This window comes from Salmo salar, chromosome ssa21 (assembly GCF_905237065.1).
Source record: "Salmo salar chromosome ssa21, Ssal_v3.1, whole genome shotgun sequence".
In the NCBI taxonomy this organism is placed as follows: domain Eukaryota; kingdom Metazoa; phylum Chordata; class Actinopteri; order Salmoniformes; family Salmonidae; genus Salmo; species Salmo salar.
The window spans coordinates 33687771-33945000 of NC_059462.1; the positions used below are offsets into that span (position 1 = coordinate 33687771).

General features: G+C 42.8%; 6 protein-coding genes, 3 long non-coding RNA genes, 2 other non-coding genes and 2 pseudogenes across 21 annotated transcripts in view; 7 read left to right on the forward strand and 6 right to left on the reverse strand.

Annotated features, from left to right (window-relative positions):
- Positions 1 to 46030: 46030 nt before the first annotated feature.
- On the reverse strand, positions 46031 to 52178 carry LOC106594729 (guanylate-binding protein 1-like; annotated as a pseudogene).
- On the forward strand, positions 52004 to 63034 carry LOC106582240 (guanylate-binding protein 1). Its single transcript, XM_045704693.1, has 11 exons — positions 52004 to 52302; positions 54823 to 55022; positions 58279 to 58406; positions 58983 to 59092; positions 59256 to 59446; positions 59651 to 59893; positions 60182 to 60462; positions 60761 to 60973; positions 61101 to 61203; positions 61352 to 61545; positions 61684 to 63034. The coding sequence occupies exons 2-11, from the start codon at positions 54827 to 54829 to the stop codon at positions 61903 to 61905; spliced, it is 1881 nt and encodes a 626-aa protein (XP_045560649.1). The 5' UTR covers positions 52004 to 52302; positions 54823 to 54826; the 3' UTR covers positions 61906 to 63034.
- A 19861-nt stretch (positions 63035 to 82895) lies between these two features.
- Positions 82896 to 93449, reverse strand: LOC106582242 (guanylate-binding protein 1). 4 transcript variants are annotated; one of them, XM_045704696.1, is made up of 11 exons: positions 93159 to 93449; positions 92639 to 92862; positions 92340 to 92467; positions 92083 to 92192; positions 91396 to 91607; positions 90649 to 90891; positions 88224 to 88504; positions 87899 to 88111; positions 87564 to 87666; positions 84550 to 84674; positions 82896 to 84396 (listed from the first exon to the last, which is right to left on the reverse strand). In XM_045704696.1, the coding sequence occupies exons 2-11, from the start codon at positions 92808 to 92810 to the stop codon at positions 83911 to 83913; spliced, it is 2073 nt and encodes a 690-aa protein (XP_045560652.1). In that variant the 5' UTR covers positions 92811 to 92862; positions 93159 to 93449; the 3' UTR covers positions 82896 to 83910. The 4 variants fall into 4 exon arrangements, with proteins under 4 accessions (XP_045560652.1, XP_045560654.1, XP_045560653.1 ...); XM_045704698.1 differs by having other exon boundaries at positions 92639 to 92838; positions 93159 to 93436; XM_045704697.1 differs by having other exon boundaries at positions 92639 to 92863; positions 93028 to 93329.
- A 325-nt stretch (positions 93450 to 93774) lies between these two features.
- On the forward strand, positions 93775 to 170491 carry LOC106597522 (guanylate-binding protein 1). Of its 3 annotated transcripts, none has more exons than XM_045704703.1 (11): positions 93775 to 93882; positions 96354 to 96558; positions 97147 to 97274; positions 97868 to 97977; positions 98141 to 98331; positions 98466 to 98708; positions 105712 to 105992; positions 106173 to 106385; positions 106513 to 106615; positions 106777 to 106970; positions 107107 to 107787. In XM_045704703.1, exons 2-11 carry the CDS (start codon positions 96363 to 96365, stop codon positions 107326 to 107328), a joined length of 1881 nt encoding a protein of 626 aa, XP_045560659.1. In that variant the 5' UTR covers positions 93775 to 93882; positions 96354 to 96362; the 3' UTR covers positions 107329 to 107787. The 3 variants fall into 3 exon arrangements, with proteins under 3 accessions (XP_045560659.1, XP_045560658.1, XP_045560657.1); XM_045704701.1 differs by lacking the exons at positions 93775 to 93882; positions 96354 to 96558; positions 97147 to 97274; ... (6 more) ...; positions 106777 to 106970; positions 107107 to 107787 and adding exons at positions 160098 to 160383; positions 162932 to 163131; positions 166357 to 166484; ... (6 more) ...; positions 169430 to 169623; positions 169760 to 170491; XM_045704702.1 differs by lacking the exons at positions 93775 to 93882; positions 106173 to 106385; positions 106513 to 106615; positions 106777 to 106970; positions 107107 to 107787 and adding exons at positions 168839 to 169051; positions 169179 to 169281; positions 169430 to 169623; positions 169760 to 170491.
- On the reverse strand, positions 154128 to 159771 carry LOC106594809 (guanylate-binding protein 1-like; annotated as a pseudogene).
- A 7496-nt stretch (positions 170492 to 177987) lies between the features above and the next one.
- On the reverse strand, positions 177988 to 179459 carry LOC123729564 (uncharacterized). The gene is made up of 2 exons (XR_006761209.1): positions 179411 to 179459; positions 177988 to 178287 (listed from the first exon to the last, which is right to left on the reverse strand). It is a non-coding gene; the product is annotated as an uncharacterized lncRNA (long non-coding RNA).
- Positions 179421 to 180040, forward strand: LOC123729563 (uncharacterized). Its single transcript, XR_006761208.1, has 2 exons — positions 179421 to 179567; positions 179957 to 180040. It is a non-coding gene; the product is annotated as an uncharacterized lncRNA (long non-coding RNA).
- A 9564-nt stretch (positions 180041 to 189604) lies between these two features.
- Positions 189605 to 199510, reverse strand: LOC106579758 (guanylate-binding protein 1). The gene is given in 13 exon segments (XM_045704700.1): positions 189605 to 190376; positions 190378 to 190539; positions 190693 to 190817; positions 193637 to 193739; positions 193972 to 194184; positions 194297 to 194577; positions 196715 to 196957; positions 197468 to 197679; positions 198143 to 198252; positions 198400 to 198467; positions 198470 to 198523; positions 198694 to 198917; positions 199209 to 199510. Coding segments are annotated over 12 exon segments (2067 nt in total). The 5' UTR covers positions 198866 to 198917; positions 199209 to 199510; the 3' UTR covers positions 189605 to 190052.
- A 168-nt stretch (positions 199511 to 199678) lies between these two features.
- Positions 199679 to 213512, forward strand: LOC106598149 (guanylate-binding protein 1). Its single transcript, XM_045704704.1, has 11 exons — positions 199679 to 199946; positions 202409 to 202613; positions 203201 to 203328; positions 203921 to 204030; positions 204194 to 204384; positions 204519 to 204761; positions 211597 to 211877; positions 212063 to 212275; positions 212403 to 212505; positions 212667 to 212860; positions 213012 to 213512. Exons 2-11 carry the CDS (start codon positions 202418 to 202420, stop codon positions 213231 to 213233), a joined length of 1881 nt encoding a protein of 626 aa, XP_045560660.1. The 5' UTR covers positions 199679 to 199946; positions 202409 to 202417; the 3' UTR covers positions 213234 to 213512.
- An 8750-nt stretch (positions 213513 to 222262) lies between these two features.
- Positions 222263 to 226743, reverse strand: LOC106582205 (uncharacterized). Its single transcript, XR_001323264.2, has 3 exons — positions 226530 to 226743; positions 223510 to 223668; positions 222263 to 223284 (listed from the first exon to the last, which is right to left on the reverse strand). It is a non-coding gene; the product is annotated as an uncharacterized lncRNA (long non-coding RNA).
- A 165-nt stretch (positions 226744 to 226908) lies between these two features.
- Positions 226909 to 227017, forward strand: trnal-caa (transfer RNA leucine (anticodon CAA)). Its single transcript has 2 exons — positions 226909 to 226946; positions 226972 to 227017. It is a non-coding gene; the product is annotated as a tRNA-Leu (tRNA).
- Positions 227018 to 227443: 426 nt separating this feature from the next.
- trnal-caa (transfer RNA leucine (anticodon CAA)) lies at positions 227444 to 227552 on the forward strand. The gene is made up of 2 exons: positions 227444 to 227481; positions 227507 to 227552. It is a non-coding gene; the product is annotated as a tRNA-Leu (tRNA).
- A 12980-nt stretch (positions 227553 to 240532) lies between these two features.
- LOC106582244 (leucine-rich repeat and calponin homology domain-containing protein 1) overlaps positions 240533 to 257230 on the forward strand; it is a 102422-nt gene continuing 85724 nt past the window's right edge. For 2 of the 6 annotated variants that reach the window (XM_014165114.2, XM_014165116.2), the window contains exon 1: positions 240533 to 240890. In XM_014165114.2, the coding sequence (XP_014020589.1) occupies positions 240674 to 240890 (217 nt within the window). In that variant the 5' untranslated portion in view covers positions 240533 to 240673. The remainder of the gene's footprint in view (positions 240891 to 257230) is intronic. The other 4 variants (XM_014165117.2, XM_014165119.2, XM_014165118.2 and 1 more) reach the window with 3 other exon arrangements.

Here is a 257230-nt window from a genome sequence, read left to right on the forward strand (position 1 = left end):
CCAGCGGGAAGTGACGACAATGCTAGAGATGGGGGTACTGGAGGAGTCTTACAGTGAGTGGTCTAGACTATTGTGCTGGTACTGAAACCGGAAGGAACCGTCCGCTTCTGCAACGATTTCTGGTGCCTGAACGAGGCTCAGAAAATTTCGACGCCTACCCCATGCCCCGTGTGGACGAACTGATTGACCGCTTGGGGAAGGCAAGATATGTCAGCACCCTGGACCTGACGAAGGGGTACTGGCAGGTGCCGCTGGCAGCGGCCTCCTGGGAGAAGTCATTCCTGGGGTTAGCAAGCTACTACCATCGATTTGTACCTAACTTTGCTGCAATAGCTTCTCCCCTCACAGACATAAAGAAGGCACACCTACCCCAGACAGTGCGATAGACGGAGGACACAGAGGCGGTGTTACAGGTCCTGAATGACGCTCTATGTTGGTAAAACCAGGAGGTTGGTGATAGAGGGGAGGTATGTGCCGCAATGTTGGCTCCCTCTGATGGGGGTACACTGGCTGGGAACCCCGACGCTGATGGCCCAAGTTGAGGTAATTAGGGGAGAGTGCCAACCAGTCGTGCAGGCCACATAAAGGGAGCCTGCATGGCTGAGAGACAGACACAGAGCAGAATCTGAGAAGGACTAAGCCAAACCTAAGTTACTTTGTGTTATGTTTATTTTGCTGCCTAGTAAAGTCCTGTTTTCTGACTAGAACCTCCCTGTCTGTGTTAATCTGTACACGCTCAACCCAACACCCCACAGTTTACCACAGTATTTACAGATCATAAGGCTTAAATAAACATTTATTTTTAAAATACTAATGCTATGTCCGCTTTATACAGTGCATGTCCTTAATGAGGTGTATTTGTCAACGGACACATTGGCTGGATGTTCTGTCTGTGCTTAACCTTTTGACCCCTGTAGGAAAGGTCAAGCTGTGCCAGCTGCTCCAGTGTCGTCTGCAACTTCTCATCGGCCGGAGAAGACCTGGATGAAGCCAGGGGCAGGTGTGTGGGCACCGCCTTCTGGTCTGGGGCATTATGGGAAAGAAAAAAGGGGATCAGATGTAAGAGATGTCAGGAAGGTATTTGAATATAGTCAGGATGTGTCTATCGAGGCAATTCCAAGAAGAAGAAAAACCCCTCCCCTACCTGTTCCAACCCCTACCCTCTCCATCCTGGAGTTTTCTTGTTTGTTCAAAAGTCTGTCCTCAGTCCCGGAAACCGATAAGTGGTCGAGGAGTATGTCAATTCTTTAGTAGGCAAATTGAAGGTGGTCCTCCCCTCCTCGATAGCCTACTTTTGGCGAGGAAGCACAAGTGTATTCTACCCAAGTCCCTTCGCGGAAGAGTTTTGAAATCTGCCACACCCCTTTGAATCAGCTATTGTTTTCTCAAAGGAGAAAAGCATGCCAACATTTAAAAACAATATGTTATTTATCCTTTTGTCTATAAGATGTCTTGCACAACTAACAAAATGTGTTTTTGTCACTTTATACATTTATTTTGATATTCCACCCTGTAAACGTAATTTGCCTGATGACTTGCAATTGGAGAAGGATATTCTCATTTCATACAAGCGCATTTTCATCCACTTTCCCTCTCCTCGATTACCTTTGACCTTTTTCAAAAGGAGGCCAGAGAGGATGGAGGAGAGAGGACTTAGGAGCAAATCTAATTAAGAAAAGGCCCCTGTGTCTCACCCTGGAAGAAGAGTCCCTTGGGCTGCTTGAAGCTCACAGCTGAGACAGACAGACAGCCACACCCCCATGTCAGCCCTGATGGCCTTGGTACGCAGCTTGTTCTTCATCTTAGCATGGAAGTCAGGCATGGACAACTGCACGGCTACATGGAACACACAAACACACACACTGTCAATAAAGATGTAGGGCAGCGGTGTCAAACTCATTTAGCCCGGCGACCGTAATTGGTCTTCAACGAGGTCCCGAGAGCCACACTGAAAATTGGTTATATTTCCTTGCTGTGAAAATTTGCAACAAAAAATTGTCCTCTATCCATCAGTTTTTGAATATTGATGCTCCCTGACTGTGTAGTGATTTATTAACTATTTATTACTGTATGAATATAGGTCCATTATCATTTCTACACTGTTCCGATTTGGTTTTAGTCATTTTAAAGTATATTGAGTTTGATATATATATTTTTTAAACAAACCACCCATGGGCTGTATTTTCAACACCCCTGATGTAAGGTGTTTTCCTTAACAGAATCGTTCAAGAAATGCATGAACGATTATAATTGTCACGACTCCCGCCGAAGTCGGCCGCTCTCCTTGTTCGGGCGGCGTTCGGCGGTCGACGTCACCGGCTTTCTAGTTACCACCGATCGATGTTTCACTGTTCGTTTGGTTTTGTCTTTATTGTGTACACCTGTTTTTGATTTCCCTAATTATGTTCATTATTTAACCCTCTGCCTTTCCTGTTTGTCTTGTCCGTGATTGTTTCCTGTTTTGTGGTTGTTAGTGTTTTTTTTTAAACCATGTTATTTTCTGTGAGAAGTTTATTGATAAATTTGAGTAAACACGTTTTGGTTTACACTTATTCCTGTGTCCTGCGCCTGACTCCTCTACTTCTCAATAGAAACCATTACAGAATCACGGACCACGACTATGGAGTCAGCAGGAGCAGACAGCTTTCCTATTACTGTAGAGGAGTGCGTCCAGCAGCAAGCAAGTAATATACAGAGTCTCATGACAGCTATGGATTGTGTGCTGCAGACCATGGAGAGAGTGGAGAGATCAAGATTTCCCTTCAACCCAGCCACACCACCGCCAGTCGCACCTCCCGATACACCCATTTCTACCCATCCGTCGTCAGTATCCGGTGGGATTCGGGCTCTCGCTACCAGGAGCGTATGACGGAACAGCTGCCGGGTGCCAGGGGTTCCTACTCCAGCTGGAGCTCTACCTGGCGGCTGTCCAGCCGGCACCCTCGGGACGCGAGAGAGTGAGCGCCCTCATCTCCTGTCTGACTGGTAAAGCCCTGGAGTGGGCCAATGCCATCTGGGAAGAGGAAGGCCCGACTCTGGAAGACTACGAGGACTTCTCCTGCCGCTTTCGTGCAGTTTTTGATCATCCACCAGAAGGGAGAGCAGCGGGAGATTTGGCAATTGTTACATTTAAGACAGGAGATGAGGAGCGCTCAGGAGTTTGCACTGGACTTTAGAACTCTGGCTGCTGGTGCAGGATGGAATGAGTGGGCCCTGATCGATCACTACAGGTGTGGTTTGCGAGAGGACGTTCGTAGGGAGCTAGCCTGCAGGGACACCACCATCCACCTGGACCAGCTGGTGGACTTATCGATCCAGCTGGATAACCTGCTGGCCTCCCGCGGACATCCGGATCGGGGTCCGTTGGTTCCATCCCCCAGTCCCTTAGATCCAACTCCTATGGAGTTGGGAGGGGCTGGTACTAGGGAGACCGGAGGAGAGACCATTCCAGGCACTAGAGGTGTTTCCTTAGGTGCCACTACGGTGGAAAGTCCAAACCAGGTTTCCACCATGCACATTCCTCCCGAATATGCCGATTTGGCAATCGCCTTCTGTAAAAGGAAGGCGACTCAATTACCACCCCATCGACCAGGGGATTGTGCGATAAATCTCCTGGAGGGCGCTGCACTTCCCAGGAGTCACGTGTATCCTCTGTCACAGGAGGAGACGGCGGCTATGGAAACATATGTCGCTGAATCTCTGGGACAGGGATACATTCGGCCCTCCATTTCACCTGTCTCCTCGAGTTTCTTTTTTGTGAAGAAGAAGGATGGAGGTTTACGCCCGTGCATTGACTATCGAGGTTTGAACCAGATTACTGTTAAATACAGTTACCCGCTGCCTCTGATCGCCAGTATGACAGAGTCATTGCTCGGGGCGCGCTTCTTCACAAAATTGGACCTCAGGAGCGCGTACAACCTGGTGCGTATCAAGGGAGGGGATGAGTGGAAGACGGCATTTAGCACTACTTCTGGGCACTATGAGTACCTCGTCATGCCGTATGGGTTAATGAATGCTCCATCCGTCTTCCAATCATTTGTGGATGAGATCTTCAGGGACCTGCACGGGCGGGGTGTAGTGGTGTATATAGATGATATTCTAGTATACTCCACTACCCGTGCTGAGCATGTGTCCCTTGTACGAATGGTGCTTGGTCGACTGTTGGAGCATGACCTTTACATCAAGGCGGAGAAATGTCTGCTCTTTCAACAGTCCGTCTCCTTCCTTGGGTACCGTTTGTCCGCGTCAGGGGTGGAGATGGAGACTGACCGCAATTCAGCCGTGCATAATTGGCCTACTCCAACCACGGTAAAGGAGGTGCAGCGGTTTTTAGGGTTTGCCAACGACTACCGGAGGTTTATCCGGGGATTTGGCCAGGTGGCGGCTCCCATTACCTCCTTACTGAAGGGGGGACCAGTGCGATTGCGTTGGTCGGCTGAGGCGGACAGAGCTTTTGGTAACCTGAAGGCTCTGTTTACCACGGCTCCAGTGCTGGCGCATCCTGATCCCTCCTTAGCGTTCATAGTTGAGGTGGACACATCCGAGGCTGGAATAGGGGCTGTGCTATCTCAGCGCTCGGGTAAGCCACCAAAACTCCGCCCCTGTGCTTTCTTTTCGAAGAAGCTTATTCCGGCGGAGCGAAACTATGATGTGGGGGATAGGGAGTTGTTAGCTGTTGTCGGGGCTCTGAAAGCGTGGAGACATTGGCTTGAGGGGGCTAGACACCCTTTCCTCATTTGGACTGACCACTGAAATCTGGAGTATATTCGGGCAGCGAGGAGACAACCCTCGCCAGGCTAGGTGGGCTATGTTTTTCACACGCTTTTCTTTCACTCTTTCCTACAAACCAGGTTCCCAGAACGTCAAGGCAGACGCACTGTCCCGGCTGTATGATACAGAGGAGCGGTCCACAGAGCCCACTCCCATAATTCCAGCCTCATGCCTGGTGGCACCGGTGGTATGGGAGGTGGACGCGGACATCGAACGGGCGTCACGTGCAGAACCCACTCCCTCCCAGTGTCCCGTTGGGCGCGTAATGCGTGCCGTTTGATGTTCGCGATCGTTTGATCTGTTGGGTGCACACATCACCCTCCTCTGGTCATCCTGGTATCGGTCGGATGGTGCGCTGCCTTACGGGGAAGTACTGGTGGCCCACGTTAGCCAAGGACGTGAGGGTTTATGTCTCCTCCTGTTCGGTATGCGCACAGTGCAAGGCACCTAGACATCTGCCCAGAGGGAAATTATAACCCCTTCCCGTTCCGCAACGACCGTGGTCACACCTATCGGTGGATTTCGTGACGGATCTTCCCCCGTCACGGGGTAACACTACGATCCTGGTCGTTGTGGACCGGTTTTCTAAGTCCTGCCATCTCCTTCCTTTGCCCGGTCTCCCTACGGCTCTACAGACTGTGGAGGCCCTGTTCACCGATGAATTCCGGCACTACGGGGTGCCTGAGGATATAGTGTCTGATCGGGGTCCCCAATTTACGTCGAGAGTCTGGAGGGCGTTTATGGAACGCCTGGGGGTCTCGGTCAGCCTTACCTCAGGGTTCCACCCCGAAAGTAACGGGCAGGTGGAAAGAGTCAACCAAGAGGTGGGTAGGTTTCTGCGGTCCTATTGCCAGGACCGGCCGGGAGAGTGGGCATAGTTTATCCCCTGGGCAGAGATGGCCCAAATTTCCCTACGCCACTCTTCTACTAACCTGACCCCTTTTCAGTGTGTGCTAGGGTATCAGCCGGTCCTGGCACCATGGCATCAGAGCCAGATCGAGGCTCCTGCGGTGGATGAATGGTTTCGGCACTCAGAGTAGACATGGAACGCTGCCCATGTACGTCTTCAACGAGCCATCAGGCGGCAAAAGGCGAGTGCCGACAGCCACCGCAGTGAGGCACCGGTTTATGCACCGGGGATCGGGTCTGGCCCTCGACCCGAAACCTGCCCCTTCACCTGCCCTGCCGGAAGCTGGGTCCGCGGTTTGTGGGGCCATTTAACGTCCTGAGGAGATTGAACGAGGTTTGTTATAGGTTACAACTTCCCCCTGATTATCATATTAACCCCTCGTTCCATGTGTCTCACCTCAGGCCGGTGGTGGCTGGTCCCCTCCAGCAGTCTGAGGTACGGGAGGTTCCTCCGCCCCCTCTGGACATCGAGGGGGCCCTGGCGTATACAGTACGAGCCATTATGGACTCCAGACGTCGGGCGAGGGGCCTTCAGTACCTCGTGGAGTGGGAGGGGTACGGCCCGGAGGAGCGAAGCTGGGTACCGGCGGAGGACATCCTGGACCCATCATTAATCCAGGATTTTCACCGCTCCGGTCTGGATCGCCCTGCTCCCCGTCCTCCGGGTCGTCCCCGAGGCCGGTGTTGGCGCGCTGCTGGAGCCGCGCGTCAGGAGGGGGGGGTACTGTCACGACTCCCGCCGAAGTCGGCCCCTCCTTGTTCTTGCGGCGTTCGGCGGTCGACGGCACCGGCTTACTAGTTACCACCGATCGATGTTTCACTGTTCGTTTGGTTTTGTCTTTATTGTGTACACCTGTTTTTGATTTCCCTAATTATGTTCATTATTTAACCCTCTGCCTTTCCTGTTTGTCTTGTCTGTGATTGTTTCCTGTTTTGTGGTTGTTGGTGTTTTTTTTTAAACCATGTTATTTTCTGTGAGAAGTTTATTGATAAATTTGAGTAAACACGTTTTGGTTTATACTTATTCCTGTGTCCTGCGCCTGACTCCTACTTCTCAATAGAAACCATTACAATAATGATCATACTCGTGGATTTCTGTCTACACACTGTAAAAAATGGCCTGTAATTTTTACAGTAAATTACTGGCAGTAAAGTAGTCAGTAGGTTACTGTAAATGTACAGTAAATTACTGGCAGCACAGAAGCAGGTAAATTACTGTAGATTTACAGGATCTTTACTGTAACAGAAATGTACAGCATATTACTGGAACACCTGACTCTACAGTAACATGCTAGAATGTACTGTGCATTACTGGAAGCACAGTGGTTAGTAAACTGTTGCAGATTTACAGTGCATGTAGCTAGTGCCAATGACGGGCAGTATTTCTTATTCAATTTCTTATTTTCTTTTTTACCTATTTTGTAACAGTTTAATTCAACTACATGTATTTTGTATTTTCTGATACAATTATATACTTGCAAATAGCCCACTTAACTATAACATTCTCTGTAACGCTAACATAATCTCTTTACTTGCTATGACTGTGGTATATTTAAGCAACAAGGCATGAGGAGGTGTGGTATATGCAAAATATACCACAGCTAAGGGCTGTTCTTACGTACGACGCAACGGGGAGGTGCCTTAATGCTATTATAAACTGGTTACCAATGTAACTAGAGCAGTAAAGATAAATGTTTTGTCATACCTGTTGTATATGGTCTGATATACCACGGCTGTCCGCCAATCAGCATTCAGGGCTCGAACCACCCAGTTTATAATCTTGTTTACCTTTGTTTTAATACATTGTATTACGTTTCAGGTAAGACCCAGATGCAGACAGCATCGAAGCAACAACAGTTTATTAATCGGACAGGGGGAGGCAGAGGTCAGTAATCCAGATAGGTGGGGCAAAGGTACAGGATGGCAGACAGGGTCAGGGCAGGCAAATGTCAGTAATCCAGAAAGGTGGGACAGGACGGCAAGCAGGCACAGGGTCAGGGCAGACAGAATGGTCAACACCGGGAAAACTAGGAAACAGGAACAATCGAGAGACAGAAGCAGAGGGAAAAACGCTGGTATGCATGACGAAACAAAACAAACTGGCAACAGACAAACAGAAAACACAGGTATAAATACACAGGGGATAATGGAAAAGATGGGCGACACCTGGAGGGTGGTGGAGACAATCGCAAAGACAGGTAAAACAGATCAGGGTGTGACACACTGACTAAGTTGTTCTGGATAAGAGCATCTGCTAAATGACAAATGTAAATGTAAAAATGAACACTTGCAAAGCACATTGCTTGGTGTTATTTTAATCAACTCCGAGTATTACTATAATAACGAGCAGTGTGCTTTGCAAATGTTCATTTTTAACATTTACATTTTGGTCATTTAGCAGATGCTCTTGTCCAGAGTGACTTAAAGTCAGTGCCTTTGTCGTGGAAAATAGTCTTCAAATATAACACTTTCACAAGAACTTGTAAATTCAATGTAGACTTTAATACAAAGTAGTTGGTCCGCGGAAAACAACTCACTTCCCCAAGCCCGGCTCTGCTTTTTATACATACATTTCATATGGTACATTCTTTATGTAAATGAAGTCATTTGTCTTAGGTTTTCTGCCACCATCATCTTTCAACCCCATGCATAATGCCCAATTTTTAGGATAACGCCCACATCTGCTTTCGATTTATATTATAATGGTGGCTGAAACCTCCTTATGTTGATACAAAAATAATGCATGCCTTGTATGCTCATCCTTTTCTCTGTGTCACTTTGTCTGGCTATCTTGAGTATTTGGGGCCCTTCCTGCATAACTCAAGTACAGTTGTCAGGTCGCTATGCCTCCCACCGTGGCCTGTTGCTCTTATCAGAACCAGATGTCTTCTTCTCCTCCTATAGCCAAAATATTTATGTTCTTTCCCCTTCCACACACCTGCTTATCTCCCACACATTCCTCTAAAGTTGATAAAATATCACAATCAATATTAATCAATCAGAATCATATACGATCATAGCAAGTCATATCACATTCATAGCAAGTAAAATGTTTCTGTAACCATTACTGGGAATGTTGTTGTAGTTAAGGAAACATTGGTCTTCAAAATATCCTCTATTTGAACCACATAACTTTTGGATGTATCTTTGCTCATCTCTGTCTAGTGCAAAGTGTGTTACTGTAATTTTCACAGTAACTTGCCACTACCTTCCTGTAATTTAAAGGAAAGTCCAGAGCAATGACACAGTACAATACTGTACAATTAGCATACTATACTGTAACAAAGGAAATGCTACTGTAATCTTGTTGGTATTTTACATGGGATTAGTGCAAGCATGTTGGCTGCTAGGTATTTGTATATTACAGAATATTACAGAATATTACAGATTGTTTTATATCACTGCACTTCTGGAGGCCTAAACAAAGGCTTCCAAACTGGCTGTGATTACAGGATGCTGCAATAAATATACAGCAAAACAATACTTTATTGTTAGATTGTATGGTAGTAATAATACAGCAATTGCTAACAGTGAATATATAATTTTATATTACAGCATACCAATTAATATTTGGTATTTTATGTCACGTGCGTTTGTAGAGGCCTTAACAAAGGCCTCTAAACTGGCAGTGACTACAGGGTGAAACAGATCAAAAGGACATGGCTAAACACTCAACCATTAAAGGTTTGAGATTGCTGCCACTCTGATCTGTCCTCTATATACACTGAACAAAAATAAAAGCAACATAAAACAATTGCAAAGATTTTACTGAATTACAGTTCATATAAGGAAATCAGTCAATTGTAATAAATTCATTAGGCCCTAGTGTCACGACCTGACCAGTAAAAGAGGTTATTTGTTATTGTAGTTTGGTCAGGACGTGGAAGGGGTGTGTTTGTTTTGTCGGGGTTTTTGTGTTGTGTTCTATGTGTTGTATTTCTATGTTCTATTTTCTATTTTTTCTATTCTATGTCTAGTTTATTGTTTTGACCTTCAATTGGAGGCAGCTGTTCCTCGTTGCCTCTAATTGAAGGTCCTATTTAGTAGGGGGGGGGGTTCTATGGGATTTGTGGGTAGTTGTTTCCTGTTTAGTGTTTGTTGCACCTGACAAGACTATTTTCGTTGTTCTTTGTGTTAATTTTTGTTTAATAAAGAAGATAATGAGCATTCACGTACCTGCTGTATTTGGTCCAATTCATACGACGCCTGTGACACCTAGTCTATGGATTTCACAGGACTGGGAACACAGATATGCATCTGTTGGTCACAGATACCTTAAAAAAAAGGTAGGGGGCGTGGATCAGAAAACCAGTCAGTCTCTGGTGTGACCACAATTTGCCTCATGCAGCACGACATATCGCCTTTGCATAGCGTTGATCCTGCTGTTGATTGTGGCCTGTGGAATGCTTTCCCACTACTCTTCAATGGCTGTGTTAAGTTGCTGGATATTGGCGGGAACTGGAACACGCTGTCATACACATCAATCCAGAGCATCCCAAACATGCTCAATGGGTGACATGTCTGGAAAGTATGCAAGCCATGGAGGAACTGGGACATTTTCAGCTTACAGGAATTGTGTACAGATCCTTGCAACATGGGGTTGTGCATTATTATGCTGAACATGACGTGATGGAGGTGAATGAATGGCACGACAATGGACCTCAGGATCTTGTCACGGTATCTCTGTGCATTGAAATTGTCATCGATAAAATGAAATTGTGTTCATTGTCCATAGTTTGTCAGCCCATACCATAACCCCACCATGTGGCACTCTGTTCACAATGTTGGCTTTGACAAACTGTTTGCCCACACAACTACATACACACTGTCTGCCATCTGCCCGGTACAGTTGTAACCAGGATTAATCCGTGAAAAGTGCACGTCTCCAGCATACAAGTGGCCATCAAAGGTTAGCATTTGCACACTGAAGTCGGTTACAACACCGAACTGCAGTCAGGTCAAGACCCTGGTGAGGATGACAAGCACGCAGATTAGCTTCCCTGAGACGATTTCTGACAGTATGTGCAGAAATTCTTTGGTTGTGCAAACCCACCACAGTTTCATCAGCTATCCGGTTGGCTGGTCTCATAAAATCCTGCAGGTGAAGAAGCTGGACGTGGAGGTCCTGGGCTGGCATGGTTGTACGTTGTCTGCGGTTGTGAGGCCGGTTGGACCTACTGCCAAATTCTCAAAAATGACGTTGGAGGCAGCTTATGGTAGAGAAATGAACAGTAAATTATCTGAACATTCATGCAGTCAGCAAACAAATTGCACACTCCCTCAAAACGTGAGACTTCTGTGGCATTGTGTTGTGTGACAAAACTACACATTTTAGAGTGGCCTTTTATTGTCCCCAGCACAAGGTGCATGCGGTTTAATCAGTTTATTGATATGCCACACCTGTCAGGTGGAGGGATTATCTTGGCAAAGGAGAAATTCTCACTAACAGGATGTAAACAAATTTGTGCACAAAATTTGAGAATTTGAAAGAAATAAGCTTTTTTGCATATGAAACATTTCCGGGATCTTTTATTTCAGGTCATGAATTTACATGTTCTGTTCATGTTTTTGTTCAGTTTACATTTAATTGTTAGGGTACGTCTTCTTTGGTATTATAATGCCAGTTGCAAACAAAGGTTATAGGTGCATGCCGCCACCTACTGTATTGGTTGTGCAAATCAAATCAAATTGTATTGGTCACATACACATGGTTAGCAGATGTTAATGTGAGTGTAGCAAAATGCTTGTGCTTCTAGTTCTGACAGTGCAGTAATACCTAGCAAGTAATCCATCAATTCCCCAACAACTACCTTATTAATACACACAAATCTAAAGGGATGGAATAAGAATATGTACATATAAATATATAGATGAGCGATGGCCGAGCGACATAGGCAAGATGCAATAGATGGTATAAGATACAGTATATACATATGAGATGAGTAATGTAAGATATGTAAACATTAAAGAGGCATTGTTTAAAGTGACTAGTGAGTCTGTAGGCAGCAGCCTCTCTGAGTTAGTGACTGCTGTTTAGCAGTCTGATGGCCTTGAGATAGAAGCTGTTTTTCAGTCTCTCGGTCCCAGCTTGGATGCACCTGTACTGACCTCGCCTTCTGGATGGTAACGGGGTGAACAGGCAGTGGCTCGGGTGGTTGTTGTCCTTGATGATCTTTTTGGCCTTCCTGTGACATCGAGCGCTGTAGGTGTCCTGGAGGGCAGGTCGTTTGCCCCCGGTGATGCGTTGTGCAGATCGAACCACCATCTAGAGAGCCTTGCGGTTGAGGGCTGTGCAGTTGCCGTACCAGGCGGTGATACAGCCCGACAGGATGCTCTCAATTGTGCATCTGTAAAAGTTTGTGTTTTCGGTGACAAGCCAAATTTCTTCTTGCTGTTGCGCCTTCTTCACTACACTGTCTGTGTCGGTGTACCATTTCAGTTTGTCTGTGATGTGTACGCTGAGGAACTTAAACTTTCCACCTTCTCCACTACTGTCCCTTCGATGTGGTTAGTGCTCCCTCTGCTGTTTCCTGAAGTCCACGATCATCTCTTTTGTTTTGTTGACATTGAGTGAGAGGTTGTTTTCCTAACACCACACTCCGAGTGCCCTCACCTCCTCCCTGTGGGCTGTCTCGTCGTTGTTGGTAATCAAGCCCACTGCTGTTGTGTCATCTGAAAACTTGATGACTGAGTTGGAGGCATGCATGACCACGCAGTCATCAGTGAACAGGGAGTACAGCAGGAGACTGAGCACACACCCTTGTGGGGCCCCAGTGTTGAGGGTCAGCGAAGTGTAGATGTTGTTTCCTACCTTCACCATATGGGGGCGGGCCGCCAGAAAGTCCAGGACCCAATTGCACAGGGCGGGGTTGAGACCCAGGGCCTCCAGCTTAATGATGAGCTTGGAGGGTACTATGGTGTTGAAGGCTAAGCTGTAGTCAAGGAACAGCATTCTTACATGCATATTCATCTTGTCCAGATGGGATAGGGCAGTGTACAGTGTGATGGCGATTGCATCGTCTGTGGATCTATTGGGACGTTAACTTCTATGGGCATATGACTATTTTACACCATTTTAAAGACAAGGCTCTCGTTAATCTAACCACACTGTCCGATTTCAAAAAGGCTTTACAACGAAAGCAAAACATTAGATTATGTCAGCAGAGTACCCAGCCAGAAATAATCAGACACCCATTTTTCAAGCTAGCATATAATGTCACATAAACCCAAACCACAGCTAAATGCAGCACTAACCTTTGATGATCTTCATCAGATGACAATCCTAGGACATTATGTTATTGTAACCAAGGCACAGCAGGTATGTGAATACTCCTATTTAATTTAAAAAAAGGAGTAAAGCATCCACTTGACAAAACAATAAAGGTGACAACAGCAACAGTTCTGCAGGCTATTAAACGCAGTGCAAAAATCGGGCCACTCGGGCTGGGCCGGAGGGCAGGAGGGCCACTCGGGCTGGGCCGGAGGGCAGGAGGGGAAGTCTGGCGGCTCCGGGCAGTCTGGCCGCTCTGGCGGCTCCGGGCAGTCGGGCGGCGCTGGCGGCGACTTACGACTGGCGGGCGGCGACTTACGACTGGCAGGCGGCTCTGGCGGCGACTTACGACTGGCGGGCGGCTCTGGCGGCGACTTACGACTGGCGGGCGGCTCTGGCGGCGACTTACGACTGGCGGGCGGCTCTGGCGGCGACTTACGACTGGCGGGCGGCTCTGGTGACTCTTGACTGGCGAGGCTGGGCTGACGCACTAGACTCCTGATGCGTGGGGCTGGTACTGGACATGCCAGCCTGGGGACACGCACCTCCATGCTAGTGAGTCTAGCGGGAAACACCGGACCGAAAGGGGGCACTGGCGGTCTTGAGTGCAGGGTTGGCATCACCCCTTCCGGCTCGATGCTCACCTTGCCCTGGCACCTGCGGGGCGCTGGTACTGGGCAGACTGGGCTGTGCGTCCGTATAGGCGAGATGGTGCGTACCTCAGCGTAACATGGCGCCCTCCACCTCATACGCACCTCCCTGTAGTCACGGGAAGCTGGCTTACGGCTCTTCCCTGTGATGGCCAAGCTATCCGTGTGCCCCCCCCAAAAAAATTATTGGGGGTGCCTCTCGGGTTTCCTACCCAACCGTGTTCCAGCATAACGTTCCCGTTGGTTCCTCTGTCCAGCTGCCTCCACTCTCCTGAGTGCCTCCACCTGTTCCCATGGGAGGCGATCCCTTCCGGCCAGGATCTCTTCCCAGGTGTAGGCTCCCTTGCCATCCAGGACGTCCTCCCATGTCCATTCCTCCCTTTTTTTCTCCTGTGGCTTCCTCCTCTTCTGCTGCTTGGTCCTTTGGTGGTGGGTGGTTCTGTAACAGAAGTTGTCATGGAGAGAAGACCAAGGCGCAGCAGGTATGTGAATACTCATATTTAATTAAAAAAAAAGGAGTAAAGCATCCACTTGACAAAACAATAAAGGTGACAACAGCAACAGTTCTGCAGGCTCTTAAACGCAGTGCAAAAACAACCACCCACAACCCCAAAGAAAAACACACACACCTATATAGGACTTCCAAACAAAGGCAACTCAACACACCTGCCTTCAATTGGAAGTCCCAATCAACAACACAATCATTCACATACACAAAAACTGCCACGTCCTGACCCCAAAACGAATACAATAGCTCCATCTGCTGGTCAGGACGTGACAGTTATACAATACATGCATGTTTTGTTCAATCAAGTTCATATTTATATCAAAAAACTGCTTTTTACATTAGCATGTGACTAGCATGTGAGTAGCATTCCCACCAAACACTTCCGGTGAATTTACTAAATTACTCACGATAAACGTTCACAAAAAACATAATTATTTTATGAATTATAGATACAGAACTCCTTTATGCACTCGCTATGTCCGATTTTAAAATAGCTTTTCGGTGAAAGCACATTTTGCAATATTCTGAGTAGATAGCCCGGCCATCACAGGCTAGCTATTTTGACACCCTCCAAGTGTGGTACTCACCAAACTCCGATTTACTATTAGAAAAGTTTGATTACCTTTGCTGTTCTTCATCAGAATGCACTCCCAGGACTTCTACTTCAATAACAAATGTTGGTTTGGTTCCAAATAATCCATAGTTCTATCCAAATAGCGGCGTTTTGTTCGTGCATTCAAGACACTATCCGAAGGGTAAAGAAGGGTGATGCGCCCGACGCGTTTCGTGACAAAAAAATTCTAAATATTCCATTACCGCACTTCGAAGCATGTCAACCGCTGTTTAAAATCAATTTTTATGCTATTTTTCTTGTAAAAAAGCGATAATATTCTGACCGGGAGTTGTTGTTTTCGTTCAAAGAGAGAGAAAGTAAACATGGTGTCGGATCGTGCACGCGCCTCCAGACTCATTGTCCTCAGATCGACCATTATCCAAATGCGCTAATGTTTTTCAGCCATGGCCTGCAAAGCCACCATTCATCGTTCTGGCGCCTTCTGAGAGCCTATGGGAGCGTTAGAAAATGTCACGTTATGCCAGAGATCCCCTGTTTTGGTTAGAGATGATCAAGAAGGCCAAGAAGTAGTCAGAGAGAGCGCTTCCTGTTTGGAATCTTCTCAGGTTTTGGCCTGCCAAATGAGTTCTGTTATACTCACAGACACCATTCAAACAGTTTTAGAAACTTTAGGGTGTTTTCTATCCAAAGCAAACAATTATATGCATATTCTAGTTACTGGGCAGGAGTAGTAACCAGATTAAATCGGGTACGTTTTTATCCGGCCGTGCAAATACTGCCCCCTATCCCCAACAGGTTAAGAAAATTTAAGTGGGTCTAGGGTGGCAGGTAAGGTGGTGGTGATATGATCATTGACTAGTCTCTCAAAGCACTTCATGATGTCAGAGGTGAGTGCTAAGGGACGATCGTCATTAAGTTCAATTACCTTTGCCTTCTAGGGTACAGGAACAATTGAGGCCATCTTGAAGCATGTGGGGCCACAGACTGGGATAGGGAGCGATTGAATATGTCCGTATGCTCTGAGGACGTGGCTAGGGATACCGTCTGGGCTAGCAGCCTTGCGAGGGTTAACACTTTTAAATGTCTTACTCACGTCAGCCACGGAGAAGGAAAGGGGGGCCCGCAGTCCTTGTTAGCGGGCCACGTCGGTGGCACTGTATTATCCTCAAAGCAGGCAAAGAAGGTGTTTAGTTTGTCTGGAAGCAGAACGTTGGTGTCCGTGACGTGGCTGGTTTTCTTTTTGCAGTCCGTAATTGCCTGTAGACCCTGCCACATATGTCTCGTGTCTGAGCCATTGAATTGCGACTCCACTTTGTACCTATACACATTTCCCAGTCCGCGTGAACAAAACAAACTTGAAGCATGGATTCCGATTGGTCAGACCAGCATTGAATGGTTCGAGTCACGGGTACATCCTGTTTGAGTTTCTGCCTATAGGACGGTAGAAGCAAGATGGAGTCGTGGTCGGATTTGCCTAAGGGAGGGCGAGGGAGGGCCTTGTATGCGTCGCGGAAGCTAGAGTAGCAGTGGTCCAGTGTATTGCCCGCGTGAGGGCTGCAATCAATATGCTGATAGAATTTAGGTAGCCTTGTTCTCAAATTTCTCTTGTTAAAATCCCCAGCTACAACAAATGCAGCCTCATATATATGGTTTCCAGTTTACGTAGAGTCCAGTGAAGTTCCTTGAGGGCTGTCGTAGTATCTTCTTGAGGGGGTATATACACAGCTGTGACGATAACTGACAAGAATTCTCTTGGGAGATAATATGGTCAGCATTTGATTGTAAGGAATTCTAGGTCAGGTGAACAGAAGGATTTGAGTTCCTGTATGTTGTTATGATTACACCATGAGTCGTTAATCATGAAGCATACACCCCGCCCTTCTTCTTCCCAGAGAGATGTAATCATGACGCATGAAGAAACCCGGTGGCTGTACCGACTCCGACAACATATCCCGAGAGAGCCATGTTTCCGTGAAACAGAGAATGTTACAATCTCTGATGTCTCTCTGGAAGGCAACCCTTGCCCTAATTGTATTAGCCTTCTATCCTCTGTGATTTATGTTCCTGTGGTACAACTGACAACCATGGCCATGAACGCCCAAAAAAACTATCACTCTCTATTGACCTCGGCCTACTCTTAGGATCCCTCACCCTGGACCCATCTTCCTCTACTACTTTCTTCACTGCCTCAGCAAACAACATCTTCTGCACTACTCTGATCCTGACGACCTCAACCTGCCTTTCTCTCACCCCTACAGTTAATACACACAACTTTTTCCACCGATACTACACGTTCCTTTCTCTCGTGTCCACCTGCACATTTCTCACATCTAGGAATCTCTATCCACACTGCTGCCACATGACCATACACCGGAATGGGTTCGGGACAAAATCTCTCACGTGATATCTGCCACATCCTAACTTGACTTTATCTGGTTAAGACTCTGCATCAAAACTCAGTAGTACAGACAGTGTCTTCTCTATTTCACCACTCTCTCCACCAGGTCTGCATCTTACCAAACGGTGGGCGTTACAGACACCGGCAACCTTCAACTTCAGTTGATTCTCCTTAACCCCACTCCAGTTATCACTCATTTCTTGTTAGGGACCTACTACCACATATCATTTAAATTGGTAGAGCAACAAGTATAGGCTCTTACAAGTCATGTCTCAAAATGTGTTAATGAGCCACAACAATACCATGCACCCACAAAGAATATTTTTGGCACTCCAAAATTACGGTATGGTACTGTTTTATGTTGGGTTGGTACTGAATTACAGTAAATTACAGACAGCACAGTAGCCAGTAAATGACTGTCAACTTACAGGAAAACGTTTTTAGATGCCATAAATACTGTATGGTACTGAATTATAGCAAATTACTTGTGTTAGTAGTTGATGTTATTCTTTAATAACACAGACCCCAAAGCAAATCAGGGTGAGGAAAATAGGTTTATTCGAAAGGACAAATCATACAGGGAGGTAAATGGTCATTCTCCCCTGTCCTCAGAGATTCTCTCTCAGTTCTCTTCTGTGGTTCTCTCCTTAGAACAAAGGGACAGCATGTAGTTTTATAACCCAGCCTTAGCCTGTGGTTGACCAATTAGAATTCCTTATAATAAAACTGGGCCAATGGCCAACTAACAAGTATCCTATTTCAGACTCGATGCCTAGACAAATTCCTCCCATGTCTCTAACCCATTGTTCAATAATTCCCTATTACAGAAAAAAACACTATTTCCATTGATCGTTAGTACTCTATTGACTTTCGTCCTCTGTGTTGTGTACTTATCTTCAAAATATTCTTACACCTGCAGCACAGTTGCCAGTAAGCTATTATAGATTTACAGGACAAATATAAAAAATATACAGTATGGTACTGTATTCTGTGGGGTACAGCATTCTCACTAATGGGTGCAACAAATAGAGACTCTTAAAAGGCACGCCTCAAAATATGTTAATGAGCAAGAGGTTACTTCTCCACCTGCAACATTTCCCCACAATGCACCATAATGCACCATAAATATAGAATAAAATAAATAAAGTACTCTACTGTAAACTTTTATTGTAAAATGACAGCAATTGCTGTCATTTTACAGCAGTGTAGCAGCATGCCATTGAGCGCCCCTAATGCATTGCTCTTTACAGTACTGTACTGTAACATAGAAACAAAGTAGCTAACTGTAACAGTTTTGCTGTAAATGTACAGTCGTGGCCAAAAGTTTTGAGAATGACACAAATATAAATTTCCACAAAGTTTGCTTCTTCAGTGTCTTTAGATATCTTTTGTCAGATGTTACTTTGGAATACTGAAGTATAATTACAACCATTTCATAAGTGTCAAAGGCTTGTATTGACAATTACATGAAGTTGATGCAAAGAGTCAATATATTCACAGAGAATATAATTTTTTTTTACAGAATTATTTTGTGGTCCAAAGGGTTAACTGAGACAAAATGTTGTATCCTACAGTATGTCAGCACAGTCATGGGCTAGGTAATGCATTCACTCAGGGGTGATGAGTGGGTAGTATAAATTTGCCATATCCTTATATTGTTCTGCAAGTAGGCCATATTGCCGTCGAACGTCCGCTTTGCTTAATCTGTGGCTGAGAAACTGGCCCATAAGGTTCAACTTCATTCATGAAAGTGTGAATAAAAGCCAGCAAACATAATCTGTTTTTTTTTTGTAGAAGTAAAGATACCTGAATAGAAAATGACTCAAGTAAAAGTCATCCAGTAAAATCCTACTTGAGTAAAAGTATAAAAGTATTTGGTTTTAAATATACTTAAGTATTAAAAGTAAAGGTATAAATCATTTCAAATTCCTTATATTTAGCAAACCAGATGGCAGCGTTTTATTTTTAATTTTTTTTATTTACGGACAGCCAGGGGCACTCTCCAACCCACAGACATAATTTACAAACGAAGCATGTGTTTCGTGAGTCTGCCAGATCAGAGGCAGTAGGGATGACCGGACGGCAGTTCCTGTTTTAAGAGGCACTAGCTCCTCTGAACATACACATTTGTGGGCTATTTCCCTCTTTGTGTCAATAACTAGAGCCAGTCAAACAGAATAATAAATGAAATCCAAAATGTAGATGTGAGATGAACCTGTAAAGACTGAGTCAACCATTTACACTAAACTATTACAGAGGGCTATGCGTTGGCCATGTGTGCCTCTAAAATAAGGTGAGGATGTAGTGTTCAGCTCGTTAAAAACCTATAAGAGTATTGGGTCATCTGGGTGTGTTGCCAGAGAGATTCGATCTAGGGCTCCAATGATAAAGCAGAATGAGTGCTGTCATGACAATGGTACAGCATCATAGGAGACTTAATCCAGAGAAATAAGACAATATGTCACCCTTCACAACACAATATGTCTCAAAGGCAGGGTTCACCTGGGGGGGAATTCCGACCCGAGTTAAGCGCATGAATGGAACGTAATTCCCTTTTCATGCACGTCTCTCTATGCATATTCTGACCTTGAACTTAAAGTGATTCTTCAGGATTTTGAGAATGAAACATTTTATCTACTTCCCCAGAGTCAGATGAACTATGACAATCTGTGCTGTTAGACTTATATACAGATGGGACATGTTCTTATCTTGTTTTTTTGTAATATCTAATAGATTCCTTCGATGCAGTTGTTCAGACACTAGTTCCTCTGCTGGTGAATTAGGTGTTAATACAAACACAATAACACAGAACTAATGGGGGAAAGGCCAAACAATAACTTTTAACTTTAATTTCCAAGGCTTTTCATTGATGTGACGATGTTCAGTATTTGGCCAATGTAATTTGTATTAGGCATGACATCACTTGTGGGTCTTGTGCCTGTTTCAGGGTTGGTATCACTGGTAAGGATAAGAATATTTGAAGATAAATACAGAATGCAGAGGACTTAAGGTCAAGAGGGAATTAACTATCAATGGAGGTAGTTGTTTTTCCTGTTATTGGGAACTAATGATTAACCTGTTAGGGCTAGGGGGCAGTATTGACACGGCTGGATAAAAAACATACCCGATTTAATCTGGTTACCACTCCTACCCAGTAACTAGAATATGCATATACTTATTACATATGGATAGAAAACACCCTAAATTTTCTAAAACTGTTTGAATGGTGTCTGTGAGTATAACAGAACTCAAATGGCAGGTCAAAACCTGAGAGATTCCTTTACAGGAAGTGGCCTGTCTGACCATTTCTTGAACTTCTTTTCCATCTCTATCATTTACTAAGGATCTCTGCTCTAACGTGACACTTCCCACGTCTTCCATAGGCTCTTAGAGCCCGGGAAAAAACAGAATGTCGTCATTCCAGCCCCAGGCTGAAACACATTATCGCCTTTCTCAAGTGGCCGATCAAGGGACACTGGGCTTATGCGCGTGACCCCGACCGCCCCCGCCTTTGGGATTTTTTCCTCTGTTTGCCGAAAAGGAGATTCCCTGTCGGAATATTATCGCTTTTCTACGAGAAAAATGTCGTAAAAATTGATTTTAAACAGCGGTTGACATGCTTCGAAGTACGGTAATGGAATATTTAGAATTTTATTGTCACGAATTGCGCCATGCGCGCGACACTTCTTTACTATTTCGGATAGTGTCTGGAACGCACGAACAAAACGCCGCTATTCGGATATAACGATGGATTATTTTGGACCAAACCAACATTTGTTATTGAAGTAGCAGTCCTGGGTGTGCATTCTGACGAAGACAACAAAAGGTAATCAAACTTTTATAATAGTAAATATGATTATGGTGAGTGCTAAACTTGCCGGGTGTCTAAATAGCGAGCCCGTGATGCCTGGGCTATGTACTTAGAATATTGCAAAATGTGCTTTCACCAAAAAGCTATTTTAAAATCGGACATATCGAGTGCATAGAGGAGGTCTGTATCTATAATTCTTAAAATAATTGTTATGCTTTTTGTGAACGTTTATCGTGAGTAATTTAGTAAAATGTTAGCGAATTCCCCGGAAGTTTGCGGGGGGTATGCTAGTTCTGAACGTCACATGCTAATGTAAAAAGCTGGTTTTTGATATAAATATGAACTTGATTGAACAAAACATGCATGTATTGTATAACATAATGTCCTAGGGTTGTCATCTGATGAAGATCATCAAAGGTGAGTGCTGCATTTAGCTGTCTTCTGGGTTTTGGTGACATTATATGCTGGCTTGAAAAATGGGTGTCTGATTATTTCTGGCTTGGTACTCTGCTGACATAATCTAATGTTTTGCTTTCGTTGTAAAGCCTTTTTGAAATCGGACAGTGTGGTTAGATTAACGAGAGTCTTGTCTTTAAATGGCTGTAAAATAGTCATATGTTTGAGAAATTGAAGTAATAGGATTTTTAAGGTTTTGAAAATCGCGCCACAGGCTGGCAGTGGCTGTTACGTAGGTGGGACGCGAGCGTCCCACCTAGCCCATAGAGGTTAATGGGTCAGAGACACGAGAGGAATTTCAGTCCGGGACTGATAGCTACATGTGGCAAGTTCTCATTGGTCCAAGTTGTCTATACATTGAGCTTGAAATGGGATACTTGTTATTTGGCCATTGTCCCAGTTTTATTGCAAGGAATTCTAACTGGTCAACTACAGGCTAAGGTTGGGTTATAAATTACATCCTGTCGCTTTGTTCTGTGGGGAGAATCACTGAGAATAGCGAAGAATGACCATCTACATCCCAGCATAACAACTATGACTTGTTCTCTTTGAATAAACCTATTTTTCTCCCCCTGATTTTCTGTGGGGTCTGTGTTGTTGAAGAATAACATCAACTGCTAACAGGATGAATGTACCTAACCAAGTGAAGACTAATGATGAGGAAGAACATTGTGAGTAAACAACCTATGCAAGGAAGCGTTGTGCTATCAGGATAAGGTAAGACCCAGACCATGTCGAAGTAACAATGTTTATTGTTAAATCAGGGAAAGGCAAACGACAAGTCAAGGCAGGCAGGTCAAGGCAGGCAGGGATCGAAAATCCAGAGTAGGAGCAAAGTTGCAGGACGGCAGGCAGGCTGTGTCAGAGACAGGCAGAGTGCAGTAATCCAGTGGTGGAGCAAAGGTACAAGACGGCAGGCAGGCTCAGGCATGGGCAGAGTGGTCAGGCGGGCGGGTCAGGACAGGTAAGGGTCAAAAACCAGGAGAGAGAAAGAGAGGCAGGGATAAGAGCTGGCAGGACGAATGCTGATAAGCTTCACAAACAAGATGAACTGGCAACAGACAAACAGCAAACACAGGCATAAGTACACAGGGGATAATGGGTGACACCTGGGGGGGAGGAAAACACAGACAGGTGAAACAGATCTGGGCGTGACATTTGGGTGGGTTTGGAAACAGGAGACAAGGGGCAGTCAAACATAGTTTTGACTCTAGACACAGAAAAGGTAGGAAAAATAAGGAGGGTACGGGGCAACAGAGGATGAACAGCAGAGGGGCTAATGATCTTGGAGCGGGGGGGGGGTCTCGGCTTCCAGGGGTGTGGCTGCGGCACAATAGCGGTGTGCCAGCGCCTCAGGCTTGACCTTTTTGGACACCGGTCGGTGCTGCGGAAGCGAAGTGGCTCGGACCTTACTGTACCCCTCCCGGAGACCTGGTACTCTGCGGGGCTGGCGGAGAGGTCCGGGGCAATTTCCCTAAGCCCCTAAGAAGACGTCCCAGGGCAGGCAGAGCTGCCTTCAGGCAATGAGTGTGGCAGAATGGGCTCCAGCCCAAAATGGCACCAGTAGACCAGTTGATGAGGGGATTGTGTCGCTGGAGCCAGGAGAATCCCAATACCACGGGAATCTGAGGAGACTTGATGAGCAGGAATTGAATACTCTCACTGCGATTCCACGACACCCGTAGGTTGATGGGAGTGGTAAGATGAGTGACCCGGCCCATAGGGCGCCCGTCCAGCGCTCTAACCTCCATGGGAGTGGAGAGGGGATGTGCAAATCGGATGCCAGGGTAATGTCCAAAAAAAAAACTCTTGTTGGCCCCAGAGAGATTTAGACTGGCTACCCTACAGCAGAATGGCAGGAACAGGGGTGCGAACAAGGGAAGCAGGAAAGTTCTCCATATGGCCCACCAGAGTACTCGTTCCTACCAGTGAGCCTCTTTAAAAGGACACAAAACGACCAAGAGTCCCGCAATACAGACAAACTTCGTGTTGATCCTGTATTGCTGTTCCGCTGGCGATAGCCCAGCTCTACCTAGTTGCATAGGCTCGGGAAGAGGCGACTCCGCCGACTCTCGGGGCCGGTCGGGAGGCCTCTGGTTCTCTCGGCAACGGGATCATTGGGGACCTCCAGAATGACTTGTAGGCAAGGTGGAATCCCTGGACGTGTGAGCGAAGTTGAATTTCCTCTCCCTCCGTAGTTCCCGTAGTCGCCCATCAATACAGATGGTCAAAGTTATGAGGGAAACCGAGATCCGTAGGTAACTCCTGAGCAGCAAGCTCATCCTTGACCTCCTCCGAGACGACGTGCAGGAACATATCGAACAGTGCTCCCTGGTTCCAAGCACTCTCCGCTGCCAACGTGTGGAAATCCATCGCATAGTCTGCCACACTGCAGGAGTCCTGCCGAAGCTGGATTAGCTCCCGGGCAGCTTCTCTCCCGGGGAAGGGGGCACCTCTTCCACGAACCCCTCCAGACTAATGCATATGGCTGGCTGCTGTTCCCATACAGCAGTAGCCCAGGTGAGAGCCCTCCCAGACATCAGCGTGATGAGATAAGCTACCTTGGAGCGATCCAAGGGGAAGGAGGGCTGAAGTTCGAAAATGAGGACACACAGCTAGAAACGCCCGACAGGTAAAACGGGGCTCCTGAAAAGGTAGAGCGGCTGATGAGACGGCACTGCTAGCAGCTGAGGAGCTGTAGGGTTACCACCATGGTGGGCTGCCTCCCAGACAACCCACAGAATTACTCCAGCAAACTGTTCAATGCCCAGTCATGACATTCAGCCAACATTTGGACCCCCGCCATAAGGCCACGAAGCAGTTCCTCGTGCCTCCCAATGGCGGCTCCTTGGAAGGAGATGGCGTTGCATAGCTGGCCTGGGTCTGCTGGGTCAGTCAGGGCCAGTTCGTACTATCAGGATAAGGTAAGGCCCAGATGCAGACCGTGTTAAAGTAATAATGTTTATCGTAAAACCAGGGGCAGGCAAACGACAGGTCAAGGAAGGCAGGGGTCGAAAAATCCAGAGTAGGAGCAAAGGGGCAGGACGGCAGGCAGGCTCAGGGACAGGTAGAGTTCAGTAATCCAGAGGTGGAGCAAAGGTACAGGACGACAGGCAGAGTGGTCCAGCGGGCGGGTACAGGACAGGCAAGGGTCAAAAAGCAGGAGGACTAGAAACCGCGAGGCAGGGAAAGACAAGCGCTGACAGGATGAACGCTGGTAAGCTTGACAAACAAGATGAACTAGCAACAGACAAACAGAAAACATAGGTTTATGTACACAGGGGATAATGGGGAAGACGGGCAACACCTGGAGAGGGGTGGGGACAAGCACAAAGACAGGTGAAACAGATCAGGGCATGACATGTGCATTGTTTCCAATGAGATGTGACTACTGCCCTTGGGTTCTTCTCATCGGTTTCTGTCAGCTCACTCTGGTTTACCATAGACCCTGCATTGTTGATCTGGGGGAGTAAGAACCCAAATGAATAAACTTGTATTCAATTAACTCAAATCGAATCCAATCACTTATGTTGACTCATACAATCACGCATATTGAATTGACTTATGTTGAATCAAATTGAATAATTCCTATAGCATCATATTCTAAGTCTATTCAAACTACCAGGGGTAGTAAAACAATGATGTTTTTGTGTGGTACAGTATGATTTGCATAGGTTGATACTGGATACTTTGTGTGCTTGGGTGTGTGTTACCCAGGGGGTGTATCACGAAAGCAGGATCTGAAGCTACCCTGCTGAAAAAACAGCATAGACCAGCATACAATTTAATCTTGTCCATGCTGGTTTATGCTGGTCAGTGCTGGTCGGATGCTGGTCAAGATGGTCTGACCAGCATGGTGTCATGACTTAGGCCTGTTGGTGAGGTTTATGACCCCCATAAATACCTTTCCCTCTTTCCTCTCTCTCTACTCTACAGAGTGACTATTGGAAAGCCCTTTGTTAACATAGAGAGAGAGAGTCTGGTAACATCAAAAGGTGGGGAACGGAATCATATTTTGGTAATCCAACCAGTTGAAAATATCCATTGGTACTTAAAGAATATGATTGTCAGATCAGTTGTCGTCTGAGACATTATTACTGATGATAGGATGACAAACTGTATCTTGGAAATTCTACACATTCTAGTTATCAGATTCACATGGAATTGTTGTGCAATTTAAATGTTTAAATATGAAACTATTTGTGAAAAGATGAAACGTAATTTTAGCTTCTAAATGAGAGAATTGTTTTCATAGAGTAAAAACACTGTCAACACAGTGGCCCCGCCCATGTGAACAGACATTGGTTGTAAACTATGAAACACGCCCTTCTCTCCACCACTATATAAGCCCTTTATGAAAATGTAACATTTGTGTTCCCAAGGACGACAGTCCATACGTTAAAAGGGCTAATATCAAACTACTGAACTAAGCCAACTTCAGCGTGAGCTCAAAGTATGGCAACTTGGTATGATCTTTGAACTCTTATTCACTAAATAAGTGATACCTCCTAGCCGTTGAGTTAGCAGCAGAAGCTGTGAACGTGGGCTAGGAAAGGACGGACAAAGTATCAGTTTTACCACACGATGACGGTACTACGACGTATCCGTTCTACCACAAGACAAATTCCTCAAAGGACAAGGGAGATCTCTGTTGGGCAACACGGCCTTCCATCTACGACCAACCTATTGAAGCACAGCTCAGAGTAAATATTTCTTGCATTTTCCTTTTCCAAATGGGCGGTTATTTAGAATGCATACGATTCTGTATTTACGCTAGCATAGCTTTACAAGGTCCGATCAGAGACTGTCGTGGACGAATCAGAATTAGTTGGGTAACATAGATAATTAAGATGTTTTATTAGTATAATATGCTTATTTGAGGTACTTGTCATTAGAAAGTGTCCATTGGACTCTGGTGTCTTTTCAGTTGCACGTCTACCTTAGCTTGGGCTCAGACACTTGGGGCCCAGAGAGGGGAGATGTCAGACTTGACGTCATGGGAATGTGTCTTTACCTATTTCTTAAACCATGTGAAGGGATGGCATGATGAATGGGGAACCAATGACTTGTCTCCACAATGTCTGTGAGCAAGTCACTCCCTCCTTTTCTTTATTGTGGGGAGGATTATGGCAGTAAATGGACCCTTGTATGTCCTCTCTTAGATCTCGCACTTATCCTGTGATAATATATGGCCTAGAGGCTCACTCTTCCCAGTGAGCCTGTCCAGGAGTGGGGTCAAGAGGGGGTTTGCTTGAGATGGGAGTATCTAGAGTTGACAATTGATATATGCCATTGGATGAAATAGTTCTGTTCAATACCGTACCAGGGAGGGACGGTTCTAAGGAGACCAGATACTGGGCTGTACCATTAATCCTGTTGACATAGCAGCTACTGTCTGATGTGTTTTATTGATATCTGTCATACAAAACCTAACCTTTATGAACTGTTACTAAGTATCTGTGGTTTGTCAATGTACGTTGAAGTGGGTGTATCGTTGCTGTAAAAGATCCCTGTAGCCATTGGGTAATCACCTTGTTCAATAGTTCATTCGTGAGAGTGCATTATTGAAGGTCAAGAACTTTTGCATAAGTATCTTAAGTATTAAAGATGTAGTTTAACTCGGACTGGTGTGTTTGTAACTCCTCATTTGGTAATGCGGAAATTAGCTACCACAAGACCAAATCCTTTGTTCCTCAGTCTTCCCGCGCTTTCATTCAAACCCCAACCCCTTTCTTTGTGTAACCAGCCGTCATATCTGTTCCGTCCGCTAGGGACGTTTTCTTTTATGACATAACTAGCAATCAATATATGACCCATCCTGTGTATATGTAATTCGGTATGATTGTTTAGGTATTAGTAAATAAATAATTAAAACAAATGTTGTATTGCTGATTCAACTTGTTAGCCAGGGTTCGTGAAGATAACCAAGAGTTTATGATGTTCAGATGAGACTAAGGTGACGATTAATAATTGACTGCTGTTGATGTAAAAGATTACCAGGTCTTTAAGAGTTTATTCGGAAGATAACAGCTCTATAAACATTCTTGGTGCCCCGACTTTCTAGTTAATTACATTTACATGATTATTTTAATCAGGTAATATTAATTACAGAGAAAGGATTTTATAGAATAGCATGTCATATCACTGAATCCGTCCATCCTTCACTGTGTTTTTGCTGAAAAAAAATGTAAATGTATAGCTGACAGACCAGCCTCCTGACAGTCCAACATTCATTGTATTTTTGCTAGTGACCAGCCTTTGCTGTGTTTTGGACACTGGTGACCAGCATAAGCTAAAAAAAAACAGCCTCAAGATACATATTGCCGGCTTGCAAGGTGATGTTTAATTATGCTGGTAGACCAGCCTTTGTTGTGTTTTTGCTGGTGACCAACCTTTGTTGTGTTTTCGCTGACACACCAGCCATCATTGTGTTTTTGCTAACAGACCAGCCTTCATTGTGTTTGCGCTGACAGATCAACATTAATTGGGTTTGCGCTGAGAGTTGCCAGCAACCTGAATTTCCTGCTACAGCACTGGATCTGGAGGTGTGATAAAGATTGTTAAAATATTAGAACCAATAGACATTATGTAATTTATCCCTATGGGGGAACCCTTTTGGGTACCATGTAAAACCCTTGATTTGTCATTGTAGGTAATGGAACACTTTTGAGTTCCAATTAGAACCCTATCATGAAGAACCCTCTGGTTCCAGGCAGAACCAATGACAGGTTCTACAGTTATACTTATCGGATACTTCAGATGTGCTTATGGCACACACTGTTAAAAATTACCAGTAATTTCACATTAAGTTATCGGCTACTGAGTTACAGTACAATTAAGGTGTTATTGTTGTAAAATGACTTGTTGCCGTTTACCTTACTTTCACTGCGCTTTGAAATGTAGGTGAAGGCAATGTGCTCGCCGGGGCTTATTCGCATATTTGGAGACATGGTTTAATGCTTTAGACCATCTGTGGAAGCGTTAGTGCACGTGCTGTACCAGTTGAAGTGGTTGATCATTATGCTGACTTTGGTCGCCAGCTGTACGGCATTTCCTCCGACACATTGGTGTAGCTGGCTTCCGGGTTAAGCAAGCAGTGCGGCTTGGCGGGGTTTTGTTTCAGAGGATGTTGCAGTGGCGGGACAAGACTGTAACTACCAATTAGATATCATGAAAAGGGGTAAAAAGAACTATAAAAAATGTTGTGTATATATATATGGAGAAGGCTGATGTACAGCTGTATGTGGCGCCGAACATGGTCAGGATGTGTAGTGCCAGTTTCTTGAGAACAGGGACATCAGCTGCAAGCACCATCTTTCCCCAGAAAGGGGCAGGGTCACAATCAGCCTGCTCCTTCAAGGCCACATTTTTTTGTAGCTCAATCAACTCCATTTGCAGTGACGTGACATCTACCCATCTGAAAATCTGTTTTTCCTTCCTCTGACAACTTTGTCACATTTATGACCAAGAACGTTCTGGATTAGCAGCAGCAGTTCTCTTCCAACAGTGAAGTCATCAAGCTGGGCATTGAATCATCCACATCTAATGAAGTGCATGGTGCATTTTGAGTGGCCTCAACAATTTGTTAAGTCAAAACTTCAGCAAATATTTCAGTTCTCATTGCTGTGGAATCTGACAGTGGGATCAGTTTTATATTTTCCATTCAAGCAAGGTGTCAGTAACTCCACACAAGCATTCTTTTACCATCTCAGCGTCAGAAACACTTTTGTATTTTCCCAAAACTCAAGCTATCCGCAGTGAACACTCCCTTACACGTTGTTTGGCTGTCAGGGAATTGACAAGGACTTTGGTGGATCTGGGATTTGATTGGTGTCATAATAGAGCTTAATTTTGCCACTTTTCACGAGGACGACGGACTTGCTGCATGTCAGGCACGTTGGTTTTGTATGCATACTTTTCTGTCCACTCGTCTTCGAATATTTTTTTTAACAAGTCATAAACAAAGATACTGCTAACTAAGCTCTTTCTTCTATCTGTGATATTAACACTTGAACCATGGTCAAATCTTTGTTTCTTTCTGCCTGCTTGTCACGAGGTTCCACGGAGTATATTTGCATTTATGTGATTGGGTAAAATGAGGAGTTGGATTAGACGGGGAACTAGTAGAGGTGAGGGTTGCACCAACCCTGACAGGAAGATCACGTCAGTGACTCAACCCACTCAAGTGGCGCACCCCTCCTAGGGACGGCATGGAAGAGCACCAGTGAGCCAGTGACTCAGCCCCCGTAATCGGGTTTGAGGCAGAGAATCCCAGTGGAGAGAGTTGAACCGGTCCTGCTTGTATTTATGAATCCCTTTTTACATCAGCCGATGTCACAAGATGCTACACAGAAACCGAGCCTAAAACCCCAAACAGCATGCAATGCAGATGTAGCAGCACGATGGCTAGGAAAAACTCCCTAGAAGAGATTATAACAGTAAGAGAGAATACAGTAAGCGGCACACGTCAAACGTTTGATTCATGACCCTGTGTCATGGGTCACGTGTGTATGGCCATATATGGGCATCCTGTCAGGACATCCTGGCGGGAAGTTATCACGTGCTCTAGGGAGTGCCCATATATGGGAATCCTGTTGTTTCTGTTCTCACGCTTTAGAGTGAGTGTTAACCTCTATGGGCTAGGTGGGACGCTTGCGTCCCACCTACGTAACAGCCACTGCCAGCCTGTGGCGCGATTTTCAAAACCTTAAAAATCCTATTACTTCAATTTCTCAAACATATGACTATTTTACAGCCATTTAAAGACAAGACTCTCGTTAATCTAACCACACTGTCCGATTTCAAAAAGGCTTTACAACGAAAGCAAAACATTAGATTATGTCAGCAGAGTACCAAGCCAGAAATAATCAGACACCCATTTTTCAAGCCAGCATATAATGTCACCAAAACCCAGAAGACAGCTAAATGCAGCACTCACCTTTGATGATCTTCATCAGATGACAACCCTAGGACATTATGTTATACAATACATGCATGTTTTGTTCAATCAAGTTCATATTTATATCAAAAACCAGCTTTTTACATTAGCATGTGACGTTCAGAACTAGCATACCCCCGCAAACTTCCGGGGAATTCGCTAACATTTTACTAAATTACTCACGATAAACGTTCACAAAAAGCATAACAATTATTTTAAGAATTATAGATACAGACCTCCTCTATGCACTCGATATGTCCGATTTTAAAATAGCTTTTGGTGAAAGCACATTTTGCAATATTCTAAGTACATAGCCCAGGCATCACGGGCTCGCTATTTAGACACCCGGCAAGTTTAGCACTCACCATAATCATATTTACTATTATAAAAGTTTGATTACCTTTTGTTGTCTTCGTCAGAATGCACACCCAGGACTGCTACTTCAATAACAAATGTTGGTTTGGTCCAAAATAATCCATCGTTATATCCGAATAGCGGCGTTTTGTTCGTATGCGTTCCAGACACTATCCGAAATAGTAAAGAAGTGTCGCGCGCATGGCGCAATTCGTGACAATAAAATTCTAAATATTCCATTACCGTACTTCGAAGCATGTCAACCGCTGTTTAAAATCAATTTTTACGACATTTTTCTCGTAGAAAAGCGATAATATTCCGACAGGGAATCTCCTTTTCGGCAAACAGAGGAAAAAATCCCAAAGGCGGGGCGGTCGGGGTCACGCGCATAAGCCCAGTGTCCCTTGATCGGCCACTTGAGAAAGGCGATAATGTGTTTCAGCCTGGGGCTGGAATGACGACATTCTGTTTTTTCCCGGGCTCTAAGAGCCTATGGAAGACGTGGGAAGTGTCACGTTAGAGCAGAGATCCTTAGTAAATGATAGAGATGGAAAAGAAGTTCAAGAAATGGTCAGACAGGCCACTTCCTGTAAAGGAATCTCTCAGGTTTTGACCTGCCATTTGAGTTCTGTTATACTCACAGACACCATTCAAACAGTTTTAGAAAATTTAGGGTGTTTTCTATCCATATGTAATAAGTATATGCATATTCTAGTTACTGGGTAGGAGTGGTAACCAGATTAAATCGGGTATTTTTTTTATCCAGCCGTGTCAATACTGCCCCCTAGCCCTAGCAGGTTAATGTATGCATATAGTGCATCTGTTCCTTTGAAGCTGTCATGATGATTGATGTGTAGGGACCTCGTTGAACCGGGGGATGTGTTTGAACATTTCAAAGAGTATGGCCCCCACCCTGTTTTAGTGATCTTAGGGCTGTTGTCTATGAAACAGGAATGTCCGGGGGTATTGGGGGGCAGACGCATTATAAATAAGCCCCAGAACACCACAAGCGCCCACGATAAACCACTAAAGAAATTAAACATGGATTTTGTGATCAGTGACACACACGTGATGACCGTAACAATGGAGCAGGACCTCGGTTGAAACAGAGAAAGGTCCGAGTATAAAGCATCAATATACGATGCGCCAAAAAAGTGGTTTCTAAATATGTATAGAACCCAAATACCGCCCGCAACTGCGCTGAAAGATCAAGTGATGATGTCTAATGGACAGCAATGGGGTTATCTGTTTGATTACTCAGCCTGTAGAGTGAAACTCTATACCGAAGGAGAAGAATATACAGACCAGACTTTAGGAGTGGACTACAGGCTTGAAGACTGGCAGGTTTTTCGCAAGGTGGTGTGTCCCGAACTGAGAGTTATCACAAAGGGTTATAGCTTGTTCACGGGCTACGAGACCCATTGGGAAGGTGCCCCTGACTCCTCAGGAAGAATATTTCATAGGGTGAAAATACAAAGAAAGAATGGACTTTCATGTGGGTGCGTGGAGTTGTATATCAGCAACAAGGAAATCCGCAACGGCAACAACAGGGATGGTGGCCTGACGGGATTTTAGGTTGCGTATGCTTATTCCTTTTAAAAGTTGGGACCTAATGGAATTGAAAATATTAGAGTTTGTGGATGCTCTTTTTGTACAGAGCCAACAATGGCAGAGCATTGTTCGGCTAAGGAAGTGCATAATATATACGAATCCTGAGGATTATGATTAAAAGGAACCCCAAGAAGGGTCCTCCTCAGAAGGGTCAGCCCCCAAAGAAAATTAAGTACGCGGCTGCTACGTTAACCACGCCCCGATACAAAAGGACTGGTTCAACAATAAAAGGAGTGCCCATAAAGCCTCCGGTTCTTCATTTCAGCATATACCATGGATATTCATATACCACACCAGGACTCCGATACGTCATGGGTAACCAACCCTAAATACTCTATGCCTCACAGCCCTCCATTCTACTCCCCCAGGCAAGACCCCCAACATCCCCTACATGTACACCGCCTGAGGATGTGTTTGATGGGGTGGTCAGTACTATTTTTGTGGACACCATCAAGGCCTCTGTAGCCGCACTTTTAGACGTTCTGATTGGAGAGTATAAGACAAAAATGCATCGGCTGTGAGATCAATCACCCCAGCCAACGACGACAACTGTGTTTATACGACCCCACCACGGTACTACTTCTTCAACCATTTTGAGGAGCTGGTGAAAAGACTGTGGTCCAGCCGGTTTATACCTTCGATGGTCAGAGCCCTGGAGTCTGTGGGTCTTGTGCCATCTATTCCCAGAGTTTACAGGGTAACCGAGGCTTTCCTACATGAACTGAAGGAGGCGAGCTACATCCACGAGAAACTCAAAGAAATCCGGCACACACTGGTGGACGACAACAAATACAAGGAAGCTTTGGTGGCGGATGTGGTGACTTTCTGGCTCAATAAACCCCAAGAGAGCGAGACAAAATACATATTTTTTATTTAGATGTAAAGCAATGGCTAACTATATGCATATGATGTTAGAGAGAATAAATACATGTTTTCTTTTGAGAGAACTTGCAAATGTTATGCAGCAAATTATTGAAAATGAAGTGAACAATGTATCGTTCTACACAACCCACAATACATGGGCTAATGCAGAGTGTGTGCTAAAAATGGAGCAAATCATGAATCATGTACGACATACGGGCGAGAGTCTACAATGGACACAACTGATATCCCGTCTTGTGGATGATTCTGAAGAACTAGAAACAACCTTGTCTAAGATTTTACTTTATTTGTTTGAAACACTGTTTAATTGTAACATGTATCATATTTGTTGTTTGTATACATATATAACGGATGTGTGTGTTTTAAAAATTCAGCGACACAAGCCTGTAAATGTAAACCAAATATACAAGGTACCCGACAGATGTGGGTCATGAGAAAACGGGGACTAGCATCCTGCTACGTATCCTGAATTGTCTGTGTACGTAATACTTAATGTTTGCAAAACTAAAAATTCAAAATGAAAATGAAATGTTGTCGTTATTTGAAAGGGGCTCATTAACGTTATTGTACATCAGAGAGGCAAGAAGGATGGCAGAGCAGATGTTGAAAAACATTTGTTATACCCCCTCTAAACCAGGGTCTTATGGGGGTAAGGAGTGGTTACAGAGAGCTATAGCCGAAGAAACAGGTAGCAGGTTAGGCGCTGCTCAAGTGAATGAATGGCTAGCAGAGCAGGGTAATTACACTCTGCATAAACCTGTGTGAAAACATGAAATAGAGTTTTTTCTACTCATCCCTTGTCCCAGTTTCAGGCGGCTCTATGTGACATGCAGGCCCTTGCAGATAAATATGATGGAAATCGCTACATGCTAACGGTTATAGATATTTTCTCTAAAATAGCATTTTGTAAGGGTCTTAAAAAAAATAAGAGCGGGGCAGAGTTGACCCGGGCCTTTGACTCTATCTTGAAGCAAGGAGGAGCCCCCAAGAATGTGCAGACTGACGGCGGATTTTTAATTTTTAATAATACTTTCAGAAACTCATGAAGAAGCACAATATCGTACATTTTGCTACAGGTTCGGATTTGAAAGCTTCAGTTGTTGAATGCTTTAACAGAACTTTGAAGGAGAGGATGTGGAAATACTTTACAGCTCACAACACATATAGATATGTTGATATAGTTCAAGATTTAGTAAAGGGTTACAACTACAACTACCATAAGAGTATACGGATGAAGTCCTCCGAGGTCTCTTCTGAAAACTCTTTTCATGTCTTTAAAAATCTGTATGGTTTGTTCCCCCTTCGTCGTAAGAAAATAATTGATTTCAAATCAAATGTAATTTATTTGTCACATACACATGGTTAGCAGGTGTTAATGCAAGTGTAGCGAAATGCTTGTGCTTCTAGTTCCGACCATGCAGTAATATCTAACAAGTAATCTACCAATTCCACAACAACTACCTTGTACACACAAGTGTATAGGAATGAATACGAATATGTACATAAAAATATATAAATGAGTGATGGCTGAACGACATAGGCAAGATGTAGTAGATGGTATGGAGTACAGTATATACATATGAGATGAGTATTGTAGGGTATGAAAACATATAAAGCAGCATTGTTTAAGGTGGCTAGTGATACATTACATCAAGATGGCAAGATGCAGCAGATGGTATAGAGTACAGTATATACATATGAGATGAATAATGTAGGTTATGTAAACATCATCTAATATAAATCATATAAAGTGGCCAGTGATAAATTGATTACATCAATTTTCACATTTTTAAAGTGGCTTGAGTTGAGTCAGTATGTTGGCAGCAGCCACTCAATGTTAGTGATGGCTGTTTAACAGTCTGATGGCCTTGAGATAGAAGCTGTTGTTCAGTCTCTCAGTTCCAGCTTTGAAGCACCTGTACTGACCTCGCCTTCTGGATGTTAGCGGGGTGAACAGGCAGTGGCTCGGGTGGTTGCTGTCCTTGATGATCTTTTTGGCCTTCCTTCTCACATCGGGTGGTGTAGGTGTCCTGGAGGGCAGGTAGTTTGCACCCGGTGATGCGTTGTGCAGACCTCACTACCCTCTGGAGAGCCTTCCGGTTATGGGCGGAGCAGCTGCCGTACCAGGCGGTGATACAGCCCGACAGGATGCTCTCGATTGTGCATCTGTAAAAGTTTGTGTTTTTGGTGAAAAATTCATAGTGGGGGACTTGGTACGTATATCCAAGTTGAGGGGTGTTTGACAAAAAATATGAGCAAGGTTACAGCGATGAGTTGTTCATAGTTACCGAATGTCTACCACGTATACCCCCTGTCTACAAGTTAAAAGATTATGACGGGGAGCTTATTGTGGGTTCCTTTTATGAGAAGGAACTACAGAAGGTACAGCTGGGTAAAGACAAAGTCTTTACCCACGTGGAGGAGATTCTGGATCAAAGGGTAAAAAATGGGTGTTGGTCTTTTGGAATAACTGGCCCCAAAAGTTCAACAGTTGGGTATTAGAGCACGATGTGATGGAGGCAGCGGGGGTTAACTTAAACCCTCATGCATGATAAAAACAACATAATTCGAGTGTACACAGGAGTGCATCATGGAACACAACGGATTCTACCTGACTCTCCCCAGTAATGCGTCTGCACATATATATATATATATATGAATAACCAAAGTTTGAATTATACAACCAATTTTCCAAAGCCTATAGAGTTATCAGAGGCCTGGGAAGTAGGTCTCAGCGAGATTACATACCCCCATAGTTGGAATAATATTAAGGATAAGGGCCGTGATTTTTATTACAAAAGGATATCGGAACCCCCAAAACTTATAAAGATTAAAAAAGGGTTCTATAGAACTGTCGACAGGATCATCTCAGAGTTGAACGAACTCCTAACCCTGAACAATATGGAAATGCTCTTGAACTACAACCCTATTCATAAACGTGTACAAATCTCAGGGGCTGCTGATGGGGGTATAAAGACCAGAAGTAATTTAGCCTACATGTTGGGGATGAGTTCCAATAAATGGACTTATGTGAGAGAGAAATTATTTCCATTCCCTGCGGATATACATGCAGGGTTTTACAACATATTTGTGTATACCGACATCATATCCTATCAAAGGGTAGGAGACAGTTATGTGCCCCTCCTGAGAACAGTTCATATAGAGGGAAAGGATGGTGATGTAGTCACTGTTAACTATGACAAGCCACACTATGTACCTGTAAGCAAGAAATATATTGAAAACATTCTGATTGAGCTTAAAACGGATCAGAACGAAAATATTGAATTTACTTATGGTAAAACGATTGTAAAACTCCACTTTAGACCCACCAAAACCTCTCTAGATATTTAATATATTATTGGTATTATATAAACATTTTATAAACATAATACAAATAAATTAAAATGGTTATGGAACACAACCACCATCTCGACCCTAACCGCTATGTCTCATACTATGTTGATCAAGTGGGTAATGGATTACCCGGCTATCACGGCTCCCCAACCATGTACGGTTTCTGGGATAGGAGGCGTACTTCGTAACCTCTTTAGGATGGTTTTACCGTTTATGAAGAGAGGCCTCAGCATAGCCAAACCACATTTAAAATCAGCGGCTAAAAATGTTGTAAGTGAGGTTGTAGCCAATGCTATGACCAGAAGGGCGTCATGAGATGCCGAGCATCAAGAAGGCTCGGGGCTTATGCTGTTGTCTCGAAGACCAAAAAGAGACCTCCGGGTATAAGGCGCAGGCCAGCCCCTAAAAAGTAGAGGTTAACCGTTAAAAGAAACTCAGTAAGTCAAAGATGAGGTGAAATGAGGAGGTCTGGACCAAAAACGGCAAAAAGAATACTCGGAAGTATTTTCTGAAAGAACAAGCAACATGGCTCTTTTACATCGCATGTCCTCTGAAGCTATAAAGACAGAGCTCGATCTTTTCACAGCCCCCTTAACCCACTTTTCAATAGATAGGTCCTGTTGTGAGGAGATAGCCCCACTCTCTGACATTACAGACAACGGTCCGATATAATTTTTCATACCAGGCCACGGTGACAACTACCTGGACCTCAACAACACCTTATTGCATTTACGTCTCAAAGTGACCAAAAGAGATGGTACTAATATTGCAGACGATGCCGAAGTGAGTCTCATTAATTACCCCTTGGCGACCATCTTCTCCCAAGTGGATGTGAGTTTGGGTGAATGCCTAGTCAGTCAAAGCAGTGCCACCTACCCTTATAGGGCCATCTTGGAATGTTTACTAAACTACTCCGAAGACACAATTCAGTTCCGGGCTGTTTAGCAAGGATACTGCAGGATGGAATCGATAGACCCTTCCACCGGTGCAAACAAAGGACTGGAAGCACGTGCTCGCTACTGTGCCGAATCTCGAGAGTTTCATCTGCTAGGGCTTATACACTCTGACATTTTCTTTCAAGAACCGTTACTCTTAAATTCAGTTGATTTAAGGCTAAACTTAACCAGGGCCAAGGATGAGTTTTGTCTGATGTCTGCCCAAGACGGTGACTTTAGTTTAAAAGTGTTAGGGGCAACAATTTTTATTTAAAAAGTGTCTGTATCTCCGGCCGTTCGTCTGGGTCATTCACTGGCGTTGATGAAAGGAAATGCCCTTTAACCTCTCCAAAGAATTACCATGAAAACCTTTAGCATACCGGTGGGCAGTAGAATCTGTAGTCAAGAAAACCTTTTTCTAGTCAAGAAAACCTTTACCCCGCTACATGGTTATAGGTCTGGTTGATCACGCCTCTAATACGGGCAGCTTACATAAAAAAAAAAACTTTAATTTTCAACACTTCAATGCAGAGTATGTAGCTCTCTGTCAGAACGGACGTCAGGTCCCTGCTAAGGCTTTCCAACCACAATTTAATAACAACATATCTGTGCGAGAATTTTACAATCTATTCCTGGCTACCGGGAGGCATCTAAAAGAGCTCTCTTTACCTATTGACAGAAATGATTATGCAGAGGGTTACACATTGTATGCTTTAAATTTATCACCTGATGATGATACCTCAGGAAATCTGTCTATGGTGTCCCAAGGTAACCTCAGGCTGGAAATGCGTTTCCGTACACCTTTAGCCTGTACAGTTAGCATGATTGTTTATGCATGCTCTTATTCAATCTTGGAAGTGAATGCCTGAAGACAAGTCTTAGTGGATTATTATTAATAAAGGATCGTTGAGCAAAGACATGAATACCCAAGAGCTTGAAGGTCTCATGAGCCGCTTGATTGGAAAACAATTTTGTGGAGTGTGGGCTTGTGATGAATTACCTATTGAGAAATGGCCAGAGCGACCAGCCATGTTTATTGTCAATACCCATCCTAAACATATGCCGGGTGAACATTGGCTAGCTGTGACATTAGAAGACGAAGGACGAAGAAAAATCTCAACTCTTTATGATTCCTACGGCTTTCCCAACGGATTTTCACATTTCCCCAAATCTATTAAACAGTTTTTGACCAAAAATGGATCAAAGATCTACTACAGCATCAAACAAGTACAAGGTAACCTTTCCACTACATGTGGTCAACACGGCGTATTCTACCTATGCCAAAGAGCCCGTGGAGTTTCTTTTCAAGATGTTATGTCTCTTTATAATGATGATTTAAGAAGTAATGATAGGGTTGTAGATTGTTTTGTTAGAAAATATCAAAAGTGTTCAAGTATGTGTCCTTTAAGACCCTGTAATCAAGGCTTATGCTCACGTCAAATGTTTCAAGAATGTCACAAATGTTAAATTGTATCATTTTTCAAATAAAATGTGTTGAATTTAATCATAGTCATTCAAAAGTCTAACCACCCTGAGAGATCAGGATTAGGAAAAGGTCCGGAGACGTTCAGGGGTGTAAATGAGTTATCGTCATCCCTTTCAAAGGGGGAGGGGTTGTTAGAACATCTTTAGGGGTGCTGTAGCTCGTTGAAGGTTTTTGTTTTCAAGTTTGAATCTGTTGACAAAGCTTATAGTTGGGTACACCCGAGAGGGGAATGTTGAGGATTGGCAGGGCCTTAAGAAACTGACGCCACCCAGGAGGTCTTCTGTCATCAGCAACCTTGTGGGCTGCTGTGGTACCTTTAAGCAAGTCCATCATATGTGACCCCTTGACAACAGCGCTCTGAAAGATAAATTCTCCTTTGTCATTCTAAGTAGCGGCCCCCTTTGAGTCTTTTATCTTGTTCATAATGCATCTAACATTTTTCCTGTTACGTGCCGGAATGTGTCAACATGTCATGCATAACGTTATCTTCAACAGGCATTTGATCTTCAACCGGTAAGATCACAGGTACAGGCATTACAGGGGCTTGGCTCTCTCTAGGCACGTCATCTTTTAAAGGGTCCGGTAGGGAAAGCGTTAAATGGCTGGTCTCTCTCTCACCTTGTTTTACCAAGGCCAAATACCTTTGCAAGAGGTTTGTGTATTTTTTAACCTTATCATAGGGGTTCAATCCTTTTCGGTTCAAAATATCCTTCATGGCCATATCCAAATCCAACCATTGAATGGACCTACTAGAGTATGACTTGAATTGGCGTCGGTAGTTGTCAGGCAATGGAATAACTATAGATGCTGGAGGTAAAAAGTGTGTACGATAGGTTTTCATGCATGCCGATGCAATAGTTGAACAACCCCAGGGGTCAATGCCGGCATCTTTGATTACCTCTTCTCTGAATCTGAGGCATCCTACACAAAGTATAACCACATCGTTGTCACAGTATGATCTCTTTGTGGAAATCAAAGGTGCTATGACATACTGTCTCATACCATGTCATGAATCTCTCTCGCTCTTTGGGAGACATTTGATCACACCCGTACATTTCGGGGCTGGGATAAGATCCAATATAATGTAGATTCTCCTCAGATGTGAAGAAATGAGGAAACCACCCTTTCACAGAGTTTTCAAAACCCAAGGCCCTTGGCATTTGAGCCAATCTCATGGGTAAGAAACATAAAATGTCAATGTATCTCCGGTTGAAGGCGGGGTCTACAAAACACACGTTTTTACTACCTTGAGCTATGACACTGGGTGTAACGCCTTGTTGTATCAGAGGGTTCAAAAGAAGATAGGAGTCATAGGCTCTAGAATTGTGAGCTATAAATGTGAAGTTTCTGGACTGGGGTTTTCTGAAGTGTTTTAGAAAGAGTAGTGCACAATTGGGCCCCTCTGCCGACCACTTTTCACCCTTAAGTCATGGTAGATACAAAAATAGGCAAATTAACCCCTGATTGCTGATTAGTCTCAAAATAATAAAACACATTTCTCTGAATGTTCATCTTCAGCCAAGGGCTGAATATAACACTCGTCGCGTCCTGACCATTGTAAGAGGTCATTTGAGGTTGTGGGTTGTTCTGGAATTTCAAGAGAGCTGCATTAGCTCTACTGTGGTATAAAACCACAATCTTGATGTTCAGAACATTTTCAAATTTGACTATGTCAGAGAAAGCTACAGCATCCTGTATACCTAGACCCACGTCATTTTGGAGCTCCCTAGCCTTTTGTAAAGCCTCTAGATCAGTACATCCAGGGTTGAGTAAATGTGCTAGGGCTATTGCGAAGCATAACTGATTAACGGGATTGTGAACGTTTATGAGACATGCCCTTTTATTGTTTATGATTTCTGATTGTATGAGACTATCAAGTTTCCTTCTCTGACCCCTTCCACCTAGGGGTTGGTGTACTATTTGTAGTACGAGCTCGAGGGTCCTATCAGCTATGATGGATAAATTAGTAACAAGTTATGGTATGGGCGGGCACAAGCTATGGACAAACACAATTGCATTTTATCGATGGAAAGTTGAATGCACAGAGACACCGTGACGAGATCCTGAGGCCCATTGTCGTGCCATTCATCTGCCGCCATCACCTCATGTTTCAGCATGATAATGCACGGCCCCATGGCACAATGATCTGCACACAATTCTTGGAAGCTGAAAATGTCCCAGTTCTTCCATGGCCTGCATGGAAGTATGCTCTGGATCGACGTGTACGACAGCGTGTTCCAGTTCCGGCCAATATCCAGAAACTTCACACAGCCTTTGAAGAGGAGTGAGACAACATTCCACAATCGGCCTGATCAACTCTATGCGAAGGAGATGTGTTGCGCTGCATGAGGCAAATGGTGGTCACACCAGATACTGACTGGTTTTCTGGTCCACACCCTAACTTTTTTTAAGGTATCTGTGACCTACAGATGCATATCTGTATTCGCAGTCATGTTAAATCCATAGATTATGGCCTAATGAATTTATTTCAGTTGATTGATTTACTTATATGAACTTTAACTCAGTAAAATCTTAGAAATGTTTGCATGTTGCGTTTATATTTTTGTTCAGTGTATATTATGATTAAAGAATAGTCTTAGTTATAGTCTAGAAATGTTTTTATTAAAGCGCTATACTAGTACAGTGATCATTTCACCAAAACCTGTAAATACATATACTGTATAAGAAAAATAATACATTACTCTTGCATATAAAGCTTATACTGATTCTAAGCATGGCTATCAACTTGACTTTTCGCTTTACATTGCAAGATGGCGCTAACAAATGTGTACATGCTCAAGTAATACACAATCTTCCTGGTTAATCAAGTCTCAAATTTTTGCTAATTTCTGCTCAATCTTGCATGCTTTCTCAAACAGCTGTAACTGTATATGCATTTGTAAATCAGCTCCTTTCTTGAGTTGGGCTCTGGGATGTAACAACCGTTGAGCATCTGACCTTATGGTTGATTGTGGGGGAAAGTGTGTGTGTGTGTGTGTCCCACATCTATTGCAAGGGGGTAAGGATGTTAGGGACAATATAGGATGAATCACAATTGTTTGCTAAAATAATAAGTGCTTGACAAAAATGTAATGTAATGCAATGGCAATCCTGGTTATGGGTAACAATCCATTGCATGAACTGCCGACATTATTACCCATATTAATTGTTAATAATGGAAATGAAGACACGCAGGTTTTTGAATATGTATGTTTTTAATGGCTATATTTATAAAGCAGATTGAGGTGAGAGCATTGGAAATGCTTTTATCGGTTGATCTGCTTCTGTTCAGTGGGTGGCACTGTGTGCTCTTTTCGAAGGATGGGTCCTGGCCTCTCGGGGGGCCTAGGGATCCGGGGGGACGGGGGTGGTCTGCAGGTCACTGGCATGACAACCCAACTAGGGATGGGGAGGGGCTTTAGCAGGTGGAATAGTGGAGAACAATTGGAGGGTTACTTAGTAGCAATGCAAATATCAAGGTCCAGCTATATGGACACTCAATCACTATGGTACTTTTTAAATGGTAAATTTACAAACATATTATGATAGATTTGAAACTTGTGTCTGATTATGGTGAAATAAGTATAGCCAGTTATAAATGTAATTGCTTAGCAGATAAGAAAATAAGAAATATTTACCTGGCTCAAACAGAAGGTATATCATATCTATTGTTTACAGGAAACTCTTTCAACAATTTTAGATTAAGTTGTGTGGAAAAAGGACTGGGGGGGTGAAATATAGTTCTCCCGTGGGCAAAAGAACTCGAAAGGGGTGATGATATTAATTAAGCCATTTTGATCCGAATGTGCAAATTGTCCAAATAGATCCGCAAGGTAGATGGATGATTTTAAATATGTTATTGGACCATAAACAGAGATGGCTCATGAACCTTCACGGACCAAATAGTGATTATCCACACTTCTTTGAAGTACCTCAATGGACCAGAAAGGAAATCATACTACAAACTATCACCCTCATGCTCTTTAGGGAATTATGAGTGTCATGGATATATTGTAATTAGTGGATATATGGAGGCTTACATCTTCTGACCTCGTGAGATATACAGTTGAAGTTGGAAGTTTACATATACTTAGGTTGGAGTCATTAAACTCGTTTTTCAACCACTCCTCAAATTTCTTATTAACAAACTATAGTTTTGGCAAGTCAGTTAGGACATCTACATTCTGGATGACAAGTCATTTTTCCAACAATTGTTTACAGACAGATTATTTCACTTATAATTCACTGTATCACAATTCCAGTGGGTCAGAAGTTTACATACACTAAGTTGACTGTGCCTTTAAACAGTTTGAAAAATTCCAGAAAATGATGTCAAGGCTTTAGAAGCTTCTGATAGGCTAAGTGACATCATTGGAATCAATTGGAGGTGTACCAGTGGACGTATTTCAAGGCCTACCTTTAAACTCAGTGCCTCTTTGCGCGACATCATGGGAAAATCTGTCACGGTCGTCATAAGGAGTAGACCACACATTTTGGGGGGCTGCCTCTCAGGTTCCCATAGCTCCCTTCGCTTGTCCTCCCAGAGTTGACGTTCCAACTCCCATGTCCATCCTTCCCCCCGATGCTCCAAACCACGCTGCTTGGTCTTCTGTTGGTGGGATCTTCTGTCACGGCTGTCTTTGGAAGAAGAGGACCAAGGCGCAACGTACTTAGAGTTCCACATGTTTAATAAATATGAAACTCACCAAAACAATACAGACGAAAATGAAGCGTAACGTTCTGGGCTGCTCACAGGCAGCTACACAAACACAAGATCCCACAAAGCACAGGTGGAAAAAGGCTAACTAAGTATGATTCATAATCAGAGACAACGATAGACGGGTGCCTCTGATTAGGAACCATACTCTGCCCAAAACAAAGAAATACAAAAACATAGAAAAAGGAACATAGAACGCCCACCCTAGTCACAACCTGGCCTAACCAAAATAGAGAACAAAACCCTCTCTATGGCCAGGGCGTGACAAAATCAAAAGAAATCAGCCAAGACCTCAGAAAAAAATGTTTAGACCTCCACAAGTCTGGTTCATCCTTTGGAGCAATTTCCAAATGCCTGAAGGTACCACGTTCATCTGTACAAACAATAGTACGCAAGTATAAACACCATGGGACCATGCAGCCGTCATACCGCTCAGGAAGGATACGCGTTCTGTCTCCTAGAAATTAACGTGAAATTAACGCACCCAACTGGTGCGAAAAGTGCAAATCAATCCCAGAACAACAACAAAGGACCTTGTGAAGATGCTGGAGGAAACAGATACAAAAGTATCTATATCCACAGTAAAACGAGTCCTATATTGACATAACCTGAAAGGCCGCTCAGCAAGGAAGAAGCCACTGCTCCAAAACAGCCATAAAAAAGCCAGACTATGGTTTGCAACAGCACTAGGGGACAAAGATCATACTTTTTGGAGAAATGTCCTCAGGTCTGATGAAACAAAAATAGAACTGTTTGGCCATAATGACCACCGTTATGTTTAGAGGAAAAGGGTGAGGCTTGCAAGCCAAAGAACACCATCCCAACCGTGAAGCACGGGGGTGGCAGCATCATGTTGTGGGGGTGCTTTGCTGCAGGAGGGACTGGTGCACTTCACAAAATAGATGGCATCATGAGGATGGAAAATTATGTGGATATATTGAAGCAACATCTCAAGACATCAGTCAGGAAGTTAAAGCTTGGTCGCAAACGGGTCTTCCAAATAGACAATGACCCCAAGCATACTTCCAAAGTTGTGGAAAAATGGCTTAAGGACAACAAAGTCAAGGTATTGGAGTGGCCATGACAAAGCCCTGACCTCACTCCTATAGAAAATTTGTGGGCAGAACTGAAAAAGCGTGTGCGAACAAGGAGGCCTACAAACCTGACTCAATTACACCAGCTCTGTCAGGAGGAATGGGCCAAAATTCACCCAACTTATTGTGGGAAGCTTGTGGAAGGCTACCCGAAACGTTTGACCCAAGTTAAACAATTTAAAGGAAATGTTACCAAATACTAATTGAGTGTATGTAAACTTCTGACCCACTGGGAATGTGATGAAAGAAATAAAAGCTGAAATAAATAATTCTCTCTACTATAATTCTGACATTTCACATTCTTAAAATAAAATGGTGATCCTAACTGACCTAAAACAGGGCATTTTTACTAGGATTAAATGTCAGGAATTGTGAAAAACTGAGTTTAAATGTATTTGGCTGAGGTGTATGTAAACTTCCGACTTCAACTGTATATGGCGGAGGCTTAATCAAGATAGTCGTCTTGACTTTTTCTTATGTCATTCTCATTGGCACCAAAAGTTTAAAAAGTGTTGATGGGATAGAATGCGGTCGGACCATCGGATAATTGGCATATACATTACTCTTACTGAATTCCCATGTGGGCGAGGATATTGAACATTTAATCAAAGCCTATTGGATGCTAACTTTTTTTTAAATTAGGACAGAGGAATTTATAAGTACATTTTTCAGACATAACACAGGTACTGTAAATCCCCTTACTGTATGGGACCATTTTAAATGTGCCTTTAGAGGCCATGCAATTCAGTACTCATCTCTAAAACAACAGCAATTTAGGTCAATAAGAAATGGGGAAACTTATTCAAAAAAGATCAAGTGTAAGATATTTTAAAAAATAAAGCAAACTATAGATAACATTTTGTTACCATAGAAAGGTAAATTCCTGTCTAATTTTGGAAAAATCCTCCTGATTGATTATTTAGTCATATCCCAGTTTACCTATTTGCTTATGGTCTTACCTACACCTAGCGAACAGTTCTTTTTATTATTTGATTAAAAAAAAAGATTATATTTTATTTGGAACGGCAAGCCGGACAAACTTAAATGGGCCTATTTATATAATAAATATGAATTCGGAGGGCAGAAATGATTAAATATTAAAGCACTAGACCTCGCACTAAAGGCTTCAGTCATACAAAAATAATACTTAAATCCAAACTGGTTCTCCAGCAAATTAGTAAGAATGTCTCACCCTATGTTCAAGAATGGCCTTTTTTTTCTCCCTTTATTCAGATTACAACCTCTCACTTTCAGTTATTTGAAAAGGAAATCATCTCCCAAATATCGCTATTTTTAAATCAAGTCATAGCAAGTAGGTTGCAATTGCAATTTAATCCATCAGAAAAGACAGAACAAATAATACAACAAATATTGTGGTTACACTCAAATATACTAATTGATAAAAAACATAAATATTTTTATCGAAAAAATGTAAAGTATAATCTTCGTAAATGATATCATAAATAGGACTGGTGGAGTTATGTCACACATGCAGCTAACAAAAACATATGGACATTTCTGCACTACCCAACACTAAAACCAACTAATTGCAGCGTTACTGCAAAAATGGATGAGGAAAGTGGAAGGGGGAAAATTAAGAAACTTGTCTCTTTGTGTACCTGCTCAAGTAATACACAATGTTTCTACTTCATAAAAGCCACCTTCATGAGCTTATATTGACAGAAAGTGTTGGCAACGTCCATTCCAAATCGAAGAACAGGCATGACTGTAGACTCAAGGAAACCACCTCCTTCCTTCTCAGGTGTGTTTCTCTTCTTGAACTCCTCTATCTCCTGTCTCATTAAGTCAGCCTTCTCCTTGTGGCCCTTCTCCAGCAGATCCTTCTGCTCCTGCATCTTGCACTCCAAGGCCCTGTGGAAGTCCCGTCCCTGTTGCTTCAAATTGTCCTTCATCTTCTCTTCCATCTGCTTCAACTTCTCATCTTTGCTTCTGCGATCGTCCTCCATGGTGCGCTCCATCTCCAACCGTTTCTCTTCAGCAGCCTTCTTCTCCTGCTCCAGCATAGCTGATCTCTCCTTCTCCTCTGCATGGTCCAAAAGAAGAGTTGAGGTAGGAAAACACAATAACTTCTAGACTACTCATGTTCTCTTTCATATGGAGGCAACAGACAGCCCCTGATCTTTTCCATGTTCTGGAGTAGGCCATAACTTTTAGGTTAAACTTTAGCCCGCATACGTACTCTTTCAAACATCCCAGATCTATGTTGACTTCGTGCAAGACTATCACATATTTATTGTGAGAAGTCACTCCAACCAGAAACCTGAATTCAAGCAGAAAATAACATCCCAATGCTATATTTTGGACTTACCATGGATCTTTTTCTCATTTTCTGTCCATTTTTTGTCATCCTGCAAGATGGAATTCTTCTCTAGACTCTTCTCCCTCAGGAACTGCTCAAGAATCTCCTCAGCCTGCAGAAAACACCCTGAAAGGCTACATGTTTTATCATTGGTTAATGGCAATCTAAAACCGGTTGGATGTGTTTCTGGTATGATGCTGTAGATGCCTAGAAATACTTTATGGAAGCTAATGTGAATCATAACAGTAACAGAGGTTGATAGAAACAGCAATCCATCTACGACATTGAAACTACTGTGAGTCGATTGACCTGAAAGACGAGAACAACTCCAGTGTTCAATATGGATTTTTTGATAAATGTTTCAGCCATAGCAAGGATTCAGCTCGAAGCTCTTACCCTAACTCCTTTGACGGGCTCGGCTCGGTACTGTGCCACCATGTTGTCATGGTGATTGCAGTAAAGCTCATTTTCTCCAGGTGTAGCGTAGATCCCCTCCTTAATCTTCTGGGCCATCGGAGCAGACAGCTTCTCCAGAAGGGACGCACACTTCTTCTCTGAGGCATCCACGTTCTGGATGAGGAGGTCAGCGTAGTGCTTTGCAATGACCACCTGCAGGAGTCAAGACTGTTTAAGGGAAGCATTTGTAAAAAGTGGTCCTTGACAGAGTTAAGAACTAAAGCAGTGTTTGTGCCAGGCACCGATCTCAAATGATGACCCTTACCGCCAACGCTTTCAAGAAATCGCAATTTTCGTCTTTGAAGGATCGTTTCATGAAAGCCTGCGTGGCCTGGTGGTCTGAGCGGAGGTGATGAGCTGAAATCTAACCCATGGCCACAGGGAATAAGGCCTTCACCTCCTCCATGCCCCTCTGGTACACCGCCAGGCCCTCATCCACAGCAGCCTGGTTCTCAATTTGAGCCATGGCCAGCACCGCATTCTCTAGACAGGGCACAGAGCCTTTGGCTATGGTCTCCACATAGGTGTTAACCAAGTGGCTGAGCACTGCAATCAGAAAAGAGGCGGGAAGAAAAATATAAGTGTATACATTTGGTGGTACAATAACATAGGCTACATTCAATGCATCTGTGCAGAATCTGCTGATATTTGACTTACTTCTCCCGGTTACTTTGTGGCCCCCTTTGACAGTTTTGGTACGGCTCTCCTGGAAAATGAAGTGGCAGAAAGTATCTGCAACCTTTCGGAAGCTTCCACACAGGTCAGCTTCGTCCATGGAATCCAGATGGGGCATGTTGGCAGGAGTTGTAGGGGTGGGGAATACAAAGCACTTGCGCGAGGGGAAGTAGTTCCGGATGCACTGTCGTGGGAGGTTGTACATCAAGTTATTTTTACCCCCACCTGAATGATAGTCAGCATTCACCATTACAGTTGACATTAATCTATTTTTAGGGCTGGTTTCCCAGACACAGATTAGGCCTTGTCCTGGACACAAAAGTGTGTTCATTGGAGAATCTCGTCTGGAGGCCTAATCTGTGTCTGGGAGACTGGCCCTTTGTTGACCATCCAAACACACAATCATTAACAGACAAGCATATACAGAGATATGCTTAAATTAACATGAGGAAGAAGACTTTATGTTCAATAAACCAACTGGATAAAATAATTTGGTTTATGTGTCTGTTTGATTATGAGTGTAATCCTATATTACATTTTCATAGGAATGATTTTATAATAGGTCATTTTGACAGGCAGAGCCATCTCAATCATCTTGTTTCACAACCCCTATGCTCTTTGTGAGATAGTGATTGTTCCAACTGAATAATTGTTCATGGGGAGCTCTATTCTAGAGACATTGTGCACAGTTGATCATTGGGGTGGTGGCTAGTGCTAATGTCACCTTTTCTGAGTTCCAGGGAATGCTCCAGATACTCATCTTCGGTGACGTTTCTACCGTCGATCTCGAGTAGTAGAGTGAAATCTCTGATGGCCCACACAAAATTCGGAAAGAACTGCACAAACTGGGCGTCCCCTCCTTCCTCGTCATCGTGAGAGGATGAAGCTGCACTGGAAGAATTCACCTTGATCCGCTCTGTCAGCTCACTCACATATCTATAGGGCCGGTTGAGGATTGACTGATAAAAGCTACCAAAGTTCAAAAAAGAATGTGCATCTGCATTGACATGTGACTGCTACAGTTGTACAAGGACTTGCTATACAACAGTTATAGCATACGAGCAGTTTCAGTTTATTTTTGAATGGACTGTGTCCACATGCACTGAGTAACCCCTAAGGGAATGGATCCAACAAAGTACAGTGTGTTGAACATTCTGCAAACACTTAATTAATGCTGTCAGTAACACAATATATTGCTCCAGGTCTATAAGGACATTTTGCTCAGCATCCAACAGATATACAAACATACAGCACTTTCACTTTCAATATGAGAGGGAGTTCTAAGAAATGGCCCGGTTGGGGGAAATTTCCCCTACCCATGTGACCTGTACACCTGTTAAAGTCAACAGGAGAGGAAACAGGGGAGGTTTGCCATGGGGAAATAGATATTGGTTTAAAGGATACTGGAGATTCTCCACGGCTTGATTGTCGATGGTCCCTCAACTGTTGTAGACCAGAGTACTGCTTAACAGAATGGCCAAGGAGAAGATCCAGGCATCATTCTTAGAATCTCCCTGAAACAAGTATGACAACAGCGACATGCCTATTGGTGATATGGCTAAATTAAATGAAATCATTTCAAATACACTATATATACAAAAGTATGTGGACACCCCTTCAAATTAGTGGGTTCGGCTATTTCAGTCAAACCTGTTGCTAACAGGTGTATAAAATCGAGCACAAAGCCATGGAATCTCCATAGACAAACATTGGCAGGAGATTGGCCTTACTGAAGAGCTCAGTGACTTTCAACGTGGCAACATCATAGGATGCCACCTTTCCAACAAGTCAGTTCGTCAAATTTCTGCCCTGCTAGGGCAGCTCCGGTGAACTGTTAGTGCTGTTATTGTGAAGTGGAAATGTTTAGGAGCAACAACGCAAAGGCTCAGCCGTGAAGTGGTAGGCCGCACAAGCTCACAGAACGGGTCCGCTGAGTGCTGAAGCTCGTTGCGCATAAAATCGTCTGTCCTCGGTTGCAACACTCACTACCGAGTTCCAAACTGGCTCTGGAAGCAACGTCAGCACAAGTACTGTTCATTGGGAGCTTCATGAAATGGGTTTCCATGGCCAAGCAGTAGCACAAAAGCCTAAGGTAACAATGTGCAATGCCAAGAGTCGGCTGGAGTGGTGTAAAGATTGCTGCCATTGGACTCTGCAGCATTGGAAATGCGTTCTCTGGAGTGATGAGTCACGTTTCACCATCTGGCAGTCCGACGGACGAATCTGGGTTTGGTGGATGCCAGGAGAACGCTACCTGCCCGAATGCATTGTGCCAACTGTAAAGTTTGGTGCTGTATTTTATTGTTTGGGCTAGGCCCCTTAATTCCAGTTAAGGGAAATCTTAACGCTACAGCATACAATGACATTCTAAACAATTCTGTGCTTCCAACTTTGTGGTAACAGTTTGGGGAAGGCCCAGTTTGCACATGACTTTGGAATGAGATGTTAGACGAGCAGGTGGCTACATACTTTTGGTCATGTAGTGTATGTGTGTTTAGATATTTGTTCACTGTGCTAGATTACTAATGTGGATTTTAAAGAGACTGAACGTTGACCTCTCACCTTCTCCACGTCCCCCAGCCCCTCTGTATCCAGCAGCACCAGGGTGTGGTCTCTTTTTTCAGGGTGAGGCACACACCACATCCAGATTCCCTTAGTCTTGGATTGGATGGTGGCTCCCAGGGTAAAACCTAAATCAATATTTCAAAGACCGTTTTAAGACAAAAAAATTGAATATACTTTTTCTTCTGAAAGAAATGTACAGATGCAAAAAATTGGGAATTGTCTATTGAGGCACAGATTATACCCAAACCAGTTTGTGATTTCAGATATGTCTCTCAGCATCAGTCAGTCTCTGTCTCACCTTTTCTCTTTCCAGCCAGCTTGTTCATGAGGTAGGACTTGCCGGTGCGGTACAGCCCGACCACCGCCACCACTATGACTTTCTGGTTCAGTCCCGTCAGGTACTTGATGGCACCAGGAACTACATGAAGCTCGCCATCGGCGTTTTCATCCAGGCACATTGGGGAATCCATGGTCAAGTGGCTTCACAGGATGATCAGCCTACAGCTCCCAGAAATATTCAATCTATAATACAATTATGAATTAAATATAGTTCAGGTGAATTATGTGAATATTATATAGACTAGGACTACTGCGAAGGTTATGTAAGAAATATTATTATGATCTGCATAATTAAACAGCTGAGCCATATGCATACACAATTAAAAGTGAAGTTCAAATATTGTCCAATGCTAGCTTTAATTTCATTACGAAATTTGTCTTCAAACATGTAACTGTTTTCCTGCTTTGGAAAAGCATTAGTCGATAGTAGCCCACTCACATAAACGACCTCTCCAAAAGCCTGCTCCAAACCAAATGTAAATTTGCAGAGGATGTCGCAATATCGAGTACCTATTTCAAGGGGGTTTCAACTAGTTACCACAGCCACAAAGTCAAAATTGTCTGTTATCAAAAAAATGAATGAAAACAAAAAATAAATGTGCTTTTTGGTCTTAATTTAAGGTTAGGGCTAGACATAATGTTAACAGTGTGGTTAAGGTTAGGTTTAAAATCACATTTTAAGAATGTAAATTATAGAAATAGGCGAGGTCAATGACGTTGTGGCTGTAGTAACTAGTTGTATCTATTTGTCTATGTTTCATCAATTATTTTCACCAGTCAAATAAGATATGGAACTGACGCATCCGACTTAAAATTTTAAAAAAATAATAATGTTTTAATGGCGTTATTGAGCCAATTATCTGTCTTTTGTTCCAGATAGGAATAGTGATTCGTTCTAGTGCTAGTTGGAACAAGAAAACTCGGGTATGGTCGACTTGCTAACTGGTTGTAGTTCTACTGTAGGCTATTCACATATCGTGTTCACACCATTAGTAAGTCGAACTTTTCTGAGTTCCTAGTACCTACCAGCACATGAACGCGGTATTTGTCAGGTCATGTTTCACTGCAGCAGAGTTTATTGGGGGGGGAAACGTCGTGCTTTCCCGGAAGCTTAATTGTTAACGTTAGAGAAACACTTTCAGTTTCAATATCACAACCGATCTCTTTTGCCATGCAAACGCGGACAACAGACTGAACAACAAGCTCACTGTACGGTACAGTGTTTCCGAGGTAAGCCTAAACTCTCTTTCACTTCTAAATGTGGGCTTTTTTACTATATGATATATAGCTATTGATTTGCAAAATGACAGGTTTAATGTTGGCTGGTGAAAAAATATTTTTGCAACAAAACATTTGCGGTAAATTAATTGATTGGATAACCACGCCTGTACATGCAAGCACATTCAGAACTATACATGGAGTCTATTCATGGAGTAGCCTCTACGAATCAGAGAGTGGAAGACTCCTCTCCTGTCTTTGAATTTGAACGTACTTTTCCTGTTGTCTGCTGTTTGGACACACCTATTCATTCCAAGGCTTTTCTTTAATTGTACTATTTTCTACATGGTAGAATAATAGTGAAGACATCAAAACTATAAAATAACACTTATGGAATCATGAAGTAACCAAAAAAGTGTTCAACAAATCAAAATATATTTTATATTTGAGATTCTTCAAGGTAGCCACCCTTTGCCTTGATGACAGCTTTGCACACTCTTGGCATTCTCTCAACCAGCTTCATGAGGTAGTCACCTGGAATGCATTTCAATTAACAGGTGTGCCTTGTTAAAAGTTAATTTGTGGAATTTCTTTCCTTCTTAATGCATTTGAGCCAATCAGTTGTGTTGTGATAAGGTTGTGGTGGTATACAGAAGATAGCACTATTTGGTAAAAGACAATGTCCATATAATGGCAAGAACAGCTCAAATAAGCAAAGAGAAACGACAGTCCATCATTATCATTACATTAAGACAAAAAGGTCAGTCAGTACGGAACATACTATACTTCCTAGGACATTATGTTATACAATACATGCATGTTTCGTTCAATCAAGTTCATATTTATATCAAAAAACTGCTTTTTACATTAGCATGCGATGTTCAGAACTAGCATACCCACCGAAAACTTCCAGTGAATTTACTAAATTACTCATGATAAACGTTGACAAAATACATAACAATTATTTTAAGATTTTGCAATTTTGCAATATTCTGAGTACATAGCTCGGCCATCACAGGCTAGCTAATTTGACACCCACCAAGTTTGGGGTTCACTAAACTCAGAATTACTATTAGAAAAATTGGATTACCTTTGCTGTTCTTTGTCAGAATGCACTCCCAGGACTTCTACTTCAACAACAAATGTTGTTTTGGTTCCAAATAATCCATAGTTATATCCAAATACCTCCGTTTTGTTTGTGCGTTCAGGTCACTATCCGAAGGGTAACGCGCGAGCGCATTTCCTGACCAAAAAATTCAAAATATTCCATTACCATACTTAGAAGCATGTCAAACGCTGTTTAAAATACATTTTTATGCGATCTTTCTCGTAAAATAGCGATAATATTCCAACCGGGCAACGTTGTATTCATTCAAAGACTGAAAGAAAAAAATTGAGAAGTCTCGTGAACACGCATCTCAGTCTCACTGTCCCCAGGCTGACCACTTACAAACTCTGCTGCTGTACTTTGCCCAGAGACAGCAGACACCCCATTCCACTTTCTGGCGGTTTTAGAGAGCCAATGGAAGCCTTAGAAAGTGTCACGTTACAGCACAGATGCTGTATTTTCGATAGAGATGCAAAAGAAGGACAACAAATTGTCAGACAGGGCACTTCCTGTATGGAATCTTCTCAGGTTTTGGCCTGCCATATGAGTTCTGTTATACTCACAGACACCATTCAAACAGTTTTAGAAACTTTAGTGTTTTCTATCCAAATCTACTAATTATATGCATATTTTCGTTTCTGGGCAAGAGTAGTAACCAGTTTAAATCGGGTACGTTTTTTATCCGGCCGTGAAAATACTGCCCCCTAGCCCAGACAGGTTAAGAACACATTCTTATTTACAATTATGGCCTACCGGGGAACAGTGGGTTAACTGCCTTGTTCAGGGGCAGAACGACAGATTTTTACCTTGTCAGCTTGGTCCAGCAACCTTTTGGTTACGACTCCAATGCTTTAGTGGATGTTGAGAATTGAATGTTCACCTCTCTACCATGTAAGGGCTATTTGACCAAGAAGGAGGGTGATGGAGTGCTGCATCAGGTGACCTGGCATCCACAATCACCCGACGTCAACCCAATTGAGATGGTTTGGGATGAGTTGGACTGCAGAGTGAAGGAAAAGCATCCAACAAGTGCTCAGCATATGTAGGAACTCCTTCAAGACTGTTGGAAAAGCATTTCAGTTGAAGCTGGTTGAGAGAATGCCAAAAGTGTGCAAAGCTGTCATCAAGGCAGTGTGGCTACTTTGAAGAATCTCAAATATAAAAATAATAATTGTTTAACACTTTTTTGGTTACTACATGATTCCCTGTGTGTTATTTCAAAGTTCTGATGACTTCACTATAGAAAAAAGGAAAAATCAAGAAAAACCCTTGAATGAGTAGGTGTGTCCAAACTTTTGACTGGTACTGTACACACACACACACACACACACACACACACACACACACACACACACACACACACACAGTGTCCTACTCGAAAAAAAGTTATTATGTGTGTCTTTGCCTTCGTTTATTTTGGTCAGCATCATGTCAGGCCAGACAGTATCCATGAAGGAACCAGTATGTCTGATAGAGAACGACAGTGATGGGAAGCTGCGTGTGGTCCGCAGTGCACTGGACATCCTGGACAAGATTGACCAGCATGTGGTAGTGGTGTCGGTGGTCGGGCTGTACCGCACCGGAAAGTCCTACCTCATGAACAAGCTGGCTGGGGAGAGGAAAGGTAAGCACATCCACTAAAGCATTTTTAAAATCTATGTTCCGATCAAGTTTCATGAGCCTAAGATAAAAGATCCTAGACATTTTCTATATACACAAAAAGCTTATTTCTCTGAAATGCTGTGCACAAATTTGCTTACATCCCTGTTAGTGAGCTTTTCTCCTTTGCCACGATAATCCATCCACCTGACAGGTGTGGCATATCAAGAAGCTGATTAAACCGCATGATCATTACACCGGTGCACCTTGTGCTGGGGACAATAAAAAGCCACTCTAAAATGTTCAGTTCTGTCTCACAACACAATGCCACAGATGTCTCAAGTTTTGAGGGAAAGTGCAATTGGCATGCTGACTTCAAGATTGTCCACCCGAGCTGTTGCCAGAGAATTGAATGTTAACTTCTCTATCATAAGCCACCTCCAACGTCATTTTGACAGTACATCCAACCGACCTCACAACGCAGACTACGCGTAACCATGCCAGTCCAGGACCTAAACTCAGCAAAAAAAGAAACGTCCCTTTTTCAGGACCCTGTCTTTCAAAGACAATTCATAAAAATCCAAATCACTACACAGATCTTCATTGTAAAGCGTTTAAACACTGTTTCCCATGCTTGTTCAATGAACTATGAAGAATGAATGAACATGCACCTGTGGAACGGTCATTAAGACACTAACAGCTTACAGACGGTAGGCAATTAAGGTCACAGTTATGAAAACTTAGGACACTAAAGAGGCCTTTCTACTGACTCTGAAAAACACCAAAAGAAAGATGCCCAGTGTCCCTGCTCATCTCTGTGAACATGCCTTAGGCATGCTGCAAGGAGGCATGAGGACTGCAGATGTGGCCAGGGCAATAAATTGCCATGTCCATACTGTGAGACTCCTAAGACAGAGCTACAGGGAGACAGGACGGACAGCTGATCGTCCTCGCAGTGGCAGACCACGTGTAACAACACCTGCACAGGATCGGTACATCCGAACATCACACCTGCGGGACATGTATAGGATGGCAACAACAACTGCCCTAGTTACACCAGGAACGCACAATCCCTCCATCAGTGCTCAGACTGTCCGCAATAGGCTGAGAGAGGCTGGACTGAGGGGTTGTAGGCCTATTGTAAGGCAGGTCCTCACCAGACATCACCGGGAACAATGACGCCTATGGGCACAAACCCACCGTCGCAGGACCAGACAGGACTGGCAAAAAGTGCTCTTCACTGACGAGTCACGGTTTTGTCTCACCAGGGGTGATGGTCGGATTTGCATTTATAGTCGAAGGAATGAGCGTTACACCAAGGCCTGTACTCTGGAGCGGGATCGATTTGGAGGTGGAGGGTCCGTCATGGTCTGGGGCGGTGTGTCACTGCATCATCGGACTGAGCTTATTGTCATTGCAGGCAGTGTCAACGCTGTGCGTTACAGGGAAGACATCCTCCTCCCTCATGTGGTACCCTTCCTGAAGGCTCATCCTGACATGACCCTCCAGCATGACAATGCCACCAGCCATATTGTTCGTTCTGTGCATGATTTCCTGCAAGACAGGAATGTCAGTGTTCTGCCATGGCCAGCAAAGAGCCCGGATCTCAATCCCATTGAGCACGTCTGGGACCTGTTGGATCGGAGGGTGAGGGCTAGGGCCATTCCCCCCAGAAATGTCTGGGAACTTGCAGGTGCCTTGGTGGAAGAGTGGGGTAACATCTCACAGCAAGAACTGGCAAATCTGTTGCAGTCCATGAGGAGGAAATGCACTGCAGTACTTAATGCAGCTGGAGGCCACACCTGATACTGACTGTTACTTTTGATTTTGTTCAGGGACACATTATTCTATTTCTGTTAGTCACATGTCTGTGGAACTTGTTCAGTTTATTACCCAGTTGTTGAATTTTGTTAAGTTCATACAAATATTTACACATGTTAAGTTTGCTGAAAATAAATGCAGTTGACAGTGAGAGGACGTTTCTTTTTTTGCTGAGTTTATATATTTGGCTTCTTCACCAGCGGGATCGTCTGAGACCAGCCACCCGGGCAGCAGATGAAACTGTGGGTTTGCTCAACTGAAGAATTTCTGCACAAACGGTCAGAAACCGTCTCAAGAAAGCTCATCTGCGTGCTCGTCGTCCTCGCCATGGTCTTGTCCTGACTGCAGTTTGGTGTCTTAACCGACTTCAGTGGGCAAATGCTCACCTTCAATGGCGTTATGGTATGGGCTGGCATAAGCTACTGACAACGATACCGTGACGAGATCCTGAGGTCCATTGTCGTGTCATTCATCCGCCGCCATCACCTCATGTTTCCGCATTATAATGCAGGGCCCCATGTCGCAAGGATCTGTACACAATTCCTGAAAATGTCCCAGTTCTTACATGGCCTGCATAGTCACCAGACATGTCACTCATTGAGAATTTTTGGGATGCTCTGGATCGACGTGTTCGACATCGTGTTCCAGTTCCCACCAATATCCAGCAACTTCGCACAGCCATTGAAGACGAGTGGGACAACATTCCTCACACCACAATCAACAGCCTGATCAACTCTATGCGAAGGAGATATGTCACGCTGCATGAGGCAAATGATGGCCACACCAGATACTGACTGGTTTTCTGATCCACCCCCCTATTTTTTATGTTTTATTTTCTGATTTCCTTATTTGGACTGTAACTCAATAAAATCTTTGAAATTGTTTCATGTATTTTTGTTCAGTGTACATAACAATATGCATGACCTCAACACTGTTATATGGATAAGGAATGATTATGTATAAGATAATGATTTCTCATAAAGATAGGGTAATAGAAATGTGAAACAGAAAGTGTTAACTTATGTACAGCATGTCTATATATGTACTGCATTTGTCATTCAGAGTTAGACAGATATGCTGCACCAAAGTACAGATTTGTCCTGTTCTGACCACATTGTGCTTTGATTTTTTTTTCTCTCCAAAATTGGAAATTCGACACGCCCTGTTATTGCGTCTTGGAAACTACAGTTTCTCTTTTACACCATAACGTACAACCAGACAGCAGAGCAAATCTCAAAAAAACATTTTGTTCCGACCACATTTGTTCTAGATGGGTTGTGTAGATAAGTGTGCCGTTTTGCACTGGCTGCTAGTTTCACTTTCAGTCTGTCAGTATGATATACAGTATAATTACACAAAAAGGTTCATCTGAAAACCAGCAGCCTTGAGTAAACACTTTACATCCTGCTGGCTCTTTACAGATTCCATCCTAAGAACCGTTTTTATCCTCTGTCCTCAAGGTTTTGCCCTGGGAGCCACCATCCAGTCCAAAACTAAGGGCATCTGGATGTGGTGTGTGCCTCACCCTGAAAAAAGAGACCACACCCTGGTGCTGCTGGATACAGAGGGGCTGGGGGATGTGGAGAAGGTGGGAGGTCAATGTTCACTCTCTGTCAAAAACCTTTTATGGCTCAGATTGTTTAGATGACAGAATATAACATTGCTATGGGTAAAATCCCATGTTATCTCAATAAACTGTGTCTAGTACTGAGAGCTGATGTCATCAACTGTATATAATGTCTGACTTATAAATGTATGATATATACCCATTTATTCTAAAGAGTATAACAAATAAATAATGACCCATGAGCTTAGTTATAAGCTTGTTTTACTCCAATGTTTGTAAATGTAATTAAACACTGTATAACATCATGGTTAACTGCAATTAGGATGTCACAGATGGTGAGTCATTGCACCCATAGCTCAGTCTATGAATTTGAGTGGTTACATCTCTCCAGGCCCATCCCTCAGCTTTTTTTTGTTAGCTTTTTTTTAACCAAAACTGAGGCAGGGTGGGGCTTGGTTAATGTTTCAATTAAGGATTCCAGCTTTGACCTTTATTTAGGTAGGGAGCCCATAAAACGGCGTCGAGTAGACATTTAGTTACTGACTTGATTTCACTCTAGTATGAACAGAGTATGTGTTCCTTCTGTTGTGTCTGCAGGGTGATGAGAAGAATGACAACTGGATCTTTTCCCTGGCTGTCCTGCTCAGCAGTACTCTGGTGTACAACAGCATGGGAACCATCGACAACAACGCACTGGAGAAACTACAGTATCCTTCAGCAGGCCTATAAAGAAATATAGTGTAGTGTTGTATGTCTGGGTTCATTTCATCTCCAACAACCGAACCGACCTCAAAAAGCACTAATCGCTCAGCACTATACTGCATGTTAGTAAATCTGGGTTCATTTTGTCCTCAACACCGCCTTCTACAGCTATGTGACAGAACTGACAGAGCACATCAAGGTGAAGTCCAACCAGCGAGACGGGGAGGAATCTTCAGAGTACCTGCGTTACTTTCCTTCCTTTGTGTGGACAGTCAGAGATTTCACCCTGACCCTGGAGGTTGATGGGAGACCCATCACAGCCAATGAGTACCTGGAGAATGCTCTTAAACTGAGAACAGGTGAAGGGAACACCAGCTAGCACAGCTAACTTAATCTCTTATTCTAAACCATGGTTAGATTGAATTTACCAAAGTTAACAACACTTTTACAAAAGACATGTTGGATATAAAAATATTAAATGCATTTCTTTTACAAAAAATGTCACTGTTAAACATTTAATTTGTTGATTAATGATTGATCTACTTTTCATTTAATTTACAAAGGTCATAGTAAGAAAGATCAGGCATACAATCTGCCTCGTAGCTGTCTGCGGAACTATTTCTCTCCTCGCTGGTGCTTTGTGTTTGAGAGGCCAGCCAGCGGAGACAAAATGAGACGTATGGAGGAGCTGACCGATGCTGACCTGGAGCCTGCCTTTGTGGAGCAAGCCAAGGAGTTCTGTGACCACGTCTTCAATGAGGCCAAGACCAAGACCCTGAAACAGGGCCTGAAAGTTACCGGCAGACGTGAGTATTACAACACTGATATTGAGGATGGAAAGCACTTATGAAAGTAGGTCATGATGTTTGATAATACAACTAAAGTACTGCTGCTACTATAACCACTTCCTCTATTATTATAATTACGATTACTACAAGTACCATGACCAGTACAACTAACAACACCATTAGTACTTAAATTACTACTAATTCTACTACTTACTTTACTTCTATACAAGCACCACTGACCACCACAGTATCACACCATCACTACCACAACTACCAGATGTGCTGATTTCCTGCCCTCTCCTGCAGTGCTGGGAAACCTGGCAGAGACGTATGTGTCCGCCATCCGGAGCGGGCAGATCCCCTGCCTGGACAATGCTGTGTTGGCGCTGGCCCAAATTGAGAACTCCAGTGCCATCGAGAGGGCCAGGGCCCACTACCAGAAGGGTATGGCTGACTGGGTAGCCTACCCCACAGAGACCCAAGAGGAGCTGTCTGAAGTGCATGCTGCCATGGAGAAGGAGGCTGTGGCCATATTCATCAACAACTCCTTCAAAGACGAGGACCAGAAGTACCAGTTGGAGCTCATGGTATGGGAATGTAGATTCTATATTCAATGAGTCAATATTCAATTCAGTGATGCATGTATTTAGCAAGATGAGGATAATTTGTCATTTGGGTGAGCTACCCCTTTATGCTACACTTACATGTACATTTTAGTCATTTAGCAGACACACTTATCCAGAGCGACTTACAGCAGTAATTAGGGTTAAATGCCTTACTCAAGGGCACATTGACAGATTATTCACCATTTATTACCTCAACTGAACCAAGACATTCAGGTTTGTTCTGGTAAATTCTGAACCAACCTCTCAAACACAAAAATAGAAAGTGCTTCAAGAGGAGTATGAGAAGATCTGTGAGAGGAACTACAAGGAGTCCCAGAAGGCATGCGAGTCCAAAATCGAATGCATCTTTGCCCCCTTGGAGGAGAAAATAAGGGATGGCTCCTACATGACCCCTGGAGGATACAAAGAGTACTGCAACGACCTGAAACTGGCCACCAGCGAATACAGATCTGAGGGAGGCAGGGGAGTGAAGGTATGTTGGGGAGGTGGTGCTATTTCAGGATATTATGTAATTATCATGTTTTGTGGATGCTGGTCAAAGGAGTTATGAATGCACTGATGTGATGTTGAAAGTTAAATATTATGTGTGATTGTTCCAGGCTGAAGAGGTACTGAAGGAGTACTTGGAAAGGAAAGCCAGCATTGGTCAGGCCGTCCTGTCAGCAGACGAGTCCCTCACTGAAGCTGAGCAGAGAGCAGAAGGTGATATAGGTCACCATGAATATGCACTCCGTGACCTGGCAACAACATTCTAATGACCACCAAATGGAGGCTTACCTCTCGTTCTCTTTGATATTTATCTCACTAACTCTCTCTCTCTCACACATACTCTGTCTATCTTTCTCTGCAGCGGAGCAAGCAAGAAGGGAGGCATCTGAGCGGGAGAATCGAGCCATGGAGGAGCAGCTGGTTGTCCAGGAGATGTTGAGAGCGGACCAGCAGAGGACGTATGAGGAGAATGTGAACCAGCTGATGGAGAGGATGGAGAGAGACAGTAGAAATGCCATAGCAGAGCATGACAGAGTTCTGCAGGCCAGACTAAAGGTAGGAATAAAAAAAACACAAACATTGAGGAGAACACTTTAAAACTACAGGAACTCTAGGGGTAAGATTAACTGTGTGTATGTGTTTTGTTTTAATGACACAGTCCGTGATGTGTAAAAACAAACCTTGTATTTTCAGGAGCAGAATGACCTTCTCCAGCAAGGGTTTGATGACAAAGCACACCAAATGCAAAGAGAGATAGATGCCCTTAAGGGTGCGAAGGCACAAGAGGAAGAGAAAAAACCCTCATTTATGAGCACAGCTCTGGATACTGTAGGGACTGCAGCTACCCTGTTCCTTCCAGGAATACTTCCCAAAGTAGGAGGAATGGCTGTGAAATGGCTGTCTAAGTGGTTTTGATGTAGGTTCCCGAGGAGGATGACGAGCTATTATTCTTATAGACATGTGGATTGACTGAATATGTGTTTATTGATATTTGATTCTTTGATTTAGGTTAAGCACTCAGTCAAGGTTTTATTTGATGTTTTTTTTTTTTGTACGTCATTTGAATAAATAATTAGCATGCCTAATCATAATGAAGTAGAGCTTTTAGATAGCACTCTTAAAAATGGTTTTGCAGTTGTTTTACTATTACCACATAGGCCTACTTCTTTTTAACACTGACAACATTTACATGCACACCAATATCCTGTTATTATTCGGGATACTCAAGTATTCTGTTTTTGAGTTGATGCATATAAACGTCATATTCCATTTACAATTAAAAAAAGCTTGTATCCCGGTTATGAGAATCCCGTATAAGATGCCTGAGATATGTTGATCTTAGACGGTAAACTGTGGCATGTAAACATCCTATTCCGTTTACTGTTTTCCACGGTCTGCACAGGCTCAATTTCACATATCGGTATTGTGTGATGATGTTTTCATCTGATTGTCAAACAAATCACTTTAAAAAGTAGGCTACCAGCGCATTTCGATCCACCATGATAATTTATTTTGCTGATACTCCGTACTGGACCATATAGCCTACTGGCTACTTTCACCCCTAATTTAGACAAGATTTTTGTCTATAATTTTCGAGATTTGGTAGGCCGTATTATAATTTCTGAGATTTGGTTGGTCATTTGTTTGTCAACTATAGTTAGATACATGCAGCTTCTCGTCTGTCATGACTAAATATTGTAGTGCTCACCAGAATAATGTCTTACATAGATAGCATGAATGCATTATTAATGTAGTTAACATCGGTATAGTTGTCTGTTTTGTTTAGGAACCAGGGAGAAAACGCAATATCTCCAAAACAGTGGAACTATTGGTCCTGTGCAAAATGTCCAAATGTCATCAGTTGACCGGTTTTAAGGAAATACAAATTTGAGAAAACTATACAACATGTTTCTGATAAGACTTTACTTCGTCTTGGGTGCATATTTTATGTTTTTGAAATACTGGCTGGTTGCAGAACATTGTCATAACAACGCATTCACATTTTCTCAAGAGATGCTGAAATAAATATTTCTCCACTCCTGTTCCCAAGACAAAACTAACATTTATTGTATCATTTTACTGCAAGTAATGCATAATTCAGTAGGAGTTAATATTATATTACCGTCATTTCCGGACTATTGAGCGCACCTGAATATAAGCCGCACCCACTGAATTTTTTTAAAATTATTATTTTGAACATAAATAAGCCGCACATGTCTATAAGCCGCAGGTGCCTACCGGTACATTGAAACAAATGAACTTTACACAGGCTTTAACGAAACACGGCTTGTAACAAAAATAAATTGGCTTTAACAAAACACGGCTTGTAACAAAAATAAATAGGCTTTAACGAAGCACGGCTTGTAAAAAAAATTAAATGGGCTTTAACGAAGCACGGCTTGTAACAAAAAATAAAACATTTGCAGTAAACAGTAGCCTACCAAGAAAGTCATTGGTCACCATCTTCCTCCTCCTGTGCACTGAAACCACTGAAGTCATCTCCTTCGGTGTCGGAGTTGAATAGCCTCAGAATTGCTTCATCCGATATTGGATCGTTTTCATTGTCGCTCTCGTCACTGTTTGACCTTAACCTGTTCGGCAATTTCATTGGTCTAATGAAAGCTTCATGCTGCCAAAAAACTGAGCACGTCACAGAATGTGTTTTTTTGGAGAAAAAAAATTTGAAAGCGGGAAAAATCCATATATTAGCCGCGTCATTGTTTAAGCTGCGAGGTTCAAAGCGTGGGAAAAAAGTTGCGGCTTATAGTCCGAAATTTACGGTAAATAATTTTTTTCACTCATCAATCTACACAATACCCCATAATGACAAATCCAAAACTGGTTTTACATTTTTTTTTGCTAATTCATACAAAATAAACTGATAATACATTTACACAAGTATTCAGGCCCTTTACTTAGCACTTTGTTGAAGCACCTTTGGCAACGATTACAGCATTGAGTCTTTTTGGGTATGATGCAGTCAGTGCATTCATCTAAAGTTGATAAAATATCACAATCATAGCAAGTCATATCACAGTCATAGCAAGTAAACCATTTCTGTAACTATTACTGGGAATGGTGTTGTAGTTAAGGATACATTGGTCTTCAAAATATCCTCTATTTGTAACAAGATAACTTGTGGATGTACAGTGGGGGAATAAGTATTTGATCCCCTGCTGATTTTGTACGTTTTCCCACTGACAAAGAAATGATCAGTCTATAATTTTAATAGTAGGTTGATTTGAACAGTGAGAGACAGAATAACGACAACAAAAATCCAGAAAAACGCATGTCAAAAATGTTATGAATTGATTTGCATTTTAATGAGGGAAATAAGTATTTTACCCCCTCTCAATCAGAAAGATTTCTGGCTCCCAGGTGTCTTTTATACAGGTAACGAGCTGAGATTAGGAGCACACTCTTAAAGGGAGACACCTGTCCACAGAAGCAATCAATCAATCAGATTCCAAACTCTCCACCATGGCCAAGACCAAAGAGCTCTCCAAGGATGTCAGGGTCAAGATTGTAGACCTACTCAAGGCTGGAATGGGCTACAAGACCATCGCCAAGCAGCTTGGTGAGAAGGTGACAACATTTGGTGCGATTATTTGCAAATGGAAGAAACACAAAAGAACTGTCAATATCCCTCGGCCTGGGGCTCCATGCAAGATCTCACCTCGTGGAGTTGCAATGATCATGAGAACGGTGAGGAATCAGCCCAGAACTACACTGGAGGATCTTGTCAATGATCTCAAGGCAGCTGGGACCATAGTCATCAAGAAAACAAATGGTAACACACTACGCCGTGAAGGACTGAAATCCTGCAGCGCCCGCAAGGTCCCCCTGCTCAAGAATACATATACATGCCCGTCTGAAGTTTGCCAATGAACATCTGAATGACTCAGGGGACAACTGGTGAAAGTGTTGTGGTCAGATGAGACCAAAATGGAGCTCTTTGACATCAACTCAACTCGCCGTGTTTGAAAGAGGAGGAATGCTGCCTATGACCCCAAGAACACCATCTCCACTGTCAAACATGGAGGTGGAAACATTATGCTTTGGTGGTGTTTTTCTGCTAAGGGGACAGGACAACTTCACCACATCATTTGACAGGGCCATGTACTGTCAAATCTTGGGTGAGAACCTCCTTCCCTCAGCCAGGGCATTGAAAATGGGTCGTGGATGGGTATTACAGTATGACAATAACCCAAAACACACGGCCAAGGCAACAAAGTAGTGGCTCAAGAACAAGCACATTAAGGTCCTGGAGTGGCCTAGCCAGTCTCCAGACCTTAATCCCATAGAAAATATGTGGAGGGAGCTGAAGGTTCGAGTTGCCAAACATCAGCCTCGAAACCTTAATGACTAGGAGAAGATCTGCAAAGAGGAGTGGGACAAAATTCCTCCTGAGATGTGTGCAAACCTGGTGGCGAACTACAAGAAACATCTGACCTCTGTGATTGCCAACAAGGGTTTTGCCACCAAGTACTAAGTCATGTTATGCAGAGGGGTGAAATACTTATTTCCCTCATTAAAATGCAAATCATTTTATAACTTTTTTGACATGCGTTTTCGTGGATTTTTTTGTTGTTATTCTGTCTCTCACTGTTCAAATAAACCTACCATTAAAATTATAGACTGATCATTTCTTTGTAAGTGGGCAAACGTACAAAATCAGCAGGGGATCAAAAACTTTTTCCCCCCACTGTATCTTTGCCCATCTCTGGCTACTGCAAAGTGCATAACTGTAATTTTCACAGTATCTTACCAATAGCTTCCTATAATTTACAGGAAAATGTGGAGTAATGACACTACAATACTGCAAAATTAGCATACTATACTGTAAGAAAGGAAATGCTCCTGTAATCATGTTGGTATTTTACTATAATTACATGGAATTAGTGCAAGCAGGTTGGCTGCTAGGTATTTGTATATTACAGCATATATATATATATTTTTTTCTATTTTATATCACTTGCACTTTTAGAGGCCTAAACAAAGGCTTCTAAACTGGCAGTGACTACAGGGAGAAATAGATCGAAAGGACATGGCTAGCCACTCAACTATTAAAGGTTTGAAACTTGCTGCCACTCTGATCTGTCCTCTATATACACTGAACAAAAAAATTGGCGCAACAAAAAACAATTCGAAAGATTTTACTGAATTACAGTTCGTATAAGGAAATCTGTCAATTGTAATAAATTCATTAAGCCCTAATCTATGGATTTCACAGGACTTGGAACACAAATATGTATCTGTTGGTCACAGATACCTTAAAAAAAAGTTAGGGGGCGTGGATCAGAAAACCAGTCAGTATCTGGTGTGACCACAAGCTGCCTCATGCAGCACGACATATCTCCTTTGCATAACGTTGATCCTGCTGTTGATTGTGGCCTGTGGAATGTTTTCCCACTCCTCTTCGATGGCTGTGTGAAGTTTCTGGATATTGGAGGGAACTGGAACACACTGTTGTACATGCCAATCCAGAGCATCCCAAACAGGCTCAATGGGTGCCATGTCTGGGAAGTTTGCAGGCCATGGAAGAACTGGGAAATGTTCAGCTTCCAGGAATGGTGTACAGATCCTTGCGACATGGGGCCGTGCATTATAATGCTAAACATAACGTGATGGCGGCGAATGAATGGCATGACAATGGGCCTCAGGATCTCGTCACGGTATCTCTGTGTTTTCAAATTGCCATAGATAAAATGCAATTGTGTTCATTATCCGTAGCTCTTGTCTGCCTGTGGGCTAGCACACAGCTATAACCCCAAAGGAGAAATGCTCACTTACAGAGATGTAAACAAATTTGTGCAAAACATTCGAGAGAAATCAAATCAAATTTATTTTTATATAGCCCTTTGTACATCAGCTGATATCTCAAAGTGCTGTACAGAAACCCAGCCTAAAGCCCCAAACAGCAAGCAAAGCATGTGAAAGAAGCACAGTGGCTAGGAAAAACTCCCTAGGAAAAACTCCCTAGAAAGGACAAAAACCTAGGAAGAAACCTAGAGAGGAACCAGGCTATGAGGGGTGGCCAGTCCTCTTCTGGCTGTGCAGGGTGGATATTATAACAGAACATGGTCAAGATGTTAAAATGTTAAAATGTTAATAAATGACCAGCATGGTCAAATAATAATAATCATAGTAGTTGTCGAGGGTGCAACAAGCACGTCCGGTGAACAGGTCAGGGTTCCATAGCCGCAGGCAGAACAGTTGAAACTGGAGCAGCAGCACGGTCAGGTGGACTGGGGACAGCAAGGAGTCATCATACCAGGTAGTCCTGAGGCATGGTCCTAGGGCTCAGGTCCTCCGAGAGAAAGACAGAAAGAGAGAAAGAGAGAATTAGAGAGAGCATATTTAAATTCACACAGGACACCGGATAAGACAAGAGAAATACTCCAGATGTAACAGACTGACCCTAGCCCCCCGACACATAAACTACTGCAGCATAAATACTGGAGTCTGAGACAGGCGGGATCAGAAGACACTGTGGCCCCATCCGATGATACCCCCGGACAGGGCCAAACAGGCAGGATATAACCCCACCCACTTTGCCAAAGCACAGCCCCTACACCACTAGAGGGATGTCTCCAACCACCAACTTACCGTCCTAAGACAAGGCCGAGTATAGCCCACAACGATCTCCGCCATGGCACAACCCAAGGGGGGGCGCCAACCCAGACAGGAAGACCACGTCAGTGACTCAACCCACTCAAGTGACGCACCCCTCCCATGGACGGCATGGAAGAACACCAGTAAGCCAGTGACTCAGCCCCTGTAAAAGGGTTAGAGGCAGAGAATCCCAGTGGAAAGAGGGGAACCGGCAAGGCAGAGACAGCAAGGGCGGTTCGTTGCTCCAGCCTTTCCGTTCACCTTCACACTCCTGGGCCAGACTATACTTAATCATAGGACCTACTGAAGAGATAAGTCTTCAGTAAAGACTTAAAGGTTGAGACTGAGTCTGCGTCTCTCACATTGGTAGGCAGACCATTCCATAAAAATGGAGCTCTATAGGAGAAAGCCCTACCTCCAGCCGTTTGCTTAGAAATTCTAGGGACAATTAGGAGGCCTGCGTCTTGTGACCGTAGCGTACGTGTAGGTATGTACGGCAGGACCAAATCGGAAAGATAGGTAGGAGCAAGCCCATGTAATGCTTTGTAGGTTAGCAGTAAAACCTTGAAATCAGCCCTTGCCTTAACAGGAAGCCAGTGTAGGGAGGCTAGCACTGGAGTAATATGATCAAATTTTGGTTCTAGTCAGGATTCTAGCAGCCGTATTTAGCACTAACTGAAGTTTATTTACTGCTTTATCCGGGTAGCCGGAAAGTAGAGCATTGCAGTAGTCCAGCCTAGAAGTAACAAAAGCATGGATTAATTTTTCAGCGTCATTTTTGGACAGAAAATTTCTGATTTTTGCAATGTTACGTAGATGGAAAAAAGCTGTCCTTGAAACAGTCTTGATATGTTCTTCAAAAGAGAGATCAGGGTCCAGAGTAACGCCGAGGTCCTTCACAGTTTTATTTGAGACGACTGTACAACCATCCAGATTAATTGTCAGATTCAACAGAAGATCTCTTTGTTTCTTGGGACCTAGAACAAGCATCTCTGTTTTGTCCGAGTTTAAAAGTAGAAAGTTTGCAGCCATCCACTTCTTTATGTCTGAAACACAGGCTTCTAGCGAGGGCAATTTTGGGGCTTCACCATGTTTCATTGAAATGTACAGCTGTGTGTCGTCCGCATAGCAGTGAAATTTAACATTATGTTTTCGAATGACATCCCCAAGAGGTAAAATATATAGTGAAAACAATAGTGGTCCTAAAACGGAACCTTGAGGAACACCGAAATTTACAATTGATTTGTCAGAGGACAAACCATTCACAGAGACAAACTGATATCTTTCCGACAGATAAGATCTAAACCAGGCCAGAACTTGTCCATGTAGACCAATTTGGGTTTCCAATCTCTCCAAAAGAATGTGGTGATCGATGGTATCAAAAGCGGCACTAAGATCTAGGAGCACGAGGACAGATGCAGAGCCTCGGTCTGACGTCATTAAAAGGTCATTTACCACCTTCACAAGTGCAGTCTCAGTGCTATGATGGGGTCTAAAACCAGACTGAAGCGTTTCGTATACATTGTTTGTCTTCAGGAAGGCAGTGAGTTGCTGTGCAACAGCTTTTTCTAAAAGTTTTGAGAGGAATGGAAGATTCGATATAGGCCGATAGTTTTTTATAATTTCTGGGTCAAGATTCGGCTTTTTCAAGAGAGGCTTTATTACTGCCACTTTTAGTGAGCTTGGTACACATCCGGTGGATAGAGAGCCGTTTATTATGTTCAACATATGAGGGCCAAGCACAGGAAGCAGCTCTTTCAGTAGTTTAGTTGGAATAGGGTCCAGTATGCAGCTTGAGGGTTTGGAGGCCATGATTATTTTCATCATTGTGTCAAGAGATATAGTACTAAAACACTTTAGTATCTCCCTTGATCCTAGGTCCTGGCAGAGTTGTGTAGACTCAGGACAATGGAGCTTTGGAGGAATACCCAGATTTAAAGAGGAGTCTGTAATTTGCTTTCTAATGATCATGATCTTTTCCTCAAAGAAGTTCATAAATGTATTACTGCTGAAGTGAAAGCCATCCTCCATTTGCGAAGGCTGCTTTTTAGTTAGCTTTGCGACAGTATCAAAAAGAAATTTCAGATTGTTCTTATTTTCCTCAATTAAGTTGGAAAAATAGGATGATCGAGCAGCAGTGTGTGCTCTTCGATACTGCACGGTACTGTCTTTCCAAGCTAGTCGGAAGACTTCCAGTTTGGTGTGGCGCCATTTCCGCTCCAATTTTCTGGAAGCTTGCTTCAGAGCTCGTGTATTTTCTGTATACCAGGGAGCTAGTTTCTTATGACAGATGTTTTTAGTTTTTAGGGCTGCAACTGCATCTAGGGTATTGCGCAAGGTTAAATTGAGTTCCTCGGTTAGGTGGTTAACTGATTTTTGTCCTCTGATGTCCTTGGGTAGGCAGAGGCAGTCTGGAAGGGCATCAAGGAATCTTTGGGTTGTCTGAGAATTTATAGCACGACTTTTAATGCTCCTTGGTTGGGGTCTGAGCAGATTATTTGTTGCAATTGCAAACGTAATAAAATGGTGGTCCGATAGTCCAGGATTATGAGGAAAAACATTAAGATCCACAACATTTATTCCATGGGACAAAACTAGGTCCAGAGTATGACTGTGGCAGTGAGTAGGTCCAGAGACATGTTGGACAAAACCCACTGAGTCGATGATGGCTCCGAAAGCCTTTTGGAGTGGGTCTGTGGACTTTTCCATGTGAATGTTAAAGTCACCAAAAATTTGAATATTATCTGCTATGACTACAAGATCCGATAGGAATTCAGGGAACTCAGTGAGGAACACTGCATATGGCCCAGGAGGCCTGTAAACAGTAGCTATAAAAAGTGAGTGAGTAGGCTGCATAGATTTCATGACAAGAAGCTCAAAAGACGAAAACGTCATTGTTTTTTTTTTTTGTAAATTGAAATTTGCTATCGTAAATGTTAGCAACACCTCCGCCTTTGCCGGATGCACGGGGGTATGGTCACTAGTGTAACCAGCGGGTGAGGCCTCATTTAACACAGTAAATTCATCAGGCTTAAGCCATGTTTCAGTCAGGCCAATCACATCAAGATTATTATCAGTGATTAGTTCATTGACTATAACTGCCTTGGAAGTGAGGGATCTAACATTAAGTAACCCAATTTTGAGATGTGAGGTATCACAATCTCTTTCAATAATGGCAGGAATGGAGGAGGTCTTTATACTAGTGAGATTGCTAAAGCGAACACCGCCATTTTTAATTTTGCCCAACCTAGATCGAGGCACAGACACGGTCTCAATGGGGAAAGATGAGCTGACTACGTTGACTGTGCTAGTGGCAGACTCCACTAAGCTGGCAGGCTGGCTAACAGCCTGCTGCCTGGCCTGCACCCTATTTCATTGTGGAGCTAGAGGAGTTAGAGCCCTGTCTATGTTCGTAGATAAGATGAGAGCACCCCTCCAGCTAGGATGGAGTCCGTCACTCCTCAACAGGCCAGGCTTGGTCCTGTTTGTGGGTGAGTCCCAGAAAGAGGGCCAATTATCTACAAATTCTATCTTTTGGGAGGAGCAGAAAACAGTTTTCAACCAGCGATTGAGTTGTGAGACTCTACTGTAGAGCTCATCACTCCCCCTAACTGGGAGGGGGCCAGAGACAATTAATCGATGCCGACACATCTTTCTAGCTGATTTACACGCTGAAGCTATGTTGCGCTTGGTGACCTCTGACTGTTTCATCCTAACATCGTTGGTGCCGACGTGGATAACAATATCTCTATACTCTCTACACTCGCCAGTTTTAGCTTTAGCCAGCACCGTCTTTAGATTAGCCTTAACGTCGGTAGCCCTGCCCCCTGGTAAACAGTGTATGATCGCTGGATGATTAGTTTTAAGTCTAATACTGCGGGTAATGGAGTCGCCAATGACTAGGGTTTTCAATTTGTCAGAGCTAATGGTGGGAGCCGTCGGCGTCTCAGACCCCACAACGGGAGAAATAAGCTTTTTGTGCATATGGAACATTTCTGGGATCTTTTATTTCAGCTCAAGAAACATTGGACCAACACTTTACATGTTGCTTTCATACTTTTGTTCAGGAACTTCTTCTTTGGTATAATGGCGGTCTGCAAACAAAGGTTATAGGTGCATGCCGCCACCTACTGTATTGGCTGTGTATTAGCCTTCTATTCTGTTGTATAAATTAATTACACTTTATGAACAAATTGCCCTACCGACTCACCCTACACCCATTAAAACCTCATCACTATTCCACTACTTTGGCCCTATCTGATCCCACACTAGGCCTGTAGCCTGGGAGTACGGGCACTATCATTCAAAACACCTTGCAACTTCTGCAGTAAAATCTTATACCCCAAGTACTTCTCTGCAGCTGCCACTACAACATCTATCCTCTCTGATTTATGTTCCATTCCTGCGGTACAACTGACAACCATGGCCATGAACGCCAAAAAACCTACCTTACGTTATTCCTATAGCTCTCTTTTGACCTCAGCCTCCTCTTAGGATCCATCACCCTGGACCCATCTTCCTCTACTACTCTCTTCACTGCCTCAGAAAATACACCTTCTGCACTACTCTGATCCTGGCAACCTCAACCTGCCTTTCTTTCACCTCAGATCTCCAGCACCATGGGTGATGAGTGGGTAGTAAAGACGTGCCATATTCTTACTTTGTTCTGGGAGTAGGACATAGTGCTCTCGAATGTCCCCATTTCAGACTGCAGGTTGTCCACGCTCATCTTCTGGACCAGCGTGCTTCCTGATGACAGTGTGATCTGGAGGAGAGGGGTGATTATCATCATGGATACCCTTTATTAGGCCCTTTATTTAATTCCCCAGAGTCAGATTACTCGTTGAGCTCATAGAAGCTATTGATAAGAGCTAGGTAAACAAGTAATCCGTTGGTTAAGGGAATTGTAAATATAAATGACAATCTATTTTACCTTATGATCGCTGGAGACAAATGTGAAACCAGTCATATGAAGGCAAACTGAAGCATATCAACATATCACGGTAGCCATCGTCACTTACCACAGACATTTATAACAGTGACTTTGGTGTTCGTTTCCTTACATTTTGCATCATTCCATGACATTGTCAGTTTACATTTCTTTACTTTGTCACGTTTGTGTGGTTGTTCCTGAGCATCACTAGCAATAGTGGATCATATTCGGCTAACGTATTACAAATTGTGCAATAATTTGGGACATGTAGCCTATTTGAATCATTTTGGGACGCAGACCATACAGTAGCAGTTTAAACCTGGAGCACGGCTCACAACGACTGGACCGTTATCATCACAGTTCTATGATTAGTGAGGATTATTAGGGTAGATTTATAGGACTACTGTTCTATTCCGATTGTACACCTTTCTCCCATTCCAATATTTCATGGATTGAACGATTGAATATGGAAACTTTCAGTAATAATCAAATCCCTGTATTTTTTATTTACCAATATATTTTGTGCGTAAAGGCTCTCCAAACCATTTTTTTTTTAAATTATTATTTATAAATACTTTTCTAACCTTAAATAATATACAAGATCAGAGTATTTTTAAATCTACCAATTTGTGTTGAAAAGGCAATGAATATGTGTACATTTCCTGAGTCTGAATCGGCCCATGATGATTGACTTCATAAAGTGATTCTGTAACTACGAGCACTTCCATGTCCTCGGGTCAATTTTGGGAATTTTATAAAAAAAAAAAAAATACAAATTTTTGTATGTTAAGTTCACACTGGAATCATCCCATACTTTTTAAACACCTCTCTATCAAATATTTTAGCTACTTTTCAGATGCATTTTATACCTCAATTTCACTATTTTGCCCTTGTCCCTGACCCAGACTTTTAAGCTTCTACTATGTTTTTCTATGAGAAAACATTAATAATTAAACATTATATAATGTTATGTACTACAGAAATAGTCAATTAAATAAAATCTATATCAATATTTATTGTGAGTATGCCCTTTATATTGTTTTTTTACACAAAATATACCTGTGCTTTGGGAGTGGTGTCATTGCCACCACTGAGGACAAATTCTTCAGACAAAGTTTTCAAGAGAATGTTAATTTAGTTACCATGGAAACATATTGTGACACTGAAGCACATGGCTGCAGTGGACAGTTGTTCCAGATGTGATGGAAAAATCGAGGTAAATATTGCTTGTGTAGAGAATATTTTAATTGTCAGTCATTTCCAAACAGGCTATAATTTCTTTAATTTGTGGTAGAACTTTTGCATTTCTTTGGTATTTTATGTATTTAGTGTAAACGATATGCTTGCTGTAACACTAATCAAAGTATGCTAAGCTGTCTGTCAATTTTCTCCAGAAACTGTAGAAATGCCATCTCCATCACAGTCATTTCCATCACAAACCTAAGTGTGGTGGAAATAACAGAAAGTGGTGGAAATGACACAAATCCATTATCTTATTCGTATTTACATTACTTTTTTAATCATGTTTTAAATGAATTGAATCTAGAAAATGCTCCAAGGTGTGCACAAGTTGAAAAATAAGTAGTATTTGTGTTTATTTTTAGAAGATGCCACATAAAACAGCACAGAGGTCACAGACATATAGAAACAAACAAAAAAACGGATCCTATATGATACCAGGAACATCTGCAAAAAGACAGGGAGAGATACTGGAAGAAAAAAGAGAAGGGAGAAGTGAAATCTATCTCTGAGCTTACAAAGTGAGAACAAAGAAACAAGAGATGGCAATGGAAATGTAACCAACGGAATAGAAGACAAACTTTAAAGAGAACAGTTGCAATGCAGACCTACCTACCAGAACATGAGGCTAACTTACCTGCCCCTGATGGACACCCTGATACCCCTTCCTCATCGTCTGCAACATGAATGAGAAGTCGAATACTTGCTGGAAGGAAAAAGGTTGGAAGAGGTCGCTCGAAAGCATACAGAGATCATAGTATGACAAATGTCAAACTTGATAATGCTTTGCGGAAAGCTGTGAAATACAAAAAAAGGTATGATCGACTGAACAAAATGAAGAGACAAGATTCCCCAAAAACAAAGACAAAACAGCAAATGAAGGGAACTCCGAAGAACTTGAGAAGGATTTTATTGTTTCAAAATGCCATCATTGCATTGAGTTAAAACAAAAGTATAAAAAAAATGTGCAGTGCCAAGGACAAACAAGTTGCTTCAAAAATGCTCAGAGGCAACATCCTGAGAAAGTATGGCCTGGTCAAAGCTGCAAACAGAGATGTGGGCAAATGAAAACAGGCCATCAAGTCTTCAATACTCCAGGAAAAATAAGTGTAACAGAATTAACACTGCCACAGAAGAGAAAATCACTAGATTCTATGAACGTGATGACAACAGCAGAGCAACAACAGGGAAAAAGGACACACTAACGAGGAACAAGAAGAACAAGCAGAAGCGCTTCTTGAATGGCACAATTCAGAACCTTTATCAGAAGTTTAAGAGGGAATATTCAGAAATTCTAATTTCCTACTGTGAATTCTGCAAAAGACGTCCTTTTAGGGTTGTCAAGCCAACAGTCCAGGATAGGGACACGTCTGCAAAACCCACGCCAACCTCCAGTTCATGGCGGACAAACTACAGTATCACAAAGTGATCAGCTGCAGCAACATTGAGAACGTTTTTGAGTCTTTGTGCTGTGAGAACCTGAAGAAAGAGCTCATGTATAGAGAGTGCTCCCTTTGCCAAGCAAAATAGCTTAAAACATCTGACATTGATGCTGGTGAGCAGACATGGTGGTTTGAGTGGAAAAACAAAGCTGGAAAGAGAGAAGAAAAACAGAGGGAAACATGGAGAAGTTCACTGTACATTTGACAGTAAAAAAAAAGGTATGTGGCACACTGCAGATTCTATTGGAGGACTCCAAAGGATTGAAAGAGAAGTTGGGGAAACACTTGTACAACATTTGACACCAATACTGAGAGAATTAAGAGAATCTGGGGAAAGAGATCATTGTGCATATTGACTTTGCAGAGAACTACCTGTGTAAATACACCAGTGAAATCCAGGCAGTTCACTTTGGTGATTCTCACAAGCAGGTGATCCTCCACACCTGTGTTGGATATACCACAAATGATATAGTTTCACTTTGTTCACTGAGCTCTATGCGGCATTACCCCTCTGCTATCTTGGCCCATCTCTCAAAAACACTGGCCTACTTCCTTGAGCCCTGCCCATCGGCTACTGCTGTAACAAGGGTTGTATAAAGGGGACCAAGGCGCGGCGTGTAGAGTGCTCATACTTTTCTTTAATGAAACACTTAACCAAAAACAACAAAACGACAGCCTACAGTTCCGTCAAGACATTTGACAAAACGGAAAACAACTACCCACAACAACACATGAAAAACAGGCTGCCTAAGTATGGCTTCCAATCAGAGACAACGATAGACAGCTGCCTCTGATTGGAAACCATACCTGGCCAAAACATAGAAAACGAAAACATAGAATGCCCACCCACCTATCACACCCTGACCTAACTAAACAAGAAAAACAAAGCTCACCTAGGTCAGAGCGTGACAACTGCTTTACACTTTGTGAGTGATGGGCCTACAACGCAGTATAGGTCTGAAATGTTTAACAATGGTTGTTGTTCACAATGTTTGCAATAAAATATTGTTTTCATATGTTTTTGTTTTTACATAGATGTCATTTTCACCACACCTTGTCATTTCCACCACACCTTGTCATTTCCATCACAACCCATATTTTGAGGTAAATTAGTATATTATGTATAATTTACATACATTTATTTGTTTTATATGGAAATCATATGGTTGTTATCATAATCTCACAAAAAGGTTGGGTGGAAATATCTTATTTTTCATGATAAATAAATGTTTTCAGCTGTCACCAAGGCAAGTTTATACATTCAGGCATCGTGTTGAATTATTATTATTAGGAAAACCTTAAAAATCACTTTAAATAATATTCAATACAAGTTCATGTACAAATTTATAAGAAATCCGTTATAAATCAATTGTATGATATTTCATTTTCAACTAAAATGGATGTTTAATGACGTGATGGAAATGACATTTGTCTATGGCTGTCTGGGAAAATGATAAAAAATATATAAATTCCTGAATAGTACGATGGCAGCCATCATCAGATATAGTTTCTAGACAAATCAAATACAAGTACAATACTGGTAAAATGGTGTTTGAATAAGTTTTAATTTCTGAAACTTTGCACGGCCAAAAGTGCCCGAAGTTGCATAATCACCCAATAAAGTCATATAGGGCCAGTTTCCCAGACACAGATTAAGCCTAGTCCATTAAGCCTAGTGCGGGACTAAAAGAGATTTTCCATTCATCATTTGTATTTATGTTTTTTGGTCCATGGGACTGGGCTTGATCTGTGGCTGAGAAACCGCCCCATAAGGTTTGGCTTCATCTAGAAAAGTGTCAATAAAAACCAAGGCGAACATAATCTGTTTCTTAATAGTGTGACCCTATGGTTGAGAGAATGCCACTTCCTTTTCCTACCATTAGTGTACTGTACAGTGTTGTAGACATTGCAAAGGTCATTGGATTTTCATTGAGCCCACACATTCACACCCCTTAATAGTGTGTCCAAAGGCAAGGGTTATTATGGGTAGGTTATCCATATGGGTTGAGAGAGCGAGAGAGCGTTTTCTGTTATTGTGGATGTGTCTTCCTGTGGCTGCTTACATATTGAACACAAACTGTAAATCCAGTTTTACATCCAAATGAACATCAAAGACCAAAGTATATATTCTAGGACCTGAAGGAATAGCTACTGTAGAAATTGCCATCATAACATTTTCAGCAACCTGTCTGAATGACTCATCTCACTGCTATTGTCCCACTGCTATTACGGCTATTGTGGTCCCGTGTGGCTCAGTTGGTAGAGCATGGTGTTTGCAACGCCAGGGTTGTGGGTTCGATTCCCACAGGGGACCAGCACAGAAAATGTATGAAATGTATGCATTCACAATGTCGCTCTGGATAAGAGGGTCTGCTAAATGACTAAATTGTTTTAAAAAATGTAAAATTACAAGGCTAATACAAGGTGACTCAGTAAATAGGAGAAATGTTGCTGGGGCAACAGTTGATTGAATGCACTGCATTTTCCCCAAGGGAACTTCAGGTGTGGCGTTTGTTATTCAGAAACACACAATGCGTGAGAGAGAATCCATGGCCGTAGCAATGGAGAGAAGTCATGCAGAAGAACAACTCCTGACTTGTTATAACTTTCTGGTTGTTAAGAGTGAGATTAACATGATTAAATTAGCAAAATATGTATAGGTAATCAAATTTTAGAATTCAAGATCAACACAGGAGGAAAAGATTGACAGAGAGTGAGTTAAAAGACCAATCTTAATCGTGTTAGCTAGCCAAATTCAAATTTGTCAACTAGCTTACCGTCAAGTTCCAACTGTTTACTGGTGGTAACCATAGCAACATGGCCACTGAGGCAGCACTAGCAGCAGAAGCAGAGACTAATAGATTTCTCCCCCTTTTTTTGAATTTCCTGCAGGAATTGGCATGGAAATATTCAGTCAATCATATTTCTCAAATACCTGAGCCTGTGAGTTCAAATATACTTTTATTACGACATAAGAAAAGCCGAGCTAGTTCATGAAAACAACTAACTTTCCAGTCTTGGCACATACTTCTTATAAATTTTTCCTCCTTACATCACACCCATAGTAAACTCCTCTTAATGACTCATCCCCTCTGGCATTTAGCCACCGTTATCTTATTGCCTTGCACTAAGTTTAGTTTGGTTTCATATTAGGGCATGAAAACAGTAGAGCCACAGCAACAGTTCAAAAAGACAGACATGTTCTCGACTAAGACAGGTGAGTGCATGTAGGACCAGTCCTTGGCACTTTACAGAAATAACCAACATGTCATCCTGCTAACTCCTCTGAAAGGGACACCCATGTTCTGGAAAAGACCCAAGCGGTGTAACCATAGCAACAGTATATCAGGCCATAACACAGTTACAGGAATAACAAGTCCTGTCCACACCACGACAGGTGCATGTCTAATGGTGTCTAATGACCCAGAGCACATATAGAGTGCACTAGTTTTGCTGACTATCCTGAAATGTATAATGGCCACACATGTTCTGGAAAATTCTCAATAGAATCAAATCAGAGAACGGAAGAATCAATTTTAGACACAGAATTCTGAGGGAGAAGCCGGAAACTTTATTTGCCGACTGCTCACACAACAGGACTGTTGCAAACGTGTTATTTTACACAGACCACACTACTGCCTGGCATACAGCTGTAACCAGGCATTTCAGCTATGCGACAAAGAAAGGCATCTGCAAGAGAAGGCAAATCCACATTTTTGAGGACAGTGAGAAGGATCAGGAAAACAGGTTTCTGACGGTAAACGTACCAGAACGGCACTGTCATGGTCCAGGGCAGTGAGGCTGCACTCAGCTCTTTTGTGCAAGATAGCGGAAACAAAAAAAGACAAGGACAGCACCCCGACCTCTCCCCTCACCTCAGGCACCCCAACAGCAGGAGCCCAGGCCCACACCTACACCCACACAACAGGTCTATCCTCCCCCTGCCTGCCTACCACCACCAGAGCCAAGACCACACTACCATCAGCCTGCTGAGAGACAGGCTGGCTCTGTTAGATGTATGGGTTATTGAGCTACACCACCTCGAGCCCAGACACAGAGCTACTACAAGACCAGATCAACCAGTGCAGGACACAGCTGAAGAAATCTGTCCAGGAGCTGAGAGAGAGCCTTACCACAGCTCTTGAGGAGGTAAAGGCCACCATGAGGAGAGAGCTAGTGCAGGTAAAGGAGGAGATGGCAAAGGAGTTGTCTGTCATCAAGAGGGTGCTGCAGCACAGAGAGCAAACTGTAGAGACTCCTAGATAGAAGCTGTAGCCCCTCACCACTCCTAACAACCCCACTGACCCACCTTCACCCACAACCCCCCCATACCAACAACCCTTTACCCACACCCCCAGTCAACAAGGAGGCTCACATTGGGACACCTACTACAGAGAGAAGCTCTCTGCCCCCCCTTGACACACCCCCACACACCCCTCCTTGTACACAGGCCCTGTGTACCCCAGCCCCAGACCGTAAAACCCACTGATGTGGCCATCGTCATTGACTCAAATGGGAAATTCATCCAAGAGGATAAACTCTTCCCCCACCACAAGGTGTCCAAAATATGGTGTTCAAAAACACAGGATGCACTCCACATCCTGTCCCAGTCTGACTTTGGCACACCAGTCCACATTATTATTCACACCGGCAACCTGCGAGAGGAGCAGGAGAGAGTAGGCAGCTCTGGTCAACAGAGTAGCAGAGAGGGCCTTTGAGTGGCTCCCCAACTCCCACATCACCATCTCCACTCTGCTGCCCCGCAAAGACTTTCATCCCCATACCATTCAGAAAGTCAACGCTGACATCACCAGAGGGTGTGGCCTACTCCCGAACGTGCACGTTGCTCAACGCCCAACAATCACCCCAGAGCATCTGCACGACCACTCCTACCTGAGGAAGCAGACAGTAGGGATGTGTGCCAAGTCTCTAAAGGACGTAGCACTTGGTAGACAAACACCCCATGCCGCAGAGGACCACCCAGAGACCCCTACCAGACCACTGCACCACCAAGGATCACCAGGCCCTCTCAACACCCCACCAGACCCAGCGCACCCCACAGACCCAACCCACCACCAGAGCATCACCACATCCATCGGCTTAGGCAGACTGGACCGGGCCCAGCCTACTACCCCGCGTCAGACCACCACCTCTACCAGACCAGAGAGGAAGCCCCACGGCCCAGACCTGGCCCCCCTCCACTCCACAGGGCCCAACAGCAGGACCAGCGCAGCTACGCAGAGGTCGTCAGAGGACAGGAGAACCCTGTAAGATTAAGTGAGATTAAACAGCTCCTCCAATACATCTGCACTAAACTGCACTAAACACGCGCACACACGGACACACACACACACATGCACCTATTGTACTAAAAGTTTACTTGTTCAATGATTAGGAATATATATATACAGTTGAAGTCGGAAGTTTACATACACTTAGGTTGGAGTTATTAAAACTCGTTTTTCAACCACTTCTCACATTTCTTGTTAACAAACTATAGTTTTCGCAAGACGGTTAGGACATCTACTTTGTGTATGACACAAGTAATTTTTCCAACAATTGTTTACAGACAGATTATTTCCCTTATAATTCACTGTATCACAATTCCAGTGGGTCAGAAGTTTACATACACTAAGTTGACTGTGCCTTTAAACAGCTTGGAAAATTCCAGAAAATGATGTCATGGCTTTAGAAGCTTCTGATAGGCTACTTGACATCATTTGAATCAATTGTAGGTGTACCTGTCGATGTATTTCAAGGCCAACCTTCAAACTCAGTGCCTCTTTGCTTGACATCATGGGAAAATCAAAAGAACTCAGCCAAGACCTCAGAAAAATAATTGTAGACCTCCACAAGTCTGGTTCATCCTTGGGAGCAATTTCCAAACGCCTGAAGGTACCACGTTCATCTGTACAAACAATAGTATGCAAGTATAAACACCATGGGACCACGCAGCATTCTTACCGCTCAGGAAGGAGACGCGTTCTGTCGTCTAGAAATGAACGTACTTTGGTGCGAAAAGTGCAAATCAATCCCAGAACAACAGCAAAGGACCTTGTGAAGATGCTGGAGGAAACAGGTACAAAAGTATCTATATCCACAGTAAAACGAGTCCTATATCGACATAACCTGAAAGGTCGCTCAGCAAGGAAGAATCCACCGCTCCAAAACCGCAATAAAAAAGCCAGACTATGGTTTGCAACTGGGGACATGGGGACGAAGATTGTACTTTTTGGAGAAATGTCCGCTGGTCTGATGAAACAAAAATAGAACTGTTTGGCCATAATGACCATCGTTATGTTAGGAGGAAAAGGGGGAGGCTTGCAAGCCGAAGAACACCATCCCAACCGTGAAGTATGGGGGTGGCAGCATCATGTTGTAGGGGTGCTTTGCTGCAGGAGGGAGTGGTGCACTTCCCAAAATAGATGGCATCATGAGGATGGAAAATTATGTGGATATATTGAAGCATCATCTTTGAGACATACTTGAGACATACTTCCAAAGTTGTGGCAAAATGCTTAAGGTAAACAAAGTCAAGGTATTGGAGTGGCCATCACAAAGCCCTTATCTATATCCCATAGAACATTTGTGGGCAGAACTGAAAAAGCGTGTGCGAGCAAGGATGCCTACACACCTGACTAAGTTACACCAGCTCTGTCAGCAGGAATGGGCCAAAATTCACCCAACTTATTGTGGGAAGCGTGTGGAAGGCTACCCGAAATGTTTGAACCAAGTTAAACAATTTAAAGGAAATGCTACCAAATACCAGAACATCCAATCAATCAGAATAAAACAAATCACAACACAGTCAAAACAAAACTACATTGCTTACTGGGAAACACAAGCACAAGCACAAAGCACAATGCAGTGCTATCTGGCCCTAAATCGACAGTACACCGTGGTTAACTATTTGACCTTGGTTACTGATCAAAACCTTAAAAAAAACCTTGTCAAAGTACAAGCTCAGTGAGCACAATCTTACCATTGAGAAGGGTAGACACAGGAAAACCTGGGCAACCACTGCACAACAGCAGAACCTGAGACAGATCTGCATTTCCTGACAAAATGTAAAAAAATATAAAACAATTAGAGTGTCATTTCCCCAAAGTTGAAACCCTCATTCAAGGTTTCAAAGACCTCTCTGATGAGGATAGACTACCCATCCTGTTGGGGGAGGATGCAGAGAGCCGTGGGTTGGCAGCGCACTACATTGCTGCCTGCCATAAGATGAGGGACAGACCAATCAACCTGCACATTTCCTCTACTGTATGCTTATTGTTATTGTTCAATGTATGGTTATTTTGACCCTTGGTTATTATTGTTACCGTTGTCCTGTTAACAATTTTATTATTATTTTAATATTGTAAATATCCAAAGTAAGCTTTGGCAATATGTATATTGTTACGTCATGCCAATAAAGCAAAGTGAATTGAGAGAGAGAGAGAGAGAGAGAGAGAGAGAGAGAGAGAGAGAGAGAGAGAGAGAGAGAGAGAGAGAGAGAACATTACCGAAGGAGAGCAGGACCTGTTTGTTGAGTTGTTGGCCAATAGCATACTCCATGGTCAAGCTGGTCGACCAAACCACACCTCTCATTATCATATTTCCCAGGATGCTCTGTTGCAGTTAGATTTCTTAAAAATAGTTTGTTTCCATATGTGTTTTTGCAAGTACATTGATTGATTTATTAATCAATGAATTTATTTCATGCTACACAAAGATAAATAACATACTTTTTTTCTAAACTAATCCAATCTGTAAATTGGATTTATTGCACCGTTACTGAAATGGTTGTTCCCAATTAGCTGGTTTAGGTAGTCTCTTTTTTTTTCCTTTTTGTTTATCCTGACAGTCATTCTAAATGTAAATTGTGGGTGAATAAAAGTTTAGGGTCCAAAACACAGTAAAGGCTGGTCACCAGCAAACCACATCAAAGGCTGGCCACCAGAGAAAACACAACAAAGGCTGGTCACTAGACTATGCTGGTCTATGCTGTTTTTTTCAGCAGGTTATAGGACAGTATATCTGTTTATCAAAGTAAGGTGGATAACTCCTTGGTCCTGCTTTGTGACATTCCCATCAGGTCTTGATGTGCGTGGTGTGTCCAAGCAGCACACTAATGAAGATCAGTAGTTTATATGAAAATCATTCCTGCATGTCTCGTCCTGGCCCTAAAGCTGATCTGGGTACTGATCATCTGAGTAGAGATGTGTTCATATCATTCCATAATTACAGTTCCTCTTGTTGTCCTGCTGCTGATGTACACGTTTGTATTTGATTAAATTGATATGAGGTGACTGAAAGACAGGATGTGTCTCTTTTTCACGTGAATGCTTGTGCTTCCATTCTAGCTTTACGTGTAATATAGAACAACACATTTGACCTCGACAAAGTTCAGCAAGCTCAATTATTTTACCCTACATCCAAGAACAAAACACAAATCTTAATGCTCCAATTTTAAGATGAATCTATAATAACTTTTAAATATGACGTAATATTATCAGAATGAGAAATCAATGGTTAGAAACTGAAGAACTGACGTCTGTGAAGTCACAGCTGGTTTGGCCCCATTGTACAGCAGTCTTTCTGTTGCACTATTTCCTAGTAGTTTTACTGGGCTCTTCTGGTTAATGATGAGACTGGAGAAAGGGGTGGCTGCTGATCTGGACCATTGACCAATCTCTGGTGAATCCTTTAGACCTCTGAGCCAGGGCTTTTGCCAGTTGTACCTGTGTTGACTTTGGGCAGAGTTGTGTCTTTAGAGTTGCCAACTGCTCCTGTTTTGAGTTTGGGCGTGGCCATCTTGTCTTGCTCGAGTGTCATGCGCTCCTTATCAGGGATATTGTCAACCGCACCTGATTTGAGATTGAATCTGACCTGCTCCTTGAACACAATCGCCTTGCGTTGCTCACGGGCTTTCTTATAGTTAAAGTAGTGACCTAAGCCATTGCTGACACTCTCCATGACACCCTGTGCTATGGCTCTGAAGTTACGAGACTGCTCTTCCTTCTCCTCGCGCTTGGCCTCCTCCTTCTCTCTCAGGCTCTGTATCTCCTCCTTCATGGCTGCCTCTTTCTCTGTGAAACCCTTAGCCATCAGCTTTTCCTGCTCATGGAGCTTGCTATCTAGCGCTCTCTCCAACTCCTGTTGCTTCTCTTTCGCCTCCTGGACCATCTTAGCCTAGAATCACAGAGGGACAACATAACAAGCAAGCTGTATCTTCTCAAAGACTACTGTGTTTACCTCCCTCAATTACTACAATCTGTGGTTATAGTTAAAAAATATAATTTTATGAGACATGGTATACTATAGGTTCCCAGTGTCCTTACATACCTCTAGCTGACAGATTCCCTCCTGATGACTCCTCTCCCTCTCCTGGATCAGTTTCTCTAACTGGTGCTGTTTCTCTGCCTCCATCTTCACTGCCTGTTCAGCCAGGGCTCTCTGCTCTTGCTCCTCTGTGTCAGAAAAGACAGTAGCCAATGGCTATTTCTCAAGTGCAAACTGATTGATTCATGGTCTGAAAACCATTTGAACACCAAAATGTGGCCCAGTATCTGAGATAAAAGTAAGATGAGCGTCCTTGATGTCTTTCATTTTTGCATTGTTGCTTTCCTTTGTTTTTCTCTTTTGTTAATTGTGTTGGTGGCTGGGGGGGGGGTGACGTCCTGGATGGTTAAGAGGCAGCTGTCGGGAGAATGTGGGGGGGATCTTGGAGGGTTAGAGGTTGGGAGCTTGGGCCGATAGGTGGCTGGTTCGGGTCCCCATTTTGTCTTGGTGGAAGATCTGTCGATGTGCCCTTGGGCGGTGCTTGTACCCTGGTTGATATTGTGGGTCGCTGTGGATGGGAGCCTGTTAGATGACTGAATGTAATGTAAATGTTGAGCGGCTTCACTGCAGGTAGATTGTATGTTCAATAAAAAAAATATAATAACAAAAAGAGGTGCGTCAGGCCACGAAGGCATAAATGGGGTTTTCCAGATGCGAGTCAGTAACAGACTACTACTACTTACATTAAGATTCAAAGTGGATTCAAAACAATTTATTTATAAACTGATATGCATTTTATATACAACTTCAAATGATAATATCCAAATGAATCATATTTTGCTTCAATAGACAACGTTCTCAAAGAATATAACACCAAAAAAGAAGACTGAACAAAAATAGAAACGCAACATGTAAAGTGTTGGTCCCATATTTTACGAGCTGAAATAAAATATCTCAGACATTTTCCATACACATAAAAAGCTTATTTCTCTCAATTTTTTGCACAAATTTGATACATCCCTGTTAGTGAGCATTTCTCCTTTACCAAGATAATCCATCCACCTGACAGGTGCGGCATATCAAGAAGCTGATTAAACAGCATGATCATTACAGAGATGCACCTTGTACTGGGGACAATAAAAGACCACTCAAATGAGCAGTTGTCACACAACACAATGCCACAGATGTCTGAAGTCGAGGGAGCATGCAATTGGCATGCTGATTGCAGGAATGTCCACCAGAGCTGTTGCCAGAGAATTGAATGTTCATTTCAGTATGTCTAACCGGCCTCAACACCGCAGACCACGTGTAACCACACCAGCCCAGGACCTCCACATCCACTTTCTGCACAAACTGTCTCAGGGAAGCTCACCTGCATGCTCGTCGTCCTCAACAGGGTCTTTACCTGACTGCAGTTTGGCCACCTTCAATGACCACTGGCATGCTGGAGAAGTGTGCTCTTCACGGCTGAATAACAGTTTCAACTGTACAGGGCAGATGGCAGACAGCATGTAGGGCGTCGTGTTGGTGAGCGGTTTGCTGATGTCAACGTTGTGAACAGAGTGCCCCATGGTGGAGGTGGGGTTATGGTGTGGGCCAGCATAAGCAACGGACAACAAACACAATTGCATTTTACCGATGGCAAGTTGAATGCACAGAGAAACTGTGACGAGATCCTGAGGCCCATTGTCGTACAATTAATCCGCGGCCATCACCTCATGTTTGAGCATGATAATGCACGGCCCAATGTCGCAAGCATCACAATTTTTGGAAGTTGAAAATGTCCCAATTCTGGGATGCTCTGGATCAACATTGTGTTACAGTTCCTGCCAACATTCAGCAACGTCACACAGCTATTGAAGAGGAGTGGGACAACATTCCACAATCAATGGACTGATCAACTCTATGCAAAGATGTGTTGTGCTGCATGAGGCAAATGGTGGTCACACCAAATACTGACTGGTAGTCTGGTCCACACCCTACCTTTTTTAAGGTATCTGTGACCTACAGATGCATATCTGTATTCCTAGTCATGTTAAATCCATAGATTAGGGCCTAATGAATTTATTTCAGTTGATTGATTTCCTTAAATGTAATTCAGTAAAATCTTTGAAATTGTTGCGTTTATATTTTTGTTCAGTGGTATATTACGATTAAAGATAAGTCTTAGTTATAGTCTAGAAATGTTTTGATTTAAGCGCTATACTAGTACAGTGATAATTTCACCAAAACCTGTAAATACATATACTGTATAAGAAAAATAATACATTACTCTTGCATATAAAACTTATACTGATTCTAAGCATGGCTATCAACTTGACTTTTCGCTTTACATTGCAAGATAGAGCTAACAAATGTGTACATGCTCAAGTAATACACAGTGTTTCTACTTCATAAAAGCTCCCCTCATGAGCTTATATTGAAAGAAAGTGTTGGCAGCATCCAATCCAATTCGAAGAACAGGCATGACTGTAGACTCAAGGAAACCACCTCCTTCCTTCTCAGGTGTGTTGCTCTTCTTGAACTCCTCTATCTCCTGTCTCATTAAGTCAGCCTTCTCCTTGTGGCCCTTCTCCAGCAGATCCTTCTGCTCCTGCATCTTGCACTCCAAGGCCCTGTGGAAGTCCCGTTCCTGTTGCTTCATCTCCTCCTTCATCTTGTCTTCCATCTGCTTCAACTTCTCGTCTTTGCTTCTGCGATCGTCCTCCATGGTGCGCTCCATCTCCAACCGTTTCTCTTCAGCAGCCTTCTTCTCCTGCTCCAACACAGCTGATCTCTCCTTCTCCTCTGCATGGTCCAAAGGAAGAGTTGAGGTAGGAAAACACTCTAGCTTCTGGACTACTCATGTTCTCTCTCATATGGAGTCAACAGACAGCCCCTGATCTTTTCCATGTTCTGGAGTAGGCCATAACTTTTAGGTTAAACTTTAGCCCGCATACATACTCTTTCAAACATCCCAGATCTATGTTGACTTCATGCAAGTGCAAGTTATCACATATTTATTGTGAGAAGTCACTCCAACCAGAAACCTGAATTCAAGCAGAAAATAACATCCCAATGCTATATTTTGGACTTACCGTGGATCTTTTTCTCATTTTCTGTCAATTTTTTGTCAGCTTGTAGGATGGAATTTTTCTCCAGACTCTTCTCCTTCAGGAACTGCTCAAGAATCTCCTCAGCCTGCAGAAAATACCCCAAAAGGCAACATGTTTTATCATTGATTGATGGCTATCTGTTTCTGGTATGATGCTGCAGATGGAAGCTAATGTGAATCATAACAGTAACAGAGATTGATAGAAACAGCAATCCATCTACGGAATAGAAACTAAGTGGATCGGCCTGAAAGATGAGAACAGCTCGTGTTTAATATGGATTTTTTGATGAATGTTTCAGCCCTAGAAAGGATTCATACCCTAACTCCTTTATCAGGCTCAGCCCGGTATTGTGCCACCATGTTGTCATGGTGATTGCAGTAAAGCTCATATCCCCCAGGTGTAGCGTAGATCCCCTCCTTAATCTTCTGGGCCATCGGAGCAGACAGCTTCTCCAGAAGGGACGCACACTTCTTCTCTGAGGCATCCTCGTTCTGGTTGAGAAGGTCAGCGTAGTGCTTTGCAATGGCCACCTGCAGGAGTCAAGACTGTTTTAGGGAAGAATTTGTAAAAAGTGGTCCTTGACAGAGTTAAGAACTAAAGCAGTGTTTGTACCAGGCACAGATCTGAAATGATGACCCTTACCGCCAACGCTTTCAAAAAATCCCCATTTTCGTCTTTGAAGGATCGTTTCATGAAAGCCTGCGTGGCCTGGTGGTCTGAGCGGAGGTGATGAGCTGAAATCTGACCCATGGCCACAGGGAATAAGGCCTTCACCTCCTCCATGCCCCTCTGGTACACCGCCAGGCCCTCATCCACAGCAGCCTGGTTCTCAATTTGAGCCATGGCCAGCACTGCATTCTCCAGACAGGGCACAGAGCCTTTGGCTATGGTCTCCACATAGGTGTTAACCAAGTGGCCGAGCACTGCAATCAGATAAGAGGCGGGAAGAAAAATATAAGTGTATACATTTGGTGGTACAATAACATAGGCTACATAAAAAAAAAAATGTATTACACCTTTATTTAACCAGGTAGGCTAGTTGAGGACAAGTTCTCATTTACAACTGCGACCTGGCCAAGACAAAGCACAGAAGTGCGACACAAACAACAACTCAGAGTTACACATGGAATAAACAAGCGTACAGTCAATAACACAATAGAAAAAAAAAAAAAATCTATATACACACAATGTGTGCAAATGGCATGAGGAGGTAAGGCAATAAATAGGCCATAGTAGCGAAGTAATTACAATTTAGCAAATTAACACTGGGGTGATAGATGTGCAGATTATGTGCAAGTAGAAATACTGGTGTGCAAAAGAGCAGAAAAGTAAATAAAAACAATATGGGGATGAGGTAGGTAGATTGGATGGGCTATTTACAGATGGGCTATGTACAGCTGCAGCGATCGGTTAGCTGCTCAGATAGCTGATGTTTAAAGAAAGTGAGGGAAATATAAGTCTCCAGCGGTTTTTGCAATTTGTTCCAGTCATTGGCAGCAGAGAACTGGAAGGAAAGGCGGCCAAAGCAGGTGTTGGCTTTGGGGATGACCAGTGAGATATACCTGCTGGAGTGCGTGCTACGAGTGGGTGTTGTTATCGTGACCAGTGAGATGAGATAAGGCAGAGCTTTACCTAGCAAAGACTTATAGATGACCTGAAGCCAGAGGGTCTGGCAACGAATATGTAGCGAGGGCCAGCGGACGAGAACATACAGGTCGCGGTGGTGGGTGGTATATGGGGCTTTGGTGACAAAACGGATGGCACTGTGATAGACTGCATCCAGTTTGCTGAGTAGAGTGTTGGAGGCTATTTTTTAAATGACATCGCCAAAGTCGAGGATCGGTAGGATAGTCAGTTTTACGAGGGTATGTTTGGCAGCGTGAGTGAAGGAGGCTTGGTTGCGAAATAGGAAGACAATTCTACATTTAATTTTGGATTGGAGATGTTTAATATGAGTGGAAGGAGAGTTTACAGTCTAGCCAGACACCTAGGTATTTGTAGTTGTCCACATATTCTAAGTCAGAACTGTCCAGAGTAGTGACGCTGGGCGGGCGGGTGCGGGCAGCGAACGGTTGAAAAGCATGCATTTAGTTTTACTAGCGTTTAAGAGCCGTTGGAGGCCACGGAAGGAGTGTTGTATGGCATTGAAGCTTGTTTGGAGTTTGTTAACACAATGTCCAAAGAAGGGCCAGATGTATACAGAATGGTGTCGTCTGCGTAGAGGTGGATCAGGGAATCACCAGCAGCAAGAGCGACATCGTTGATATATACAGAGAAAAGAGTCGGCCCGAGAATTGAACCCTGTGGTACCCCCATAGAGACTGCCAGAGTTTCGGATAACAGGCCCTCCCATTTGACACACTGAACTCTGTCTGAGAAGTAGGCGAGGCAGTCATTTGAGAAACCAAGGCTGTTGAGTCTACCGATAAGAATACTGTGATAGACAGAGTCGAAAGCCTTGGCCAGGTCAATGAATACGGCTGCACAGTACTGTCTTTTACCGATGGCGGTTATGATATCGTTTAGTACCTTGAGCGTGGCTGAGGTGCACCTGTGACCAGCTCGGAAACCGGACTGCACAGCGGAGAAGGTACGGTGAGATTCGAAATGGTCAGTGATCACTTTATTAACTTGGCTTTCAAAGACTTTAGAAAGGCAGGGCAGGATGGATATAGGTCTGTAACAGTTTGGGTCTAGAGTGTCACCCCCTTTGAAGAGGGGGATGACCGCGGCAGCTTTCCAATCTTTAGGGATCTCGGACAATACGAAAGAGAGGTTGAACAGACTGGTAATAGGGGTTGCAACAATGACGGCGGATAATTTTAGAAAGAGAGGGTCCAGATTGTCTAGCCCAGCTGATTTGTACGGGTCCAGGTTTTGCAGCTCTTTCAGAACATCTGCTGTCTGGATTTGGGTGAAGGAGAATCTTGGGAGGCTTGGGCAAGTAGCTGCGGGGGGTGCGGAGCTGTTAGCCGGGTTAGCCAGGAGGAAAGCATGGCCAGCCATAGAGAAATGCTTATTGAAACATTCAATACATCTGTGCAGAATCTGCTGATATTTGACTTACTTCTCCCGGTTACTTTGTGGCCCCCTTTGACAGTTTTGGTACGGCTCTCTTGGAAAATGAAGCGGCAGAAAGTATCTGCAACCTTTCGGAAGCTTCCACAGAGGTCAGCTTCGTCCATGGAATCCAGATGGGGCATGTTGGCAGGAGTTGTAGGGGTGGGGAATACAAAGCACTTGCGCGAGGGGAAGTAGTTCCGGATGCACTCTCGTGGGAGGTTGTACATCAGGTTCTTTTTACCCCCACCTGAATGATAGTCAGCATTCACCATTACAGTTGACATTAATCTATTTTTAGGGCCGGTTTCCCAGACACAGACTAGGCCTTGTCCTGGACACAAAAGTGTGTTCAATGGAGAATCTCGCCTGGAGGCCTAATCTCTGTCTGGGAGACTGGCTCTTAGTTCACCATCCAAACACACAATCATTAACAGACAAGCATATATAGAGATATGCTTAAATTAAGGCAGAAGACTTTATGACCAATAAACAAACTGGATAAAATAATTGTGTCATTTGATTTATGAGTCTGTTTGATTATGAGTGTAATCCTACAATACATTTCCATAGGAATGATTTTATAACGTGTAATTTAGCAAGTGTCAGAGCAAATATCAATCATCTTGTTTCCCAACCCCTATGCTCTTTGTGAGATAGTGATTGTTCCAACTGAATAATTGTTCATGGGAGCTCTATTCTAGAGACATTGTGCACAGTTGATCATTGGGGTGGTGGCTAGTGCTAATGTCACCTTTTCTGAGTTCCAGGGAATGCTCCAGATACTCATCTTCGGTGACGTTTCTACCGTCGATCTCGAGTAGTAGAGTAAAATCTCTGATGGCCCACACAAAATTCGGAAAGAACTGCACAAACTGGGCGTCCCCTCCTTCCTCGTCATCGTGAGAAGATGAAGCTGCACTGGAAGAATTCACCTTGATCCGCTCTGTCAGCTCACTCACATATCTATAGGGCCGGTTGAGGATTGACTGATAAAAGCTACCAAAGTTTAAAAAAGAATGTGCATCTGCATTGACATGTGCCTGCTACAGTTGTGCAAGGACTTGCTATACAACAGTTATAGCATACGAGCAGTTTCAGTTTCTTTTTGAATGGACTGTGTCCACATGCACTGAGTAACCCCTAAGGGAATTGATCCAACAAAGTACAGTGTGTTGAATAATCTTGGAAGCAAACACATCAGATTAACGCTGTCAGTAGCACAATATATTGCTCCAGGTCTATAAGGACATGTTGCTCAGCATCCAATATATATACAAACATACAGCACTTTCACTTTCAATATAAGAGGGAGTTCTAAGAAATGGTCTGGTTGGGAGAAATATCCCCTAACCATGTGATATGTACACATGTTAAAGTCAACAGGAGAGGAAACAGGGGAGGTTTGCCATGGGGAAATAGATATTGGTTTAAAGGATACTGGAGGTTCTCCACGGCTTGATTGTCGATGGTCCCTCGACTGTTGTAGACCAGAGTACTGCTTAACAGAATGGCCAAGGAGAAGATCCAGGCATCATTCTTAGAATCTCCCTGAAACAAGTATGACAACCGCAACATGCCTATTGGTGATATGGCTAAATGTAATGAAATTATTTAAAATAGATTTGTGTTTAGATATCTGTTCACTGTGCTGATTAGTAATGTGAATTGTTAAGAGACTGAACTTTGACCGCTCACCTTCTCCACGTCCCCCAGCCCCTCTGTATCCAGCAGCACCAGGGTGTGGTCTCTTTTTTCAGGGTGAGGCACACACCACATCCAGATTCCCTTAGTCTTGGATTGGATGGTGGCTCCCAGGGCAAAACCTAAATCAATATTTCAAAGACCATTTTAAGAAAAACATTATGCAATACAATTTATTTCTAAACCAGTGTACTGATTAAAAAAAAACATTTCATTGGGCATTGACTATTGAGGTACAGCTGATGGTCAAAGCAGTCTGCACATTTTGATTTGTTTCTCAGCATCAGTCTCACCTTTTCTCTTTCCAGCCAGCTTGTTCATGAGGTAGGACTTGCCGGTGCGGTACAGCCCGACCACCGCCACCACTATGACTTGCTGGTTCAGTCCCATCAGGTACTTGATGGCACCAGGAACTACATGAAGCTCGCCATCGGCGTTTTCGACCAGGCACATTGGGGAATCCATGGTCAAGTGATCTCACAGGATGATCAGCCTACAGCTCCCACAAATAGTCAATCTATAATAAAACTATTAATTAAATATAGTTCAGGCGAATTATTTATAAAAGTTCATTATCGATTCCTTCTATAAATTAAGCTCACAATGTGAATATAGTCTAGGACTACTGAATAAGCTATGCAAATATATTATTAAAAAGATCTGCGTCATGAAACAGCTTAGCCATATGCATACAACATTCAGTTGAAGTGAAGTTAAATTATTGTCCAATGTCAGCTTCAATTTCATTATATAATTCGTCTGCAAAACTGTAATGGTTTCCTGCTATGGTACAGCATTCGTCGGTCTACTTACATAGGAGTCGTCTCCAAAAATCCTCTCCAAACCAACTGCGGTTAATCGCAGAGGAACAGTGTCCTGCTGGCTATATATTTGCTGCGAAACAGAAAGTGAAAGTTGCCTAGGCTATATATTCTTGTTCACTTATTGTCACCAGTCCAATAAGAGATTGAACTGACGCAAGCTACTTTTTAATTCATCAACAAAATCTTTCAAAATGTCAGAAGGAAATGCAATAGAAATATTCAATTGTTTATCGAACTATTGTTCAACTAGGAATAATGCCACTTTCACGTGGTAGTCGGAACTAGAAACTGGAGAGAAAAAAAAACACGGAACTCTGAAATCTCCGACTTCCGTGCGCTCAATTTAACTGGGAAATCTGGAGGAAAAAAAACGAGCTCCGACTGAGATTTATTTCCATCTCGGAATTCCGAATCGGGAAATCGGGCCTCTCTCTAGAACTCCCACTTTCCGACATGAAGATAACTGACGTCATGACATGATTTGACCTTGTTTTTTTACAGAGTTCCCAGTTGTCATGAACGCACCATTATATACGTGCGATTCAACCAGTTAGGAAGTCTGACATTTCGGAATGTCTTAGTTCCCACTAGCACGTGATCGCGGCATATAATGAACCACTGCGCAGCACAGGGACTTTTATACGTCACTTATTTATTTTACTATCCTAACGCTGACCACAGGCTGAACAATAACCCACTACAGCGTTGCCGAGGTAAACTCCCGTGCACTGCTTACATTTAGGAATATTTTTATTTTATTTTACTATTGATTTGCAAGTTGACTGGTTATATGAAAAATACTTGATCCATCCTTAATAATGTAGGCGTTTGCGGTTAATTAATTGATTAGATAACCAGAAAAAATCTTCTGACATAGGCTATATCTGCCACATGATTTAGCCTATGGTAGAACCAGTATGTGAACTTTTCTGTAGTCTATATGCTGGACATAAAATGTATGACAACGTACTGTATTGAGACTGAATTAGAGGGTGATGCCTCTGGAATTTATACACTGATTGAGTAGGTAAAGTTATGGAGATTGTCCTCCTATTAGAGAGACGGTGAGAAAGACAGTTCCTCAGTTTAGGGTTCTTTAATGTTGATTGGAGGTTAAATGTTTGCAATTCTGTGACATGTCACTCAGCTTTGATTATCCAACTAACTGTCCATTTATCCATACAAGATGTGGTCTGGAAATAATAAACATGAATACAATGGCATCAATACTAAGAAGGCACATTCATTTAGCAATAACAAAACAAGATATACAGCTTTCATCTGTTATAATAATCCAATGACTGAAACGAAAATACAAGTAGCTAGCAACATCAGACTAACCATCTAACAATGACAGGTGAAAATGTAGCTAACAATGTTAGATAGCTACCATAAAAAAGAGACACAATTGATCAGTTTGGCCTGGCGGGCAGCTCTAGGAAGAGTTTTGGTGGTTCCAAACTTCTTCCATTTAAGAATGATGAGGCCACTGTGTTCTTGGGGACCTTCAATGCTGCTGGATTTTTTTGGTACCCTTCCCCAGATCTGTGCCTCGACACAATCCTGTCTCTGAGCTTTATGGACAATTCCTTTGACCTCATGTCTTCCTTTTTGCTCGGACATGCACTGTCAACTGTGGGACCTTATATAGACAGGCGTGTGCCTTTCCAAATCATGTCCAATCAATTGAATTTACCACAGATGGACTCCAAGTTGTAGAAACATCTCAAGGATGATCAATGGAAACAGATGCACCTGAGCTCAATTTCTAGTATCATAGCAAAGGGTCTGAATACTTATGTAAATAAGGTTTTTCACTTATTTTTAATAGATTTGCTAAAATGTCTAAATCTGTTTTCGCTTTGTTATTATGGGGTAATTATGTGTAGATTGCTGAGCATTATTTTTAAATCAATTTTATAATAAGGCTGTAACGTAACAATGTGCAAAAAGTAAAGAGCTCTGAATACTTTCCGAAGGCACTGTATATAGAGACTTTACAGTTGGCACTATGTATTCGGACAGGTAGCATTCTCCTGGCATCCGCCACATCCAGATTTGTCTGTCAGACTGCCAGATGAGGAAGTGTGATTCATCACTCCAGAGAACGTGTTTCAACTGCTCCAGAATCCAATGGCGGCGAGCTTTACACCACTCCAGCCGACGCTTGGCATTGCACATTGTGATCTTAGGCTTGTGTGTGGCTGCTCGGCCATGGAAACCCATTTCATGAAGCTCCCAACTAACTGTTCTTGTACTGACATTGATTCTAGAGGGAGTTTGGAACTCTGTTGTGAGTGTTGCAACCGAGAACATATGATTTTTTCAGCATTTGCCGGTCTCATTCTGTGAGCTTGTGTGGCCTACCAATTTGCGGCTGAGCCATTGTTGTTCCTAGACGTTTCCACTTCACAATAACAGCACTTACATTTGAGCAGGGCAGAAATTTGACAAACTGACTTGTTGGAAAGATGGAATTCTATGACTGTGTCACGTTGAAAGTCACTGAGCTCTTCAGTAAGGCCATTCTACTGCTAATGTTTGTTTATGGAGATTGCATGGCTGTGTGCTCGATTTGATACGCCTATCAGAATCGGGTGTAGATGAATTCACACCCCGCACGCCGACCCCTTCCATAGTTTGGGAACAACTGCTGTAGGCTACATCCCAGTAAACACGGACCAACACCGATGTCTTGAATCAATCATAGACGTCTGTTTGGTTCAGACATCGTCCAGTCTAGACCGGCCTTGATTTGGTCGAAAAATATATGGTATTTTCAACTTTCATTCAGAACCGAAAAATTAGCCAATTCTTTTTACATGTATTTTTTATGTCTGTAAAATACTATTTTAGACGTATTTTCAACGTCTTTGTGCTTTCTGGGACTATTCTAGCTTTGCGGGGTATAGGAGAGGCAATTTATTTTGTTTGGCCTAGGGCGACAAAACGGCCAGGACCGGGCCTGAATTTATTATAGTTTTTTTGTCACTGTCCACCCAGTCTGTTGATAAGCTTTGATTCACTCTTTATCACCTATTCCTGTGCCTCCTTGATCACATTACATTTAATTGCAATAAAAAGGTCTGTAGGGACTGTGACACACACACACACACACACACACACACACACAGTACCCTACTCAATTAAAAGTTATTGTGTGTCCTTGCCCTCATTTCTATAGGACAGCATCATGGCAGGCCAGAGAGTATCCATGAAGGAACCAGTATGTCTGATAGAGAACGACAGTGACGGGAAGCTGCGTGTGGTCCGCAGTGCACTGGACATCCTGGACCAGATTGACCAGCATGTGGTAGTGGTGTCGGTGGTCGGGCTGTACCGCACCGGCAAGTCCTACCTCATGAACAAGCTGGCTGGAGAGAGGAAAGGTCAAGCATTTTTTTTAATCTATGGTCCAAAGTCCGAACAATGTACATAACCTCAACAATGTTATATGGATAAGGAATGATTATGTATAAGATCATTATTTCTCATAAAGATAGGGTAATAGAAATGTGAAACAGAAAGTGTTAACTTATGTACAGCATGTCTATATATGTACTGCATTTGTCATTCAGAGTTAGACAGATATGCTGCACCAAAGTACAGATTTGTCCTGTTCTGACCACATTATGCTTTGATTTTTTTTTCTCTCCAAAATTGGAAATTCGACACACCCTGTTATTGCGTCTTGGAAACTACAGTTTCTCTTTTACACCATAACGTACAACCAGACAGCAGAGCAAATATCAAAAAAAACATTTTGTTCCGACCACATTTGTTCTAGATGGGTTGTGTAGATAAGTGTGCCGTTTTGCACTGGCTGCTAGTTTCACTTTCAGTCTGTCAGTATGATATACAGTATAATTAGACAAAAAGGTTCATCTGAAAACCAGCAGCCTTGAGTAAACACTTTACATCCTGCTGCCTCTTTGCTGATTCCATCCTAAGAACCGTTTTTATCATCTGTCCTCAAGGTTTTGCCCTGGGAGCCACCATCCAGTCCAAAACTAAGGGCATCTGGATGTGGTGTGTGCCTCACCCTGAAAAAAGAGACCACACCCTGGTGCTGCTGGATACAGAGGGGCTGGGGGATGTGGAGAAGGTGGGAGGTCAAAGTTCACTCTCTGTCAAAAACCTTTTATGGCTCAGATTGTTTAGATGACAGAATATAAGATTGCTATGGGTAAAATCCCATGTTATCTCAATAAACTATGTCTAGTACTGAGAGCTGATGCAATCAATTGTATATAATGTCTGACTTATAAATGTATGATATATACCCATTGATTCTAAAGAGTATAACAAATAATGACCCATGAGCTTAGTTCAACTGTTGTACCCCATCAGAACCCAAAATATAAGCTTGTTTTACTCGAATGTTTGTAAATGTAAATAAACTCTGTATAACATCATGGTTAACTACAATGATGATGTCACGGATGGTGAGTCATTGCACCCTTAGCTCAGTCTATGAATTTGAGTGGTTACATCTCTCCAGGCCCATCCCTCAGATTTTTTAGTCCAAAACTGAGGCAGGGTGGGGCTTGGTTAATGTTTCAATTAAGGATTCCAGCTTTGACCTTTATTTAGGTAGGGAGCCCATACAACGGTGTATGGAGTAGACATTTAGTTACTGACTTGATTTCACTCTAGTATGAACAGAGTACCAATGTGTTCCTTCTATTGTGTCTGCAGGGTGATGAGAAGAATGACAACTGGATCTTTTCCCTGGCTGTCCTGCTCAGCAGTACTCTGGTGTACAACAGCATGGGAACCATCGACAACAACGCACTGGAGAAACTACAGTATCCTTCAGCAGGCCTATAAAGAAATATAGTGTAGTGTTGTATGTCTGGGTTCATTTAATCTCCAACAACCGAACCGACCTCAAAAAGCACTAATCGCTCAGCACTATACTGCATGTTAGTATATCTGGGTTCATTTTGTCCTCAACACCGCCTTCTACAGCTATGTGACAGAACTGACAGAGCACATCAAGGTGAAGTCCAACCAGCGAGACGGGGAGGAATCTTCAGAGTACCTGCGTTACTTTCCTTCCTTTGTATGGACAGTCAGAGATTTCACCCTGACCCTGGAGGTTGATGGGAGACCCATCACAGCCAATGAGTACCTGGAGAACGCTCTTAAACTGAAAACAGGCGAGAATACTCACTAGCACATAACTGGATTGATGATAGTAAATATGAATGTATGAATACATACATAAAACGTTGTTGCGCACATAGAAGTTGTTAATTTAGGCCTATGTGCATATTTTTTGTTTTTACAAAAGGTCAAAGTGCAAAGGTTCAGCAGTACAACCTGCCTCGTAGTTGCCTGCGGAACTATTTCTCTCCTCGCTGGTGCTTTGTGTTTGAGAGGCCAGCCAGCAGAGACAAAATGAGACGTATGGAGGAGCTGACCGATGCTGACCTGGAGCCTGCCTTTGTGGAGCAAGCCAAGGAGTTCTGTGACCACGTCTTCAAGGAGGTCAAGACCAAGACCCTGAAACAGGGCCTGAAAGTTACCGGCAGACGTGAGTATAATTATTATAATACAACAAATATACTAAAGTACAACAGCTGATAGTACAACCACTTCCTCTACTACCACCAGTGCCATCACTACTACCACTACTACTACCAGCACCACTACAACTACTACAATTTCCTTTACTTCTTCTACAAGTAGTACTACTATTTATACTACTTCCATCGCTACTACATCCATCACTACCACAACTGTACATTGAGTGCATTGAACACCTTCCCAATATTGAGTTGCACCCCCTTTGCCCTCAGAAAAGCCTCAATTCGTCAGGGCATGGACACTACAAGGTGTCAAAAGCATTCTACAGGGAGGGATGCTAGCCCATGTTTACTCAAAATGCTTCCCACAGTTGTGTCAAGTTGGCTGGTTGTTCTTTGGGTGGTGGACAATTCTTGATACAGACTGGAAACTGTTGAGAAACTCAGCAGCGTTGCAGTTCTTGACACACTCGAACTGGTGCACCTGGCACCTACTACCATACCTTGTTCATAGGCACTTAAATATTTTATCTTGCCCATTCACCTTCTGAATGGCACCCACACAATCCATGTCTCAATTGTCTCAAGGCTTCAAAATCCTTATTTAACTTGTCTCCTCCCCTTCATCTACACTGATTTGAAGTGAATTTAACAAGTGATATCCATACGGGATTATAGCTTTCACCTGGATTCACCTGGTCAGTCTGTCATTGAAAGAGGTGCTCCTAATGTTCTGTACACAGTTAATTATTATAATAGAGTATGACTCTTGCAGTTTTGTGTATGTATGTGTATACTGTGCATTCGGACAGTATTCAGACCCCTTCCCTTTTCCACATTTTGTTATGTTACAGCATTATTCTAAAATTGACTATATATCATTTTTTTCTCAAATCTCCACACAATACCTCAATGACAAGGTAAAAACAGGTTTTTAGATTTTTTACAAACTTATTACAATAAACAGAAACCTAATTTAAATAAAAGTTAAATAAAAAAATAAAAAAATTGTCTTGAGTCTTTAGGTGCCTTTTGGCAAACACCAAGCAGGCTGTCATGTGCCTTTTACTGAGGAGTGGCTTCTGCTTGGCCACTCTTCCATAAAGACCTGATTGGTGGAGTTCTGCAGCGATGGTTGTCCTTCTGGAAGGTTCTCCCATCTCCACAGAGGAACTCTAGAGCTCTCTCAGAGTGACCAAGAGTGACTTGGTCACCTCCCTGACCAAGGCCCTTCTCCCCCGATTGCTCAGTTTAGTCGGGTGGCCAGCTCTAGGAAGAGTTTTGGTGGTTCCAAACTTCTTCCATTTAAGAATGACGGAGGCCACTGTGTTCTTAGGGAACTTTAATGCTGCAGAAATGTTTTGGTACCCTTCCCAGATCTGTGCCTCGACACAATCTTGTCTTGGAGCACTACGGACAGTTCCTTCGACTTCATGGCTTGGTTTTTGCTCTGACATGAACTGTCAACTGTGGGACCTTATATAGACAGGTGTGTGCCTTTCCAAATCATGTCCAATCAATTGAATTTACCACAGGTGGACTCCAATCAAGTTGGAGAAACATCTCAAGGATGATCAATGAAAACAGGATCCACCTGAGCTCAATTTCGAGTCTCATAACAAAGGGTCTGAATACTTATGTAAACAAGGAGTCACATTGAGATTAAAAAATCCATTTTATACATTACAATAAAAACAGAATAAAACATCACGTATATAAAACAATATAATTCAGCACATAATAAACCAAAATAAACATATTTAATAAAAGCAATCACCATGAGAAACAAGATTCTCTGGTCTGATGAAACCAAGATTGAACTCTTTGGTCTGAATGCCAAGCATCATGTCTGGAGGAAACCTTGCACCATCCCTACGGTGAAGCATGGTGGTGGCAGCATCATGCTGTGGGGATGTTTTTCAGCAGCAAGGACTGGGAGAGTAGTCAGGATCAAGGCAAAAAATGAACAGAGCAAAGTACAGAGATCCTTGATGAAAACCTGCTCCAGAGCGCTCAGGACCTCAGACCAGGGCAAAGGTTCACCTTCCAACAGGACAACGACCCTAAGCACACAGCCAAGATAATGCAGGAGTGGATTCGGGTCATCTCTGAATGTCCTTGAGTGGCCCAGCCAGAGCCCGGACTTGAACCCGATGGAACATCTCTGGACAGACCTGAAAATAGCTGTGCAGCAACGCTCCCCATCCAACCTGACAGAGCTTGAGAGGATCTGCAGAGAGGAATGGGAGAAACTCCCCAAATACAGGTGTGCCAAGTCTGTAGCGTCATACCCCAAAATATTTGAGGCTGTAATCACTGCCAAAGGTGCTTCAACAAAGTAGTGAGTACTTATGTAAATGTGATATTTCAGTTTAGAATTTTTTTATACATTTGCTAACATTTCTAAACCTGTTTTTGCTTTGTCATTATGGGGTATTGTGTGTAGATTGATGAGGGGAAAAAAACTATTTTAAATACATTTTAGAATAAGGTTGTAATGTAACAAAATGTGGAAAAAGTCAAGGGGTCTGAATACTTTCCGAATGCACTGTATATAAGTTAGTCATTGTCCAGTTAATTAGGTACGCCCATCAGGAATCGGGTTGGACACCCGTTTTTTTCCAGAAGAGCCTAAATTCGTCGGGGCATGGATTCTACAAAGTGTGGCGTTCAAACTTTGCCCAATTGGTATCAAGGGACCCCAACGTGTGCCAGGAAAACATTCCCCAAACTATTACACCCCCGCCACCAGCCTGTACCGTTGACAGCAGGAAGGACGGGGCCATGGACTCATGCTGTTTACGCCAAATCCTGACTCTGCCGTCAGCATGACGCAACAGGAATTGGGATTCGTCGAACCAGGCGAACAATTGTCCAGTGTTGGTGTTCGCGTGCCCATTGGAGTTGCTTATTTTTGGTTTTAGCTGATAGGAGTAGAACCCAGTGTGGTCATCTGCTGCAATAGCCAATCCGTGACAAGGACCGACGAGTTGTTCGTTCCAAAATGCTGTTCTGCACACCACTGTTGTACTGTGCCATTTTTTGTCTGTTTGTGATCCACCTGTTAGCTTGCTCGATTCTTGCCAGTCTTCTTCGACCTCTCTCATCAACGAGCTGTTTTCGCCTACAGGACTGCCTTTGACTGCATGTTTTTTGTTTATCTCACCATTCTCAGTAAACCCTAGACACTGTCGTACATGAAACGCCCAGGAAGCAGGACGTTTCTGAAATACTGGAACCGGCATGCTTGGCACCGACTATCATACCCCGCTCACAGTTGCTTAGGTCACTCGTTTTGCCCATTCTAACGTTCAATTGAACAGTACAGTGGTTGCTGCACTAAACGTTTTGCGATTATACTGCGGGATTTAGAGGTCATTTGTGGTTTAGTAAGGTACCCTGCGTCACCACTTCATTCCTCCACTGATTATGCTTTTGGGTCCTACTGTGTCTCTAACTGACAATGAATGGGCAACATAAACCTAAATAGAAACTGATAATTGTGCACGACTTCAGTATTACTTACTAAAACTGTTGTTACACAAAGGTTTTTATTTTATTAGGATTATTTTGCTCTTACTGTAGCCCACTTACATCCAGTCACGGTGTACTGCGCCTGGGTGGCACAACGGTCTAACACGGAACCCATGCATGGAACCGTGCATAAATATATTTTGTTAATTAATTCACGCATAAAACGGTCAACCGAATCGTTTCTAGTCATCTCTCCTCCTTCCAGGCTTGTTCATTTTTTAACTTATATGGTGATTGGCATCTAAACTTTCATAGTATTACCACGACAACCGGCAACACAGTTCGTCTTTCAATCACCCACGTGGGTATAACCAATGAGGAGATGGCACGTGGGTACCTGCTTCTATAAACCAATGAAGAGATGGGAGAGGCAGGACTTGCTGTCACGTCCTGACCAGTATAAGGTTAATTGGTATTGTAGTTTGGTCAGGACGTGGCAGAGGGAATTTGTTTTATGTGGTTCGGGGTGGTGTGTTTTGTTGAAGGGGCATTTGGTTTAAGTATTCCGGGGTTTTTGGGCACTGTTTGGTTTTCAGGTATTCTATGATTTGTCTAGTATGTCTGTTTCTATGTTTGGTTAATTGGGGTTGGGACTCTCAGTTGAAGGCAGGTGTTGTCTATCTGCCTTTGATTGAGAGTCCCATATATGAGGGTGTGTTTGTGTTTGTTATTTGTGGGTGATTGTTCTGTGTTGAGCTTTATGCTTTGCCAGACTGTTGGTTGTTCGTTCATTCTCGTGGTTTGTTATTTTGGCATTCATTTTGAAAATAAATAAACGTCAAGATGAGCCTGCACTTACCTGCTGCGTTTTGGTCCTCCATTTCCAACGACAAAGCGTGACACTTGCAGTGCGATATGCGTCAGAAATAGGAATGACTTCTATTTTAGCCCTTGGCAACGCAGATGCTCGTTGACACGCGCGAGCAGTGTGGGTGCAATAATTGAATAACATAGATTACTACATTTATTTTGCAACCGCAAGCGGTGTAGTCAGGGTATTAGACACTGCACAGCAATGCAAGTTGTGTTGCTACAGATGCTGGTTCAATACCCCTGCTGGCCTGGACTGGGAGACCCATGAAATTACTGTAGGTTTTTCTCCCTCTAAAAACAGAAATAAATCATTCTAAAAAACAAACTGTCTTTATTTACACATTTCTCACCCCATGTTCAAGAATTGCCTTTTTTCACTCATTTTACGTTATTTGAAAACGAAATAATCTTCAAAATTGTTATTTTTTAAACAAAGCGATTATTAGATTTAATTTTGAATTATATAAAAGCCCCCTGGATATTCTCACAGATATATTATTAACCCTGTTATTAGCAGGACAACATATAAATCAAATCAAATATTGGTCATGGCTCTCGAGTGGCGCACAATGGGGTTGCCTTGCTGATCTCCAGCTGTATCCACTAAAAGCAAGTGAGGTTCAAGGCACGAGGGCAGGGGGCACGCGATGGGCTGCAGAGCCGCGCGCAGAAGACGGACGCAGCCTATGGGGAAGGCACCCCCCTCCGCCAGACTGGGTAGCACAAAGCAACACTTTAAGGGGCATTGCACTAATAATGGCGCTGACTAGGGAAACGTTCCCGCTGTTCTTAGTGCAAGTCTGCATGTTCAAACTAAAACAATGTAACTAATAATGGCATCTTTATGCTTTCGTTAATAAAATAAATGAGGGTAGGGGGAGAATTCTATCGTCAAATATATTTATAAGTTAGGTTGGCTGTATCACAACCGGCCATGATTGGTTGCAATTTCAGTTTAATCCACCAGAAAAGACAAAACAAATAATACCACAAAAAGTATTATGTATCACATCCGACCGTGATTGGGAGTCCCATAGGGCGGCGCACAATTGGCCCAGCGTTTCTCTCCCTCTAAAAACAGAAATAAATGTTTTGGCCTTTACAAATATTATTTTGGCCTTTATTCAGATTAAAAATAGCTTACTTTCGTTTTTTGGAAAAAACGAAATAACCTCAAATATCATTATATATTAACAAGTTGATGGCACATTCATATAGCAGCACCTACATAAAGCTGAGTAACTCACTCATTCATGGCTTTGGATCAAAATAAATAAGTACCAACATTCTTTCTGATAGTCTTTTATTAATAAAGACATGTTTTGGTTATCCTGTCCTGGACACCATGTACAGTATTATGGGCTATTAGCAACACCTCTCTGTATTTTGATACTTTGTGGATGGGGGCTCCCGCAGTGCAAAATGCATTGCTACAGACACAAGGTTCGATACCCGTGCCAGCCGCCACCTGGAAACCCATGAGATGGCTTTTGGTTTTAATTTAGAATCCTCCAATCCAATCCTCCTGCCGCAGGTAGCCTAGTGATTAGAGCGTTGGGCCAGTAACTGAAAGGTTGCTAGATTGAATCCCTGAGCAGACAAGGTAGAAATCTGTTGTTCTGCCACTGAACAAGGCTAACCCACTGTTCCTAGGCTGTCATTGTAAATAAGAACTTGTTCTTAACTGACTTGCCTAGTTAAATATAATAATAAATAAAATATGTAATTATTGACGGAGAGTCACGTCATATTTTTCAATATACCGTAGGCGACATGAGTCTCATTAGTGTCGAGTAATGTGCTGTTAAAAGTGGTGTAGGTCTTATTTATTTAAAGAGCATATTGAAGTTAGGATAGGATTTGAAGCAATAGCCTACAACTATTTTAGCACCGTTTCGCGCTGCTCTGAGACAGGCATGAGGACAGGTCTTGATAAATCAATGAGATTTTTATTTTCACTGACTCTTCGTTTGGGCATTGGTTAGACTACAATTAGGGTGTAGAAATGTTATGCCCTTAGTGTAACCTTTATTTAATTTGGCAAGTCAGTTAAGAACAAGTTCTTATTTATAAGGACAGCCTACTCTTTCCTCCCCGTCAGTGAATTGAACCCCGGTCTCCAGCGTGCCCGCACGACACAGGGATTTTAGTACTGTAGCCTACTCCCGAACTTCACCTTGTACAGCACCATATTTTCCTTTCCATCCTGACGGAAACCCAGAGGGTTTTTTGTTTTTTTTTGGAATAGAAACACCATAATATTAATCAAATTAATTAAGCAACATTTCTTAAAATCAGTCCCATATACTATGTTCTTACAAAAAAAGGTTTTAAATTCTCTAGTACAGCCACTATTGAAGGCTATCAAATGCTTCTCAAAGATGTCCACTGGTGGTCAAACTAGCACTAACTAGCATTAATGGTAGCAGTGGTTGGCACTTAAATAATGTGCCATAGAATTCTGCTGTGCCGCAGTACGCTGCAACTTTTAAAGGACAAATCACTAACTGAATGCCTCAATGTCTGCCTGCTTTATATAGCAAGTCACAGCAACGTGACACACTGTCTATAGGAGCCAACTATTTTCGTGAACCTAATAAACCGGCCGACTGAGTGGATATATGCAGATTGTGCTCACTCACTCTCTCCCTCTCTCTCCTGCAGTGCTGGGGAACCTGGCAGAGACGTATGTGTCCGCCATCCGGAGCGGGCAGATCCCCTGCCTGGACAATGCTGTGGTGGCGCTGGCCCAGATTGAGAACTCCAGTGCCATCGAGAGGGCCAGGGCCCACTACCAGAAGGGCATGGCTGACTGGGTGGCCTACCCCACAGAGACCCAAGAGGAGCTGTCTGAAGTGCATGCTGTCATGGAGAAGGAGGCTGTGGCCATATTCATCAACAACTCCTTCAAAGACGAGGACCAGAAGTACCAGTTGGAGCTCATGGTATGGGAATGTAGATTCTATATTCAATGAGTCAATATTCAATTTAATGATACATGTATTTAACAAGATTAGGTTAATTTGTCATTTGGGTGAACTATCCCTTTTATGGTACCATTTTATTACCTCAACCAAGACATTCTGGTTTGTTCTGGTACATTGTGAACCAACCTCTTTCTATAGAAAGTGCTTCAAGAGGAGTACGATAAGATCTGTGAGAGGAACTACAAGGAGTCCCAGAAGGCATGCGAGTCCAAAATTGAATGCATCTTTGCCCCCTTGGAGGAGAAAATAAGGGATGGCTCCTACATGACCCCTGGAGGATACAAAGAGTACTGCAACGACCTGAAACTGGCCACCAGCGAATACAGATCTGAGGGAGGCAGGGGAGTGAAGGTATGTTGGGGAGGTGGTGCTATTTTAGGATATTTTGTAATTATCATGTTTTGTGGATGCTGGTAAAAGGAGTTATGAATGCACTGATGTGATGTTGAAAGTTAAATATTATGTGTGATTGTTCCAGGCTGAAGAGGTACTGAAGGAGTACTTGGAAAGGAAAGCCAGCATTGGTCAGGCCATCCTGTCAGCAGACCAGTCCCTCACTGAAGCTGAGCAGAGAGCAGAAGGTGATATAATAAATATAAAACTAACATCTGCCAAATCAGTGTGCTAAAATGACAACACACAACCTGATGACAACATTCTAATGACCACCACATGAAGGCTTACCTATCACTCTCTCTTTCCCTTGGTCTCTCTCTGTCACTCATACTCTCTCCCTCTTTAGCCGAGCAAGCAAAAAGGGAGGCATCTGAGCGGGAGAATCGAGCCATGGAGGAGCAGCTGGTTGTCCAGGAGAGGTTGAGAGCGGACCAGCAGAGGACGTATGAGGAGAATGTGAACCAGCTGATGGAGAGGATGGAGAGAGACAGTAGAAATGCCATAGCAGAGCATGACAGAGTTCTGCAGGCCAGACTAAAGGTAGGAACCTAAAACACAAACATTGAGAAGTACACTTTAAAACTAGAATAACTGTAGGGGTAAGATTAACTGTGTGTATGTGTTTTGTTTTAATGACACAGTCCGTGATGTGTAAAAACAAACCTTGTAATTTCAGGAGCAGAAGGACCTTCTCCAGCAAGGGTTTGATGACAGAGCACACCAAATGCAAAGAGAGATAGATGCTATTAAGGGTGCGAAGGCACAAGAGGAAGAGAAAAAACCCTCATTTATGAGCACAGCTCTGGATACTGTAGGGACTGCAGCTACCTTGTTCCTTCCAGGAATACTTCCCAAAGTAGGAGGAATGGCTGTGAAATGGCTGTCTAAGTGGTTTTGATGTAGGTTCCCGAGGAGGATGACGAGCTATTATTCTTATAGACATGTGGATTGACTGAATCTGTATTTATTGGTAGTTGATTCATGGATTTAGGTTAATCACTCAGTTAAGGTTTTAGTTTGTTTTATAATAAATATTTTGAATGCCTAATTATGATAAACTAAAGCTTTTAGAAAACACACTTAAAAATGGTTTTGCACTGGTGTTTTTCAAATGTTACTATTACCAAATAGGCCTACTTTTTAACACTGATGATGTTTACATGCACACCAATATCCCGTTATTATTCGGGATACTCAAGTATTCTGTTCTTGAGTTGACTCATATAAACGTCATATCCCATTTACAATAACCCGAAAAACTTGACGTATTGTAACGCCCTGGCCATAGAGAGGGGTTTTTGTTCTTTATTTTGGTTAGGCCAGGGTGTTACATTGGGTGGGCGTTCTATGTGCATTTTTCTATGTTGGTTTGTTTCATTGATTTTGGCCGTGTGGCTTCCAATCAGGCACAGCTGTAGAGAGTTGTTGCTGATTGGGAGTCACACATAAGTGCCTGTTTTTCCGTTGGGGTTTTGTGGGTAATTGTTTCTGTTTAGTGTTTTGCACCTGACAGGACTGTTTGGCTGTCAGTTTTCTTGTTTTGTTTTGTATAGTGTTCTTTCTGTTATTAAATTCAATGATGAACACTAACTCCGCTGCGCCTTGGTCTACTCTCTCTCCCGACAGCCGTAACACGTATGCTGTGGCATGTATACAGTGGCGGTTCTCGCTTGTGTGGCTCCCTGAGCGAACCCCCCCTTCAGCCCCCTCCACTTGGAACAACACAAATAAATAATCATAACATTTAAAACTGTACAAAAATAAAAATACATACCAAAATAAGACTCAAATATCAAAAAGAAGTAACAAAAACAAATAGAAACAAATGTGTTGATTTGGCACTCGAGTATCAATACATTACCCATTCCTCAACACTGTTAACCAAGAGTCAAGACTAAACCAATTCACCTTGGTGGTGTGCAGACTTGTTTTATATTATTCTTAACCGCACAAACCAGAAAAAAAATGCAACAATATGTCTGTGACACTATATATTCACAGTATTATGAATGAATTGTGGTTTATTTGGTATCATTTCTTAGTGTGACTGATTTTACAAATTGCATTAGTATTGTACAAAGTTAGAGGTGCGATATTTGATAGATTCCCCCTACGTCAGGCTTCCAGTGGGGAGACCTGAGGTCAACCTACCCCACCCCCTCTCCATCTCGTACTTCTGAATGGGAGACCTTCCCAGGCAGTGGCCTGCCTGGCTCACAAACTAGAATCAGGGCGGCCACTCCGACAAGGTTAATTGACCCACAGTCCCACACGGTGACATGATATCATTGACGTGACGTGCAAATGAGCGATAGAAAACAGATTGCGCAAATGTCACCATTCCAAAAACAATTGTGTGGGCGTCCCGTGCCGCCCTGGGCCGGTGCCCATGTCGCCTATACCTAAATCTGCCACTGCATGTATACATCCTATTCTGTTTACTGTTTTCCACGGTCTGCACAGGCTCAGTTTCGCATATCATTGGTGTTGTGTGATGATGTTTTCATCTTATTGTCAAACAAATCACTTCAAAAAGTTTGCTGATACTCCATACTGGACCGTATAGCCTACTAGCTACTTTCACCCTTAATTTGACAAGTTTCTACTTATAATTTTCGACATTTAGTAGGCCATATTATAATTTCTGAGGTTTGAAAGGCCATTTGCTTGTCAACTATAGTTAGGTACATGCAGCTTCTTGTCTGTCATAAATTGTTGCCCCAGAAGACTAAATAAAGTAGTGCTCACCAAAATAATGTCTTACATCGATAGAATGAATGCATTATTATAGAATGAATGCATAATTAATGTAGTTAACACCGTATAGTTGTCTGTTTTGTTTAGGGACCGGGTAGAAAATTCAATAACTCCAAAACAGTGGAATGATTGGTCCATTTGAACATCCATCAACCTAAACCAGGCGCCTAGAGCACATTCTGAAACGGAAGGTCCAGTGTCAAATAAAAGTTCGAAGGTAAACGCTTGCTCAATTACGCTGTGGTCTCAGTGCTAGTATGTGATCTATTGGTACGTAGTATGCAACATACAAGCTAACGGAATATCCTTTCTAGCAGAATTTGAGAAAGAAGTAGTATATTGGTAAAAGTAATGGAGCATCAGATGACCCCGAACATTACCATTTGGAATGTTCTGTGTGGCTACACTTTGATCTTAGCAATATCAATCAATCAATCAATCATACATAAAAAATACTGTATGTATTGTGGTGTCCCGGGACGTCTACCCCAGGGGTTGGTGATAGAGGGGATGACAGAGATTTGACCAGTGGTGAGAGAGCACATGGCCCAGGCGCAACGCGCCCAGGAGCGTGTATACATCCGGGGGGCCCAATCCACAACGGAGATCAAATTCCTGGCAGCGTGGCATAGGGCCCTACGACATCGTCGAGCGGGTAGGCAACGTCAATTATAAGGTCTGCCAACCGGAGCGGAGAAAACCCCTCCAGCTTTACCATGTGAACCTACTGAAGAAGTGGCACGCACGAGAGGCGCTGTGCACAACGTGGCCCCGGCCACAGCAGAACCCGCCCTTTGTCGAAGTTGCCATGGGGGAAGACCTCAGCCCGACCCAACGACAAGCGCTCTGAGATTTGGTCCAGCGGAATATGGCCGTGTTCTCCGAGGTGCCGGGGCGCACGGATCTCGTGGAACATCATATCCACACAAGTCCGGGAGAAAAAGTGCGTAAATGGCCAATGGCCAGACCTCTGATGGGGGTACACTGGCTGGGAACCCCGACGCTGATGGCCCAAGTTGAGGTAATTAGGGGAGAGTGCCAACCAGTCGTGCAGGCCACATAAAGGGAGCCTGCATGGCTGAGAGACAGACACAGAGCAGAATCTGAGAAGAAGGACTAAGCCAAACCTAAGTTACTTTGTGTTATGTTTATTTTGCTGCCTAGTAAAGTCCTGTTTTCTGACTAGAACCTCCCTGTCTCTGTGTTAATCTCTACACGCTCAACCCAACACCCCACAGTTTACCACAGTATTTACAGATCATAAGGCTTAAATAAACATTTTTTTTTTAAATATTAATGCTATGTCCGCTTTATACAGTGCATGTCCTTAATGAGGTGTATTTGTCAATGGACACATTGGCTGGATGTTCTGTCTGTGCCTTGGCGTTCCCCTAGGATAGGGGGCGCTAAAGCGATTTTTGAAAAAAATTTGTGCCCATTTTAAATGGCCTCCTACTCAAACTCAGAAGCTAGGATATGCATATAATTAATACTTGTGGATAGAAAACACCCTAAAGTTTCTAAAACTGTTTGAATGGTGTCTGTGAGTATAACAGAACTCATATGGCAGTCAAAACCCCGAGACAGATGGAAACAGGAAGTGGAATTCTGAATTGCGAACTCAACTTCATCACGTTGCCTATTAATCACACCGTGAGCTATGGTTCACTGAGCACTTCCTATTGCTTCCACTAGATGTCCCCAGTCTTCACAAATTGGTTTGAGCCTTCTACTGTTAAAATTGAATGAATGAGACGCTGTGGAACGTGGTCACACGGAGAGGGCCATCACCATTATGACGCCGGCGCCCCTGGTTACCCTCCTCTTTCGAAACGTTTTGAAACACAATGCAATCGTCCCCCTCGAATCTTATTGGCTCTCTTGTTGAAAAACGCCCTGAAGATTTATGTTATACAACGTTTGACATGTTTGAACGAACCTAAATGGGGAAAAAATGCATTTTCTCGAAATGGCTGTCCCGTGGCCGACGGAAGTTTTGGAGCAGCCTTCAGACGCGCTAACAAGAACAAGCTCTTGGAACATAAAGGAGTATTTTTTTCGAACGAAAATACATTTGTTGTGGACCTGGGATTCCTGGAAGTGCTTTCTGATGAAGACAACAAAAGGTAAGGGATTATTGACAATAGTATACAAGACTAGATGTGATATGCGATTGTTCCAAGATGGCGCTGACCTGTAACGTTAGCCTATTTTTCAGAGTATCGCATCCCCTTTCATCGCAAAGTATGATTACCCAGTAAAGTTAATTTTAAATCTGGCATTACAGGTGCCTCCAAGAGATATTCATCTATAAATCTTAGAATGACAATATTACATTTTTAAAATGTTTTCGAATAGTCATTTAGTAAATTGTAGCTCTGTTTCATCGGATGCATTTGAGGGAAAATAGTTAGTCAACGTTACGCACCGATGTAAAATGCTGTTTTTATATATAAATATGAACTTTATCGAACAAAAGAATGCATGTATTGTGTAACATGATGTCCTAGGTGTGTCATCTGATGAAGATTGTCAAAGGTTAGTGCTGCATTTAGCTGTTTTTTGGTTATTTGTGATGCATGTGGTTGGTCGGAAAATGGCTATGTGGCTACTTTTACGATATACTCCTCTAACATAATCTAATGTTTTGCTTTTGCTGTAAAGCCTTTTTTAAATCGGACAACGTGGTTCGATTCAGGAGAGGTGCATCTATAAAACGATATATATATATATATATTTTTTTTAATTATGAAATTTTGTTATGCTAATGGCGATATGATTTTTCGCTGGATGTCCATCCCGTATCGCACAGGGGTTAACCGTTTGACCCCTGTAGGAAAGGTCAAGCTGTGCCAGCTGCTCCAGTGTCGTCTGCAACTTCTCATCGGCCGGAGAAGACCTGGATGAAGCCAGGGGCAGGTGTGTGGGCACCGCCTTCTGGTCTGGGGCATTATGGGAAAGAAAAAAGGGGATCAGATGTAAGAGATGTCAGGAAGGTATTTGAATATAGTCAGGATGTGTCTATCGAGGCAATTCCAAGAAGAAGAAAAACCCCTCCCCTAACTGTTCCAACCCCTACCCTCTCCATCCTGGAGTTTTCTTGTTTGTTCAAAAGTCTGTCCTCAGTCCCGGAAACCGATAAGTGGTCGAGGAGTATGTCAATTCTTTAGTAGGCAAATTGAAGGTGGTCCTCCCCTCCTCGATAGCCTACTTTTGGCGAGGAAGCACAAGTGTATTCTACCCAAGTCCCTTCGCGGAAGAGTTTTGAAATCTGCCACACCCCTTTGAATCAGCTATTGTTTTCTCAAAGGAGAAAAGCATGCCAACATTTAAAAACAATATGTTATTTATCCTTTTGTCTATAAGATGTCTTGCACAACTAACAAAATGTGTTTGTCACTTTATACATTTATTTTGATATTCCACCCTGTAAACGTAATTTGCCTGATGACTTGCAATTGGAGAAGGATATTCTCATTTCATACAAGCGCATTTTCATCCACTTTCCCTCTCCTCGATTACCTTTGACCTTTTTCAAAAGGAGGCCAGAGAGGATGGAGGAGAGAGGACTTAGGAGCAAATCTAATTAAGAAAAGGCCCCTGTGTCTCACCCTGGAAGAAGAGTCCCTTGGGCTGCTTGAAGCTCACAGCTGAGACAGACAGACAGCCACACCCCCATGTCAGCCCTGATGGCCTTGGTACGCAGCTTGTTCTTCATCTTAGCATGGAAGTCAGGCATGGACAACTGCACGGCTACATGGAACACACAAACACACACACTGTCAATAAAGATGTAGGGCAGCGGTGTCAAACTCATTTAGCCCGGCGACCGTAATTGGTCTTCAACGAGGTCCCGAGAGCCACACTGAAAATTGGTTATATTTCCTTGCTGTGAAAATTTGCAACAAAAAATTGTCCTCTATCCATCAGTTTTTGAATATTGATGCTCCCTGACTGTGTAGTGATTTATTAACTATTTATTACTGTATGAATATAGGTCCATTATCATTTCTACACTGTTCCGATTTGGTTTTAGTCATTTTAAAGTATATTGAGTTTGATATATATATTTTTTAAACAAACCACCCATGGGCTGTATTTTCAACACCCCTGATGTAAGGTGTTTTCCTTAACAGAATCGTTCAAGAAATGCATGAACGATTATAATTGTCACGACTCCCGCCAAGTCGGCCGCTCTCCTTGTTCGGGCGGCGTTCGGCGGTCGACGTCACCGGCTTTCTAGTTACCACCGATCGATGTTTCACTGTTCGTTTGGTTTTGTCTTTATTGTGTACACCTGTTTTTGATTTCCCTAATTATGTTCATTATTTAACCCTCTGCCTTTCCTGTTTGTCTTGTCCGTGATTGTTTCCTGTTTTGTGGTTGTTGGTGTTTTATTTTTAAACCATGTTATTTTCTGTGAGAAGTTTATTGATAAATTTGAGTAAACACGTTTTGGTTTACACTTATTCCTGTGTCCTGCGCCTGACTCCTCTACTTCTCAATAGAAACCATTACAGAATCACGGACCACGACTATGGAGTCAGCAGGAGCAGACAGCTTTCCTATTACTGTAGAGGAGTGCGTCCAGCAGCAAGCAAGTAATATACAGAGTCTCATGACAGCTATGGATTGTGTGCTGCAGACCATGGAGAGAGTGGAGAGATCAAGATTTCCCTTCAACCCAGCCACACCACCGCCAGTCGCACCTCCCGATACACCCATTTCTACCCATCCGTCGTCAGTATCCGGTGGGATTCGGGCTCTCGCTACCAGGAGCGTATGACGGAACAGCTGCCGGGTGCCAGGGGGTTCCTACTCCAGCTGGAGCTCTACCTGGCGGCTGTCCAGCCGGCACCCTCGGGACGCGAGAGAGTGAGCGCCCTCATCTCCTGTCTGACTGGTAAAGCCCTGGAGTGGGCCAATGCCATCTGGGAAGAGGAAGGCCCGACTCTGGAAGACTACGAGGACTTCTCCTGCCGCTTTCGTGCAGTTTTTGATCATCCACCAGAAGGGAGAGCAGCGGGAGATTTGGCAATTGTTACATTTAAGACAGGAGATGAGGAGCGCTCAGGAGTTTGCACTGGACTTTAGAACTCTGGCGGCTGGTGCAGGATGGAATGAGTGGGCCCTGATCGATCACTACAGGTGTGGTTTGCGAGAGGACGTTCGTAGGGAGCTAGCCTGCAGGGACACCACCATCCACCTGGACCAGCTGGTGGACTTATCGATCCAGCTGGATAACCTGCTGGCCTCCCGCGGACATCCGGATCGGGGTCCGTTGGTTCCATCCCCCAGTCCCTTAGATCCAACTCCTATGGAGTTGGGAGGGGCTGGTACTAGGGAGACCGGAGGAGAGACCATTCCAGGCACTAGAGGTGACCGCAGAGGGCACACTGCTGGTCGGTGCTGGGGAGGTTTTCCAGGTAGTCGAGGTGGTAGGCGGAACACTGGTGGTTCATCTCAGGTGAGTAGGCACACGACTCACCCAGACCCCCCTGTTGCTCACATGTGGGTATCTATAGGATTTCCGGGGTTTTCCCCGCTAGTAGATTCAGGCGCAGTTGGGAACTTTATTGATCGGTCCTTAGCCCATAGATTAGGGATTCCTATTGTTCCCGTTGATGTTCCCTTCCCTGTACATGCCCTAGATAGTCGTCCGTTGGGGTCAGGGCTGATTAGGGAGGTCACAGCTCCCATTGCTATGGTAATGCAGGGGAGTCATGAAGAGAGTATTAGTCTCTTTCTGATTGACGCTCCTGCGTTTCCCATTGTGTTAGGTCTTCCCTGGTTGGCTTCTCATGATCCTATTATTTCGTGGCAACAAAGGGTTCTCAAGGGATGGTCCTGTCAGTGTTCAGGGAGGTGTTTAGGTGTTTCCTTAGGTGCCACTACGGTGGAAAGTCCAAACCAGGTTTCCACCATGCACATTCCTCCCGAATATGCCGATTTGGCAATCGCCTTCTGTAAAAGGAAGGCGACTCAATTACCACCCCATCGACCAGGGGATTGTGCGATAAATCTCCTGGAGGGCGCTGCACTTCCCAGGAGTCACGTGTATCCTCTGTCACAGGAGGAGACGGCGGCTATGGAAACATATGTCGCTGAATCTCTGGGACAGGGATACATTCGGCCCCTCCATTTCACCTGTCTCCTCGAGTTTCTTTTTGTGAAGAAGAAGGATGGAGGTTTACGCCCGTGCATTGACTATCGAGGTTTGAACCAGATTACTGTTAAATACAGTTACCCGCTGCCTCTGATCGCCAGTATGACAGAGTCATTGCTCGGGGCGCGCTTCTTCACAAAATTGGACCTCAGGAGCGCGTACAACCTGGTGCGTATCAAGGGAGGGGATGAGTGGAAGACGGCATTTAGCACTACTTCTGGGCACTATGAGTACCTCGTCATGCCGTATGGGTTAATGAATGCTCCATCCGTCTTCCAATCATTTGTGGATGAGATCTTCAGGGACCTGCACGGGCGGGGTGTAGTGGTGTATATAGATGATATTCTAGTATACTCCACTACCCGTGCTGAGCATGTGTCCCTTGTACGAATGGTGCTTGGTCGACTGTTGGAGCATGACCTTTACATCAAGGCGGAGAAATGTCTGCTCTTTCAACAGTCCGTCTCCTTCCTTGGGTACCGTTTGTCCGCGTCAGGGGTGGAGATGGAGACTGACCGCAATTCAGCCGTGCATAATTGGCCTACTCCAACCACGGTAAAGGAGGTGCAGCGGTTTTTAGGGTTTGCCAACGACTACCGGAGGTTTATCCGGGGATTTGGCCAGGTGGCGGCTCCCATTACCTCCTTACTGAAGGGGGGACCAGTGCGATTGCGTTGGTCGGCTGAGGCGGACAGAGCTTTTGGTAACCTGAAGGCTCTGTTTACCACGGCTCCAGTGCGGCGCATCCTGATCCCTCCTTAGCGTTCATAGTTGAGGTGGACACATCCGAGGCTGGAATAGGGGCTGTGCTATCTCAGCGCTCGGGTAAGCCACCAAAACTCCGCCCCTGTGCTTTCTTTTCGAAGAAGCTTATTCCGGCGGAGCGAAACTATGATGTGGGGGATAGGGAGTTGTTAGCTGTTGTCGGGGCTCTGAAAGCGTGGAGACATTGGCTTGAGGGGGCTAGACACCCTTTCCTCATTTGGACTGACCACTGAAATCTGGAGTATATTCGGGCAGCGAGGAGACAACCCTCGCCAGGCTAGGTGGGCTATGTTTTTCACACGCTTTTCTTTCACTCTTTCCTACAAACCAGATTCCCAGAACGTCAAGGCAGACGCACTGTCCCGGCTGTATGATACAGAGGAGCGGTCCACAGAGCCCACTCCCATAATTCCAGCCTCATGCCTGGTGGCACCGGTGGTATGGGAGGTGGACGCGGACATCGAACGGGCGTCACGTGCAGAACCCACTCCCTCCCAGTGTCCCGTTGGGCGCGTGTACGTGCCGTTTGATGTTCGCGATCGTTTGATCTGTTGGGTGCACACATCACCCTCCTCTGGTCATCCTGGTATCGGTCGGATGGTGCGCTGCCTTACGGGGAAGTACTGGTGGCCCACGTAAGCCAAGGACGTGAGGGTTTATGTCTCCTCCTGTTCGGTATGCGCACAGTGCAAGGCACCTAGACATCTGCCCAGAGGGAAATTATAACCCCTTCCCGTTCCGCAACGACCGTGGTCACACCTATCGGTGGATTTCGTGACGGATCTTCCCCCGTCACGGGGTAACACTACGATCCTGGTCGTTGTGGACCGGTTTTCTAAGTCCTGCCATCTCCTTCCTTTGCCCGGTCTCCCTACGGCTCTACAGACTGTGGAGGCCCTGTTCACCGATGAATTCCGGCACTACGGGGTGCCTGAGGATATAGTGTCTGATCGGGGTCCCCAATTTACGTCGAGAGTCTGGAGGGCGTTTATGGAACGCCTGGGGGTCTCGGTCAGCCTTACCTCAGGGTTCCACCCCGAAAGTAACGGGCAGGTGGAAAGAGTCAACCAAGAGGTGGGTAGGTTTCTGCGGTCCTATTGCCAGGACCGGCCGGGAGAGTGGGCATAGTTTATCCCCTGGGCAGAGATGGCCCAAAATTCCCTACGCCACTCTTCTACTAACCTGACCCCTTTTCAGTGTGTGCTAGGGTATCAGCCGGTCCTGGCACCATGGCATCAGAGCCAGATCGAGGCTCCTGCGGTGGATGAATGGTTTCGGCACTCAGAGTAGACATGGAACGCTGCCCATGTACGTCTTCAACGAGCCATCAGGCGGCAAAAGGCGAGTGCCGACAGCCACCGCAGTGAGGCACCGGTTTATGCACCGGGGATCGGGTCTGGCCCTCGACCCGAAACCTGCCCCTTCACCTGCCCTGCCGGAAGCTGGGTCCGCGGTTTGTGGGGCCATTTAACGTCCTGAGGAGATTGAACGAGGTTTGTTATAGGTTACAACTTCCCCCTGATTATCATATTAACCCCTCGTTCCATGTGTCTCACCTCAGGCCGGTGGTGGCTGGTCCGCTCCAGCAGTCTGAGGTACGGGAGGTTCCTCCGCCCCCTCTGGACATCGAGGGGGCCCTGGCGTATACAGTACGAGCCATTATGGACTCCAGACGTCGGGCGAGGGGCCTTCAGTACCTCGTGGAGTGGGAGGGGTACGGCCCGGAGGAGCGAAGCTGGGTACCGGCGGAGGACATCCTGGACCCATCATTAATCTAGGATTTTCACCGCTCCGGATCGCCCTGCTCCCCGTCCTCCGGGTCGTCCCCGAGGCCGGTGTCGGCGCGCTGCTGGAGCCGCGCGTCAGGAGGGGGGGGGTACTGTCACGACTCCCGCCGAAGTCGTCCCCTCTCCTTGTTCGGGCGGCGTTCGGCGGTCGACGGCACCGGCTTACCAGTTACCACCGATCGATGTTTCACTGTTCGTTTGGTTTTGTCTTTATTGTGTACACCTGTTTTTGATTTCCCTAATTATGTTCCTCTGCCTTTCCTGTTTGTCTTGTCCGTGATTGTTTCCTGTTTTGTGGTTGTTAGTGTTTTTTTTAAACCATGTTATTTTCTGTGAGAAGTTTATTGATAAATTTGAGTAAACACGTTTTGGTTTACACTTATTCCTGTGTCCTGCGTTCTGACTCCTCTACTTCTCAATAGAAACCATTACAATAATGATCATACTCATGGATTTCTGTCTACACACTGTAAAAAATGGGCTGTAATTTTTACAGTAAATTACTGGCAGTAAAGTAGTCAGTAGGTTACTGTAAATGTACAGTAAATTACTGGCAGCACAGAAGCAGGTAAATTACTGTAGATTTACAGGATCTTTACTGTAACAGAAATGTACAGCATATTACTGGAACACCTGACTCTACAGTAACATGCTAGAATGTACTGTGCATTACTGGAAGCACAGTGGTTAGTAAACTGTTGCAGATTTACAGTGCATGTAGCTAGTGCCAATGACGGGCAGTATTTCTTATTCAATTTCTTATTTTCTTTTTTACCTATTTTGTAACAGTTTAATTCAACTACATGTATTTTGTATTTTGATACAATTATATACTTGAAAATAGCCCACTTAACTATAACATTCTCTGTAACGCTAACATAATCTCTTTACTTGCTATGACTGTGGTATATTTAAGCAACAAGGCATGAGGAGGTGTGGTATATGGAAAATATACCACAGCTAAGGGCTGTTCTTATGCACGACGCAACGGGGAGGTGCCTTAATGCTATTATAAACTGGTTACCAACGTAACTAGAGCAGTAAAGATAAATGTTTTGTCATACCTGTTGTATATGGTCTGATATACCACGGTTGTCTTCCAATCAGCATTCAGGGCTCGAACCACCCAGTTTATAATCTTGTTTACCTTTGTTTTAATACACTGTATTACTTTTCAGGTAAGACCCAGATGCAGACAGCATCGAAGCAACAACAGTTTATTAATCGGACAGGGGGAGGCAGAGGTCAGTAATCCAGATAGGTGGGGCAAAGGTACAGGATGGCAGACAGGGTCAGGGCAGGCAAATGTCAGTAATCCAGAAAGGTGGGACAGGACGGCAAGCAGGCACAGGGTCAGGGCAGACAGAATGGTCAACACCGGGAAAACTAGGAAACAGGAACAATCGAGAGACAGAAGCAGAGGGAAAACGCTGGTATGCATGACGAAACAAAACAAACTGGCAACAGACAAACAGAGAACACAGGTATAAATACACAGGGGATAATGGAAAAGATGGGCGACACCTGGAGGGTGGTGGAGACAATCGCAAAGACAGGTGAAACAGATCAGGGTGTGACACACTGACTGTAAGTTGTTCTGGATAAGAGCATCTGCTAAATGACAAATGTAAATGTAAAAATGAACACTTGCAAAGCACATTGCTTGGTGTTATTTTAATCAACTCCGAGTATTACAATAATAACGAGCAGTGTGCTTTGCAAATGTTCATTTTTAACATTTACATTTTGGTCATTTAGCAGATGCTCTTGTCCAGAGTGACTTAAAGTCAGTGCATTTGTCATGGAAAATAGTCTTAAAATATAACACTTTCACAAGAACTTGTAAATTCAATGTAGACTTTAATACAAAGTAGCAAAGCCGAGTTGGTCCGCGGAAAACAACTCACTTCCCCAAGCTTTTCCTCTGCTTTTTATACATACATTTCATATAGTACATTCTTTATGTAAATGAAGTCATTTCTCTTAGGGTTTCTGCCACCATCATCTTTCAACCCCATGCATAACGCCCAATTTTTTGGATAACGCCCACATCTGCTTTCGATTTATATTATAATGGTGGCTGAAACCTCCTTATGTTGATACAAAAATAATGCATGCCTTGTATGCTCATCCTTTTCTCTGTGTCACTTTGTCTGGCTAATTTGAGTATTTGGGGCCCTTCCTGCATAACTCAAGTACAGTTGTCAGGTCGCTATGCCTCCCACCGTGGCCTGTTGCTCTTATCAGAACCAGATGTCTTCTTCTCCTCCTATAGCCAAAATATTTATGTTCTTTCCCCTTCCACACACCTGCTTATCTCCCACATAAATCCCTCCTCTGGGACTAATTAGTCCCACACTAAAATAATATTGAATTACAAGCAACAAGGATGGAAGCAGAATGATACACACACAGAATAATGAACATTAGAACAACATGTGAAATAAGATATAGACATAAACTGGACCAAACATCTCCAATCCAATAACATAGACAGGAGTAAAAGACCCAGTCAACCTTAGAAATGAAAATTAAAACACACATAATAAACCAATATATTATGATGAAGCAATGAGCATGTAGTACATAGCCTTGCCTGAGGTTATCTCAGTTATGTAGAATATAGAGAGAATAATTACATTAATGGGAATTGGGACAGAATAACAAACCTTAAGTCGTAAAATAAAAGTAACAAGACAACTTTCCATATTGAGACACTAACACGATCCTCCCTCGCGGACACCTCTCCAACAGAAAATTGGCATCATTACCCATCTCTGCTAGAAGATTAAGGACATGGTCCGTAAACACTCGTAGACACTATTATACCTAGCGTATAATAAATTATCCTCATTTAGGAAGGCAAAACTAGCTTGAATTAAAAGAAAAGTCATACATTTATATATGTATAAAAACCCAAACACACACATAAAACACAACAACAACTTTAGGCTTATTTAAGGATGTACTATATTTCATATCATGGGAGCACATTCCTCATTTTCACAGATAGGACAATCCCCTCGTTGGCACATAGCACAGTACAGGGGATCAGCATGATGGTAATGTCCTTTGCTACAATCTTTGGAGCACCACTTGCAACGATTAAACTGAGGGCATGTTTTGTGTACATGAACAAGCACATATTCATCCAAGCCAGGTGCTTTGGCATACACAGGAAGACCCCCAGGAAGCCAATCATGGCACTCTGTCACGTCCTGACCAGCAGAGGGAGTAGTTGTTTAGTATTTTGGTCAGGACGTGGCAAAGGGATGTTTGTTTTGTATGGTGGGGGTTTTGTATGTGTTGTAGAGGGGTGTTTGATTTATGTGTTCCTGGGTTTTGGGTGTATGTTCTAGGTTAGTATGTTCCAGGTTGTATTTCTGCATTCTGTCTAGTTTAGGTTTTCTATGTTTAGGTTTGGGTGCTGGACTCTCAATTGGAGGCAGGTGTTTCTCGTTGCCTCTGATTGAGAGTCCTATATATGGGTAATTGTTTGGTGTAGTTTTGTGGGAGATTGTTTCTTGTTTTGCCTGTGTGAGCGTGACAAGACTGTTTTGTTGTTCGTGAGTTCTTCGTTTTTTGTTATTTTGGTGTTCTCTTTAATTTAAAATAAATACAAGATGAGCATCCACATTCCTGCTGCGTTTTGGTCCTCTATTCCCGACGACAACCGTTACACACTCATAACCTCCTCCACGTATCACTCCATGAAGACAGTTAGGATTACCAAAAGGGCAATCAAGGGGTCCTCCAACAGCATTGCAAGATTTTCCATTCCTATTCGTATAATGACCAGGGTAACCAGGAACTGGATTGATTATAATAGGTGGATCTATTATGCGATCTTTAAAATGATTACCCGATAACCTTACTCTCGTACCCTTCATATCTCTTAGATTGGCTCTACGTACTGACATCTGTTTAACAGTGGTCTTGACCAAAAAGGATCTTATCATTGGCAGAACACAACAAAATGCAATGCCCAATGCCACTAGACCTCCACCCAACATGATAGCCAGTCTAGTAAACATAGCACCCCATTTTCCCAAAGCTAGGTCTAACCAATCCCAGACATGAAAATCAAATCCAGCATTAGCCTTTACTTCTGCTCTTAACCCTTTAAGTTTAATCCTAGCAAGGGAAAATGATCCATTAGGTGCAGTGTTATTGGGAATGAAAGTACAGCAAGCATCTCCATACATTACACAAACTCCCCCCTTCTCTGCTAAGAGCCAGTTGAGAGCCTGTCTATTCTGCCATGTCATTTTGCTAGTGGCCCTTACTTGTTCTCCCAAGGCTGTTAAAGCCGAGTCAGTGTAATTAATACATCTTTGTTGATTGTAGTATATATAATTAATCCACTCTAAGTTCTTGTTGGGTGTTTTCCATAAAAATATAGATTCAAATCCAGATTTAATCTCATCTCTGGCCTTAAATTCATTGGGCACACCTCTAGGTTGTCCAATTGCATCAAGGTACACTCTAGGATCTGATTCATACTCCCTTTTAACTCTAGTTTTAACATGTTCCTCCTGAGGTGCTTTGATGATGGTAACCTGTTGGACTGCTCTAACTAAAGCACACAACCCAGTCCATCCTTCAGGAAGAACATTCAGAAGTCTGTTCTCTCCACACATCCAAAAGCTATCAGCAATACCTCTATCTTGGTTCTTTAACATAGTAAGAGATGGTGTAACCTGAGTAATGTGACCACACAGACCCCTTCTATTCATAATTAAACCTTTCTCACCAAATTTGCGAACCCCTGCAACTTCTAACACCCAGATAGTATCACATTTAATTTCAAACAACGGCATTAGCACGAGAAGAAATTACCAGTCCAAAGCGATGTCCTCTCCATGCAGAAAATAGTCTTCCACTTCGGAGTCATAGCTACTATGCTCGCTAACGGAATCTTCTTCCAGGAGCAAATCTGTCTCACTTTCCCTATCTATTTCGTCAATAATCTGGTGGACATCTGTATATCTAGACTTAGATTTAGCTTTCCCTGATTTAGTCGCCATAATGTTCGATATAAACAGTAGCTAATGATGCGTTTCACTGAAATAATGCTGTGCGCAACGAGTGAGCTCCTTCCTCTATGAGAGTTCAATGGCGAAAGACCTTCTTTACGCATGAGTTTACTACTTGGGCTGGTCTTCCAACACACAAACATCCCATATTGCCGTTTACCTCAGCTCATTGGCTATCTACCCAGCTAGATTTCAAGACTGTCAGTGGTCATTGGGTTACAATACAGTCAATCAAAGGAACAGCGCTCATATAATTGGTGCACAATGAGGCCATTACATGTTGTCTGCAAATCGGTTTCCTTCGGTCAATAGGTCCCACAAAAAGAACCATCAAGGGTGGTTGTGTTACAAACAACCAGTTGATTGCAATGAAACCTAACTTGACTGGAGAAACACACGTTGAGTGAGTGTATTTACATCGAATGCTTCAGAGAAAGTTGAATGAGACTGAATTCACGACACAAGCGGTTGACAAAATGTTTCGTGTTAGGCTATAAAAATGGATTTTATCAAACAAAAGACCATTCATTATGTAATAGTGAGCCTTGGGATTGCAAAGAGAAGAAGATCTTCAAAGGTAAAGTATTTATTTTATTGCAATTTGTGATTTTGTTACGCATGTGCTGGTTGAAATAGCATTTTGTTATGGGGCTCTCTACTCAGATAATCGCATCGTATGCTTTCACAGTAAATCCTTTTAAAAATCTTTCAAGGCAGTTAGATTACCGAGATTCTAGGCTTTTGAAGAATGTGAGACACTTGTATTTTCATGAACGTTTAATAGGACTATTTATGTAGAGTTCTGCCATTTCACCGGATGTTGTCGAATTTGATCCCGCTAGTGGGATCAGCATGTCAAGAGGCTAACCTGTTGGGGCTCGGGGGCAGTATTGAGACATTTTGAAAAAAATATGTGCCCATTTTTAACTGCCTCCTACACCAACTCAGGAGCTAGGATATGCATATTATTAACACATTCGGATAGAAAACACTCTGAATTTTCTAAAACAGTTTGAATGGTGTCTGTAAGTATAACAAAACTCATATTGCAGGCAAAAACCTGTGAAAAATAGATTTTAAAAAAATTGAATTTTGTGACTGTACTATTTAGTGTCATTGTTTTATAGATACCATAGTGAGAAAGGATTCATTTCGCAACACCTACGGCTTCCACTAGATGTCAACGATCTTTATAAAGTTGTTTGAAGCGTCTATGATAAACAGAGAGCAAATTAGAATCCAAGGAAGTTGACATGTCATCACTTCATTTTTTTGCGCCTGCGCATAAATCTGAGAAGCGTGAGTTTTCATCATTGTTTATCTAGACATAGGATAGGTTGTGTGAAAATATTACTGATGTTTAACGTTAAAAATGGACCAAAAGATTAATGCTAAACAACATTTGACATGTTTGAACGGACGTAAATAGATTATTTACTAGTTTTTTTTAGCTTTTCGGCGTGATTTTACACTCCCCCACCACGTTTTGTGGGAGCATAATGAACGCTAAGTACTTGGTGTTATTTGGACATAAATTATGAACTTTGTCAAAAGAAACCACATTTGTTCCGGACCTGGGATGCCTTCCGGACCTGGGATGCCTGCCTTCTGATGGCGATAATCAAAGGTAAGGGGATATTTACAATGTTATTATCGATTTTAGATGATGCTAACTGTATAGCATAGCCTGTTGTTCTTAGCATAGCACCCCGTTTATTGCAAAATGTGATTTCCCAGTAAAGTTATTTTGAGATCTGGCCATTCGGTAGCAATTACGAGATGATAATATATTATTCTTTGAATGACAATATTATAATTTACCAATGTTTTCGAATAGTAATTTTGTTATGTTCACCGGAAGCATTTCAGAGAAGAAAAAAATCTGAATTTCACGCTACTGTAAAATGCTGTTTTTGGATATAAATATGAACTTGATGGAACAAAAAATGCATGTATTGTATAACATAATGTCCTAGGAGTGTCATCTGATGGAGATTGACAAAAGTTAGTGCATAATTCTAGCTGGTTTCTGCTTTTGGTGACGCCTGACCTTGAATTGAAAATGGATGTTTGTACTTTTGTGGCTATGTACTGTCCTAACATAATCTAACTTTATGCTTTTGCCGTAAAGCCTCTTTGAAAATCGAACAATGTGGTTAGATTAAGGAGATGTTTATCATTTCAATTGTGTAAAATAGTTGATTGTTTGAGAAATTGAAATTATTAGATTTTTGATGTTTTGAATTTCCAGCCTTGTTAGCAATCCCGACTCGGGGTTCATTGCTAACCTGTAGCCCCAACAGGTTTTAAAAGGCACGCCTCAAAATATGTTAATGAGCAAGAGGTTACTTCTCTGCCTGCAACATTTCCCCACAATGCACCATAATTCACAGTATGCTGCTGTAAATATAGAATAAAATAAATAATAAAGTACTCTACTGTAAACAATTGCTGTCATTTTACAGCAGTGTAGCAGCATGCCATTGAGCGCCCCTAATGCATTGCTCTTTACAGTACTGTACTGTAACATAGAAACAAAGTAGCTAACTGTAACAGTTTTGCTGTAAATGTACAGTCGTGGCCAAAAGTTTTGAGAATGACACAAATATAACATTTCCACAAAGTTTGCTTCTTCAGTGTCTTTAGATATTTTTTGTCAGATGTTACTTTGGAATACTGAAGTATAATTACAAGCATTTCATAAGTGTCAAAGGCTTGTATTGACAATTACATGAAGTTGATGCAAAGAGTCAATATATTCACAGAGAATATAATTTTTTTTTACAGAATTATTTTGTGGTCCAAAGGGTTAACTGAGACAAAATGTTGTATCCTACAGTATGTCAGCACAGTCATGGGCTAGGTAATGCATTCACTCAGGGGTGATGAGTGGGTAGTATAAATTTGCCATATCCTTATATTGTTCTGCAAGTAGGCCATATTGCCGTCGAACGTCCGCTTTGCTTAATCTGTGGCTGAGAAACTGGCCCATAAGGTTCAACTTCATTAATGAAAGTGTGAATAAAAGCCAGCAAACATAATCCGTTTTTTTGTAGAAGTAAAGATACCTGAATGACTCAAGTAAAAGTCATCCAGTAAAATCCTACTTGAGTAAAAGTATAAAAGTATTTGGTTTTAAATATACTTAAATATTAAAAGTAAAGGTATAAATCATTTCAAATTCCTTATATTTAGCAAACCAGATGGCACCGTTTTATTTTTAAATTTTTTATTTACGGACAGCCAGGGGCACTCTCCAACCCACAGACATAATTTACAAACGAAGCATGTGTTTCGTGAGTCTGCCAGATCAGAGGCAGTAGGGATGACCGGACGGCAGTTCCTGTTTTAAGAGGCACTAGCTCCTCTGAACATACACATTTGTGGGCGATTTCCCTCATTGTGTCAATAACTAGAGCCAGTCAAACAGAATAATAATTGAAATCCAAAATGTAGATGTGAGATGAACCTGTAAAGCCTGAGTCAACCATTTACACTAAACTATTACAGAGGGCTATGTGTTGGCCATGTGTGCCTCTAAAATAAGGTGAGGATGTAGTGTTCAGCTCGTTAAAAACCTATAAGAGTATTGGGTCATCTGGGTGTGTTGCCAGAGAGATTCCATCTAGGGCTCCAATGATAAAGCAGAATGAGTGCTGTCATGACAACGGTACAGCATCATAGGAGACTTAATCCAGAGAAATAAGACAATATGTCACCCTTCACAACACAATATGTCTCAAAGGCAGGGTTCACCTGGGGGGGAATTCCGACCCGAGTTAAGCGCATGAATGGAACGTAATTCCCTTTTCATGCACGTCTCTCTATGCATATTCTGACCTTGAACTTAAAGTGATACTTCAGGATTTTGAGAATGAGACATTTTATCTACTTCCCCAGAGTCAGATGAACTATGACAATCTGTGCTGTTAGACTTATATACAGATGGGACATGTTCTTATCTTGTTTTTTTGTAATATCTAATAGATTCCTTCGATGCAGTTGTTCAGACACTAGTTCCTCTGCTGGTGAATTAGGTGTTAATACAAGCACAATAACACAGAACTAATGGGGGAAAGGCCAAACAATAACTTTTAACTTTAATTTCCAAGGCTTTTCATTGATGTGACGATGTTCAGTATTTGGCCAATGTAATTTGTATTAGGCATGACATCACTTGTGGGTCTTGTGCCTGTTTCAGGGTTGGTATCACTGGTAAGGATAAGAATATTTGAAGATAAATACAGAATGCAGAGGACTTAAGGTCAAGAGGGAATTAACGATCAATGGAGGTAGTTGTTTTTCCTGTTATTGGGAACTAATGATTAATGGTTCAGAGACACGAGAGGAATTTCAGTCCGGGACTGATAGCTACATGTGGCAAGTTCTCATTGGTCCAAGTTGTCTATACATTGAGCTTGAAATGGGATACTTGTTATTTGGCCATTGTCCCAGTTTTATTGCAAGGAATTCTAACTGGTCAACTAAGGTCTCGGCTTCCAGGGGTGTGGCTGCGGCACAATAGCGGTGGTGTGCCAGCGCCTCAGGCTTGACCTTTTTGGACACCGGTCGGTGCTGCGGAAGCGAAGTGGCTCGGACCTTACTGTACCCCTCCCGGAGACCTGGTACTCTGCGGGGCTGGCGGAGAGGTCCGGGGCAATTTCCCTAAGAAGACGTCCCAGGGCAGGCAGAGCTGCCTTCATGCAATGAGTGTGGCAGGATGGGCTCCAGCCCACAATGGCATCAGTAGACCAGTTGATGAGGGGATTGTGTCGCTGGAGCCAGGAGAATCCCAATACCACGGGAATCTGAGGAGACTTGAGCAGGAATTGAATAGTCTCACTGCGATTCCACGACACCCGTAGGTTGATGGGAGTGGTAAGATGAGTGACCCGGCCCATAGGGCGCCCGTCCAGCGCTCTAACCTCCATGGGAGTGGAGAGGGGATGTGCAAATCGGATGCCAGGGTAATGTCCAAAAAAAAAAACTCTTGTTGGCCCCAGAGAGATTTAGACTGGCTACCCTACAGCAGAATGGCAGGAACAGGGGTGCGAACAAGGGAAGCAGGAAAGTTCTCCATATGGCCCACCAGAGTACTCGTTCCTACCAGTGAGCCTCTTTAAAAGGACACAAAACGACCAAGAGTCCCGCAATACAGACAAACTTCGTGTTGATCCTGTATTGCTGTTCCGCTGGCGATAGCCCAGCTCTACCTAGTTGCATAGGCTCGGGAAGAGGTGACTCCGCCGACTCTCGGGGCCGGTCGGGAGGCCTCTGGTTCTCTCGGCAACGGGATCATTGGGGATCTCCAGAATGACTTGTAGGCAAGGTGGAATCCCTGGACGTGTGAGCGAAGTTGAATTTCCTCTCCCTCCGTAGTTCCCGTAGTCGCCCATCAATACAGATGGTCAAAGTTATGAGGGAAACCCGAGATCCGTAGGTAACTCCTGAGCAGCAAGCTCATCCTTGACCTCCTCCGAGACGACGTGCAGGAACATATCGAACAGTGCTACCTGGTTCCAAGCACTCTCCGCTGCCAACGTGTGGAAATCCATCGCATAGTCTGCCACACTGCAGGAGTCCTGCCGAAGCTGGATTAGCTCCCGGGCAGCTTCTCTCCCGGGGAAGGGGGCACCTCTTCCACGAACCCCTCCAGACTAATGCATATGGCTGGCTGCTGTTCCCATACAGCAGTAGCCCAGGTGAGAGCCCTCCCGGACATCAGCGTGATGAGATAAGCTACCTTGGAGCGATCCAAGGGGAAGGAGGGCTGAAGTTCGAAAATGAGGACACACAGCTAGAAACGCCCGACAGGTAAAACGGGGCTCCTGAAAAGGTAGAGCGGCTGATGAGACGGCACTGCTAGCAGCTGAGGAGCTGTAGGGTTACCACCATGGTGGGCTGCCTCCCAGACAACCCACAGAATTACTCCAGCAAACTGTTCAATGCCCAGTCATGACATTCAGCCAACATTTGGACCCCCGCCATAAGGCCACGAAGCAGTTCCTCGTGCCTCCCAATGGCGGCTCCTTGGAAGGAGATGGCGTTGCATAGCTGGCCTGGGTCTGCTGGGTCAGTCAGGGCCAGTTCGTACTATCAGGATAAGGTAAGGCCCAGATGCAGACCGTGTTAAAGTAATAATGTTTATCGTAAAACCAGGGGCAGGCAAACGACAGGTCAAGGAAGGCAGGGGTCGAAAAATCCAGAGTAGGAGCAAAGGGGCAGGACGGCAGGCAGGCTCAGGGACAGGCAGAGTTCAGTAATCCAGAGGTGGAGCAAAGGTACAGGACGACAGGCAGAGTGGTCCAGCGGGCGGGTACAGGACAGGCAAGGGTCAAAAAGCAGGAGGACTAGAAACCGCGAGGCAGGGAAAGACAAGCGCTGACAGGATGAACGCTGGTAAGCTTGACAAACAAGATGAACTAGCAACAGACAAACAGAAAACATAGGTTTATGTACACAGGGGATAATGGGGAAGACGGGCAACACCTGGAGAGGGGTGGGGACAAGCACAAAGACAGGTGAAACAGGTCAGGGCATGACATGTGCATTGTTTCCAATGAGATGTGACTACTGCCCTTGGGTTCTTCTCATCGGTTTCTGTCAGCTCACTCTGGTTTACCATAGACCCTGCATTGTTGATCTGGGGGAGTAAGAACCCAAATGAATAAACTTGTATTCAATTAACTCAAATCGAATCCAATCACTTATATTGACTCATACAATCACGCATATTGAATTGACTTATGTTGAATCAAATTGAATAATTCCTATAGCATCATATTCTAAGTCTATTCAAACTACCAGGGGTAGTAAAACAATGATGTTTTTGTGTGGTACAGTATGATTTGCATAGGTTGATACTGGATACTTTGTGTTCTTGGGTGCGTGTTACCCAGGGGGTGTATCACGAAAGCAGGATCTGAAGCGACCCTGCTGAAAAAACAGCATAGACCAGCATACATTTTAATCTTGTCCGTGCTTGTCTATTCTGGTCAGTGCTGGTCGGATGCTGGTCAAGATGGTCTGACCAGCATGGTGTCATGACTTAGGCCAGTTGGTGAGGTTTATGACCCCCATAAATACCTTTCCCTCTTTCTACTCTACAGAGTGACTATTGGAAAGCCCTTTGTTAACAGAGAGAGAGAGTCTGGTAACATCAAAAGGTGGGGAACGGAATCATATTTTGGTAATCCAACCAGTTGAAAATATCCATTGGTACATAAAGAATATGATTGTCAGATCAGTTGTCGTCTGAGACATTATTACTGATGATAGGATGACATAAACTGTATCTTGGAAATTCTACACATTCCAGTTATCAGATTCACATGGAATTGTTGTGCAATTTAAATGTTTAAATATGAAACTATTTGTGAAAAGATGAAATGTAATTTTAGCTTCTAAATGAGAGAATTGTTTTCATAGAGTAAAAACACTGTCAACACAGTGGCCCCGCCCATGTGAACAGACATTGGTTGTAAACTATGAAACACGCCCTTCTCTCCACCACTATATAAGCCCTTTACGAAAATGTAACATTTGTGTTCCCAAGGACGACAGTCCATACGTTAAAAGGGCTAATATCAAACTACTGAACTAAGCCAACTTCAGCGTGAGCTCAAAGTATGGCAACTTGGTATGATCTTTGAACTCTTATTCACTAAATAAGTGATACCTCCTAGCCGTTGAGTTAGCAGCAGAAGCTGTGAACGTGGGCTAGGAAAGGACGGACAAAGTATCAGTTTTACCACACGATGACGGTACTACGACGTATCCGTTCTACCACAAGACAAATTCCTCAAAGGACAAGGGAGATCTCTGTTGGGCAACACGGCCTTCCATCTACGACCAACCTATTGAAGCACAGCTAAGAGTAAATATTTCTTGCATTTTCCTTTTCCAAATGGGCGGTTATTTAGAATGCATACGATTCTGTATTTACGATAGCATAGCTTTACAAGGTCCGATCAGAGACTGTCGTGGACGAATCAGAATTAGTTGGGTAACATAGATAATTAAGATGTTTTATTAGTATAATATGCTTATTTGAGGTACTTGTCATTAGAAAGTGTCCATTGGACTCTGGTGTCTTTTCAGTTGCACGTCTACCTTAGCTGGGGCTCAGACACTTGGGGCCCAGAGAGGGGAGAGGTCAGACTTGTCTTCATGGGAATGTGTCTTTACCTATTTCTTAAACCATGTGAAGGGATGGCGTGATGAATGGGGAACCAATGACTTGTCTCCACAATGTCTGTGAGCAAGTCACTCCCTCCTTTTCTTTATTGTGGGGAGGATTATCGCAGTAAATGGACCCTTGTATGTCCTCTCTTAGATCTCGCACTTATCCTGTGATAATATATGGCCTAGAGGCTCACTCTTCCCAGTGAGCCTGTCCAGGAGTGGGGTCAAGAGGGGGTTTGCTTGAGATGGGAGTATCTAGAGTTGACAATTGATATATGCCATTGGATGAAATAGTTCTGTTCAATACCGTACCAGGGAGGGACGGTTCTAAGGAGACCAGATACTGGGCTGTACCATTAATCCTGTTGACATAGCAGTTACTGTCTGATGTGTTTTATTGATATCTGTCATACAAAACCTAACCTTTATGAACTGTTACTAAGTATCTGTGGTTTGTCAATGTACGTTGAAGGGGGTGTATCGTTGCTATAAAAGATCCCTGTAGCCATTGGGTAATCACCTTGTTCAATAGTTCATTCGTGAGAGTGCATTATTGAAGGTCAAGAACTTTTGCATAAGTATCTTAAGTATTAAAGATGTAGTTTAACTCGGACTGGTGTGTTTGTAACTCCTCATTTGGTAATGCGGAAATTAGCCACCACAAGACCAAATCCTTTGTTCCTCAGTCTTCCCGCGCTTTCATTCAAACCCCAACCCCCTTTCTTTGTGTAACCAGCCGTCATATCTGTTCCGTCCGCTAGGGACGTTTTCTTTTATGACATAACTAGCAATCAATATATGACCCATCCTGTGTATATGTAATTCGGTATGATTGTTTAGGTATTAGTAAATAAATAATTAAAACAAATGTTGTTTTGCTGATTCAACTTGTTAGCCAGGGTTCGTGAAGATAACCAAGAGTTTATGATGTTCAGATGAGACTAAGGTGACGATTAATAATTGACTGCTATTGATGTAAAAGATAACCAGGTCTTTAAGAGTTTATTCGGAAGATAACAGCTCTATAAACATTCTTGGTGCCCCGACTTTCTAGTTAATTACATTTACATGATTATTTTAATCAGGTAATATTAATTACAGAGAAAGGATTTTATAGAATAGCATGTCATATCACTTAATCCGGCCATCCTTCACTGTGTTTTTGCTGAAAAAAAAAATGTAAATGTATAGCTGACAGACCAGCCTCCTGACAGTCCAACATTCATTGTATTTTTGCTAGTGACCAGCCTTTGCTGTGTTTTGGACACTGGTGACCAGCATAAGCTAAAAAAAAACAGCCTCAAGATACATATTGCCGGCTTGCAAGGTGATGTTTAATTATGCTGGTAGACCAGCCTTTGTTGCGTTTTTGCTGGTGACCAACCTTTGTTGTGTTTTCGCTGACACACCAGCCATCATTGTGTTTTTGCTGGTAACCAGCCTTCATTGTGTTTGCGCTGACAGATCAACATTAATTGGGTTTGCGCTGAGAGTTGCCAGCAACCTGAATTTCCTGCTACAGCACTGGATCTGGAGGTGTGATAAAGATTGTTAAAATATTAGAACCAATAGACATTATGTAATTTATCCCTATGGGGGAACCCTTTTGGGTACCATGTAAAACCCTTGATTTGTCATTGTAGGTAATGGAACACTTTTGAGTTCCAATTAGAACCCTATCATGAAGAACCCTCTGGTTCCAGGCAGAACCAATGACAGGTTCTACAGTTATACTTATCGGATACTTCAGATGTGCTTATGGCACACACTGTTAAAAATTACCAGTAATTTCACATTAAGTTATCGGCTACTGAGTTACAGTACAAATAAGGTGTTATTGTTGTAAAATGACTTGTTGCTGTTTACCTTACTTTCACTGCGCTTTGAAATGTCGGTGAAGGCAATGTGCTCGCCGGGGCTTATTCGCATATTTGGAGACATGGTTTAATGCTTTAGACCATCTGTGGAAGCGTTAGTGCACGTGCTGTACCAGTTGAAGTGGTTGATCATTATGCTGACTTTGGTCGCCAGCTGTACGGCATTTCCTCCGACACATTGGTGTAGCTGGCTTCCGGGTTAAGCAAGCAGTGCGGCTTGGCGGGGTTTTGTTTCAGAGGATGTTACAGTGGCGGGACAAGACTAACTACCAATTAGATATCATGAAAAGGGGTAAAAAGTACTATCAAAAATGTTGTATATATATGGAGAAGGCTGTATGTGGCGCCAAACATGGTCAGGATGTGTATTGCCAGTTTCTTGAGAACAGGGACATCAGCTGCAAGCACCATCTTTCCCCAGAAAGGGGCAGGGTCACAATCATCAGCCTGCTCCTTCAAGGCCACATTTTCTTGTAGCTCAATCAACTCCATTTGCAGTGACGTGACATCTACCCATCTGAAAATCTGTTTTTCTTCCTCTGACAACTTTGTCACATTTATGACCAAGAACGTTCTGGATTAGCAGCAGCAGTTCTCTTCCAACAGTGAAGTCATCAAGCTGGGCATTGAATCATCCACATCTAATGAAGTGCATGGTGCATTTTGAGTGGCCTCAACAATTTGTTAAGTCAAAACTTCAGCAAATATTTCAGTTCTCATTGCTGTGGGATCAGTTTTATATTTTCCATTCAAGCAAGGTGTCAGTAACTCCACACAAGCATTCTTTTACCATCTCAGCATCAGAAAAACTTTTGTATTTTCCCAAAACTCAAGCTATCCGCAGTGAACACTCCCTTACACGTTGTTTGGCTGTCAGGGAATTGACAAGGACTTTGGTGGATCTGGGATTTGATTGCTGTCATAATAGAGCTTAATGTTGCCACTTTTCACGAGTATGCATACTTTTCTGTCCACTCGTCTTCTAATATTTTTTTTAACAAGTCATATAAACAAAGATACTGCTAACTAAGCTCTTTCTTCTATCTGTGATATTAACACTTGAACCATGGTCAAATCTTTGTTTCTTTCTGCCTGCTTGTCACGAGGTTCCGCGGAGTATATTTGCATTTATGTGATTGGGTAAAATGAGGAGTTGGATTAGACGGGGAACTAGTAGAGGTGAGGGTTGCACCAACCCTGACAGGAAGATCACGTCAGTGACTCAACCCACTCAAGTGGCGCACCCCTCCTAGGGACGGCATGGAAGAGCACCAGTAAGCCAGTGACTCAGCCCCCGTAATAGGGTTTGAGGCAGAGAATCCCAGTGGAGAGAGTTGAACCGGTCCTGCTTGTATTTATGAATCCCTTTTTACATCAGCCGATGTCACACGATGCTACACAGAAACCGAGCCCAAAACCCCAAACAGCATGCAATGCAGATGTAGAAGCACGATGGCTAGGAAAAACTCCCTAGAAGAGATTATAACAGTAAGAGAGAATACAGTAAGCGGCACACGTCAAACGTTTGATTCATGACCCTATGTCATGGGTCACGTGTGTATGGCCATATATGGGCATCCTGTCAGGACATCCTGGCAGGAAGTTATCACGTGCTCTAGGGAGTGCCCATATATGGGAATCCTGTTGTTTCTGTTCTCACGCTTTAGAGTGAATGTTAATGTATGCATATAGTGCATCTGTTCCTTTGAAGCTGTCATGATGATTGATGTGTAGGGACCTCGTTGAACTGGGGGATGTGTTTGAACATTTCAAAGAGTATGGCCCCCACCCTGTTTTAGTGATCTTAGGGCTGTTGTCTATGAAACAGGAATGTCCGGGGGTATTGGGGGGCAGACGCATTATAAATAAGCCCCAGAACACCACAAGCGCCCACGATAAACCACTAAAGAAATTAAACATGGATTTTGTGATCAGTGACACACACGTGATGACCGTAACAATGGAGCAGGACCTCGGTTGAAACATAGAGAAAGGTCCGAGTATAAAGCATCAATATACGATGCGCCAAAAAAGTGGTTTCTAAATATGTATAGAACCCAAATACCGCCCGCAACTGCTCTGAAAGATCAAGTGATGATGTCTAATGGACAGCAATGGGGTTATCTGTTTGATTACTCAGCCTGTAGAGTGAAACTCTATACCGAAGCCGAAGGAGAAGAATATACAGACCAGACTTTAGGAGTGGACTACAGGCTTGAAGACTGGCAGGTTTTTCGCAAGGTGGTGTGTCCCGAACTGAGAGTTATCACAAAGGGGTATAGCTTGTTCACGGGCTACGAGACCCATTGGGAAGGTGCCCCTGACTCCTCAGGAAGAATATTTCATAGGGTGAAAATACAAAGAAAGAATGGACTTTCATGTGGGTGCGTGGAGTTGTATATCAGCAACAAGGAAATCCGCAACGGCAACAACAGGGATGGTGGCCTGACGGGATTTTAGGTTGCGTATGCTTATTCCTTTTAAAAGTTGGGACCTAATGGAATTGAAAATATTAGAGTTTGTGGATGCTCTTTTTGTACAGAGCCAACAATGGCAGAGCATTGTTCGGCTAAGGAAGTGCATAATATATACGAATCCTGAGGATTATGATTAAAAGGAACCCCAAGAAGGGTCATCCTCAGAAGGGTCAGCCCCCGAAGAAAATTAAGTACGCGGCTGCTACGTTAACCACGCCCCGATACAAAAGGACTGGTTCACCAATAAAAGGAGTGCCCATAAAGCCTCCGGTTCTTCATTTCAGCATATAACATGGATATTCATATGCCACACCAGGACTCCGATACGTCATGGGTAACCAACCCTAAATACTCTATGCCTCACAGCCCTCCATTCTACTCCCCCAGGCAAGACCCCCAACATCCCCTACATGTACACCGCCTGAGGATGTGTTTGATGGGGTGGTCAGTACTATTTTTGTGGACACCATCAAGGCCTCTGTAGCCGCACTTTTAGACGTCCTGATTGGAGTATATAAGACAAAAATGCATCGGCTGTGAGATCAATCACCCCAGCCAACGACGACAACTGTGCTTATACGACCCCCCACGGTACTACTTCTTCAACCATTTTGAGGAGCTGGTGAAAAGACTGTGGTCCAGCCGGTTTATACCTTCGATGGTCAGAGCCCTGGAGTCTGTGGGTCTTGTGCCATCTATTCCCAGAGTTTACAGGGTAACCGAGGCTTTCCTACATGAACTGAAGGAGGCGAGCTACATCCACGAGAAACTCAAAGAAATCCGGCACACACTGGTGGACGACAACAAATACAAGGAAGCTTTGGTGGCGGATGTGGTGACTTTCTGGCTCAATAAACCCCAAGAGAGCGAGACAAAATACATATTTTTTATTTAGATGTAAAGCAATGGGTAACTATATGCATATGATGTTAGAGAGAATAAATACATGTTTTCTTTTGAGAGAACTTGCAAATGTTATGCAGCAAATTATTGAAAATGAAGTGAACAATGTATCGTTCTACACAACCCACAATACATGGGCTAATGCAGAGTGTGTGCTAAAAATGGAGCAAATCATGAATCATGTACGACATACGGGCGAGAGTCTACAATGGACACAACTGATATCCCGTCTTGTGGATGATTCTGAAGAACTAGAAACAACCTTGTCTAAGATTTTACTTTATTTGTTTGAAACACTTTAATTGTAACATGTATCATATTTGTTGTTTGTATACATATATAACGGATGTGTGTGTTTTAAAAATTCAGCGACACAAGCCTGTAAATGTAAACCAAATATACAAGGTACCCGACAGATGTGGGTCATGAGAAAACGGGGACTAGCATCCTGCTACGTATCCTGAATTGTCTGTGTACGTAATACTTAATGTTTGCAAAACTAAAAATTCAAAATGAAAATGAAATGTTGTCGTTATTTGAAAGGGGTTCATTAACGTTATTGTACATCAGAGAGGCAAGAAGGATGGCAGAGCAGATGTTGAAAAACATTTATTATACCCCCTCTAAACCAGGGTCTTATGGGGGTAAGGAGTGGTTACAGAGAGCTATAGCCGAAGAAACAGGTAGCAGGTTAGGCGCTGCTCAAGTGAATGAATGGCTAGCAGAGCAGGGTAATTACACTCTGCATAAACCTGTGTGAAAACATGAAATAGAGTTTTTTTTCTACTCATCCCTTGTCCCAGTTTCAGGCGGCTCTATGTGACATGCAGGCCCTTGCAGATAAATGTGATGGAAATCGCTACATGCTAACGGTTATAGATATTTTCTCTAAAATAGCATTTTGTAAGGGTCTTAAAAAAATAAGAGCGGGGCAGAGTTGACCCGGGCCTTTGACTCCATCTTGAAGCAAGGAGGAGCCCCCAAGAAAGTGCAGACTGATGGCGGATTTTTAATTTTTAATAATACTTTCAGAAACTCATGAAGAAGCACAATATCGTACATTTTGCTACAGGTTCGGATTTGAAAGCTTCAGTTGTTGAACGCTTTAACAGAACTTTGAAGGAGAGGATGTGGAAATACTTTACAGCTCACAACACATATAGATATGTTGATATAGTTCAAGATTTAGTAAAGGGTTACAACTACAACTACCATAAGAGTATACGGATGAAGTCCTCCGAGGTCTCTTCTGAAAACTCTTTTCATGTCTTTAAAAATCTGTATGGTTTGTTCCCCCTTCGTCGTAAGAAAATAATTGATTTCAAATCAAATGTAATTTATTTGTCACATACACATGGTTAGCAGGTGTTAATGCAAGTGTAGCGAAATGCTTGTGCTTCTAGTTCCGACCATGCAGTAATATCTAACAAGTAATCTACCAATTCCACAACAACTACCTTGTACACACAAGTGTATAGGAATGAATACGAATATGTACATAAAAATATATAAATGAGTGATGGCTGAACGACATAGGCAAGATGTAGTAGATGGTATGGAGTACAGTATATACATATGAGATGAGTATTGTAGGGTATGAAAACATATAAAGCAGCATTGTTTAAGGTGGCTAGTGATACATTACATCAAGATGGCAAGATGCAGCAGATGGTATAGAGTACAGTATATACATATGAGATGAATAATGTAGGTTATGTAAACATCATCTAATATAAATCATATAAAGTGGCCAGTGATAAATTGATTACATCAATTTTCACATTTTTAAAGTGGCTTGAGTTGAGTCAGTATGTTGGCAGCAGCCACTCAATGTTAGTGATGGCTGTTTAACAGTCTGATGGCCTTGAGATAGAAGCTGTTGTTCAGTCTCTCAGTTCCAGCTTTGAAGCACCTGTACTGACCTCGCCTTCTGGATGTTAGCGGGGTGAACAGGCAGTGGCTCGGGTGGTTGCTGTCCTTGATGATCTTTTTGGCCTTCCTTCTCACATCGGGTGGTGTAGGTGTCCTGGAGGGCAGGTAGTTTGCCCCCGGTGATGCGTTGTGCAGACCTCACTACCCTCTGGAGAGCCTTCCGGTTATGGGCGGAGCAGCTGCCGTACCAGGCGGTGATACAGCCCGACAGGATGCTCTCGATTGTGCATCTGTAAAAGTTTGTGTTTTTGGTGAAAAATTCATAGTGGGGGACTTGGTACGTATATCCAAGTTGAGGGGTGTTTGACAAAAAATATGAGCAAGGTTACAGCGATGAGTTGTTCATAGTTACCGAATGTCTACCACGTATACCCCCTGTCTACAAGTTAAAAGATTATGACGGGGAGCTTATAGTGGGTTCCTTTTATGAGAAGGAACTACAGAAGGTACAGCTGGGTAAAGACAAAGTCTTTACCCACGTGGAGGAGATTCTGGATCAAAGGGTAAAAAATGGGTGTTGGTCTTTTGGAATAACTGGCCCCAAAAGTTCAACAGTTGGGTATTAGAGCACGATGTGATGGAGGCAGCGGGGGTTAACTTAAACCCTCATGCATGATAAAAACAACATAATTCGAGTGTACACAGGAGTGCATCATGGAACACAACGGATTCTACCTGACTCTCCCCAGTAATGCGTCTGCACACACACACATATACATACATATATATATGAATAACCAAAGTTTGAATTATACAACCAATTTTCCAAAGCCTATAGAGTTAGAGGCCTGGGAAGTAGGTCTCAGCGAGATTACATACCCCCATAGTTGGAATAATATTAAGGATAAGGACCGTGATTTTTATTACAAAAGGATATCGGAACCCCCAAAACTTATAAAGATTAAAAAAGGGTTCTATAGAACTGTCGACAGGATCATCTCAGAGTTGAACGAACTCCTAACCCTGAACAATATGGAAATGCTCTTGAACTACAACCCTATTCATAAACGTGTACAAATCTCAGGGGCTGCTGATGGGGGTATAAAGACCAGAAGTAATTTAGCCTACATGTTGGGGATGAGTTCCAATAAATGGACGTATGTGAGAGAGAAATTATTTCCATTCCCTGCGGATATACATGCAGGGTTTTACAACATATTTGTGTATACCGACATCATATCCTATCAAAGGGTAGGAGACAGTTATGTGCCCCTCCTGAGAACAGTTCATACAGAGGGAAAGGATGGTGATGTAGTCACTGTTAACTATGACAAGCCACACTATGTACCTGTAAGCAAGAAATATATTGAAAACATTCTGATTGAGCTTAAAACGGATCAGAACGGAAATATTGAATTTACTTATGGTAAAACGATTGTAAAACTCCCCTTTAGACCCACCAAAACCTCTCTAGATATTTAATATATTATTGGTATTATATAAACATTTTATAAACATAATACAAATAAATTAAAATGGTTATGGAACACAACCACCATCTCGACCCTAACCGCTATGTCTCATACTATGTTGATCAAGTGGGTAATGGATTACCCGGCTATCACGGCTCCCCAACCATGTACGGTTTCTGGGATAGGAGGCGTACTTCGTAACCTCTTTAGGATGGTTTTACCGTTTATGAAGAGAGGCCTCAGCATAGCCAAACCACATTTAAAATCAGCGGCTAAAAATGTTGTAAGTGAGGTTGTAGCCAATGCTATGACCAGAAGGGCGTCATGAGATGCCGAGCATCAAGAAGGCTCGGGGCTTATGCTGTTGTCTCGAAGACCAAAAAAGAGACCTCCGGGTATAAGGCGCAGGCCAGCCCCTAAAAAGTAGAGGTTAACCGTTAAAAGAAACTCAGTAAGTCAAAGATGAGGTGAAATGAGGAGGTCTGGACCTAAAACGGCAAAAAGAATACTCGGAAGTATTTTCTGAAAGAACAAGCAACATGGCTCTTTTACATCGCATGTCCTCTGAAGCTATAAAGACAGAGCTCGATCTTTTCACAGCCCCCTTAACCCACTTTTCAATAGATAGGTCCTGTTGTGAGGAGATAGCCCCACTCTCTGACATTACAGACAACGGTCCGATATAATTTTTCATACCAGGCCACGGTGACAACTACCTGGACCTCAACAACACCTTATTGCATTTACGTCTCAAAGTGACCGAAAGAGATGGTACTAATATTGCAGATGATGCCGAAGTGAGTCTCATTAATTACCCCTTGGCGACCATCTTCTCCCAAGTGGATGTGAGTTTGGGTGAATGCCTAGTCAGTCAAAGCAGTGCCACCTACCCTTATAGGGCCATCTTGGAATGTTTACTAAACTACTCCGAAGACACAATTCAGTTCCGGGCTGTTTAGCAAGGATACTGCAGGATGGAATCGATAGACCCTTCCACCGGTGCAAACAAAGGACTGGAAGCACGTGCTCGCTACTGTGCCGAATCGAGAGTTTCATCTGCTAGGGCTTATACACTGACATTTTCTTTCAAGAACCGTTACTCTTAAATTCAGTTGATTTAAGGCTAAACTTAACCAGGGCCAAGGATGAGTTTTGTCTGATGTCTGCCCAAGACGGTGACTTTAGTTTAAAAGTGTTAGGGGCAACGCTTTTTATTTAAAAAGTGTCTGTATCTCCGGCCGTTCGTCTGGGTCATTCACTGGCGTTGATGAAAGGAAATGCCCTTTAACCTCTCCAAAGAATTACCATGAAAACCTTTAGCATACCGGTGGGCAGTAGAATCTGTAGTCAAGAAAACCTTTTTCTAGTCAAGAAAACCTTTACCCCGCTACATGGTTATAGGTCTGGTTGATCACGCCTCTAATACGGGCAGCTTACATAAAAAAAACACTTTAATTTTCAACACTTCAATGCAGAGTATGTAGCTCTCTGTCAGAACGGACGTCAGGTCCCTGCTAAGGCTTTCCAACCACAATTTAATAACAACATATCTGTGCGAGAATTTTACAATCTATTCCTGGCTACCGGGAGGCATCTAAAAGAGCTCTCTTTACCTATTGACAGAAATGATTATGCAGAGGGTTACACATTGTATGCTTTAAATTTATCACCTGATGATGATACCTCAGGAAATCTGTCTATGGTGTCCCAAGGTAACCTCAGGCTGGAAATGCGTTTCCGTACACCTTTAGCCTGTACAGTTAGCATGATTGTTTATGCATGCTCTTATTCAATCTTGGAAGTGAATGCCTGAAGACAAGTCTTAGTGGATTATTATTAATAAAGGATCGTTGAGCAAAGACATGAATACCCAAGAGCTTGAAGGTCTCATGAGCCGCTTGATTGGAAAACAATTTTGTGGAGTGTGGGCTTGTGATGAATTACCTATTGAGAAATGGCCAGAGCGACCAGCCATGTTTATTGTCAATACCCATCCTAAACATATGCCGGGTGAACATTGGCTAGCTGTGACATTAGAAGACGAAGGACGAAGAAAAATCTCAACTCTTTATGATTCCTACAGCTTTCCCAACGGATTTTCACATTTCCCCAAATCTATTAAACAGTTTTTGACCAAAAATGGATCAAAGATCTACTACAGCATCAAACAAGTACAAGGTAACCTTTCCACTACATGTGGTCAACACGGCGTATTCTACCTATGCCAAAGAGCCCGTGGAGTTTCTTTTCAAGATGTTATGTCTCTTTATAATGATGATTTAAGAAGTAATGAAAGGGTTGTAGATTGTTTTGTTAGAAAATATCAAAAGTGTTCAAGTATGTGTCCTTTAAGACCCTGTAATCAAGGCTTATGCTCACGTGAAATGTTTCAAGAATGTCACAAATGTTAAATTGTATAATTTTTCAAATAAAATGTGTTGAATTTAATCATAGTCATTCAAAAGTCTAACCACCCTGAGAGATCAGGATTAGGAAAAGGTCCGGAGACGTTCAGGGGTGTAAATGAGTTATCGTCATCCCTTTCAAAGGGGGAGGGGTTGTTAGAACATCTTTAGGGGTGCTGTAGCTCGTTGAAGGTTTTTGTTTTCAAGTTTGAATCTGTTGACAAAGCTTATAGTTGGGTACACCCGAGAGGGGAATGTTGAGGATTGGCAGGGCCTTAAGAAACTGACGCCACCCAGGAGGTCTTCTGTCATCAGCAACCTTGTGGGCTGCTGTGGTACCTTTAAGCAAGTCCATCATATGTGACCCCTTGACAACAGCGCTCTGAAAGATAAATTCTCCTTTGTCATTCTAAGTAGCGGCCCCTTTTGAGTCTTTTATCTTGTTCATAATGCATCTAACATTTTTCCTGTTACGTGCCGGAATGTGTCAACATGTCATGCATAACGTTATCTTCAACAGGCATTTGATCTTCAACCGGTAAGATCACAGGTACAGGCATTACAGGGGCTTGGCTCTCTCTAGGCACGTCATCTTTTAAAGGGTCCGGTAGGGAAAGCGTTAAATGGCTGGTCTCTCTCTCACCTTGTTTTACCAAGGCCAAATACCTTTGCAAGAGGTTTGTGTATTTTTTAACCTTATCATAGGGGTTCAATCCTTTTCGGTTCAAAATATCCTTCATGGCCATATCCAAATCATTTCCCGCTGTTTGCCTGATATTTTCAGGACCCTGTAATTGCTGTTTAAGTCTATCCAACTCTTGTTGAGGCACCAAGTACATTTTCTTTGCCGTCACACTCTGTGTTCAACCCCCACGTCTGGCAGCAATAAGGCTGGTGAAGGGCACGGCTATACTTAGTAAAGGTAGAAGAAAACCCCCAGACTGTTGTATGCTATGTCTTTTCTTTTGAACACTGGCCCTTTTATTGGCAAAGAGTGTTCGCGGTCTTTTGTCTCTTTAATTTTTTTATTTGGTCAGGGTGAGTGGAATGCGTCCTTTGAGAAGATTCAAAGCAATCTCACATAGGGATAATATGAGATCTGAAGAACAGTGACCCAAGATGGCCTTCCGTTCTTTAGCGGTAGCCCCAACTAGGCTTCTCAAGAGCGGCAGGTTTCTTTTTAAACGCAGAGACATATCGGTTCGGAGCCTCAGGTGTTCTGGAGTATTTGATTTTAAATCCACGATTAAATAAGAAAATGGTGCTTTGCTAGTGTCCTCGTAGCTCTCCATAAAGTAAAATTTCCTTCTAGGGTACATCTGCTGAGATAGTGTTTATTTGTAGTTTGGCTCTAGGGTTTTTGAACAAAACCATGTAATTGGCGTTTAAACTAATGGTACGGCTATTTTTACCTTGGTGAAACACATTCTGCACCAAGTAATGCATGGACAGGTTTCTATGATGAGTATCTTGGGTAAAAACTTGTGCAATTTCATGATGCCCACTACCTGCAAATAGCATATCGTCCAAAACCAGCAGATTGTTTTCATGAGGAGGTAAAAGTTCAGACAGGGATGCGGGTATTCCTTCAACAAATTTGATTTTTATTTTCTTCAACAGCTCATCATACAAAGGTTGATAACATGAATAACACCACACAATATTGTCAGGTTTATGAGATAATACATGTTCAGAATTCTCTAAAATACTTTTTACAAAACAAGTTTTACCGCTATTGGATGGGCCTGCGATTAATGCCGAAAATGGTAGTTGCAACTAGGGATCAAAACCTTCTACAGCAGCCATTATATCTTAAGCTTTAAGACACACGGGACTTGTAACATAAGTCAGTAGCCAAAGGGCAAGGTGGTCCCATCAGGTAAAAGTAATCTCTTGTCATAGACTACCCGGAATCTTTTAGTAAGTGGGGCATTCTTTAGATGGAAGCCCTTTTTATCTCTAACAATCTTTTTGTAGGAGCTCAAAATTTCCAAGTTACTATTCTGTTTATGAACCCCTCGACCAAGCATGTGATTGATTCCAAGTTTCCTCCTGTGGTCCTCCTGGGACCACAGGAGGACCACTCTGTGATATGGTCACCATCTTTGAGTTCACTCGTTAAACCACCCAGATAGTTGCTAAGTGGGGGGTTCCAATCACCCGGTTTGCTTACATAGACCACAGAGTCTGTGTCATGGTAAAGAACCCTCCTCTGCAGCTGCTCCATGAGGGTGTATAGTTGAAGTCGACCACAGGCCGTGGTAAATGCTGCAAGAAACACATTTACATTACCCAGGAGTAGAACCTATTTATTGTTATGTCTCCATTGCACCAGGGCAATGTCTTGACTCAAGAATGAAAAATGTGAAACTTCGTATTGGTCCGAAAAAACAAATTCCCAAAATTATTCAGGGTCTTTAACTTCTATGGGATAGGAGGCAGTATTTTCACGGCCGGATAAAAAACGTACCCGATTTAATCTGGTTACTACTCCTGCCCAGAAACGAGAATATGCATATAATTAGTAGATTTGGATAGAAAACACTAAAGTTTCTAAAAATGTTTGAATGGTGTCTGTGAGTATGGCAGGCCAAAACCGGAGAAGATTCCATACAGGAAGTGCCCTGTCTGACAATTTGTTGTCCTTCTGTTGCATCTCTATCAACATTACAGCATCTGTGCTGTAACGTGACACTTTCTAAGGCTCCCATTGGCTCTCTAAAGCCGCCAGAAAGTGGAATGGGGTGTCTGCTGTCTCTGGGCAAAGTACAGCAACAGAGTTTGTCAGTGGTCATCCTGGGGACAGTGAGACTGAGATGCGCATTCACGAGACTTCTCCATTTTTTTCTTTCAGCCTTTGAATGAATACAACATTGCCTGGTTGGAATATTATCGCTATTTTACAAGAAAAATAGCATAAAAATGGATTTTAAACAGCGTTTGACATGCTTCTAAGTACGGTAATGGAATATTTGGAATTTTTTTGTCACGAAATGCGCTCGCGCGTTACCCTTCGGATAGTGACCTGAACGCACGAACAAAACGGAGGTATTTGGATATAACTATGGATTATTTGGAACCAAAACAACATTTGTTGTTGAAGTAGAAGTCCTGGGAGTGCATTCTGACGAAGAACAGCAAAGGTAATCCAATTTTTCTAATAGTAATTCTGAGTTTAGTGAGCCCCAAACTTGGTGGGTGTCAAATTAGCTAGCCTGTGATGGCCGAGCCATGTACTCAGAATATTGCAAAATGCGCTTTCGCCGAAAAGCTATTTTAAAATCGGACATAGCGTTTGCATAAAGGAGTTCTGTATCTATAATTCTTAAAATAATTGTTCTGTATTTTGTCAATGTTTATCATGAGTAATTTAGTAAATTCACCGGAAGTTATCGGTGGGTATGCTAGTTCTGAACATGATATGCTAATGTAAAAAGCTGTTTTTTTATATAAATATGAACTTGATTGAACAAAACATGTATTGTATAACATAATGTCCTAGGAGTGTCATCTGATGAATATCATCAAAGGTTAGTCCTGCATTTAGCTGTGGTTTGGGTTTATGTGACATATGCTTGCTTGGAAAATGGCTGTGTGATTATTTGTGTCTATGTACTCTAACATAATCTAATGTTTTGCTTTCGCTGTAAAGCCTTTTTGAAATCGGACAATGTGGTTAGATTAACGAGACTCTTATCTTTAAAATGGTGTAAAATAGTTGATTGTTTGAGAAAATTGAATTGTGGTATTTTAGTTGGTTTTGTATTTCGCGCCGTGCAATGCCATTGGCTGTTGGCTAGGGGTTCCGCAGGCGGAACGGGGTTCCGCTAGCGGAACGTCCGTCCTCAACAGGTTAATGATCGACGTTGTTAGCATAGTGATTCTCTGGGAAAGTTTGCCCCAAAGCGAGTTTAAGTACAATTTTGACAGATTTCTTTTGGTTTTGTTGACTTCTATTCTGTCAGGGTCAAGAAGTATACCTTCTCTGTCGTGATGGTCCTGAATGTACTTGTCTTTGCTCTCTTGATCTGTGACCAATGCAGGATAGCCTGAAGCCATTTGCTTGCATCTCAAGAAGGTCTTGATGTACTGTTTAATAAGAGTGTCTGATTTCCTGGAAAAGTTCCACACTTCAAAGATTTTTGCCACACGATACCCCATCTCTAGAGCCTTAGAGAATTCAACTGTGACCCATACACCTGTCAGGGCTCTTTCTTGATCGGAATGATCACAAGGCTTTTCCTGGTTGTCGTTTTCACTGCAGGTGTGACAAAGGGAAAATAAAAGCTTTCCTTGAGGTCCCTTGTAAGGCAACACTGGCAGAAACAAACCCTGAGGAGGGTAAACAGTTGCTTTGATCAGACCAAAATAGTTTTGGGGTAAGTCAAAGTCACGGTGAATAATTTCAGGATGCCCCATAGGATAGCATGAGGAACTCATTACATGAGGATAAAGGGATGTAAAATCTACACATCCTATTGTCTCGTCGGGTTGTGCTACATACGGCAATGTCAAAGCATTGGTACAGCCTCCATACAAGGCCTGTAGTGGTTCCAAGGGTTCTGGTGTGTCAAAGCTGGAAAGGAAAGCTCGAACATGAGGATCAGACTTTTTGAGTTCAGTCCACTCATGCTCCCACATCACATTCAGTTTGAACCCATAAGTAGCCTGTAAAGATTCCAATTTGTCTTGGAACTCCTGGTACATTTCCCCAAAAGTATTTTGGGTTAGGACACACATGGCCTGGGGCACAAAGCAAGATTTACAACCGTGGCAGAAACAACCGTTGTACTCAAACACGGTCTCAACACCGTCAATCTGTGTGTATCCATCTACGTGATAAGGCCCAAACGCCTTCTCACCCCTATTCAAAGCATGTTGAATAAAAATGTTTTAATCCTGGGCCAAGTACTCCAACCATTGAATGGACCTACTAGAGTATGACTTGAATTGGCGTCGGTAGTTGTCAGGCAATGGAATAACTATAGATGCTGGAGGTAAAAAGTGTGTACGATAGGTTTTCATGCATGCCGATGCAATAGTTGAACAACCCCAGGGGTCAATGCCGGCATCTTTGATTACCTCTTCTCTGAATCTGAGGCATCCTACACGAAGTATAACCACATCGTTGTCACAGTATGATCTCTTTGTGGAAATCAAAGGTGCTATGACATACTGTCTCATACCATGTCATGAATCTCTCTCGCTCTTTGGGAGACATTTGATCACACCCGTACATTTCGGGGCCGGGATTAGATCCAATATAATGTAGATTCTCCTCAGATGTGAAGAAATGAGGAAACCACCCTTTCACAGAGTTTTCAAAACCCAAGGCCCTTGGCATTTGAGCCAATCTCATGGGTAAGAAACATAAAATGTCAATGTATCTCCGGTTGAAGGCGGGGTCTACAAAACACACGTTTTTACTACCTTGAGCTATGACACTGGGTGTAACGCCTTGTTGTATCAGAGGGTTCAAAAGAAGATAGGAGTCATAGGCTCTAGAATTGTGAGCTATAAATGTGAAGTTTCTGGACTGGGGTTTTCTGAAGTGTTTTAGAAAGAGTAGTGCACAATTGGGCCCCTCTGCCGACCACTTTTCACCCTTAAGTCATGGTAGATACAAAAATAGGCAAATTAACCCCTGATTGCTGATTAGTCTCAAAATAATAAAACACATTTCTCTGAATGTTCATCTTCAGCCAAGGGCTGAATATAACACTCGTCGCGTCCTGACCATTGTAAGAGGTCATTTGCCATAGTGGAGTGGTCAGGGCGTGACAGGTGGTTGTTTTGGGTGGTTTTAGGGTTTTCTGTTTCTTGGTGGGATCGTTCTAGAATTCTATTTCTATTTTTCGTTTTCCATGTTTTGGCCGGGTATGGTTTCCAATCAGAGGCAGGTGTCTTTCGTTGTCTCTGATTGGAAGCCATACTTAGGCAGCCTGTTTTCCTTTGGGGTTTGTGGGTAGTTGTTTCCGTTTAGTCTAGAGCACCTGACGGGACTGTTGTTGGTCGTTTTATTGTTTTGTTGTTGAAGTGTTTTCATTAAAAATCTAAGAACGAGCACTATACACGCTGCGCCTTGGTCTCCATTCAACGACCCCTATGACACTCGTGTGGTACTTCTTGAACCACTTCAGCATCTCTGCTTTTCAAAGGCCCTTAACAGATTGGGCAATGTATGATTCCACACACATGAGGTTTAGGGCTGTCTATTTTAAGGTTGTAATTGCAATGGCATTTTGGACATTTCTTGTTAATGTCACAACTGCTTACAGATTTACATGCCTTGGGGTGCCATGTTTCAATTTTGTGTTTCTCGTAGCAGTAGGCCAAACGACATGTGCGTTGACAATCCGCACAGGGTGTTAGGTTTAAGGGTTGCACCGGACATACTGAACAGTTATAACGACAAGAGTGCCCCCCCTTTCGGGTGTAACCTGTATGACATGATGGACACACATAGGGCGCTCCTAAAAACGCTGTGATGTTGGTAATAGCATAATAATGGGCGTTTTGCACATAAAAGTACAGAATCTGAGGATGAGGTTGTGGGTTGTTCTGGAATTTCAAGAGAGCTGCATTAGCTCTACTGTGGTATAAAACCACAATCTTGATGTTCAGAACATTTTCAAATTTTGACTATGTCAGAGAAAGCTACAGCATCCTGTATACCTAGACCCACGTCATTTTGGAGCTCCCTAGCCTTTTGTAAAGCCTCTAGATCAGTACATCCAGGGTTGAGTAAATGTGCTAGGGCTATTGCGAAGCATAACTGATTAACGGGATTGTGAACGTTTATGAGACATGCCCTTTTATTGTTTATGATTTCTGATTGTATGAGACTATCAAGTTTCCTTCTCTGACCCCTTCCACCTAGGGGTTGGCGTACTATTTGTAGTACGAGCTCGAGGGTCCTATCAGCTATGATGGATAAATTAGTAACAAGTTATGGTATGGGCGGGCACAAGCTACGGACAAACACAATTGCATTTTATCGATGGAAAGTTGAATGCACAGAGACACCGTGATGAGATCCTGAGGCCCATTGTCGTGCCATTCATCTGCCGCCATCACCTCATGTTTCAGCATGATAATGCACGGCCCCATGGCACAATGATCTGCACACAATTCTTGGAAGCTGAAAATGTCCCAGTTCTTCCATGGCCTGCATGGAAGTATGCTCTGGATCGACGTGTACGACAGCGTGTTCCAGTTCCGGCCAATATCCAGAAACTTCACACAGCCTTTGAAGAGGAGTGAGACAACATTCCACAATCGGCTTGATCAACTCTATGCGAAGGAGATGTGTTGCGCTGCATGAGGCAAATGGTGGTCACACCAGATACTGACTGGTTTTCTGGTCCACACCCTAACTTTTTTTAAGGTATCTGTGACCTACAGATGCATATCTGTATTCGCAGTCATGTTAAATCCATAGATTATGGCCTAATGAATTTATTTCAGTTGATTGATTTACTTATATGAACTTTAACTCAGTAAAATCTTAGAAATGTTTGCATGTTGCGTTTATATTTTTGTTCAGTGTATATTATGATTAAAGAATAGTCTTAGTTATAGTCTAGAAATGTTTTTATTAAAGCGCTATACTAGTACAGTGATCATTTCACCAAAACCTGTAAATACATATACTGTATAAGAAAAATAATACATTACTCTTGCATATAAAGCTTATACTGATTCTAAGCATGGCTATCAACTTGACTTTTCGCTTTACATTGCAAGATGGCGCTAACAAATGTGTACATGCTCAAGTAATACACAATCTTCCTGGTTAATCAAGTCTCAAATTTTTGCACATTTCTGCTCAATCTTGCATGCTTTCTCAAACAGCTGTAACTGTATATGCATTTGTAAATCAGCTCCTTTCTTGAGTTGGGCTCTGGGATGTAACAACCGTTGAGCATCTGACCTTATGGTTGATTGTGGGGGAAAGTGTGTGTGTGTGTGTGTGTGTGTGTCCCACATCTATTGCAAGGGGGTAAGGATGTTAGGGACAATATAGGATGAATCACAATTGTTTGCTAAAATAATAAGTGCTTGACAAAAATGTAATGTAATGCAATGGCAATCCTGGTTATGGGTAACAATCCATTGCATGAACTGCCGACATTATTACCCATATTAATTGTTAATAATGGAAATGAAGACACGCAAGTTTTTGAATATGTATGTTTTTAATGGCTATATTTATAAAGCAGATTGTGGTGAGAGCATTGGAAATGCTTTTATCGGTTGATCTGCTTCTGTTCAGTGGGTGGCACTGTGTGCTCTTTTCGAAGGATGGGTCCTGGCCTCTCGGGGGGCCTAGGGATCCGGGGGGACGGGGGTGGTCTGCAGGTCACTGGGATGACAACCCAACTAGGGATGGGGAGGGGCTTTAGCGGGTGGAATAGTGGAGAACAATTGGAGGGTTACTTAGTAGCAATGCAAATATCAAGGTCCAGCTATATGGACACTCAATCACTATGGTACTTTTTAAATGGTAAATTTACAAACATATTATGATAGATTTGAAACTTGTGTCTGATTATGGTGAAATAAGTATAGCCAGTTATAAATGTAATTGCTTAGCAGATAAGAAAATAAGAAATATTTACCTGGCTCAAACAGAAGGTATATCATATCTATTGTTTACAGGAAACTCTTTCAACAATTTTAGATTAAGTTGTGTGGAAAAAGGACTGGGGGGGTGAAATATAGTTCTCCCATGGGCAAAAGAACTCGAAAGGGGTGATGATATTAATTAAGTCATTTTGATCCGAATGTGCAAATTGTCCAAATAGATCCGCAAGGTAGATGGATGATTTTAAATATGTTATTGGACCATAAACAGAGATGGCTCATGAACCTTCACGGACCAAATAGTGATTATCCACACTTCTTTGAAGTACCTCAATGGACCAGAAAGGAAATCATACTACAAACTATCACCCTCATGCTCTTTAGGGAATTATGAGTGTCATGGATATATTGTAATTAGTGGATATATGGAGGCTTACATCTTCTGACCTAGTGAGATATACAGTTGAAGTTGGAAGTTTACATATACTTAGGTTGGAGTCATTAAACTCGTTTTTCAACCACTCCTCAAATTTCTTATTAACAAACTATAGTTTTGGCAAGTCAGTTAGGACATCTACATTCTGGATGACAAGTCATTTTTCCAACAATTGTTTACAGACAGATTATTTCACTTATAATTCACTGTATCACAATTCCAGTGGGTCAGAAGTTTACATACACTAAGTTGACTGTGCCTTTAAACAGTTTGAAAAATTCCAGAAAATGATGTCAAGGCTTTAGAAGCTTCTGATAGGCTAAGTGACATCATTTGAGTCAATTGGAGGTGTACCAGTGGACGTATTTAAGGGCCTACCTTTAAACTCAGTGCCTCTTTGCGCGACATCATGGGAAAATCTGTCACGGTCGTCATAAGGAGTAGACCACACATTTTGGGGGGCTGCCTCTCAGGTTCCCATAGCTCCCTTCGCTTGTCCTCCCAGAGTTGACGTTCCAACTCCCATGTCCATCCTTCCCCCCGATGCTCCAAACCACGCTGCTTGGTCTTCTGTTGGTGGGATCTTCTGTCACGGCTGTCTTTGGAAGAAGAGGACCAAGGCGCAGCGTACTTAGAGTTCCACATGTTTAATAAATATGAAACTCACCAAAACAATACAGACGAAAATGAAGCGTAACGTTCTGGGCTGCTCACAGGCAGCTACACAAACACAAGATCCCACAAAGCACAGGTGGAAAAAGGCTAACTAAGTATGATTCCTAATCAGAGACAACGATAGACAGCTGCCTCTGATTAGGAACCATACTCGGCCCAAAACAAAGAAATACAAAAACATAGAAAAAGGAACATAGAACGCCCACCCTAGTCACACCCTGGCCTAACCAAAATAGAGAACAAAACCCTCTCTATGGCCAGGGCGTGACAAAATCAAAAGAAATCAGCCAAGACCTCAGAAAAAAATGTTTAGACCTCCACAAGTCTGGTTCATCCTTTGGAGCAATTTCCAAATGCCTGAAGGTACCACGTTCATCTGTACAAACAATAGTACGCAAGTATAAACACCATGGGACCATGCAGCCGTCATACCGCTCAGGAAGGATACGCGTTCTGTCTCCTAGAAATTAACGTGAAATTAACGCACCCAACTGGTGTGAAAAGTGAAAATCAATCCCAGAACAACAACAAAGGACCTTGTGAAGATGCTGGAGGAAACAGATACAAAAGTATCTATATCCACAGTAAAACGAGTCCTATATTGACATAACCTGAAAGGCCGCTCAGCAAGGAAGAAGCCACTGCTCCAAAACAGCCATAAAAAAGCCAGACTATGGTTTGCAACTGCACTAGGGGACAAAGATCATACTTTTTGGAGAAATGTCCTCAGGTCTGATGAAACAAAAATAGAACTGTTTGGCCATAATGACCACCGTTATGTTTAGAGGAAAAGGGGGAGGCTTGCAAGCCAAAGAACACCATCCCAACCGTGAAGCACGGGGGTGGCAGCATCATGTTGTGGGGGTGCTTTGCTGCAGGAGGGACTGGTGCACTTCACAAAATAGATGGCATCATGAGGATGGAAAATTATGTGGATATATTGAAGCAACATCTCAAGACATCAGTCAGGAAGTTAAAGCTTGGTCGCAAACGGGTCTTCCAAATAGACAATGACCCCAAGCATACTTCCAAAGTTGTGGAAAAATGGCTTAAGGACAACAAAGTCAAGGTATTGGAGTGGACATGACAAAGCCCTGACCTCACTCCTATAGAAAATTTGTGGGCAGAACTGAAAAAGCGTGTGCGAACAAGGAGGCCTACAAACCTGACTCAATTACACCAGCTCTGTCAGGAGGAATGGGCCAAAATTCACCCAACTTATTGTGGGAAGCTTGTGGAAGGCTACCCGAAACGTTTGACCCAAGTTAAACAATTTAAAGGAAATGTTACCAAATACTAATTGAGTGTATGTAAACTTCTGACCCACTGGGAATGTGATGAAAGAAATAAAAGCTGAAATAAATAAATAATTCTCTCTACTATAATTCTGACATTTCACATTCTTAAAATAAAATGGTGATCCTAACTGACCTAAAACAGGGCATTTTTACTAGGATTAAATGTCAGGAATTGTGAAAAACTGAGTTTAAATGTATTTGGCTGAGGTGTATGTAAACTTCCGACTTCAACTGTATATGGCGGAGGCTTAATCAAGATAGTCGTCTTGACTTTTTCTTATGTCATTCTCATTGGCACCAAAAGTTTAAAAAGTGTTGATGGGATAGAATGCGGTCGGACCATCGGATAATTGGCATATACATTACTCTTACTGAATTTCCATGTGGGCGAGGATATTGAACATTTAATCAAAGCCTATTGGATGCTAACTTTTTTTTAAATTAGGACAGAGGAATTTATAACTACATTTTTCAGACATAACACAGGTAGAGCAAATCCCCTTACTGTATGGGACCATTTTAAATGTGCCTTTAGAGGCCATGCAATTCAGTACTCATCTCTAAAACAACAGCAATTTAGGTCAATAAGAAATGGGGAAACTTATTCAAAAAAGATCAAGTGTAAGATATTTTAAAAAATAAAGCAAACTATAGATAACATTTTGTTACCATGGAAAGGTAAATTCCTGTCTAATTTTGGAAAAATCCTCCTGATTGATTATTTAGTCATATCCCAGTTTACCTATTTGCTTATGGTCTTACCTACACCTAGCGAACAGTTCTTTTTATTATTTGATTAAAAAAAAAGATTATATTTTATTTGGAACGGCAAGCCGGACAAACTTAAATGGGCCTATTTATATAATAAATATGAATTCGGAGGGCAGAAATGATTAAATATTAAAGCACTAGACCTCGCACTAAAGGCTTCAGTCATACAAAAATAATACTTAAATCCAAACTGGTTCTCCAGCAAATTAGTAAGAATGTCTCACCCTATGTTCAAGAATGGCCTTTTTTTTCTCCCTTTATTCAGATTACAACCTCTCACTTTCAGTTATTTGAAAAGGAAATCATCTCCCAAATATCGCTATTTTTAAATCAAGTCATAGCAAGTAGGTTGCAATTGCAATTTAATCCACCAGAAAAGACAGAACAAATAATACAACAAATATTGTGGTTACACTCAAATATACTAATTGATAAAAAACATAAATATTTTTATCGAAAAAATGTAAAGTATAATCTTCGTAAATGATATCATAAATAGGACTGGTGGAGTTATGTCACACATGCAGCTAACAAAAACATATGGACATTTCTGCACTACCCAACACTAAAACCAACTAATTGCAGCGTTACTGCAAAAATGGATGAGGAAAGTGGAAGGGGGAAAATTAAGAAACTTGTCTCTCTGTGTACCTGCTCAAGTAATACACAATGTTTCTACTTCATAAAAGCCACCTTCATGAGCTTATATTGACAGAAAGTGTTGGCAACGTCCATTCCAAATCGAAGAACAGGCATGACTGTAGACTCAAGGAAACCACCTCCTTCCTTCTCAGGTGTGTTTCTCTTCTTGAACTCCTCTATCTCCTGTCTCATTAAGTCAGCCTTCTCCTTGTGGCCCTTCTCCAGCAGATCCTTCTGCTCCTGCATCTTGCACTCCAAGGCCCTGTGGAAGTCCCGTTCCTGTTGCTTCAAATTGTCCTTCATCTTCTCTTCCATCTGCTTCAACTTCTCATCTTTGCTTCTGCGATCGTCCTCCATGGTGCGCTCCATCTCCAACCGTTTCTCTTCAGCAGCCTTCTTCTCCTGCTCCAGCATAGCTGATCTCTCCTTCTCCTCTGCATGGTCCAAAAGAAGAGTTGAGGTAGGAAAACACAATAACTTCTAGACTACTCATGTTCTCTTTCATATGGAGGCAACAGACAGCCCCTGATCTTTTCCATGTTCTGGAGTAGGCCATAACTTTTAGGTTAAACTTTAGCCCGCATACGTACTCTTTCAAACATCCCAGATCTATGTTGACTTCGTGCAAGACTATCACATATTTATTGTGAGAAGTCACTCCAACCAGAAACCTGAATTCAAGCAGAAAATAACATCCCAATGCTATATTTTGGACTTACCGTGGATCTTTTTCTCATTTTCTGTCCATTTTTTGTCATCCTGCAAGATGGAATTCTTCTCTAGACTCTTCTCCCTCAGGAACTGCTCAAGAATCTCCTCAGCCTGCAGAAAACACCCTGAAAGGCTACATGTTTTATCATTGGTTAATGGCAATCTAAAACCGGTTGGATGTGTTTCTGGTATGATGCTGTAGATGCCTAGAAATACTTTATGGAAGCTAATGTGAATCATAACACTAACTCCTTTGACGGGCTCGGCCCGGTATTGTGCCACCATGTTGTCATGGTGATTGCAGTAAAGCTCATATCCCCCAGGTGTAGCGTAGATCCCCTCCTTAATCTTCTGGGCCATCGGAGCAGACAGCTTCTCCAGAAGGGACGCACACTTCTTCTCTGAGGCATCCTCGTTCTGGTTGAGAAGGTCAGCGTAGTGCTTTGCAATGGCCACCTGCAGGAGTCAAGACTGTTTTAGGGAAGAATTTGTAAAAAGTGGTCCTTGACAGAGTTAAGAACTAAAGCAGTGTTTGTGCCAGGCACAGATCTGAAATGATGACCCTTACCGCCAACGCTTTCAAGAAATCGCAATTTTCGTCTTTGAAGGATCGTTTCATGAAAGCCTGCGTGGCCTGGTGGTCTGAGCGGAGGTGATGAGCTGAAATCTAACCCATGGCCACAGGGAATAAGGCCTTCACCTCCTCCATGCCCCTCTGGTACACCGCCAGGCCCTCATCCACAGCAGCCTGGTTCTCAATTTGAGCCATGGCCAGCACCGCATTCTCTAGACAGGGCACAGAGCCTTTGGCTATGGTCTCCACATAGGTGTTAACCAAGTGGCTGAGCACTGCAATCAGAAAAGAGGCGGGAAGAAAAATATAAGTGTATACATTTGGTGGTACAATAACATAGGCTACATTCAATGCATCTGTGCAGAATCTGCTGATATTTGACTTACTTCTCCCGGTTACTTTGTGGCCCCCTTTGACAGTTTTGGTACGGCTCTCCTGGAAAATGAAGTGGCAGAAAGTATCTGCAACCTTTCGGAAGCTTCCACACAGGTCAGCTTCGTCCATGGAATCCAGATGGGGCATGTTGGCAGGAGTTGTAGGGGTGGGGAATACAAAGCACTTGCGCGAGGAAGTAGTTCCGGATGCACTGTCGTGGGAGGTTGTACATCAAGTTATTTTTACCCCCACCTGAATGATAGTCAGCATTCACCATTACAGTTGACATTAATCTATTTTTAGGGCTGGTTTCCCAGACACAGATTAGGCCTTGTCCTGGACACAAAAGTGTGTTCATTGGAGAATCTTGTCTGGAGGCCTAATCTGTGTCTGGGAGACTGGCCCTTTGTTGACCATCCAAACACACAATCATTAACAGACAAGCATATACAGAGATATGTTTAAATTAACATGAGGAAGAAGACTTTATGTTCAATAAACCAACTGGATAAAATAATTTGGTTTATGTCTCTGTTTGATTATGAGTGTAATCCTATATTACATTTTCATAGGAATGATTTTATAATAGGTCATTTTGACAGGCAGAGCCAATATCAATCATCTTGTTTCACAACCCCTATGCTCTTTGTGAGATAGTGATTGTTCCAACTGAATAATTGGTCATGGGGAGCACTATTCTAGAGACATTGTTCACAGTTGATCATTGGGGTGGTGGCTAGTGCTAATGTCACCTTTTCTGAGTTCCAGGGAATGCTCCAGATACTCATCTTCGGTGACGTTTCTACCGTCGATCTCGAGTAGTAGAGTGAAATCTCTGATGGCCCACACAAAATTCGGAAAGAACTGCACAAACTGGGCGTACCCTCCTTCCTCATCATCGTGAGAGGATGAAGCTGCACTGGAAGAATTCACCTTGATCCGCTCTGTCAGCTCACTCACATATCTATAGGGCCGGTTGAGGATTGACTGATAAAAGCTACCAAAGTTAAAAAAAGAATGTGCATCTGCATTGACATGTGACTGCTACAGTTGTACAAGGACTTGCTATACAACAGTTATAGCATACGAGCAGTTTCAGTTTCTTTTTGAATGGACTGTGTTCACATGCACTGAGTAACCCCTAAGGGAATTGATCCAACAAAATACAGTGTGTTGAACATTCTGCAAACACTTAATTAATGCTGTCAGTAACACAATATATTGCTCCAGGTCTATAAGTACATTTTGCTCAGCATCCAATAGATACACAAACATACAGCACTTTCACTTTCAATATAAGAGGGAGTTCTAAGAAATGGTCTGGTTGGGGGAAATATCCCCTAACCATGTGATATGTACACCTGTTAAAGTCAACAGGAGAGGAAACAGGGGAGGTTTGCCATGGGGAAATAGATATTGGTTTAAAGGATACTGGAGATTCTCCACGGCTTGATTGTCGATGGTCCCTCAACTGTTGTAGACCAGAGTACTGCTTAACAGAATGGCCAAGGAGAAGATCCAGGCATCATTCTTAGAATCTCCCTGAAACAAGTGTGACAACAGCAACATGCCTATTGGTGATATGGCTAAATTAAATGAAATCATTTCAAATACACTATATATACAAAAGTATGTGGACACCCCTTCAAATTAGTGGGTTCGGCTATTTCAGTCAAACCTGTTGCTAACAGGTGTATAAAATCGAGCACAAAGCCATGGAATCTCCATAGACAAACATTGGCAGGAGATTGGCCTTACTGAAGAGCTCAGTGACTTTCAACGTGGCAACATCATAGGATGCCACCTTTCCAACAAGTCAGTTCGTCAAATTTCTGCCCTGCTAGGGCAGCTCCGGTGAACTGTTAGTGCTGTTATTGTGAAGTGGAAATGTTTAGGAGCAACAACGCAAAGGCTCAGCCGTGAAGTGGTAGGCCACACAAGCTCACAGAACGGGTCCGCTGAGTGCTGAAGCTCGTTGCGCATAAAATCGTCTGTCCTCGGTTGCAACACTCACTACCGAGTTCCAAACTGGCTCTGGAAGCAACGTCAGCACAAGTACTGTTCATTGGGAGCTTCATGAAATGGGTTTCCATGGCCAAGCAGTAGCACAAAAGCCTAAGGTAACAATGTGCAATGCCAAGAGTCGGCTGGAGTGGTGTAAAGATTGCTGCCATTGGACTCTGCAGCATTGGAAATGCGTTCTCTGGAGTGATGAGTCACGTTTCACCATCTGGCAGTCCGACGGACGAATCTGGGTTTGGTGGATGCCAGGAGAACGCTACCTGCCCGAATTCATTGTGCCAACTGTAAAGTTTGGTGGAGGAGGAATAATGGTCTGGTGCTGTATTTTATTGTTTGGGCTAGGCCCCTTAATTCCAGTTAAGGGAAATCTTAACGCTACAGCATACAATGACATTCTAAACAATTCTGTGCTTCCAACTTTGTGGTAACAGTTTGGGGAAGGCCCAGTTTGCACATGACTTTGGAATGAGATGTTAGACGAGCAGGTGGCTACATACTTTTGGTCATGTAGTGTATGTGTGTTTAGATATTTGTTCACTGTGCTAGATTACTAATGTGGATTTTAAAGAGACTGAACGTTGACCTCTCACCTTCTCCACGTCCCCCAGCCCCTCTGTATCCAGCAGCACCAGGGTGTGGTCTCTTTTTTCAGGGTGAGGCACACACCACATCCAGATTCCCTTAGTCTTGGATTGGATGGTGGCTCCCAGGGTAAAACCTAAATCAATATTTCAAAGACCGTTTTAAGACAAAAAAATTGAATATACTTTTTCTTCTGAAAGAAATGTACAGATGCAAAAAATTGGGAATTGTCTATTGAGGCACAGATTATACCCAAACCAGTTTGTGATTTCAGATATGTCTCTCAGCATCAGTCAGTCTCTGTCTCACCTTTTCTCTTTCCAGCCAGCTTGTTCATGAGGTAGGACTTGCCGGTGCGGTACAGCCCGACCACCGCCACCACTATGACTTTCTGGTTCAGTCCCGTCAGGTACTTGATGGCACCAGGAACTACATGAAGCTCGCCATCGGCGTTTTCATCCAGGCACATTGGGGAATCCATGGTCAAGTGGCTTCACAGGATGATCAGCCTACAGCTCCCAGAAATATTCAATCTATAATACAATTATGAATTAAATATAGTTCAGGTGAATTATGTGAATATTATATAGACTAGGACTACTGCGAAGGTTATGTAAGAAATATTATTATGATCTGCATAATTAAACAGCTGAGCCATATGCATACACAATTAAAAGTGAAGTTCAAATATTGTCCAATGCTAGCTTTAATTTCATTACGAAATTTGTCTTCAAACATGTAACTGTTTTCCTGCTTTGGAAAAGCATTAGTCGATAGTAGCCCACTCACATAAACGACCTCTCCAAAAGCCTGCTCCAAACCAACTGTAAAATTGCAGAGGATGTCGCAATATCGAGTACCTATTTCAAGGGGGTTTCAACTAGTTACCACAGCCACAAAGTCAAAATTGTCTGTTATCAAAAACATGAATGAAAACAAAAAATAAATGTGCTTTTTGGTCTTAATTTAAGGTTAGGGCTAGACATAATGTTAACAGTGTGGTTAAGGTTAGGTTTAAAATCACATTTTAAGAATGTAAATTATAGAAATAGGCGAGGTCAATGACGTTGTGGCTGTAGTAACTAGTTGTATCTATTTGTCTATGTTTCATCAATTATTTTCACCAGTCAAATAAGATATGGAACTGACGCATCCGACTTTAAATTTAAAAAAAATAATAATGTTTTAATGGCGTTATTGAGCCAATTATCTGTCTTTTGTTCCAGATAGGAATAGTGATTCGTTCTAGTGCTAGTTGGAACAAGAAAACTCGGGTATGGTCGACTTGCTAACTGGTTGAAGTTCTACGTGTAGGCTATTCACATATCGCGTTCACACCATTAGTAAGTCGAACTTTTCTGAGTTCCTAGTACCTACCAGCACGTGAACGCGGTATTTGTCAGGTCATGTTTCACTGCAGCAGAGTTTATTGGGGGGGAAACGTCGTGCTTTCCCGGAAGCTTAATTGTTAACGTTAGAGAAACACTTTCAGTTTCAATATCACAACCGATCTCTTTTGCCATGCAAACGCGGACAACAGACTGAACAACAAGCTCACTGTACGGTACAGTGTTGCCGAGGTAAGCCTAAACTCTCTTTCACTTCTAAATGTGGGCTTTTTTACTATATGATATATAGCTATTGATTTGCAAAATGACAGGTTTAATGTTGGCTGGTGAAAAAATATTTTTGCAACAAAACATTTGCGGTAAATTAATTGATTGGATAACCACGCCTGTACATGCAAGCACATTCAGAACTATACATGGAGTCTATTCATGGAGTAGCCTCTACGAATCAGAGAGTGGAAGACTCCTCTCCTGTCTTTGAATTTGAACGTACTTTTCCTGTTGTCTGCTGTTTGGACACACCTATTCATTCCAAGGCTTTTCTTTAATTGTACTATTTTCTACATGGTAGAATAATAGCGAAGACATCAAAACTATAAAATAACACTTATGGAATCATGAAGTAACCAAAAAAGTGTTCAACAAATCAAAATATATTTTATATTTGAGATTCTTCAAGGTAGCCACCCTTTGCCTTGATGACAGCTTTGCACACTCTTGGCATTCTCTCAACCAGCTTCATGAGGTAGTCACCTGGAATGCATTTCAATTAACAGGTGTGCCTTGTTAAAAGTTAATTTGTGGAATTTCTTTCCTTCTTAATGCATTTGAGCCAATCAGTTGTGTTGTGATAAGGTTGTGGTGGTATACAGAAGATAGCACTATTTGGTAAAAGACAATGTCCATATAATGGCAAGAACAGCTCAAATAAGCAAAGAGAAACGACAGTCCATCATTATCATTACATTAAGACAAAAAGGTCAGTCAGTACGGAACATACTATACTTCCTAGGACATTATGTTATACAATACATGCATGTTTTGTTCAATCAAGTTCATATTTATATCAAAAAACTGCTTTTTACATTAGCATGCGATGTTCAGAACTAGCATACCCACCGAAAACTTCCAGTGAATTTACTAAATTACTCATGATAAACGTTGACAAAATACATAACAATTATTTTAAGATTTTGCAATTTTGCAATATTCTGAGTCCATAGCTCGGCCATCACAGGCTAGCTAATTTGACACCCACCAAGTTTGGGGCTCACTAAACTCAGAATTACTATTAGAAAAATTGGATTACCTTTGCTGTTCTTTGTCAGAATGCACTCCCAGGACTTCTACTTCAACAACAAATGTTGTTTTGGTTCCAAATAATCCATAGTTATATCCAAATACCTCCGTTTTGTTCGTGCGTTCAGGTCACTATCCGAAGGGTAATGCGCGAGCGCATTTCCTGACCAAAAAATTCAAAATATTCCATTACCATACTTAGAAGCATGTCAAACGCTGTTTAAAATACATTTTTATGCGATCTTTCTCATAAAATAGCGATAATATTCCAACCGGGCAACGTTGTATTCATTCAAAGACTGAAAGAAAAAAATTGAGAAGTCTCGTGAACACGCATCTCAGTCACACTGTCCCCAGGCTGACCACTTACAAACTCTGCTGCTGTACTTTGCCCAGAGACAGCAGACACCCCATTCCACTTTCTGGCGGTTTTAGAGAGCCAATGGAAGCCTTAAAAAGTGTCACGTTACAGCACAAATGCTGTATTTTCGATAGAGATGCAACAGAAGGACAACAAATTGTCAGACAGGGCACTTCCTGTATGGAATCTTCTCAGGTTTTGGCCTGCCATATGAGTTCTGTTATACTCACAGACACCATTCAAACAGTTTTAGAAACTTTTTAGTGTTTTCTATCCAAATCTACTAATTATATGCATATTTTCGTTTCTGGGCAAGAGTAGTAACCAGTTTAAATCGGGTACGTTTTTTATCCGGCCGTGAAAATACTGCCCCCTAGCCCAGACAGGTTAAGAACACATTCTTATTTACAATTATGGCCTACCGGGGAACAGTGGGTTAACTGCCTTGTTCAGGGGCAGAACGACAGATTTTTACCTTGTCAGCTTGGTCCAGCAACCTTTTGGTTACGACTCCAATGCTTTAGTGGATGTTGAGAATTGAATGTTCACCTCTCTACCATGTAAGGGCTATTTGACCAAGAAGGAGGGTGATGGAGTGCTGCATCAGGTGACCTGGCATCCACAATCACCCGACGTCAACCCAATTGAGATGGTTTGGGATGAGTTGGACTGCAGAGTGAAGGAAAAGCATCCAACAAGTGCTCAGCATATGTAGGAACTCCTTCAAGACTGTTGGAAAAGCATTTCAGTTGAAGCTGGTTGAGAGAATGCCAAAAGTGTGCAAAGCTGTCATCAAGGCAGTGTGGCTACTTTGAAGAATCTCAAATATAAAAATAATAATTGTTTAACACTTTTTTGGTTACTACATGATTCCATGTGTGTTATTTCAAAGTTCTGATGTCTTCAATATAGAAAAAAGGAAAAATCAAGAAAAACCCTTGAATGAGTAGGTGTGTCCAAACTTTTGACTGGTACTGTACACACACACACACACACACACACACACACACACACACACACACACACACACACACACACACACACACACACACACACACACAGTGTCCTACTCGATAAAAAGTAATTATGTGTGTCTTTGCCTTCGTTTCTTTTGGTCAGCATCATGTCAGGCCAGACAGTATCCATGAAGGAACCAGTATGTCTGATAGAGAACGACAGTGATGGGAAGCTGCGTGTGGTCCGCAGTGCACTGGACATCCTGGACAAGATTGACCAGCATGTGGTAGTGGTGTCGGTGGTCGGGCTGTACCGCACCGGCAAGTCCTACCTCATGAACAAGCTGGCTGGGGAGAGGAAAGGTAAGCACATCCACTAAAGCATTTTTAAAATCTATGTTCCGATCAAGTTTCATGAGCCTAAAATAAAAGATCCTAGACATTTTCTATATACACAAAAAGCTTATTTCTCTGAAATGCTGTGCACAAATTTGCTTACATCCCTGTTAGTGAGCATTTCTCCTTTGCCACGATAATCCATCCACCTGACAGGTGTGGCATATCAAGAAGCTGATTAAACCGCATGATCATTACACCGGTGCACCTTGTGCTGGGGACAATAAAAAGCCACTCTAAAATGTTCAGTTCTGTCTCACAACACAATGCCACAGATGTCTCAAGTTTTGAGGGAAAGTGCAATTGGCATGCTGACTTCAAGATTGTCCACCCGAGCTGTTGCCAGAGAATTGAATGTTAACTTCTCTATCATAAGCCACCTCCAACGTCATTTTGACAGTACATCCAACCGACCTCACAACGCAGACTACGCGTAACCATGCCAGTCCAGGACCTAAACTCAGCAAAAAAAGAAACGACCCTGTCTTTCAAAGATAATTCATAAAAATCCAAATCACTTCACAGATCTTCATTTTAAAGCGTTTAAACACTGTTTCCCATGCTTGTTCAATGAACCATGAACAATTAATGAACATGCACCTGTGGAACGGTCATTAAGACACTAACAGCTTACAGACGGTAGGCAATTAAGGTCACAGTTATGAAAACTTAGGACACTAAAGAGGCCTTTCTACTGACTCTGAAAAACACCAAAAGAAAGATGCCCAGTGTCCCTGCTCATCTCTGTGAACATGCCTTAGGCATGCTGCAAGGAGACATGAGGACTGCAGATGTGGCCAGGGCAATAAATTGCCATGTCCATACTGTGAGACTCCTAAGACAGAGCTACAGGGAGACAGGACGGACAGCTGATCCTCCTCGCAGTGGCAGACCACGTGTAACAACACCTGCACAGGATCGGTACATCCGAACATCACACCTGCGGGACATGTATAGGATGGCAACAACAACTGCCCTAGTTACACCAGGAACGCACAATCCCTCCATCAGTGCTCAGACTGTCCGCAATAGGCTGAGAGAGGCTGGACTGAGGGGTTGTAGGCCTTTTGTAAGGCAGGTCCTCACCAGATATCACCGGGAACAATGACGCCTATGGGCACAAACCCACCGTCGCAGGACCAGACAGGACTGGCAAAAAGTGCTCTTAACTGACGAGTCACGGTTTTGTCTCACCAGGGGTGATGGTCGGATTTGCGTTTATAGTCGAAGGAATGAGCGTTACACCGAGGCCTGTACTCTGGAGCGGGATCGATTTGGAGGTGGAGGGTCCGTCATGGTCTGGGGCGGTGTGTCACAGCATAATCGGACTGAGCTTATTGTCATTGCAGGCAATGTCAACGCTGTGCGTTACAGGGAAGACATCCTCCTCCCTCATGTGGTAGCCTTCCTGAAGGCTCATCCTGACATGACCCTCCAGCATGACAATGCCACCAGCCATATTGTTCGTTCTGTGCGTGATTTCCTGCAAGACAGGAATGTCAGTGTTCTGCCATGGCCAGCGAAGAGCCCGGATCTCAATCCCATTGAGCACGTCTGGGACCTGTTGGATCGGAGGGTGAGGGCTAGGGCCATTCCCCCCAGAAATGTCTGGGAACTTGCAGGTGCCTTGGTGAAAGAGTGGGGTAACATCTCACAGCAAGAACTGGCAAATCTGGTGCAGTCCATGAGGAGGAGATGCACTGCAGTACTTAATGCAGCTGGAGGCCACACCTGATACTGACTGTTACTTTTGATTTTGTTCAGGGACACATTATTCTATTTCTGTTAGTCACATGTCTGTGGAACTTGTTCAGTTCATTACCCAGTTGTTGAATTTTGTTAAGTTCATACAAATATTTACACATGTTAAGTTTGCTGAAAATAAATGCAGTTGACAGTGAGAGGACGTTTCTTTTTTTGCTGAGTTTATATATTTGGCTTCTTCACCAGCGGGATCGTCTGAGACCAGCCACCCGGGCAGCAGATGAAACTGTGGGTTTGCTCAACTGAAGAATTTCTGCACAAACGGTCAGAAACCGTCTCAAGGAAGCTCATCTGCGTGCTCGTCGTCCTCGCCATGGTCTTGTCCTGACTGCAGTTTGGTGTCTTAACCGACTTCAGTGGGCAAATGCTCACCTTCAATGGCGTTATGGTATGGGCAGGCATAAGCTACTGACAACGATACCGTGACGAGATCCTGAGGTCCATTGTCGTGTCATTCATCCGCCGCCATCACCTCATGTTTCCGCATTATAATGCAGGGCCCCATGTCGCAAGGATCTGTACACAATTCCTGAAAATGTCCCAGTTCTTACATGGCCTGCATAGTCACCAGACATGTCACTCATTGAGAATTTTTGGGATGCTCTGGATCGACGTGTTCGACATCGTGTTCCAGTTCCCACCAATATCCAGCAACTTCGCACAGCCATTGAAGACGAGTGGGACAACATTCCTCACACCACAATCAACAGCCTGATCAACTCTATGCGAAGGAGATATGTCACGCTGCATGAGGCAAATGATGGCCACACCAGATACTGACTGGTTTTCTGATCCACCCCCCTATTTTTTATGTTTTATTTTCTGATTTCCTTATTTGGACTGTAACTCAATAAAATCTTTGAAATTGTTTCATGTATTTTTGTTCAGTGTACATAACAATATGCATGACCTCAACACTGTTATATGGATAAGGAATGATTATGTATAAGATAATGATTTCTCATAAAGATAGGGTAATAGAAATGTGAAACAGAAAGTGTTAACTTATGTACAGCATGTCTATATATGTACTGCATTTGTCATTCAGAGTTAGACAGATATGCTGCACCAAAGTACAGATTTGTCCTGTTCTGACCACATTGTGCTTTGATTTTTTTTTCTCTCCAAAATTGGAAATTCGACACACCCTGTTATTGCGTCTTGGAAACTACAGTTTCTCTTTTACACCATAACGTACAACCAGACAGCAGAGCAAATCTCAAAAAAACATTTTGTTCCGACCACATTTGTTCTAGATGGGTTGTGTAGATAAGTGTGCCGTTTTGCACTGGCTGCTAGTTTCACTTTCAGTCTGTCAGTATGATATACAGTATAATTAGACAAAAAGGTTCATCTGAAAACCAGCAGCCTTGAGTAAACTCTTTACAGATTCCATCCTAAGAACCGTTTTTATCCTCTGTCCTCAAGGTTTTGCCCTGGGAGCCACCATCCAGTCCAAAACTAAGGGCATCTGGATGTGGTGTGTGCCTCACCCTGAAAAAAGAGACCACACCCTGGTGCTGCTGGATACAGAGGGGCTGGGGGATGTGGAGAAGGTGGGAGGTCAATGTTCACTCTCTGTCAAAAACCTTTTATGGCTCAGATTGTTTAGATGACAGAATATAACATTGCTATGGGTAAAATCCCATGTTATCTCAATAAACTGTGTCTAGTACTGAGAGCTGATGTCATCAACTGTATATAATGTCTGACTTATAAATGTATGATATATACCCATTTATTCTAAAGAGTATAACAAATAAATAATGACCCATGAGCTTAGTTATAAGCTTGTTTTACTCCAATGTTTGTAAATGTAATTAAACACTGTATAACATCATGGTTAACTGCAATTAGGATGTCACAGATGGTGAGTCATTGCACCCATAGCTCAGTCTATGAATTTGAGTGGTTACATCTCTCCAGGCCCATCCCTCAGATTTTTTTTGTTAGCTTTTTTTTAACCAAAACTGAGGCAGGGTGGGGCTTGGTTAATGTTTCAATTAAGGATTCCAGCTTTGACCTTTATTTAGGTAGGGAGCCCATAAAACGGCGTTGAGTAGACATTTAGTTACTGACTTGATTTCACTCTAGTATGAACAGAGTATGTGTTCCTTCTGTTGTGTCTGCAGGGTGATGAGAAGAATGACAACTGGATCTTTTCCCTGGCTGTCCTGCTCAGCAGTACTCTGGTGTACAACAGCATGGGAACCATCGACAACAACGCACTGGAGAAACTACAGTATCCTTCAGCAGGCCTATAAAGAAATATAGTGTAGTGTTGTATGTCTGGGTTCATTTCATCTCCAACAACCGAACCGACCTCAAAAAGCACTAATCGCTCAGCACTATACTGCATGTTAGTAAATCTGGGTTCATTTTGTCCTCAACACCGCCTTCTACAGCTATGTGACAGAACTGACAGAGCACATCAAGGTGAAGTCCAACCAGCGAGACGGGGAGGAATCTTCAGAGTACCTGCGTTACTTTCCTTCCTTTGTGTGGACAGTCAGAGATTTCACCCTGACCCTGGAGGTTGATGGGAGACCCATCACAGCCAATGAGTACCTGGAGAATGCTCTTAAACTGAGAACAGGTGAAGGGAACACCAGCTAGCACAGCTAACTTAATCTCTTATTCTAAACCATGGTTAGATTGAATTTACCAAAGTTAACAATACTTTTACAAAAGACATGTTGGATATAAAAATATTAAATGCATTTCTTTTACAAAAAATGTCACGGTTAAACATTTAATTTGTTGATTAATGATTGATCTACTTTTCATTTCATTTACAAAGGTCATAGTAAGAAAGATCAGGCATACAATCTGCCTCGTAGCTGTCTGCGGAACTATTTCTCTCCTCGCTGGTGCTTTGTGTTTGAGAGGCCAGCCAGCGGAGACAAAATGAGACGCATGGAGGAGCTGACCGATGCTGACCTGGAGCCTGCCTTTGTGGAGCAAGCCAAGGAGTTCTGTGACCACGTCTTCAATGAGGCCAAGACCAAGACCCTGAAACAGGGCCTGAAAGTTACCGGCAGACGTGAGTATTACAACACTGATATTGAGGATGGAAAGCACTTATGAAAGTAGGTCATGATGTTTGATAATACAACTAAAGTACTGCTGCTACTATAACCACTTCCTCTATTATTATAATTACGATTACTACAAGTACCATGACCAGTACAACTAACAACACCATTAGTACTTAAATTACTACTAATTCTACTACTTACTTTACTTCTATACAAGCACCACTGACCACCACAGTATCACACCATCACTACCACAACTACCAGATGTGCTGATTTCCTGCCCTCTCCTGCAGTGCTGGGAAACCTGGCAGAGACGTATGTGTCCGCCATCCGGAGCGGGCAGATCCCCTGCCTGGACAATGCTGTGTTGGCGCTGGCCCAGATTGAGAACTCCAGTGCCATCGAGAGGGCCAGGGCCCACTACCAGAAGCGTATGGCTGACTGGGTGGCCTACCCCACAGAGACCCAAGAGGAGCTGTCTGAAGTGCATGCTGCCATGGAGAAGAAGGCTGTGGCCATATTCATCAACAACTCCTTCAAAGACGACGACCAGAAGTACCAGTTGGAGCTCATGGTATGGGAATGTAGATTCTATATTCAATGAGTCAATATTCAATTCAGTGATGCATGTATTTAGCAAGATGAGGATAATTTGTCATTTGGGTGAGCTACCCCTTTATGCTACACTTACATGTACATTTTAGTCATTTAGCAGACACACTTATCCAGAGCGACTTACAGCAGTAATTAGGGTTAAATGCCTTACTCAAGGGCACATTGACAGATTATTCACCATTTATTACCTCAACTGAACCAAGACATTCAGGTTTGTTCTGGTAAATTCTGAACCAACCTCTCAAACACAAAAATAGAAAGTGCTTCAAGAGGAGTATGAGAAGATCTGTGAGAGGAACTACAAGGAGTCCCAGAAGGCATGCGAGTCCAAAATCGAATGCATCTTTGCCCCCTTGGAGGAGAAAATAAGGGATGGCTCCTACATGACCCCTGGAGGATACAAAGAGTACTGCAACGACCTGAAACTGGCCACCAGCGAATACAGATCTGAGGGAGGCAGGGGAGTGAAGGTATGTTGGGGAGGTGGTGCTATTTCAGGATATTATGTAATTATCATGTTTTGTGGATGCTGGTCAAAGGAGTTATGAATGCACTGATGTGATGTTGAAAGTTAAATATTATGTGTGATTGTTCCAGGCTGAAGAGGTACTGAAGGAGTACTTGGAAAGGAAAGCCAGCATTGGTCAGGCCGTCCTGTCAGCAGACGAGTCCCTCACTGAAGCTGAGCAGAGAGCAGAAGGTGATATAGGTCACCATGAATATGCACTCCATGACCTGGCAACAACATTCTAATGACCACCAAATGGAGGCTTACCTCTTGTTTTCTTTGATATTTATCTCACTAACTCTCTCTCTCTCACACATACTCTGTCTATCTTTCTCTGCAGCGGAGCAAGCAAGAAGGGAGGCATCTGAGCGGGAGAATCGAGCCATGGAGGAGCAGCTGGTTGTCCAGGAGAGGTTGAGAGCGGACCAGCAGAGGACGTATGAGGAGAATGTGAACCAGCTGATGGAGAGGATGGAGAGAGACAGTAGAAATGCCATAGCAGAGCATGACAGAGTTCTGCAGGCCAGACTAAAGGTAGGAACCTAAAACACAAACATTGAGGAGAACACTTTAAAACTACAGGATCTGTAGGGGTAAGATTAACTGTGTGTATGTGTTTTGTTTTAATGACACAGTCCGTGATGTGTAAAAACAAACCTTGTAATTTCAGGAGCAGAATGACCTTCTCCAGCAAGGGTTTGATGACAGAGCACACCAAATGCAAAGAGAGATAAATGCCCTTAAGGTTGCGAAGGCACAAGAGGAAGAGAAAAAACCCTCATTTATGAGCACAGCTCTGGATACTATAGGGACTGCAGCTACCTTGTTCCTTCCAGGAATACTTCCCAAAGTAGGAGGAATGGCTGTGAAATGGCTGTCTAAGTGGTTTTGATGTAGGTTCCCGAGGAGGATGACGAGCTATTATTCTTATAGACATGTGGATTGACTGAATATGTGTTTATTGATATTTGATTCTTTGATTTAGGTTAAGCACTCAGTCAAGGTTTTATTTGATGTTTTTTTTTTTTTTGTACGTCATTTGAATAAATAATTAGCATGCCTAATCATAATGAAGTAGAGCTTTTAGATAGCACTCTTAAAAATGGTTTTGCAGTTGTTTTACTATTACCAAATAGGCCTACTTCTTTTTAACACTGACAACATTTACATGCACACCAATATCCTGTTATTATTCGGGATACTCAAGTATTCTGTTTTTGAGTTGATGCATATAAACGTCATATTCCCACGGGGGGCCAGCACAGAAAAAAAATGTATGAAATTGTATGAAATGTATGCATTCACTACTGTAAGTCGCTCTGGATAAGAGCGTCTGCTAAATAACTAAAATGTAAAAATGTAAAATATTCCATTTACAATTAAAAAAAGCTTGTATCCCGGTTATGAGAATCCCGTATAAGATGCCTGAGATATGTTGATCTTAGACGGTAAACTGTGGCATGTAAACATCCTATTCCGTTTACTGTTTTCCACGGTCTGCACAGGCTCAATTTCACATATCGGTATTGTGTGATGATCTCAAGGCAGCTGGGACCATAGTCATCAAGAAAACAATTGGTAACACACTACGCCGTGAAGGACTGAAATCCTGCAGCGCCCGCAAGGTCCCCCTGCTCAAGAATACATATACATGCCCGTCTGAAGTTTGCCAATGAACATCTGAATGACTCAGGGGACAACTGGTGAAAGTGTTGTGGTCAGATGAGACCAAAATGGAGCTCTTTGACATCAACTCAACTCGCCGTGTTTGGAAGAGGAGGAATGCTGCCTATGACCCCAAGAACACCATCTCCACTGTCAAACATGGAGGTGGAAACATTATGCTTTGGTGGTGTTTTTCTGCTAAGGGGACAGGACAACTTCACCACATCATTTGACAGGGCCATGTACTGTCAAATCTTGGGTGAGAACCTCCTTCCCTCAGCCAGGGCATTGAAAATGGGTCGTGGATGGGTATTACAGTATGACAATAACCCAAAACACACGGCCAAGGCAACAAAGTAGTGGCTCAAGAAGAAGCACATTAAGGTCCTGGAGTGGCCTAGCCAGTCTCCAGACCTTAATCCCATAGAAAATATGTGGAGGGAGCTGAAGGTTCGAGTTGCCAAACATCAGCCTCGAAACCTTAATGACTAGGAGAAGATCTGCAAAGAGGAGTGGGACAAAATTCCTCCTGAGATGTGTGCAAACCTGGTGGCGAACTACAAGAATCATCTGACCTCTGTGATTGCCAACAAGGGTTTTGCCACCAAGTACTAAGTCATGTTTTGCAGAGGGGTGAAATACTTATTTCCCTCATTAAAATGCAAATCATTTTATAACTTTTTTGACATGCGTTTTCGTGGATTTTTTTGTTGTTATTCTGTCTCTCACTGTTCAAATAAACCTACCATTAAAATTATAGACTGATCATTTCTTTGTAAGTGGGCAAACGTACAAAATCAGCAGGGGATCAAAAACTTTTTCCCCCACTGTATCTTTGCCCATCTCTGGCTACTGCAAAGTGCATAACTGTAATTTTCACAGTATCTTACCAATAGCTTCCTATAATTTACAGGAAAATGTGGAGTAATGACACTACAATACTGCAAAATTAGCATACTATACTGTAAGAAAGGAAATGCTCCTGTAATCATGTTGGTATTTTACTATAATTACATGGAATTAGTGCAAGCAGGTTGGCTGCTAGGTATTTGTATATTACAGCATATATATATATTTTTTCTTCTATTTTATATCACTTGCACTTTTAGAGGCCTAAACAAAGGCTTCTAAACTGGCAGTGACTACAGGGAGAAATAGATCGAAAGGACATGGCTAGCCACTCAACTATTAAAGGTTTGAAACTTGCTGCCACTCTGATCTGTCCTCTATATACACTGAACAAAAAAATTGGCGCAACAAAAAACAATTTGAAAGATTTTACTGAATTACAGTTCGTATAAGGAAATCAGTCAATTGTAATAAATTCATTAAGCCCTAATCTATGGATTTCACAGGACTGGGAACACAAATATGCATCTGTTGGTCACAGATACCTTAAAAAAAAGTTAGGGGGCGTGGATCAGAAAACCAGTCAGTATCTGGTGTGACCACAAGCTGCCTCATGCAGCACGACATATCTCCTTTGCATAGCGTTGATCCTGCTGTTGATTGTGGCCTGTGGAATGTTTTCCCACTCCTCTTCGATGGCTGTGTGAAGTTTCTGGATATTGGAGGGAACTGGAACACACTGTTGTACATGCCAATCCAGAGCATCCCAAACAGGCTCAATGGGTGCCATGTCTGGGAAGTTTGCAGGCCATGGAAGAACTGGGAAATGTTCAGCTTCCAGGAATGGTGTACAGATCCTTGCGACATGGGGCCGTGCATTATAATGCTAAACATAACGTGATGGCGGCGAATGAATGGCATGACAATGGGCCTCAGGATCTCGTCACGGTATCTCTGTGTTTTCAAATTGCCATAGATAAAATGCAATTGTGTTCATTATCCGTAGCTCTTGTCTGCCTTTACCATAACCCCACCATGGGGTTACAGCTGTGTGGGCTAGCACACAGCTATAACCCCAAAGGAGAAATGCTCACTTACAGAGATGTAAACAAATTTGTGCAAAACATTAGAGAGAAATCAAATCAAATGTATTTTTATATAGCCCTTCGTACATCAGCTGATATCTCAAAGTGCTGTACAGAAACCCAGCCTAAAGCCCCAAACAGCAAGCAAAGCATGTGAAAGAAGCACGGTGGCTAGGAAAAACTCCCTAGGAAAAACTCCCTAGAAAGGCCAAAAACCTAGGAAGAAACCTAGAGAGGAACCAGGCTATGAGGGGTGGCCAGTCCTCTTCTGGCTGTGCAGGGTGGATATTATAACAGAACATGGTCAAGATGTTAAAATGTTAAAATGTTCATAAATGACCAGCATGGTCAAATAATAATAATCATAGTAGTTGTCGAGGGTGCAACAAGCACGTCCGGTGAACAGGTCAGGGTTCCAGAGCCGCAGGCAGAACAGTTGAAACTGGAGCAGCAGCATGGCCAGGTGGACTGGGGACAGCAAGGAGTCATCATACCAGGTAGTCCTGAGGCATGGTCCTAGGGCTCAGGTCATCCGAGAGAAAGACAGAAAGAGAGAAAGAGAGAATTAGAGAGAGCATATTTAAATTCACACAGGACACCGGATAAGACAAGAGAAATACTCCAGATGTAACAGACTGACCCTAGCCCCCGACACATAAACTACTGCAGCATAAATACTGGAGGCTGAGACAGGCGGGATCAGAAGACACTGTGGCCCCATCCGATGATACCCCGGACAGGGCCAAACAGGCAGGATATAACCCCACCCACTTTGCCAAAGCACAGCCCCTACACCACTAGAGGGATGTCTCCAACCACCAACTTACCGTCCTAAGACAAGGCCGAGTATAGCCCACAACGATCTCCGCCATGGCACAACCCAAGGGGGGGCGCCAACCCAGACAGGAAGACCACGTCAGTGACTCAACCCACTCAAGTGACGCACCCCTCCATGGACGGCATGGAAGAACACCAGTAAGCCAGTGACTCAGCCCCTGTAAAAGGGTTAGAGGCAGAGAATCCCAGTGGAAAGAGGGGAACCGGCAAGGCAGAGACAGCAAGGGCGGTTCGTTGCTCCAGCCTTTCCGTTCACCTTCACACTCCTGGGCCAGACTATACTTAATCATAGGACCTACTGAAGAGATAAGTCTTCAGTAAAGACTTAAAGGTTGAGACTGAGTCTGCGTCTCTCACATTGGTAGGCAGACCATTCCATAAAAATGGAGCTCTATAGGAGAAAGCCCTACCTCCAGCCGTTTTCTTAGAAATTCTAGGGACAATTAGGAGGCCTGCGTCTTGTGACCGTAGCGTACGTGTAGGTATGTACGGCAGGACCAAATCGGAAAGATAGGTAGGAGCAAGCCCATGTAATGCTTTGTAGGTTAGCAGTAAAACCTTGAAATCAGCCCTTGCCTTAACAGGAAGCCAGTGTAGGGAGGCTAGCACTGGAGTAATATGATCAAATTTTTGGGTTCTAGTCAGGATTCTAGCAGCTGTATTTAGCACTAACTGAAGTTTATTTACTGCTTTATCCGGGTAGCCGGAAAGTAGAGCATTGCAGTAGTCCAGCCTAGAAGTAACAAAAGCATGGATTAATTTTTCTGCGTCATTTTTGGACAGAAAATGTCTGATTTTTGCAATGTTACGTAGATGGGAAAAAAGCTGTCCTTGAAACAGTCTTGATATGTTCTTCAAAAGATAGATCAGGGTCCAGAGTAACGCCGAGGTCCTTCACAGTTTTATTTGAGACGACTGTACAACCATCCAGATTAATTGTCAGATTCAACAGAAGATCTCTTTGTTTCTTGGGACCTCGAACAAGCATCTCTGTTTTGTCCGAGTTTAAAAGTAGAAAGTTTGCAGCCATCCACTTCTTTATGTCTGAAACACAGGCTTCTAGCGAGGGCAATTTTGGGGCTTCACCATGTTTCATTGAAATGTACAGCTGTGTGTCGTCCGCATAGCAGTGAAATTTAACATTATGTTTTCGAATGACATCCCCAAGAGGTAAAATATATAGTGAACACAATAGTGGTCCTAAAACGGAACCTGAGGAACACCGAAATTTACAATTGATTTGTCAGAGGACAAACCATTCACAGAGACAAACTGATATCTTTCCGACAGATAAGATCTAAACCAGGCCAGAACTTGTCCATGTAGACCAATTTGGGTTTCCAATCTCTCCAAAAGAATGTGGTGATCGATGGTATCAAAAGCGGCACTAAGATCTAGGAGCACGAGGACAGATGCAGAGCCTCGGTCTGACGTCATTAAAAGGTCATTTACCACCTTCACAAGTGCAGTCTCAGTGCTATGATGGGGTCTAAAACCAGACTGAAGCGTTTCGTATACATTGTTTGTCTTCAGGAAGGCAGTGAGTTGCTGTGCAACAGCTTTTTCTAAAAGTTTTGAGAGGAATGGAAGATTCGATATAGGCCGATAGTTTTTATAATTTCTGGGTCAAGATTCGGCTTTTTCAAGAGAGGCTTTATTACTGCCACTTTTAGTGAGCTTGGTACACATCCGGTGGATAGAGAGCCGTTTATTATGTTCAACATATGAGGGCCAAGCACAGGAAGCAGCTCTTTCAGTAGTTTAGTTGGAATAGGGTCCAGTATGCAGCTTGAGGGTTTGGAGGCCATGATTATTTTCATCATTGTGTCAAGAGATATAGTACTAAAACACTTTAGTATCTCCCTTGATCCTAGGTCCTGGCAGAGTTGTGTAGACTCAGGACAATGGAGCTTTGGAGGAATACCCAGATTTAAAGAGGAGTCTGTAATTTGCTTTCTAATGATCATGATCTTTTCCTCAAAGAAGTTCATAAATTTATTACTGCTGAAGTGAAAGCCATCCTCCATTTGCGAAGGCTGCTTTTTAGTTAGCTTTGCGACAGTATCAAAAAGAAATTTCAGATTGTTCTTATTTTCCTCAATTAAGTTGGAAAAATAGGATGATCGAGCAGCTGTGAGGGCTCTTCGATACTGCACGGTACTGTCTTTCCAAGCTAGTCGGAAGACTTCCAGTTTGGTGTGGCGCCATTTCCGCTCCAATTTTCTGGAAGCTTGCTTCAGAGCTCGTGTATTTTCTGTATACCAGGGAGCTAGTTTCTTATGACAGATGTTTTTAGTTTTTAGGGGTGCAACTGCATCTAGGGTATTGCGCAAGGTTAAATTGAGTTCCTCGGTTAGGTGGTTAACTGATTTTTGTCCTCTGACGTCCTTGGGTAGGCAGAGGCAGTCTGGAAGGGCATCAAGGAATCTTTGGGTTGTCTGAGAATTTATAGCACGACTTTTAATGCTCCTTGGTTGGGGTCTGAGCAGATTATTTGTTGCAATTGCAAACGTAATAAAATGGTGGTCCGATAGTCCAGGATTATGAGGAAAAACATTAAGATCCACAACATTTATTCCATGGGACAAAACTAGGTCCAGAGTATGACTGTGGCAGTGAGTAGGTCCAGAGACATGTTGGACAAAACCCACTGAGTCGATGATGGCTCCGAAAGCCTTTTGGAGTGGGTCTGTGGACTTTTCCATGTGAATGTTAAAGTCACCAAAAATTAGAATATTATCTGCTATGACTACAAGATCCGATAGGAATTCAGGGAACTCAGTGAGGAACACTGCATATGGCCCAGGAGGCCTGTAAACAGTAGCTATAAAAAGTGAGTGAGTAGGCTGCATAGATTTCATGACAAGAAGCTCAAAAGACGAAAACGTCATTGTTTTTTTTTTTTGTAAATTGAAATTTGCTATCGTAAATGTTAGCAACACCTCCGCCTTTGCCGGATGCACGGGGGGTATGGTCACTAGTGTAACCAGCGGGTGAGGCCTCATTTAACACAGTAAATTCATCAGGCTTAAGCCATGTTTCAGTCAGGCCAATCACATCAAGATTATTATCAGTGATTAGTTCATTGACTATAACTGCCTTGGAAGTGAGGGATCTAACATTAAGTAACCCAATTTTGAGATGTGAGGTATCACAATCTCTTTCAATAATGGCAGGAATGGAGGAGGTCTTTATACTAGTGAGATTGCTAAAGCGAACACCGCCATTTTTAATTTTGTCCAACCTAGATCGAGGCACAGACACGGTCTCAATGGGGAAAGCTGAGCTGACTACGTTGACTGTGCTAGTGGCAGACTCCACTAAGCTGGCAGGCTGGCTAACAGCCTGCTGCCTGGCCTGCACCCTATTTCATTGTGGAGCTAGAGGAGTTAGAGCCCTGTCTATGTTCGTAGATAAGATGAGAGCACCCCTCCAGCTAGGATGGAGTCCGTCACTCCTCAACAGGCCAGGCTTGGTCCTGTTTGTGGGTGAGTCCCAGAAAGAGAGCCAATTATCTACAAATTCTATCTTTTGGGAGGGGCAGAAAACAGTTTTCAACCAGCGATTGAGTTGTGAGACTCTACTGTAGAGCTCATCACTCCCCCTAACTGGGAGGGGGCCAGAGACAATTAATCGATGCCGACACATCTTTCTAGCTGATTTACACGCTGAAGCTATGTTGCGCTTGGTGACCTCTGACTGTTTCATCCTAACATCGTTGGTGCCGACGTGGATAACAATATCTCTATACTCTCTACACTCGCCAGTTTTAGCTTTAGCCAGCACCGTCTTTAGATTAGCCTTAACGTCGGTAGCCCTGCCCCCTGGTAAACAGTGTATGATCGCTGGATGATTAGTTTTAAGTCTAATACTGCGGGTAATGGAGTCGCCAATGACTAGGGTTTTCAATTTGTCAGAGCTAATGGTGGGAGCCGTCGGCGTCTCAGACCCCACAACGGGAGAAATAAGCTTTTTGTGCATATGGAACATTTCTGGGATCTTTTATTTCAGCTCAAGAAACATTGGACCAACACTTTACATGTTGCTTTCATACTTTTGTTCAGGAACTTCTTCTTTGGTATAATGGCGGTCTGCAAACAAAGGTTATAGGTGCATGCCGCCACCTACTGTATTGGCTGTGTATTAGCCTTCTATTCTGTTGTATAAATTAATTACACTTTATGAACAAATTGCCCTACCGACTCACCCTACACCCATTAAAACCTCATCACTATTCCACTACTTTGGCCCTATCTGATCCCACACTAGGCCTGTAGCCTGGGAGTACGGGCACTATCATTCAAAACACCTTGCAACTTCTGCAGTAAAATCTTATACCCCAAGTACTTCTCTGCAGCTGCCACTACAACATCTATCCTCTCTGATTTATGTTCCATTCCTGCGGTACAACTGACAACCATGGCCATGAACGCCAAAAAACCTACCTTACGTTATTCCTATAGCTCTCTTTTGACCTCAGCCTCCTCTTAGGATCCATCACCCTGGACCCATCTTCCTCTACTACTCTCTTCACTGCCTCAGAAAATACACCTTCTGCACTACTCTGACCCTGGCAACCTCAACCTGCCTTTCTTTCACCTCAGATCTCCAGCACCATGGGTGATGAGTGGGTAGTAAAGACGTGCCATATTCTTACTTTGTTCTGGGAGTAGGACATAGTGCTCTCGAATGTCCCCATTTCAGACTGCAGGTTGTCCACGCTCATCTTCTGGACCAGTGTGCTTCCTGATGACAGTGTGATCTGGAGGAGAGGGGTGATTATCATCATGGATACCCTTTATTAGGCCCTTTATTTAATTCCCCATTTTACCTTATGATCGCTGGAGACAAATGTGAAACCAGTCATATGAAGGCAAACTGAAGCATATCAACATATCACGGTAGCCACCGTCACTTACCACAGACATTTATAACAGTGACTTTGGTGTTCGTTTCCTTACATTTTGCATCATTCCATGACATTGTCAGTTTACATTTCTTTACTTTGTCACGTTTGTGTGGTTGTTCCTGAGCATCACTAGCAATAGTGGATCATATTCGGCTAACGTATTACAAATTGTGCAATAATTTGGGACATGTAGCCTATTTGAATCATTTTGGGACGCAGACCATACAGTAGCAGTTTAAACCTGGAGCACGGCTCACAACGACTGGACCGTTATCATCACAGTTCTATGATTAGTGAGGATTATTAGGGTAGATTTATAGGACTACTGTTCTATTCCGATTGTACACCTTTCTCCCATTCCAATATTTCATGGATTGAACGATTGAATATGGAAACTTTCAGTATTAATCAAATCCCTGTATTTTTTATTTACCAATATATTTTGTGCGTAAAGGCTCTCCAAACCATTTTTTTTTAAATTATTATTTATAAATACTTTTCTAACCTTAAATAATATACAAGATCAGAGTATTTTTAAATCTACCAATTTGTGTTGAAAAGGCAATGAATATGTGTACATTTCCTGAGTCTGAATCGGCCCATGATGATTGACTTTATAAAGTGATTCTGTAACTACGACCACTTCCATGTCCTCGGGTCAATTTTGGGAATTTTATAAAAAAAATAAAACAAATACAAATATTTGTATGTTAAGTTCACACTGGAATCATCCCATACTTTTTTAAACACCTCTCTATCAAATATTTTAGCTACTTTTCAGATGCATTTTATACCTCAATTTTGCCCTTGTCCCTGACCCAGACTTTTAAGCTTCTACTATGTTTTTCTATGAGAAAACATTAATAATTAAACATTATATAATGTTATGTACTACAGAAATAGTCAATTAAATAAAATCTATATCAATATTTATTGTGAGTATGCCCTTTATATTGTTTTTTTACACAAAATATACCTGTGCTTTGGGAGTGGTGTCATTGCCACCACTGAGGACAAATTCTTCAGACAAAGTTTTCAAGAGAATGTTAATTTAGTTACCATGGAAACATATTGTGACACTGAAGCACATAGCTGCAGTGGACAGTTGTTCCAGATGTGATGGAAAAATCGAGGTAAATATTGCTTGTGTAGAGAATATTTTAATTGTCAGTCATTTCCAAACAGGCTACAATTTCTTTAATTTGTGGTAGAACTTTTGCATTTCTTTGGTATTTTATGTATTTAGTGTAAACGATATGCTTGCTGTAACACTAATCAAAGTATGCTAAGCTGTCTGTCAATTTTCTCCAGAAACTGTAGAAATGCCATCTCCATCACAGTCATTTCCATCACAAACCTAAGTGTGGTGGAAATAACAGAAAGTGGTGGAAATGACACAAATCCATTATCTTATTCGTATTTACATTACTTTTTTTAATCATGTTTTAAATGAATTGAATCTAGAAAATGCTCCAAGGTGTGCACAAGTGGAAAAATAAGTAGTATTTGTGTTTATTTTTAGAAGATGCCACATAAAACAGCACAGAGGTCACAGACATATAGAAACAAACAAAAAACGGATCCTATATGATACCAGGAACATCTGCAAAAAGACAGGGAGAGATACTGGAAGAAAAAAGAGAAGGGAGAAGTGAAATCTATCTCTGAGCTTACAAAGTGAGAACAAAGAAACAAGAGATGGCAATGGAAATGTAACCAACGGAATAGAAGACAAACTTTAAAGAGAACAGTTGCAATGCAGACCTACCTACCAGAACATGAGGCTAACTTACCTGCCCCTGATGGACACCCTGATACCCCTTCCTCATCGTCTGCAACATGAATGAGAAGTCGAATACTTGCTGGAAGGAAAAAGGTTGGAAGAGGTCGCTCGAAAGCATACAGAGATCATAGTATGACAAATGTCAAACTTGATAATGCTTTGCGGAAAGCTGTGAAATACAAAAAAAGGTATGATCGACTGAACAAAATGAAGAGACAAGATTCCCCAAAAACAAAGACAAAACAGCAAATGAAGGGAACTCCGAAGAACTTGAGAAGGATTTTATTGTTTCAAAATGCCATCATTGCATTGAGTTAAAACAAAAGTATAAAAAAAATGTGCAGTGCCAAGGACAAACAAGTTGCTTCAAAAATGCTCAGAGGCAACATCCTGAGAAAGTATGGCCTGGTCAAAGCTGCAAACAGAGAATTTGGATTTTCAGCAAAAGCAATGTGGGCAAATGAAAACAGGCCATCAAGTCTTCAATACTCCAGGAAAAATCAGTGTAACAGAATTAACACTGCCGCAGAAGAGAAAATCACTAGATTATATGAATGTGATGACAACAGCAGAGCAACAACAGGGAAAAAGGACACACTAACGAGGAACAAGAAGAACAAGCAGAAGCGCTTCTTGAATGGCACAATTCAGAACCTTTATCAGAAGTTTAAGAGGGAATATTCAGAAATTCTAATTTCCTACTGTGAATTCTGCAAAAGACGTCCTTTTAGGGTTGTCAAGCCAACAGTCCAGGATAGGGACACGTCTGCAAAACCCACGCCAACCTCCAGTTCATGGCGGACAAACTACAGTATCACAAAGTGATCAGCTGCAGCAACATTGAGAACGTTTTTGAGTCTTTGTGCTGTGAGAACCTGAAGAAAGAGCTCATGTATAGAGAGTGCTCCCTTTGCCAAGCAAAATAGCTTAAAACATCTGACATTGATGCTGGTGAGCAGACATGGTGGTTTGAGTGGAAAAACAAAGCTGGAAAGAGAGAAGAAAAACAGAGGGAAACATGGAGAAGTTCACTGTACATTTGACAGTAAAAAAAAGGTATGTGGCACACTGCAGATTCTATTGGAGGACTCCAAAGGATTGAAAGAGAAGTTGGGGAAACACTTGTACAACATTTGACACCAATACTGAGAGAATTAAGAGAATCTGGGGAAAGAGATCATTGTGCATATTGACTTTGCAGAGAACTACCTGTGTAAATACACCAGTGAAATCCAGGCAGTTCACTTTGGTGATTCTCACAAGCAGGTGATCCTCCACACCTGTGTTGGATATACCACAAATGATATAGTTTCACTTTGTTCACTGAGCTCTATGCGGCATTACCCCTCTGCTATCTTGGCCCATCTCTCAAAAACACTGGCCTACTTCCTTGAGCCCTGCCCATCGGCTACTGCTGTAACAAGGGTTGTATAAAGGGGACCAAGGCGCGGCGTGTAGAGTGCTCATACTTTTCTTTAATGAAACACTTAACCAAAAACAACAAAACGACAGCCTACAGTTCCGTCAAGACATTTGACAAAACGGAAAACAACTACCCACAACAACACATGAAAAACAGGCTGCCTGAGTATGGCTTCCAATCAGAGACAACGATAGACAGCTGCCTCTGATTGGAAACCATACCTGGCCAAAACATAGAAAACGAAAACATAGAATGCCCACCCACCTATCACACCCTGACCTAACTAAACAAGAAAAACAAAGCTCACCTAGGTCAGAGCGTGACAACTGCTTTACACTTTGTGAGTGATGGGCCTACAACGCAGTATAGGTCTGAAATGTTTAACAATGGTTGTTGTTCACAATGTTTGCAATAAAATATTGTTTTCATATGTTTTTGTTTTTACATAGATGTCATTTTCACCACACCTTGTCATTTCCACCACACCTTGTCATTTCCATCACAACCCATATTTTGAGGTAAATGAGTATATTATGTATAATTTACATACATTTATTTGTTTTATATGGAAATCATATGGTTGTTATCATAATCTCACAAAAAGGTTGGGTGGAAATATCTTATTTTTCATGATAAATAAATGTTTTCAGCTGTCACCAAGGCAAGTTTATACATTCAGGCATCGTGTTGAATTATTATTATTAGGAAAACCTTAAAAATCACTTTAAATAATATTCAATACAAGTTCATGTACAAATTTATAAGAAATCCGTTATAAATCAATTGTATGATATTTCATTTTCAACTAAAATGGATGTTTAATGACGTGATGGAAATGACATTTGTCTATGGCTGTCTGGGAAAATGATAAAAAATATATAAATTCCTGAATAGTACGATGGCAGCCATCATCAGATATAGTTTCTAGACAAATCAAATACAAGTACAATACTGGTAAAATGGTGTTTGAATAAGTTTTAATTTCTGAAACTTTGCACGGCCAAAAGTGCCCGAAGTTGCATAATCACCCAATAAAGTCATATAGGGCCAGTTTTCCAGACACAGATTAAGCCTAGTCCATTAAGCCTAGTGCGGGACTAAAAAGAGATTTTCCATTCATCATTTGTATTTATGTTTTTTGGTCCATGGGACTGGGCTTGATCTGTGGCTGAGAAACCGCCCCATAAGGTTTGGCTTCATCTAGAAAAGTGTCAATAAAAACCAAGGCGAACATAATCTGTTTCTTAATAGTGTGACCCTATGGTTGAGAGAATGCCACTTCCTTTTCCTACCATTAGTGTACTGTACAGTGTTGTAGACATTGCAAAGGTCATTGGATTTTCATTGAGCCCACACATTCACACCCCTTAATAGTGTGTCCAAAGGCAAGGGTTATTATGGGTAGGTTATCCATATGGGTTGAGAGAGCGAGAGAGCGTTTTCTGTTATTGTGGATGTGTCTTCCTGTGGCTGCTTACATATTGAACACAAACTGTAAATCCAGTTTTACATCCAAATGAACATCAAAGACCAAAGTATATATTCTAGGACCTGAAGGAATAGCTACTGTAGAAATTGCCATCATAACATTTTCAGCAACCTATCTGAATGACTCATCGCACTGCTATTGTCCCACTGCTATTACGGCTATTGTGGTCCCGTGTGGCTCAGTTGGTAGAGCATGGTGTTTGCAACGCCAGGGTTGTGGGTTCGATTCCCGCAGGGGACCAGTACAGAAAATGTATGAAATGTATGCATTCACAATGTCGCTCTGGATAAGAGGGTCTGCTAAATGACTAAATTGTTTTAAAAAATGTAAAATTACAAGGCTAATACAAGGTGACTCAGTAAATAGGAGAAATGTTGCTGGGGCAACAGTTGATTGAATGCACTGCATTTTCCCCAAGGGAACTTCAGGTGTGGCGTTTGTTATTCAGAAACACACAATGCGTGAGAGAGAATCCATGGCCGTAGCAATGGAGAGAAGTCATGCAGAAGAACAACTCCTGACTTGTTATAACTTTCTGGTTGTTAAGAGTGAGATTAACATGATTAAATTAGCAAAATATGTATAGGTAATCAAATTTTAGAATTCAAGATCAACACAGGAGGAAAAGATTGACAGAGAGTGAGTTAAAAGACCAATCTTAATCGTGTTAGCTAGCCAAATTCAAATTTGTCAACTAGCTTACCGTCAAGTTCCAACTGTTTACTGGTGGTAACCATAGCAACATGGCCACTGAGGCAGCACTAGCAGCAGAAGCAGAGACTAATAGATTTCTCCCCCTTTTTTTGAATTTCCTGCAGGAATTGGCATGGAAATATTCAGTCAATCATATTTCTCAAATACCTGAGCCTGTGAGTTCAAATATACTTTTATTACGACATAAGAAAAGCCGAGCTAGTTCATGAAAACAACTAACTTTCCAGTCTTGGCACATACTTCTTATAAATTTTTCCTCCTTACATCACACCCATAGTAAACTCCTCTTAATGACTCATCCCCTCTGGCATTTAGCCACCGTTATCTTATTGCCTTGCACTAAGTTTAGTTTGGTTTCATATTAGGGCATGAAAACAGTAGAGCCACAGCAACAGTTCAAAAAGACAGACATGTTCTCGACTAAGACAGGTGAGTGCATGTAGGACCAGTCCTTGGCACTTTACAGAAATAACCAACATGTCATCCTGCTAACTCCTCTGAAAGGGACACCCATGTTCTGGAAAAGACCCAAGCGGTGTAACCATAGCAACAGTATATCAGGCCATAACACAGTTACAGGAATAACAAGTCCTGTCCACACCACGACAGGTGCATGTCTAATGGTGTCTAATGACCCAGAGCACATATAGAGTGCACTAGTTTTGCTGACTATCCTGAAATGTATAATGGCCACACATGTTCTGGAAAATTCTCAATAGAATCAAATCAGAGAACGGAAGAATCAATTTTAGACACAGAATTCTGAGGGAGAAGCCGGAAACTTTATTTGCCGACTGCTCACACAACAGGACTGTTGCAAACGTGTTATTTTACACAGACCACACTACTGCCTGGCATACAGCTGTAACCAGGCATTTCAGCTATGCGACAAAGAAAGGCATCTGCAAGAGAAGGCAAATCCACATTTTTGAGGACAGTGAGAAGGATCAGGAAAACAGGTTTCTGACGGTAAACGTACCAGAACGGCACTGTCATGGTCCAGGGCAGTGAGGCTGCACTCAGCTCTTTTGTGCAAGATAGCGGAAACAAAAAAAGACAAGGACAGCACCCCGACCTCTCCCCTCACCTCAGGCACCCCAACAGCAGGAGCCCAGGCCCACACCTACACCCACACAACAGGTCTATCCTCCCCCTGCCTGCCTACCACCACCAGAGCCAAGACCACACTACCATCAGCCTGCTGAGAGACAGGCTGGCTCTGTTAGATGTATGGGTTATTGAGCTACACCACCTCGAGCCCAGACACAGAGCTACTACAAGACCAGATCAACCAGTGCAGGACACAGCTGAAGAAATCTGTCCAGGAGCTGAGAGAGAGCCTTACCACAGCTCTTGAGGAGGTAAAGGCCACCATGAGGAGAGAGCTAGTGCAGGTAAAGGAGGAGATGGCAAAGGAGTTGTCTGTCATCAAGAGGGTGCTGCAGCACAGAGAGCAAACTGTAGAGACTCCTAGATAGAAGCTGTAGCCCCTCACCACTCCTAACAACCCCACTGACCCACCTTCACCCACAACCCCCATACCAACAACCCTTTACCCACACCCCCAGTCAACAAGGAGGCTCACATTGGGACACCTACTACAGAGAGAAGCTCTCTGCCCCCCTTGACACACCCCCACACACCCCTCCTTGTACACAGGCCCTGTGTACCCCAGCCCCAGACCGTAAAACCCACTGATGTGGCCATCGTCATTGACTCAAATGGGAAATTCATCCAAGAGGATAAACTCTTCCCCCCACCACAAGGTGTCCAAAATATGGTGTTCAAAAACACAGGATGCACTCCACATCCTGTCCCAGTCTGACTTTGGCACACCAGTCCACATTATTATTCACACCGGCAACCTGCGAGAGGAGCAGGAGAGAGTAGGCAGCTCTGGTCAACAGAGTAGCAGAGAGGGCCTTGAGTGGCTCCCCAACTCCCACATCACCATCTCCACTCTGCTGCCCCGCAAAGACTTTCATCCCCATACCATTCAGAAAGTCAACGCTGACATCACCAGAGGGTGTGGCCTACTCCCGAACGTGCACGTTGCTCAACGCCCAACAATCACCCCAGAGCATCTGCACGACCACTCCTACCTGAGGAAGCAGACAGTAGGGATGTGTGCCAAGTCTCTAAAGGACGTAGCACTTGGTAGACAAACACCCCATGCCGCAGAGGACCACCCAGAGACCCCTACCAGACCACTGCACCACCAAGGATCACCAGGCCCTCTCAACACCCCACCAGACCCAGCGCACCCCACAGACCCAACCCACCACCAGAGCATCACCACATCCATCGGCTTAGGCAGACTGGACCGGGCCCAGCCTACTACCCCGCGTCAGACCACCACCTCTACCAGACCAGAGAGGAAGCCCCACGGCCCAGACCTGGCCCCCCACCACTCCACAGGGCCCAACAGCAGGACCAGCGCAGCTACGCAGAGGTCGTCAGAGGACAGGAGAACCCTGTAAGATTAAGTGAGATTAAACAGCTCCTCCAATACATCTGCACTAAACTGCACTAAACACGCGCACACGGACACACACACACATGCACCTATTGTACTAAAAGTTTACTTGTTCAATGATTAGGAATATATATATACAGTTGAAGTCGGAAGTTTACATACACTTAGGTTGGAGTTATTAAAACTCGTTTTTCAACCACTTCTCACATTTCTTGTTAACAAACTATAGTTTTCGCAAGACGGTTAGGACATCTACTTTGTGTATGACACAAGTAATTTTTCCAACAATTGTTTACAGACAGATTATTTCCCTTATAATTCACTGTATCACAATTCCAGTGGGTCAGAAGTTTACATACACTAAGTTGACTGTGCCTTTAAACAGCTTGGAAAATTCCAGAAAATGATGTCATGGCTTTAGAAGCTTCTGATAGGCTACTTGACATCATTTGAATCAATTGTAGGTGTACCTGTCGATGTATTTCAAGGCCAACCTTCAAACTCAGTGCCTCTTTGCTTGACATCATGGGAAAATCAAAAGAACTCAGCCAAGACCTCAGAAAAATAATTGTAGACCTCCACAAGTCTGGTTCATCCTTGGGAGCAATTTCCAAACGCCTGAAGGTACCACGTTCATCTGTACAAACAATAGTATGCAAGTATAAACACCATGGGACCACGCAGCATTCTTACCGCTCAGGAAGGAGACGCGTTCTGTCGTCTAGAAATGACACGTACTTTGGTGCGAAAAGTGCAAATCAATCCCAGAACAACAGCAAAGGACCTTGTGAAGATGCTGGAGGAAACAGGTACAAAAGTATCTATATCCACAGTAAAACGAGTCCTATATCGACATAACCTGAAAGGTCGCTCAGCAAGGAAGAATCCACCGCTCCAAAACCGCAATAAAAAGCCAGACTATGGTTTGCAACTGGGGACATGGGGACGAAGATTGTACTTTTTGGAGAAATGTCCGCTGGTCTGATGAAACAAAAATAGAACTGTTTGGCCATAATGACCATCGTTATGTTAGGAGGAAAAGGGGGAGGCTTGCAAGCCGAAGAACACCATCCCAACCGTGAAGTATGGGGGTGGCAGCATCATGTTGTAGGGGTGCTTTGCTGCAGGAGGGGAGTGGTGCACTTCCCAAAATAGATGGCATCATGAGGATGGAAAATTATGTGGATATATTGAAGCATCATCTTTGAGACATACTTGAGACATACTTCCAAAGTTGTGGCAAAATGCTTAAGGTAAACAAAGTCAAGGTATTGGAGTGGCCATCACAAAGCCCTTATCTATATCCCATAGAACATTTGTGGGCAGAACTGAAAAAGCGTGTGCGAGCAAGGATGCCTACACACCTGACTAAGTTACACCAGCTCTGTCAGCAGGAATGGGCCAAAATTCACCCAACTTATTGTGGGAAGCGTGTGGAAGGCTACCCGAAATGTTTGAACCAAGTTAAACAATTTAAAGGAAATGCTACCAAATACCAGAACATCCAATCAATCAGAATAAAACAAATCACAACACAGTCAAAACAAAACTACATTGCTTACTGGGAAACACAAGCACAAGCACAAAGCACAATGCAGTGCTATCTGGCCCTAAATCGACAGTACACCGTGGTTAACTATTTGACCTTGGTTACTGATCAAAACCTTAAAAAAAACCTTGTCAAAGTACAAGCTCAGTGAGCACAATCTTACCATTGAGAAGGGTAGACACAGGAAAACCTGGCTCCCTGTATAGGAAAGGCTGTGCAACCACTGCACAACAGCAGAACCTGAGACAGATCTGCATTTCCTGACAAAATGTAAAAAAATATAAAACAATTAGAGTGTCATTTCCCCAAAGTTGAAACCCTCATTCAAGGTTTCAAAGACCTCTCTGATGAGGATAGACTACCCATCCTGTTGGGGGAGGATGCAGAGAGCCGTGGGTTGGCAGCGCACTACATTGCTGCCTGCCATAAGATGAGGGACAGACCAATCAACCTGCACATTTCCTCTACTGTATGCTTATTGTTATTGTTCAATGTATGGTTATTTTGACCCTTGGTTATTATTGTTACCGTTGTCCTGTTAACAATTTTATTATTATTTTAATATTGTAAATATCCAAAGTAAGCTTTGGCAATATGTATATTGTTACGTCATGCCAATAAAGCAAAGTGAATTGAGAGAGAGAGAGAGAGAGAGAGAGAGAGAGAGAGAGAGAGAGAGAGAGAGAGAGAGAGAGAGAGAGAGAGAGAGAGAGAGAGAGAGAGAGAGAGAGAGAGAGAGAGAGAGAGAGAAGAGAGAGAGAGAGAGAGAGAGATTACCGAAGGAGAGCAGGACCTGTTTGTTGAGTTGTTGGCCAATAGCATACTCCATGGTCAAGCTGGTCGACCAAACCACACCTCTCATTATCATATTTCCCAGGATGCTCTGTTGCAGTTAGATTTCTTAAAAATAGTTTGTTTCCATATGTGTTTTTGCAAGTACATTGATTGATTTATTAATCAATGAATTTATTTCATGCTACACAAAGATAAATAACATACTTTTTTTCTAAACTAATCCAATCTGTAAATTGGATTTATTGCACCGTTACTGAAATGGTTGTTCCCAATTAGCTGGTTTAGGTAGTCTCTTTTTTTTTCCTTTTTGTTTATCCTGACAGTCATTCTAAATGTAAATTGTGGGTGAATAAAAGTTTAGGGTCCAAAACACAGTAAAGGCTGGTCACCAGCAAACCACATCAAAGGCTGGCCACCAGAGAAAACACAACAAAGGCTGGTCACTAGACTATGCTGGTCTATGCTGTTTTTTTCAGCAGGTTATAGGACAGTATATCTGTTTATCAAAGTAAGGTGGATAACTCCTTGGTCCTGCTTTGTGACATTCCCATCAGGTCTTGATGTGCGTGGTGTGTCCAAGCAGCACACTAATGAAGATCAGTAGTTTATATGAAAATCATTCCTGCATGTCTCGTCCTGGCCCTAAAGCTGATCTGGGTACTGATCATCTGAGTAGAGATGTGTTCATATCATTCCATAATTACAGTTCCTCTTGTTGTCCTGCTGCTGATGTACACGTTTGTATTTGATTAAATTTATATGAGGTGACTGAAAGACAGGATGTGTCTCTTTTTCACGTGAATGCTTGTGCTTATGTTTCCATGTAGAGATTCAGCTGGTGGTGTTCAGTTCATCAGTTCTCCCCATTGATCAATATCTCTACTAAAACAAGTTTAGCGTCATCCTTAACCCGATCAGAGAAAATGTGAAAAGTTATCAAATAGAGATGAAGCAAGGTTTATTCAAACAACAATCACAATTAAAAAACATGATAATGGTCAACCCTTAAGTGAAAAGCGCATTGAAGATGAGCAGTTCCATTCTAGCTTTACGTGTAATATAGAACAACACATTTGACCTCGACAAAGTTCAGCAAGCTCAATTATTTTACCCTACATCCAAGAACAAAACACAAATCTTAATGCTCCAATTTTAAGATGAATCTATAATAACTTTTAAATATGACGTAATATTATCAGAATGAGAAATCAATGGTTAGAAACTGAAGAACTGACGTCTGTGAAGTCACAGCTGGTTTGGCCCCATTGTACAGCAGTCTTTCTGTTGCACTATTTCCTAGTAGTTTTACTGGGCTCTTCTGGTTAATGATGAGACTGGAGAAAGGGGTGGCTGCTGATCTGGACCATTGACCAATCTCTGGTGAATCCTTTAGACCTCTGAGCCAGGGCTTTTGCCAGTTGTACCTGTGTTGACTTTGGGCAGAGTTGTGTCTTTAGAGTTGCCAACTGCTCCTGTTTTGAGTTTGGGCGTGGCCATCTTGTCTTGCTCGAGTGTCATGCGCTCCTTATCAGGGATATTGTCAACCGCACCTGATTTGAGATTGAATCTGACCTGCTCCTTGAACACAATCGCCTTGCGTTGCTCACGGGCTTTCTTATAGTTAAAGTAGTGACCTAAGCCATTGCTGACACTCTCCATGACACCCTGTGCTATGGCTCTGAAGTTACGAGACTGCTCTTCCTTCTCCTTGCGCGTTAGCCTCCTCCTTCTCTCTCAGGCTCTGTATCTCCTCCTTCATGGCTGCCTCTTTCTCTGTGAAACCCTTAGCCATCAGCTTTTCCTGCTCATGGAGCTTGCTATCTAGCGCTCTCTCCAACTCCTGTTGCTTCTCTTTCGCCTCCTGGACCATCTTAGCCTAGAATCACAGAGGGACAACATAACAAGCAAGCTGTATCTTCTCAAAGACTACTGTGTTTACCTCCCTCAATTACTACAATCTGTGGTTATAGTTAAAAAATATAATTTTATGAGACATGGTATACTATAGGTTCCCAGTGTCCTTACATACCTCTAGCTGACAGATTCCCTCCTGATGACTCCTCTCCCTCTCCTGGATCAGTTTCTCTAACTGGTGCTGTTTCTCTGCCTCCATCTTCACTGCCTGTTCAGCCAGGGCTCTCTGCTCTTGCTCCTCTGTGTCAGAAAAGACAGTAGCCAATGGCTATTTCTCAAGTGCAAACTGATTGATTCATGGTCTGAAAACCATTTGAACACAAATGTGGCCCAGTATCTGAGATAAAAGTAAGATGAGCGTCCTTGATGTCTTTCATTTTTGCATTGTTGCTTTCCTTTGTTTTTCTCTTTTGTTAATTGTGTTGGTGGCTGGGGGGGGGGTGACGTCCTGGATGGTTAAGAGGCAGCTGTCGGGAGAATGTGGGGGGATCTTGGAGGGTTAGAGGTTGGGAGCTTGGGTCGATAGGTGGCTGGTTCGGGTCCCCATTTTGTCTTGGTGGAAGATCTGTCGACGTGCCCTTGGGCGGTGCTTGGACCCTGGTTGATATTGTGGGTCGCTGTGGATGGGAGCCTGTTAGATGACTGAATGTAATGTAAATGTTGAGCGGCTTCACTGCAGGTAGATTGGATGTTCAATTAAAAAAATATAATAACAAAAGGAGGTGCGTCAGGCCACGAAGGCATAAATGGGGTTTTCCAGATGCGAGTCAGTAACAGACTACTACTACTTACATTAACACTAAAAGATTCAAAGTGGATTCAAAACAATTTATTTATAAACTGATATGCATTTTATATACAACTTCAAATGATAATATCCAAATGAATCATATTTTGCTTCAATAGACAACGTTCTCAAAGAATATAAGACCAAAAAAGAAGACTGAACAAAAATATAAACGCAACATGTAAAGTGTTGGTCCCATATTTCACGAGCTGAAATAAAATATCTCAGACATTTTCCATACACATAAAAAGCTTATTTCTCTAAATTTTTTGCACAAATTTGATACATCCCTGTTAGTGAGCATTTCTCCTTTACCAAGATAATCCATCCACCTGACAGGTGCGGCATATCAAGAAGCTGATTAAACAGCATGATCATTACAGAGATGCACCTTGTACTGGGGACAATAAAAGACCACTCAAATGAGCAGTTGTCACACAACACAATGCCACAGATGTCTGAAGTCGAAGGAGCATGCAATTGGCATGCTGATTGTAGGAATGTCCACCAGAGCTGTTGCCAGAGAATTGAATGTTCATTTCAGTATGTCTAACCGGCCTCAACACCGCAGACCACGCGTAACCACACCAGCCCAGGACCTCCACATCCACTTTCTGCACAAACTGTCTCAGGGAAGCTCACCTGCATGCTCGTCGTCCTCAATAGGGTCTTTACCTGACTGCAGTTTGGCCACCTTCAATGACCACTGGCATGCTGGAGAAGTGTGCTCTTCACGGCTGAATAACAGTTTCAACTGTACAGGGCAGATGGCAGACAGCATGTAGGGCGTCGTGTTGGTGAGCGGTTTGCTGATGTCAACGTTGTGAACAGAGTGCCCCATGGTGGAGGTGGGGTTATGGTGTGGGCCAGCATAAGCAACGGACAACAAACACAATTGCATTTTATCGATGGCAAGTTGAATGCACAGAGAAACTGTGACGAGATCCTGAGGCCCATTGTCGTACAATTAATCCGCAGCCATCACCTCATGTTTGAGCATGATAATGCACGGCCCAATGTCGCAAGGATCACAATTTTTGGAAGTTGAAAATGTCCCAATTCTGGGATGCTCTGGATCGACATTGTGTTACAGTTCCTGCCAACATTCAGCAACTTCACACAGCTATTGAAGAGGAGTGGGACAACATTCCACAATCAATGGACTGATCAACTCTATGCAAAGATGTGTTGTGCTGCATGAGGCAAATGGTGGTCACACCAAATACTGACTGGTTGTCTGGTCCACACCCTACCTTTTTTTTAAGGTATCTGTGACCAACAGATGCATATCTGTATTCCTAGTCATGTTAAATCCATAGATTAGGGCCTAATGAATTTATTTCAGTTGATTGATTTCCTTAAATGTAATTCAGTAAAATCTTTGAAATTGTTGCGCTATACTAGTACAGTGATAATTTCACCAAAACCTGTAAATACATATACTGTATAAGAAAAATAATACATCACTCTTGCATATGAAGCTTATACTGATTCTAAGCTTGGCTATCAACTTGACTTTTCGCTTTACATTGCAAGATAGAGCTAACAAATGTGTACATGCGCAAGTAATACACAATGTTTCTACTTCATAAAAGCTCCCCTCATGAGCTTATATTGAAAGAAAGTGTTGGCAGCATCCACTCCAAGTCGAAGAACAGGCATGACTGTAGACTCAAGGAAACCGCCTCCTTCCTTCTCAGGTGTGTTGCTCTTCTTGAACTCCTCTATCTCCTGTCTCATTAAGTCAGCCTTCTCCTTGTGGCCATTCTCCAGCAGATCCTTCTGCTCCTGCATCTTGCACTCCAAGGCCCTGTGGAAGTCCCGTTCCTGTTGCTTCATCTCCTCCTTCATCTTCTCTTCCATCTGCTTCAACTTCTCGTCTTTGCTTCTGCGATCGTCCTCCATGGTGCGCTCCATCTCCAACCGTTTCTCTTCAGCAGCCTTCTTCTCCTGCTCCAACACAGCTGATCTCTCCTTCTCCTCTGCATGGTCCAAAAGAAGAGTTGAGGTAGGAAAACACTCTAGCTTCTGGACTACTCATGTTCTCTCTCATATGGAGTCAACAGACAGCCACTGATCTTTTCCATGTTCTGGAGTAGGCCATAACTTTTAGGTTAAACTTTAGCCCGCATACGTACTCTTTCAAACATCCCAGATCTATGTTGACTTCATGCAAGTGCAAGTTATCACATATTTATTGTGAGAAGTCACTCCAACCAGAAACCTGAATTCAAGCAGAAAATAACATCCCAATGCTATATTTTGGACTTACCGTGGATCTTTTTCTCATTTTCTGTCAATTTTTTGTCAGCTTGTAGGATGGAATTTTTCTCTAGACTCTTCTCCTTCAGGAACTGCTCAAGAATCTCCTCAGCCTGCAGAAAATACCCCAAAAGGCAACATGTTTTATCATTGATTGATGGCTATCTGTTTCTGGTATGATGCTGCAGATGGAAGCTAATGTGAATCATAACAGTAACAGAGATTGATAGAAACAGCAATCCATTTACGGAATAGAAACTAAGTGGATCGGCCTGAAAGATGAGAACAGCTCGTGTTTAATATGGATTTTTTGATGAATGTTTCAGCCCTAGAAAGGATTCTTACCCTAACTCCTTTATCAGGCTCGGCCCGGTATTGTGCCACCATGTTGTCATGGTGATTGCAGTAAAGCTCATATCCCCCAGGTGTAGCGTAGATCCCCTCCTTAATCTTCTGGGCCATCGGAGCAGACAGCTTCTCCAGAAGGGACGCACACTTCTTCTCTGAGGCATCCTCGTTCTGGATGAGAAGGTCAGCGTAGTGCTCTGCAATGGCCACCTGCAGGAGTCAAGACTGTTTTAGGGAAGAATTTGTAAAAAGTGGTCCTTGACAGAGTTAAGAACTAAAGCAGTGTTTGTACCAGGCACAGATCTGAAATGATGACCCTTACCGCCAACGCTTTCAAGAAATCCCCATTTTCGTCTTTGAAGGATCGTTTCATGAAAGCCTGCGTGGCCTGGTGGTCGGAGCGGAGGTGATGAGCTGAAATCTGACCCATGGCCACAGGGAATAAGGCCTTCACCTCCTCCATGCCCCTCTGGTATACTACCTGGCCCTCATCCACAGCAGCCTGGTTCTCAATTTGAGCCATGGCCAGCACTGCATTCTCCAGACAGGGCACAGAGCCTTTGGCTATGGTCTCCACATAGGTGTTAACCAAGTGGCCGAGCACTGCAATCAGAGAAGAGGTGGGAAGAAAAATATAAGTGTATACATTTGGTGGTACAATAACATAGGCTACATTTAAAAAAAAAATGTATTACACCTTTATTTAACCAGGTAGGCTAGTTGAGAACAAGTTCTCATTTACAACTGCGACCTGGCCAAGACAAAGCAAAGCAGTGCGACACAAACAACAACTCAGAGTTACACATGGAATAAACAAGCGTACAGTCAATAACACAATAGGAAAAAAAAGAAAGTCTATATACACAATGTGTGCAAATGGCATGAGGAGGTAAGGCAATAAATAGGCCATAGTAGCGAAGTAATTACAATTTAGCAAATTAACACTGGGGTGATAGATGTGCAGATGATGATGTGCAAGTAGAAATACTGGTGTGCAAAAGAGCAGAAAAGTAAATAAAAACAATATGGGGATGAGGTAGGTAGATTGGATGGGCTATTTACAGATGGGCTATGTACAGCTGCAGCGATCGGTTAGCTGCTCAGATAGCTGATGTTTAAAGAAAGTGAGGGAAATATAAGTCTCCAGCGGTTTTTGCAATTTGTTCCAGTCATTGGCAGCAGAGAACTGGAAGGAAAGGCGGCCAAAGCAGGTGTTGGCTTTGGGGATGACTAGTGAGATATACCTGCTGGAGTGCATGCTACGAGTGGGTGTTGTTATCGTGACCAGTGAGATGAGATAAGGCAGAGCTTTACCTAGCAAAGACTTATAGATGACCTGAAGCCAGAGGGTCTGGCAACGAATATGTAGCGAGGGCCAGCGGACGAGAACATACAGGTCGCGGTGGTGGGTGGTATATGGGGCTTTGGTGACAAAACGGATGGCACTGTGATAGCAAACTGGATGCAGCCTGAGTAGAGTGTTGGAGGCTATTTTTTAAATGACATCACCGAAGTCGAGGATCGGTAGGATAGTCAGTTTTACGAGGGTATGTTTGGCGGCTTGAGTGAAGGAGGGTTGGTTGCGAAATAGGAAGACAATTCTAGATTTAATTTTGGATTGGAGATGTTTAATATGAGTGGAAGGAGAGTTTACAGTCTAGCCAGACACCTAGGTATTTGTAGTTGTCCACATATTCGTAGTCAGAACTGTCCAGAGTAGTGATGCTGGGCGGGCGGGTGCGGGCAGCGAACGGTTGAAAAGCATGCATTTAGTTTTACTAGCGTTTAAGAGCAGTTGGAGGCCACGGAAGGAGTGTTGTATGGCATTGAAGCTTGTTTGGAGTTTGTTAACACAATGTCCAAAGAAGGGCCAGATGTATACAGAATGGTGTCGTCTGCGTAGAGGTGGATCAGGGAATCACCAGCAGCAAGAGCGACATCGTTGATATATACAGAGAAAAGAGTCGGCCCGAGAATTGAACCCTGTGGTACCCCCATAGAGACTGCCAGAGTTTCGGATAACAGGCCCTCCGATTTGACACACTGAACTCTGTCTGAGAAGTAGGCGAGGCAGTCATTTGAGAAACCAAGGCTGTTGAGTCTACCGATAAGAATACTGTGATAGACAGAGTCGAAAGCCTTGGCCAGGTCAATGAATACGGCTGCACAGTACTGTCTTTTATCGATGGCGGTTATGATATCGTTTAGTACCTTGAGCGTGGCTGAGGTGCACCTGTGACCAGCTCGGAAACCGGCCTGCACAGCGGAGAAGGTACGGTGAGATTCGAAATGGTCAGTGATCACTTTATTAACTTGGCTTTCAAAGACTTTAGAAAGGCAGGGCAGGATGGATATAGGTCTGTAACAGTTTGGGTCTAGAGTGTCACCCCCTTTGAAGAGGGGGATGACCGCGGCAGCTTTCCAATCTTTAGGGATCTCGGACAATACGAAAGAGAGGTTGAACAGACTGGTAATAGGGGTTGCAACAATGACGGCGGATAATTTTAGAAAGAGAGGGTCCAGATTGTCTAGCCCAGCTGATTTGTACGGGTCCAGGTTTTGCAGCTCTTTCAGAACATCTGCTGTCTGGATTTGGGTGAAGGAGAAGCTTGGGAGGCTTGGGCAAGTAGCTGCGGGGGGTGCGGAGCTGTTAGCCAGGAGGAAAGCATGGCCAGCCATAGAGAAATGCTTATTGAAACATTCAATACATCTGTGCAGAATCTGCTGATATTTGACTTACTTCTCCCGGTAACTTTGTGGCCCCCTTTGACAGTTTTTGTACGGCTCTCCTGGAAAATGAAGCGGCAGAAAGTATCTGCAACCTTTCGGAAGCTTCCACACAGGTCAGCTTCGTCCATGGAATCCAGATGGGGCATGTTGGCAGGAGTTGTAGGGGTGGGGAATACAAAGCACTTGCGCGAGGGGAAGTAGTTCCGGATACACTCTCGTGGGAGGTTGTACATCAGGTTCTTTTTACCCCCACCTGAATGATAGTCAGCGTTCACCATTACAGTTGACATTAATCTATTTTTAGGGCCGGTTTCCCAGACACAGACTAGGCCTTGTCCTGGACACAAAAGTGTGTTCATTGGAGAATCTCGTCTGGAGGCCTAATCTGTGTCTGGGAGACTGGCTCTTAGTTCACCATCCAAACACACAATCATTAACAGACAAGCATATACAGAGATATGCTTAAATTAACATGAGGCAGAAGACTTTATGTCCAATAAACAAACTGGATAAAATAATTGTGTCATTTGATTTATGAGTGTGTTTGATTATGAGTGTAATCCTACAATACATTTCCATAGGAATGATTTTATAACGTGTAATTTAGCAAGTGTCAGAGCAAATATCAATCATCTTGTTTCTCAACCCCTATGCTCTTTGTGAGATAGTGATTGTTCCAACTGAATAATTGTTCATGGGGAGCTCTATTCTAGAGACATTGTGCACAGTTGATCATTGGGGTGGTGGCTAGTGCTAATGTCACCTTTTCTGAGTTCCAGGGAATGCTCCAGATACTCATCTTCGGTGACGTTTCTATCGTCGATCTCGAGTAGTAGAGTGAAATCTCTGATGGCCCACACAAAATTCGGAAAGAACTGCACAAACTGGGCGTCCCCTCCTTCCTCGTCATCGTGAGAGGATGAAGCTGCACTGGAAGAATTCACCTTGATCCGCTCTGTCAGCTCACTCACATATCTATAGGGCCGGTTGAGGATTGAATGATAAAAGCTACCAAAGTTTTAAAAAATCACATTTGTCTACATTGACATGTGACTGCTACAGTTGTGCAAGGACTTGCTATACAACAGCATACGAGCAGTTTCAGTTCATTTTTGAATGGACTGTGTCCACATGCACTGAGTAACCCCTAAGGGAATGGATCCAACAAAGTACAGTGTGTTGAATAATCTGCAAACACATAATTAACGCTGTCAGTAACACAATATATTGCTCCAGGTCTATAAGGACATGTTGCTCAGTGTCCAATATATATACAAACATACAGCACTTTCACTTTCAATATGAGAGGGAGTTCTAAGAAATGGCCCGGTTGGTGGAAATATCCCCTACCCATGTGACCTGTACACCTGTTAAAGTCAACAGGAGAGGAAACAGGGGAGGTTTGCCATGGGGAAATAGATATTGGTTTAAAGGATACTGGAGGTTCTCCACGGCTTGATTGTCGATGGTCCCTCAACTGTTGTAGACCAGAGTACTGCTTAACAGAATGGCCAAGGAGAAGATCCAGGCATCATTCTTAGAATCTCCCTGAAACAAGTATGACAACAGCAACATGCCTATTGGTGATATGGCTAAATGTAATGAAATTATTTAAAATAGATTTGTGTTTAGATATGTGTTCACTGTGCTGATTAGTAATGTGAATTGTTAAGAGACTGAACTTTGACCTCTCACCTTCTCCACGTCCCCCAGCCCCTCTGTATCCAGCAGCACCAGGGTGTGGTCTCTTTTTTCAGGGTGAGGCACCACATCCAGATTCCCTTAGTCTTGGATTGGATGGTGGCTCCCAGGGCAAAACCTAAATCAATGTTTCAAAGACCATTTTAAGAAAAACATTATGCAATACAATTTATTTCTAAACCAGTGTACTGATTAAAAAAAACATTTCATTGGGCATTGACTATTGAGGTACAGCTGATGGTCAAAGCAGTCTGTACATTTTGATTTGTTTCTCAGCATCAGTCTCACCTTTTCTCTTTCCAGCCAGCTTGTTCATGAGGTAAGACTTGCCGGTGCGGTACAGCCCGACCACCGCCACCACTATGACTTGCTGGTTCAGTCCCATCAGGTACTTGATGGCACCAGGAACTACATGAAGCTCGCCATCGGCGTTTTCGACCAGGCACATTGGGGAATCCATGGTCAAGTGATTTCACAGGATGATCAGCCTACAGCTCCCACAAATAGTCAATCTATAATAAAACTATTAATTAAATATAGTTCAGGCGAATTATTTATAAAAGTTCATTATCGATTCCTTCTATAAATTAAGCTCACAATGTGAATATAGTCTAGGACTACTGAATAAGCTATGCAAATATATTATTAAAAAGATCTGCACCATGAAACAGCTTACAACATACAACATTCAGTTGAAGTGAAGTTAAATTATTATCCAATGTCAGCTTCAATTTCTTTATATAATTCGTCTGCAAAAATGTAATGGTTTCCTGCTATGGTACAGCATTCGTCGGTCTACTTACATAGGAGTCGTCTCCAAAAATCCTCTCCAAACCAACTGCGGTTAATAATCGCAGAGGAACAGCGTCCTGCTGGCTATATATTTGCTGCGAAACAGAAAGTGAAAGTTGCCTAGGCTATATATTTTTGTTCACTTATTGTCACCAGTCCAATAAGAGATTGAACTGACGCAAGCTACTTTTTAATTCATCAACAAAATCTTTCAAAATGGAAATGCAATAGAAATATTCAATTGTGAATCGCGTTATTGAGCCAATTATCGAGCTATTGTTCAACTAGGAATAATGCCACTTTCACATGGTGGTCGGAACTAGAAACTGGAGAGAAAAAAAACACGGAACTCTGAAATCTCCGACTTCCGTGCGTTCAATTAAACTGGGAAATCTGGAGGAAAAAAACGAGCTCCGACTGAGATTTATTTCCATCTCGGAATTCCGAATCGGGAAATCGGGCCTCTCTCCAGAACTCCCACTTTCCGACATGAAGATAACTGACGTCATGACATGATTTGACCTTGTTTTTTTACCGAGTTCCCAGTTGTCTTGAACGCACCATTATATACGTGCGATTCAACCAGTTAGGAAGTCTGACATTTCGGAATGTTCTTGTTCCCACTAGCACGTGATCGCGGCATATAATGAACCACTGCGCAGCACAGGGACTTTTATACGTCACTTATTTATTTTACTATCCTAACGCTGACCACAGGCTGAACAATAACCCACTACAGCGTTGCCGAGGTAAACTCCCGTGCACTGCTTACATTTAGGAATATTTTTTATTTTATTTACTATTGATTTGCAAGTTGACTGGTTATATGAAAAATACTTGATCCATCCTTAATAATGTAGGCGTTTGCGGTTAATTAATTGATTAGATAACCAGAAAAAATCTTCTGACATAGGCTATATCTGCCACATGATTTAGCCTATGGTAGAACCAGTATGTGAACTTTTCTGTAGTCTATATGCTGGACATAAAATGTATGACAACGTACTGTATTGAGACTGAATTAGAGGGTGATGCCTCTGGAATTTATACACTGATTGAGTAGGTAAAGTTATGGAGATTGTCCTCCTATTAGAGAGACGGTGAGAAAACAGTTCCTCAGTTTAGGGTTCTTTAATGTTGATTGGAGGTTAAATGTTTGCAATTCTGTGACATGTCACTCAGCTTTGATTATCCAACTAACTGTCCATTTATCCATACAAGATGTGGTCTGGAAATAATAAACATGAATACAATGGCATCAATACTAAGAAGGCACATTCATTTAGCAATAACAAAACAAGATATACAGCTTTCATCTGTTATAATAATCCAATGACTGAAACGAAAATACAAGTAGCTAGCAACATCAGACTAACCATCTAACAATGACAGGTGAAAATGTAGCTAACAATGTTAGATAGCTACCATAAAAAGAGACACAATTGATCAGTTTGGCCTGGCGGGCAGCTCTAGGAAGAGTTTTGGTGGTTCCAAACTTCTTCCATTTAAGAATGATGAGGCCACTGTGTTCTTGGGGACCTTCAATGCTGCTGGATTTTTTTGGTACCCTTCCCCAGATCTGTGCCTCGACACAATCCTGTCTCTGAGCTTTATGGACAATTCCTTTGACCTCATGTCTTCCTTTTTGCTCGGACATGCACTGTCAACTGTGGGACCTTATATAGACAGGCGTGTGCCTTTCCAAATCATGTCCAATCAATTGAATTTACCACAGATGGACTCCAAGTTGTAGAAACATCTCAAGGATGATCAATGGAAACAGATGCACCTGAGCTCAATTTCTAGTATCATAGCAAAGGGTCTGAATACTTATGTAAATAAGGTTTTTCACTTATTTTTAATAGATTTGCTAAAATGTCTAAATCTGTTTTCGCTTTGTTATTATGGGGTAATTATGTGTAGATTGCTGAGCATTATTTTTAAATCAATTTTATAATAAGGCTGTAACGTAACAATGTGCAAAAGTAAAGAGCTCTGAATACTTTCCGAAGGCACTGTATATAGAGACTTTACAGTTGGCACTATGTATTCGGACAGGTAGCATTCTCCTGGCATCCGCCACATCCAGATTTGTCTGTCAGACTGCCAGATGAGGAAGTGTGATTCATCACTCCAGAGAACGTGTTTCCACTGCTCCAGAATCCAATGGCGGCGAGCTTTACACCACTCCAGCCGACGCTTGGCATTGCACATTGTGATCTTAGGCTTGTGTGTGGCTGCTCGGCCATGGAAACCCATTTCATGAAGCTCCCAACTAACTGTTCTTGTACTGACATTGATTCTAGAGGGAGTTTGGAACTCTGTTGTGAGTGTTGCAACCGAGAACATATGATTTTTTTCAGCATTTGCCGGTCTCATTCTGTGAGCTTGTGTGGCCTACCAATTTGCGGCTGAGCCATTGTTGTTCCTAGACGTTTCCACTTCACAATAACAGCACTTACATTTGAGCAGGGCAGAAATTTGACGAACTGACTTGTTGGAAAGATGGAATTCTATGACTGTGTCACGTTGAAAGTCACTGAGCTCTTCAGTAAGGCCATTCTACTGCTAATGTTTGTTTATGGAGATTGCATGGCTGTGTGCTCGATTTGATACGCCTATCAGAATCGGGTGTAGATGAATTCACACCCCGCACGCCGACCCCTTCCATAGTTTGGGAACAACTGCTGTAGGCTACATCCCAGTAAACACGGACCAACACCGATGTCTTGAATCAATCATAGACGTCTGTTTGGTTCAGACATCGTCCAGTCTAGACCGGCCTTGATTTGGTCGAAAAATTACCCAATTCTTTTTACATTTATTTTTTATGTCTGGAAAATACTATTTTAGACGTATTTTCAACGTCTTTGTGCTTTCTGGGACTATTCTAGCTTTGCGGGGTATAGGAGAGGCAATTTATTTTGTTTGGCCTAGGGCGACAAAACGGCCAGGACCGGGCCTGAATTTATTATAGTTTTTTTGTCACTGTCCACCCAGTCTGTTGATAAGCTTTGATTCACTCTTTATCACCTATTCCTGTGCCTCCTTGATCACATTACATTTAATTGCAATAAAAAGGTCTGTAGGGACTGTGACACACACACACACACACACACACACACACACACACACACACACACACACACACACACACACAGTACCCTACTCAATTAAAAGTTATTGTGTGTCCTTGCCCTCATTTCTATAGGACAGCATCATGGCAGGCCAGAGAGTATCCATGAAGGAACCAGTATGTCTGATAGAGAACGACAGTGACGGGAAGCTGCGTGTGGTCCGCAGTGCACTGGACATCCTGGACCAGATTGACCAGCATGTGGTAGTGGTGTCGGTGGTCGGGCTGTACCGCACCGGCAAGTCCTACCTCATGAACAAGCTGGCTGGAGAGAGGAAAGGTCAAGCATTTTTTTTAATCTATGGTCCAAAGTCCGAACAATGTACATAACCTCAACAATGTTATATGGATAAGGAATGATTATGTATAAGATCATTATTTCTCATAAAGATAGGGTAATAGAAATGTGAAACAGAAAGTGTTAACTTATGTACAGCATGTCTATATATGTACTGCATTTGTCATTCAGAGTTAGACAGATATGCTGCACCAAAGTACAGATTTGTCCTGTTCTGACCACATTATGCTTTGATTTTTTTTCTCTCCAAAATTGGAAATTCGACACACCCTGTTATTGCGTCTTGGAAACTACAGTTTCTCTTTTACACCATAACGTACAACCAGACAGCAGAGCAAATATCAAAAAAAACATTTTGTTCCGACCACATTTGTTCTAGATGGGTTGTGTAGATAAGTGTGCCGTTTTGCACTGGCTGCTAGTTTCACTTTCAGTCTGTCAGTATGATATACAGTATAATTAGACAAAAAGGTTCATCTGAAAACCAGCAGCCTTGAGTAAACACTTTACATCCTGCTGCCTCTTTGCTGATTCCATCCTAAGAACTGTTTTTATCATCTGTCCTCAAGGTTTTGCCCTGGGAGCCACCATCCAGTCCAAAACTAAGGGCATCTGGATGTGGTGTGTGCCTCACCCTGAAAAAAGAGACCACACCCTGGTGCTGCTGGATACAGAGGGGCTGGGGGATGTGGAGAAGGTGGGAGGTCAAAGTTCACTCTCTGTCAAAAACCTTTTATGGCTCAGATTGTTTAGATGACAGAATATAAGATTGCTATGGGTAAAATCCCATGTTATCTCAATAAACTATGTCTAGTACTGAGAGCTGATGCAATCAATTGTATATAATGTCTGACTTATAAATGTATGATATATACCCATTGATTCTAAAGAGTATAACAAATAATGACCCATGAGCTTAGTTCAACTGTTGTACCCCATCAGAACCCAAAATATAAGCTTGTTTTACTCGAATGTTTGTAAATGTAAATAAACTCTGTATAACATCATGGTTAACTACAATGATGATGTCACGGATGGTGAGTCATTGCACCCTTAGCTCAGTCTATGAATTTGAGTGGTTACATCTCTCCAGGCCCATCCCTCAGATTTTTAGTCCAAAACTGAGGCAGGGTGGGGCTTGGTTAATGTTTCAATTAAGGATTCCAGCTTTGACCTTTATTTAGGTAGGGAGCCCATACAACGGTGTATGGAGTAGACATTTAGTTACTGACTTGATTTCACTCTAGTATGAACAGAGTACCAATGTGTTCCTTCTATTGTGTCTGCAGGGTGATGAGAAGAATGACAACTGGATCTTTTCCCTGGCTGTCCTGCTCAGCAGTACTCTGGTGTACAACAGCATGGGAACCATCGACAACAACGCACTGGAGAAACTACAGTATCCTTCCGCAGGCCTATAAAGAAATATAGTGTAGTGTTGTATGTCTGGGTTCATTTAATCTCCAACAACCGAACCGACCTCAAAAAGCACTAATCGCTCAGCACTATACTGCATGTTAGTATATCTGGGTTCATTTTGTCCTCAACACCGCCTTCTACAGCTATGTGACAGAACTGACAGAGCACATCAAGGTGAAGTCCAACCAGCGAGACGGGGAGGAATCTTCAGAGTACCTGCGTTACTTTCCTTCCTTTGTGTGGACAGTCAGAGATTTCACCCTGACCCTGGAGGTTGATGGGAGACCCATCACAGCCAATGAGTACCTGGAGAACGCTCTTAAACTGAAAACAGGCGAGAATACTCACTAGCACATAACTGGATTGATGATAGTAAATATGAATGTATGAATACATACATAAAACGTTGTTGCGCACATAGAAGTTGTTAATTTAGGCCTATGTGCATATTTTTTGTTTTTACAAAAGGTCAAAGTGCAAAGGTTCAGCAGTACAACCTGCCTCGTAGTTGCCTGCGGAACTATTTCTCTCCTCGCTGGTGCTTTGTGTTTGAGAGGCCAGCCAGCAGAGACAAAATGAGACGTATGGAGGAGCTGACCGATGCTGACCTGGAGCCTGCCTTTGTGGAGCAAGCCAAGGAGTTCTGTGACCACGTCTTCAAGGAGGTCAAGACCAAGACCCTGAAACAGGGCCTGAAAGTTACCGGCAGACGTGAGTATAATTATTATAATACAACAAATATACTAAAGTACAACAGCTGATAGTACAACCACTTCCTCTACTACCACCAGTGCCATCACTACTACCACTACTACTACCAGCACCACTACAACTACTACAATTTCCTTTACTTCTTCTACAAGTAGTACTACTATTTATACTACTTCCATCGCTACTACATCCATCACTACCACAACTGTACATTGAGTGCATTGAACACCTTCCCAATATTGAGTTGCACCCCTTTGCCCTCAGAAAAGCCTCAATTCGTCAGGGCATGGACACTACAAGGTGTCAAAAGCATTCTACAGGGAGGGATGCTAGCCCATGTTTACTCAAAATGCTTCCCACAGTTGTGTCAAGTTGGCTGGTTGTTCTTTGGGTGGTGGACAATTCTTGATACAGACTGGAAACTGTTGAGAAACTCAGCAGCGTTGCAGTTCTTGACACACTCGAACTGGTGCACCTGGCACCTACTACCATACCTTGTTCATAGGCACTTAAATATTTTATCTTGCCCATTCACCTTCTGAATGGCACCCACACAATCCATGTCTCAATTGTCTCAAGGCTTCAAAATCCTTATTTAACTTGTCTCCTCCCCTTCATCTACACTGATTTGAAGTGAATTTAACAAGTGATATCCATACGGGATTATAGCTTTCACCTGGATTCACCTGGTCAGTCTGTCATTGAAAGAGTAGGTGTTCCTAATGTTCTGTACACAGTTAATTATTATAATAGAGTATGACTCTTGCAGTTTTATGTATGTATGTATGTATGTATGTGTATACTGTGCATTCGGACAGTATTCAGACCCCTTCCCTTTTCCACATTTTGTTATGTTACAGCATTATTCTAAAATTGACTATATATCATTTTTTTCTCAAATCTCCACACAATACCTCAATGACAAGGTAAAAACAGGTTTTTAGATTTTTTACAAACTTATTACAATAAACAGAAACCTAATTTAAATAAAAGTTAAATAAAAAAATAAAAAAATTGTCTTGAGTCTTTAGGTGCCTTTTGGCAAACACCAAGCAGGCTGTCATGTGCCTTTTACTGAGGAGTGGCTTCTGCTTGGCCACTCTTCCATAAAGACCTGATTGGTGGAGTTCTGCAGCGATGGTTGTCCTTCTGGAAGGTTCTCCCATCTCCACAGAGGAACTCTAGAGCTCTCTCAGAGTGACCAAGAGTGACTTGGTCACCTCCTGACCAAGGCCCTTCTCCCCCGATTGCTCAGTTTAGTCGGGTGGCCAGCTCTAGGAAGAGTTTTGGTGGTTCCAAACTTCTTCCATTTAAGAATGACGGAGGCCACTGTGTTCTTAGGGAACTTTAATGCTGCAGAAATGTTTTGGTACCCTTCCCAGATCTGTGCCTCGACACAATCTTGTCTTGGAGCACTACGGACAGTTCCTTCGACTTCATGGCTTGGTTTTTGCTCTGACATGAACTGTCAACTGTGGGACCTTATATAGACAGGTGTGTGCCTTTCCAAATCATGTCCAATCAATTGAATTTACCACAGGTGGACTCCAATCAAGTTGGAGAAACATCTCAAGGATGATCAATGAAAACAGGATCCACCTGAGCTCAATTTCGAGTCTCATAACAAAGGGTCTGAATACTTATTTAAACAAGGAGTCACATTGAGATTAAAAAATAAATTTTATACATTACAATAAAAACAGAAAACATCACGTATATAAAACAATATAATTCAGCACATAATAAACCAAAATAAACGTATTTAATAAAAGCAATCACCATGAGAAACAAGATTCTCTGGTCTGATGAAACCAAGATTGAACTCTTTGGTCTGAATGCCAAGCATCATGTCTGGAGGAAACCTTGCACCATCCCTACGGTGAAGCATGATGGTGGCAGCATCATGCTGTGGGGATGTTTTTCAGCAGCAAGGACTGGGAGACTAGTCAGGATCAAGGCAAAAAATGAACGGAGCAAAGTACAGAGATCCTTGATGAAAACCTGCTCCAGAGCGCTCAGGACCTCAGACCGGGGCAAAGGTTCACCTTCCAACAGGACAACGACCCTAAGCACACAGCCAAGATAATGCAGGAGTGGATTCGGGTCATCTCTGAATGTCCTTGAGTGGCCCAGCCAGAGCCCGGACTTGAACCCGATGGAACATCTCTGGACAGACCTGAAAATAGCTGTGCAGCAACGCTCCCCATCCAACCTGACAGAGCTTGAGAGGATCTGCAGAGAGGAATGGGAGAAACTCCCCAAATACAGGTGTGCCAAGTCTGTAGCGTCATACCCCAAAATATTTGAGGCTGTAATCACTGCCAAAGGTGCTTCAACAAAGTAGTGAGTACTTATGTAAATGTCATATTTCAGTTTAGATTTTTTTTTTATACATTTGCTAACATTTCTAAACCTGTTTTTGCTTTGTCATTATGGGGTATTGTGTGTAGATTGATGAGGGGAAAAAAACTATTTTAAATACATTTTAGAATAAGGTTGTAATGTAACAAAATGTGGAAAAAGTCAAGGGGTCTGAATACTTTCCAAATGCACTGTATATGTTAGTCATTGTCCAGTTAATTAGGTACGCCCATCAGGAATCAGGTTGGACCCCCAATTTTTTCCAGAAGAGCCTAAATTCTTCGGGGCATGGATTCTACAAAGTGTGGCGTACAAACTTTGCCCAATTGGTATCAAGGGACCCCAACGTGTGCCAGGAAAACATTCCCCAAACTATTACACCCCCGCCACCAGCCTGTACCGTTGACAGCAGGAAGGATGGGGCCATGGACTCATGCTGTTTACGCCAAATCCTGACTCTGCCATCAGCATGACGCAACAGGAATTGGGATTCGTCGGACCAGGCGAACAAGTGTTGGTGTTCGCGTGCCCATTGGAGTCGCTTATTCTTGGTTTTAGCTGATAGGAGTAGAACCCAGTGTGGTCATCTGCTGCAATAGCCAATCCGTGACAAGGACCGACGAGTTGTTCGTTCCAAAATGCTGTTCTGCACACCACTGTTGTACTGTGCCATTTTTTTGTCTGTTTGTGGTCCACCTGTTAGCTTGCTCGATTCTTGCCAGTCTTCTTCGACCTCTCTCATCAACGAGCTGTTTTCGCCTACAGGACTGCCTTTGACCGCATGTTTTTTGTACGTCTTACCATTCTCAGTAAACTCTTGACACTGTCGTACATGAAACGCCCAGGAAGCAGGACGTTTATGAGATACTGGAACCGGCATGCTTGGCACCGACTATCATACCACGCTCACAGTTGCTTAGGTCACTCGTTTTGCCCATTCTAACGTTCAATTGAACAGTACAGTGGTTGCTGCACTAAACGTTTTGCGATTATACTGCGGGATTTAGAGGTCATTTGTGGTTTAGTAAGGTACCCTGCGTCACCACTTCATTCCTCCACTGATTATGCTTTTGGGTCCTACTGTGTCTCTAACTGACAATGAATGGGCAACATAAACCTAAATAGAAACTGATAATTGTGCACGACTTCAGTATTACTTACTAAAACTGTTGTTACACAAAGGTTTTTATTTTATTAGGATTATTTTGCTCTTACTGTAATACTGTAGCCCACTTACTTCCAGTCACGGTGTACTGTGCCTGGGTGGCGCAACGGTCTAACACGGAACCCATGCATGGAACCGTGCATAAATATATTTTGTTAATTAATTCACACATAAAACGGTCAACCGAATCGTTTCTAGTCATCTCTCCTCCTTCCAGGCTTGTTCATTTTTTAACTTATATGGTGATTGGCATCTAAACTTTCATAGTATTACCACGACAACCGGCAACACAGTTCGTCTTTCAATCACCCACGTGGGTATAACCAATGAGGATATGGCACGTGGGTACCTGCTTCTATAAACCAATGAAGAGATGGGAGAGGCAGGACTTGCTGTCACGTCCTGACCAGTATAAGGTTAATTGGTATTGTAGTTTGGTCAGGACGTGGCAGAGGGTATTCGTTTTATGTGGTTCGGGGTGGTGTGTTTTGTTGAAGGGGCATTTGGTTTAAGTATTCCGGGGTTTTTGGGCACTGTTTGGTTTTCAGGTATTCTATGATTTGTCTAGTATGTCTGTTTCTATGTTTGGTTAATTGGGGTTGGGACTCTCAGTTGAAGGCAGGTGTTGTCTATCTGCCTTTGATTGAGAGTCCCATATATGAGGGTGTGTTTGTGTTTGTTATTTGTGGGTGATTGTTCTGTGTTGAGCTTTATGCTTTGCCAGACTGTTGGTTGTTCGTTCATTCTCGTGGTTTGTTATTTTGGCATTCATTTTGAAAATAAATAAACGTCAAGATGAGCCTGCACTTACCTGCTGCGTTTTGGTCCTCCATTTCCAACGACAAGCGTGACACTTGCAGTGCGATATGCGTCAGAAATAGGAATGACTTCTATTTTAGCCCTTGGCAACGCAGATGCTCGTTGACACGCGCGAGCAGTGTGGGTGCAATAATTGAATAACATAGATTACTAAATTTATTTTGCAACCGCAAGCGGTGTAGTCAGGGTATTAGACACTGCACAGCAATGCAAGTTGTGTTGCTACAGATGCTGGTTCAATACCCCTGCTGGCCTGGACTGGGAGACCCATGAAATTACTGTAGGTTTTTCTCCCTCTAAAAACAGAAATAAATCATTCTAAAAAACAAACTGTCTTTATTTACACATTTCTCACCCCATGTTCAAGAATTGCCTTTTTTCACTCATTTTACGTTATTTGAAAACGAAATAATCTTCAAAATTGTTATTTTTTAAACAAAGCGATTATTAGATTTAATTTTGAATTATATAAAAGCCCCCTGGATATTCTCACAGATATATTATTAACCCTGTTATTAGCAGGACAACATATAAATCAAATCAAATATTGGTCATGGCTCTCGAGTGGCGCACAATGGGGTTGCCTTGCTGATCTCCAGCTGTATCCACTAAAAGCAAGTGAGGTTCAAGGCACGAGGGCAGGGGGCACGCGATGGGCTGCAGAGCCGCGCGCAGAAGACGGACGCAGCCTATGGGGAAGGCACCCCCCCTCCGCCAGACTGGGTAGCACAAAGCAACACTTTAAGGGGCATTGCACTAATAATGGCGCTGACTAGGGAAACGTTCCCGCTGTTCTTAGTGCAAGTCTGCATGTTCAAACTAAAACAATGTAACTAATAATGGCATCTTTATGCTTTCGTTAATAAAATAAATGAGGGTAGGGGGAGAATTCTATCGTCAAATATATTTATAAGTTAGGTTGGCTGTATCACAACCGGCCATGATTGGTTGCAATTTCAGTTTAATCCACCAGAAAAGACAAAACAAATAATACCACAAAAAGTATTATGTATCACATCCGACCGTGATTGGGAGTCCCATAGGGCACCTACATAAAGCTGAGTAACTCACTCATTCATGGCTTTGGATCAAAATAAATAAGTACCAACATTCTTTCTGATAGTCTTTTATTAATAAAGACATGTTTTGGTTATCCTGTCCTGGACACCATGTACAGTATTATGGGCTATTAGCAACACCTCTCTGTATTTTGATACTTTGTGGATGGGGGCTCCCGCAGTGCAAAATGCATTGCTACAGACACAAGGTTCGATACCCGTGCCAGCCGCCACCTGGAAACCCATGAGATGGCTTTTGGTTTTAATTTAGAATCCTCCAATCCAATCCTCCTGCCGCAGGTAGCCTAGTGATTAGAGCGTTGGGCCAGTAACTGAAAGGTTGCTAGATTGAATCCCTGAGCAGACAAGGTAGAAATCTGTTGTTCTGCCACTGAACAAGGCTAACCCACTGTTCCTAGGCTGTCATTGTAAATAAGAACTTGTTCTTAACTGACTTGCCTAGTTAAATATAATAATAAATAAAATATGTAATTATTGACGGAGAGTCACGTCATATTTTTCAATATACCGTAGGCGACATGAGTCTCATTAGTGTCGAGTAATGTGCTGTTAAAAGTGGTGTAGGTCTTATTTATTTAAAGAGCATATTGAAGTTAGGATAGGATTTGAAGCAATAGCCTACAACTATTTTAGCACCGTTTCGCGCTGCTCTGAGACAGGCATGAGGACTGGTCTTGATAAATCAATGAGATTTTTATTTTCACTGACTCTTCGTTTGGGCATTGGTTAGACTACAATTAGGGTGTAGAAATGTTATGCCCTTAGTGTAACCTTTATTTAATTAGGCAAGTCAGTTAAGAACAAATTCTTATTTATAAGGACAGCCTACTCCTTCCTCCCCGTCAGTGAATTGAACCCCGGTCTCCAGCGTGCCAGCACGACACAGGGATTTTAGTACTGTAGCCTACTCCCGACCTTCACCTTGTACAGCGCCATATTTTCCTTTCCATCCTGACGGAAACCCAGAGTTTTTTTTGTTTTTTTTTGGAATAGAAACACCATAATATTAATCAAATTAATTAAGCAACATTTCTTAAAATCAGTCCCATATACTATGTTCTTACAAAAAAAGGTTTTAAATTCTCTAGTACAGCCACTATTGAAGGCTATCAAATGCTTCTCAAAGATGTCCACTGGTGGTCAAACTAGCACTAACTAGCATTAATGGTAGCAGTGGTTGGCACTTAAATAATGTGCCATAGAATTCTGCTGTGCCGCAGTACGCTGCAACTTTTAAAGGACAAATCACTGTAACTGAATGCCTCAATGTCTGCCTGCTTTATATAGCAAGTCACAGCAACGTGACACACTGTCTATAGGAGCCAACTATTTTCGTGAACCTAATAAACCGGCCGACTGAGTGGATATATGCAGATTGTGCTCACTCACTCTCTCCCTCTCTCTCCTGCAGTGCTGGGGAACCTGGCAGAGACGTATGTGTCCGCCATCCGGAGCGGGCAGATCCCCTGCCTGGACAATTCTGTGGTGGCACTGGCCCAGATTGAGAACTCCAGTGCCATCGAGAGGGCCAGGGCCCACTACCAGAAGGGCATGGCTGACTGGGTGGCCTACCCCACAGAGACCCAAGAGGAGCTGTCTGAAGTGCATGCTGTCATGGAGAAGGAGGCTGTGGCCATATTCATCAACAACTCCTTCAAAGACGAGGACCAGAAGTACCAGTTGGAGCTCATGGTATGGGAATGTAGATTCTATATTCAATGAGTCAATATTCAATTTAATGATACATGTATTTAACAAGATTAGGTTAATTTGTCATTTGGGTGAACTATCCCTTTTATGGTACCATTTTATTACCTTAACTCAACCAAGACATTCTGGTTTGTTCTGGTACATTCTGAACCAACCTCTTTCTATAGAAAGTGCTTCAAGAGGAGTATGAGAAGATCTGTGAGAGGAACTACAAGGAGTCCCAGAAGGCATGTGAGTCCAAAATCGAATGCATCTTTGCCCCTTTGGAGGAGAAAATAAGGGATGGCTCCTACATGACCCCTGGAGGATACAAAGAGTACTGCAACGACCTGAAACTGGCCACCAGCGAATACAGATCTGAGGGAGGCAGGGGAGTGAAGGTATGTTGGGGAGGTGGTGCTATTTTAGGATATTTTGTAATTATCATGTTTTGTGGATGCTGGTCAAAGGAGTTATGAATGCACTGATGTGATGTTGAAAGTTAAATATTATGTGTGATTGTTCCAGGCTGAAGAGGTACTGAAGGAGTACTTGGAAAGGAAAGCCAGCATTGGTCAGGCCATCCTGTCAGCAGACCAGTCCCTCACTGAAGCTGAGCAGAGAGCAGAAGGTGATATAATAAATATAAAACTAACATCTGCCTAATCAGTGTGCTAAAATGACAACACGCAACCTGACGACAACATTCTAATGACCACCACATGAAGGCTTACCTATCACTCTCTCTTTCCCTTGGTCTCTCTCTGTCACTCATACTCTCTCCCTCTGCAGCCGAGCAAGCAAAAAGGGAGGCATCTGAGCGGGAGAATCGAGCCATGGAGGAGCAGCTGGTTGTCCAGGAGAGGTTGAGAGCGGACCAGCAGAGGACGTATGAGGAGAATGTGAACCAGCTGATGGAGAGGATGGAGAGAGACAGTAGAAATGCCATAGCAGAGCATGACAGAGTTCTGCAGGCCAGACTAAAGGTAGGAACCTAAAACACAAACATTGAGAAGTACACTTTAAAACTACAATAACTGTAGTAATACGATGTGTGTCTGTGTACACTGCATTTGTCAGTTAGTTATACACTGTATGTGATGTACTGTATGTGGCAAACTTTATTTGTCATTTCAGGAGCAGAGTGATCTCCTCCAGCAAGGATTTGATGACAAAGCAACCCAAATGCAAAGAGGGATAGATGCCCTTAAGGATGCGAAGGCACAAGAGGTAGAGAATAGGATATCATTCATTAGCAAGGCTCTGGATACTGTTGGGACTGCAGCTACAATGTTCCTACCAGGAATATTCCCCCAAATTGGAGGAATGGCTTTGAAATTCTTTTCAAAGTTGTTCTGATGAAAGTTCTCGAGGAGATTGACTAATAATAATTTGATAGTTTTTCCCATACACCAGTTTAATCATTTATTGATTCAATCAGTATTTATTGAAGTTAATGACTGACTTACTTTAGATTAAGCACTCAATTAAGGTTGTATTTGTTTGGGTTTATGCTAGTTTAGACTACAATACAAAAAACAAAGGAAAGCTTTTAAGACGTTTTTGCAGTTCTTTTTTTACTAATACCTCTAACATTAAAAAGATTGATCAGTGCCTAAATGATCTACTTGAAGTTTAGTTTGATGTGGTGCATTTGTTATTGAACCAGACGTGCTTCCCTAGTTATAGTTATGCATCCATAGTTATAAATGATGTGGTTAACTCTATGGATAATAGGCAACATTGACCTGTCAAAAGCTTTCGATACTGTTGATCACTCACTGCTAATTTAGAGGCTTTCCTCAATTGGCCTGCATGTAAGTGGTTTAAAAATGACTTGACAGATAGAACTCAATGTGTATCTACTGATGGTGTTAAATCAGGTTTCCTGGATATTACGAAAGGTGTCTCGCAGGGGTCGATTCTGGGTCCTGTACTTTTCACATGAACAATATAAACTTGTCTGTTAAATTGTAACCTGCACTTGTATGCCGATGATACTGTTGTGTATGCCATTACCCCAGTTGACCAGGCTCTATCTGAACTGCTCTAAGTTACAGTTCACAGCAGGTGAAGTATGGTCTCAATATGTTAACATGACACAGCCAGGTTTTTCTCCTACGCTCCGGTGTGGCAATGATGTAATCCAGATTACCATTTTTTTTTTTTCACTATGGGTTAAGGGCCTGAAAAGCGAGCCTGCAACGGGCAACAAAACTTTGAAAGTCAACCACATTGAAAGTGCGGTTTCGGGTCTTTCGATCAAACCTTCGTTTCCAAACTTTCATTTCCTTTGCACCTTCTCCAGATCCTCACTGGCAAACTCACAGGCGCAGTGTAATCTGTATCGAAAAGCGCTAACGTGCGCCCATAAACGTCTCAGACAGATCGACCATGGTGGGATGGCACACGCTGGGAACACTCTCGGGTACTTTTCTGATAACCCACCAGGTTCCTCTACTCTGGGCATTTGGCACAACATTCCCTCCAGCCAAATTGTTTCCCAGAATGAATGAGACCCACTTCACCGGTAGGCTAGGCCTCACGCCAACGACAATGGAACCAGAAATAAGATCAGACTAGTGTTCCACATTATACAAAGGAACCTCCATGCAACCGATCTCCACACCTTGTACTAACACACTGTAACCAGTTGCTGTAGTGTCAGACAAAGGCAAATCACCCTTCAAAATGAATGACTGGGCTTTCCCAGTGTATCGCAGTATCTTCACCGGCTGCTAAACAGCATCGCCACTCTGCAGAGACACAAACTAGTCAAAAAGGGTTCATACATCTGATCCAAAATCTTGTTCAGGAGATGCTCCAATCCCAACCAGAGACTTAATTGGCTGGAGTGGTCCCACAAGAAGAAACAGCTTTTTCTCGCTCTCATTTTTGTGTTTCAACTTAGGACACTGAGAGACAATGTGTCCTTTCTCACTGCAGTAATGACAAACTGACTGTTTTCTGCCGATCTTTATCTTTGGGCACTGTAGAAATGGACTGAAACCATGGGGCGGCAGATAGCCTAGTGGTTAGAGCGTTGGGCCAGTAACTGAAAGGTGTTGGTGGATCGAGTCCCTGAGCTGACGAGGTAAAAATCTGTTGTTCTACCCCTGAACAAGGCAGTTAACCCACTGTTCCTAGGCTGTCACTGGGTTGCTTTTTGCGTAAGAATAACTACTGTGTGCTTTGTTTGTGAAGGTTGTTACAGTTGAAGTCGGAAGTTTACATACACTTAGGTTGGAGTCATTAAAACACGTTTTCAACCACTCCACAAATTTCTTGTTAACAAACTATAGTTTTGGCAATCGGTTAGGACATCTACTTTGTGCATTACACGAGACGCGCTCTGTCTCCTAGAGATGAACGTACTTTGGTGCGAAAAGTGCAAATCAATCCCAGAACAGCAAAGGACCTTGTGAAGATGCTGGAGGAAACGGGTACAAAAGTATCTATATCCACAGTAAAAAGAGTCCTATATCGACATAACCTGAAAGGCCGCTCAGCAAGGAAGAAGCCACTGCTCCAAAACCTCCATAAAAAAGCCAGACTACGGTTTGCAACTGCACATGGGGACAAAGATCGTACTTTTTTGGAAAAATGTGGTCTGGTCTGATGAAACAAAAATAGAACTGTTTGGCCATAATGACCATCGTTATGTTTGGAGGAAAAAGGGGGAGACTTGCAAGCCGAAAAACATCATCCCAACCGTGAAGCACGGGGGTGGCAGCATCATGTTGTGGGGGTGCTTTGCTGCAGGAGGGAGTGGTGCACTTCACAAAAAAGATGGCATCATTAGGTAGGAAAATTATGTGGATATATTGAAGCTCAAGACATCAGTCAGGAAGTTAAAGCTTGGTCGCAAATGGGTCTTCCAAATGGACAATGACACCAAGCATACTTCCAAGTTGTGGCAAAATGGCTTAAGGACAACAAAGTCAAGGTATTGGAGTGGCCATCACAAAGCCCTGACCTCAAGCCTATAGAAAAGTTGTGGGCAGAACTGAAAAAGTGTGTGCTAGCAAGGAGGCCTACAATCCTGACTCCGTTACACTAGCTCTGTCAGGAGGAATGGGCCAAAGTTCACCCAACTTATTGTGGGAACCTTGTGGAAGGCTACCCAAAACGTTTGAGCCAAGTTAAACAATTTAAAGGCAATGCTACCATATACTAATTGAGTGTATGTAAACTTCTGACCCACTGGGAATGTGATGAAATAAATCACTCTACTATTATTCTGACATTTCATTCTTAAAATAAAGTGGTGATCCTAACTGACCTAAGACAAGGAATTTTTACTTGGATTAAATGTCAGGAATTGTGAAAAACTGAGTTTAAATGTATTTGGCTAAGGTGTATGTAAACTTCCGACTTCAACTGTATGTGTCAACACAAAGTCATCTGCAAGAACTGCAGCTTTCTCAAGTTTGTATTGACACAACATAGCTTTGTGCTTCTGTCTTCTGAGCCTTTCCCACAAGAACACTTTGGAGGAGCAGAGACCAAATATCTCGCGGCCATTTCAGGGATGTGGAAATCCGCTCAAACAGAGTAAAATATACATCCACCTCCTTTTCATTGAAAGGCGGAACAAGCCAGCTGTTCCGACCAAGATCACACTCTATTGAGGGTGCAGGATGGCCTGACTGGATTCGGAGTGTTTCCAGATCTCGCTCTCTTAGTCAAATGGCATGCTCAAGTTCATGTTCTTGTCTTTCCCTGCGCTCTAACTCTTAATTTCTGTTGCTCCAGTCTCTCATGTTCTCTTTAAATTGTATTTTTGCTCGAGCTCTAATTTCTGTTGTTCCAACTTTACCTTTAGTCCTAACTCCCTTAGTTGCACATCTACGGGATGTACTGTACTCCCTTAGTTGCACGTCTACGGGATGTACTCTACCACCCATAGGACCCATTTCATCAACCTCCCTCTCCGGAAGGATTTCCTCCTCCACCAAAGCAGTACCTTTCAACTCTTTGACTATTGCTTTTGGATCATAATGATGTCATAATGCTTTGAAATGACCATCAAATTCACCTTTGTACATTTATCTAGCATCTCCCATGTAGGGTTTTTCACAAATACTTCCAACTTAAAATCCATGGCTTTATTTTTATAAGCCTGTGTGTTTATGCAACTTTCAAAAATGAATCCACCAGTCTTATAACCCCTTTGGGTGGATGTCAGTGACAGAAACTCTACTACCAAACAGAATTTTGAACACTCAAATATCTGGGCAGAGTAGAGTTTAAAAGTAGGTGATTAGAGCGACTATCATAATCATGATAAACAAGATCCCGGACGAGCCCGCGTTGTGTTACATTCCCCAGCAAGAAAAGAAAAAGTCGCTCAACAGAAGGGGGAACTAACAAAGAGTCACGGACAACAACCAAAACGAAACAGGTGGGATTTTAGGAGGGGTTCTTAAAGACACTCGCGGAGGCATCCACTGAAAGATGCATAGCAACAACAACTGGGATCTGAAAGACACCCACCATGAGCAGCCAGTAAATGTGCCCACTAAGAGGCAAACAAAAGAACAACCCACTCAAAACTTAAAGACAGGAAACAAACCAAAACAGTGGCACAAAACAAAATCAAATAAAGGATTATTGATCTAGAAAACAAAAAAGGGCATGCAGTTCTAGCTTGTATGACTCCCTGGGCGACTCCTCCACCCCCCCCCCAAAAGCACCATTCTGCACTAATTTTTATTCAGACATTTGGAACAACACAAATAAATAATCATAACATTTAAAAATATACAAATATGTACAAAAATAAGATTCATTAATATCAAAAAGTAGTAACAAAGACAAATAGAAACAAATAGTATATAAATATAAACTAAAAAAAGAATCAAATTATTACACTATTACCCTATTGCTAACAAAAAACACAATTAAAACTAAATTGCACAAATCCTATATCACACAAATACAAAAATAGCTTAACCCCTGTGCGGCGACATCCAGCGAAAAATCATATCGCCATTAGCATAACAAAATGTAATCATTTTTTTTTATTTTTTTTCTCCAAATTATATCGTTTTATAGATACACCTCTCCTGAATCGAACCACGTTGTCCGATTTCAAAAAGGCTTTACAGCAAAAGCAAAACATTAGATTATGTTAGAGGAGTATATCGTAAAAGTAGCCACATAGCCATTTTCCGACCAACCACATGCATCACAAATAACCAAAAAACGGCTAAATGCAGCACTAACCTTTGACAATCTTCATCAGATGACACACCTAGGACATCATGTTACACAATACATGCATTCTTTTGTTCGATAAAGTTCATATTTATATATAAAAACAGCATTTTACATCGGTGCGTAACGTTGACTATTTTCCCTCAAATGCATCCGATGAAACAGAGCTACAATTTACTAAATGACTATTCGAAAACATTTTTAAAATGTAATATTGTCATTCTAAGATTTATAGATGAATATCTCTTGAAAGCACCTGTAATGCCAGATTTAAAATTAACTTTACTGGGTAATCATACTTTGCGATGAAAGGGGATGCGATACTCTGAAAAATAGGCTAACGTTACAGGTCAGCGCCATCTTGGAACAATCGCATATCACATCTAGTCTTGTATACTATTGTCAATAATCCCTTACCTTTGGTTGTCTTCATCAGAAAGCACTTCCAGGAATCCCAGGTCCACAACAAATGTATTTTCGTTCGAAAAAAATACTCCTTTGTTCCAAGAGCTTGTTCTTGTTAGCGCGTCTGAAGGCTGATCCAAATGCTCCGTCGGCCGCGGGACAGCCATTTCGAGAAAATGCATTTTTTTTCCCCATTTAGGTTCGTTCAAACATGTCAAACGTTGTATAACATAAATCTTCAGGGCGTTTTTCAACAAGAGAGCCAATAAGATTCGAGGGGGACGATTGCATTGTGTTTCAAAACGTTTCGAAAGGGGAGGGTAACCAGGGGCGCCGGCGTTATAATGGTGATGGCCCTCTCCGTGTGACCACGTTCCACAGCGTCTCATTCATTCAGTTTTAACAGTAGGAGACTCAAACCACTTTGTAAAGACTGGGAACATCTAGTGGAAGCAATAGGAAGTGCTCAGTGAACCATAGCTCACGGTGTGATTAATAGGCAACGTGATGAAGTTGAGTTCGCAATTCAGAATTCCACTTCCTGTTTCGATCTGTCTCGGGGTTTTGACTGCCATATGAGTTCTGTTATACACAGACACCATTCAAACAGTTTTAGAAACTTTAGGGTGTTTTCTATCCACAAGTATTAATTATATGCATATCCTAGCTTCTGAGTTTGAGTAGTAGGCCGTTTAAAATGGGCACATTTTTTTCAAATGCGACCGTCAAGAGGTTAACACACTTATAAAAAAATAACCTGATTAATACACTAGTGCACAACTGCCATCTTAACCCTGACCTTTCTTGCCTTCCTTGATGCAAAGTCATCAATTACATCATCATAAGAAATCTGCCCAGCAATTGCATGGTTAATACTGATGACAGCAAGGCCACTAAGGCGTTCCTGTGCCATGGTGGACCTCAGGTATGATTTGATGAAAAAAGCTCCTCTCTGCTTCAGCTACGGTCACTGGAAGAGTAAGACAAATTCTGAGAGCAGTCCACAAATTTGGATACATTTCTGAGAACTCCCTTTCATGTATAAATATCAGCAGTTCAAGCAGGGTCATGGTCTTCGATGGCAAGTCAGGCAATTTCTTCAGTTCCTGTGCAAGCTCTCTGCAATCCAAATCTGAGAGTTCATTATAGTGCAGTGTCATACTAAGGGCCTCACATTGTTCTGTCAGCTCCTCATATGAGAGACACTGGAAGGTTGACAGCACTCCAAACTTCTCTCCCACATTTTCCAATGTTGAAAATCTTTCCTGAAAGGCTGAGTTTGCAGCATCAACAACGACATTGGAAAATGTCACCTCCAGCTTCTTCAGAGCATCACTCAAAGGCTCATCAAATTATTCATGTGAAAAGTGCTGCTTTGTGGACCTCAGACTTTTTTGTTGTAGAACGACCTACATTCATACCCTCTCAAATATCCTTGGATGACATTTGTGCAGTCATAAAGCCTGTTTACCTGTAGTTGCTGAGACCTCTCTCTGTCTTTCTGAGAAGACTGACTGCAACATCCACATGCATACTGGGAGATTGCATCAGCTTGCTCACATGTTGGATCTGGCACAAGATGTCATACCACACCACTGTACAGATGCTGAAGCGGTATTATTTCTTAAGTTTAACTAGGCAAGTCAGTTAAGAACAAATTCTTATTTACAATGACAGCCTACCCCGGCCAAACCTGGACGACGCTGGGCCAATTGTGCACCGCCCTATGGGACTCCCAATCACGGCCGGATGTGATGCAGCCTGGATTTGAACCAGGTACTGCAGTGTCTTAGACCACTGCGCCACTCAGGAGCCCCAGGTGAGCCCACCTCTGACAAGGACTGGGCCTCAATCTTTATCACAGGGTCTTTGATCCCTCACCTTAATCAGTGCTTCTCTCACCGCTGCTGCCTGATACCTCAGTGGCTCAACACTTAACTTTACTCTCCCACCTTCAAAGTGATGTCCACATGTTTTTTCAGGATGGCCCATCGCTGTGTGGAGTTGAGAACAAGGTGTACAGTTTGTGTAAGATGCCAAAGTAACATGTGGCATCGACAGAACTTTTAGCAGCATCAGCCACAACCAGGTTCAATGTGTGAGCCCCACATGACACAAATAGAGCTCTTGGATTAATTTTCAGAAGTCTGGCTTGGACACCTTTGTTTTTGCCTCTCATGTTGGCTCCATTACCATACGACTGTCCTCTGCGGTCATCAATTCAAAAGGAATTTTTAGCTCCTCTAATCTTTTGAGAATCACCGATGCCAAATGTTGGCACGTGGACTCCTCTGCCTCCAAAACCCCCATAAAATGTTCCTTTTATGTGGGGCTCCTCCTTCAGTGACACAATTCTAATCACAACTGACAACTGTTCAGTGTGGCTGACATCTGAGGTGCAATCTAGAATGATAGAGAATAATTTTGCCAGCTGATGTCACTCACCATTATTGAAATGACCTTGCTGCTCAACAAATCAATGAGTTCATTCTGTATTTGGTGGCCAAGGTAGCTGGTGGTGTGACTCGAGGTCCCTTTTTGGACACGGTTAAGGTGCTCTTTCATGACTGGATCAAAATGTGCCATCAGTTCAACCTCTGAGGAAATGTCCATTTGATGGAGAGTACAGTATTTGTGTGTGACCCCTTAGTGCCAGATTTCTAATTGCCAGAGACTGCACAATAGCATTCAGACATGTCAACACCTCTCTCCATCTTATCCTCTCAGCCTCCATAAGTGCTATCTCATGCTTATCAATTGTTTCCCTTTTTTTGATCCTCATTGCCAGTTCTTTCCATGTTTTCATGCAGTTTCGGTGTTCTGGACTGCTGTCGTGTGAATTCAGCAAAGAACTTGCATGTTTCCAGTCTGTCAGTCCTGAGTTTGCTAAATACATTTTCTTCTTAGAAAATAGTTTGCAGCAGAAGCAGAAGAGGCTGTTGTTTCTTTCAGAATACACTGTCATGATGTTGGCCTGTGGGTAAGGTTTATGACCCCCCCATAAATAAGTTTCTCCCTTCCCTCTCTCTCTTGACTCTACAGAAGGACTCTTGAAGAGCCTTTGTTAAACATATAGAGTCTGGGAACATCAAAAGGTGGGGGGAAAGGAACCATATTTCGGTAATCCAACCAGTTGAGAATATGCGTTGGTACTTAATGAATATGATGTCATTTCGGTTGTCATCTGAGACATTCTTATTAATGATAGGATGACAAACTGTATCGTGGAAAGTCTACACATTCTAGTTATCAGATTCACATGGAATTGTTGTGCAATTTAAATGTTTAAATATGAAACTAGTTGTGAAAAGATTAAATGTAATTTTAGCTTCCAAATGAGAGAATTGGGTTTTCATAAGGTTAAAGCTTTGCTCACTCAGTGGTCCACCCATGTGAAGAGACATTGGTTATAACCAATGAAACACGCCCTTCTCTCCCCTCCTATATATATAGCCCTTGATGACAATGTAACCTTCTGTTCTGAGTACGCGAGGCCTTCAGCCTCACGTTAAAAGGACTCAGATAATAAGCTGTTCCAAGGACTTGTGGACTTGAGGTCCCCACGTTGAAAGGACAAAGACCACCTACAGAACTAAGCCAACCTCAGCAAGAACCTAACGAAATTAGCATTGAATTTCAATGTGAAGGTGACGACCTCTATGCCGAAAGGATGAATTTCGACTATACCAGCCAGAATATAGCATGAGCTAAAAGTATGGCAACTTGGTATGAACTTTGAACTCTTATTCACTCCAGAAGTGATACCTCCTAGCCGTTGAGTTGTCAGCGGCCGCTGTAAACGTGGGCTAGGAAACGACGGACAAAGGATCTATTCTAACAAACAACACGATACTACCAAGTATTCAGTTTGCCACCAGAGACACTCTTCAAAGGACAAGGAAGATCTGTTGGGCAACACGGCCAGCATCTACGACCAACCTACCGAAGCGCAGCTCAGAGTAAATAATTATTGCATTTTCCTTTTTCAAATGGGCGGTTATTTAGAACGCATAAGATTCTGTATTTACGATAGCATAGCTTCTCCCTTTGTTCTTCAGTCCTCCCACGCTTTCATTCAAGCCCAACCCCCTGTCTTTGTGTAACCAGCCATCATACAGGTTCCGTCCCCCAGGGACGGTTTCTTGTAGGACATAATTAGTAATCAATGTATGATCCATTCTGTTTGTCATTCTGTGTGATTTATTTAGTTATTTAGTAAATAAATAATTAAACCAAAGTTTGAATTGCTGATTCAACTTGTTTGCCAGGGTTCGTGAAGATAACCAAGAATTTACAACTTTCAGATGAGACTGAAACGAGGTGAAGATTGAATATTGACTGTTATTGATGTAAAATATTACCAGGTCTTTAAAAGTTTATTTGGAAGATAACAGCTCTATAAACATTATTTTGTGGTGCCCTGACTTTCTAGTTAATTATTTACCTGATTAGCTTAATCAGTTAATATTAACTACAGAGAAATGATTTTATAGAATAGCATGTCATATCACTTAATCCGGCATAGCCAAAGACATGACAACACCAACCAACTTCTAGGGATTTTATTTACCACTCACCAAGGTTTTCCTGAAATACTGGTGGTGGCAACTTCTTCCATCACTCTCATTCCTTGGGAAAACAAAGTCAGGTGGTACCTCACTTGGTCCTCTGCAAACTAGTTGTGTCCGACTTCTGTCAGTCAGAACTGAAGACCAGTCAGCAGGGTCTGTAGCCAGTGGCTCATCCTCAGCAGCAGGATTTGGTGGGGATGCTGCTGCAGGCATTTCTAATGGAGAGCACATGGGCATTAGTTTACACACATTATTCACAGCACTTATAGTGGTGGAACATCCCACATACATACCCAGTAATAATAAAGTCATCATTGTTACCTACAATATGAAAACTTTTAACTTTGCCAAAGGGAAATTATTTATTTTGTTTATGTTATGCAGGGATGCACACATAAACACATGTGCGTGTACCTACACACACATGCGCACAAACACACCTGAAGAATCCTGCTGGGGAGAAGTGGAAGCAAATGGGGCTTCATCCCCATCCTCAGGCTCAGACAACATTTGTGAAGACACCTGTGTGGCCGAGGAGGTGGATGGCTCCTCATCCTGGCCAGTGCCAGAGGGTGCTCCAAAATATTTCAGAAGAGCCCCTGAATTTGCATTGAAATACAGTATATGAGTCTGACACCCTGAATACATTTGTTGCACCTTTAAATATACATGTCATTATGCACAATTGATCAAACTTTCAGAATAGGAATCAAATGAACCATACAACCTCCTTGGCTAATTCTAGGCATAAAACCCCCGAAAGACTGAATATTTCAGAAAAGATACAAAATATCAGCATAATATAGACGTCTTTTAAGTTAGCCTACAGCATTGGAAATTCCCCTTACAGAGCTCAGGACCTAGTCAAAACAATCACAGAAAACCTTTACGATGTCACCTCAATGAAAGTTAACCAAATCAATAATGTGCTAGTTAGGTTGTAATCGTTTTGCTGCAGGCTACACACATTATCATGATGGAACTGTGTGAAATTATATCCAATGTTAACTTGTTATGGATAGGGGGCAGTATTTTCACGGCCGGATAAAAAACGTACCCGATTTAATCTGGTTATTACTCCTGCCCAGAAACTAGAATATGCATATAATTAGTAGCTTTGGATAGAAAACACTCCAAAGCTTCTAAAACTGTTTGAATGGTGTCTGTGAGTATAACAGAACTCAAATGGCAGGCCAAAACCTGAGAAGATTCTGTACAGGAAGTACCCTGTCTGACCATTTCTTGGCCTTCTTTGTCATCTCTATCCAAAACAAAGGATCTCTGCTGTAACGTGACATTTTCTAATGCTCCCATAGGCTCTCAGAAGGCGCCAGAACGTTGAATGATGACTTTGCAGCCCATGGCTGAAAAACAGTAGCGCATTTGGTAAGTGGTCGATCTGAGAACAATGAGACGGGTGCGCGCGTGCACGTCCATTTTAGATTATCAGTCTTTGAACGAAAACGACTCCCGGTCGGAATATTATCGCTATTTTACGAGAAAAATCGCATAAAAATGGATTTTAAACAGCGTTTGACATGCTTCGAAGTACGGTAATGGAATATTTTGAATTTTTTTGGCACTCGAGCATCAATACATTACCAATCCCCCAACACTGTCAATCAAGAGTCAAGACTAAACCAATTCACCATAGTTGTGTGCAGACTGGTTTTATATTATTGTTAACAATTTCACACAAACCAGAAAAAAATGCAACAATATGTCTGTAAAACTATATATTCACAGTATTATGAATGAATTGTGGTTTATTTGGTATCATTTCTTAGTGTGACTGATTTTACTAATTGCATTAGTATTGTACAAAGTTAGTGGTGCGATATTTGATAGATTCCCCCTACGTCAGGCTTCCAGTGGGGAGACCTGAGGTCAACCTACCCCCACCCCCTCCCCATTTCGTACTTCTGAATGGGAGACCTTCCCAGGCAGTAGCCTGCCTGGCTCACAAACTAGAATCAGGGCGGCCACTCCGACAACGTTAATTGACCCACAGTCCCACACGGTGACATGATATCATTGACGTGACGTGCAAATGGTCCCGTATGGCTCAGTTGGTAGAGCATGGTGTTTGCAACGTGGGTTCGATTCCCACGGGGGAACAGTACGGAGAAAGAAATGTATGCATTCACTACTGCAAGTCGCTCTGGATAAGTGACCCCAAAAAAATCAGAGATAGAAATCTGCCACTGAGGGCGCGCCAAATAATGGTGTTAACCCTCCACATCTATCAAGACCATTTGAGCGCTGGGCCAGCCATTCTTAAACAGCACCTGGGCCATCACAGGTGAAACACCTTCCCACGAGACGACAACCAGCACAGGTGTAACACAAACTGACTAACAAGGTGACACTAATTGGTGTGCCCTATGTGCTAACAAGTTATACGTTCAATCTAAAAACCAAAGCCTGTAACATCACTAACAGGGGTGTAAACAAATGTGCCCATTTGAGAGAAATAAGCTTTGTGTGCGTATGGAACATTTCTGTGATCTTTTATTTCAGCTCATGAAATAAAAGATGAAACACTTTACGTTCATATTTTTGTTCAGTGTAGAATCCTATTCTATGTCTGTTCAAACTACCTGCCCATGAACCCTTTACTCTTAGCAATGGGTTGACACCAGTTGCGGTCGATGCTGTTTAAGATTAGGGAGCATGATCTTTTAATTTTTTTATGAGCATGGCCTTATTTCTATTACAGCAACTTGGATGACTGTCGTTTATTTTCCATTCACCCAGCTCAATTTAACATCGATAGGTTTAGGCTACTACATGATACTCTAATTTTCCCTATACCCATCATGAGGTTGCTACAACCTAGCCTACGAATTAAAGTTTATAACTTTAACAGGTCGAGAGACAAATTGGTGTAATCAAGGTGACAGACAATGACACATCCAATACCGCCTTGCACACACTTGCCTGCATCTAGCGTCTAATCATTAGTTCAAACAGTTTGACAAATTCAGGTAGGTTTATCCCTGTTTCGTTCCATTTGAGAAATGTTTTTCAACAGAATCGGCAGAATGAATACACCCCTGATCACCCGCACACACAGTTCACTTTCATAGAAGCCACATACAAACAGCATCATCTCTTTGCTCATTGTATAATTCCTTCTCGCATCTACGAGCTCTCCTCCTCCCACCTTTTCTCTTAGCTTGTGGACAACACAACAGCTGTCTGTGACCAGGCAGAAAAAAACTATCCAAGCCAAACCGGCAACTTCCAAAGTTTTTTTTAAAATACAAACGTTACATTACAAAATACATGTATTTCTTAGTTCATTTTGATACATGATCTTTGGTATTTTTATAATTGTAATATTTGCCCATCCCTGTCTGTAAATTAGTCTCTGTGAAGACATGTGTCAGTCAGAACCTCTCCAATTCCAACCCTCGATTTATGCGCAATAGGCCTTCTACCAAATACCTATACTCACTTTGTGTATTCTTGAAGTCCTTTAACGAGCCAAACGGTAGATAGATATTAGCTACGTTTGATTTAAGTGGAGTTAAGCTAGTGTAACATTTCATAACGACACTAGACCAGACACGCCTCTTTTTACAATAACAATGAATGACTCGTCCAATTGGTGGTGAAAACACACGGTCACGTGGTGCAACACGACTCTCTCTTTAGCTTGCTAAACTACGGCTAAAAATGACAAATGTGTTCATATTGGTAAGTGTTTGGTTTACAGTAAAGTAAACTCAGTAGCGAACCTAAATACCCGAATAGCTAACATCATCATAAAGCCTATAAAATGGGCGCTGCTACGTGTGTCTTTATAATTGCTGTTACTTTCTTGCTTTTCAGTTGTCAGGATGGCCGAGTGGTCTAAGGCGCCAGACTCAAGGTTCTACCTTCCATAGTAATGGGGTTTCTGGTCTCCGAATGGAGGCGTGGGTTCAAATCCCACTTCTGACATACTTTTTTGGGGTAGATGAAATTAGTAGAAAATAGCAACCAACGAAAATGTATCACAACCCTTCAGAGCAAAGCAACGCCGGTAAAGTGTCATATCTTGTATAATGTTCAGCCACTAACAATGCATAGCCATAAATCCTACATTTCACAAGAAAAGTTATGTATTATTTCCTAATTTCCATTGAGCGAATTGTCAACGCTAGCTGTGAGATGTTTGCAATATCACCAGTAACGTTAGCTAGCTATTTCCTAACAAAATGCGAACCAGCTAGATTTGCTAATAAAATGGAAATGGCCAACTAGCGATACCATACATTTCACGATATCATACATTTTTTATTGTGAATTAAATGAAAACTATAGTACCTAGCTAATTAACTCGATCATATGAAGAAAGCCTATTTTTTGTCAAGGTTACTCAGAGTAGTCAGGATGGCCGAGCGGTCTAAGGCGCCAGACTCAAGGTGAAAATCCTTCCTGGAAAGGGCATTCTGGTCTCCGAATGGAGGCGTGGGTTCGAATCCCACTTCTGACAAAAGTTTTGAAGCTTTCATTTTTCAATATAGGCTAGTAAGTGAGTATAGAAATACACATGTCTTATTGTGAATTGTGAAAGTTAGTTACAAGACAATATCAATTTTAAAATGGATGATATTTCAAACCTTGTCAACTGGGGTTATTCAGCACATTGCTTAGGCTATTTCAACCAATACAAATATTACAGATGTGGGAATCAGCATAATGATTGATCAGTGGTCAAAATGTTTTCACTCTGATATCAATGTGAGTGACACTGTTTTATGGCCTTTGCCAATAATAAGTAGTAGTAGACTACTAATTGTTTATGTGGAATTAGAATGTGAGGTGATTCACTCAAATCTCCAATAGATGTCACTGTGTTCTAATGTTTGGGTGATACCGAGCAGCAGATAGAGCACTGTATTTCTAAAATTCTAAGAAACGTGAATACAGGTTAAAACAATCCTACAGTAGTTTGATTTAAACAACCTGTTATGGTATTAGATGTATACAGCATTTCCTCTGCCACCCATGATGACTTTTGGTAGGATGGGGAGAGTCTGAACCTGACTCGGTACCTGCTTCTTTCATTTGACATGCTTAGGGAATTAAAATGTAAATTGTCTACTTACTGGGCTCTTCAGTTCCACAGCCTATACAGGGAAGGTGCTGGGAGAGAGCAACATCCCTCCGCCTGGGCAGGAGACAGAATTGTGAGGAAAATTGATATACAGACTGTTATTCTAGATGAATTCACATTGAAATAAAGAAAACAAATGTACTTTACAGAGAGCAGAGGGGAGTAATACCATGACACAATGAGAATCATGTTCAATTTGTGCGCACACCCGTCCCCTGTAGGAATAATCATAATCAGTGAAGTCAGTGTGACACCAAAATCTTGTCGGGCTGTATCCCCGCCTGGTATGTCAACTGCATCGAATGCAACCACAGGACTCTCCAGAGGGTGGTGCGGTCTGCCCAATGCATCACCGGGGGCATACTGCCTGCCCTCCAGGACATCTACAGCACCCAATGTCACAGGAAGGCCAAGAAAATCATAAAGGACCTCAGCCAGCCGAGCCACGGCCTGTTCACCCCGCTACCATCCAAAAGGCGAGGTCAGTACAGGTGCATCAAAGCTGGGACCGAGAGACTGAAAAACAGCTTCTGTCTCAAGGCCATCAGATGGTTAAATAGTCACCACTAGCTGGCACCCTGCCCTGAACATTAGTCACTGTCACTTACCGGCTACCACCTTGTTACTCTACCACGCACCTTAGAGGTTGCTGCCCTATGTACAGTACAAAGTTATGGACAACTGGTCACTTTAATAATGGAACACTAGTCACTTTAATGTTTTCATACTGTTTTACATACTTCATATGTATATACTGTATTCTAGTCAAGGCCATCCTATTTAACTATTGCTGTACATATGCTATTCTATCTTATGTATTCTACAGATATTCTACCTATTCTATCCATATACTGTCCATAATGTCTATACATCCCATCACATACAGTGCATTCAGAAAGTATTCAGACCCATTCTAAAATTTATTAAATATTTTTTTTCCCTCATCATTCTACACACAATAGCCCATAATGATAAAGCAAAAACTGGTTTTTAGAAATGTTTGCAAATGTATAAAAAACAGAAATACCTTATTTACATGTGTAATCAAACCCTTTTCTATTATTCTAAAATTGATTATATTTCTTTTTTTTTCTCAAATCTCCACACAATACCTCAATGACAAGGTAAAAACAGGTTTTTTGATTTTTTTTACAAACTTATTACAATAAACAGAAACCTAATTTACATAAGTATTCAGACCCTTTGTTATGAGACTCGAAATTGAGCTCAGGTGCATCCTGTTTCCATTGATCATCCTTGAGATGTTTCTACAACTTCATTGGAGTCCAACTGTGGTAAATTGAATTGATTGGACATGATTTGGAAAGGCACACACCTGTCCATATAAGGTCACACAGTTGACAGTGCATGTCAGAGCAAAAACCAAACCACGAGGTCAAAGGTATTGTCTGTAGAGCTCCAAGACAGGATTGTGCTGAGGCACAGATCTGGGGAAGGGTACCAAAACATTTCTGCAGCATTGAAGGTCCCCAAGAACACAGTGGCCTCCATCATTCTTAAATGGAAGAAGTTTGGAACCACCAAGACTCTTCCTAGAGCTGGCCGCCCGGCCAAACTGAGCAATCAGGGGAGAAGGGCCTTGGTCAGGGAGGTGACAAAGAACCCGATGGTCACTCTGACAGAGCTCTAGAGTTCCTCTGTGGAGATGAGAGAACCTTCCAGGAAGACAACCATCTCTGTAGCACTACACCAATCAGGCCTTTATGGTAGAGTGGCCAGACAGAAGCCATTCCTCAGTAAAAAGGCACATGACAGCCAGCTTTGAGTTTACCAAAAGGCACCTAAAGACTCTCAGTCCATGAGAAACAAGATTCTCTGGTCTGATGAAACCAAGATTGAACTCTTTAGCCTGAATGCAGTGTCACGTCTGGAGAAAACCCTGCACCATCCCTACAGTGAAGTATGGTAGTGGCAGCATCATGCTGTGGGGATGCTTTTCAGGGGCAGAGACTGGGAAACTTGTCAGGATCGAGGGAAAGATGAACGGAGCAAAGTACAGAAAGATCGTTGATGAAAACCTGCTCCAGAGTGCTCAGGGCCTCAGACTGGGGCAAAGGTTCACCTTCCAACAGGACAACGAACCTAAGCACACAGCCAAAACAACGCAGGTGTGGCTTTGGGACAAGTCTCTGAATGTCCTTGAGTGGCCCAGCCAGAGCCCGGACTTCAACCCGATCTAACATCTCTGGAGAGACCTGGAAAAAGCTGTGCAGCAACGCTCCCCATCCAACCGAACAGAAATTGAGAGGATCTGCAGAGAAGAATGGAAGAAACCAAACACAGGTGTGCCAAGCTTGTAGCGTCATATCATACCCAAGAAGACTCAAGGCAGTAGTTGCTGCCAAAGGTGCATCAACAAAGTACTGACTAAAGGGTCTGAATAGTTATGTAAATGTAATATTTATTTGTATACACTTGCAAAAATGTGTAAACCTTTTTTTGGTTTGTCATTACGGGGTATTGCGTGTCGATTGACGAGGAGAAAAACATATTAATCAATTTTAGAATAAGACTGTAACCTAACAAAATTTGGAAAAGTCAAGGGGTCTGAACAATAACTGAAGGCACTGTATCATACCAGTCTAAAGTTTGGACACACCTACTCATTCAAGGGTTTTTCTTTATTTTGACTATTTTCTACATTGTAGATTAATAGTGAAGACATCAAAATTATGAAATAACCCATATGGAATCATGTAGTAACCAAAAAAGTGTTAAACAAATCAAAATATATTTGAGATTCTTCAAAGTAGCTACCCTTTGCCTTGATTACAGTTTTGCACACTCTTGGCATTTTTTCAACCAGCTTCATGAGGTGGTCACCTGGAATGCATTTCAATTGACAGGTGTGCCTCGTTAAAAGTTAATTTGTGGAATTTATTTCCTTCTTAACAAAAATACTGTCATTATTTTTTCATATCATATGCACAACTTATTGGATGGAAACTTGACAGATAAAGGGAATATACTTTCCAAGTTACAGTATTTTGTCCATACAATTTTTATGACATCACAAAATGAAAACCAATATAACATCAGTTTTCTACAGCTCCCCACTGACAATTCCCCACATTCTTATGTATCAATTATTGTTTCGGGCCTCCTGAGTGGCACAGTGGTCTAAGGCACTGCATCACTGTGTTAGCTGTGTCACTAGAGATTCTGGATTCGAGTCCAGGCTCTGTCGCAGCCGGCCGCGACCGGGAGACCGATGGGGCGGCGCACAATTGGCCCAGCGTCGTTCAGGTTTGGGGAGGATTTGGCCGGCAGGGATGTCCTTGTTCTATCGCGCACTAGTAACTCCTGTGGCGGGCTAGGCGCAGTGCACGCTGACACGGCCTTCAGGTGTACGGTGTTTCCTCCGACATATTGGTGCAGCTGGATTCTGGGTTAAGTGGGCATTGTGTCAAGAAGCAGTGCGGCTTAGTTTGGTTGTGTTTCGGGGAAGCACTGCTCTTGACCTTCGCCTCTCCCGAGTCCATACGGGAGTTGGATAGATGAGACAAGATTGTAACTACCAATTGGATACCACGAACTGAAGGAGAAAAGGGGGGGAAATTATGTGTATATAATAATAAACGAATAAATAAATCATTATTGTTCCAGTATTCACATTTGACCGTGTTAGAATTTCGTCGGGAAAAGTCTGTTAACAAAGAACATTTACATTCCTTGGGTTAAATACTGGAGGGGGGAAAGAAAGTCTCCTTCTCCTGTAATTTACAACAGGGTGTGAACTGTTGACCATCCAGCAGCTCCATCCCCCTCTGTGGGAGAGAGAGAGGCCTTATTACTGTCAACCCCCGCCAGTCGGATCTGACTCATTCTGATCCTCACAGGACAGTCATGACAGTGGCTACCACAGCATTCTGCACCGATACGCCATCCCATCTGGTTTGCGCTTAGTGGGACTATCATTTGTTTTTCAACAAGACAATGACCCAACACACCTCCAGGCTGTGTAAGGGCTATTTGACCAAGAAGGAGAATGATGGAGTGCTGCATCAAGTGACCTGGCCTCCACAATCACCCGACCTCAATCCAATTGAGATGGTTTGGGATGAGTTGGACCGCAGAGTGAAGGAAAAGCAGCCAACAAGTGCTCAGCATATGTGGGATCTCCTTCAAGACTGTTGGAAAAGCATTCTAGGTGAAGAGGTATGAGAGAATGCCAAGAGTGTGCAAAGCTGTCCTCAAGGCAAAGGGTGGCTACTTTGAAGAATCTAAAATATATTTTGATTTGTTTAACACTTTTTTGGTTACTACATGATTCCATATGTGTTATTTCATAGTTTTGATGTCTTCACTATTATTCTACAATGTAGAAAAAAATTAAGAAAAACCCTTGAATGAGTAGGTGTGTCCAAACTTTTGACTGGTACTGTATATATATATTTATACTCAGGACTCCGACATTGCTTGTCCTAATATTTCTATATTTCTTAATTCCATTGTTTTACTTTTTAGATTTGTGTGTAATGTTGTACATTGTTATATATTACTGCACTGTTGGAGCTAGGAACTGTTACGCAAGTCGTTTGAATGAGGAGACCAAGGTGCAGCGTGGTAGGCGTATATCATTGCCTTTAATAATGAACACCAACAAAACAGAATGTAACGTTCTGCAGGGCTAGACAGCACAATGAAAAAACAAGATCCCACAATCTCAGGTGGGAAAAAGGGCTGCCTAAGTATGATCCCCAATCAGAGACAACGATAAACAGCTGCCTCTGATTGGGAACCATACTAGGTCAACAAAGAAATATAAACATAGATTTTCCCACCCAAGTCACACCCTGACCTAACCAAATAGAGAATAAAACAGACTCTAAGGTCAGGGCGTGACAGTACCCCCCCCCCCCAAAGAGCAGATACGGCAGTCCTCTCATGATGATGATGATGATGATGAAGGACACTATAAGAGTAATGAAGCACCAGGGAGCTACTCAAACAGGCAGCAGGACCCCTCTCTGCTGTCCCCAGGTGATGACTAATATCCCCTTACTAGAAGTAGCCCCGTCATCTGCCACAAGAAGAAGTCCTTATCGTGGCATGGGGATACAGGGCTGTCTGTGTCGCCCTCTACTATTGAGACACCTCTGGGTCTTAGTAGTGACCCCCCCATCAACATTTGACCGATATCACCTTCATCTTAATGAGCCCCCAACACTGGTAGCAGAGAAGTCAACTGGTGGTATAGAGGCAGAGTCAAACCCCTGTTACTGTCCCATTATAACTCAGTCAAATAAGCCACGCTGTGTCTCCCTCTTGGCCAACCTGAACCACCTGCTTACCAGCAGGCTCCATGTTCCCTTCAGGGACTCCCATGGGCCAGAGCTTTGGGGGCCCTGAAGGGAACAATTGTGCCCATCCACAATTAGGTAACCTTTTCAGCTGTCCTGATATGGCAGACTTTATACATCTTTACAGATACAGACTGGTGTACTGTATGTGAAATAGCTTATGAAAAGAAGGGAGAACAGCCACACACATTGTGCATTTGAAGTTTTCAGTGCCTATCAAGGATAAACAGTCAAGTGATATTACACAGTGCTCCGCAGACATCTTCAAGTCTGGCTGTTATCTGGACAAGATAATAGACCACTCCAGCTAGTGTTTCCATATTGTGTGTTATAACTGGTCCTTACAACCCTTTTCCCACCCTCTCTAAAAAATATGTTTATTAATGATTTGTGAAGCATATAACTCTCTGTGTGACATTATGCTTCATGCCTGGTGTGTAGGAGAATGCTCATTTCATAGTGGTGGACATGGTGCTGTAGGCCTTGGAGGGGGTCTGAGTCAGAAGAGCTGTGGGGCCATGGGGAACCATACAGGGACTCAGGGGCCAAAACCTGCATCCACCCCCCAAAGACACTGTCACGTCCTGACCCTAGTAAGATGTCATTTTCTATAGTAGAGTAGGTCAGGGCATGACAGGGGGTGTTTTGTGTTTTTCTATGTTTTCTATTTCTATGTTTAAGTTCTAGTTTTTCTGTTGGGGTTGTTTGGGTTGATCTCCAATTGGAGGCAGCTGGTCCTCGTTACCTCTGATTGGAGATCATATTTAAGTAGGGTTTTTTTCTTCCTGTTTTTGTGGGTTATTATATTTAGAGTAGTGTTTGTTTATCTCTGCTTCACGGTTTGATGTTTTGTCAAATTCTGTTATTTATGTTTTGCAAGGTTTCACGGATTTAATAAAATGTAGAACTACAAACACGCTGCACCTTGGTCCGCTCCTTTGGACAACCGTGACAGAATAACCCACCATAAAAGGACCAAGCAGCGTGGAAAAGAATGGACCTGGGAGGAAGTTCTGGACGGCAAGGGATCCTGGACATGGGAGGAGATCCAGGCTGGATGGGATCGCCTTCCATGGGAACAGGTGGAGGCAGCGAGAGCAGAGCGGCGACGAGAGGAGGCACGATACCAACGGCGAGACAAGTGCGAGAGACACACGGGGAGATTGGCAAAGTCAGGTTGGAGACCTGTGCCAACTCCCCATGCTTACTGTGGGGGGTGAGTGATCGAGCAAGCACCATGTTATGCTGAGATACACACTGTGTCGCCAGTGCGCAGCTACAGCCCGGTGCGCTCGGTGAAAGCAACTCACAGGTGCTGTGCTAGATTTGGCATTGAGCCAGGAAGGAGTATGCCTGCTCAGCGTTCCTGGTCTCCGGTGCGTCTTCTCGGTCCAGGTTATCCTGCGCCAGCTCTACGCACGGTAACCCCAGTTCGCCAACACAAACCTGTGCGACCTGTCACAACGCCTCGCGCTTGTCGGTCTACGGAGGTTATCCAGCCAGGACGGGTTGTGCCAGCCATAAGCTCCAGACCTCCAGTGCGTCTTCACGGCCCAGTATACCCTGTGCCTGCTCCGGGAACCCGGCCTCCAGTGACGTTCCCTAGTTCAGAACTCTCAGCGACGTTCTCTAGTCCGGTGAGACCTATTCCAGTTCCACGAAAGAAGCCTCCAGTGATGATCCATGGCCCGGAGCCTGTAGGGATGATCCATGGCACGAAGCCTCCAGAGATAATCCATGGCCTGGAGTCTGTAGGGATAATCCATGGCAAGAAGCCTGTAGGGATGATCCATGGCCCGGAGCCTGTAGAGATGATCCATGGCACGAAGCCTCCAGTGATAATCCATGGCGCGGAGCCTCCAGTGATGATCCATGGCCCGAAGCCTCCAGTGATGATCCATGGCCCGAAGCCTCCAGGGATGATCCATGGCCCGAAGCCTCCAGGGATGATCCATGGCCCGAAGCCTCCAGCAACGATCCATGGTCCGAAGCCTCCAGCGCCAAGCCAAGGTCCGGAGTCTCCAGCGACGGTCCGCAGTCCGGAGTCTCCAGCGACGGTCCGCGGTCCGGAGTCTCCAGCGACGGTCCCCGGTCCGGAGCTCCCAGCGACGGTCCGGAGCCTCCAGCGACGGTCCCCAGTCAGGAGCCCCCAGCAAGGGTTCCCAGGCCGGAGCCTCCGGCGACGATCGGTGGTTCGGTTCCTCCAGCAGTGATCTACGGTCCGGAGTCCGCGATGACGATCTACTGTCTGGAGTCCGTGACAACGATCTACGGTCCGGAGTCCTCCGCGACGATCCCTGTACCAGAGGCGCCACCGAAGTGGGGGGAGCCTCAAGCTGAGCGGGGTCTGCGTCCCGCACCGGAGCCTCCACCGAGATGAGATGCCCACCCGGACCCTCCCCTATAGGTTCAGGTTTGCTGTCTCAGTCCAGTGTCTGTGTGGTGGGCTTAGATAAGGTGATGTCGGGACAGTGTCCCTCCGTAGAGGAGAGGCAGTGCCACCACGACTGACCACATGCACACATAGAGAGAGATTTTCTGTGAACACAGTTACAGTATATCTCAACTTCCTTCAAAACAACTTCTCTTGTACTTGCTGAATGAAAACTGAAAACTATCAGCAGAAAATATGCAAATGTATATTGAACAAAAAAATGTACGCGCCATGCAACAATTTCATATAAAGTTAATATAGAGAAATCAGTCAATTGAAATAAATAAATTAGGCCTTAATCTATGGATTTTACTGGGAATACATATATGCATCTGTTGGTCACAGATACCTTTAAAAAAAGTAGGGGTGTGGATCAGAAAACCAGTCAGTGTCTGGTGTGATCACCATTTGCCTCATGCAGCGCGACACATCTCCTTCACATAGGGCTGTTGATTGTGGCCTGTGGAATGTAGTCCCACTCCTCTTCAATGGCTGTGCGAAGTTGCTGGATACTGACGGGAACTGGAACACGGTGTCGTACTTGTCAATTCAGAGCATCCCAAACATGCTCAATAGGTGACATACTGTATCTGGTGAGTATGCAGAACTGGGACATTTTCAACTTCCAGGAAAAGTTGAAACTACACATTTTAGAGTGGCCCTTTATTGTCCCCAGCACAAGGTGCAACTGTGAAATGATCATGCTGTTTAATCAGCTTCTTGATATGCCACACCTGTCAGGTGGAGGGATGATCTTGGCAAAGGATAAATGCTCAGGGTGTAAACTAATTTGTGCACAAAATTTGAGATGAATGAGCTTTTTGTGTGTATGAAATGTACAGTACACTGTGAAATTTGCATGATGGCATTGTTTGCATTAGTATGTACAGAAGATATATCCTCATCTCCAACATTACAAGTTAATTCGACAGATGAGCAAGCGTCCCTAGCAGTTTCAGTCAGTCATCACCAGTTGCAGTAGTAAGCTACTTCTTATGACACCTTCCCATAAAGGTAGATACAATAGGAAGTTATAGAATATATTCATATTATAACCATAGGTATCTCTATTGTGAAGGGGATATTTTCACATGAACACCAACCTTTTTGATATCATGTGAGGCCATATTAGAGTTGTACAGTCAAGTGCATGTGAGAGATCACTGTTTGAAGGAGGACATTGACTTTGTAGAGCTCCTCAAACAAATACAGAATTTGTCTAATAATAATCTCCTGAATCCATAAACAAACAATATTATTATATTAGAATATTGCAAATAAACAATATATCAATGGGCATGTCAAGCCTATACAGTATATACAGTGTCTTCGGAAAGTACTCAGACCCCTTGACTTTTTCCACATTTTGTTACATTAAAGCCTTATTCTAAAATGGATTGAATTGTTTATTTTCCTCATCAATTTATACACAATACCCCATAATGAGAAAGCAAAAACAGGTTTTTAGATATTATTGCTAACATATAATTTAAAAAAACTTCAATATCACATTTACATAAGTATTCAGACCCTTTACTCAGTACTTTGTTGAAGCACCTTTGGCAGCGATTACAGCATTGAGTCTTCTTGGGTATGACGCTACAAGCTTGGCACACCTGTATTTGGAGAGTTTTTCCCATTCTTCTCTGCTGATCCTCTCAAGCTCTGTCAGGTTGGACGGGGAGCGTCGCTGCACAGCTATTTTCAGGTCTCTCCAGAGATGTTCGATTGGGTTCAAGGCATTCAGAGACTTGTCCCGAAGCCACTCCTGCGTTATCTTGGCTTGTGTGCTTAGGGTAGTTTTCCTGTTGGAAGGTGAACCTTCACCCCAGTCTGAGGTCCTGAGCACTCTGGAGTGGGTTTTCATCAAGGATCTCCGTTCATCTTTGCCTGGATCCTGACTAGTCTCCCAGTCCCTGCTACTGAAAAACATCCCCACAGCATGATGCTGCAACCACCATGCTATACCGTAGGGATGGTGCCAGGTTTCCACCAGACGTGACGCTTGGCATTCAGGCCAAAGAATTAAATCTTGGTTTCATCAGACCAGATAATCTTCTTTCTCATGGTCTGAGAGTTTAGGTGCCTTTTGGCAAACCCCAAGCATGCTGTCATGTGCCTTTTACTGAGGAGTGGCTTCCGTCTGGTCACTCTACTATAAAGGCCTGATTGGTGGAGTACTACAGAGATGGTTGTCCTTCTGGAAGGTTCTCTCATCTCCACAGAGAAACTCCAGAGCTCTGTCAGAGTGACCATCAGGTTCTTGGTCACCTCCCTGACCAAGGCCCTTCTCCCCCGATTGCTCAGTTTGGCTGGGCGGCCAGCTCTAGGAAGAGTCTTGGTGGTACCAAACTTCTTAATTTAAGGATGATGGAGGCCACTGTGTTCTTGGGGACCTTCAGTGCTGCAGACATTTTTTGGTACCCTTCCCCAGATCTGTGCCTCGACACAATCTGTGCCTCGGACAATTCCTCGGACAATTCCTTCAACCTCCTGGCTTGGTTTTTGCTCTGACATGCTCTGTCAACTGTGGGACCTTATATAGACAGGTGTGTGCCTTTCCAAATCGTGCCCAATCAATTGAATTTACCACAGGTGGACTCAAATGAAGTTGTAGAAACATCTCAAGGATGATCAATGAAAACAGGATGCACCTGAGCTCAATTTCGAGTCTCATAGCAAAGGGTCTGAATACTTATGTAAATAAGGTTTTCTGTTTTTGTTTTTTTATACATTTGCAAAAATGTAAAAAAAACGTTTCACTTTATTATTATGGAGTATTGTGTGTAGATTGCTGAGATAAAAAAAAAAGTTAAGATACATGTACACCTGCAGCAAGTAGTATTGAAACCATAGGAACAATCACAAATGTGATTCTTTACAGAATCTCTGAAACAATTTAATATTCTATCCAACTGTAAAGTACTCACCATTTTGTATAATCCCAAAACAGAGGACATGGTCGAACGTGAGTCTTTTTGTCATGTGACGTGTAAAATCATACAGCTGTAAAATTGTGAACTTGTTGAGCAAGAAGTGGGTCGGATATCTTTACATCCAACATTTAATGTTGGGGGTCTCATTCTGTTGTTATAAGTGCTCTTATAACCACACGTCAGTGAATGACAAGTTTAGATAACTGAGCTCTTTTAATATCTTGTTTAAAAATGTGCACTAGTCTACTGCTCCAGTTCAGCAGTCCAAGTTAAATTAGCGAGTGAGCTCTTATGTCTTTGTGTAATTAATGTTTTATCAAAGGTCAAAGGCTCAAACTCCAAGTAGTGTCTTAGAACTCCAAGTAGTGTCTTATAATTACTACATATTATGTTTGACCTGAAAAGTGTTATAATACTCATCCCAACATCTCACAAATCTCTGGTGAGGATTGAGTTATCATTCACAAATAAATAGATTTAACCTAATCCCTATGTAGTAGTCTTGCTTATTAATGTTGAGATCAACAATACTTTTTTTTCTGCTTTTTATTCCTGTTAGGTTCCCCTCAGTGGGAAGTAATGTCTTGTCCAGCATAAAGGAGATGTTGTAGAAACCAGCCTTAAGCCTATTGAACCAACCTAACAATTGTGTGTCACAACACAATGCAGCTTGAACAGATTGGGGAAGTATGATACTAAAAAAGTATAATTTTATTTTTCTTGTACACATGTTCTGCTAGTAGTAAAATATGAAGTGAGGGGATGAAAGTGACAAAAAAGTGACATGAAGATATGGACTGACTTTTCAGGCGCTGAAAGAAATAGTAATACTGTCATGGATATTGGGAATAGCAGAATTATAGGCTATTTGTTGAGCTGGGTTAATCTGAAATAGAATCCAAGAGGCTTTTACCTGCTCCAGATGGCACCAGAGACGATACATGTATCATAGTCTGACACTCCACCTCACTCACTCTTTTCTTTCTGTTACTGTATGTATCTGAAGGCATCTCTCATTCTCTACCTCTCGTCTCCCTGTCTCTCTTTCACTCTCTCTCTCTCTATGTGTGTGTGCAGCCTCCATAGTGTGATCAGTGATCAGCAAACAGCATATCTGCTGATGCAAGGTTATTCAAGCGGTCGACTCAGCATTCTCATTGGTAGTGAGCCCCCCCTCTCTCAATTCAATTCAAAGGGCTTTATTGGCATGGGAAACATATGTTTACATTGCCAAAGCCAAGTGAAATAGGTAATAAACAAACGTTAACAAACTATTCAAAATGAACAGTAAATATTACTCTCTATCAACAGGCTAGACTACTCATTTGTAGACCCATTGAACTCTAGGAATTATCATTCAAGATGTGATATGAAATGTATGATATAAATGTTTTTCTGTAATTGAGTTAGAAGTTGTTATGCAGGCTTATTAATCATTCAAAATCCATAGCCACTGTGACTGCATTCTCAATATCTGTTTTGTGTCACTCAGTTTATATGAACTACATATATTACAGATGTAGCCTACGGTACAGACATTTGTGTCATACAAGTAGCTCTAGGTCTTGAAGGGAAACTATGTCAGTTGTATGTAGGCCTATAGTCAGCAGGGGTCGCAAAATCCTAATCTACCAGTATGCCGTTGGCCTGGCTACAGTTCATTGTAGTACAGTGAATTGCGCAGCCGCATGGGAGCGGAGGCAGTCGAAGAGGAAATTCGCGCACCGTTGAAGTCTCTCCCTTAGTTTGTGCCTGGATACAATCGTCGTAGAGCATTTCATTTGCAATAAAGGTGAGGCGAATATGGCGACGTTGGGACCAGACCCTCGTCCACATTCCCAGCTCGCATCTGCCTCTATACAAAGTAACATTAGCGGCAATAACGTGCCAACTAACCGCGGCTTGGAAAGAGCGTTGGAAGAAGGAGCGAACTCCGGGTTTTTTAACCTCAGCGCCAGGAAACTCAAAGAATTCCCTAGGACAGCATCTAACTTTGACTTATCAGATACAGTGGAAGGAGGTAAGAATAGAAAACACTGTATAATTTTTCTGAATCTCTTCCGCTCCTGCGCCCAGGGTTCCCGACAAAGTGCATGGATTTGGGAAATTAGGTATTGAGAGGAATGGTGTTGTATTCTGTATAAGCGAAGATAACTTGCTGTGTGGAGTTTGTTTGAATTAACAATATGTTTCCATTCCATTCCACAAAAATGAACATGATTGAGAATTTTATAGACAGACAATGGACATGCTGTGCCTGGCGCACGACTGAGCTTTCCCTTCTAGATGCGTAGAATACGCTTTGGGCCAGATGTTCAGTATGGTGCGTAGAGGCAACGACATAATGGGGCATTATAGATAGCTTGGGCATACCGTTCCAACAATAGGCTACCTCTGGCTGTATGTTAATTACAAACAATAGCTGAATATCACGCTGTGTACTTGTGTCCAAAAGATGTCGTGGAAATCCCCATATTATTTCCCAGAACCATACAATCTTGTTTTCGGTTTCACACTGACCGCAGCCTATGCAGGACCTAGGGCAAAATTATGGTGTAGATATTGGGGAGGATGAACAGTAGATGGAGGTCAGGGGAGCTTTATTTTTTTGAAAACTTTTTTATATGGAGGGGTATTTAGAAAACACAGTATAAGGTATAAGTGCAATGTCACAAAAAATATATATGTTAGGCATTCTCTTTCTTCTTTTTTGGCAAATAACTAACTTCCTGCTTTTTAACACATGGGGCAGATAGAACATTTGTAGTTTTATAATGCTATTCTTAACATTTTGTCATGAGTCTGAAAGAACATTTAGCCGTTTTAAAGCTATTTTCCTGCAACTCTACACAGTTTGTAATGGGGCAGAGAAAAAATGTGCTGTTTTATAGCTCATCTCATACTATATTTCATATTTTTCAATGAGGATTCGAGAACTTTTTGCTGTTTTAAGGCTCATTTCCTGCTACTTTACACATTTTGCCACGAGGTTGAGAGAACATTTTGTTGTATTAAAGTAACTTTCCAGGGAAAATCTCACGTTTAAAAGTTATGTTAACTCATACCCAAATAATGTTGTTGAATCATCCTATACTCGTATTTGTGGCCAAAGGATAAATTGGAGAAAACACTTTAAAAACCCCACCTCAAACTTGTATCTTAAACAGACTGTTTAAAAAATGCTTGCTATTTCCTCAAAGAGGGAGCTGGCCAATCAGTGGTCTACTCGCATTAATATTTTTTATGACCTGTATACACCCACACCGTTCTAATGTTGGGGTATGCCCACACCATTCCAACAAAGAAAAGCTGCCTTTTAATATACTTAATGACCCTTTTTTGGAAATAAAACTATTTCACTCATATTATAATGAATTATAGTTCATATTTCATAGAATCTGGAAAAACTGGATAGTTACTTTAAAGGTTGACTTCGGGTAAAACCACAAAAATAACTCTTTAAACTGTATAACTGATCAATGCACCATCATACCAGGTCATTCAATGTATTTAAATCTTATTTTTTTACAACCAAATCTAAAAAAAAAAATCTGTAAATGGCATGTTATATGCCTAGTTAAATAAAGGTTAAAAAAAATACATAAAAAACAAGTTATTGAAGGGTCGAGACAACTTTATTATGATTTCACGTTTCAGAGAAACTTACACTAAACAGCAAATCACTTCATCATCCTCGTTGTGTACAGTAGTATGGGGTCCCCGAAAAAAAGCATGAACAAAGGCTCCAAAAACATCCTTTTAGAAACAGCAAAGCTCTCAGTATAGTGATGTAGGTCTTTAGATGTTGTACACATGAAATTGTGTAATTCCAAACTTCTGCAGCGTTATATTCAATTTTGTTGCGACTCGAGCAATACCTCTCTCTATTTTACAGATAACTGCCAAAATAAAGGAAACACTTGAGTAAATGAGGGATAAAAAGTAGAGGTTGACACGGGAACAGTGCTCCCACTGCCTTCATTCCCCAAATCTCGTAATGTGGTTATCAGCTGTGTACAGGTAACTGTCTCCTAAGCGCTGAGCAGCAGCCACAAAGCAGTTGCTATGGCTACTCACACGCGAGTGGCTGTATCGCATTAGTGGAAACCAAGACTGATCTCAACGTCAATCTTTGACTAGCAGAAGTTACTTTTCGTAGCAGGTTAGGAGAATTGACGTGGCAGGTTAGGACAATTAGGTTAAGGTTAGGAATAGAGTTAGCTAAAATTGTCCCTAATGCGGCTCGAACATATCTAGCTACAACAAGGCTTGCCCTGAGAACAGTATTCGTTTCCACTAATGTGATGCTGTTGCAGAGCGGGGACAGACAGATGTAACCGATGTGAAATGGCTAGTTAGTTAGCGTTGGTGCGCGCTAATAGCGTTTCAATCAGTGACGTCACTCGCTCTGAGACTTGAAGTGGGGTTTCATATTCAGCTATTGTTTGTAATTAAAACACATGCAGCTAGGAATGAGTTATTTCAGAGATCTGGACATATAAATGAGCATGGGACAGGACAGAGTTATTTTTATTGCGATGGGACAGGAAAGCTCCGGGCTTATAGAACGGTTGTGGGATCAGGACAGTATGGGTAAAATAATTGACAGGACAAGACACGACAGGAATTAATATTCACTCCTGTGTCAACCTTTAATACAAAGAATATTGAAAGCATGGGGTGCTTCCACACTTCTAGAATCTATGCCAACACGCATTGAAGTTGTTCTGACGGCTCGTGGTGGCTCAACTCCCTATTAAGGCATTATACAGTGTGTTGGTGTTTCGTTTATTTTGGCAGTTACCTGTAGCAGCAGGCTGCATGGTAAATGGAACCGCTCGAGTCGCGTAAAAGGGAATATAACATTACGGATAAAGAATGAAAACTGTTTTTGGAGATTCTGTTAATGTTTTTTCAGTTTCTCTAAAACATGTGAAATCACAAAGTTGTTTGGACCCTTCTACAACATGCCATTTACATCAAAATAGAGATTTGGTTGTAACATTTCTCCTTTAAAGCTAATTTCCTACAATTCTACACATTCTGCCATTTCTTATGATGTGTTCATATGCTATCTGAGGGGCCAACCTCCAATGGGCCCCCAACTCCTCCCAGAAATTATTGGGCGGATGTGTCACCCCATCCCCCGTGGCAATTTCGCCAATGTACTGGACAATAAAGTTTGCATTGTGTCAACCAACAGTCACACTATGAACTTCATTATTTTGTACTCTAGATTGGTTGGGCCATGCATGACTGAGCACTACAGCAATTCACCATTGACCTGTCAGCCATTTCAGTAGGTTATAGCCTAATAAGGTGTGTCAATGAGTTTGACAGTAATTCCCAATCTGTGTGACTACCCTGTCTGCATGTTTTTAGGACTGCACACATAATTAGACAGTAACTCTACTTTATGTGATACACATCACTGTAGAATAGAGAAACTGGATTGGAAAATAAATAATTGTATTAGGCCTAAAGAGTGCATGGGTTTGGAAGCAGTAGGTGGGGACTTCCAGTCCATCGTACACATTCTGAATTTCTGATACTAAATTACAGTTGGCAACATTCCATCATCCTTATCCCCACAGACACACACCAGAGGCAACAAACAGGCCTTTAGCTACTCATCTGTTGTCAGTCAATCAGTCAGAAGCAGTGTTTCTTTATATGTACAGCACCACTATAACCAAGTCTGGGGAAGGGATAAGGCTACCTATAGGTGACAGGCTACACTGATGACTGGTGGAGGAAGTATCAATTCCATAGTGTGCTTTGTTATTTTGCATGGGAAATCCCTTGATTGTGGTTGCACCTTTACCTGTGATGACATCATGAATCGGCTGTAATATTGTACCTAGAGAACGAGTCACTACAGGATAGCACTGTCAGGTATCACAAGTATACACACTCACACAGTTGTTCTTACTAAACTTAGGAAAAGTCCCAAGCGCAGTTTCATATCTGCCTAAAACCAAAAGATTCCGTCTACACGGTTCCTACATGTTAGGACCTGTGTACAGACTGATGCTGGTATGCAATACCACATTATGTGGCCTGAATCTGATGTAGGTGCCCTTTTAACCCGCTGCCCCCATTTCCCTGGCATTGAGTTCCACTCTGACTGAGATTGATCCGTGGCCCTGGGCGACTGCCACAGCAGGGGGGCCAGAGGACTGCTAGCTATAACTAGAGGTGACAATTGCTCTACTACTGTCTGACTGGGTTCACACACTGATAACATTACTCACAGTTAACACACACACACACCAGGGCTGAGAATTGCCAGGGACCTCACAATACGATATTATCATGATACTTAGGTGCCGACACAATATGCATTGCGATTCTATGTGTATTGCCATTCAATATTCCAAACATATTTCTCACCATGTTTACTCATGGCTTTGATCAGTCATGTAAATAAAAGTGCTGAAAACAAATTGGCTCCCTATTTAAAAAGAGGATGGAGAAAAGCTACACAAATGAAGGAAAAATACTGAGTTTTGTTGCAGGTATAGCCAACTAGTGCAAAAATAATATTGCTATATTGTCAAAACGATACTATATATTGTCATAAATAATATCCTGATATGTAACTTGTGAAGATTTTTCCCTTACACACACACACAGCTATTGACCCTACTGCTCTGTCCACTCACTGCAAACACACACAGACAAGCACTGGGCCACACAAAGTGCTTACAGTTGAATTGAGTGAACATTGGAACAGTAGGCTAGTATCTTCACCCAAACTGGTCTGTTAGGTTTGGTCACTCACTCTGTTGTTTATAGATATAATATCAACGGGTAACGTCAACATTGCTGGGTATATCAACATTGTGAAGTTGCACTGGGATGAAGGAGAGGACTATATTTGGATAAAATATATAGTTTCTCTCAAATTAGCCTTAAGTAGTTGCCTTCGAAATGTGTTTAACTGTGTGAATGAGTGTGTGTACACAGAAGGAGATCTTCCTTACTCTTTGATGTTATGAGGGTCCTAAAAGTGTTTAGCCTTAAAAGGTCCTATGGGTCGAATCAGATAGCCGAAAGTAGAGGAGGACACTTCAGCAACATTACCATTCTGCCTTCAGGACCTCAGAGCTCAACTCACCCAGACCAGAGGAGCCCTTTTTAGGCTGTCTCTAGAAATAGCCTGATTGATTTCATAATGATTCCCAGGGGAGGTTTTTGAGGAAATGGGAACCATACAGAAATGTAAGAAAGTCATCCGCTTCAGCTAGTGACGAATGTTGCCTGAATGTTTTGGTGATGTTATGTATCTGATGGTAGCATTTTTCTCCTTGGTTATTTATGTTTCAGATTGTAATAGTCAGTTCTAGTGGTTTTATTGGCCTGTTCTGAGGAATGGGCAAGAAACGAGACTGCACTGCAGCCTCCCATTCTATTCTAAACAGCAGAGGAGGGCATTTCTGGCATTGTTTCAAGGCATCCATACACATTCTGTAACTACATCATATTGCCAGACTCTCCCTCAGTGTGTGTGTGTGTGTGTATAAGTGGAGGCTCCTCAGAGGAGGAAGGGCAGGACCATAGTGAATTTCATTTTTTTTTAATATATAGTGAAACATATAAATAAAAATGTTGATTTTAAATCTATACAAAATATATTCACTTCACCAAATTATTGATTAAAACACCACGTTTTGCAATGGTCTACAGTGGCCTCAGCAGCACTCTGTCGGGTAGCAATAGTACAGAAAGCATAAGCTACAGCTAGCTAGCACTGCAGTGAATAAAATGTGGTGTGTAGTTGACTCAAAGAGAGAGAAAGTCAATATTGAACAGTTTTTAACAAATACATTTCTTCAAAAATGAAGGAGAAGCATGAGAGAGAGGGAGAGCTAGCGATGTTTGGCCTACTCAAACACCCAGCTCAAACAGAGAGGGAAGCAATGTTAGCTAGCTGGCTATGGCTATCCAAAATTGGAGCTCTTCCAAGTCAAGGTAAGCTTTTGGTTTTATTCATTTATTACCACCGGGGACGCCGGTGTAACTGCTAAAGTGCTTGCTCTGCTGACTGTACACTACTGCATGATTGTAGCGGGTTTACTAATGCGTTAGTTCTATTAGCTATGTTTACTATGACTTCAGATAATATGGTGACAATGATGTAGGCTGTGTGTAGCGGTTAGCGGTTATAATATGAAGGTTTGGCTTGGAAAGGTCGTTTACCTTGTCACAGGCAGCGGATGTGTTGTTAACTGAAGTCCACAAGCGAAGGGAAATGGTGAGAGAGGAGGAGAGCGTGTAGATGCGAGAAGGAATTACAAGGGGCAAAGTGATCACGTGGCTGCTATGAAAGTAAACTGTGTGTTTGCGTGCGATCAGGTGTGTATAAATTCAGCCAATTCTGTTGAAAACCATTTCTTAAACCGTAGTAAACGGAACGAAACAGGTATAAACATACCTGCATTTCTCCAATAGAAACCCTTGTTTGCACTGTTGGACTAATGAGTACACCCTAGACCAGCTATAGATGCAGGCAAGAGTGTGCAAGGTGGTATTGAATGTGTTACTGTCACCTTGATTACAAAAAATTCTCTCAACCTATCTATGCACCTACGTTGTAAACTTTCATTCATAGGCTAGGTGATGGGTATAGGGAAATTCAAGTATCATGTAGTAGCCTATGTTACATTGAGCTGGGTGATTGGAATGTGAATGACAGTCATCCAATATGCTGTAACAGAAATAAGGCCATACTCATAAAATACATTTGCGTACTCCCTCATCTTAAACGATACCGACCGCCACAGGTGATGTGCTGTGATGTCAGAGATCCGGTTCCCTGGTTCCTAAAGAGCCACCTCCCTCCCAGTGTGTGTGATCCTATGTTTACGACTCTCAGTCCCAGACCAGATCAGCCCCACCACTGTTCTTTCCCTGCCAGGATCTGACTGCCAGGATCCACTCTTGTACCTACTTCCATTTATTTCTCTGTCCCCTCCCAGGGATGTCCTGTCAGACACACGCGCACGTACACACACACACACACACACACACACACACACACACACACACACACACACACACACACACACACACACACACACACACACACTCCCAGGAATGCAGCCAGGGATGGGGTGTTGGAGGGAGAGTCTGTCCTGTATGTGTACGGACCACACCTGAGAACTGTTAAAAACCACACCTGAGAACTGTCAAAAACCACACCTGAGAACTGTCAAAAACCACAGCAGAGAACTGTCATAAACCACAGCAGAGAACTGTCATAAACCACAGCAGAGAACTGTCAAAAACCACAGCAGAGAACTGTCATAAACCACAGCAGAGAACTGTCAAAAACCACAGCAGAGAACTGTCATAAACCACAGCAGAGAACTGTCATAAACCACAGCAGAGAACTGTCAAAAACCACAGCAGAGAACTGTCCTAAACCACAGCAGAGAACTGTCCTAAACCACAGCAGAGAACTGTCATAAACCACAGCAGAGAACTGTCATAAACCACAGCAGAGAACTGTCAAAACCCACAGCAGAGAACTGTCAAAACCCACAGCTGACACACTCACAAATCTTCTCTCCCCCTCTCTCTGTTCCTCTTTCTCTGCGCCTATTTCTCTCACTCTCACTCACACACGTTTGTTTTACTATACTATTTGTGGTGACCAAACACTTGATTCCCCTTCAAAATCCTATTTACCCTAAACCTAAATCTAACCTTTACACCAAATCAAATGTTATGTGTCACATGCTTCATAAACAACAGGTGTAGACTAACAGTGAAATGCTTACTTACAGGCCCTACCCAGCAATGCAGAGATAAAAATATAAAAATAATAGAAAGATAATAACACAAGGAATAAATACACAATGAGAAACCATACCATGGCTACAGTGGGGGAAAAAGTATTTGATCCCCTACTGATTTTGTACGTTTGCCCACTGATAAAGAAAGGATCAGTCTATACTTTTAATGGTAGGTTTATTTGAACAGTGAGAGACAGAATAACAAAAATATCCAGAAAAACCCATGTCAAAAATTTTATAAATTGAGTTGCATTTTAATGAGGGAAATAAGTATTTGACCCCCTCTCAATCAGAAAGATGTCTGGCTCCCAGGTGTCTTTCATACAGGTAACAAGCTGAGATTAGGAGCACACTCTTAAAGGGAGTGCTCCTAACCACAGCTTGTTACCTGTAAAAAAGACACCTGTCCACAGAAGCAATCAATCAATCAGATTCCAAACTCTCCACCATGGCCAAGACCAAAGAGCTCTCCAATGATGTCAGGGACAAGATTGTAGTCCAACACAAGGCTGGAATGGGCTACAAGACCATCGCCAAGCAGCTTGGTGAGAAGGTGAGAACATTTGGTGCGATTAATCGCAAATGGAAGAAACACAAAAGAACTGTCAATATCCCTCGGCCTGGGGCTCCATGCAAGATCTCACCTCGTGGGGTTGCAATGATCATGAGAACGGTGAGGAATCAGCCCAGAACTACACGGGAGGATCTTGTCAATGATCTCAAGGCAGCTGGGACCATAGTCACCAAGAAAACAATTGGTAACACACTACGCCGTGAAGGACTGAAATCCTGCAGCGCCCGCAAGGTCCCCCTGCTCAAGAATACATATACATGCCTATCTGAAGTTTGCCAATGAACATCTGAATGATTCAGAGGACAACTGGTGAAAGTGTTGTGGTCAGATGAGACCAAAATGGAGCTCTTTGGCATCAACTCAACTCGCCGTGTTTGGAGGAGGAGGAATGCTGCCGGATGACCCCAAGAACACCATCTCCACCGTCAAACATGGAGGTGGAAACATTATGCTTTGGGGGTGTTTTTCTGCTAAGGGGACAGGACAACTTCACCGCATCAAAGGGACGATGGACGGGGCCATGTACCGTCAAATCTTGGGTGAGAACCTCCTTCCCTCAGCCAGGGCATTGAAAATGGGTCGTGGATGGGTATTCCAGCATGACAATGACCCAAAACACACGGCTAAGGCAACAAAGGAGTGGCTCAAGAACAAGCACATTAAGGTCCTGGAGTGGCCTAGCCAGTCTCCAGACCTTAATCCCATAGAAAATCTGTGGAGGGAGCTGAAGGTTCGAGTTGCCGAACGTCAGCCTCGAAACCTTAATGACTTGGAGAAGATCTGCAAAGAGGAGTGGGAAAAATCCCTCCTGAGATGTGTGCAAACCTGGTGGCCAACTACAAGAAACGTCTGACCTCTGTGATTGCCAACAAGGGTTTTGCCACCAAGTACTAAGTCATGTTTTGCAGAGGGGTCAAATACTTATTTCCCTCATTTAAAATGCAAATCATTTTATAACATTTTTGACATGCGTTTTTCTGGATTTTTTGTTGTTGTTATTCTGTCTCTCACTGTTCAAATAAACCTACCATTCAAATTATAGACTGATCATTTCTTTGTAAATGGGCAAACGTACAAAATCAGCAGGGGATCAAATACTTTTTTCCCCTCACTGTATATACACGGAGTACCAGTACTGAGTTGATGTGCAGGGGTACGATGTAATTGAGGTAGATATGTACAAATAGGTAGGGCTAAAGTGACTAGGCAACAGGATAGATAATAAACAGTAGCAGCAGTGTATGTGATGAGTCAAAGAGGGGTCAACGCAGATAGTCCAGGCAGCTATTTGGTTAACTATTTAGCAGTCTTATGGCTTGGGGGTAGAAGCTGTTCAGGGTCCTGTTGGTTCCAGACTTGGTGCATCGGTACCACTTACCATGAGACGGTCCGTCAGGAAGTCTAGGATCCAGTTGTAGAGGTGGGAGGTGTTCAGTCCCCAGGTCCTGAGCTTAGTGATGAGCTTGGAGGGCACTATGGTGTTGAACACTAAGCTGTAGTCAATGCACAACGTTCTCACATAGGTGTCCCTCTTATCCAGGTGGGAGAGGGCAGTGTGGAGTGCAATGGAGATTGCATTTTCTGTGGATCTGTTGGGGCGGTATGCGAATTGGAGTGGGTCCAGGGTGTCTGGGATGATGGTGTTGATGTGAGCCATGACCAGCCTTTCTAAGTATTTCATGTTTACAGATGTGAGTACTACGTGGCAATAGTCATTTAGACAGGTTACCTTGGCATTCTTGGGCACAGGGTCTGCTTGAAACCTGTAGGTATTACAGACAGGGTCAGGGAGAGGTTAAAAATGTCAGTGAAGACACTTGCCAGCTGATCAGCGCATAAGTACACATCTTGGTAATCCATCTGGCCCCGGGGCCTTGTGAATGTTTCTCACATCGGCCAAGGAGAGCGAGATCACACAGTCGTCCGGAATAGCTGGTGCTCTCATGCATGGTTCAGTGTTTCTTGCCTCAGCCCGAGCATAAAAGGCATTTAGCTCATCTGGTAGGCTCGTGTCACTGGGCATCTCGCGGCTGTGTTTACCTTTTTGTAATCCGTGATAGTTTGCAAGCCCTGCCACATCTGACGAACATCAGAGCCGGCGTAGTAGGATTTGATCTTAGTCCTGTATTGCCTGTTTGATGGCTCGTTGAAGGTCTTAGCGGGATTTCTTATAAGCGTCCGGATTAGGTTCCCGCTCCTTGAAAGCGTCAGCTCTAGCCTTTAGCTCAGTGCGGATGTTGCCTGTAATCCATGGCTTCTGGTTGGGATATGCACTGTATGTATGGTCACTCTGGGGACAACGTTGTCGATGCACTTATTAACGAACCCAGTGACTGATGTGGAAACTCCTCAATATTATCAGATGAATCCCAGAACATATTTAAATCTGTCCTAGCTTAAGAGTCCAGTAGCTAAACAGTCCAGTTAGCTTAACCCTTATCTTAACTCCTAAACCTAACCATCATTCTAACCCCTAAGCCTAAAATAGCCTTTTTCCTGTGGAGACAGGCGAAATGTCCTGCTAATTTTAATTTTACCATCCTTGTGAGTACGGACAAAGATAGGAAAACCAAAAACACACACACTCACTGCCTCTATCACTAGTCTCCATCTTTCCATTTCTCGCTCCAATTCTGACTCTGTCTCCCTCACACACACATAATCCATGTTAAATCCTATCCTGGTGAGGATAATATGAATCTTAGACAGACATCATCGCCTCCACATAAGTAAACTAGCTTCAAAGGTTCACTGTGTATCTTGTGTGTAGCCTTAGCATGTCTTTCTCTCTCTCTCTCTCTCTCTCTCTCCCCCCCCATTCTAGAATCTAATCATAACAGCTCCCTATGTCTCTAGCTCCGGTCTAGATCTCAGACAAGACACCGTGGGCTAGCTCCCGCGACGATAACCATGGTGATGGGATAAACACCCGACGGTGGGTGCTATGGTGGAGGATAGTATAGGCAGTGGGGATTGGAGATAATGAGCTAATGGATGGTTAATGGAGCTTTTCATGGCCCTCTTCAGAGGAGGTGTCGCCCCGATAGACCAGGCCAGAGACAGGCCAGATCAGCAAGAGATTGGGTTACACTACATCATGACTCGTTAAATTAGGATTTACTGTGGAGAGATGCAGGGTATAAACTCTATAGGGCCTACAGAATGTGGACAGATTCAGGAGTGATGTGCTGGGTGGCAATGAAAGACTACTTTGCTTGGCAATTTATTACTGACTTATTACTTCTAACGACCTATTAGGTCAGTAAAGTTATTTGAATTGAAAGGAATGCAATTTAATTAAATTTAATCATCTTCAACCTAACCACTAAAGCATGTAACCCACAAAAGTCTCACTATCGATAGACTGCCGATAGGTACTTAACAAATGTAATCACATTTGATTGGTCACATATATTTAGCAGATGTTATTGCGGGTGTAGCGAAATGCTTGTGTTCCTAGCTCCAACAGTGCAGTAGTATCTAACAAGTCACAACAATACACACAAATCTAAAGGTAAAAGAATGGAATTAAGAAATATATAGATATTAGGACGAGCAATGTCAGAGTGGCATTGACTAAAATACAGTAGAATAGAATACGGTATATACATATGAAATGAGTAAAGCAGTATGTAAACAATATTAAAGTGACCAGTGATTCCATGTCTATGTATATAGGGCAGCAGCCTCTAAGGTACAGGATTGAGTAAACAAATTGTAGCTGGCTAGTGATGGCTATTTAACAGTCTGATGGCCTTGAGATAGAAGCTGTTTTTCAGTCTCTCGGTCCCAGCTTTGATGCACCTGTACTGACCTCGCCTTCTGGATGGTAGCGGGGTGAGCAGGCCGTGGCTCGGGTGGTTGCTGTCCTTGATTATCTTTTTGGCCCTCCTGTGACATTGGGTGTTGTAGGTGTCCTGGAGGGATTGGAGATAATGCATTGTTAATGGGGGATAATGCATTGTTAATTTTCATGGCCCTGTTCAGAGAAGGTGTCGCCCCTTATCACAGTGGGAGGCCGTTCCTTCTCTTCCTAGAACAAAAGCGGTACCTGCTGCATGCCAACCCGGTAGCGACAAACATACCGATTCTACTGGTAGAATCACAATACTCGTCAGTGGCCAACAACTTGACTTTTATCCAATCAGAGAGCACAAGCCCCCATGTGGAGGAGCCAACAAAAAAAGAAACGAGAGCATTTTCTTTGTTCATCCCTTGATGAGCCAGTCACACTTCATATACAATGAAGGCTATGGGATGGTAGCTAGCTAAGTGCATAGATGCAATGCACACGACACAAAATACTTCCACCAAGCTAGCTAACCACTGTAGCTAGTATTGACATTATAATTAAATCACAATGGATTAGCTAGTTTCCATGAAACAGCTGCCTGTGTTAGCTGCTGAGTTAGTGCAGTCAAATCAAATGTATTTATAAAGCCCTTCTTACATCAGCTGATGTCACAAAGTGATGTACAGAAACCCAGCCTAAAACCCCAAACAGCAAGCAATGCAGGTGTAGAAGCACAGTGGCAAGGAAAAACTCCCTAGAAAGGCCAGAACCTAGGAAGAAACCTAGAGAGGAACCAGGCTATGAGGGGTGGCCAGTCCTCTTCTGGCTGTGCCGGGTGGAGATTATAACAGAACATGGCCAAGATGTTCAAATATTCATAGATGACCAGCAGGGTCAAATAATGATAATCACAGTGGTTGTAGAGGGTGCAACAGGTCAGCACCTCAAGAGTAAATGTCAGTTGGCTTTTCATAGCCGATCATTCAGAGTATCTCTACCACTCCTGCTGTCTCTAGAGAGTTGAAAACAGCATGTCTGGGACAGGTAGCATGTCCGGTGAACAGGTCAGGGTTCCATAGCCGCAGGCAGAACAATTGAAACTGGAGCAGCAGCACGACCAGGTGGACTGGGGACAGCAAGGAGTCATCAGGCCAGGTAGTCCTGAGGCATGGTCCTAGGGCTCAGGTCCTCTGAGAGAGAGAGAGAAAGGAAGAAAGAAAGAAGGAGAGAAAGAAAGAGAGAAAAAGAGAGAGAGAATTAGAGAGAGCATACTTAAATTCACACAGGACACCGGATAAGACAGGAGAAATACTCCAGATATAACAGACTGACCCTAGCCCCCCGACATATAAACTATTGCAGCATAAATACTGGAGGCTGAGACAGGAGGGGTCGGGAGACACTGTCCCCGTCCGACGATACCCCTGGACAGGGCCAAACAGGCAGGATATAACCCCACCCACTTTGCCAAAGCACAGACCCCCACACCACTAGAGGGATATCTTCAACCACCAATTTACCATCCTGAGACAAGGCCGAGTATAGCCTACAAAGATCTCCATCATGGCACAACCCAGTGTCCTTAGCTAGCTATTTTGTGCTAAATAGCGAGTATGCTAACAATAGCTAGCTAGCTAAACATTTCCATTTGTCATTTAGAAGACGCTCTTATCCAGAGAAACTTACAGTAGTGAGTGGAAACATTTTTGTATTGGTCTCCCATGGGAATCAAACAAACAACCCTGGCGTTGCATGCGCCATGCTCTACCAACTGAGCCACACGGGACCATTTGGCTATTCATTTGGCTATGGACTGGCACTGGCAGTATGGGATTGTGGAGAGTGAATTAAATTGTTTCTTCGTCATCTTTCTAGGTAGTTACCTAGCTGTGGCCATCTCGCTAGTATCAACAAGGGCTTTCTACAAAATAGCAACATAGCGCGGATATGCATTGCCAAACAACGCTACTTCCACTTTCTGGTTTGGAGTATTTTAACAAGGTTGAATGGCTGATGATTTCCAAGGTCTTTGCTGTGTGAACACAAAAGAGATTGACTGCTGACACTGTTCAGAGGTGCAAAATACTCTCGGCAGGCAAACGTTTGACAATCCTACCGGTGCGTCTGAACTTTAAAATAGCCTGGGGATTACATTTGGTGCCTCTACCCTTTGTGTTCCTTTTGTTGGCATTGATTTATAGATCCTCAATCTAGTGTTATTGTGTTTTCTAGTATAAGCCTCAGTGTATGAGTGTGGGTGGGTGGTTGTTTTTGTAAACACGTCTGATTTTAAATTTGGGGGCTGGTGTAAGAGTCTGGAGCATGACTATGGAACAAGTAACACACACACACACACACACACACACACACACACACACACACACACACACACACACACACACAAACACTGCTCTAGAGATGTTTTGCTGTGACCCAGTGAGCGGCAGACAATCGGGGATTAGGACTAGAGATTATCTGGGGGTGGTGGTAATCCCTCCCTCCGGTTCTGGCCTGTCAGTCCCTGGTAGCTACTGCTGTACTGGTACCATCAGACAGACACCTATAGATCTACACAGACACACTGGGTTTAATTGTATGTGTGTGATGCTTGGTGTGTTTGTGGGGGCTGGGGCGATAATGTTCTATTCCAGACTGCTCAAATGAGGATGATATCATTTTTGTAGTTGGTACATCTGTGTTTTCCATGTTTATCTTTGTATGTGAGCAATCCAGGGAAATGTGCAAGTTATAGAGATGAAGAGGGAGAGAGCGAGAGCGAGAGAAAGTGAGCTAGGAAGGTAGAGAGGAATAGGTGGTATTAACTCAATTTAGATGGTTAATTACCTCTGGCTGTGATGTCCCACCGTTTTGCTGGCACCCCCCGTCATGGTTCAACTGTGGCACAAGCACACACACACAATACCCTCTCACACGTACAAAATACTGACACACACCCTCCTACAACCACTGATCCGTGTCTTATCCCTCTCCCCTGCCTCTGTATTAGTGCCCTGCTCTGCTCTCTCTCTGCCACTGGCTGGGATGTGCTGTAGGGGGATGCTGACACACTAACTTCACCCCCCTTTCTCATCACCGCACCCTTCGCTTATACACGGGGGGTTACTGCGGAGGTTCTAGTATGTGGGGGTGGATGAGAAGGGCTGAAAAGTTGGGTTCTTTTCAGAAGCTTTACATTATACACCCACAGCCTTGAGCAAGTGCCAAATACTATCTAAGGTACTTTTAACACTATGAATGTTGAAATAGTCTTTGGGGCTGTTTGGAGGCTCAATAACATGTTTGTTGCTATATAGAACTCTGTTTTGGGGAGGGTTCCTAAATGTGCGTGTGGTAAGTGAATGGCTTCAGTAAATGTACAATATGCACATCATGGATTCGATGAAATCAAAGGACCGAAAGAAAATCCCAAGTTATTTTAGTTATCCTGGGTAATGGCTCAAGCCAGAGCATGACCCAAAACCATGCTGCAACCCTGGTTTAACAACACTCAGGTAACGTTGATATTTTCCCAAACTTGGTCCTGGGGACTCTAAGGGATGCATGTTTTTCCCCCCCTAGTATTGCACAGCTGATTCAAATAATCAAAATAATGATGAGTTGATTATTTGAATCAGCTGTGTAGTGCTAGGGCAAAAACCAAAACGTGCCCCCCTTGAAGGAGATGTCAGAGGAAAATGGAAGGAGAGTGACAGATGGAGAGCAGTAGAAAGATGGATGGTGAGAGGTGGAGGTTCTCGTCTGGCGGATATGAGTGTCTGTTTTTGTGTTTCACGCTCCACAGGCTGGGTTCAAACCTCTGTTCTATGTATGCATGAGGGGAGATGAGTACAGCAGATAGCACCTTCATAAAATAGCTATTTTAGCCTGGTACACACAAACAGTATCACCTCTTGGTCAGTAGTACTGTAGTGGCTCTGGAGTAGTGCCCTCCGATAAAGATCCATGAACTGGGGGTGTTACGCGCACAGACACAGACAGAACAGAACACAGTCCTCTCCTTCAGCAACTGGTGTAAGGTGTCACCTGAAACCCGCTTTGGAGGGTCAGTTACTGTATCTCCTATTGTTCTTCGAGTCACGTGTCCTCTTAAGTCGATGCAGGGAGGGAGGGATGACAAATTGCAGTAAGGGAAGGGAGGATTACGGTGCTGTGATGTAGGGTTGGGTGTATGG

Bases quoted from the DNA above. Each gene is read 5' to 3' on its own strand.
- LOC106582240 (XM_045704693.1), top strand. From the start codon at position 54,827: ATGTCAGGCCAGACAGTATCCATGAAGGAACCAGTATGTCTGATAGAG. The intron at 61,204-61,351 runs GTGATATAGGTC...CTTTCTCTGCAG, and splicing joins AGCTGAGCAGAGAGCAGAAG to CGGAGCAAGCAAGAAGGGAG. The intron at 61,546-61,683 runs GTAGGAATAAAA...TTGTATTTTCAG, and splicing joins TTCTGCAGGCCAGACTAAAG to GAGCAGAATGACCTTCTCCA.
- LOC106582242 (XM_045704696.1), bottom strand. From the start codon at position 92,810: ATGGATTCCCCAATGTGCCTGGTCGAAAACGCCGATGGCGAGCTTCAT. The intron at 90,892-91,395 runs GTGACATTAGCA...ACTATCATTCAG, and splicing joins TTCCCTGGAACTCAGAAAAG to GTGGGGGTAAAAAGAACCTG. The intron at 88,505-90,648 runs GTAAGTCAAATA...ATCTGATTGCAG, and splicing joins CCACAAAGTAACCGGGAGAA to TGCTCGGCCACTTGGTTAAC.
- LOC106597522 (XM_045704703.1), top strand. From the start codon at position 96,363: ATGGCAGGCCAGAGAGTATCCATGAAGGAACCAGTATGTCTGATAGAG. The intron at 97,275-97,867 runs GTGGGAGGTCAA...TTGTGTCTGCAG, and splicing joins GGCTGGGGGATGTGGAGAAG to GGTGATGAGAAGAATGACAA. The intron at 106,386-106,512 runs GTATGTTGGGGA...TGATTGTTCCAG, and splicing joins AGGGAGGCAGGGGAGTGAAG to GCTGAAGAGGTACTGAAGGA.
- LOC106598149 (XM_045704704.1), top strand. From the start codon at position 202,418: ATGGCAGGCCAGAGAGTATCCATGAAGGAACCAGTATGTCTGATAGAG. The intron at 204,762-211,596 runs GTGAGTATAATT...TCTCTCCTGCAG, and splicing joins CCTGAAAGTTACCGGCAGAC to TGCTGGGGAACCTGGCAGAG. The intron at 212,506-212,666 runs GTGATATAATAA...CTCCCTCTGCAG, and splicing joins AGCTGAGCAGAGAGCAGAAG to CCGAGCAAGCAAAAAGGGAG.